The 288358-nt window shown below is 38.9% G+C and overlaps 11 protein-coding genes and 1 long non-coding RNA gene across 43 annotated transcripts; 7 read left to right on the forward strand and 5 right to left on the reverse strand.

Annotated features, from left to right (window-relative positions):
* Nucleotides 1-1388: 1388 nt before the first annotated feature.
* On the reverse strand, nt 1389-14601 carry cwc22 (CWC22 spliceosome associated protein homolog). Its single transcript, XM_067515652.1, has 20 exons — nt 14450-14601; nt 12880-12936; nt 12581-12792; nt 11494-11909; nt 10711-10965; nt 10199-10327; nt 9831-9999; nt 9589-9642; nt 9211-9346; nt 8516-8722; nt 8338-8400; nt 8157-8252; nt 7957-8038; nt 7412-7472; nt 6823-6900; nt 5443-5595; nt 5202-5329; nt 4575-4676; nt 3995-4185; nt 1389-2075 (listed from the first exon to the last, which is right to left on the reverse strand). Exons 2-20 carry the CDS (start codon nt 12932-12934, stop codon nt 1591-1593), a joined length of 3072 nt encoding a protein of 1023 aa, XP_067371753.1. The 5' UTR covers nt 12935-12936; nt 14450-14601; the 3' UTR covers nt 1389-1590.
* A 1747-nt stretch (nt 14602-16348) lies between these two features.
* itprid2 (ITPR interacting domain containing 2) lies at nt 16349-57777 on the reverse strand. Of its 8 annotated transcripts, none has more exons than XM_067515428.1 (24): nt 57673-57777; nt 52131-52261; nt 50553-50714; nt 49391-49433; nt 47381-47430; nt 47051-47104; nt 42685-42724; nt 41705-41800; nt 38842-38901; nt 38597-38744; nt 37795-37855; nt 29986-30093; nt 29211-29577; nt 28360-28582; nt 27538-27589; nt 27304-27336; nt 25359-25441; nt 22795-24642; nt 22561-22620; nt 22036-22160; nt 21806-21920; nt 21191-21256; nt 20781-21107; nt 16349-19314 (listed from the first exon to the last, which is right to left on the reverse strand). In XM_067515428.1, exons 2-24 carry the CDS (start codon nt 52171-52173, stop codon nt 19207-19209), a joined length of 4272 nt encoding a protein of 1423 aa, XP_067371529.1. In that variant the 5' UTR covers nt 52174-52261; nt 57673-57777; the 3' UTR covers nt 16349-19206. The 8 variants fall into 8 exon arrangements, with proteins under 8 accessions (XP_067371529.1, XP_067371524.1, XP_067371526.1 ...); XM_067515423.1 differs by having other exon boundaries at nt 50553-50807; XM_067515425.1 differs by lacking the exon at nt 57673-57777 and adding an exon at nt 57512-57634 and having other exon boundaries at nt 50553-50807.
* A 5318-nt stretch (nt 57778-63095) lies between these two features.
* neurod1 (neuronal differentiation 1) lies at nt 63096-68532 on the forward strand. Of its 2 annotated transcripts, none has more exons than XM_067517103.1 (4): nt 63096-63234; nt 64771-65054; nt 66932-67161; nt 67414-68532. In XM_067517103.1, the coding sequence occupies exons 2-4, from the start codon at nt 64783-64785 to the stop codon at nt 67974-67976; spliced, it is 1065 nt and encodes a 354-aa protein (XP_067373204.1). In that variant the 5' UTR covers nt 63096-63234; nt 64771-64782; the 3' UTR covers nt 67977-68532. The 2 variants fall into 2 exon arrangements, with proteins under 2 accessions (XP_067373204.1, XP_067373205.1); XM_067517104.1 differs by having other exon boundaries at nt 63113-63234; nt 64753-65054.
* A 4219-nt stretch (nt 68533-72751) lies between these two features.
* cerkl (ceramide kinase-like) lies at nt 72752-105494 on the forward strand. Of its 4 annotated transcripts, none has more exons than XR_010915194.1 (16): nt 72760-73130; nt 74629-74738; nt 80628-80858; nt 88236-88367; nt 89532-89595; nt 91682-91812; nt 91913-91987; nt 95028-95205; nt 95935-96000; nt 97760-97791; nt 97880-97988; nt 98072-98168; nt 99341-99540; nt 100986-101165; nt 103493-103600; nt 105355-105494. XR_010915194.1 is itself a non-coding variant. In XM_067516118.1 (14 exons), the coding sequence occupies exons 1-14, from the start codon at nt 72856-72858 to the stop codon at nt 101062-101064; spliced, it is 1779 nt and encodes a 592-aa protein (XP_067372219.1). In that variant the 5' UTR covers nt 72760-72855; the 3' UTR covers nt 101065-101978. The 4 variants fall into 4 exon arrangements, 2 of the variants coding, with proteins under 2 accessions (XP_067372220.1, XP_067372219.1); XR_010915195.1 differs by having other exon boundaries at nt 103493-103575; nt 105355-105493; XM_067516118.1 differs by lacking the exons at nt 103493-103600; nt 105355-105494 and having other exon boundaries at nt 100986-101978.
* On the reverse strand, nt 101481-126259 carry itga4 (integrin alpha 4). The gene is made up of 29 exons (XM_067516117.1): nt 125827-126259; nt 123881-124075; nt 122952-123070; nt 122105-122205; nt 121361-121493; nt 120317-120384; nt 119800-119932; nt 117688-117773; nt 117472-117534; nt 117241-117381; nt 115307-115415; nt 114497-114591; nt 114140-114230; nt 113980-114025; nt 112893-113047; nt 112130-112284; nt 111854-112006; nt 110596-110672; nt 110030-110171; nt 109657-109758; nt 108861-108937; nt 108542-108631; nt 108306-108393; nt 107704-107811; nt 107244-107369; nt 106590-106715; nt 105372-105470; nt 104055-104174; nt 101481-103568 (listed from the first exon to the last, which is right to left on the reverse strand). Exons 2-29 carry the CDS (start codon nt 124060-124062, stop codon nt 103461-103463), a joined length of 3093 nt encoding a protein of 1030 aa, XP_067372218.1. The 5' UTR covers nt 124063-124075; nt 125827-126259; the 3' UTR covers nt 101481-103460.
* A 12619-nt stretch (nt 126260-138878) lies between these two features.
* LOC137133024 (uncharacterized) lies at nt 138879-152488 on the forward strand. Of its 2 annotated transcripts, XR_010915197.1 has the most exons (5): nt 138879-139059; nt 143619-143667; nt 143889-144129; nt 147726-147854; nt 149530-152488. It is a non-coding gene; the product is annotated as an uncharacterized lncRNA (long non-coding RNA). The 2 variants fall into 2 exon arrangements; XR_010915196.1 differs by having other exon boundaries at nt 138881-139059; nt 147726-152488.
* Nucleotides 152489-156486: 3998 nt separating this feature from the next.
* Nucleotides 156487-160501, forward strand: rpl8 (ribosomal protein L8). Its single transcript, XM_067516132.1, has 6 exons — nt 156487-156639; nt 157797-157940; nt 158041-158182; nt 159107-159325; nt 159503-159618; nt 160305-160501. The coding sequence occupies exons 2-6, from the start codon at nt 157803-157805 to the stop codon at nt 160461-160463; spliced, it is 774 nt and encodes a 257-aa protein (XP_067372233.1). The 5' UTR covers nt 156487-156639; nt 157797-157802; the 3' UTR covers nt 160464-160501.
* A 1255-nt stretch (nt 160502-161756) lies between these two features.
* On the reverse strand, nt 161757-196122 carry usp9 (ubiquitin specific peptidase 9). Of its 10 annotated transcripts, none has more exons than XM_067516123.1 (48): nt 195702-196122; nt 191409-191671; nt 189715-189860; nt 189235-189314; nt 188582-188694; nt 187084-187302; nt 186088-186203; nt 185749-186000; nt 185510-185645; nt 185265-185417; nt 184382-184486; nt 184012-184218; nt 183774-183910; nt 182439-182477; nt 180757-180890; nt 180522-180612; nt 179168-179281; nt 178855-179083; nt 178236-178331; nt 177927-178138; nt 177360-177600; nt 177060-177209; nt 176570-176690; nt 176332-176462; nt 175001-175279; nt 174739-174864; nt 174384-174509; nt 173938-174104; nt 173718-173826; nt 173486-173632; nt 173142-173288; nt 172835-173042; nt 172532-172752; nt 172060-172247; nt 171787-171960; nt 171539-171680; nt 170642-171398; nt 169650-169788; nt 169340-169565; nt 169089-169218; nt 168783-168968; nt 168288-168508; nt 168093-168181; nt 167845-168001; nt 167196-167408; nt 166041-166070; nt 164699-164797; nt 161757-163848 (listed from the first exon to the last, which is right to left on the reverse strand). In XM_067516123.1, exons 2-48 carry the CDS (start codon nt 191502-191504, stop codon nt 163618-163620), a joined length of 7830 nt encoding a protein of 2609 aa, XP_067372224.1. In that variant the 5' UTR covers nt 191505-191671; nt 195702-196122; the 3' UTR covers nt 161757-163617. The 10 variants fall into 10 exon arrangements, with proteins under 10 accessions (XP_067372224.1, XP_067372222.1, XP_067372225.1 ...); XM_067516121.1 differs by having other exon boundaries at nt 174384-174521; XM_067516124.1 differs by having other exon boundaries at nt 169650-169773; nt 174384-174521; nt 195702-196121.
* A 6555-nt stretch (nt 196123-202677) lies between these two features.
* On the forward strand, nt 202678-217134 carry med14 (mediator complex subunit 14). Of its 2 annotated transcripts, XM_067516147.1 has the most exons (29): nt 202678-203126; nt 203637-203663; nt 203772-203877; nt 205145-205318; nt 205465-205594; nt 205706-205834; nt 205988-206095; nt 206989-207121; nt 207286-207436; nt 207528-207639; nt 208081-208206; nt 208428-208506; nt 208971-209130; nt 209266-209460; nt 211086-211220; nt 211310-211386; nt 211533-211693; nt 212091-212237; nt 212516-212760; nt 212882-213151; nt 213372-213621; nt 214105-214227; nt 214447-214623; nt 214759-214997; nt 215111-215290; nt 215427-215534; nt 215856-215981; nt 216078-216267; nt 216405-217134. In XM_067516147.1, exons 1-29 carry the CDS (start codon nt 202951-202953, stop codon nt 216476-216478), a joined length of 4308 nt encoding a protein of 1435 aa, XP_067372248.1. In that variant the 5' UTR covers nt 202678-202950; the 3' UTR covers nt 216479-217134. The 2 variants fall into 2 exon arrangements, with proteins under 2 accessions (XP_067372248.1, XP_067372249.1); XM_067516148.1 differs by lacking the exon at nt 214105-214227.
* Nucleotides 217135-218065: 931 nt separating this feature from the next.
* si:ch211-218d20.15 (uncharacterized) lies at nt 218066-221995 on the forward strand. Of its 3 annotated transcripts, XM_067516149.1 has the most exons (8): nt 218078-218556; nt 218800-218918; nt 219654-219714; nt 219798-219865; nt 220734-220836; nt 221152-221270; nt 221366-221511; nt 221599-221995. In XM_067516149.1, the coding sequence occupies exons 1-8, from the start codon at nt 218496-218498 to the stop codon at nt 221705-221707; spliced, it is 786 nt and encodes a 261-aa protein (XP_067372250.1). In that variant the 5' UTR covers nt 218078-218495; the 3' UTR covers nt 221708-221995. The 3 variants fall into 3 exon arrangements, 2 of the variants coding, with proteins under 2 accessions (XP_067372251.1, XP_067372250.1); XR_010915199.1 differs by lacking the exon at nt 221152-221270 and having other exon boundaries at nt 218066-218556; XM_067516150.1 differs by having other exon boundaries at nt 218074-218918; nt 219640-219714.
* A 2152-nt stretch (nt 221996-224147) lies between these two features.
* Nucleotides 224148-239232, forward strand: si:ch211-269e2.1 (cohesin subunit SA-2). 2 transcript variants are annotated; one of them, XM_067515512.1, is made up of 32 exons: nt 224148-224299; nt 225281-225370; nt 225475-225562; nt 226207-226365; nt 226748-226844; nt 226944-227020; nt 227100-227171; nt 227383-227587; nt 227683-227834; nt 227942-228015; nt 228113-228236; nt 228351-228449; nt 228874-228953; nt 229047-229154; nt 229236-229356; nt 229448-229553; nt 230083-230186; nt 230316-230408; nt 230547-230633; nt 231413-231613; nt 231905-231981; nt 232065-232152; nt 232246-232326; nt 233303-233395; nt 233479-233653; nt 235822-235958; nt 236735-236836; nt 236923-237074; nt 237165-237293; nt 237382-237572; nt 237662-237737; nt 237824-239232. In XM_067515512.1, the coding sequence occupies exons 2-32, from the start codon at nt 225327-225329 to the stop codon at nt 237954-237956; spliced, it is 3525 nt and encodes a 1174-aa protein (XP_067371613.1). In that variant the 5' UTR covers nt 224148-224299; nt 225281-225326; the 3' UTR covers nt 237957-239232. The 2 variants fall into 2 exon arrangements, with proteins under 2 accessions (XP_067371613.1, XP_067371614.1); XM_067515513.1 differs by having other exon boundaries at nt 224156-224299; nt 225252-225370.
* A 144-nt stretch (nt 239233-239376) lies between these two features.
* On the reverse strand, nt 239377-259073 carry ppp2r3b (protein phosphatase 2, regulatory subunit B'', beta). 7 transcript variants are annotated; one of them, XM_067515518.1, is made up of 15 exons: nt 258883-259073; nt 258033-258417; nt 249115-249300; nt 248603-248706; nt 247857-247959; nt 246908-246982; nt 246695-246781; nt 245933-246089; nt 245057-245105; nt 244833-244922; nt 244248-244423; nt 243164-243282; nt 242953-243059; nt 241983-242024; nt 240593-240732 (listed from the first exon to the last, which is right to left on the reverse strand). In XM_067515518.1, exons 2-14 carry the CDS (start codon nt 258375-258377, stop codon nt 242006-242008), a joined length of 1617 nt encoding a protein of 538 aa, XP_067371619.1. In that variant the 5' UTR covers nt 258378-258417; nt 258883-259073; the 3' UTR covers nt 240593-240732; nt 241983-242005. The 7 variants fall into 7 exon arrangements, 6 of the variants coding, with proteins under 6 accessions (XP_067371615.1, XP_067371620.1, XP_067371621.1 ...); XR_010915173.1 differs by lacking the exon at nt 241983-242024 and adding an exon at nt 241260-241380 and having other exon boundaries at nt 240594-240732; XM_067515514.1 differs by lacking the exon at nt 241983-242024 and having other exon boundaries at nt 239377-240732.
* Between the last annotated feature and the right edge of the window lie 29285 nt (nt 259074-288358).

The raw sequence follows: 288358 nt of genomic DNA on the forward strand, positions 1-288358 counted from the left end.
GCAGTGATACTGTTACAGATAAAAGTCCTGCACTTAAATACAAAGGTTTTAGCAAAAAAAAAAAAATAAGAAAACAAACCCCATAAAAGTGAAAGAGCCCATTTTTACAATAATAGTAATTATAATAGTTAATGCATTTGTCTTAATCATACTCAAAATCAATCAATGGGCTTCTTCAGTTTGTACGACAGCAAATTGTCTCGCTTTCCATTTCTCTTTATACTGTAATCACTTATTTTCTATATACTGAACTTAAACTGATTGTTCCTAGAGCCAGAAACGATCAGTTGTTCCTGGTTGTTCAGTAAATGTGATCCACAGCCATCGTTTGTGGTTAAATGTATTTAAAGGTGGATCTAACCTGAGGGCTCAGCAGTCTGTGAAATTAAGTGGATATCTCCCTACGTGCCTTTTACTGTTGAGTTGCAGTGGAGCGATCGCAACAAAAAAGATTTTGTACTAAAAGGGCAGCATCTCGTGAGGATATCAACTTGATATAAGGTGGAGCTGGTAGGTTGAAAGCTTAGAATAGTTTTAAGATAAACATAACATTTTTATCATTGTTGCCACCAAGGGATCTGTACAAGCTGGAGGAATAATTACAGGGATAAGAGGTGCTTGTGAGGGAATCTTGTTTGACTAGAAAATTTGTAAATCTATCCTTTTATAACATGTGCTGCCAGCAGAGAGGTACCTTTGATGGGGCAGACAGCAGAGTAATATTAAAAAAATGGCACGGGGTTACTTATGCTGCTAAGTATTAAGAAATGTAATGTTTTTACCTTCTTTAATGAATAATGTATAGCTTTTGTCTTGGCAGGGTGTGTAGAGTCCACAAATTCATGTGCTTTTATCAGAAAACAAAAATTGTGTTTTGTTGTTGTTTTTTTATAGCTAATTTAAAGTGGCTGAAGAACAGCTGGAAATTAGTTGTTTGACTAACACTTGCAAAGTGGGGTCGATTAATATTAACTGTTTCTGAAAAAATAAAGTGACAAATAATCCCTTATGACACCACAAATTTACAGTTTTACACATGACAGATTCAACTTTTTTTAACCTTTTTACCGGTCCAAAGGTAATATTTTGTTACCTTTGGACAGAGAAGTTAAATGTTATAACCTGCTTCCAGTCTTTAAGCTAAGATAAGCTATTCTTCATGCTCCAGTTTTGTTCTGAGCAAACTGACAATACCAATCTTCATCTAACTCTGAGCAAGAAAACAAGCATCTGTAAAGTAAACAACAGATGCTGTTATTTTTCTGGGGACAGCAGCTTCTTATGTCAGCAATATCATTTTTTTTTTCAGATTATTATTTTTCACCAAGATTATTCAAATACTGTGCTAACGCTCAGATCTGGAAACAGTTGAAATAGAGCAGATTAAAAAACATCTAAAGCAACTTTAATTGTTTTTCTCATTTCATCAACAAAACAACAATAGAAAATACAGAGAAAAAGGTTCTGAATCCAAAACAGCACAGTGGAAGAATGAGGTAAAGAAGAGAGGGATGACAGAAGGAAAAGATTCACTTGTCTGACAGTTATTAGTCCAGCGCTTCTGCTCCAGGACGGAGGGATTAGGGGTTTTTATCTCCTCCTTCTCTCTTCTCGCTCTCTGTTCCTGTCTCTGTTCTCCTTATTCCTCTCTCTATCCCTCTGCTTATCTCGCTCATTTTCCCTCTCTCTCTTTTCCTCAGTGTCTCTCTCCCTCACTCGCTCCCAGTGTCTTTCCCTCCCTCTGTCGCCCTCTCTCCCTCTTTCTCTAACTTGAGCGTCCATTTTTTGTCTCCTCTCCCTCTCTTGCTCTTCCTCTTCTTCTTCCGCTCTTTCATCTCGTCTGCTCCGGCGGGTGCCCTCACGCTCACGATCCTCTGTCTCACGTGCACGGTCTTTCCCGTTCTTCCTCGCCTGCTTCTCATCGTCACTGTCATCTTCGTCGCCGTCATTCTTTTGTCCAGATCGCTTCTTGGCAGAGGGTTTATTCTTCCTCTTCTTGTCCTTCTCTTTCTTCTTCTTCTTCTCCTCAGGTTGTTCTTTCCTCTTCTTTCTCTTCCTGTGTTTGGTGTCTGAGTCTGGAAAACAAGGAGAGGGGGAAAAAAAAAGAAATGCGGTAATCTATCACAAACTCATTAGACTGTTTCTACACTGAGGGCAGCTGAATTCAGGTCAAAGAAACTGCTCCCTGAATCCCTGGACATCTTAAAAGTCTAACTGAAATCAAATTTAATCACCCCTTTATAGCCACCATTTTTTATGTTTTTCTATAACAAAAAGAACCAAAACACTTTTCTGAAATGCTTTGCTTTTAGTATGTCACTTCTTTACTACTGTAGTTTTCCTCATGTAGATCACCCCAAATAACCTGCAGCCTTTTGAACATGCAGCAGTGATACTCTTTCCCAAGAAAAGCCATAGTTCATTGGAAGTAAAACAATGAATATGTTTAAAGTGTAAACTGTCTACTTTAATTTAATCTATGAGAAAAAAAAACAAAACAAAAAAAAAAACAGTACAAACCATGAATAAAATTTTAATAGAAAGAACTGGTCGGGGTGTGTCGAATGTCCAACTGTCTCTGGGCAAGACACTTAACCCCAAAAAGCCTACCCCCATCACCAACTGTGCAGTGCCGGTCCCAAGCCCAGTAGAAAATGGGGAGGGTTGCATCAGGAAGGGCATCCGGCATAAAAACTGTGCCAAATCAACATGCAATGCACTGCTCTGTCCCATATTGACAGGAGGATTTAAAGCGAGCGAACTGGCATATTGATGACCTTTCTATTACTTGATTGCCGTTATAGTTGAGTAATAGAACATTTTTTGTAAACAAAACACTGTATGGGATACAGTTTTCTATCTTGACTGAAAACGAGGGTGGAGTTTCATACGCGAGGACGCTTCTCATGCAGACATTCTCATATGTAACACATGCGTTAAATACAACACCAGAGTTTATATGAGAATTTTGGGCTAGCAATTAACAGTAGACAGTGATTTGGTACCTTGGTCAATTTTGGGAAAACAAAGAAATTACCTCACAGTGTGCGGATTTATTTGTTAAAAGTTAACTAGAACATGACATAAATATTTGTGTTCTGAAATCACCAAATATGATTTTTTTATTAAGACACCCCTGCGATTAGTGAATAAGGAAATAAACTTGTGGAGCAGCTTCTTCTCTCTTAGTCTGAGCAAGGGTGGAGCTCAGCCAGGTGTGCCTGTCTGCAGCAGAGAGGGAGCAGACAGCTCAGGTAAAGTCAAAGTTGCATCCTAACTCAGCTGGACAAAACCAGTGATTGTTTAAATCGTTTAACAAGAAAAGCTAGAACTTCAGCTGTGCCTGCAGTTCCCCATTCAACGTCATGTGTTCACCACAATGAATGTGTTGGTTAATCGCTAACTGCTACGAACACGTTAGCTTACATCCACCTAAAGCTGGAAGTCATTAAAAGCTGTATGTACTGCACGTAATGTTCTAACTTTTCAACCTAATGTTTCGCAGGTTCTGGTGGACACTGAGACAGTCACACTCCAAACCAGGCAGGACCCTGTAACAGCTGCAGCTGCTAGCAGATAGACCTATCAGCAGCAGACAGCAGAGGACAGGGATTGTCTATTCTGTTACAGTAACAAAAGTTCAGTAGAGAAGAAACATAGATTCCAACACATTCCTTTAACTTAAATGGAACAGCAAAGTATGCAGAGCATATTTTGAATTATTATATTGAAATATAAATGACTGCTGAATTATTATTTTTTAGTAAATAATAGTTATATTATTAGGTTTTACTATAATATTATAGGTACTTTAAAAAGGGCTTAATGGAAAAATAAGCGAAAGAAAATCAACAAACAAAAAAGTTAGTTTTTCTACAAGCAACATGACAACACTTGTCAAATTTTCTTTAGCCTTGTGAGAGTCAAAGTCTTCAATTTAAAAGTGCAAAAAAATATCCCATGATTTTGACACAATTTCCTTTTAACAACATACCTGAGCTGCTGCTGCTGGAGGAGGAGTCCGAGTCTGAGGATTCTGAATTTGAGTCACTGGATGAGTCTGAGGAGGAGTCAGATGAGGACGAGGAGGATGAAGATGACGAGGAGGAGTCAGAGGATTCCACTTCCTGGTTCTGAGTCATGATCATCTTTGGAGCATTCTTCAAATGTTCCCTCAACTCATCCCTAGGAGAGAGACACAAGTTTCAATGTAACTCTGTTCAATAAAGGCCTGAAACATCACGACTGTTTGTGTTTTCTCAGCTTAGAAATATTGTGTTTGTTGATATTTGCGACCTTGGTGCAAACAGTGACATTTCTTTTTCTTGTGACTCTGTACATTAACAATGTCTGTGCAAGAATTCATACACATTTCACAGTTAACACTTGTCAAATATACTCTTCAACTGTAAAAACAAACTTTTATACTTATTTTGCCATATTAATCGGGGAGACCTTTTGGTCCCTATTCGGAAAGTAATAATGGAATGTTCATCATAACTGATGATATATTTTTGTATGTGTTGTGCACGTAGAGCATGTGTGTGCCTAATATGTTGGTATTTGTCTCTTACGTCAGTCCTCCCAGTCCAATTGAGGTGAAGAAGTTGATGGCGAAGCGAGTGTTTCTGGGATTATCACGAGGAAACAGACCTTCAAAAAACACTTGCAGAGTCCTGAAACACAGACAGACACACGCACGTGCTTAATATGATGATTTGGTTGGATGGTTTAACCCATTGCTTTGTTATCAGCAGACAAACTGTGGTTTGTTCATAATTTGGCTCCTAAAATCATATGAACTGTCAAAATGTTTCAAAAGGGAGTAGAAATTACTTTAAACCACTAACAACTGACCTTTGCCACATCTCATCAGGAGCTTCTGTACTATTACCTTTAAAATGTTCTCAGAGTTCTGTTAATCTGCTGAAAAACTAAGTTGTCTAACCTTTGGATGTTATAGCCTCACAGGAGCTTTAGCTTTTGAAAGTTAACAGAATATTTGTCAGAACTTTGTTAAGGGTTTGACTGGACTGTCCATTACAGCATCAAAGTCACTTATCTTCACTAACATGTATCAGCTTTTAGAAAGACTGATCAAAAGAAACCATTTGAGCAAAAAGAATAAAGCAGACAATAGTTTGAATAGTCTGTGTGATCAATCTATCACTGTCGTCTTTTTGTGTGTGTTTTGTCCGTACGGGTCTTTGAGCCTCTGGTTGAGTTTGGGGAGGCCCATGTAGGCACAGAGCTCCTGAAAAAGGATTTTCACAAAGATCCTGCTCGATGATGTTGTGGTCTCCTCACTCATCCTGATGCACTCCAACACCTGTATGAGAGACATGCACAAGATACAGCACATAGATTGATGTATGTTTAATGTGAGAGTGGTCAGACTGGAATTAATTTATGTGATGTGTTAGTGCACGTGTGTGTGCTTACACTCCAGGGAACAGAGTCTGTGTAGAGCAGGTGAGCAAACAGTCGGGCCACATTTCTCAGTTTGTTAGTCTCCAGTCGGTGAATCGTTTCGTACTGCTCTGAAAAAATACCCTCAAAACTTTCCATGTACTCCTTCTTCAGCAAACAGAACCTCTACACAAACACAATCAAACAAACACACAGTTAACAAGGGCTTTCTTGGTCTGAACAGTAAATCAATCTAGACCATGTGTAACTTACATAAGAATATATTTTTGCTTCTGGTGTGATTGAACATAAAAGAGTGTGACTGAATGTGCCCACACACACACACACCCTTTAGTACACATTCTAGAGTACACAGTTAATACTACATTAGACAGTGGCTGAGCCATCTGCGTGTACGCAATTACTCTGCCTTATAATGTATGATTTTGATATCATTTTCTCACACTTCCAAACCCTTAAAATGATGTGGTGTTTGAATTACATAAATGGCGACTATTCAGCTATTTGATGAGTGGATCTAAGGACCCTGGTTCGAAGTCAAATTATCACAAAATGTAGTTATGAGGTCTCAGTCCATTACACCTATGAGGATTTGATTCTGATTTTACATAGAATTACTTGGTTTCTCCAAATAAATCATGATATTGGCTATTTTGGTATAATAACCTATTAATTAAACAATTTATAGATATTTTAAAATAACTGCTGTTTAATCTTTCTCTAGGTTGTGCCATATGACGCATCTTTCTTCTCTCTGTCTTATGTCCAAGCAGAGTTAGTTCTGCTCATGCAGCTCTCTTTCCTTCCAGTAATTTCTATACTGCAACGTAAGCTTATTTACACACTTGTATGGATGAAAATATTGTGACTACAGTTTACAGCACACGTTTCTCTATATCATTTGATTCATGTAAAATTGGAAAAACTGATTTGTTTTCTTAGGGAAGTTAAAATCTAAGGAGAAATGACATATATTCAATAGGTTTAACATGATCAACTATAAGCTTTTTGATGTTTGGACTTGAGGAGACAAGTTTTAGTTTCAACCAGCAGTGCTGTGATCTCGCGATTTCCCCTGAAGAAAACAGGATTCAGGAAGATAAACAGTTACTGAAGATACTAACCTAAAGTCAACGCAGAAATAGTCTGTCAAAATAGTGATTTACGTGTAACTTATGTGTCAATGTGTGAATTATCGTGATTTGTATTCCAAATGAGAATATTGATCAGATTTAACTATGTAACTTCAGGTTGTTCTTTGAATGTGTGGTTTTCATAGCTTTACAAATCTTTTATCTATCTTTTATCTTAGAGTGTGTGTGTGTGTGTGTGTGTGTGTGTGTGTGTGTGTGTGTGTGTGTGTGTGTGTGTGTGTGTGTGTGTCTCTCTCACCCCGGCCAGGAGGCCGAAGAACTTCTCATAGGTTCTCTGTTGAGCGCAGCAGTCCAGGATCATGTTGCACAACTCTTTCTGTTCGTGCATAAACATAAAATTATATTATTAACAACTTATTACTACAGACAATAACATTTATAATAAAACAAACTTGAATTGTGCCCTGCAGTGCACACTTTGTCATATTTGTTTGTTTAAAGAGAAGATTGAATAAAATATCAATTAAAAAATAAAACCCTTTTTAAAACAACATTTCAAACCTAAAGCTGGCTCCTTAATCTTCCTGAATAGTTGATGCTTTTGTCAACCCCACTGAATCTCAACTTCACATTTAGGGTTCCATTTCAAAGTCAATGTGGTGCTGTACATTGTTCCAATATTTATGAACGGTAGTTTCTTTTGTGCTACCACACTTTAGATTTTAGACACAACCAAACACTTTTAGAGTTATTCTATGAGAAGAAACCCATTTCTCTAAGGCTTAACACAGAAAAGTTTCCACATTTATCCTTATTACTGTGTGTGTGTTTGCATTACTGAACCTTCTACATTAGCCAAGTGTGTGAGTGTGTGTGTGTGTACTCACTGTCTGACTTTCAGGAAAGTCCATCTTGATCAGTTTGTGAGCACACTCCTCAAAGTCCAAACTACAAGAAACAAACAGTCAGTCGATGTACAGGTGGGAGCTTGTGTAAAAACTGGGTGTGCACATTAGTGCATGTGTGTAATTTTTTGGGTATTTTCTTCATCTGTTTCAGTATTTCATCCAGTTCTCCAAACCTGTGAACTCTTCTTCAATGAAACCATGGTAACTGGGCCACACACACTTTAAATACTGTCCAAGTCTATCAAATATAGCAGAAGCTGTAAATAACTGAACACCCTGAGAGACAACTGAGTCACTCTGTGTGTGTGTGTGTGTGTGTACACACACACACACCTTTCTATGACTGTATGGACAAAATTTAGTTTACAATATTTTGGCCAATCTTCATAACTTTAAAAGGCTTGATTTTTGGGATTGATGAGGTTAGACATTAAATGTGGTAGTTCGGGTTAGGGTAATGGGCTGGAGAATGCAGTATGCTAATCAGCATCTTCCCATTGATGTAAAGTAGTGTGTGTTATTACCTGGACTGTATAGCGAGGTAGATGGTTCTTCTGAAAGCAACAAGATTGACTTCTGTCTTATCAAAGATGGTGACCTTCTCGTCTGAGAGATGAGGAAAAAAGTGACACTTTTTTCAGCTATTTTCAAGGTATTATAAGTAAAAATCAAAGCATTATCAATTTAATTTAAGAACATATGAATGGTCAGTATGCCGTCTCACCTTCTGCGCCCTCCTCATTCTCCTCTTCCTCATCTTCTTCTTCATCGCTGCCATCTCCATCCTCACCTGAATCGCTGCTGCCCTCATCCAAGATTTCTGACAGGAACAGGCAATAGCTAATTGGTCAAATTGGCAGGAAGTTAACAGCTGATTTGAGAATGAAGTTTGTACGTAATCTCACCTCTTTTAAGAGTTTTGTATTTCTCCTCGTTCTCGAGGAAGTCTGGGTCCATCTTAAACACATCTGAATGAACAGACAGACACAGATTAGGACGACGTACACACACTGTATTTATTTCTGAAGAGAAATGTAAAACCAGGGAGACCACCCGCCGCCAACTCCCACTGTTATATCTTACTGAGGACATCTTCAAGGTTGTACTCATCATCCAGTGGCAGCATGTGGGTGAACTGGTCTTCCTCGTTTACCAGGTCCAGGCCCTCTGGGATCACTGGATGATCTTTAAAACCGTCCTTCCTGATGGCAAACATCACCTCAATCATGTACTGCACCCTCTTGTCAATGGCTGACTCATGAAGGACGTTCCTGAGACGCTCAAATATGGCTGAAAAAAACAAACAAACAAACAAACAGGTAGAATATCTAATTAGCTGTATATATAGGACCTATCTTTTGTACTTATGTGGTGGAATATTTCATGTCTATTTAACCTTTTATGATAACAAGTGTGCTATGTTCCACTTGAACGTCTGGGAGTGATTATGTCTCACTGTTTAACTGTAATTTTTTGAAATTTAAGAGCTGAACCTGTAAACTAATACAGCATTAAATATTAAAATATTAAATTTGAAATAAAGAATCAAATGTTCACTTGCTAAATTGTGGTATTTTGGATTATTTCTTTGAACAAGTTAATAAAACAGTAGAAACGAAGAAAAACGAGCTTGTAACCTTAACTGCTTTTTCACGGGAGACATGAAGGGCTGGGCAGAGAGTTTTTTTCATTTGTAACTGAGATGATCAGCTATTATCCTCATCTCTAACTATGACGTCAACAAAGATAAACAGCCAACAGTTGCAGCTGCTGTGTACCGTTGATTCCTCGGGGGGAGACTTCAGTCAGTTTGAGTCCACACTCCTTCAGGAAGGAGATGGCGACTTCCACACTGTCATCAGTTGGTCGCTCCAGCAGAAGAGTGAGCATCTCAAGACACAAAACCTCATGGGCCTAGGGTGAGAGATATATGAGAGACAGAGAGAGAGAGAGACAGAGACACAGAGAGAGACAGAGAGAGAGACAGAGAGAGAGACAGAGATAGAGAGACAGAGAGAGAGAGAGAGAGGCAGAGAGAGAGAGACAGAGAGTGAGACAGAGAGAGAGAGGCAGAGAGAGAAGTAAAAACCCCTTGTTAGAGGTAAACGCCATCACTTAAACTCTCTTTTAATGTTAGATCAGAGAAGGAGACCTACCACGTTCTGGTTAATGAGGTGAGCCACAAATTTTGAGGCTGTCAGGCACTGTTGCTGTTAAACAAAAGACAGACACATCTTAATACATCACTAATACTGCTAATAGTAATATGGTTATATTGATCAATCTTTTATATTTGGGATTGATGCAGAATCACAGATGACAAGAACTGTGTTTCTTTTGTGAAGTTATTTTTAACCCAACAGTTGTTGTTAATTCACAGATACAGTCAGACTAGTACCTTGAGGTTGCGGCGGTAGCTCCTCCTGAAGGCTAATATGAGGCGTTTGAGGATCAGTTCTCCAATCTGAGGGAACTTGGAGTTGATGATAGCCACAACAGCGGCATAGACATGAGTGAAGATCGGAGATGCAGCCTGTGCCTGCAGCACTGAACGAGCCAGCAGACCTCTAACAGACACAGTTATGGCGTTTCAATCAGACAGGACATAACTCAAGACCCTTGAACAAGCTCAGTTTTACATCAAGCTCTAATATTAACATGGAACTGTATTTTTAATAACTAATTTAAGTATTCAAGAAAGGTTTTAGATGTTCTGATAATTTGAATATCAAGTGTTACTGTTAATTAATGGTGTGTGTTCTTCACCTGCCCCTGACAATGTTCTCCTGCAGCAGTTCCTGGATGATGTTTACAATGTTTGACACGTTGACTTTGTTAATCAAACCATTGATAGACTTTTTCAGAGCCTCCCAGCTCATCCTCTGATAGGCCAGACTGCAATCGGGTAAAAACACACATTATACAGAGCTGTTTAAATAAACAGCTAAACAAGATTTTCAGAACACAATCACCTTTGTTTGGTTAGTCAATGTTAAATCATAACTCATCAAAGCCTATGGTCAAATCTTTATAAATCCAGTTGCACAGTACTCAATGTCTCGGTGAGGAGTGCTCAGTGTCTTTTAAGATGGCTGAACCAGATCATGTGTACTGCCACTGAGTGTGCTATGGGTACATCTCAAGTCTTTCCACACTCCTTGCTCACTCCAGAAGCCTTTCAAAGAGTGTTGTCTGAGGAGCAATAACCAAGGATATACAAGACGCTTTTTACAGGATTGACTTGTGTCTTTAAATGAACTAAGAAAGCACCCTCTTACCTGCTCTTGTCAGTGATTTGCTGCTGCATCATGCGCAGCTTGGCAGGGGGGATGTACGCTCCACCGGTCCTCGTCAGGATTGGATCAAGCTCCTCCTTCTTCTTCTTGACTGGAGGCTCATCAGCTGCCACGGGTTCCCTGTCAGGTTGAGAGGAAGCAGAGCGGCCCCGCCTCCTGCGATCTGCCTCTGCATCCCAATTGGTCCGGCGGTCAAAACGCCCATCCCTGTTGTCACGGCGATCATCATAACGATCTCTGGGGAAAGCAGAGGGATGAAAAAAAAGAGGATGAGGCAAATTCTTAAAGTTCAATTCAGCTACTTGTGTTACTACTTTAAAAACGACTAAAATCTTAAAAACAATCACTATGCCTTTGGCGTACTCACATTTTTTTTGGGTAAGAAATTCTCTCGTTCTTAAACAAGGCTAGATTAAACTACAATTTGCTCTAAATGTGTTTTTTCTTGAGCCCCATTCAGATGGTTATGCTAAAGTGGCAGAAGTACACAAACTTAAAACTGTAAAGTGAAAATAATGTCAAGTTTTTATACTCCAGAAACAAACCAATACCAGGGCTGCTTGAAAGAAAGAAAATATAGAAAAACAAACACCAGAGCATGTGCATGAAACATGGCTACATCCCAAGTGTTTTAAACTGAAAAGTGGTTAATAATTTTAATAAAACATCAACATTTATCCTGTTTGTATAAGAACCTTCATCTGCAAAAAGTAACTGTAGTAGAGTAAAAGTAACATGTGCACAAGCTATGTGCATCTCAGTTACCTTGCATAGCGTCCTCGGTCATAGCGTTCCCTGTCACGGTCTCTGTCTCTGGATCTGTCTCGTCCCCTAGACCTGGATCGGTCTCGTCCTCTAGACCTTGACCTGACTCTCTCTCTGGATCCATCTCGTCCCCTAGACCTAGATCTGTTTTGTCCTCTAGATCTGTCTCTTGCTCTAGATGTCGATCTGTCCCTCTCTCTTGATTTGTCTCGTCCCCTAGACCTGGATCTGTCTTGTCCTCTCGAGCTGACTATCTCTCTGGATCTGTCTCTTCCACTGGATCTGGATCTGTCTCTTCCCGTGGATCCATCTCTTTCTCTCGATTTGGACCGGGAACTGTCGTGTCCTCTGGATCTAGATCTGTCTCTCTCTCTGGACCTGGATTTGTCTTGCTCTTTGGAATTGGACCTGGATTTCTGGAACAAACAGACAGTGTCAGAGGAATTTCCTCTGGTCTCAACAGGTTAAAATGATATGCGTCGACATCTGACTGCAGAATGGACATGAACTCCTTAGAGAAAACTGGTCCACTATGCTGCCATTTTTAAAAACCCAAATTTAGCTGAATAAGAGACAATGCAGAAGCTGCAGTTTTGCTCAGGATTCAGCCTGGGTAAGGGTCACATTAAGTAATAGCCTGCAGGTACCGAGGGAGTTCGTGCCAAGATGACAGGAATGGACACAAAGCTCTCTTCCATTTATGAGACTGTCAGTCATCAAGCTGCATCTTTATTCTATAGAGTATTCAGTATTTTCTTCACTGCTCTTTCTCATAAAGCAGGCCAGCTAATATTAAACCTGACCATTCCAGAAGAGCCATGAAAACTGACCAATCAAGAATCAGAAAATCAAGGTACATTATATATAGGTAACAAAACTTAATTTATATTGCTACTTTTTTTACTTGCACATGTGAAACGACTGTCATAAGAAACTGCATGTATAATAACTTGAAGACTTCTTCGCTCTACCAATACAAAAAAAAAAGAGACCACACTTAAAAAGATATCCAGTAAAAGGATAATAATAATTATCATTAAATTATCTTGGTGAAATGCCAGTGATGTGCACATCACTTCTTCCTTACTTTAATCTGAGCCACACTGCTTCTAATCTTCCTCAGCACCCCATTATGTTCGTCCTCATCATCGCTGCTGCTGCTGCTGTCAGAGCCGCTGGATGCAGGGCTGCGGCCCACAGGACTGGTCTGAGGGGATGTCTTCTCTTTGGGGCTTCTCTTACCAGAGCCAGCCTGGTGGGGCCTTTCAGCTACTGGACTGGATTCATCTTCTGAAGGGCCTGAAAATAGAGATAGTGATGAATATTAAAACTATGGCTAGTACTACTAATTAAAGATAAAGTATTGTTAAAGTTGGTTTTCGTCACCGCTGTGTTTTCTCTGTGCAGGACTGGGACTTCGACTTCTGCCCGGAGAGTCCATACCTGAATAACACAGACATGGTATCACTATGACAAATAGGTATGATAACAGGCATCCAAGATTACAGGTAACAATTGTATTATCAATTTCAGTGTATTCAATGTTCAATGTATTATCAATGTCAAAGCGGTCATTTTAAACATCTAGTTAAAGGACCACCAACAGTTCAAAAATACATAAAAATAATTGAGTATAGAATCATAAGAGAAAAATCTTGGAGATCGGAGACTGTGCTGAAGAAGACACTGAACAGAATTCAGAATTTTCCCCACAATCAAACAACAAGTATTTATCTGGTTGTCAGTAAATTATAATAAAAGACCAAATCAAAGACTGTCTTTGAATGTCTCTAAATAAGTTTATAATACATAATAATTACATGGTAATATTTTCCCCACTGTGCACATGGTAGGGACATAAACATACACATTCAAAAAAACAAAAACATTTCATTATTAAAACAGTAATTACCTGTCCACAACAGTTTTAAGCAAACTTAATTCAAACAGTAGAAAAGTAACCATTTCTGGACTACATTCAGCACAATATTCTTTACTCTAGAGACGAAAGCAGTTGATCTACTACAGCTTTACTATTATCAACAAGTCCCATATTAGGACTGAAAATCAATTAATTCCATCTAATTACTGAAATGAGTCTGTAACTGTCTAGAAACATCTATTAACGCAGGCATAGACAAATACGCTGGTCTTATCTGTTAAGTGGACATCTTCAAAAGTCACATCCCTTCATTACAACATGCCCTGTTTTGTATTTTAGCCTACACCAGGTCATGTCAAGGTTCTTAACCAATACACATTTTAAACGTCAGTACGAACAAGGAGAATGATTCCAGCAAGACAAAACTGTTTCATTGTTCATTTAGACACGTTGCTGTTATTATGTAAACAAACAACCTGTGCATTTCTTTTGGGCTAATTATTTAGTCAAATGATTTAACCAGTATTTGCAACACAGTGTGGTTCCAACTTCCAAATGTTCGTTTGGGGCCTCGTGTAAATCTCACGTTAAGTCACACTTCCCGAAAACAGCAGATAAAAAATTATTCTGGATGCTACCGTTTTGGTTATTTGGGTGAACTGGGTATTTAGAAACAAAGTAGTGTGTCCGGGGAGATTCGGGCACAACAGTCACTTTAAAAGGAGTTTCCCGCAACAGTTTAGCGGCTAACGTTAACGCTATTATTGTTAAGCGAACGGATATAGTCATACATGTAAGTTTGAATATCAAAATTAATAGTTTATAGATTAACTTAGCAAAATTGTTCTAGCAACAATATAATTAGTATTTATGAAACTATTTTCTCACGAACGAATGAGTTTTATCGCCATGTGTGCTGGGAAGTAGAGTTAGCTAAGCTGATAATGCTCTGCTGGCCTAGCTAAACTGCTTTTTCTTATCAAGCAGTGGGGAAAACCAAGTGAGTTCCTCTTCTCCGATATTGATGACAAATTCTTTCTATTGTCTCCTTTTTACGTTTAGATGTTAACTTACCGTTTTGTTTTCTGAATGTTCTTCACTCTGTTAAATCAGTGTCGTTCTTTTTTGTGGCGGAAAACTTCCTTACAGTGACCGTCAAACACTTCCAGGTCAGGCACAGTTTCCGGGTGTCAAAATAAAAGTCCTTATGTTTAAAACAGCGCCAGTGGTCGACGTTATAGTGGTAAACGTTAAACTCAGTTTCGCTTCCTGGCTTGGACACCTGGCGGAGCGGGCTTCCCCTCTGTCAGCATTGCAACATTGGCACTTCCTCAATCTGTAAATTACCGTAGATCAAAAGTAGACAACGGTGTATTTCCTAAAATGAGGAAATATGCCCACCTAGGTGGTAACTCCATCTGCAACCACCTTTGTGTTTCATGTGCCCCAACTTCCACTGTATTTAAAGTGTTGTGTTCTGAACAAAATAAGGTTTTGATGGATTTAATTTTTCCTTGTTGCCTCTTAAGGTTTTTAGATGGGACTACATTGGCAAAGTCAAACACAGAAGGATGCCTAACTAAAACAATTAGAAGTGTCATGTGAAGAGTGTAGCATTTATTTAGAACAAAATATGGAATACCTATTATTTATTAATATGTGAGAAAAATCCCATCTGGCTTAAGATGCCCCCTGGGGAGAACCATCCAGGTTATCGTGTTCTCGTTTTATCCAAGTACACACGTGGTTATCAGTGTGTTCTTGGCAAAACAAACACACCCGCGACGGAAAATTCATGCACTCGAGGGCGCAATGTGCACGTCCTTTACCTGTAGAGTACTAATAAAAGATGTATATTTCTCACACACTTAATTCTGAGGATTGGGTAGGATTGACAGAGAAAGAGAGGGGGGGTCTTTCAGGAGGACTCTAACCCCCCTTACAAATCTTAAATTAACTTATTAACAATCTGTTTGGTATGACCATCCTTTGCCTCAGTGCCGTCACCCTTTCTCCTTTCTCAAACCAATCTATAATCTTTCACGTGTCATTCTGATTGTCTGTAATGGGAATTTATTTTGTTGCCCTGTTCATTTTTTAAAATATCTAATGCACGTCTGTCTGTCCTGGAAGAGGGATCCCTCCACTGTTGCCCCTCTTATGTTTTTTCAAAGTACTTTGAAAAAAGCAGTTTGATTGTTCCACACATCTTGGAGAACTTACAATTAAAAAATTTAAAAAATAAATCAAAAAATCTTTATTCTCCTTTTGTAATCCCAGAATGTTTTTCTTGTGGCTCCAGAAAGGAATCTGGCAGTTTGTTTGGGCTCATCACACATCAGATTGAATATGGAACAAATTTGATGCCTCCCTGATGATAATCCATGATGACTTTGAATCCTAAGCCATCTGATATAATAGTGGCAGTCAAGCTACAAATGCTGATAGAAGCTGAAGTAGCGATTTAACACTAAAGATTTAGACTCAGTGTGACTCAATTCTCCAAGTGCTGAAAGAAGTTGAAAGGTCAGGAAATGTGTAACAATACCTCATATCTCATACACATATATTTGGCTTTTATTGTAAAGGAAAAGCAATTTATTTTTTTTGAATCATGGTGTGTTACTGCATTTTTCACTCTTATTTGCATTCTTTTTGTGCTGTTTAATGTCTTGTTTGTAGGCCTACTCCTTTCTAAACAGGTTGTATGAGAAACTAAATGAATAAGAAATGCAAATCTGTGTGGAGTAAAATGTAGCATGAAAAACAAATTACTATTAATACCTCAATTGTACTTCAGCCAATACAGGACATGGGTGTTGCAGCTCAGGAAAAGGTGTGAGCTCCAAGTACTTTCTCCATCTTTGTATACTTATTTAATACCAGAAACTGCTTATGCAACTGGGGAGCGTACTCTCACACACACTCTCACACACTCTTTCACACACAGTGTCAGAAGACATCACTCACCTGTACTGAAAATAAATACATCTTTATTATTCTCATCTCTACAGAGTGATCCCTCCCCTGCATCCCCTTGACAAGACATCAGTATAAAATACAAATCATCATTAATAGACATTAACAAAACATATTGAACACCAACAATTAGACATTAAAGTGTAATTAGAAGCATGTAAAGTATCCTTGATCAGTAAAAAAAATAATCCAATAAAAAAAAACACATACAAGAGCCTCAGCGCTCACAGTATGTGTTCCAGCAGAGCAGAGTTTGTGATCAGTGAAACTTGACAAAAGTTTTCCAACAAACACAATAAACAGTGATGATAATTTACAGTTTAAGGTCAAGTAGATAATAATTAGGAGCATGACTAAAAGACAAAAAGACAGCTCAGTTTGCTTATCAAATGTGTGTGAACGCTCCAAATCATTAGTAAGTGAACCTTTGAGATTAGATTTTCTATTGCTCCCCAAGTTCAAGAATGAACATACACAGTGTTCACCAGATAATTTAAAATTTCTAATGTGAGCCTGGATGGACATTTTTAGAATTATTGTTCCATTAAGAAGATTTAAAAAAAGAGGTATTTAGGGGCATGTTTGCCAGTTTGTTACTGAGTCCTTGTTTCACCAAGCTACGAAGATGTCTTTTGTCCTTAGTATGTGACATTATATACAAAAACCTATGAGTGATGACAAAGATACAACACAGGCTTTAATGCAGAGAATAAAATAATATAGTGAATAATTCCACGATCAGTTAGGTAATTAATTGATTCATTTTTGTTAGACATGCAGGTACACAGTTTGTTTCTGTGTTTTAAAATCTGAAATGTTAGCAGTGATTTAGTGGTAGTGATAATTTATTTAAAAAACAAATCTCAATAATTAATAAATACATTTATATTATTGCACACAGATTTGCTATAGGACAGTGTTAAGCTAACATGCCAATGCAGCTAAGGTTTAGGACACACTGCATGCTTGTTACGCCCCTCCATCTGACCTGTCATTAAATCATCATCATCATCGTCACCATGACAACTTACTGAAACCTGCTACTGCTGCTGATCTAGGCCTAAATGTTGATCTCTAGACACACGATGTGAATCACTAACGCCATCATGTAACCATCAAATATAAAAGGAACAGTCCAACATCTGTAAAAATCTTTGTGTTTACAACATGTTTAGCCTAGATTAGGTGCACAAACACCCAACGTGAGTGGAAACTGCTCGCCTACACAATCATTAATGATCACAGTCTAACTTCTAACACATTCAGAACTGTTGCACTTACATGTTGGGAAGTTAGCAGGACTAAGAAGACTATGGATTCTTAACAATCAGAGACGAGTAATCACCTGTTCCTACAAGCACCGCATGAAACCCACAGAGAAACAGAGAGGACAAATGCAATGTCACCCAAACTCAGTGATCAAGGCTGGATTTAAAGCCTGAAGGTACTGAACAAGTGCTATAATCTTTTCTCGCACACAAACACAATCCAGACTGTAATACCAACCTGTACAGAGCACAGTGTACCATACATTGAAAAACACAGAGAAAAGGAATTATAATAAAAAAGTGAAGTTATTGTGATTTCAATAACTTTCAATCAGTAGAGGAATGAAAAATAACATTAAGTAATGACAACAGTGATGATGATGATGATAATAATAATAATAATAATAATAATGAAAAAGGAAAGATGACCTCATGATCCTTTGAAGGTAAAACTTAGCCTCTTCTTTAAAGTGTTTATATCAACCTGAAATGTGGATGGATGAGTGGCCTTAACATTCAAAGAGATTTTGACAATCAGCAGACTCTTAATACAAAGGAATAAAGGGATAAAGAATGTGGATGTATGAAAAGACAATTTAAGCATCTGTGGTATTGTTACAAGGAAGTTGGTTACCTGTATGGTCTCCCCCCTCTCTCTCTTCATGCAGAAGACAGTCTTGTCTTAAACTGTTCAGTTACTCCTCTGATCTTTAGACTAACAGAGACATGTTTTCCTGTTTTAAATCTTTAACATGTCATATTTTCTTGTTATGAGCATCAAATCACTGTTAAATTCACATATATTATATTGGAGCGAAAGCAGAGTTCTCAGGCACCAATTTTGAAACTCTGAACTAAAGAGCAGCACGATGAGAACAAAGGTTGTTTCCAACTTTGAGTGTACCCACAACAACTACTGACTACATTTCACCCTGATCAGTTTGTGAATAATCCATAGTTTGAGTAAGCTAAAATGTTTTAGGTTACCATTATATTATTGTGGACTTTCAATGTATTTCTATTACCTGGGCAATGAGGAACATTGGAACAAGATGTCTGATAGATGTCAAGATGTCCTGATCTAATCTCAGACTGTGATCACATAAAAAGCTGGGATTAGTAGTGGTAAAACAGTATAGCAGTATAGCACTGTTAGTGGTGGTAGTTGTAGTTTAAGGCCAGACTTTCATTTAAAACAGTTCAGAAAAAGAAAAGAGGTTGGGATAGCACATTTCTGATTCCTCACTGGGAAGTGGATGCTGGACCTCATGTGGGCAGACTGGTTCAGACTGGTTTCCAGCACACAAGAACCCTGCAGACAGTGGAAATAGGCTCTTCGTGTTCGTTTGAAGCTGCACCCTCGCTCTGCTGCTAATGATCATGCTCATTAACATGTAGGGCCACAGGTGGGGTCGACGTGGTTTATCACATGTAGTTGTTCATTTCATCATCAGTGTTACAGACATACAGTGTTACAGACACATAGTGTTCCACACAGACAGTGTTGCTCAGCTATACAGTGTTACAGATAAACAGGTATGTGAAGGGTGAAGGAGAAAGGGTGGTGCTCTGCTGGTGATATTACTACAGGGGCTGTTGTCTGGTGGGCAGGGGTGACCTCCGTGGTGACACAGCAGCCAGCAGCTCACTGTAGATCTCCTGTCGGACCTCCTGTGCCACGCTCTCCCGAATCTGCAAAGTGGAGACAGAAGTAATGAAACAGATTGGGATTAACATTTATCTGCATTAGTAGGCTATTTAAAAGTAGCTATAACTGATAGGCAGACAGATTTTTCTATAGTAGGGGCTGGTAGTTTTCAGGTCTTTACGCCAAACATAAGTAATCATACATTTCTCCAGCTTCATATTTGCCATATAAACCACCATGGCCAACCAGTCCAGCATGAACAGCCAAAACAACAAAAACACACTATGACACAATATACAACTTAATAGTTTTCGCAGGTCTTTGCCCACCTCATTTTACATGATCTCATTACTCAATGGGACAGTCTTTTGTTTCCCACAGTCCTTTTCCACCTTACCACAGTAATGCAGTTTTGTGCAGAGGGCCTTAAGATGATTGAACATAAAAAGCATTTATGTGACTAAATGACTGAATGTCAAAAATAATTCTACGCACTGACCAAAAAAGGGAAAACAAGCAACATGCAGAAACAACAAATGGATAATTAGCTGAGGTTTTGTGATTGTCGTGTGACAGATACTAACTGAATTCCCACAGTTTAAACAATTTCTTCAAACAGAATTATGCAACTTTTCTAGTTATTTGACTTTAAAATGATTACACATCTTCGGAAACTGAATGGAGACACTTTTGCCTTGTGTGTGTCCGAAATTTCTCTGAAACTCAATAAAAAATAACCTATTTCACCATAAGCTATCGTATCGTCAGGCATGAAACACTATAGTCAGATTATGTGAAGGTAAAACAGTGGTGACCTTCTAAAGAAGCCTGTAGGGTTGCATTGCCAGGACAGTCTTGCAACATTTACCAGTATGAAACAAAGTCTGATCTAGTAATTAATACACTGAAATTTAAACCATTCTTGCATTTAAAAAATGTTGGTAAAAGAGCTATTGTTGTCAGAGAAAACTACCCAGTAGGTTTGAAAGCGTTGATTTTTTACATGGGTCACTTAGATTTTGTTTAGTCAGTTTGTTCATCACTCTTAATTTGAAAAACAAACAAACCAAAAAAAAACAAAACAAAACTCTGCATTAAATGCAGTTGTTAAAAATAGCAGTAAATTCAGTGGAACGTAAGCAGCCTGTCTGGCCTCCATATAAGGCAGTTACAAAAAAGCTCAGTTTTCCTGTCAGACGGCTCCCATCCCCTGCATTCACAGCTCCACGTCTTGTCTTCTCGCTCCCTTTTCTGACAGCCACAACTGACACACATAAAAAAATCATTTTTATCCTGCTATTAGTCTGAGAAATTTAGAGAGGAACACTCACACATACTCCAAATACTATTTTTACTCTGCATTAGATCCTTTTTACATACATGTATCCTTCTTTAGGAATTCTATGTCTAATGTTTTGTCCATGTTTTTGGTTTTTCTCTATGCTGTACAAATAACTGCTATTTGTTGCAGTGATTATTAATTGCAAAAAGTAAAGCTGCTGACTGTTACCTCTCTAAGGAGATGCTGCAGGTTCCCCACTCTGAGTCCTCCTCCTGCTGCTCCTGTCTCCTCTGATACTTCTGTATCAACTCTACCTCCTTCTCCATCCCGCTCTGCCTCCTCTTCCTTTCCCTCCTCAGTTTGTGTGTTGGGTCGTCGAGGGAGGGTGGGGGTTATGTTGATTGATGCTCGGTACGTGCCTTGTCTCTGCTCACTGTCTCCTCTTTCTCCTCTCCCCGGACTGGAGGACCGGGAGGAGAGGTTGGTGGAGGGAGTGTTACCATCATAGCTGAGCTCTGATTGGAGGAAGAGTTGTTCTCTGAGGAGATCTGACACCTGTACAGATAAAAAAGGTCATACATCAAGACTTTAAACTTTAACATTATTAGCTTTAAATGTGCATGTGTTTGTGTGCTGACCGGCTCCATGGCTCTCAGTGCTGAGGCAGTAGACAGACTGTCAAGACTGCTGTCTCTATGGAGACTCTGAGGACGACAACAAGATTGACAGCATCACTACATGCATCAGGTTTGTCTGTATAAACATCAATCACTAAGTATTAAGGACTTAAGTATTGTACCTAAGTACAGTTTTAAAGTACTTTTACTCACACACTCTGAAGAACTCTAACAATACAACCAATAATAGCAGATTTGGATTCTAATAGTAATGAATGAACAGATAAATGCTGATGCGTGATGGGTTTACTCTTTTTTAAATTAATTAGTGTTGCCTTAGTACTTTTACTATTGTACTTTTACTAAAATTAATCCCAGCACCTAGAATTTGTAGTTGAGAACATTCTTTTATGTAGTACTTCTACCTGTTGAGTATTTGTTCAGGCAAATATTTTTACATAAGTATTGAGTTTTTGTACTTTTGGCATCTGTGCTAAAAACCTAAACATCTGTATTTGTCTAAGTTAAGTGTATTTATACAGTATATACGCACAGTATATATGCACTGTGCTGTATACAAACATTACATTTTGTGTATTGTATTTGTGTGCCCTAAAGTATGTGTTGTGTACATACCCTGTGTTGTGTGTGATGTGTCAGCTCCAACAGTCTGTCTTCCAGCTGTTGTTCCAGCTCCTGCAGTTCCTCCCTGACCGCTGACCTCAGAGACTGAAGCTGCTCCATCTCCAGCCTACACACACACACACAGACACACACACACAATTATCTTTGTATCACACTGTATGATGTGAACATTCCAGATTAATGTATAGTGAAACATGTATCTGTTTGCTGTTATGACTCACCTGTCACCAGGACTCAAGTGTTTGTAGACCATAGCCTGCTGTCGGATAATTGACATCTCCAAGTCCATCATCTGACTGCGAAATACGTTCAGACTACGCCTCTTCTGCTGAAACTCTGCCAAAGACTGAACACAGGAGGGGGAGAGAAAAAGAAATACACTTTAAATACACAACAATCACACCTAAATGGAAACAGTCTCAATACTTCACAGTATAAATATGTACATTTTGAGTTATACAATGCTGAGATAATTTATTATAGTTGTGAATACAGATTGGTGGAAAAGATCTAAGTAAGGAATCAATTAGAGAATTTGTTCTACCTTTCAAGAGAACTTGTATGTTTGTGTTTACGTCAGGGAGGACCAGTAAAAGCTACTGCATAGTAAGTAAAATATAAATAGTCTTTCCCTGCAGGAACTATTGCAGCTACATGTTGGAACCACATATTTACCTGTTGCACTAAAACAAATGCAGGAAAAAGCAACAGAGGTAAATTATGGAGGTGTTGAGGGATGATTTTACCTGGTGGCTGGGAAAAGTTGCTCTATGCTCACTCAATGTATCTGGAGTGTCGGATCGGTTCTAGACAAAGAGGACAGTGCTTTCAGGACAGTAGGTTGAACAAAACTTAGTATTAGCCTCAAAATATAGAATTACTGTTAACTATTACAAGGGTGCAAAGGGTGTTAGAAAGGCATTTTAACGAGTTTTAACAAGACCAAAGCTAAAGAAACAGCAAAAGTTAAAAAGACTAACCTGGTTCAGACTCTGAACTGTTCCTCTGATATCATGCAGAACTCTCCGCAGCTGCATCTCAGTGCTGGATGGACCCTGGTTGGATATTGGAACTGGAGCAGCAGGGGGAGTTAGCCCTGGGTGGAGGTTGTGACCCGGCCCAAAGGCTGTGCCCATGCCTGGGAAGAATCCTGGAGCTGGTGGAGTAAGTCCTTGGACAAGACTGTGTTCTGGAGCCAACGGTGGACATTGACTGATGGGATGAGGAAATGCTGGGTGTGGGCTCATGGTGTAGCCATGGTAACCCAAGTATGGTGAGGCAAATGGTGAGACGTGAGGAGCAGCATAGTAAGGTGAGTGATGACTTTGTGGATAGCTGTAGCCATGGTAGTGCATCATTGGGGATCCAGGATGTGGATTTCCAACACCAACATGGTGAGGAGTTGTGGAAGTTGAGGGCTGAAGCAAGTTAGTGAGGCTGCCATGCTGTGAGATTGTGGGAGTTGCAGGGTGGTGGAGACTGGTCAGACTGGAATGATGACTAGGGCTGTAGTGGTCATGAAGGTTAGGAAGACTAGCATATGGCTGGAGAGGGGAGGGGTACTGTGGTGGAGTATTCACAGTGTAGGTGTACGGGTTGGGATTAAGGCTAGGACTAGCACTGGGACTGAGGTTAACATACTGAGCTGCAGGATTAGGACTGGGATAAGGGAATATCACCTGTCCTGGATTCCAACTTTGCTGGTTTTGTTTGCCCCTCATGTTTTGCTCCAAGTGTCCAGGCAGCTGCCGATTGTAGGTGAGATCAGGGACACTCTGGGTGCTCCAGCTGTGAGAACGGCCTCCTATTGACCAATCAGGAGGGGGACTGGAGCTCTCCAGGGAACAGGTTGACTGCATCAGGTGTCGTGGGATTGGCTTCGGTGGGATTGGAGGTTGTGTGGAAAGCCTTGCTGGTTTGCTGTTAGAGCCAGATGAGGAGGCAGGATTAATAATGACAGTCGATAGACAGCTAGTTTGTGTTTCCTCCTGCTGCTCCTGACCATCCACCTCCTCCTCCCCGTCTTCCTCCCCCTTCTCCTCATTGTCCACTCCAGATTCCGGAGTATATTTAAATGAGTACCTAGGCTGGGTGCAGGATGCCTGGCCTCGCCCAAACTGGATCCTAACTGAGGACACGACCCTGGACGGTGAGAGAAGTGAAGTAGGTAGGGAAGAAGACCTCTGCATGGGGATGCCTCGTCTTCCTCTACCTCTTCCGAGGGTTTTGGACACCTCCCCAAGCTGTTGGTCACGTCCCTGTCCTGTCCAACTCATCTGGACCTGTTTAGCTCTTTGCAGAGCACTGAGGACTGGAGAGGATGGAGCAGGAGGACAGACCAAACCAGAATCTTTCAGGACTGCTTGACCTTCTTGAGCCTTGTCCATAACACCCACTCTTTCAGTGGGCGGTTCTGTCGATGGAGCGATTTCAGTCTGAATCTGAGTGTGTTGTGCTTCTTGGTTTTTTGCAGACATAGAGGGAGTACTGCTTTCCATTTCGGATTCAAGTTCAGAATTAGTCCTGTCCTCACTTTCAACTCGTTTCTTGGCTGCGGTGTCCTGCTGCTGCGGTCCCACAGGGCTGTTCCTGGGAAGCTGATGGGACGTGTACTGTGGAACTTGTTCTAAATTTCCATCATGCTCATTTTCTACCCTGGAACTATTCTTCCATTCAGCCTCAGCAGCACCTCCATGGCTCACCTCCACCTCTCGGCAGTCTGGCAATTCAAACACCAATTGGTCCGTTGCAACGGGTGTGGCTAAATCCTGCGACGGGTGTGATGTCACAGTGGTCTCACTGTCACAGCTGTCACTACTCTCCTGCACCTAAATACAATTCATTTACAATTATTTATCAGTAATAAAAGAAACAATTAGACATAAAAAAAAGAAGAAAAAAATCTTAGCTAAAAATGTATTGTACTACCCCGGGTAGACAGATTATAATATCAACCAGATTGTTATTATTGATGATGTAAAATTCCTATAATGCTTTTTATGTAAATATAATAAAAAGAAAAGTCCTAGTGTGATAGTGTTAAGTATTTGTATCTGTCATATAGTAGAGTGGAGTAAACACTGCAAATCATGTAGACGTGGGTCAAAATTTAAAATTTGTACTTTCCAAGCACAACATGTACTGGGCTGTGTTTGCCTATCTACTACATTAAAATACTTTAAAACAGAGTTGTTAGCAATAACAATTTATCTGCTGTTTTACTTCAGGACACCTTATTGTGTAGTGGGTGTGGTTGATTCCCCATTAAATAATATTGTTGTGTTGCTTTTATTTAAGGACTTTATTAGTTGAACCCTCCTTTCTGCCCACATGTGAGAATCTGCAGTAGCAAGTTTACTTAAGGCTGCCATATACTGTTTCATTACACATTAAAAAATAATTTCCTCGCAGCTCAAATTTTATGACTAGTGAGAAGGGTTGTAACTTTTTTCTTTGTAATAAGGCTCTGACTGGAATTATGAGTAATTTAAAATGGCAAAAAGCCCAAAGATGGTGACTTAAAAAAAAAACCACACTAACTGACCTTCAGAGAGCTGTTGGCGTCAGCAGAGGGCTCCTCAGCAAAACCACTGCTGTCTGACTGCTGACTGACTGTCCTCGACAGGTCTGAGAGAGACAATATAAATCATTGTAATCATTCCTGCAGAGCTTTTTCTGTCCATCAGATGGCAGATGAAAATTATTCATACAGAACAGTCTGTATGAATAATTTTCCTCTGGACAGTCTGTCCTCACTGAGATCAGAGTATGTTAAGACACAGGAAACATGTTTATGGCCTACAAAAACATGCATATCTGCTTCTACAGATAAGACAAGCTAAATATATAATCGAAAATTGTTTATTTGTCATTTCACCAAAGTCTATAATGCCAAGCATTTTGATCTTTGCCAAACTTAAAACATTTCAACATTGAACAATGCTTAAATACTGATAAATGCCTTTTTACACATTGCTGGGGTTATTGCTACCCTGTTTTTACTGAGCTATACTGATATTACAGTGAATTATTCAGTGAAGTATTTACACTTTGTTCAGAGAGCTGATATATATATATATATATATATATATATATATATATATATATATATATATATATATATATATATATATATATATATATATATATATATATATATATATATATATATATATATATATATATATATATATATATTTGCAGAGGATATATATATATAGATGGATAGACAGATTGATAGTTATTGCACACACACACACACACACACACACACACACACACACACACATATATGTACATGAATAATTAGGTTCCTATGTTTAGCTGTGCTTGTGCTTATGTTTCATTATGTGTTAGTGTTTATTCTAGACTTCTATCTGCATTTTCATTGCTGCTATCAAAGACTTTGCCTATGAAATGCATTGTATTGAAGGCAAAGACAATAACTTATATACTAATGTATATGTGGCTAAATTTTAAATTATTCTTTTAGTTATTAATGTATTAATTGTTACATTTTTTTAAGTTTGACTTTAATTAAATGTCAAAGTATTTTTTTCCTTCTCACTGCAAGATAATCACTAATATTACTAATTACGGCAATTGAACACTCTTGCATTTTGGATAAGCTGTTGCTAACAGAGCTGTGTTTCTCTAAATCTGATGTAAGTGCAAACCTCAGTTAATAAAATTATATAACACTGGTATTTCAGTGATTTATGCTCATAGCTTAGCTGTAGTTTTGGGGAAAATATCATATTTCAGTCTGCTTTGTGGAACTGTGATTCCAAAAAAATGTACTTCATTTACAGGCTCAAGCCAGATTTATACATACATATCCTGCACCAAACCTTAATGAGATAAAAACGACTGCTTAATTGGTCCAAATAAAAATGTGCAGCACGCAAGTGATAAATAAAAAAATAAAAAATACCAACATAGACAGGTCTCAAATTCCTAAATTTGATTGATTTGATGAAATTGGGGGCGACTGTGGCGCAGGAAGGTAGAGCGGTTGTCCACCAATCTCGCAGTTGTTGGTTCAATCGCCGGCTCCTCTGGTCACATGTCAACACAACACACTGAACCCCAACTTAGTTGCTCCCTGTAAGCGTTGGCCAGCTGCATCGGTGTGTGAGTGTGTGTGATTGTGAGTGCGAATGGGTGAATGAGAAGCAGTGTAAAGCGCTTTGAGTGCCAATAGGTAGAAAAGCGCTATATAAGTGTAGTGCAGACCATTTACCATTTAAATGTGAATATTTTTCAGTCAGTATTTTGCTATGATTGGTGTTTCACTGTACAGTTTTCACATGATGGTTTGTTATAGAATATAAAATAAACGCAATTTGATAAACTCTACAAAAACAAGCTAAATATAAACTAAAACAATTATGTTTTGTAAGCATCCCTTTTCCAAACCAGAACCAATATATGAATAAATGAGGTCCTATTTGTGGTGGATAGTGTTAATTAGAATTTGTAACACTAACTGATATGAACTAAACCTGGGGCACTGGGGGCCTCTATGGGAATTGGGCAATGAAATGTGGCAATTCAGCAACAAAGGCAAAAGAGAAGAAGACACAGATTTGAATACAGTAAATAATAAAACATGTAAAAACCATGGTGCTTATTTCGGTGGTTAATACTGAACGTGAACAGAAGTTTGCTGGGATACGCCGCATGAACATTTAAGTTAAAATCAGAGATTAAGGTGACCTCACCATTAGCTCTAGAAGATCTGACCGGTAGCATCTCATCTTCATTACTCTGAATCTGACAAATAAGCAACAAAGAGACAAACAGCTGCTGAGTCAGTAACTTCACTTGAAAAAAGTGAGACATTTCACTAACAGGCAAGTGTATAAACAGCAGCAGACTTTCATCAGACATCTTAGCGGTACATTCAAATGAGACAAGAGCATTTAAATCTTGCTTTATTTCCATGAATTTGTCGTCTAAAGTATTCTAGTAGACAATGTTGACAGACATACCTTTACTACGAAGAGTCCTCATGCGCACATTATCTAACAAGAGATGGACCCTTTGTTTTGGTAACTGATGAGTCAACAGTCAGGGAAAACATTTACAGTAAGTATAGATAACGACATTATAAAAAGGACTGGTTCCAGTTTGGTTAAGACCAATAGTTGGTAGCTATATAAATAATTTATCTGTTCCTTCTTTGCAGTTTTTTAACACAGGAACTGTCTTATAGGTTTTACACCAGTGCCTGGTGTATTTATATCAACAAATGGTCGAACGAGTTTTAACCATGGTTCTCGGTTAAACCTTGTTGATAGTTATATAAGGAATTTAAATTATTTTACTGACGCCATCTGAATTCACCTATAGAAAAACAATCCCACAAGAGTGTAAAGATCTTTACACTCTGGAAGGTGATTTATACTGTAAGATAACGAAGACCCACCATCGTCACTGACAGCATTATATCCCCGGAGAACAATCCTTGTGCGTGTGTGAGGACATTGGAAACCTGAAAATGATCAAATACAAGTAGAAAGAACCCAGGAGAACACCTGTACCTCTTCCATGTCAAAGGAGCCCGTGTTTTCAATGAGAAGCTGGGCCAGCTGTGGTGGGGCCAGGCTGCAAGGAGGTTTCTCTGGGTTTGAGGGTAGGTTCTTCTCCTCTTCCTCTTTCACCACCTGGGTTCTCTCCACTGTTCCTTCATTGGTTAATTGAAGGTCAGCAGATATCGTTTGTTGCTCTCTTTTGGCTGCTGGTCCTGTGCTGCTCTTTTCAGGGCTGATGGGAAATCAAATTTTAGGCAACAGTCACTTCATATTGGCCATTATAACCAGGATGGGAAAGTAAGTAATGTGGGTAGGGTTGTAAACATAAGCTCCTCCTATGACTTTCAGGCTAACAAACATTTAATCTTTTGTCACGGTCCTCACATCCTAAATACCCAAACAGCATCTCCCTTCTCTGCTAGTTTATTATTTCATTATTTAAGTTTCAAAATAAAAAGGCTAGTTCCACTTCCTCTTTCAAACTACGTGGACAATTGAGAACCTCTTGATTTCCTTAATTAAGTTAAATCTAAACTATGGAATCAAGAAAGAACGTCAATTCAGAACCAGAAACAAATGTGTCTTGTTACCAAACCATGTATTTTTATTCAGTTGTGAACAACTCACACTGGCAGTGATAAAAAAATAAGCACATTAACACAAGTCTGTAATTAATTTATTTGTAGTTTTGACTATTTCCACTTTATGCCAATTAATATTTTTAATATACTACATTAACGTAAATGTTGTACTTTTTTGGATATTTCCACTACTCCTTATTTTAAATGATGCGTCTGAATATTTCTTCTATATAATAGTTGTCTAACATTAGCTATTGTTATCGGCCTGTCCAGATGTACCTTTCATTTGTAAGCCGATCTGTCTCTCCATCCCCATTGGTTTCCTCGGTAACTGTTGCCAAGGGACAGTTGTCCTTCTTGCGGCTGTGTTTCGGGCTGACTATGTCTCCCTGGTGGTCAGGGTCGCTACTGCAGCTGTTCTGTTCAGGACCAGTATTTCCGTTGCCATGTGTGTGATCAAGTGGGCTGTGTCCGTTGAGTTGTGTGTGCTGGTTAGGTGTGTGTGTGTCAGGCGACTCGGAGGAGGCTGCAAGCAGGTTGTGTTTGGTAAGGGTTTTCTTGAGGAGTTTGGCGACGTTACGAGCAGAGCTGGTCCTCTTTAGAGGGGGAGGTGACGAGTCAGCTCCTTCTTCTCCTTCCTCTCCTCCTGTCAGAAACAACACAAGAAAAGGTGTGTTTGTGTCTTTCTATATCTACATCTATCTATCTATATATCTATCTATCTATCTATCTATCTGTATATCTATCTACCTATGACTATATATGTATACACTCACTCCCTCACACAGTTCTATTTATTTTATATTTATTTATATTTATTTATAACTTAATGGAATGACTACAGCCCACACTGCTCTTTTGACATTAAATCTTCATAAGAGTGATACATTTGTGAAAATAATTTTCAGAAAGTGGGATTAAACAGCTGGAATCACAGCTGCTCTCAATATTTCTAATTAACAAATTGCATGTAATACACCACAACTGGACACAACTTTTATCCTCCAGTTTGTTCTGGTGCAATTTGAGTGTCACAGGGTTTTGACATGATTACCTTGCTCCCTGGTGCTGATGCGCTGAACAGGTTGACCAGATACCTGACTGTAGAGCTGGAAGAACTCATTAGCTACTGTAGTCAAGACCTCTATCTGACGGAAACGACCTGAAAGAGACAGACAGACACAAATTAAATATTACAAACAACTTCAATCCACCACAGAAAAATCTCGATTTGTTTAAACAAGTTTATAAGTAAATTTGAAGGAAATTAACAGATGCTCATGAGAGATTTGCAAGATTTTGTATAATATTTTGTTCTTAAGTACAGAAATCACACTTCAGAAGACAGGAAACGCAAGCAGCACATTTTGGAAGGAGGTGTTTTGTTTCACATCTGATGAAGCCTGGCCAGTCAAAAAAAAAATAAAGAATTAATACAAGAAAAACCTTTTTTTTTTTAAAATGTTGCATCTATGTTTCAGAATTTGGCCAATTGTGTTTCAGACTGTATATGGCTTTCAGTTACTGTCACAAAATACATTTATAGAAAGCAATGCCAAAGGAAAACTAGGAGAGACCTTAACATCCACAGCTGTAATGGCTAGTACAAACCAATAAGTGATGGACACAAAAGCCTTTTATGTCTGTGCCAACTCTAGATTTAAACTGACAAAAATTTCCCAAAGTGTTACCACATCCACATGTATGATAGGGTAAACCTAATGTAAATGTCAATGTCTACCCAAGGACTTTATGCATACATTAGCACGCTTCCAAAACATTAAAGTTTGAATTGTCTGCATCACAAGGTTCCAAAAGTTAGCTACGTGGGCTGGCAGCTTCCGAAAAATGGAAGGTTATAAACTTTGCAACAAGGTCTGGTTTCTTAAGCACACAAACTGTTTATTTTCTTTTCACTTTTTCATGGTGCTCAGCCAGATACAACAAGCAAAGAAGTTCTTTTTCTTCTTGGGGCTTATTCTGCTTTTTGTGGCAGAGGTTGCTATTGTGTGTTATATAAGGCTACATGTGTGGAAAGTGTCTGCATAGCTTTAGTGTGCCCAGCTCCAGTGTGAATAGAAGCATGTCTACATCTGTAGCGCATGCTTGAGTTTCTCCAAGGGCAGGGAAAAACCAAGAACTGGCCTTTAGTACACTAAATGGCAGACAGTAGATCAAGAAGCAGATTATTTAAAGTCAAACATAGTTAAATGTTTGACCACATCAACATCCAGCAGTGTGGCAGCTTTCTTCCTCCTCTAAGCTATTTTAAAATATCTCTCCTGGTTAGATATTTCCTGTTGTCACTCAGGTTGTTTTTAAAAGGCATCTTGTAACATCATACAGTCTCACCTCCAGATGTATAATTGAATTTTTTTGAAAATAAAAATCCATCAATGATGATACAGTCCAGTGTTTCAAATGTTCTAATTGCTCAACAAATATTGTCTTAATCTTTAAATGAGATAGAAGTCATGTCTCCACCCATATGCAGTGCGAATTCACAAATTCTTTAGAAAACTGGGAAAAGCAAATGTGAATCAATGTACATTTCTTCTCACTATTATTTGAATTTTAGGAGATGCATTTTAATAAACTGCTGGTGGCATTTCAAATAGCCCTAAAATATTGCAAAATGGGAAGAACGCAAAAAGAAGATGGAAAAAGGAAAATAGTCAAACCTCAAACAATGAAAAAACTCATTTGGGTAGTTTTATGTATTACTTTGCAATGTTTTTCCCATTTGTAATTGCACAAATTGGAAATAAACAGCTGGATGGAAAATCACTAAGCTGACCCTGAAATAACGTCTTATTTACTACACTGTACACAGTCTATAATGTCTGCTACCAATCGCACAATGCATAACATCACATTTCATAGATGCATAAATTAATTGTACACCAGTTAGTGATCATATAAAACTGCTCTTTGTCCAAAATCTTAATTAACTGCTCACCTCAGTCTAAACTTCATGATGTTTATTAAATAAGGAGAACTCAGCGATGGAATGACTTCAGATACAGGCAAGATAAGGTGGATTACTGCTCCAGGATGAAAAAAAGACATGCTAACTAAAAAAAAAAGAAAGAAAAGGCTTATAGGAAAATAGAAAATATGAATACCTATAACTTCACTGCCTGATTAACATTTGCTTTGCAAAAGAATTTCAGATTCTGCAGTAAAAGATAGAAAAAACTAAAAGTGAATACATCAGAGCCAGTCTTCACTACGTTCTTTCTCATCTATGGTCATGGACAGTCAAGCTGTCAGTCTAGTCTCTAACAGGATGATGACTTGCATACTTTCCTTCCTTCCTCCCCTCCATCGCTCACTATCTAAATATTCGGTGTCTGTTATGAAACAAAGAATTCTGCCTTATGTCTGTCGCTCTGTAAATGGCTCATAACTTCTGAAATACAGCACAAGTCTAACTCTCTTACCTTTGACCTCACCCTGCTGTCTTACAACTAAAATAGATTTATTGGCTGGGTTTTAGTTAAATCACTGTTATATACTGAAAGAACTAAAACACCTAGCCTGAATGAAGGAACTTTGACACTGATAGATGACATCATGAAAGACAAGTGCTATAAAAATAAACATTTGTGTATTTTTAAAGGTTATTTCTGCATATTTTGTACAAACAGATGGAAAATGGCCAGGGACACAAATGACCCTTCCCTGAGATGAGAATTTGAAGATACCTCACGCGTGTTAACTATGGGGTGAGGGGTGGCATCTTATGCGGTATTCACTCATCCTGCTACAGCAGCAACCTGCATATCTATGCATATAAGCCCTTCAAATTTAATAGAGCTATAGCAAAGGTAAGGCAGTACTAGTCTACTGGCTGTGGTTTAGACGGTGTATAAAATCGAATGTGTGAATTTGAAAGTATGTGCACAGCTGTGTCTTGGTCAGTGCATCTGACTTTATTGCCTGTCAGTAATGACAGAAACATTACTTCTATTCAAGGCATGTACAGGTTATTTTAAATTTTTTGTATAGGTTATATATTATTTATAACACCAACTAGTTGCTAGAAACAGGCCTAAACATCTTTTGCCTTTTTCTTTTTCCTTTTATTATCAGTTAGTGATTCAGTTTGGTGTAAAAGTTTTCATCTCCTTATTTTTTTTCATCAGCATACTATTTACTTATAACACCTTCAGCTTGTATGATTGGTCTTTTGTTAGAAATTAATTAAAGTTCATTTTAATTAGTGTATCAAGAAACTTTTGCACCAATGTTATTATTTTACTATAACTTTTTTTATACATTCCTTGACAATTTTTCTTACTTCTGATGATAAACAAAAAATTTGTACTAGCTAAATGTCCATTGTTATTATTTTAGGTTTAAGGTTAGGTTTGCATCCCCTTACACTGTGACTGTAAAGGGATGCAATCTAACCTTATATTGGTGCAAAATTTGCATTCCCCAATGATAAATTTAACCATTGCCTTTAATTAATTTCTGATTAAGGCAAATTTGTACTAGTTAAATGTGCATTAAATATAATGATGGAAAAAAATGTTTTACAAAATAAACTGATGCAAATTTTTGTATCCAACTGTAGGTTACAGTAGTTAAGCCTCTCCTTCCTAGATTTGGCTTTTCTAACATTTACAGTATGGTTCCACCTCAGCATTCTTAGTAACCCTGTTTCCAGCACTAGCAGATGGCAAAAGCTAACTTCTGCAAAAATGAAAGTGAATGTCTGACTTCTATTCATCATGTGGACACAAATGTGATAAACTGCAAACTGTTTGCTTAGATGTTAGCCATTACAACTTGGTAAGATAAACATCAGCTTAATCTGATGCTACCAAAAGGTCAATAAAACATATTGTTGTACCTTTTAAACAGGCTGAAATGTTTTAAAAAGGTGCTATGAAAATCCAACATTTGAAAACAAATTAAGAAAAACAAAAATTAAAAACAAATTAAGCTAACAGGAAACTAGAGCAGTACATGTTACAATGTATTTGTACATGTTATTTCAGTCACATGACTAAAAAACCTGATTCCTGCATCACATTCCTGCACATGCCTGCTGATTACATCAGCAGGCATGTGTGATGATAGTAATTCTGTGAGTGTGTTTCCTGCAGACTGCTGACTTTGCATTAATGTGCATTCTGAGGATCTTAAAACAGGAAGCGAAGAATAGGAGAAAACGACACGTACTCCCCTGTTTTTTCTCTCGCTTCATCCCTAGAGATTCTTTCTGATGGTGAGAACAGAGCTTACATAACAAACAACAACACACACGTGTCTGGGAACCGATGGGACAGTATGAGAATGCTCTGGAAAGAAGAAAGCTTCCAGGAACCACACACAGACCACAGGCTGTAAAGGGAGGAATTCACTTAGAAAAAACAGATCCAGTTCTGCTGTTTCCCATAAAGTTAGCCAGCAGCACCAGGTTGTCTTGCTCAAGTGTGAATTCAGTATATTTCTCTATAAGTGCCAGCAAGTTTGAAATAAAAAGCTGGATGAATTGCCAAACAGCATCTCAAAGCTCTTTCCCTGACGGCTTGTCAGTGTTGAAAATAAAGCTAAAATAGCTTGGGTGGACATCTGGCAGGCAGAACCCCAGCCTGTGTATGACGCTTTGGCAAGCCCAGCAAACCTCCGTGTCTGGGGCTAGAGTGTCTATCATCCACTCTGTTTGCTGTGGAGCACATCCTTACCAGCAATCAGACAATCAGCCCAATTTGTTGGAACAAACTCCAGTCATTCTTATCTCAGCAATTGAGGATAAAAATATGAACATTTAAAGATATGTTCATATTTTTATCCATCATGGATTAATATCAGGAAGGCATCTGATCGGTCCCATATCAGTTCTCCTGCGTTACAAAATCTGCCACAGAACTTCACACCAAATTCACTTTGTCTCAAGTGATCAATAAACACACATGTAGAAGTAGTGCACGATTGCCCAACACTGATCAAGACAGTAAATCTATCACACCTCATGGTTCTACCATACCGAAACACAATAAAATTCAGACATCCAAACAAACCATTACTACAAGCCATGCAAGAACATTCTTGTCCCCTCAGTGGTTAAAGGAATAACAGCACAACTGGCATTTCCTAATAACTATGCAAATTATCTAGGCAATAAAACCCCAAAAAAGAAAAACCACGCCAGCTAAATGCCAAATGCACTTTGAGAAAATGTCTTGAAAGACTGTACAACCTTCTTTCGCACTATGCAAAGAACACAGGCTGCCAAATAATCTTCTAGTTCAAAACTGCTGATTTGGGCTAGATCGAGGTTGGATCATATTTCCACCACAAACAAACCACTTGAGATTTTGTTTGGAACTGGACTGAGACCACATCCAGCAAAGAGTCCCGGTGCAGTTGTTTTGGTCAGTTGTTGCATTCAGACCTGTCCAAACAAATGCCTTTACAAAGACACTGCCAGAAGCAGGTATAATAATAAGCTTTGGGTAGCTTCAGCCTACTGCTTCTCAGTCTGAGAGGATGTTTAACATCATATTAGTGCTTAGGTTGTCCAAAAATCCAACTGATATGTATAACGCATAATCATTCGTGATTGAATTTGTCAAAATAAAAATGCAAAGATTGAAACAATCTAGAGGTGCTAAAGTGTGTTTATATGACATGGATGTAGGAGTTAGTCATGTGAGTCAGTGATTCAGTGAGGGGCATTTTGTCAGTGTACAAGCTCCTCATTTGTGCTTTCCTCTGTGCAGGCTTTAATAATTGCTCATCTAGTAATATACTCCCAACCTTAGGGCCTTTATCAAAATTCAAAGAAATTTATTTTGTTTTATTTGACTGCAACTTGAGTTTTGAGCATCACATCACTAAACTTTATCAGTCATGCTTTTATCATCTTAGGAACATTGCATAACTCTGACCTATGTTAAATTTTAATGATGCTGAGACTATTATTCATGCTTTTATCTCCTCTTGTCTAGATTATTCCAATAGCCTATTTTTCTCACTTCACCAAAAAGACTAGAAACGGCTAAAAATTATTCAGAACTTAGTAGCGAGGATCCTGACTAGAACTGGGAAGTTTAGCTACATTACTCTTTGTCTTGCATCTCTACATTGGCTCCCTGTTGATCTTAGGACAAATTTTAAGATTTTACTGATTACTTATAAAGCACTGCATGGTTTAGCGCCATCCTATATTTCTGATCTTTGAATTCCATATGTGTAATTACGAAACTTAAGATCATCAGACAGCGGATTGTTGTCTGTTCCAACTTCCCGGTTAAAAACCACTGGGGATAGAGCATTTTCCATCATGGCTCCAAAACTGTGGAAGGACCTTCCTGAGGAAATCAGGCCCTCTGACTCAGTGTCATCTTTTAAGTCTTGTCTGAAAACAATTTTTTATGATTTATTGACTGATTTTATTTATTTAACTTTATTTTCCTTTTTAATGTACAGCACTTTGTACTTTGTTTGATAAGTGCTTTATAAATAAAGCTATTATTATTATTATTATTATTATTATTATTATTATTATTATCCTTTTTGGGGGGGTCAGTTTGAGTTTTTGGCCCTTTTCTCTTGTCATGACTCAGTTCATTGAGCTTCAGTGTGCGTGCCACCAAACAGTTCATCACTCATTCAGTTGTTATCTGTAAATAATCACACAATTAGGTCAAGATCCTGAGATAAGCAGTCCAAAACTATATCCATATATATGTAGCCACTCCCACACTCAGTGTTCATAATGCACTCCATCATGTTGTTTGTATAAGGGATCTAACAGTCAGGTTATTACCTCTGGTGAACTTTGAGCAACAGACTGCAGCAAAGTTTGAATTAGAGATCAGTGACCGATCCGAATGTGTTTGTATTAATAATAACATAGTATCAAAACAGTTGTCTGTGATTATGTATGTCATTCAAAATATGTGTTAATACAATATTTAAGAGTCGCAGTGGCGAATTCTGTGGTTAGTTACACCATTACACCAGTTTACAATGACATGATACTTTAATTGCACATATAATTCATTAAATAGTTGGGTGGAAAACTGTGTTTTAATTTGTGGTTAGAGTTCAGATTAAACAAGTAAACATCGTCTGGTCTGTGAACAATGCAAATAATGGAAAGTACTTAATAACTTGCACTGTCACACTGATAAGTGAAGCATCAAAGCTTGTTAAATGTTTCAACATAAGCACTGAGCTGCAACAGAAACTAAGTCAGCTGAGCTAGATGTTAATGCCAAACAATTACAATAAGTCATATATCACATGCTTTTATCCAAAATGACTTACATGTAAGTAGCACAGGCTAAGTGCTACCTTGGGTTCAATATCTTGCCACTTTGGCTTGTAGCAAGCAGGAAACACGAGTCAAACCACTGACCTGGTGCTTCATAGAGGACTGCTCTGATAACTGAGCTACAGCCCCTTGAATGTAACTTTGCGCCAAAGTTACAATCTAGACACACAACTATTGAGGTGCAAAATCAAAAAATGGCTGCGTGTGCGTGTTCGGTTAGCGAGCCAGTACTGTCATGCAAACACAAGTTCGAAAACAAAAAGAAGCCAGGATGTTAGCAGAGCAGGTCTGTGTGTATTTGTTTGTGTGTATCAGGGACAAACAGATCTTTGTCCTTGCTGGCTGTGTTGTCCAGGCAATTGGCAGAGCAGCAAAAAAAGCTGTAGGACCCCACAAAACACCACAATAATACTGAGAACAGGGCACACACACGCACACACACACACAAGTTACACTTCCTCTGTCTTAAGTTTCAGGACGTGAACCTCTGAACTTTACCAACATGGTCAGACCCCCACCGGCAGTAGAAGAACACACAGTCAAGGACACAGACAGTGCAGTACATACTAGTCAGAGCGTAGTTGGGGTTCTCCAGTTCCATGCGCTGCATCTGAGCTGCCAGGTATACCTGAAGGTGAACCAGAAGCAATGTTATAATAAAACTAGTCATTAATGTTTCTGATTAAACACTTAGCGGGTAAAAAAAAAAAGTGCATCTTCTCACCAGGTAAAACTATACATTGACAAAGACTGAAAATGAAGACTTTCCTCATAGTAAGATTGGCGGCTGTTTTTGGGCCATACTAGGAGCAGTCACTTGACTCATGATCCCTAGAGGATTCTAATACTTTTACCACAACTGGATATATGTTTCAGGCTGAAAACCCTTCCCTGACTTACAAAGTTTTCATGAATCCATTCAAATATCACAATATCAACTACATAATTTGCCCAAAATTTTGAGTTTTTTGTGAAATATCCATGTCCATTCGCCATGTTCAATTCCCCCAGAGAATTAGGTACTAGGGGGCTCAAAGGAAAAAGTCCAGATAATGTCGGGAGCATCTCTCTCAGACATTTGTGTTCTTACATACACCCCCTCTGGACAAAGTCAGGACAATGTCAGGATTCCACTGTGTGAAAGGGGGTTAAGACTACAGTGTGAACCTGAACCCCTTAAAAACATGCACTCGAATTCTGAAATACAACTCCAGACAATGTCCAGAGCTGATTTCTGACATTGCCTGGAGTTCATACGTGAAACAGGCTCCGGAGTGACAGGGAGTATACTGATAATTTTGACTTTTTAAGGGTATTAAAGCGTTTTACAATTGTGTTTGTTCTGTTATCATACGATTTTTATCATTACCTTGATGTCAATGCCTCGTGCTGAGGAGGAGCTGTTAAAGAACCTGTTGGGAACCTTTGAAGCCAAGTCAGGCTCTTCTTGACCAAAACCGAGATTCAGGAGAATTTCCTCAGGGTCCTCCTCGTACAGGTCCAGTAGCTCTGACACACTGCAGACACATACACAAACAGTCAGTCAACAAGTCAGTTATATGATCACTGAGGTAGCTGGTTACTTAGTCTGCTGGTTAGTTTATTTAGTCTAACCGCAGTGTCAGGAGGATCTCCTCTGGGTGCTCCTTTGACTGCTCCAACACCTCTGAAACACTACGAAAACACAGACAGCCAGTTAGTATTTCTCACACACGGCTAGGTGCTAGTGGGTTATTCTGTTAGTCAGGTAATAAGTTCATTATTTCGTTAGTATGTGTGATGGCTCAGCCTCACTGGAGATTGCAACATTGCTGTTGCCCCTACCCCAGTCCCTCAACATGCCCACACAGGGAGGTAGCTGGCAGAATAGAATCAGACCTTCCAGAAACTGTAATTACTGTACTGTGGATCAAAATGAACCTAGTGAAGCACGTAAAATCCTTCATCGGTGTGGTTTTGATGATGGTAAATAGTTTCTAGTCGTTGGCAGAAAAGTAACTGCAATAGGTTTTTTATATGTTAGGCAACATTGCATGGCAACATTAGTTTTTATCTATCATGGCATGCAATGTTGCAAGTGTGTTCCACAAAACACATTTTGAAGTTTCGTGACACAGAGTGTGGGGGTAAAGCAGCACCTGAGAAAATACAGTCCTCCTCATACCAATAAATGTGGAGGCTTGATTTGCATGAAATAATTTCTACCTTTCTATGAAGGTTTAATTATGTGTTTGAAAGACAGGTTCACATTTCTTCTGTTTCATAACAGCAGTCAGTTGTCCATATTAACAACAAAATGTAGCTAGTAGCAATTTTTTCACTTGTTCAGACTGGTCGTTAATAGATAACCTTCTAATTTCAGAATGACAGGGTTTAAATGGCTAACACGTTGGTTTTGTGACTGTGAGCAGGACTTGAGAGTGTCTGGTAAAAATTTTTCATTTATTTAACCATTTTAGATATTTTCTGATGCTGCTAACTAAATAAAAGGTAATTTTTCTGAACTGAGGGTCCTTACGTGCCTGAACGTCTTTCTACTTTCTGAAGCCACCTTATCTTCCCAAGTAAAAGCTGCTTTGACATGAACCTGCTCCTTAGTTTCACTTGTGTCCATCTCCAGTAGGGTTCAAATTAGCTTCATATTACCTTTGTACTATATTTTAGACAGAAAAGATTACTATGGATTTCATACCCCATCTCTGAAAGCACATCTGGAACCTGACTGTTGCTTTGAGAACAGATTAGAAAAGCTGTGAACTTATCCTTTACTGGAGCAAAAGTAGCCTACTGAAGGTCTGATGTCTATCTGCATCTCTGCGATGTTTCTTTTCTCGCTGCTGTTGGTTTTTACGTTGAACCGATTGGTTTTAACTCTGACACAACAGAAACATCAAAAATCCTTCAATCAGCTGTAAAGCCTTATCACACTGATCACAGCCCAGAAGTCTCTCAAACCTTGCATCCAGAACTTTCTACACAGGATGGATTATCCATGATCCACCACCCATAGCCCATTATGAACCTTTACACAAAGTAAACCATTCACCTCCATTTGGTGGAGCACTGTCCAAACCCTGGCATCACAGTGCCCCACCTACCCACCACCACCTAAACCAACCTCCCAAAACACTAACATCCACCACAGACAATCCAATAGTATATTAATCACACATTTCTACTCTTAGTTTATTTGCCACACCTGCAATGATGCCCAACTGAAAAAGCTATAACTGGGATAGAGCAGTGGCACTGTTAGCTGTTATTATTTAATAAACCAGGCAATGGTTACTGAGATGAGCCCTAAGAAAATAAAAGAAAGTTGGTTCAGTTAGTTACAGAGAGAAAACCTAAGCACAGAGGCTCAAATCAAATGTGCTAATGTCTTTATAATGTACACTTACGTACAGTAAATTATATTATATTAGTGGTTTGCCTTGTTTTTTTGTTTGTGAAGGTCAACAGTAAGTCAATTAAAGGCCTTGGGACACCAGTTTTGGTCAGCTGTTAGACAATGTCAATCAAATGGAGTGCGGCTATCACCCTAATTATGTGGTGGCAGTAGTTAGACCCCTGTTGACAATTTTTCAGTTTATTTAGTGTTGAATCAGGATTGGACACTGTAGATGAGAGAGACCAATCTTATTGATTGCTCAGCTTATCAAATCATTGAAATGGGGAAATGGAAGTGACAAAAGCAAACAAATGAAAAAAATTTACTTGCTTTTATTATCAGAGAAAGTTATCTTGCTGAGGACTTTAATGGTGTCGGGTTGCTTGTTCCTCTATTTCATCACATAATACAAAGTATAGCATTAAGAATTAAGAGTGAAACTAATATCAGTGAGAAAGAATTACATCACTAATGCTGGATTATATCCAGCATCATTGCCTGTGAATCCATCGTGTGAAACAAAGGCAAATGAAATTGAACACGGTAATAATTGATACTGCATATTGTATTTGTAAATGGACACAGTAAATGAACACATATGGACTAAAACACTTTCTTTTTCATGACTTTTTTTCATCTTGCTACTGCTAATTTACTATTAATGGAAAAGGTTGAAAAAGTAATTGTCTTGCCTGATGTTGATAATCAGCCAAGAAACAGTCTTTGTGAAAGAAATCAGGGTCCATAGAAGAATTGTTTTAAAAATAAAGTTGTGCTATATTGAAGTGCATTACAGGGATGTTGAGGTTTACATACAGAGGCAGTAAAAGAACATAACAGAATGGCTGCACCTGAAAGCAGATTAAAACTGGGGGTGATTTTATGAAATTCATAGAAATTATAACGTTAAGGAAAATGAGAAAAAAATTACTTGGCTTTACATATCTTTTTCTCTTTTTTTTAATAGGTTGGTTTGAACTCAAATAACAGCTCTCCATGTTGGCACTCCTCTCTACCTGAGATAAATGTGCTATTTCCTGCAGAAACCTCTATGAGTCTGATTGAAGACCAACAAGGTCTACTGACCTGGACACAGTGCTGCTCTTCCCAGATCCTGTAGAGTTCATGCTTCTTCCTCTCTCCTTAAACTGACTTCTCTTCTCTTCTGCCACAAGACTGAAACTACACACACAACACATTAACAAAAAGACAGAAATATTGATACACATACTGGATACAGTATAGAAAGATAACTTAGATATGGACCAGGTGGAACTTTATTTATCGAACGCAAGGGTGAATAACCAATGCTTACACTCATCTATATAATCTGATTAGTAGCACTTTTGTCAGAACTTTTAAACTACAACAGAACTTCCATTAAGATGAGTCCACATTCGTATGCATGCCTTTTTTTAAAAGCCAAGTAATAACCGCACAGAAAATCTCTGGGGAGCTGAACTCTTTCCATCATAAGAGAACAGGTAGGCTGCAATCAATAAACAATCTCTAGCAACTAACTGTTCAGTGTATAAATGTCCCAATACAGTGAAAAGGGCTCATTAATATTCCCTGATAACAAGTTTAACATATTGAGATTGTTTAGTTTCTGAGCACCAGTCCAAAATCCCAAAGAGTAAACTCACGATCCCTAAGAGAACAAGGAAAACTAAGAAGCGGGTACGAGAAATCTTTGCTTAAGATTGTTTTCAAACAATTACTCAGCTATTCAATTTGATTTATTCAGTGCCAATTTACAACAAACATAACCTAAAGTTACTTCACATAGTGAGGTCAAGACCTTACAGGATTTTAGAAATAACCCAACAAGTCCTTCTTGAGCAAGCACTAGGCTACAGCAGAAAGAAAAACTCCCTTTAATGGAAGGGAAATATCTCTGACTATAAGAATTGTTCCTGAATAATTTTCTGTCAATCAGTTATTTGATGGAATCAACATATACACTGGTCAGTTTCTGGATGTCTAACAACAAATTCTGTCCCTGGGTCCACACAGAAAGTCAATCATACAATGACATATAGAGGATAAAATAAAAATCGACTCACCAGGATTCAGTTTTACTGCTAGTTGACTGAAGATAGTTGGCTGCAGAGAAAAAAAAAAAAAAAAAAACGTATTAAAAAACATACTCATATATCACGACGGACAACATGCTGCTGGACAAGCTCATTAAATTAGATTGCGCCTAATATTTTTTTTATTAATCATTTATCTGTCTCAAACATTTCTGGATGATTGTTGAATCATTTAGTCCATAAATGTCAAAAATAGTAAGAAAATATTCCCTCAAGAGCTCAAGGTGAGTTCTTCAAATCGGCTTCTTTTGTCAGACTGATAATCACACTGAACCCACAGTTCACTTAACCCTTCCCCTGAACAGTCATTGTCTAGTGATAGCTAAGCAACCATAAGCAGACACATTAGGTCTGTCAAGGCTTGGATTCCCCATGTTGAAAAGGCTGATTTAGAAAATAAAGCACTTGCAACCCTGCATTATTTTAACCATTTTACTTTGTACTTAGCACTTTAGATTGTAAGGTTAGAGATGATGTCAAAAAAGGCTGTTCACAAGCAGCACAACCACGGAGGCCAGTTCTGGATACTATTAGAGCTTACTTTAGTTAACTTGAGCAGTTCTGTCCTGCTGTTTACTGGATTTTAGGGAGTTTACATTCTTGCAACCCCAGCTAAAAAAATAATACCAGAGATAGCATTACATTTGCCAAATACATCAGTTAGTCATCATCATCAAGGCCTTTTTTTGTAACACTTTAAGTGATAACATACTTTTTGAAAATAGAAACAAGTATGTAAACAGGTTATTAAATAACTAATAATAACAATCTGACATTTTTCCTCATTATACTCGCAATACAATGAACATCTGAAATCTACATTTATGCGGAAACACAAAAACAACATCATTTATTGTGTTTACCTAATCGTCAACTGGCAAAAATAGTGACTCTTGCAGCACTGTAAAAAATGCTTTAGGCATTTTAAATCTTAGATCAACCACAAAAAAAAAAGATCAAAACCACTCTCTTGTCTGTCCACGCAATATGAAGCTATTCAGTTTTCTTAGTGATTGAAAATCAATACTGTTCACTGCACTTTGCATATAGACCAGTTTACAAGATTTTCACCTTAAAACAAGGCAACTGCAACTATCAAGTTAAGTCATCAACAGCTTTTTCAACTCATCAAGATAGTGTTACCTTCATTAGCTATCTAACTATACTCGATCTACACATAAATGTGCCACACTGAGTATAATTGACCATCGCCTGCCAAAACTGAGCAGTTGCTTTTGTCAACTGTCTTTTGTAGACAGTTGACAAAAGCAACTACTCAGTTGGAACCTGAGACCCTCAAGGACCCCCAATAAATAAGTTTTTTAAGCTGATTGTGCTGCTATTCTGACTTTAGAAATGTAGCTGAAACAGGGATGACTTTCACCAAGTCAGAAGAGTGAAAGTCGTCACCACCTGGAGGTGTGACAGCTACTTTCAGTAAAAGAGAACCTGTTGAGACCTGTCATCCTGCCCCAGTGTAGCTGAGTGTGTCTCTCTTTTCCAGTTTGTTTTAGATCAACCTACAGTGTTATTTTCTCTGAAAAACAGCTGGATTAGAGGTGTCAAACATGACAATGACACGTCTTGATACACTAAATTCACCTATTCACTTCCATCCTATTCTCCCTGGACTCTTTAATTTACTGATTCTCTTCCACCTTATTCAGATATTAACACTTAAATCCCCTCCCATCCTGTCCTGTTCAAATTTTACATCATTACAGCCAATAGGATATGTTCATACAGGACAACTCCAAAGCCTTCTGTTACTGCAAGACTTTAATACCCCTCTCAGTATAATTAGGGTAATTACTGTCAGGACACAACAACCTGAAGTTAGATTTAGGCTGATACAGGAAGTAGACAGAACTACTCAACTAAAGCGGCTGATTGGGTTTTTCATAAATACTTCATTAAACCCAAAGCTGTTGTCCACATTAACACACAGGGATTTTTAAATTGTAATGGAGAAAAGGCTGTGAGCTCTGAAATGTTGAGGTGTAATGTAATAAAAAGGTATTTGAGACTTCTTTTACTGTGTCCAAAAGAAAAAACAAACAAAAAAAAAAACATGCTATTCCAGTTTTGTATGTATGTATTTTTTTAACATTTACATTTTTACATTGTTTACAGTTTTGTTGCAAAATTTCCTTTTATCTATTATATAGATTATGTATTTTAAGCATCTAGAATAATTGGATTTTCAATTGTTTTGTGACTGGACACAGCTGCATTTTTTAATTTAATTCATCCTTCTATCTATATCTGATTATCCAAGCTAATCTCAGCTGTCAATGGGCAAGAGTCAACATACATCCTTGTCAGGTCACCATTCTATCTATAAGATTTGATCTAATTCAAAGTTGACATAACACTCTGATTCTTTAAGATGAAAAGCTAACAAATTAGCATAAAGCAGTTAACATATAGAGAAAGAGTATAAAGACAGACCACTCTGTAAGACCAAGGACCAAGAGGCTCATTAACACTGTAGTGTTTCTGCCATCTTAGCCAACAAAAGAAGGTTAGACATCATTTACTGCAAATTTTTTTATCCATTAGCTAATGAGAAATTAGCACCTAATATTTGGTAAATTGTTGCCTTCAGTTTTTAATAAGATTTTTTTTCTTAAGCAAGAAAGACAAAAAAAATTATTTATTCTTTTTTTTTTTACCTAATAATTTAGGTTTTTGTAGTATATTTGACCGAAAGCAGTGAAGGAGCTGCTGTCTTTAATTAATGTTGAAACTCAAATGTAGGAAATGCTGTTCCTGAACAAGATGGTTTTCATCAAATCTACACAAGCTGTGACCTCACAATATTAACTCATTAGCATTTATTCAGTCCCAGATTCCACCAGCTGACCCCACGACCACACACATGCACAGAGCTGTCCAACATGTCAGTGTTCGGTGCCTCAACAGAAAGTAATTACAGCCTATTGTTCACGCAACAACAAGCACACCCACGCTCTATCAGGACCATTACTGACGTATTTACAGCCTATCAGAGGTATGATGAAACAAAAACACACTCAGATGACTGCCAATCATGCATGCTTTGTGTTTCCACACCTCTGTGAGTGACTGTTTACTTTTCCTTCATGAAGAAACAGAACTGAGGAATGAAACGACATTTTGTTGATCATGCTGACACTGCTGTTTCTCAGACATCAGGAGTTGGGCTCAAAGTCAGACTAAAGAAATTTCATGGCCATTACAGATGTTCATTTGTTATCTGTCTGGAATTATGAGTAAATCTATATTACTCTCAGTCTTACTCCAGTTATACTGCAGTCTAATGTACATATAAAGCAGCTGCCTTAGACAAACTCCTACTAGAGTCAACATGTCAAGACTCAGGTTTCCATGCAGAACTCAACGTCTTTAACATCATCCCTATGAAAAGTGAATAATCTGGTCTTGATCATAATTCAGTAATAAAATCATCAAGGCAGAGGTCATAAGGAGGTCATAACAATGATCATCATGTTATACAACTGTGAAAAGCATAAGCGTAGAGATCTACTGAGACAAAAAACATCTTGAAAAAAAGAGTTCAACGTGTCCCTGGTTTCTTATATGAAGACACCAATACCCCGGGCTGGTTTGAAAAATATATCTTAGACTATAATCTAGAATGCTAAACTGGTCTTGATTTCACTCTTATTCTATTTCCAGCAATATAGTTTTCTAAAAATAAATACTAGCATATTTCTAGCTCAACACATTAGCCACCCCTGCAATGACATCATCAAACCTTTTGTTTTGCCCAAACAAGTCATCCTGAGCTAGACAAACAAGTTAGCAGAAGTATGGAGCAATGCCAAATTAAGAACTGATATTTCATGCTACTCTTGAGTTTTTGTTAAGCTTTTTTGAATAAGTATAATATTCCCTGCAATGCACTGGTAAAGTTTTGACAGATTTATTTTTAATCGAGATTTGTATCTGAAGCATTAATGTCATCTAAGCCATAAGTCATAGTCTTTCTTGGTAAGCTAGCCCCTGTTCCTGAAAACACAGAGCCTATTTTTTGCATTAACAGCAGACGGTGTCTATAATCGTGTACTCCATGAAATCAATATCTGATAAACCACACTGTCACACTTCTCTCTTTCCATTACAGGTAAATTTGCATTTAATGAATCACCTGACAGCATGAGGTCTACAGCAGTACCAGTATCAACAAAAGAGTTTACCAAAATGTCAGAGCACTCCTTTCATTAGCAATGTAAGTTAAAAATAAAAAATTGTGGAACATGTAAGGAAACTGTTAACAATAAAAATGAAATCTTTAATCTTGTTTGTATAGTGAGCTTTTCTCTATACTGACCTTCAGCTCCCAGTGAAAGGTCATCTTCAAAGCTGCAGCCGTTCTTCAGCACTCCTGTTCTCACACACACACACACACACACACACACACACACACACACGTTGTGAAATCCTTTCAGAAACATTTCTAAAATGGTAAAGTGTAGCAGAAATTTCTCTCCCTATTTTGACACATACTGTGGTTAACCAAGTCAAAAACAAGCTATTATGACAGGTTGCAAGTATTTAGTCATTAACCGAAGTCCCCAGGGGGAAGGTGGTGTAAGTGTCATAACAGGTTGGAGTCTTTGCAATGTAATATAGAAAAACATACACAGAAAAGGTGGATTACCTCTGCTGGGAGAAGCACTTTGATCATCTAGAGAGGCTCCAAGAGGAGTCCTAGACACAAGGCCACAAAGAGAGAGGGTTATCACTCAAGTCAAATCATAAACTGACAACTAAAACTATAAAAATCCAGGGAGCAATTTTAACCCAGGAAGCACTGCAAAACACACTAACTACATCCCATGGCATATCATGTAACAACTGTCGCACACAACAGACACACCACACACAAGTAGACATACAACAGCCGGAACACGTGAACCCACAGTGACCTGCATCTTCCTAGTTTTAGGGACTTACATAGAATGTCTACCACGTTGCTGAGTTTTGCCCCCTAATCCAACGTTTGCCTCACTGACTCATCAGGATAGCTTAACAACTTTGCCTAGTAAAAGGTAACTTTCAAAACTTTAAATGTCTGTCAGATACTAGGTAACTGCATGCCAGTCAATGGCTAAGTTAGCCACATCAACCACCGCAGGCTAACTACCTAATATCAACTGTCCAATAAAGGCTAACTAGGTGGACCTCTCAGGTGGACAATCAAATCCAGCTGACTGTCTGGCTATTGCGAAGTAACTCAGTGATAACTGCCTCCCAAGCTAGGTCTAAGCAGTCCAGCTCTTATTGGCTGTACGACTAAGGCAAAGTAACCCGGTGCTGACTACCCAGTGATAACTGTCAAACTTAGGCTAGTTAACCTACCAGTAACTGTCTGTCAGGCTAAGACTTAGTAATGCATTGCTAACTACCTGTCAGGCTAAAGACACATACTATAAACCAATGTTAATTGCCTGTTAGGCTAAGGCTACATAAACCAATACTGCCTTTAGGGCTAAGGATTAAATGTCCAATGCTGTCAGAAGAAGAGTAGATAATCAAGTGCTAACTGCCCATTAGCTGCAGGCTTACTATTCCACTTCTGATATAAACTCCCAGCAAAACAAAGGTTAAGTATCCCAGCTATGTCCAGGTAAGGCCGGATTAAAGCTAATCTACGCACAATCCCGGTTTTGCTACCTATCCCAGGTGTTCTACTGACCACCCTAGCTGTCCCAACACTTCTAGCTGACAGATCAGGCTAGTTGACAGTAAACTAGTGGGCCTGAGCTGCTGTCTGTAGCCTGACACTGGAAACACTGAGCTGTTACACAACCGTTAGCGCTTATCAATGGGACAAACTTCATGCCACTATTCCACTGACCAACACACACACACAAACACACAGAGTTGTATAACAGTACACGGCCGCAGTGTCCCCTAACCCTCCCACTTTCCCCTGGCAGCCATGTTGGCCCCGGACCACTGCCCTGTGATGTTGCTATGGTAACTCGTGATTCTGGCTCCGCTGATCACGTTACCATGGTAATGTTACAGAGGACACGTCGGAGCAATGAAAGAGCTGGCGAATTGTGAGTGACAGCACCTGATACCGTGCGTGTGTGGTGTAATAGTGTTGACTCAGTAGTAGGAACCCCTCCTCTGTTTACTCTCCTTTATTTTTTCTGCTGTTCTTTCCGTCTTCTATCAGCTTCTTCCTGAGTCTTTCTTTCCTTCTTTCCTTCTCTGTTCTCCCCTAACAGCTCTATGTGCCCTATCTCCAGGCGTTGGTCAGCTCTCTTTGTGTGTGTTCTGTGTGTTGTATGCCTAGGCGTTGGCTGTGTCCGTCCTACGTAAGCAGCTGATAACAAAACTCCTAAAGATACATACACGCATACCTTCAGACACCAGGAAAACATACCATTTAATCAGAAATCACCTGTATTTAGATTTAAATACAACTTCTCTTCACATTTCTGCTGATCATTAAAAACAACTTGAAGAAACTTGGTGTGGAGAAATAATCCACAAATGTCAACATTTGGCCAGTTTTATTTTAGTAAATCAGATAATTAAAGACTGAAAAACCTGGCCCACTTTAACAGACAGAGCATGTGAATAGTGAATACGCTAAAGCAGGACATTAAGTAATCGTGGTATGGTCCTTAAATTAAGTGGAAAATTGATACTGTACCTGCATTCAATAAGCCAGCTGGTGATCTTGTTAGGAACTTGCCCTGACAGAAAGACAGATGAGCATGTTAAAGCAATAAGCTAGCAGATGTTGTGTGCAACAGTGATTACAACATGCTATAAAAGCATTACTGTGGTGCTAGACTTCAGGACAGAACTCAACATTTTAGCTGATAATAATTACAGTGCAAGCAGGCTGCAATTCCAGTAATTTATCCAGTCCCCATTCACGTTTTGTAGCTGCAGCTAATGATTAATTGAATTGTAATGTAATGCGTGAACTTTTTCTTCCAATTAGTGAAAAATGCGTATCATATTTTGAACATATTGACATCAAAAGTCTTCTTTTGTCTGACCAACAGTTCAAAAATAAATATAACGATAATATAAACCACTACAACACCAACCGCTATATTGGCAACTTGAAAGCTCAACTTCAACTTGAGAAAGCACATGCTTATGGATAAAACACAAATTAAAACATCTTAACCAAACTGACAGTCTCAGGTTTTAGAAAAGGAGTATAAACCAAGCTTGCATAAGAGCTGGGCTTGCTCTGAGATGGGTTAAATGCAGGGACTGAATTTCATTGTAACATGTATGTGAAATTGTTTATGTGGTATGTTGTCAAATGTGTAATGTGAATGTAATGCAACTTAAATTAGAAATGTAGTGGAGTAAAAACTTTTAGATTTAGAGAAGTAAACGTCAAAATAGCTGTATTTAAGTAAAGTACAGACGCATGAAAAATGTACTTTCTGTAAGTAGAGTTAGAAAGAAATTGTTCTTTGTTACTTTTCACCTCTGGAGTCCTTTAAATACAGGCTAGGCAAAGTGGGGGACTGTTCAGTTGCCGGCATTTTTAGGTTCTCCACTTTCTGTTTTTTAAATCGCCTTAAATAAACTATACAGTTGGCCTTTCTGTTTCACCATACTTGTAGGCCAACATCAGCTCCACAGCAGATGACTTTTGTGATAACACACTGTATTAAGCACTGACTTTGGCTTTCTTTGGCTTAAGTGTCTGCTGGTACGAAGGGAAGTGAACATTGGACATACGAGAAACACAAGGTTAACGTGTAATAATTAACTTTTCAAAACATAGTCAACATTTAAAATAATACCCCAGGTAGAACATTGTTTTGGTGACAGCTCCTTCTAACCTGGTTCTGAAGGTTTCTGAGCATCCTCATTTCCCTGGCTCTGTTGGCCTCTCTGAGGTGCACTGTGCTCCTGTCCTGATTCCTGCCACAGAGAGTCTCTGCTCTTTGCCCAGGCCAGACGCTTCATACAGGCTATGTTGCATTCTGCCGGCCCTCTGGGACCTGAGGATCGATTATGCAAATCTGTCAGAAGGACTGCTATGAAGTCATCGATCTGGTTTGGCAGGTATTCAACTTGACAAACAGATGCTTCACCTGATTCAATAAGAAAAAACCCAGAGCAGGTGAGTGGAGCACAATGATATCACACATCAGTTCTCACCCCGAGTATCTAGGTCATCGAACTGTGTTTGTCGTTTAGACAATAGGCGCATGATAATAATCTCCTGTAACTCTGTATTTCCAGATGTGTCAGTGTACAATGCAAATTTAAAACCATGTGGACCAGTCAACTGAGACACACAAATGTGCACCATCAAGCTTTTTGTGTCTGATGTAACGCCACACGTCAATCAGATGAGCTCATGAGGAACCCCTTTATCGTCAGCATGCATATTCCCATTGTGTTTATTTTAACTGATTTTAACATGCATGGTTAGTGCAACATTATTGTTTTCAGCTGAATTTTCATTGTTTTATTCTGTTGGGTCTGTCTTTCTACTATTACCCCTTAATGGGGCAAAAGCTGGGTCTTTAAGCCATCTTTTCTGTTAGTGATTGCTATTCCTTTTTGCTGTCCTAATAGTTTGCAGTTAATTTTAGCGTATAACCTATATGCATTTCATTTAGCTAAAAATTACATTAACTTTCATTTTAACTGTGTAACTAAAACATTTCAGCTGCTTAACCATTACCTTTAGATAACAATTTTTTATGTTAATACATTACTCTTAGAAAAAGGGTTTGAATGGTCTCCAAAAATAACTATTAGGCTATTCAAAAAGATTTACCAAGTTAATACATTACCTATTTCATTATTTCAATTCTTTATCCATTAAGACTTAAACTGTCGATATCTATTGTCGATGCTAAAGCTACTGTTCAAACTACCCACTTTAAGTATTAATATTTCAATTCAATACCTAGCTAATGAAATTGTTTATTCAGTGCATTTAGCTATTTCAATTGGTCATCACTACTTCCTGTTAACTATTTCAATACTTTGTTACCTTTAGCAAACCATTTTAGCTATGTACAATTATCTTTTTTAGTTTCTGTTTAAATTTATATTCCACCAGGTTACACATGTCTATTACCTTTAGGAACTGTTTAGCCACTGTAATGATTCTTCCATATCTTTTTTCTGAAATTGATGGGTAGACAGTTTCTAAATCTCTCACTTCAACATTAATATAAATATAAATTTTTTGTGACATGTATCCAATGATATAAATGCTATGTCCCTTTTAGCTAATGATGTGAACTTTTAACCATTATGTTGATGAAGGTTTCAGAACTAATTGGACGATTATTGAAATGTTTCCATCGAAGAAGAAAGAAGTCCAGTTAAGTCAGCTTCCAGATATTTATTCCTTACTTTTAGCTAGTTATTTGAACAGTGTAAGGAAGACATCACACCTGGAGCCGCAGTGTTGTCCGCTTCCAGAGCTCCACTTTCCATATTGACCCGTCTGTGTGTTTGGTGGGGGTCAGTCAGTCCAAGACGACTGACGACACAACTACACCAACATCTGCATCCGGTAATGCACCTGGAGACAGGAAGGAAAATTTGATTTATTTACTTTGTTTATTAAGCAGGGACACATAATAACAAACATGTAGGCTAAACGTGTCCTCTGTAGTCCCTGGACAAATGTTTAAAAAAAGACAGGCATAAGCAGGATACACTGGCAATGGAAAGACAAGAAATGATGACAATGACCAAATGGCAAAGGCAGACAAGTACTGTAAGGGCACAATAATCTTTAATGCTGATTAAGCTGTCTGCTAGTTTTCTATGAGCTCTAAATAAACCATAAGTGCTTTGTCCTTAGGAAATAAAACAAAATATTTCTGGTGAGATGAGAATCTGAGAAGTGGCCTTTATGATTGGTGACCAAGGAAGCCCCACTAAGACTACAGTAGGCTAAGATTTCATGCATGCTCAAACACAGCAACTCCCAAACACTGCTGTCATTTCAATGAACCAGAGGGGTGAAACATTTAAAACGTTGGAAAAGTAAATATCCTAGCGTTCAGTTATAATCAACATGTCACGACAATGTCAAATCTCAAAATGAAATTAATGTGACAATGTTGACAAACATCTCTGGCAGCAGGTCATTAATTGAAGGAGTAACTTGAAGTCAGGCAAAGGTAAACTTGTCCATTGTCTAGTTTGTGTGTCTAAACTCAGCCGAAGGCGATTTGTGAAGGGAACAACTCCACCCTGAAACATCACTGTTCACCCACAAGCCAAATGTTTTTGTTGTTCAACAATTTAAACGGTGTTGGCGACGACGGTGTGAATATTGTGATCTATTGCATTGAAAGGTTTTCTGCCTGTCAAACATGAGATGGTCAAGCACATTTTAACACGCCAAGCTTTTCTCAAATGTGTTACCACGGACTGATAACACAACAAATTTTTTAAATAAAATAAAATAAATAAATAAAAAGGCGCCTTGGCTTTGATGGATCATTTCTCTGAAACAAGTCTCTGCTGGTTGATTTTTGATAGAACTGAAACTAATGACTGCCTGGAAATAAGAATGTCGAGCTAAAAACTGAAGGATCAGTAATGTGAGGTAAAAAAAAACATGTTTATTTAATGTTGTCAAAAGCATAAGTCCTCACACTTGAGAAACTAAAATTAGGGGCCCCAGCATCTCAAATTAACTCAGTGCTTTTACTCTCAGCAAGACGCAGGAATACACAGAGGAATGTCTTTGATTTCACAGTTTTACTAAAGTCCCAAAGTTCAAGTTACATGTTGTAGTTTTTCCAACAGCTGAGGCTTGTAATTTTAGACAGAGGAAACTGAAATACCAAAATCAGTGCCATATATCTGCTTTATTATGAAATTAATATTACAAGTTTTAATGATATGCTCTGGGTTTATAAGAGACCACTGCCTGTAATCATCGTCATCCGCAACAAGATGCAAAATAGTATATACATTTTCTCTAAATCACTCATACCGTAGTTACAAAGCTGTGGAGCCAGGGGATTACTTTCAATTAAAAGTCTCATTTAGGATATTTGAGTTACGGTATGTGTGGATCTGGGACATTTAGCTGGAATACTAAATCAAGGGTCATGTAGTTTGCATCCATAGCCAGCGGAAATTTAATGCTGTGTTAATGTTTTTGATTCACCCCATTGGTGCTCAGGCCAATTATTTTACTGTGTGCATCAAAAACTACACATAAACTATTGATCTATATAGACAGGCTTTGTCAATGTAAGGATTTGCCAGTTGTATCTCTGTTACATCCTTGGAAAATCTTCAGTTTTTGGACTGGTAAACAGTATCTTGGGATTTCTTTCAATTTCCTGACGTTTTGTAGGTCCAATGATAAATGGGTTTATTGTAAACAATATTTAGCAGATTTAACAAGAAACTAAATGTAGCAGCTGTTCAGTTTGTTTTATCACTTACACACTCGGCCCAGTCTCATAGGCAAAAGTCTAAGCCCTGCAGCCAGGCAGGGAAGTCGCAAGGAATTTTACTGGCATAAAATTACACATAAATATTAACAGTAAAAAATGAGATCAACAAATCAATAGACTAAAGCATTAGGATAAATATAGAAAAATACACATAGAGCCATTGAAGGATAGAGGAGGAGGAGGGAGAAAAAGGAAGAAGAGGAGCATGCAGCCAAATTTAAATGAGAATGTGTGAAACAGGAAACGAGTGTTTAGAATGAAGAACAGAACAACTTCCTGTCCTAGAGAGTGGGGGGGTGAGCCAGGGATAGGATTATTTTTAGATTTCTCTTGTAAATGCAAAACAAACTGGAATGTCAGAAATTAACAACACACACACACAGTCAGACAGTGTGCAGGAGTAATACTAGTGTTGCTTTTTCATAGCGAATAGCAGCTGTGTGCAGGTGGATTCACAAACTTGAAAAAACATCTCATAAAATGCTACATTTTGAACCTCGATGGACATAAATGTGTCTATTCCCCCAAATCCCAACCTCTCAAGTACAGCAAACGCTGTTTCATCAGGTCCTTAGCTTTATTTACTGTTTCTTGTACTGAATTTTTCATATTTTAAATAATAATTTAGCAAATTTTGAGCTAATTCATGTTTTGTTTTTTGTTTTTTCAAGTCAACATCCATGCATAGAAAGGAATAAAGTTTTCACACCCAAATCCACAATAATTTGCTTTTTGATCCGCACCTTGCAAGGTAGCTGTGCAAGCTGTGTGTTTGCATGCATTTGAGAGAGAGACAACAAGAGGCAAAGCCGAAGATCACTTTGTCTATTAAGGTCACAAAAGAGCATTGCAAACGCAGCCCATTTAGCAAAACAAGTTTTTAAGTGTAATGAACATTTCAGATGCACTTTTTCCTGCGCTATATTTATTCAAAGCTCTAACATTGACCTTTAGATTAAGACTATTAATACAACATTGAATCATTGCCTTTACAAAATAAATTAAATCTAAAATATTCTTGAGTGGTTAAGGAGCAGACCATGTAATTGCATCATCCATGCTTAGTATCCTGACCGGTGAACCTTTGTTGCATGTCACACTGTACCCTTCTCTCTCTACCCCTGGTTTCCTGTTTCTCTGTCCTGTCAAATCAAGGCATAAAATGTCGAAATCTAACTTTGAAAAAGATGCATCCTGTTTATGATCATGTATGACACAGACAAAAGTCTTTTTTTTGGCAAAATGAGTAAAACCATTTTACTAAGCCATATAGCACGTACGTATGTGTGAACCTTTTCATTCATGTAATAAAGTATAAAATAATGTGAGGCTGCTTCCCTCTCAGTTATATCATTGTAAACTGAACGTCTCTTTGAGAAATGACCCACTGACTGTATGAGTATCTCGTGTGCCTGTAACTATAACCTGTCAACAGTGACAGAAACCAGAGGTGGAGGTCACAACGGTCTGAATGAAGTCACACTGTTACAGCCTGTTTCCTGCAGACTGAACACAGCAAACACAGCAGCTGCTCAGACACTTGAACCTTCATCTCACTGACTAAGATCCATGTAAACCAAGTTAAACAACAGTGTGGGAAATAGAGCCTGTTTACATTTCTGTTACAGTAAAGTGTACTGAACAGAATTATTATTTTGATTCTCTCTAAATTCATGAGCAGCCATCATCTCTAGACAAATAATCTAATGAAACTGTCAAATTCACTTGAGTATTTCTATTTCCTAACAGTTCTAAATAAACACATTTCAGAAAAAATAATAAAAGAACTTGATCTGTTTTAAAACATTTAACAACTGCATAGTCATTTTTGATTAACTGACTGAACAACAGCAACATAAAGAATGACAGAAAGTAACCAGCAGATTACATTTTAGAGAAAATACTAATTACTAGCTTAAAATAAATTGATTACAAACTCTCTGTATTTTCCTCTATTTAAGAGTAAAATGCTGCTTAAACATGAGTAGTAATATAAAACAAGAAGAAGAAGATAAAATATCAAATTATACTGTTAAACATCATTTGCCCTATACACTTTACATTTCTTTGAATTGACAAATTGAAAGGCACATGGATTACAATAACACTACAAGACAAACTAAACATCATGTCTTTTTTTTTCAGACTTTGGACAGATTTCCCAATTATAGTAATCATCAAATCTATCATTGCACCAAAATATTCTTGAATTTTAATTTTGATGAATTTTATTTCGAACTGCTGTACTTAAAGCTACAATATGCAGCTTTTTAGAATCAATCACCCTACGGTATCAAATACTGGGCTGTATCAAAGGCTGGGAAGTCTTATAGACATGCGTGGGACACACAAGGTTACATACTGTAGCTTTACATACATCATAACATAAAAAGATGTTTAGCTTCTTGATAGCTGTGATTCAACATGAATTAACAATTAGTGTGAGTGCTTCAATAACTTCAACTGCACACTATTCTTTTTCTTCTAATTCGACGAGTACTTGCACTTTTGATTATTCCAACAGATATAGTACGTATTGTGGTCCAGCTTGTGCCGTAAACGAGCTGATCTCTGTTTTCCAAAAAGAAAAGGCCTTATTACTAATTGCATCTTCAGCCATAACAAACCATTAAAACCGCAGGATCTGTCTTCCCATTTCATGCTACTTTACACCAAACCACAACACTTCTGAAAGAAACTTCACAAAAACTTTTTCATATTATTCTCCCTAAATCCAACATGTCTTTTCTGAAGAAATTCCATGTTTACTAGTTTGCAGCGCTAAAATTCCTGCAGCATAAACACACACGGACACACACACACACACAAAGAGTGGGAAGTAAACTACAGCGCTTCTGTAGAATATTGTACTTGTAAGTACTTTGGTGTTGTGTCAGCAAACTCTAATGCCTTATTTTACTCCACTAAAATTTGTTTTGAGCATTCTGCTCATTAACACCAAATATGATCATAATAACAAATGCAGTAATTTATGTGGTTAGAGCAGACAAAAATTCACAGAATCAGTCTGTATGCAGACGTTAGAATGATCCCCTCCTTCCAACAGCAACGCTATAACACAACTGCCCTGAAATACCGTTCTACATGAGAACTTCGACTTTTGTAACTTTAAGCATATTGCGATGTTGTTGATTATTTCTACACTTTTACTGAAGCAACACATATAAATAGTTCTTCTACCACTGCCCCACACACTCACCGTAAAGTAACTGTAGATGCTGATCTGAGCCTGTCGCTTCAAACATCAGCTGTTCGAAAACGGATTTGGTGATTTTTAAAACTTTAAATTCACCCTGTGACATAAAACCTCTTTCTTTTTGACTTACTAGTTCGTCCTGTTCACTTGTTCCTGCTCTGTTTGACACGCAGGAGAAAGTTGAAGAGTCGCCGTAAAACTTTACAACTCTCACCACTAGCAGTACTGCCACCAAACAAGCAGTATAATGTTCAGTATTATCGTGATAAAAACCGCCATCTGGTTACTCACCGACATGTTTGTCCGCACTTTGGCTCTGGGCTCCCTGTCTGTCAAACCTGCCTGAACTTCTCTAAAAACACTCCAACATTCCTGCTTCCGCTTCCTGAAAGCAGCAGCAGCGGCGGCGGCGGCGGCGGCGGCCGCGTGGAGACGGAGGCGTTACCGCAGCGCGCGGAGCGGACGAACAGCGACACCTGCCGGATTCCGCCCTGCATCACAAATGTCGGGCCAGAGGCGGCTGCGGTGACAAAGGCCACCTTTGTACTTTCTTTGTTGTCTCTGTTCTCCATCCTGACACCTGCTAATTGGTGGAAACAGGAAAGGATTATGGGAACAGTGTGTCACGCGGGGGAAAGGCCCCGTGGGGGAAGGTTCGCTTGTGATAATTGAGAATTTGTTTTTGAAAGAAGTTTTCTGTCTATTTTTTTGCAGATTAGTAAGTCACTTAGAGTGCTATTTTTATTTTACAGTTTTCCGGTACTTGGTTTATTTCCGTTTTAGTGTGCTTTTACTTCACTACAATTCAGAGGAAATGAATGTACTTTTACTACACCACAGTTATTTAAACCTTTAGTTGTTACTTGCAGATAAAGAATCTTAATACAAACTTCTACAAAACTTCTAAAAATTCTACTTTTCATTTTGTCAAAGAAAACTGGAAGGGACATTTATATTGTGAACAGCATGACAGAATCTGTTAGTGGAGTACCTGCACTTAGGTACTTTATAGACCATTATAGAGAATTTTAAGGTCATGAAAGGTTTGGTGCTCTGATTGTATAAGCACTTATCGACTTTGACGTGGCAGACTGATTAAAAGTTGCATTTGACCATAATGCCAGTTGGCTATATAAAACAGAAATCATTAATCTGGGGTTATCTTGCTCTGGCTGTGGATAGTCCCGAGCAAAGAATGCAGATTTTGGCAGGGAGGTGAAACTGAATATCACAAGCCTGTAAAAAGTGTTGTTATGCCAAAAAGTAAAATGTAGAGGTTCCAGTACTTGTGCATGTTGGACAAAACAATGGTTTTTAGTGATCTGATTCCTGTTTTCAGCCATTTTAAGTATATTTTAGAACATTTTAGTTATTTTACGTGTATAGGGTTAGTTTGTGTCATTTATTTTTGGTTTAGCGTCTTGTTGATGTTTTCAATCATCTAGCGTCTAATTTTAGATTTTTCTGTCTGTTTTTGGTCATCATCTTGAGTCTGTTGTTTTCTTTTTGTGTCCTTTTTCATATTCCGTTTCTACTTTGGAATTTTGTGCCTGTTTTGTGTCTTTAATTTTGTGACTTTTTAAAAAGAAAAATGAGATTATTGTTTGTAACCCTTTTTGAGTCATTTTGTATCCTTTTGTGGCTATTGTCCATCTGTTTGTGGCCATTTTTTTGTCTGAGCTCTTTCAAACAGGATTATGAACAGCAATTTAAGATGCTCTGGGTCTATTCCATAATCTATTCAGGGGTGAAAAGTAGATAAATAGGTTACACAATTTTGACATAGGTTTTCTATTATGTGCTAGTTTTGGTCCAACAAGCATTTGTTTGACACACATTTATTCTTGTGCTGTTAATATTTTGTGAACACGACTTTGAAACTTTTAATTAACTACAGTGTAGAAAAACTTCATAGAAATCTTTCAAGTCCTGCCCAAAATGTATTTTTTATTTATTTTTTGTTCTTTCAGCTTATCCCGTGAGTTCATGGTCGCCACAGCAGATTATTGTCCACATGTTGATTCTACTTGGTTTGGACCGGCACTGCACAGCTGGGGATCAGCTGTTCAGTGTCTTGCACAGAGACACTTTGACATATAGCCAGGACCAGGGATCGAACCACTGCCCCTGTGGTCTGTGGATGACTGCCTTACCACCCGAGCTACAGTCGCCCCCTCATGCCCCAAATGTATAAACATGCAAATAAACAATTCTCATTTCTGGAAACCAAAAATATGTGAAACAAACATTGTTGATAGGATAAATATGTTCATTGTTCATTGTTCAAATATGTTCACGTTTTGTAGGCAATGACTAATTTGAACAATTTTAACATGGTAATGTCAGAAAGAAAGAAGAAAAAAGAAAGAAGAGTGAACAGTAAAGAGAAAGAGTAAACCTACATTTAACCACCAGATGGAAACCAAACACCAATGAACACACATCATTTTTACTGAGACACTGCTGCTGTTAGATCTGTTCTGAGTTTAGTTGTGAATTGTACAACAAAGACCAAAATAAAAAAAGATGTCAGTTCTTTAAATACATAGGCATCTAAGAGATATTATGCACAGAAGTTGACTAACTCAGAGCTTTACCACCAACAACACCAACATAGGGGTATTATGTGTTTCCTAAAATTATTCTTCACTTCCTCACCTTACATATAAGCAACTGCGCCACTGTGAAAATACTGTTAAATATAAATGGCTTAAATTTAATAGTAGAGTGAATTTGAACTATTTCAAATAGTGTGGGGTGTATGTTCATCATGTAATAATCAAGGCAATAAGTAGTTTTAATGTTTAGATAAATATGTTGGACCATACATGTGGTTAAAAGAGTATATAACACACTATTATGTTATTGTAATGTGGTCTATGCTGAAAAGTGAACAGCAATATATTCTAAAACATTTATTTAGAAGAGAAGTTGTTCACCATAAACATATCTTGGTAACAGTGTGTCACAAGTATAAGGAAGTTGTAGAGCAGTGTTACTAAAAATGTGACTGATTTATTTACTATTTACTAAAATGGGAGTGTGTGTGTGTGTTTTGAGTTTTCACTGCTTCTTTGTATGAATAAGATAATCTGACCTTCACACACAGAGGCTGCAGTATAGAATTATAATTCTTATTCAACAGCGAGTTACTGTTTATTCACTTTGCTTTTAATCACAAATGACTGTGAATTTTTGTCCCTTTGCTGCAGTGTATTCCTCATTGTTTCTGTCTCCTCTTAAATACTATCACACAATTCTTTGTGATTTATATATTTTAATTTTAATTTGGTTGCTGCTTCATTAAAAATAAGTTCTCAAAGTAGGGAGAAAATAGGGAAACACTTTTTTGTATTTGTCAAAAGTTTTTGTTTTAAAAAATATTTTTACTAATAAAGTGCATATCCTGTCTGTCTTAATCCCATGTTTTACTATCAAACAGGTAAAGAGCCTCTGTCTTTTTAAAATTTTGTTTAATTAAAAAAACACCAAATGACCACAAAGAGCTGAAAAATGCATAAATAAAGACACATTGTGAACATAACACACACACAAAATGACCATAACCAACAATTTTTTAAATTGTTGGTTGTGGACAAATGACTGCGTAAAAGTTTCCTTGCAGTTTGAGGATTGAAATAAACAGGTACAGAAGAGGGCATGTTTTTTTCAAAGTCCATCCGCGGGCTAGTCTCTCATGGAGCTGTTTAAGGGAATAAATTGGTTATAAAAATCAATTTTAAACTGCATGCTTAGCGCTACAGAGGAGTCAGACATGTCAGACTTTGAGCTATGTGAGTATCCCAAACTGAGCAGACTGGGAGACGACTGTGTGTTATCCATTACCTGCCAGAGGTGGTCAGACAAACAGGTCCTCTGATGTTGTCTGGTAACCTCTTAGCAATGGGGTTTATCATTACTATGGCAACCGCCTCACTGGAAAACAGCCTGGTCTAAAGTCCAAATTTTTTTACCTGTCGGTCAGAGCTGAGGCACCCAGTACACATGCAGTATTACATGAGATATTATGATGTTGATGATGCTGGAATCACAACAGAAAAAACAAACAAACAGTAATTCAACACTGCTGTGACCTTAAAGCCACAGACTGTAACATTCATTCAGGATAAATACCTCCTGTGAAGTCAAACACACTGAGCAGCACTGGCAGCAAAGATTGATTTCTGAAAGTTTGCTTGCATTGTTGCAGTACTGTGTGTTGCCACTGGGAAAAATGCCTGACTGGCAGAGTGGTGGTGTCATAACTGATAGGGAATGTCTTTCTACAGTACTTTTGTACTTAGGCGCCTAAGTACTTAGGGTCATCTATTTCAGTAAAACACTTACAAATTATAGACCATGATAAAATCAGCAGAATGCACAGTTTTCACTACGGAGCTGGAACAACAACAGTGATGTGAATAATAAACAGCTTTGGTTGGTTTGCTGTTGATTATTTAAACATAACTTTTGTTTCTTTGCAGGGCACTTATGACAAACCCTCTGTGTCTGGGTCAGGAAAACTCATATAAATGGAAACCTAAATGCACTCTGAATGCAGCCTGGTTGGTAAATATTTCTTATCATTAACAAATCTCATGAAACTAAAACAGCAAACGAACTGGTTCTACTGCAGGGAGACAGAAGAGTGTAAATACAAACGGTAGTCTGTGACTCCGTGTTCCTCTCCTGCCTGACTCATTAAGAGGCTCACCCATTTTCAGGTCTCTTCACTGGATTACAGTGACTTCGAGGATTTGTGGGTTTTTACACTTTCTGTTTATTTGAAAAGAAACATAATTTTTAGTTCTATATTTGTTTCTTTTTGTTTTTTTCACTTTTTCTGTTTTTTTTTTTTTTTGTTTGTTCATTTTTTTTTTTTTGCTGTTATTACTTTTAGGATCCATACCTATCGTTAGAAGGATGCTGAGGTTGGAGTTGCCAGGCAGGAGGTCTAGAGGAAGACCAAAGAGGAGATTTATGGTTGTAGTTAGTTGGTGTGAGAGAAGAGGATGCAGAGGACAGGGTTAGTTGGAGGCACATGATTCGCTGTGGCGACTCCTGAAAGGAAAAGAAGAAGACCCCTGTGCTATATAAAGAGATACAATAAGTCTTGCCTCCACAAGACTGGGGACCCTGTGAGTTTGGCCCTGAAGTACACATCATCTTCAATAATAAATATAAATACACACACACACACACAACATTTTGAAGGCAGCAGCACACAAACTCAATACTCAAGTAAAGGTGAAAGTACTTATGAAGGTACTCCACTACAAAAAGTAAGGCAGTAATTGAAATGCTCTACTGAAGTTCAAGTTATAAGCGCAAAGGAACTTATTTCTCTGAGCATCATTACAACTAATGATGGGGAGTTCTGCTCTGAATTATAGTGGAGTAGACAACAATGTACTTAGTACATGATGTACTTATACTACATGAGTAAATGTACTTAGTTACCCTGCACCTCTTCTCCAAGCAACACACACCTCCCATGATGAATATGACATTTGTGTGGGCGCATGCGCGCGTGGATGTGGCGACAGATGGTCAACTTTGCTCAGAGAGGGAGACAAACGGAAGATTTGTCACGTGATCCCCGGGGCCGGTTTAATGACGTCAGCACCATATGGCGCGTGCCGTGAAGGCGGAGACTGTATATGCTAATTACCGTCCCACCCATCTCCCAGCATCTCGCGGGTGTGTGTGTGTTTGTGTGTATGCCGGGTATAAAAGCAGCATCTTCCCACACACACACCTCAGAAAGCTCATTGCAGGTCACGCACAGTCACGCACGCACACGCACATATAGAGCGCGCGGGATGTGTGGGATCTGACGCACAGCAACAACAGGTACGTTTTTAACAGATTAATAAGTAATATCTGATCGATAGGGACTAAATGATACATTTTAGTAATTATGCAAATGTGACAGAGTGATTCAGTTATAATTAGCTTTTGAAATGAACTAGTGCGTCAAAAACAAACCCAGTGCTTTTAGTTTTGATTTATTTTAATTAGATATTCAAATTCTTTTTTATTTTCCAATTGTTTGTTAATAGTTTAGTTAATTTTCAATCCGTTTTACTAAATTGAGCTATATATATCAATTTTTTTTCTAAAAACGGCGCCTTTTTTTTCATTTGAATTTCATTTTTTAAAATGAGCTTTATTTGTTTATTTCTGCTGTTGTTATTGTGGTTTATTGTATTTTGCTTATTTGTGTTTATTCCCTAATGTACCTCGGCTCTCCTTCACCTGTCGTACCTCCACCTGTCTGTCTGTAAATTAACGGAACCAGACAGCCGCAAACTGGAAGGAAAAAAATAACGTGATTCACTATTATCTAAATGTACTGGGCAAAAAAAGGCTTATTTAATTTTTTGTCTTTAATTTTTTTTCTCCCGAGAAAACATTCCAAGAAACAATGTATTTTTAGTTTTTTGACTATATTTAAATGTGAAACTATTTCCTGTAACAGAGTTCAATCTCGGAAATTTGACGTATTTTACTTTGATTGGATTAAAACGTTTTATTTAATTGAGCAGTTTCTAACAATTTATCAACAATGAGCTGATTTCCTTTGCTGAAACAGCTAAAGCTGTTAATGGGTCTAAAAGTTTCCATCGGTTCTCATTGTAACATTGTAATTGGCTTCAGATTGTAAATGTTTGATTTGACCTATGTAAAATTGAATTAATTGTGAGTGTGAGATTTTATTTATTTATTTTTTGCAGCTTACATTTTTTCTCTGTCTCTGATCTCTGTTTCCAACAAAGTGATATACGGCTGATTTTGTACTCTGAGAACCAGATACTAGAGCCACATAGGAATAATTTTTAAACATTGCAATAGTGATATAAATGAAAATAATTATAATGTCCTTATGCCTATAAATTAACTACAGAATTGTGCAGAAGTGCAAAGACAGTTCTAAGTATAAAGTGGAGGACAAAGTGGTGCCATGAATCTTTCTGTATTTAGAGCATATTTCTATAATTTACAATGCAAGTTATGCATTTCCATAATTATAAATGGATACATTTTTTAAAGCACATTTGTCACATTTTGCTTCCAGTCTTTTTATTTAATTCCTTTCATTCTTTTGAAAACTAAAGAATCACAGCAGCTCTGTCCGATGTATTTTCAGTTTATAAAATGTTTTAATTAAGTTCATAACCTGATCATCTACTGAATAAAAATGAATCAAAAAGTCTGCCTCCTCTGTTGAAAGAACACACAATCGCATGAAAAACCAAAAAGGCTGTTTAAAATGTAATAAAACATATTTTTTACAGTTGAATGAATATATAATAACGTAATCCTTTGCTGAGGCATCTCTTGATTTTTTATTGCTTTTTGTTTAAACAGATTTCTCCTCTTTTCCAGAGAATCAGCATCATGACCAGGTCTGTGCGGGAGGATCAGGTGTCAGTGGACTCTGAGGAGCTTCAGGAGCTTCATAGTCCAGCGGGAGGAGAACCAGAGAGGGGGACAGGAGGAGGAGGAGCAGGAGGAGGAGAGGAGGAAGAGGATTGCCTACACCGTCTGGAAGAAGAAGAGGACGAGGACGAGGACGATGAAGAGGAGGAGGAGGAAGAGGAAGACGGCGAGAACAAGCCGAAGAGGCGAGGGCCAAAGAAGAAGAAAATGACAAAGGCTCGAATGCAGAGGTGAAGGAGATAATTTTGGGTTTCTTATGTGTTTAAAAAAAAACTTAAATGAGTTTAGATAGTTTAGTGAGTTCAGATTAAATGCAGAGCAGGTGTTAAGGTTGTTTTGTTGTGGACAAACAAAAAGAAAGGATGAAATGATGAGTGTAAAGTTGGAAATAACAAGCATTTTTGTTAAACATTTGCTAACATAATCACAAACTGCAGCAGTTTGTGTCCAATCAGAAAAAGACAGAAGCATAGTCTAAATTTAAAAATTCCCTTTCTAAACCTGAGAACAGTTTCTAAAAATCATTTTAAAGCGAAAATATGTCAATATTTTAAAAACAAGTTTTTTTTTCTGAACGAGGTTCAGAGAATTTCAATTATTTCTGCTTGTTTATGACTTCTATATAACAACCCAGCAGAGCAGGACAGGGAGGACAGGGAAGGCCGGGTGGAGCAGAGTGGATTGATCTTGAGTCGCGTGGTAAAGCTAAAGCTAAGCTGAGTTGCGTGTTGTCCTGTAGATGATTGGAGAAATCCATCTTGTGAACCTCATCAAATGACCAGTGTTGGGCAAGTCACTCAGGCAGCGTAATATCCACTCATCACTTATTACTCCTAAAAAAAGTAAAAGTATTTAATTACTTATTACTCTCTGTCAAAAGTAATATATTCCTTTACACATTAGTATTATATTACTGCCTCAGATGAAACTATGGGCAACAGCCCAGTTGGGCAGTCGTTCATGAAGCCCAACGTTAGAGGTGAAGTTCTTGGTTCCACCTGGCTACAAGTCAAAGTGTTGAAGAAGACACTGTAACCCTGTGGTGCTCCATGATCATTATCACTTAGACACTATAATTAGCGCTAAACACTAATTAAACACTTTAAAAAATGTATTCACTTTAACAGAACAATAATTAGCCCAACAGAAATTAAAAAACTGTTTCTTTCAAAATAGGTGTCACTGATTTAGAGTCAGTGCTGGCTACCAGTGATAAGAACATCTCTTTGTGATATGTCCAGTGTTTCTGTAATGCTGCTGTAATATGGAATACTTCAGCAGGATTTAGTGAGTTTGAAGCAGTATCAGTAGCTATGACCTTGCCAAGCAGTTCATAAAATTAATTTATCTGTTCTGTCTCCCGCAGTATTACCATGTGTTACCCAGATGCATTTTGGCAAATTAATGTTTTTTCAGTTAATACGTTTATTTGAAGACTGATTTAGTTTAGATATATTTGATGTTAAATTATTTTCTCTAGTCATTGTCTTCAGATGAAATGCCCCTTTAATGATCAAACATTTCAGGCTCTGTATTTTCTCTTTTCTTTTTGTTAATAGTTGGAAGGTCGTTTGCCTCAATTTATAAGAAGTAGGTTTGGTGCAGACATTTGCAACAGTATTACATCTACCACAGATGATTCGAATTCTCATTAGCATCTGTAACTGAAGAACACTTTTAAGGTCTACATCTGATGCTATCTGCCAGATTACAGTCCACATAAAGTCAGAGTACCAAATCACATTACTGTAGGAATCAAGGGGGAGATTTCCACTGGGAACAAACACATTTACAATTTAATTAACTCTTAATCCAGATGGGAGGAGATAATTTGATAAAAATGGAGATATGCTACTCTTTGTCAACTTCCACTGTTTTAATGGATTCAGAGCAATAAGCCTTATCACCGGCAGTGACTATATCAAAGATCAACCTGCCCTGGATTATGTCTCCCAGGCTCCAAACAGACTGCCCTACCCTCAGAATGGTGGTAGCTTCATGCATACTGATTCACAAGTGAAGATCTCGAATCTTGATTTCACAATGAGAATTTTACACATACGACAACTGATAACACTAACAATTGATTTACTGGGTGTTTCTGCAGGTTTAAGATCCGTCGGATGAAAGCTAACGCTCGTGAGAGGAACCGCATGCATGGGCTGAACGATGCTCTGGAGAGTCTGCGGAAAGTCGTCCCCTGTTATTCCAAAACCCAGAAACTGTCCAAAATCGAGACACTCCGTCTCGCCAAGAACTACATCTGGGCGCTGAGTGAGATCCTGCGCTCTGGCAAGGCGCCCGACCTCATGAGCTTTGTTCAGGCGCTGTGCAAAGGTCAGCAGTAAAATAAGCGCAACAGGCATTGATAGTATAGTTATTATCGGATAACAATTTAAGCAACCATAGCATTTAGTGATAGATTTAACATAGTGATGCTTCATTTAATTACAAACAAAAAGTGGATAAAAAGAGATAACACTTCTTAACATTTTTTAGTTTTACGAAATACAAATATTTAGTAGCAGCTACTGACAGTTATCAAATGATCTAAGCACTATTAACTGTTTATTCTGTCTTTGTTCTCAGGTTTGTCTCAGCCGACCACTAACCTGGTGGCAGGCTGCCTGCAGCTGAACCCAAGGACTTTCCTGCCAGAGCAGACACCTGACCTTCCGGCTCATCTCCCCCCTGTTGGTGCTGCAGCCTATCCGGGACACTTCTCCTATCAGAGCCCTGGGCTGACGGCTGGCCTGCCCAGCCCACCTTATGGCACCATGGAGCCCTCCCACATCTTCCACCAGGTCAAAGGTCAGCCCTATGGTCCCCTAGAGCCCTTCTTTGATGGTGTCCTGGTGTCGGACGGTCCAGCATTCGACCCACCGCTCAGCCCGCCGCTCAGCATCAATGGGAACTTCACCTCATCCTTCAAGCACGAAGCTGTCACAGCCGCTGAATACGACAAGAGTTTCTCATTCAGCGTGCACTATGGGGGAGGAGGAGCTGGAGGACATGCTGCCATCTACGGTGGAGGGGGGTCCAACCCACGGTGCAGTGAGCTGCAGGTGGACGGGCTGATGGGCTTTGATGGACACTCACACCACGAGAGGCTGATGAATGCCCAGCTGAACGCCATTTTCCATGACTCCTGAGGAAGAGGAAGGCGAAGGACTGAGAGACTGGCAGAGACAGAGAGACAAACAGACTGACCATTAATATCTTTCATTCTGTCCTCTCTTCTTCTTTCTGTCTATGTCGGGCTCTACCACTCTTCCTCAGTTCGCACCCGACGATGGTGATGTTGACGATGATGTAATCTTTGTAGCACTTCATCCTGCAGAGACACCCTCTGAATGTCTCATTATTATCCATATTATCACTTAAAAATAATCAATAATCAATAAGCAATAATCTTGAGGAAACTATGCAATTTTGTTAAAATCTGAGCGATGCTCAGCTAACGATTCCAAACGTTAAAAGAATAAAGATTTCTCTATTTTTTGGTCAGAGTGTGAGGAGGTGATGGGCCGGTGTTGGGCCAGTGTTAAACCGGCAGTGCGTTGAAGTGTTCATGTTGTGTATGTGGTTTTTACTTTTTGCTTTTTATAATGTTCCTATAGCATTCTGTGAACATTTCATGTGACTCTTGTTCATATTTTATAAGATAGATGTTTATAAAGGCCTTTTATTAAAAGGAATTCCATGTGATTTGTCTGAGTCTGTTCTTCAACAACCGCCTGGTTCCTGTTCAGTGAACATGGATTAACATGGAAGTTGGATAAAATAAAAGCAATATATTCATAACCTCAAAACTATGCAGAAACTACACAGAAAGGTAATTCATGGTAAATAAGAAAAGATTCTCAGATTTAAAAAATGTGTACTGCTAACAAAATTACAAAATAATTTCAGATGATTAAATCCAGCTTTTATAGTATATCTTTTTCACTTGGGATCAAGAACCCGATATGACTAGAAACCTTAAGCTGGATTGAAACATCCAGCATTATTATATATCATGAAATATAATTGCATCATAAAGTCTAAGGTGGACTAAATAGGTCTTACCTAGAGGATTAGGAGAATATGAGGGTTCTGAAAATGTCGGTTTTCAAACAGTGTATAGTGAGAAAGCAGAAAGAGCGATTGCATCCAGGCAGCCTGAGCTACAGTACGCACATAACTTAAGCAATGTCTTGCTAGAGAAGTTCAATTTAGTTAAATTTACTGTATGGATAAACTCCTCATATCATAAAACTGTAGAATTTCACCTAATATTCACAGTATGTAATTAGTTTCATATAAAGACAGATAGACAGATAAGTCCTGTAAGTCCAGTTTTGGCCATATCATTCTGCAGATGCTTGGATTTATCCAAAAGTATAAAAGTTGAAGATTAAAACATGCGGCATGGCACAACACAAAATACAATATTGATAGAAACATGGAAAACCTGCAGATGTCCCTAAAATCACATTTAAAATCTTCCTCAAAGGGTTAAAATCGTTGAGATAATACAAGATTCTCATACAATGACCACATTGTTTAAAATGGATTTTAGGTCAAAGATACGGAGAAATCTCATATCTCCATAAAGAAAAACCCTAATGACATTATCACAGTAGTGTGTGTAGGTGTGTGTGTGTGTGTGTGTGTGTGTGTGTGTGTGTGTGTGAAGGGCACAGATGTTCGTTCTGCAGGCAAGATTTTAATTTATGAAAATGATCTTGTTTATGCATGAGAACCCCCCTCCATACATACTACATACTGCTGTCCTGCTGTGTGTGTGTTTGTGTGTGTGTGTGTGTGTGTGTGTGTGTGTGTCAATGGGGACAATATGGTGGCCATATCCCACCATTTAGCCCCCTTGTTAAAGTGGAATATTAATGAGAGAAAGTCATACTGTAACATAAAGATTCATTCTGTTGAAATAAAACAGAAACTTCCAGAATGTACTGTAAATATTTACTGTATATATTTTGTAATTTAGTCCAAGAATACAATGGAATACAAGTGAAAAATGTTAACACAAGATAGATACATAGAGGTGTGAACAAAAATCCAAATGACAATTGATTGAGGAAAGTGAGCAGATCCAACTAAAGCTTTTATACTTTATTGGACATTTTTAAGTAATAAAAATGTACAATTAATAGAGCTATGTTTAATGCAGCAGTAGCAGTATTAATAGATAGTAGCAGTCTTGGTGATACAGGTTGTGTATATCACTGTGTTGGCTGATCATAACACTGATTAATGCAGCTTAAAGTCAGCCATCTGTCATCAACACACATGCTGTGTGCATTTGAGTTGCAGCTCATGATAGTGTCTTTGCAGCACAACCAGATCCTGCAATCTGATTGGATGGTGGGTGTAACACCTATAACAGTTAGTACTAAATGTGTATGAAACAGCCGGTAACTGTGAATTGTTTTTATCTGTAGGATGAAATTAAAACAGTCAAATAAATAATTAAAGTCATCAAAAAGACAAAGCCAAACTATTAGGAGCGAAGAAGTCTCCAGAGTAAGTAAAAGAGGGAATCCTACAACGATATAACCATTCTCATGAGGCCATTTGTGTCTTTTTGTACATGTCTTTGTCTCTTTGTGGTGCTTATTTTTTATTTTGTGTTTGCTTATTTTGCATATTACGGTTTTTTAGCATCTGTTCCCAGATGTTTTGTGTCTGTTTGTGGTTCTCTGTGTTTTTTAGAAAGTTTTGGGTCTCTGTTTTGTAGGTCTCTGTAAAGCTTTGAGTCTCTTTACAGTTATTACATTTATAGTCATTTTGCACTTGAATCTGTTGCATGTTGTTTTGCTTGTCTTACGCCTTTTTGTTTGTTTGTAACACTTTGCGTGGCTTTTCCGTCTTATTCTATAGTCTTTCATCTTTTTGTGTTACTGTAGCTTTGCAACATTTGCAAATTTTGTGGGGTCATTGTAGACTTAGACCTGACTTTTAAAAACATATTTAAAAAGCTAGTCTAAACACCCAATTTTTTAAATTTGTAAGGACTCAACTATCTACACATGCTGAGATTAGTCTTGAACTTGATTTGTTTTTCTTACTGTGTTGCATTACGGTCACAGGCAGGAAACACAACACTTAGGCTCTTGCATAGTTTGTTTAAAGGTGCTTTGAAAATATTTAATAAAAAACAATCAGACCTCACCACTGCAATTAAAACCTTAATAACCTTTAAAACCTTTTTTTCCATACATATTGTCTGATATATAAAGTTATTCACGATTTAGCACTACCTAATCTGAAAGCTTTTAAATTATATTGTCTTTAGAGAGTTTAGGTCAAACAAGATCTTTATGATGTAGATGTTTGATACAACATCCTTAAACAGAATTTGGTCATTTAGCTTCCTCTGTAGAGCTACAAAAAACAGGACCTTTATCAAACATACTCCTACCTAGCTGTGACTAAAAAAAGGCTAAATACCAATTAAAGTGTGAACAGTTCATTTGGATAACTTTGGATACGTAGCACATAGCACTGCCAAATCCTATATGGTTTGTTTGACACTTCAGATGTACAGTATTGTTTTAAATTGTAATTACAATTCTAATGTCTGTAATGACATTTTAATATCAGGTATCTCGTTTCTTTTATTATCACTCAAAATAATGGAATAATCATGATGCTTATAATTTTGTTTGACATGCGACTTTTTAATTTTTTATCATGTTTAGTTTTCTTATGGTCCCGCCCAGTAACTGCAGATGAAATTAAGTTTTGGAGCTAATTCTGTGGTAGGGACGTCCATTGTGCCTGTCAAATAAACTAATACAATAAAACAATTGTGCCTTTGTTATTTTGTGTCTTGTTTTGCTTGCTTTGTGTTGTTTTCTTTCTTTTTAGGTCAGTCCTCTTGTAATGTGTCCACTTTTACAGTGTGGTATTAGTGTTTAGTTGAGTATCCTAATACATATTAATATTAAACGTATTAACCCTCCTGTTATGTTCGTATCTGAGGAACAGCACACTTAATTATACAAAAGTGTCAGAAACCAAAAAGTCCCAAAAAACATTGTTTATATCTCATCATTAACTCCATTACTAACCATTTCAATCAATATTTAGTTCAATGATGCTCTTTACTGTTCACAGATCATGGTTAAATGGGGTTAATTCACTCGATTATTACAAAAAAATCATGTTAAAACTTTTTTTAATGTACACTGAAAAGACCTACATATAAATTACAATAGTTTTATATGCAATAGATTTTTTCAAATTTTATTTTAAATTTAGAATTGTTTTTTGTTTATGGAGTGATAAATTAAAATGAGACACCTCTTCTCCTCAGGGTCAAATTGACCAGTTTTAAAGTAAAAAAATCTAAAAAAAATACTTTTCACTTTGAAACGTCTCCTGCTTGGCTTATTTAGTGTAATCAACATATAAAATTAAAATGGTTCAGTTCACATTTTTGAAACCCCCCCTACATGTTTATATTACAAAGCTACTGTTCGGGTCAATTTGACCCGGCAGACAAAATAGAAGCTAAAAAGAGTCAGAAAGATCAAATACTATTTGTTTCTTTGCAACTATGAGATATAATACACCCCTGTCTCACACACACACACTCATACTCACACACACACACACATACTCATACTCACACACACACGCATTCTCTTGACCTCGTCTTTGAAGACATTCACATCAAAAAGTGGTGAAATTCAGTGGTCTTCGTCCCCAAATACACCTTTGAGTGGCCACTCAATGTGGGTGGAGTTTGTCCACGGGAACTGAGAAAGTTCCTGTCAAAAGTCAACACCTGCATTCTCACACTTTTTTCACACTTCTGCACACTTTAAAGACGAGGTCAAGAGAATGCGTGTGTGTATGAACATAACAGGAGGGTTAAAAGTGGCAGCTATAACCTGCTAGGTTCACTCACGGTGTGCGCATTCTATGTTCATATGTTTAGACTTACGCGAGAACGCGCACACCCGTTGAACAAACGCCGGTGGACTTGCTGTGCACTCGAGCTGAGTCCACGCGGTAAAGCTAATGTCCGTCTCCATAGCGACAAGACCCCGGAAACACACAGGTGGTGATCAGCTTACTGCACGTTTATCTGCCCGTTTGTTTATCAGAGAGGAACAGCGTTTGTTTGTTTTGTTTGTGTGTGTCGTGAACATGTCAGAGGCAGAGGAGCAGCCGCGGGGAGACAGCAAACAGAAGAAGAAGAAGGAGAAACGGAGCGAAAAGAAGAAGAAGAAGGAGGAGGAGGGGAAAGGTGATCAAGTTGAACAGCAGCAGGTGGGGGAGGAAGAGCAACACAGGTGAGTGGTTCCCCTCAAGTTCCTTCAATTACAGGTTCTCCAAAGAACTACAGAGATTTCTGAATGGACCACAAGACAGAAAGCAGTGAAGTTTACACCGCGAGCGCCTGCTCTTCCCAGTAAAAGTATAAAATCTTACAAGACTGTTACAAAAGCTCTGCGTTCACAACTTAACAAGGTCATTGCAGATGAGGGACGTGCTGAGAGTTTCTCAATAGGCGCCAAACAATATAGAAGAATTTAAATGAATGTTTAAACAACATTTTTATATTCTATCACAATTTAAACAGTTCCCATACAGAGCCTATAAGGCCAACAATGGATTGCCTCTACTCGCAGCTGATGTCTGTCTCCAACCTGAATTAGCTCATTCATCTGTTAAAGACCTCTATTGTTCTCCAAAAACTCTTTAAAACTCACAAAAATCACTGCTCGACTGCATGACAGGTTTCTTCATTACGTGAAGATGTGGTGCCAATAATATTTTAAATGTTGGCTGCTTGAATGGCCATAACTTTTTACAGCGTCTGAAGTAGGCAAGAGTCAACAGACCGTGCTTTAGATCTACACTTCGTTTAAGCAGTCTCACATGCAAAATACAACATTTTTCGAGGTAATTAAAGTATGAAGGAAATATTTGAAAGCATGTTATAGGGTGGAGTTGTAGGTTACCATTTGCCCAAATCCTTGTCAACAGTTTGGATCAGAATCATATCGGTGGTTACTGTAAGTAATAATTATGTAAATGCAACAACCTTCAGCAGCTTGTTCCAGTGTTTAGTTTTTCAATTAGGGAAAACCACTGGCTACCGTTCAAATTGCAGATGTTTGATTCACATCTGATTTGTTTATGAATCATTTGCTAAGGAAGCTCCTTAAGGAAGCTCCTCAGAATGAACACTCTTCTTCCACGTGAGCTCATACTTCCACCATTCTTTTTCTGTTAGTAGGCTCATTTGAGATGCACATATTAGGCCTCATGTTGAGAAATTGGCATTATGTACACAACCCTAGCAACCGCTGTGTGCTCACACTATGCCCATGGTTCTCAATCCTGTCCGTCAAGAAGGTTGCTTGTTTTTCAACCTTCCTGCCCTAACTGGTGAATTTAGTCAATCAGGAGTTAGAAGATACAATTCACTTCTTCCCCTACTCTCCCTTTGTCTAAATGGTATCTTTCAGCTTCTGATTAGCTGGATCAGGTATGTTCAGCTAATTAGTACCTGGATTATGTTTTTATAATCAGTTTATTGTTTTATTCCGATGAAGTGAGATGCTGTCATGTGACCCAGGCTCACTGAACAATATTGGAAGCAGTTCAAAGATATTTGCTTCTAAATGTTCTTGAGTGAAAGTTTGTCCTCTGAGCAGAAACATCTTCAAAGATCATAAGTGTAAAAATGTGTAACTAAATATTATTATATTTTAGTTTCTTCATTGGTACATATATTTACTGGATCTCTGATTTGTTGAAATAAATTGTGTTTGTGTATTTCAGTGAGCATGTTGTGTTGCGTGGGATCTTCAAGCTGGGGAAAAAGAGTCATGACGTCCTGCTCACTCGGACCAGACTAACCTGGACTCCCATCCTCCCAGAGACCCCCACAGGTCAGTTACCATGGCTGTCTTGGTGATCAGTGGTCTTGCTGTAAACAGACAGAGCATATTTCGAGACAGCTGGTACTGAAATGGAGAAGTCGAGACCACCTGAAAACATGACATCTGGTCCCACGTCGACTGCATGAGCATGAGCTTGTGAACATTGCTTCTTTGTTAAGCCGAAAATGATGCTAAATGCTCTTAAAGTAACAGTCTTTAAACTGTGCTAGGAATTGAAAATACATTTAGTACAAAGAATACCACATGGACACAGATACATAGTACTGTAGCTGGGAGTATCTGGCCTCTCATGAATCTGTAGTTCTGGGGATACGAAGTCTGTGAACATGATTTACATCCTCTGCTCCAAACAAGCACTTGTTTTCTAGATAACTGCCAATGTTGTTTTTATTTTTATTTTTTCGTACTACGCTAAAAACCATAGAGCAGCAAGGGGGTTTTTTTCTGGGAAACTAAAGCCCTTTTAAGACATTGTTAGATTGTCATTCAGCTACTGGTGACTTTTATGTTAATGCTTCTAATGACTTCGACGCACCTGTGATACCTGCCATATATGCAAGATTATTTAAGTTCCTGTGTTAGTTTTAATAATTTAGTTAATAAAAGTTAACAAAGGACAAATGTGTAAAAATGTATCTGATAAAAAGAGTCAATATTCTAACACTAAATTTCATTAACATGACTCAGTTCATTTCAGGCTGACAAAGCCTATTGTGACACAGACTGTCTAAGGCAACGCCGTGTTTAAACCATATCCCTTAGGAAACTTTATTCATCAACAATATAGATAGACACTCTATGGATTAGACCTAATTTTAGTTAGGAATTGGGAGTTTGTATGATGGATGGAGGTTTGGAATCAAAGTGTTACTGATCCTCTACGGGTTAACACTGGTTTAGTCATGTTGTGATAATAATATGGTAATATTATGATATCATAGTGGTAAATTTGGTATTATTATGGTAACAACCTGTAATGTGTGTTAGCCTTTGGTTGAAATCCATTCAGACAGAACTGGTTAGTGGAGCACGATTGTGTGTGTACGTGTGTGTGCTGTTGAAGCCTGTTCTGCTTTGCAATCTGTTTTGCTGTATTTCATCCAAGATAATGTCATTAAGCCAGCACTGTGTGTATGTGTGCATGCTCCTTTATTTGTTACCCAGTTAGGCCAAAAATGTGTTTTGTGCCTGTGCTAATAAGTTTGAAGGCCTGTTTGAGGATTAAGACTTGGTTTCATGGTTAAAATTAGAATCTGATTTAGGTAAGGGTTAGGGTACGGTATTTAGCTGTGATGATGGTTAGGATTAGGGTAAGGGGCAAGGGAATGCATTATGTCAATGAAAGTCCTAACAAGAGTAGAAATCCAAACCTGTGTGTGTGTGTGTTTGTGTGTTGGCAGTAGTAGAGAGCAGTTGGTTTGGCCTGTGGGGGGTTATTATAGTCTTTCAGCATGAGGAGATTAACACACACACAGTCAGCCTGTCAGCATGTTGTGTTTGTGTGTGTGTTTGTTAGTGTGTGTGTGTGTTGATAGATATTTCTAAATGGATCAGCTGTAGTTATTTTCTACATATAACATTCATCTTGTCTCACCCAGCAGCCTGTCTGCCTGAATCTTTCCGGGATGTGATACCTGAGCTGTTAGACAGACTATGCTATATCTTCTGTACCCTTCAGGAATTATTCAGACACTTACACTTTTTACACAATCTACTATGTTATAAATTAATTTTAATGTAAAAATGTGCATTTTCCTATCAATCTACACACAATAACCCCCAAATGACAAAACGTTTTTAAAAATAATGGAATAATATTTTTTTCAGTGGGATGCTACTAGGGATGCTAAAGACAGGTTCTTTTTTAACGTATCTCCTAAAATATAATTGTTAGAGGAATTAATGTTGGTAAACCCCCAACCCCATGATAATCTGCCACACAATCCTCCACTAAAATATGATAGGCCCATGCTACTATATGACTACTTTATGAAGCCACAAGCCCTAAAAACGAGGGTTATGATTAGCCAACCCCCTTGGAATAGACAAGCTAGGGTCATGGTTAGCAAACCGTAAGAGGCACCTAGGACATTGTCAACACAGATATTCCCCTTGGTTATGTGACAAAAATACTGCATTTCTTCCTGCTGGGGTCGTTTGAAGACATTTTCTTTTAGGTTAATAACTTATGAATCATGAAGAACTGCTGAATTACTGTAGTTTAGGCAAATACGGGTTCCCACTGATATTGAGCTTAACGTTAGTAAAACATAGTGGAGACTGCTTTTACATTAAAGTTTACATTTACATTTACATTTAGCAGACGCTTTTCTCCAAAGCGACTTACATGTGAGGTACAAGGCAGCAAAAATCTAAGTCAAGGAGAAAACATCAAAGTTTCTGGGTTTGTAGCTGTGAGCTTTTTTAGCTTTCTAGCACAAACTGCAATACTGTGACGAGCTTTTAGAACTTCTTAAAGTGCAGTGGAAGAAGCTGCCACCAGCAATAGCATCTCACTATATTATTTTAATTTGCAAGGTTTATTCCTGATCGGAGAATTTCTGTTCTAAGGTGCCCACAACTGGTTTTAAGCACATTAGAGATTATTTTCTTTGCTTTCTGGTTCAATTTAGGTATATTTGTGTATTGTATATAAAATTGTCCTGTCTGATACTAAAATGCTGCATTAAACAATTTTGGGTATTTATTTCTTATGCAGCACCTGGTTGATTGGTAAATTCCATGTAAGGATCAACTAAAACAAAGTGAATGTTTATAAAATGTATTTATTGCATGCAAAACATTTCTCCTGTATGTATAAGAGCCTAAGATAATGTTCTCTACGATGTTCCTCTTCTAACAGGGATATACAGTTATGAATGACAAAGTTTAACCATGCTATTTTTATAAATGTTGCTTTAAAAAAAAAATAATTCTAATAAAAATAAGTTTAACACTTTTCTATTTCAAACTTTGTTTAAATTTATGAGGCCAACAAACTGGAACTTACTATGGGTAGTCTGATATACCAGATTGATATATCAGATATATCAGACATTTAACAATGTTGAATGTATCATTCAACAGTCTGACTCCTTATAACGGCTGGTTCTTATTTTTAAAGTAAAAATGGAGTGGACTGGATGTAGGACAGGCATTGAACGGCTCTGTGATCCCTTTCTGCCTGGGCGAGAATGTCAAAAGTAATGTATTGGTCATAAACGTAACATCAATAGAAAATAATTTTTTTCTTGTCGTATAGGCATGGAGGGGGTTCCTGTTCGCATGGCAGACCACCATGCTTGTACCCACGTAGGGAAAAAGCTGAACTTGACTTATGCTAAATAACATTTAAAGACAATGGACAGTTTTAGTATGGAACTGTGATGTTTTGCCCTGTTTCTAGGTCGAGTGCTGAAAATTCCTGCAGATATGTTCTCTGGAAGTTGTAGGATTGTAAGTGTGAGGAAATGATGACTGATCAATTTACAATCAGCTGATAACATCAGAGCAGTTTGCATGATCAATGTAATAAGAGACAACGTGCGAGTGATGCAGCCTCAGAGTGTGTGTTTATGATACACAATCCCCCACAGACAGCCACATGGCCTGGTCACCATGAGACTGGACTGCCACTGTGTGTGTGTTTGTTTGTGTTTGTTGTTGTCTCTACAAAATTTATTTTTGTTGGTGTTAAATCAAGAATTCGAGGAAGGAAAAGCTTCTATAGACTCAGTGGTTGTCAGTATAAGGTCAGTACAAGGCATTACATGCAATATGGTTTTTTTATGCACGCGTGTGTGTTTGTGTGTGTCTGTTGGCACAGTAGGACGGTGAGGGCATGTTGGGAAGCTCATCTCCATCTGGAAGCTACCAACAGGCTACCTGTGACGGGCAATAGTGTGTGTGTGTGTGCGCGTGTGTGTGTGCCCACATTTTGTCAACCATGATCAGAGTCATCTTTATTGGGGTGGATAGAAAATCTGTCTCGCATCCTTCAGTTTATTTTATTTCTATAAGATGTGACTTGTGATGAACATTTGTGTTGCTAATGCATTTATAGAAAGAGAAAACAACTTACAAAAAAAGACTAGTAATTTGTTGTTGTGGCTCACTGATTTTAAATATTTCAGACAACAATGGAAGAACAAGCTAAATCAGGTGCTTAACTCTGTACCCATTACAGTGAGTACTGGAGTCATAATTTATTGTTTTGTTTTTTTGTTTGGGATTTGGGACAATAACGCAGAGTAAATCACCTCTTTTCTCATATTAGGGACATAAACTATTTATTTCATTACGATTTATTGGTCCAATTTCAGAAAACAGCAAAATTTTGTTGTTCATTCTTGTGTTCCATGAATGCATGGAGGGTTTTTCATACCTTTTATCAGATTTTTGTCATTGAACAACAAAATAGTGCCAGATTTCATATTATTTCACATTTCATATTTATTTAAACATATTTAAATGTTCTCCTTTTAAATAATCTTTTAATATTGTTTAAAGAATTCAGAAGTAAGAAAACTTCATTTGTACATTTACAGCCCTGAAACAGAAAAATTTCCTTAAAATTATGTCATTGTGTTTTATTCAATAATGTGTTTTAGCAAAATTTCCAATAAACCCCGATCACAGCAGAGATGTCATGGCTCAACAGAAAAAGTGGGTCTAAAAGCACAGAGGGACCTGCCTGCAGGCAAAAATCTGGGTCTTTTGACCCTAACAATGGCCCTTCCAATGCCAGCCACACCCTTACTGTTGCCTAACCCTTACTATACTTGTCAAAAAATTCTCTATCTTCTGCAAAGATTAACAACTTCAATTCACACCACTTCTGCTAAGGTCAGCTGTCTGTAAACTGTTGCAACCATATCATCTGGCATGCATGAGTGGAGGAGTTGTGGTGGAAAAAGAATCAGTAGTGAGATGTTTAATTTAAAGGGGCACTAGTTTTGTGCCTAGACCGTTCTTACTAAAGCATTTAAAAATGTGATGCAGGTGAAAGACACATCAACAAGACAGAAAAATATAAGGGAATGGAAGAAAGCTGTTGTTCATAACTTAACAAGGTTATCTAGAGAATTTAGTCACTAATGGCTATTTCTAAATGTGCTATTAGCTTTCCTAACAGTTGTTATGTACTTCACCCCATACATTAATAGTATGTAAAAACAGATTTATGTTAATAAGCTGGTAAATTTGACCAGAAAAAGTAGTTTTTTACTCACAATGTGAATTTTGTTGAAACAGTTGCCTGTATGAATATCATATACAAACAAATCTCAACAATGTTTTACTGTTATCAGTAAAATTTTGCATTAAGTATTTTTTTAATGAAGGCACAAAGCTATGAGCTAAAGAAATTTAAGTATTTGAATGTGCATATATATATATATATATATATATATATATATATATATATATATATATATATATGGGATATATATATATATATACGGGATATATATATATATATAATAATGGATGATATAAAGCTGACCAATCGGATTTCAGAAATCCTCTATTACAGTTATTGATAGACAGGTTGTTCTGCTGATCAGTATATTAATAATTATTACAGTTAATATTATTATGTAACATGAACACAAAGGTACTTGCGGCACTGTGTTACATTCAAACTTTATTGCCTGACAGAATCATGTGAACACCTCCTTTTTGTGTCTGCTCTGTAACAATGTTCATACCTTCACTCACACGAACTAGTTCTTTCTGACACAACACCAGTGAGCATAGATTTCTGCAGTTTCATGAATTAACAGCCATTTTAAAGTATTAGTCAGTTATTTAAAGTGTTCCGGTGATGCTAATTAATGCTCACTCTCTCTCTTTCTTTCTTGCTCTCTCTCTGTTCAGGTGAGACATGTGTGCTAAAGTCAGGTGTGTTGCTGCTGCAGGACGTGTTTGCGGTGAAGGTGAAGCGGAGGCGAGGAGCAGGACAGCAGTCAGGTGGAGCCGTGCTCGGTGTGGCTCTGTTCTGCTGCAGGAGGAGAGGGAGGAGGCTGGAGGAGGACACGCTGCACCTCCACAACGCCTCAGCCGAACACACACATACCTGGTACAACACCTTAAAGGAGCTGCTCTCAGGTAACATACACACTCAGACAGAGCTGAACCATGTGTATGTGAAGCCCTATGTTTTAAATACACAAACATACATTGCATACAAGAAAACAGAAAACTGTCCAGGCTGAAAGTAAGATTGAAAGCTTGCCTATGTTATGTAAGAGCTGAGATGACTCAGTATTTCTGTGAACGTCATACTATAAGATGATCACACACTGCTGAGCAATGCTGTTATTATTAGCACCAACTCTGTCAATGCATGTATTCACCTGTCAATCAGGTGATTTGCAAGTTGTTGGAAACCCATGGATCATGATGTGAAATACTAGTCCTGTTGAAAAACATGGCCTTCTAAGAATCTGGCATTATGGATGCCAGTGTTTGTCAATTGTTTCTCTACTTTTAAAACATTAGTATTACAAATAAATTATAAAAGGTCTGTTTGCAGCTGTTACTATATTTGATCCAATATACTGCTGTGATTAGCACCTTAGATTTGAGTCTGTAGTCACAAAGACAACTCCAACTTCTTACCCCACTCATTGTTCATTAGATTTAGGGCTATAGGAGCTGCTAAGATTTTTATTTTGTTTTCTACCAGCCTGTTCTCCACTCAGTTTAATGAGTCAGAGTTACATCAGACTGGAGAGCTAATCTGCTAATCCACCGGAACAAAGAGGCACAGATTACACACACACACGCACGCATGTATACTCAGCCGTAATCAATAAGATGCTGTCAGCAGTTGAATCATATTGTCTGTAGGAGAGATTAGCTAATATACTGCCTACATTCACACTTACAGTTTACAATGAAAACCACACCACAGCTGCTACTCTTCTACTTTCAGACTTTGAACCAAATTTAAAACTGCCTTTAAAACTGAAACTACCAGTAGCTATTTGCTCCTACTATTTTAAAAGCGTATCAGTGAAGTGCAACACTGATAATAGCTGAAAAATCACGGCTTACATTTGACATTTCAGTTCATTCAGAGGTGTTGGATGAGGACAACTTATGGTCTCAGAACAAAAGCAAATAAAATATATTCCATACATTGTCACATTATTACTTTAAAGCTCTAGTTTTAATTTTTTTATTTCAGATGGATTAAATTACTACATTTAATGAGAAAGGGATAGTGATGACCTAACACTCGACTTCCACCTCAGCTCTGGACACCTGTATAGGATCTATCAGATCATTGGTTGTTTTTTTTTGTTTGTTTGCTTTTTTTAAATTGTATTTAATATTTTTCACCATGTGGTGTTCTCTGCACATTGTGTCTGCGCAACAGCAAAAACCTTACTCTCGAGCTGGAGCAAGATATTTTGCATAGGATTCTGTGGGAACAGACCAGAGCTGGTTAGGGGTGGCTGTAGCTCACTTGTTAAACCAGTTGTCGATGCTTGGTGATTTGATTCTCGGTGCCTCCCAGCTGCATATCCAAGTGTCCTTGGACAATATGGAGAACCCCATAGCCCTGCCATCATGTTTATACAGCTGTCCAACAAAAGGTTCCCCATGAGGAAGAAAGTAGTTAAAATTATTTTGAAAAGATAAAGGGAGAGTTAAAGGAAGAATGACATGTACACAAATATATTCTGTAGATAAATCCATGCTAATGTTGCTCCTTGTCTGCTGGAATTAATACTGGGCTATATAAATAGGTACTGCATTATCATGTTCAGCGCGTTTCCTGTAAAAAAATTAATTAATGCATGAATTCACCTCCTGAAAAAACCTGTTTATAATAAAATTCTGTATGTTGCTGCAGAGTCAAGTTCCCAGACGCTGCATCTCCAGGTGCACTGTACTGGGCGGTGACTGGCTGACATTTAACACACAATAGAAATGTTGGCGTGTTCGGTGTATGGACTTAACTCAGAAGGCTTTATATTTGTGTTTGCCCAGCGATGTCCGCTCCAACAGATGTTACAGGCTATCCATAAATGAGGTTAAAAGGTCACACACCCACACTTTTGTCCTGTCACCACGATGTCTGTCTGACACATTATCACTGGACAGCTGTCTGTCTGTCCACCAAATCAGATTGTCCATGAGGCTCTGTTGCAAAGTCACAACTTCCTTAAGTGTTTGTGTTTGGCCTCACACACACATACACACACGCATCAAGGGCTCACAGGTCGTGTGTCAGCTCGGGTGGTCACACTACACATCAAACTGTGACAGCTTTTGTGACTTCTATGTGTAGTAAACACACGGTCGCGCTGCTGCTGTGTGGACATTAAGCCTATTTTCCAGCCAGAGGTCAGTGTGAAAAGCGCATTGTGTGAATCGTGGTGTTGCAGAGCAGGCAGTCCACCGCCATTTCTTAACTTCCAGATCTGAACATTCAGCTGCACAATGGCGAGCAGAGAGCCGACACTTCCCGTTTCCAGAGCGTTATTTGGGGCTGTTAGCTGTTCGAAGCAGCTGCAGAACACTGCGCGGAGAGTGAATGGCAGTCAGAGTGACAAAAGGCGAGCAGTGATGCTGTATAGAGTCTGTTTCCATACACACGGTCAGACGGCGGGATGGATTTACAGCAGTTGTTTAACAGCACAACAGACTCACAGACCAGTGGCAGTGTCGGAGCTCACGGGATGTTCAGACTGAGCTCACTCAGGCTGCCAGGTGCTGTCGCGACTCCTCCCAGATCAATTGTCTTGTCAATCCAACGTCAGTTTGCTGTTCGCTTACAGAGCTGTTAGTCTGGGTTCACAGTGACAAAGTGAAAATGGTGGGAGGCAGCAGCGGCTGGTTGGGTGGTGTCATAAGGTCAACATGACTGCATCAATACAGTGATGGTGTACAGCCATTAGGAGTATGTTTCATTGAATTCAGATCCTTTTAAAATTTTCTGTTTAATCTTATTAGACCTTACCTTTTAAGAAACTAAAGGCTGAAATAACAGCTACTCAAAGATGTCTCGCCAGTTTTTTTTAGCTAAGAAGGCAGCTGTTTTTAGTGTAACATAATGTTGAAAATGCGATAAGCAGCATAATTTTTTAAATGCTATAAATACTAAACGTACTGATATAAGTGCAGTTTATTAGTTTAAAAGATAAAATTGGTCCTCTCCTACATTAATCATGTTTTTAAAAATCCTATTAAGACAAAACCGACAATGACTTCGCTCTGCTTAAGAGGGAATATTTGTCATTCTGCAGCTGTAGATCTCTGGCGATATCCAAAAACATTTGAAAACACAGGGAAAGACACTGCTTCACTGAGTTGTCAAAGATCAATGGCTTTCGGCTTTCAACAGAACATGTTCCGAACGTTGATTTGGCATGCGTTTTTACGCCGGATGCCCTTCCTGCTGCAACCCTCCCATTTTTTGTCCGTGCTTGGGACCAAAATTGCCCTTGGTGGCTGGGTGGGTCCACACCTGGTGGGGTGGGATTCGAACCTGTTGCCTTCTGCATCCCAACCCCATGCTTTATTCGAAAAAGAGGACATCTTGTGTGGAGGTGTCATGGCATTTGCCTCTTGCTTACAGATCACTGTAAATTAAGGTGATTCTAACCATTTAGGGGAATGTTTTTTTGAATTTCTCAATCTGCATTAATCAGACAAGAGTAAACTAGAACAACTGCAGCAATAATAATCCCTACTCAGTATTTGTTTTCCTGGAGGTTTTACTGCCATGGACCAACACAACCAGGGGTATCAAACATACACTGATCCCTGGACTGTTATTATTGTTCTGTTCAAAACAAAGTGAGAAGAGAATCCTTAATAAAATACTTCCCGGCTCTGTGTGTGTGTGTGTGTGTGTGTGTGTGTGTGTGTGTGTGTGTGTGTTATTCTCTGTTACATATTAACCTGTGTTTGTGAAGTCAGTGAGTGTATCCATAGTGATGGCCTGACCTGTCTCTCTCTTTCATATTCAGGTTGAAGACTTTATTTGTTTGCCAGGAAACAAATGTTATTACCCAGAAGCACACATTTCATATCCAACCCACACCCAATCTCTGCCCACGGTAATACACAGCAGGTCAAACCCGGAATTTTGTGCAATGATTTTAAAACAACCTGGCAACTCAAATATTGCGTGTTGAGAAGATAGAAAATCTTGCTGGTGTACAGTGTCAGTCCTACCGTATATGTCAGAGGAGAGTTATTGCTTGTCACATGAGAAGTCCCTGTGTTAAAACAATGCAAAGGGCTCTGTAAGGGTGTGTTGTTTCATGTACTGTTGAAAAGAAGCAATTTGACCTGGGGCATCCAGTTAGAGAAACAGATTTGCATTTAAAGCTTACCAGATGCCAAATCAAAGAGCAGTGGTTTGTAATAATTATAATCGTGCAACTCGGAAAGTTATCACTGTTTCAAATGTTTCATCTTAGCTTTTCACAATCTTGAAGTAAACAGCAGACCAAATGTGTTTAATTATGAAGTAATCCAGCATGGATGAATGCTTACACAGTTTCTTAACACAGTGACTTGGTGAAAACCTAGTTTTAAGACCTTTATTATTTTACTTGTGGGTTAAGTAAATAACATATAGAAAACCTCAGGCAAGGCAGCATAATTGCATCGGAGGACTCCTATAAAGCCGCAAAAGGTAATTTTGTTATTTATTCCTACTTATTCACTACTCAATAAGATGCTCAGGAAATTTTTATTCACCAACATGATTCTGCAGAAGGCTGTTATAAGGATTGTTTCAGGAATATATTTGGAATATTTGGAATTTTAACTTTAAATCTAGAGAATGGAGATTAAACGGGATTTCTAAACATTTTTCTATCTCTGGACCAGGCTATAATTGGTTTTTGTCAACAACATGCAAACGCTCTGTCAGAAACTCAACACTCCTCCTTGACAACACTAGGATTGTTTACCATGGTAAGGCTTCATGAGCACCATAGCAACCAGCCCAGGCCGAGGCCAGGAGATGATCTGATGGATACTTGATCTCTCTCCATCTATGCGTGTCTGCTTTTCTTCTCAGAAAAATATCAACAAATTGAATGACATAATCTCCTATGGGACTTTATGGGCATCAATCATGCATAAAGAGAGAGATGTAGAGAGGGGCCCTGTTTTAGAGGTTCAGGACCAGGACTGGGCTTCTGTAAACACTTCTGTAAAGCATTTTTAAAACTTGTATAGCTTTTGGCAAATTGGCATTAAACATATTCCGAATTTGCTATTAGCAGTTACCCATCAATGTCAAAAGGTCACTTAAAATAAAAAAAATAAATCAAAAATTGAACTATTTTCATCGGAACTTCTGGAGGTATGATCCAGTAATTTATAAGTGGATTTGTGGACATTTATCTCTAACCAACATAGGTGGTAATGATATTCCTGCTAAGCATGGATTAAGAGAAGATGGAGCCCTGGGCCCTGGGTCAAAGTCCCCCGATGCCTGCTTGCTTTGCCCAGACTGAACAAAACACAAACAACTAGCAATGTTTGGGAGTTGGTTTTCTTGCAGATTTCTGGTTCCCTCTTTTTGGGGGGGGCATCTTGGCATCATTCAGTTTCTTTTTTGCCATGCTTTGCTCTTTGGTCATTTTCCATTTGTCTGTGTTTGTTTTGTGTGTTTTCTTTATTTTATCATTGTCTGATTCATTCACTTACAGAGGCTCTGGTTCAGGGGCCTTCTGGCCGGGCCCTGTGCATGGCCCTGAAATGCATCTTTGAGGAGTTCAGTTGTCCTACTGAAGGAATACAAAAGTGTGGGCCACAGATATGTTCTTTGTTTGTTTTATTTCATTAACTACCAGGATTATAGTTAATGCCAAGCATAAGCTGTCTTATAAGTGTGGCACACTGGCTCCTAGTGCTGCCTTGAGGACTTGGATGGGGTCTGTCTTGGCTCCCAGTACCATCCTGCATCTTTGAGCAGAGGCAATCTGCAAGTATCATTATTAAAGGTAAATAAACCAGGATGCATTTAGTTTTAGTCAGGTTTGGCATCTCAGAATAATGCAATAGTTTAAGGTCACACAGTCATCATTTTAGCTGAAGTGGGGTTTTGGGGGGTTGGAGCTTCTAGTGATGGTCGGGGGTCCAGTAGTGAGAAGAGTGGTTGGGGGTGTTTTGGTAGCTCTCCTCACAGGAACTCTGAAGAAGCTGGTCAGAGCAGTGGGGTGGAGTGATGGCAGGAGGTGCAGAGTGTGTGAATATGGGCAGGGTCATTAACAGGGTGAGACCATGGACTTCTGGGAGCAGATTATAGTGATGAGCTGGATAATGGAGCTTGTGTGTGTGTGTGTGTGTGTGTGTGTGTGTGTGTGTGTGTGTGTGTGTGTGTGTGTGTGTGTGTGCATATTGATCTGTGCTGGTCTGTGGGGATTTATAATGCGGTCTCTAAATCTGCCTAATGATGGGGTGTACAGGGGGTCAGTGTGTGTACTGTGGAGTTGATACTATGTAGACACACACACACACACACACACACACACACACACACACACACACACAGTGTCTACCAGCATTGTAAACAAAATTTAGATTATTTTTGCATAAAACAAGCTTCGTCTAGGTGTTATAACAGTATACAGATGTTCACCCACCCATTTTGAACTGTTTAGACTAATTCATTAAAAGATTAATCATAAAGATACAAACCAGACAGATTACGGCTGGATATTTTTATCATTGGTTAATCACTTAACATGTAATAAACATAGGATGCAAATAAATGAGTATTTTCCTTATTTAGGCTGTGTACAATTTAAAATGAAATATGCTTAGACTGTAGAATGGGGCGGCTGTAGATAAGCCGAAAGGACAAACAAAATGCTCAGTCTTTAATCTAAGGATTTTGTCAAAAATATTGTATGAACTGTAAGAATTACAACCATTTTATACGTGCCCCACCTCTGTTTGCTTACAGTTTCTGTTTTTTAGCTTTAGCTACAGTATGTAAAGCTGAGATGCTGAGGTTTAGAAGTTATCGTGTTTGCAACATTCCCCATCTTAGTTTAGCATGTTAGCATTTGATGCAATGTGTACTGTAGCTGTGATGGAAATGTCATTACTTCTGAAGGGGATGAATCTAAGTATTACAGTATTACAAATACGTTCCATCTGCTGGTGGTGCTGCATGAAAAGTCAGATTATGAACAGTTTCTGTTTTCCGGGAAGCTAATAGTGGCATTAGCTGAAAGTTAAGAATTTACCAAAGTCATTCAAGCTTCAGCCTCTTGAGATCACTAGTGTTTGAATATCATTTTATAACAATTCATCCAAATGTTGGGATATTTCCGACTGGACCAAAGTGGTGAACACAGACACCGGCATAACCATATGAAGAGGAAAAAACTGTACAATGTAAAAACTTAAAAACTCAAACTTTTTTTTATCAGAATCAAACGGAGCCAAATAATTTGCAACTGAAACTGCATGTAGATAACTGCGGGTGTGTGTGTGCAGGGCTCAGCGGTCGTCCCAAGTATCTAAAGGTGTTCATCAACCCCTGCAGCCACAAAAAGGAAGCTGTTCCCATCTACAGAGAACATGTGGCTCCTCTTTTCAAGATGGCTGATGTCCGCACTGACATCACAGGTCAGTACACCTAGGTATTGTCCCGTTGACCATTTTGTAATTAAGTAATTAATTGCAGGATGATGTTTGGAAAATTATTTTTTTTTAATTTTTTTAAAATTTTAGATCCTAGTCTGACATTGAACATTCCAAGTAAAATAATGTGTAGGGCCAATAGAACTGTGTCTTCTCTCATGTTAATAGAGATCAAGAACAATGTGAAATCTGTGTTTGGTTCAAAGGTTAACGTTAATGGATGTCTCTGGTCGCTAGGTAACCAGATACAGGGGCGGGGCTTAGTCCATCTGTTGTAAGGGAGACATCCTGTTCCTCTTTTTATTTCTTGTTTCCTATTCTGTTTTATTCCCTTCCTTTCCTATCCTTAATCACATATTTCTTTTTTTTCTTGTGTCCTTATAATTCTTCTTGTTTACTTTCCTTTCTTGTCCTCCATTCTGTCATCTCACCTCCCCTCTGTTTCCTGTCCTCTACAAGTTATCTCCTCTTTGTTTCCTCTTTCTCTATAATCTAGCCTCCTTTATCTCTCCTTTCTAGTGTTCCCTTTTGTCCTCTCCCATGTCCTTTCCTTTCATTTCCTTGTTTCCTATCATACTCTATTCTTGTTTTTGTCCGTAGCCTTTTCTCTTTTCCTTCTCACCCCCTCACTTTTCCAGTGCTCATTTCCTTTCCAGTCATATTCTGTTTTTTTTCTCTCATGTATTCAGTCTTACTATCACACCCTTTCCTCTCATCATTTACCAAAGTCATTCAAGCTTCAGCTTTGTTCCAGTCATATTCTGTTCTTTCCTTTTTTCTCTTGCTTCCTTTCCTTCCTATCACATCGTTTTACTCCCTTTTACTCTCCTTGTATTTCCTTTTTTTGTTTCCTATACTTTCTTGTCTTGTTTCCTCTCATTTAATTTATTTTCCCTACCTATCTGTTCTCCATGTTTCTTCTCCTCTTTTTCCCCAATTTCTCTCCCATCCTAGTTTCTCCTCCTGCTCTCAGCAGATGGTGTGATATCCGTTGTCCCACTTTTTTTGGGCAGCTATCAAACACACACTCTACATGTGACCACACACGTGCATGTGTATCTCTCCATCTTAATGTCTCTCCATCTGTTTCCCTCTCCTACCCTTTCTCCCCCATTCACTCTCTCCCCCTCTACCTGTCTCTCTCTCCAGTGACAGAAAGAAAGGGTCATGCTCTCTTGGTGATGAAGGAATGCAAGCTGGATGAATATGATGGGTCAGTTGTCTCTATTATCATTTTAAAGTGATATCAAATATCTGTATCACTCTCGTCATGGAAATAAACATGATTTCTTACCATGGATTATTGCAGACAATTTTACATGAAGTTATGTTTATCCTAGTTGTCTAATGAGACACGTGATTTGTTCATAAAAAATACATATGATCCCGATACTCCACCTGATATTTTCTCACACAACAGGATGAAATAATTTCAAGGTCTGATTTTAATTTTTGCAGTAGCATGGTGCCATTAGGAAAGGCCATGTTATTGTTTTTGCACTGTTCATTTGCAGATCATTTCAGATTTAGAAAAATAAAAATTTTAGACAACTGTTTGCTCTTACTAAATCCTTCTTATTATACAAACCTTTTAGCTGGTTGAAAAATCTGATTTATTTTTATTTTTGATGGCAGCTGTACATATCAGTACATCGCAATAAAAGGCTAAAGCTAACAGAACCGACAAAATTACTTAGAACACAGTAATAAGGAAACATTGCTCTTGTATTAGAAAGAAGAGCTAGTTGTGTATTCATCTTACATTTCAGTTCATCTTTAGATGAATCTGCGCTCTGATTTAATGCCTGATGTCCACTCACGCAAATTATATCACTATACTCAATATATTCCACTTCATATCCAAAGCAAATAAAGAAAATCAGTTCAAATAACAAATAAACAACAGACAAACAAAAAAACAATGCAATATTTAACACTTAACTTTTTATAAAATATTCAACAATTACAAGAGAAAAGATTTTTAGGCAGAGATTTACCGAATGTGTTTACTGAATGTAATACTATCTCTGACCATGGTTAAGGTTGCGTGGGTTCAATCTTTACCAACACCAAACCCGATGGAAATAAGGCAGAAGTTGTATGAAATGTGAAATTTCCTTTTATTTTACGGTAGAAAGTCTAAGAAATAAAATGATTTATATAATTAAAAGCCTAGTTTGAAGACAAAGAAGGGGGTTTTGGTAATGTGAAGGTTCCAATGCTATGGTCAAACTGGGACATTAACATGAACTGAACCAGATAATTAGCAGTTTTACTGTGAGACACTGACACTAAAACACACTGACCCAGACTGATTATAGACAGTGACACACAGACACACACATAGTGCAGGTTCCCAACATCAAATCTCAAGTGACATCTTTGGAAAAAAGTGAAAATGACTTGTTTTGGTACTGAAACAAATAATGCAACAGTGGTATTTAGTGGTACAGGTACAAAAACACTGATTAAACTCCCATTACTCTGTGTGTGTGTGTGTGTATGTGTGTGTGTGTGTGCGTGCATATGTGTGTGTGTGTGTATGTGTGTAAGAAGCTTTTGTGCTCAGCCCTCATAAAGCTTAATGTGCTTAGAGAAGATTAGCTCAGCGTTGCTAAGCTAGCTGCTGACTGTGTGTGTGTGTGTGTGTGTGTGTGTGTGTGTGTGTGTCTGTGTGTGTGTCTCCTCTGGTGAGGATTTGGTTGAAACCTACATTTGCCAATTAGACTGGCTGTCACCGGGGCGACCGGATGTTCAGGTAATCCTATACACAGGAGTAGAGGGACGGGGCAGAGATAGTTTAGCTCATATTTACAACAAACATAAAATCTGCAACTTTTTGACTTTTAAACGAGCTCCTTAAACCAGAGCAGACAATGCCCATGATGACCTCTGTCTACCGATCAGGTTGTTTTCTCTCTAGATTTAAATAATTTCAAAGTTGTCTACACAATAAGGAATATAGAATAAAAAGTAAATAGGCCAAAATGGTTTAAAAATTTTAGTAAAACTTCGATTTAAATCAGCAACCACCTGTTTAAAGATGGAGTTCACAGTAATACTATTCTATTACTACCAATATCCTGTGGAGAAGCAACAGCTCCTGCTGGATCGTTGTGTATTTAAAGATGAGGTGGAAATTAGGTGGATTTTCTGTCTGTGGTCAGAAGTTAACATTTATGAAAAGAAATGTTTTTAATTTTGCAATAGAAGTTCAGATGAGTTTTATTGTTTCTGTTTTATTTTACTTTTCAATGACACAAATCATTATCTACCTGTCTGTCCCCCCACCTGTCTAGGGTGGTGTGTGTTGGTGGAGACGGTTCGGTGGCGGAGCTTTGTCACGCTCTGGTACTCAGAGCTCAGCTTGATGCAGAGTCTCCAGAAAATCCAGTGAAACCAGTGCTGCCACTGGGGATCATCCCTGCTGGTGAGAGAGAGAGAGAGAGAGAGCCGGCTCAAATATAACTATACACTCTAGAATAGATCCACATTATAACAGTTTATTAAGACTCTGTCCATCTTTACAGGCTCGACAGATGTGGTTTCTTGTTCTGTCTATGGAGTCAGAGATCCGGTCACTGCAGCACTTCACATCATCCTGGGTAGGTTCTACTTGTTCTAGACACATTGTTTACGTCATCTGAGCATAATAGTCACAATGGCTCCAGTGGGTTCTACCTGCTCTAAATCTGTCTGTAGTTTGTACAGATGCTGGATGATCGTAGGCCAGGTCTACGTAGTTCAGATCTATAATCTGATTGTTCTGGAACAGTTTGTTCATCCTTGATGGGTTCTATTTATGCTGTTTATATTGTGTTGTCCTGTTTGTCTTAGATTAATTTGACCTGGGTTAGATCTAACTGGGGCAGGAGGGGGGGACAGATGTCTAACAGCATGATCAGTTTCACTGTAAATACCGGGTTTACTATTCTTACTGTGGCCCCACCCCCCTATCAGGTAAATCTGCTGACCAATAAAGAGACAGCAGGACGGGCTTCACTGGCAGGTTGTAGTGACATCTCACTAATTATCACTGGAAAAGTTTGTGTGTGTGTGTGTGTGTGTGTGTGTGTAAGAGACAGATGGGAGTATTCAGTTGCTTCATACTAATTCCTGAACAATACAAACAATAGAAAACAGTTAAAATTCCCAGTGAGGAAGCTGTTAGAAAAAGAACCATATAATAACAGCTATTTTATACTTAAGACTAAATAATATACTTGGAACCAAAACATTATTTTGGTTTAGAATTCTGTATTTTTCCGTTTCACCTAGTGTCCCGCTGCATAATACATTTGTTGCATTTGTAAAAACAAAACAAACAGCTGGAAAATTGGATGTAAAATGAACAAATGAAAGTAAGCCTCTCACATGTAAAGATGGGGAGAGGTTCACTAATTTATGATAAACTGTGTCTAAACATTGTGGAACAATTTCAGAAAAATGTTCCTCACGTAAAATTCTGAAGACTTTGAAGATCCCACCATCTACAGTTTATAATATCATCAAAAGATTCAGAGAATCAGGAGGAATCTCTGTGCATGAGAGATAAGGCCAAAAGTCATACATCACTGCATGGGCTCAGGAGCATTTTCAGAAATCACTGTCTGTGAACACAGTTCGCCGTGCAATCCATAAATGTTAGTTAAAGCTGTATCATGCAAAGAAGAAGCCATATGTGAACACCTTTCAAAAATTCCCCCGTGTTCTCTGGACCAAATCTCATTTAAAATGATCTGAGTCAAAATGTAAAACTGTTCTGTGGTCAGCTGAATCAAAATCTGAAATTCTTTTTGGAAACCACATATGCGGCTTTGGTCTAAAGAGGAGAGGGATCATCCAGCTTGTTATCAGCGGACAGTTCAAAAAGCTGCATCTCTAATTGTATGAGGGTGCATTAGTGCCTATGGCGTGGGCAGCTTCCACATCTGGAAAGACACCATCAATGCTGAAAAGTACACATAGAGGTTTTAGGGCAACATATGCTCCCATCCAGACAATGTCTCTTTCAGGGAAGGTGTTGCATATTTCAGTAAGAACCACATATTCCATCAATCACAACAGCATGGCTTCACAGGAGAAGAGTCTAGGTGCTGAACTGCCCTGGCTGCAGTCCAGACTTTTCACCAATAGAAAACATTTAGCGCATCCTAAAATGAAAAATCTGGCAAAAAAGGCCCAGGACTGTTGAGCAGCTAGAATCCTGCGTCAGACAAGAATGAGACAACATTCCTCTGCTAAAACTCCACCAACTGGTCTCCTCACTTCCCAGATGTTTATAGATAGTTGTTAAAAGAAGAGGGGATGCTACACAATGGTCAACATCACCCTGTTCCAACTTATGGAGATGTTTGAGATGAGATATTTTCCATAATATGTAAAAATATCTTAGTTTCAACATCTGATATGTTGTTTATGTTCTATTGTGAATAAAATATGGGTTGATGAGATTTGCAAATCATTGCATTCAGTTTTTATTTACGTTTTAAACATCGTCCCAATTTTTTTTGAATTGTGGTTGTAAAATAATAGTACGGTTTCTAAAGAAAGCAGCAAATGAGTTACTAGTTAACAAGCTGCATTTTGTTTTACATTTCTAAAGAAACCACACAGGTATGGTACAGCATCTACTTTTTATACAATGCGAATAAATATTGATTGCACTTTCTAAGAAGCACTCCAGGTTTTATCACTGACCGTTTCAGCTTTAATCCTGTGCAACATACACACTCAAACATAAACACACATGCACAGACAACAAGCCATATGGTGAGGAAATCAGATTCTCTCCAGAGAGATAGACAGGCCCTCAGTCAGACAGACAGGTGGGGAGACAACAGTTCAGTAGGTTACAGCAGGTATGTGGCCAGATGGCACTTTCTGTGTGTGTGTGGTGTGTGTGTGTTCACCTAAAAGCTAACAGGGTGTTCATCTTGTTCAGTGGTTTTTGTGGTAAAATCATTTAGATCTGATTCGTTTTTATTTATGCGTTTTGTGTTTTTACTAAAAAGTCGGGTTCAGCTTTTACTCTGACTGCAGTGGAATGGTAAATATCACATATTTACCAGTTGTAGTTGGGCCAACTTAAAGATCTGACTGTCACTGAGACATTTAAATTATTATTTAAATCGTGCTTTTTAAATTAAACTAAACGCATTTGCGGTGAATTCATTCAGGTAATTCTTCATGAACTCTCATTACTATGCAAGAGTTAACAGTATCTCACGCATGCCTTAATGTACAAATAATAAAATATTAATGTTGCAACTGAGGTATTTTAATCACCATGACTTATGAGTTATTAATGATGATTGTGCCTTCTAAATAATTAAACCTGCATTTAAAGGAAAAATAACCACACACTGGTCAAACTGGACTAAAGCAGTCCAACCACACACTGGTGGAGATGGACTGACACTGGTCAGTCTTCTGCAGTGATTGCACTCCTTTAAGTTACATCCACGCACACACTCCTGACCTCTTTTGGTTGCCCATACTTGGAGAACTGCACCTCATCCATATTAATAAGCCTGTCTCCCTATGACTACTTGGCCTTCTTACGGGCTGCATGTGTGGAGGGTCCTAATTTTTCTAACAAGTATTTATCATTAACACAATCCTTGTCTCCCTCTGTCTCTGCAGGTCACCTGCAGGATGTGGACATGTGCAGCTTTTGGTCTCATGGTCAGTTGGTGCGTTTTGGCTTCTCTGCTATGTTTGGATTTGGTGGGCAGAGTCTAGCCCGGGCTGAGAAGAAAAGGTGGATGCCATCGTCACAGCGACGAGAGTACGCTCTTATGAAGACACTGGCCAGACTGAGGTAAAATTTAGTTTTTAGAATGTTTCATCATGAATCATGGAAAGATTATATGATCAGACTGAGATAAATTTGTGGTTATTAGTAGGACAGTGAGTACATTACTATAGAGGGCTAAACCGGGATACAGCCTGGACACGATACTTTGACATGTTACGGTGGAATAAAAGGCAAAAGTCCTGCAAAGCAACTATTAATTTGCATTAATTTGACTGATGATGAAGATTTGTCAGATCCTCATCAAGCTGAACATTTGAGGACGGATCTGTTGTCACTAAAGTAGTGACAGTGTGTGAGACTTTTGATTTTGAGCTTTTGATCTCTCACAAAAACTCTCAGGCGTGCAATTGTTGGAACTATTTTTGGACACAAGTCACAGTGAAAAAGGACAAATGTTAAAATACAATTAATAATTCAATTTAACTGCATTGGTTTCGTGACCGGCTACAGTTCATATTGGTTCGCTGGGGAACCAGGATCATAAATCATGTTTTCTGTACTCTTCTTGCCAAGTCAGAATCTGTGCTGTGCACCAGGCCAAGGCAGACATGCAAAGGTTTAGCAAGTATAATGTTCATCATCATCAACATTATGCCTAACTAAGACTTAGAGGGTCACCAATGTGATAATCAATGTAATATTATCAAACATTAGAAGTGCCAGCTCAATCATTACACAATCATAGTTTTATCATTTTCAAAGAAATATAAATGTTTTCTGTGTGTCCCTTAGACCAGAAGACTGTCTTCTGTCTTTTCTACCAGCAGAAAAATCAACCGGGGATCAGTCTGAACATCAGTAAGAATCACACAAACACACACACAACAGAGAGAACCTGTCAAAAACATTAGACCAGCGTTACATCATTTTTAAAAGTAACAGTGTAATTCTAATATGTACCAGCAGAACTTTGAGACAGAGGACAACCTGGTCACCAGGATAATATTCTACAACAGTACAGTCTCAGGAGCACTATTATTATAATAAACCAGTCCCTTTGTCTCTGATAAATTTTCAAACTCATGAATTTGTTTAACCACAAAAACATGTATAATTAGTTAATCTGCAGAAAGCTAATCAGCACCTGTTTTGATACATGATTAGTAATTTCAGTGACTTTATTTATGCAGCTCATTGTAACTACTCAAATGTGGGGCCTGATACAGTTTTTTCACACACCACAGTAAACTGAATATCTCTGAAAGCTAATTGGACAAAAACATTTGAAGACATCACCTAAGTTTATATTGAATTATAAGACCTTTTCACTATTTCCTGTCATTTTATAAACAAAATGATTAATTAATTGTAAAAAAAAAAAAATCACTGAACTGATTAGTTAGCCCAATCAAACTTGAACGTGTACATCGTATCTTACTTGTACATGAACTAACTTTTTTTTTTTATAGTTAGATAGACAGATAGTTAGATGGGATAATTGATTCCACTCACATGTCTGTAGGATAAATATAGAGTTAAAGTTAGTAGCTTGTTAGCTTAGCTTAGCATAAAGACTGGAAATGTACTGTAGGTAAACAGCTAGCCTGGCTCTGGTCAAATGTAAAAAACACCTTCAGCAGCTCTAATGCTCACAAATGACCGTGTAATATCTTGTCTAATCTGACTGCCATCTTACAGTTCAGTAGTGGTGTATAATACAGTTTAAAACTGGTTATTTATATTGTGCAAAATCCCAACAAAGTCATAACAAATCCTCCTTGAGCAAGCCGATAGGCAACAGTGGAGAGGAAACACACAGCTCCAAAAACACAGTCTCCCAGCAGGCTAAGCCTATAGCAGCAGGAATATAACTAACTATTAGCTTTATCAAAGAGAAAGGTTATAAGCCTAATCTTAAAAATAGAGAGGGTGGCAGCTTCCCAAATCTGAACTGGAAACTGGCTCCACAGGAAAGGAGCTTGATCGCTTAAGGCTCGGCCTCCCATTCTAGCTTTGGAAATTCTGGGAACCACAAGTAGGCCTGCATTCTGAGATCGAAGTGATCTACTGGGATGATATGGTACTAAGAGGTCTCGACCATTCAGAGCTTTACGTGTAAGAAGGAGAGTTTTAAATTCTATTCTAGATTTAATGGCAAGCCAATTGAGAGAAGTTAATGAAGGAGAAATATGATCTCTCTTGCTAATTCCAGTTGGTACTTTTGCTGCAGAATTTTGGATTAATTGCAGGCTCTTAGGGGAGTTACTGTGGCATCCTGAAAGTAGAGAATTACAGTAGTCCAACCCAGAAGTAACAAATGCATGGACCAGTTTTTCAGCATCACTTTGAGACAGGATGCTCCAAAAATATAAGTCCAAGGTTCCTTGCAATAGTACTGGAGGCCAGACTTATGCCATCTAGAGTTTTTTGTTTTCTTTAATTAACTGATTCATCTGGTTTTGTAGATAGATATAGCTGGGTATCATCAGCAAAGCAATGGCGTGTTCTCTAATAATGTTGCCTAAAGGAGACATATATAAAGTAAAAAGTATATGTATAAATGCCAGTATGAGGCTGATTTCCTTCAGAATAAACATTGTCATCTTCACTTTCTTAGCGACATGGACCAGGCCATAAATCCAGAGTCAGGTGAGACCACTGCTTGCCTGCCTCTAGTCAGACTCATTTTCATTCTGTGCTGAATTACAGTTTGTCTTTCTGTGATTGCCCCATGCAGGAGCAGAGGAATGCTGGACAACCAATCGGGACCTCTACCTGAGCATCAGCATCATGTCAATACCCTGTCTGAGTCCACATGTACCACGAGGACTGGCACCCAATACCAGGTACAGGTCCTGTTTGAAAAGTACACACCACCGCAGCTGATTTTGTCAGATTTCTGACTCCTCCTCCTATCTGTTTGTCACAGTTTGGCCAATGGCAGTGCAGCATTGATTGCGGTGATAAACGCTTCCAGGTCAGAGTTCATCAAACACCTGAAGAGATACAGCAGCTCTAGTGGACAGGTGAGAGCAGTTACTTTTTTTGTTGATGTTTATTTACCAATAGAGCTGAGAAATCAGCAATAAGGGGAAATATGTCAAAACCTTTTGGCATATGTTTTACTTCTGGCAGTTCAAGTCTAGTTGTAAGAAAACAATTAGCCGGTTTCACTTCTCCTTTTTCAAATGCAGTAGATCTTCCTCCACTTCCTTCTGCACTGCTCACTCTTGGCCTGACCTCTTGCTCTTCTTCTCACAGAGCAAATAAATAAATAAATGAGTTAGCCAGTAGATTAGCCTGGTTCGGCCTGGCCTGTGAGACCACACACTAACCCACTTACTAAATATAGTGACCGCGTGGTGCTCATGGTTCTGCAGAGTAAACAGGCTGTTTACTTGCTGACCCACATCCCGTTGACAGACATGTCAATGTCAATCACAACAAGATGAAGGTATCCTGGTGGAGATGTCCTGTAACCATGGCAACACTGGTTTAAGTCTCACTGTAAATGTTAATCCTCACCCTAAATCAGTCATGATGTACAAAGTTTTCTATTTCTGTCCTGAGCTGCAGTGGTCAGAGAGAGACACCTGATTATGGCCATGGTGGAGGATATATTCAGATCCTTAACTTATGTAACAATACTCTGTTACTCACATAGTTGGTTGGAGTTCACCTCACATGTATTGTTTTATTAAGAGTCCAAACCACAAAATTATTTGTAAGGTACAACTTAAGGCAAGAAAAAGCTGAAATTCATAGGTGATTACTACAATAACTGAAGCCCAAATCTTCATAAGTTCTGTTTACAGAATCTTAATTTTTAAAGTTACCAAATTATCATATTATTGTAGTTTGGTAGTTAGATCAACAATTACCTATATTCTTGATAAGCCTTGACAAGCCTTTAAAATGCACAGTTTAAGGTAACAAAAGAGAAAAAGAAAAAAGATGAGACTGTGATTCTGTCTGTCTGTTGGTGTTTGCTGCCCCCTGTTGAAGTGTTGTGGTGTTTCAGTGGACAGCAGAGGGCAGCAAACAGGAAGAAACCCAGTCACTGCTGCAGATTAACAAGCTGCTTAACGTGGATCTAAACAGGCTTTTCTGACCTGTTCTGCTGATCTTTCACACACACACACACACACACACACACACACACACACACACTGCTTTCTATCTGATTCTCTTTCTACAGTTCAACTTCTCCTTCGTGGAGACGCACACCGTTTCAGCTGTTAGGATACAGCCCCATTCAGTGACTGGCTGGGTGGAGGAGGAAGAGAGTGAGGAGGAGGGTAACTCCAAAACCACACCCATCATCCAGTTAGAGGAAGCCACCTTCCCCTGGAACGTGGATGGAGAGCTGGTGGAGATTGCCAATGAGGTTTTCATAAGGTGCGATGCTCAGATTGAATATTAGTGAAAACATATGGTATAAGTATCACAAAAATTAACAGTGCATAAGTAGTTGTAGACTAAAATTTGCTTATTTAAAATATTAACTAAAGTACATGTATACAGTACAGAACAGCATCTGCACAGTATAACATGAGAATGAAATTTTTTTTTTTTTTACAACCCCAATTTCAAAAAAGTTGGAATGATGTGTAAAACGTAAATACAAACAGAATACAATTCAAATCTCATGAAACCATATTTTATTTACAATAGAACAGAAACAACATATCAGATGTTGAAACAGACATTTTAGAATTTCATTGAAAATATTGTCTCATTTAGAATTTGATGGCAGCAACACATCCCAAAAAAGTTGGAATGGGGCAACAAAAGGCTGGAAAAGTAATTGCTATGAATTAAAAACTATGGAGGAGCATTTTACAACTAATTAGGTTAATTGGCAACAGGTCAGTAACATGACTGAGTATAAAAGGAGCTTTTCAGAGAGGCAGACGTGTAAAGATGGGCAGAGGTTCACCAATCTGAGACAAACTGCGTCTAAAAACAAACAAAACAATTTCAGAAAAATGTTCCTCAACGTAAAATTGCGAAGACTTTAGAGATCCCTCCTTCAGCTGTACTGTATATATCATCAAAAGAATCAGAGAATCAGGAGGAATCTCTGTACAATGGACAAGGCCGACAGGCAGCACTGCATTAAAAACAGGCACGATTCTCTACTGGGCAAAACTGCATGGGCTCCGTAACAATTCCAGAAATCACCATCTTTGAACACAGTTCATCGTGCAATCCACAAATGTTAGTTAAAGCTGCATCATGCAAAGAAGAAGACATATGTGAACACGATCCAGAAACGCTGCCGGGTTCTCTGGACCAAAGCTCATTTAAAATGATCTGAGGCTAAATGGAAAAGAGAGGATGCTACACAATGGTAAACATCACCCTGTTCCATCTTTTTTTGAGATGAGCTAACATTTTCCATGAAACAGTAAAATGTCTCAGTTTCAACATCTGATATGTTGTTTATGTTCTATTGTGAATAAAATACGGCTGGATGAGATTTGCAAATCATTGCATTGGTTTTTATTTAAGTTTAAAAATCCTCCCAACTACTTTGGAATTGGAGTTGGACTAGGAATGATACAAAAGTACCAAATAAAACTATATTCTCACTTCCATTTAGTAGCTCGTGGCCATGTAGTGAGTTGTGTCTGTATTTTCTGTCAGTGCCTGTGTTCTGCTGCATGGTCATGAAAAATACAATTATCCACCAGAGGTAAATAAATTTGTTTTTGTATTTTTAGGTGAACCTACGCTTTACCTGTTACCTTAACATTATTTAGACATTATCAGGCTGTTCACCTGTATCCAGTGTTTGTCTGGTTCCTGAACATTCATCTGATTCTTTGTGGTGCGTTCAGGGTCCACCCACGGCTCATCACTCTGTATGGGGAGGAGGTGGACGAGGCTGATTCAACTGTCTCCTGTAGCTGCATCTGAGTCCAGCAGACGGAGCTTCAATGCAACACCATGGTTACGACTGTTGTCCGCTCAACTGTTTCCACTGTGATTTGATGCATTTCATTCAAAACTGCAAAAAGGCAAATATAGAAAACAGTGCTTTGCAGCTGCCTCATACAGATTAACATGCTTTATAATCTAATTAATGTTTACAATTTATTATTACCAACTCTTGTAAAATGACTTGACTTCACCTTTAATTATATTTTTTGGGGGGGGTCTGGGGTGTACATTCATAAACACCATGTGGCTGAATGAGCCAAACACAGCTTTGAGTTTAAATATATGTCTGTTAAAAGTTAAATTTAATATAACTGATGTTTAAACTTAAAATTAAATTTTTTTCAATAAGATAATGCACATTTTTGGTATCATAGTAAGAAAACAAGTTCAAGTTGTTTTAAATAGAAAATCTGTAACTTTAATAGACAAGGGACAGTAAAAGCAGTGAGACTCTCCAGTGCAGAACTTCACATCAGCAACAACAGCACTGATGTTCAAACGCACATCAGTGTGACGGTCATTTGAACTAAACAGATAAACAGACAGGAGGCTAGCAGCTTTTTGAACTGTGCGAGCTCAAAGAATACAGCTAAAACAATGCCTTTTCCTACTTTTAATACATTTAGCGGTTTATTTTTGTAATTTTTCAAGTAGTCTTCCACTATTCAACCATGTGGCTCAGTGTGTTAGTTTTTGTGTCACCAAACACTTTGCACCTTTTACTGTGCTTTCAAGGTGTTGAACAAAAAAATAAACACCTGGGTCTATTTCAGTGGTCTAGTAATCTTAAAAAGCGCTCTATACAAATGCATTATAACAATTATTATAGACTCCCACAGGAAGAAATAAAAAAGATGTATCAGATATAAACAATAAATATCTACGCCTTACTTGATGGCACGATTTGTTCTTTGGCTGGTTGTGGAAGAGAAGCACCCATATCCGGTCACACTTTGTTCAGTTGTGTTGATGTGGCTCTGCCCGGCCGTACATTGTTCTCAGTTTTTCCTGCACATACCGAAACAGCTTCCTGGTACATTTCCCTGAACCACTTACTCACAGTAGAGAGAAACAGCTACACAGTGGACAAGCATGTGAAGGCCCAGTCAGACCAGAAAATAACAGTGACAGATTCTCTTCACACCCATGCAATATTTTGGTTGTTCTTCATTGGTAATAACCAATTAACTTGGATGTCCTAGTGTTTTTAATGGTTTTCTTTACTTGTTACATTACTCATTATTAGATGTCTATTTAGGGTGAGGAATTTATTTAGAATATTTCAAGGTATTTCTGTTTACTTACATTGTCCTTTTCTTTCAGTAAAAACATTCACTTAGACACGTTATATTTACACTTGTTGAAGCCAGGACACCACATGTGTATATGTCTTAAACTGTTAGGAGGTTTTTTTTAACATCTGACAGTCCAAGATGATTAGTGATCAATTGTAGTCTCTTCGAAATGACACTAACTTGGAAGACGACGTTGCAATACAATTCCTGGAGTAATGCTTTCCTGCTGGTAGGCACTAAGTGATGAGCCACATTACACAAACGGGAAGCAGCCAGACTACTCACAGCTAGTCGATGAGCTAACTGCCAAAGCTGGTGAGAGTGGCCATTTATAGGCTAAAGAACAAAACACAGTGATGGCTTGATGGGATGGGACCCCCATAAAACACCCATTTGCTGTTTGCTTTCTGCATAAACAGAGACCTAGTTTTCAATATTCGTAGCCACTCCAACCATTTCTTTAGCGAATTTAACACTTCAGGCCCTGTAGCAGCACTACTCAGCTGCCATCACTTAACTTCTTCTGGTGGTCCAGCAGGCATCAAATGGGGCAACACAGTCAGTGAGTTTTTGACCAGTGTATAAAAAAAAATATATATATATACACACAAAAGGGGAGAGAGATTTTACAAAGGGCTGAGAGCCAATCAAAGGCCAGGTTTCTGTCCAATGAAATCAAAAGTCTCCAGAAGTTAGTTCCTTTGGTTTGTTTCTTCTCACAAGTAAAAGTGGCGTTCAGTGTCACAATGCCAAGAAGCCCCGAGGTATTCTGACTGATCGAGACTCGTTTCCCTTTTCAATAATCCCACATTTGTCTTAAAGCTCTGGATTTGTGAAGGCACATGAGGCAAAATCATTAAATAGGTCACAAACACGTGTTCATGAAGCGTTCGCTTGAGACATGTTGATATCTGTCACATTCCGATGGGTCAGTGAAGGCACCAGCTGATTTCAAACTTGTGACACAGTCTGAAGAGATTTCATTGGCTAACAATGTTCATAATCAATCAGCACATACTGTATGTCTCATTAAAACTGTTTCACAGTCACAATGTAAACACAGTCAGAGGGTCTGAGTTAGGAAGTACTCTCTCTTTTGTCATTTTTAGGAACGTAGTCCCAGCTGTCTCTGTTGAACTCCTCCTCCTCAACCTTCTTGTGGAAGTCCCTCTTAAAGAAACCAGCCTGAGAGGTAGACAAGCAGACAGAGATGTGAAGTGGGTCTCTCTCTTTATTAGTACATTTATTCTTCATTACACTGACCATTGAGGTGGATTACACTTTATCAGTGGCATTATACTGCCATACACCGCAGTGTCTTATCAGTGCAATTACTCTTTCAAATCAATGAGGGGGCCAAAACTGGACCACCTCCAAATATAATGCACTCCAGTACCACTCTAACAACCCACTATATCCTCAATAATCAACACATAGTGAAATTATCACTATGTAATTTCTGACAGTTTCAACTTAAAAACTTGTAAATGTAGAATTCATGACAGAGCTGCTGTTTTGGATTACATTAGATTGTACACGTGTACCTAATAAAGTGGCCAGTGAGTGTTTGTTTTAATACACAGCAAATAATCAGTGCAGCACACAAGTTAGCCGATCAAAGACTTTTCTTAATGGAAAGTGTTTATGTTTAGAATTAAAATCAATAATTACCTTCCATAGACACAAGATGAAAGCGGCCAAAATCATCAGCCCAAAAACTAAACTGATGACGATGATGAAAACCTTCACTGGTGTCGAAGGCTTCTGTGTGAAAAGAGCTTCCACCACCACCTAGAAGTGTATTACATGCAAAATAATTATTGGTAACCCCAGTTACTGTAAATAGTTTGCATTCCCTCTTAAAGATCAAGTACCACAACTGCAATATGACATTGATATTGCACTTACTATATGTGAGTTATGGCTGTGGGAAAAGTATGCAATTAATAACTAGAGGTAAGAGTTAATTGCTTAGGATTAAAAGAGTATGTACTATTTCATATGTAATTCTGTAGTGTGGTGGTTCAATGTGATGGTAAATGAATTATGAAAGAAGAAAAATGCCAAATCACTATTCGGTCAACCTGCTAACAACTTGTATACATCTGCAACATAACAGGTCAGAAGCTTTGTACATCTATAACCACAACATGGAAATATTTAGTAAATTACAGCCTGTAATACAGGGTAAGTAAAGGGAACTTACTGTGTGTGTACCTGTAGGGTACCTATGGATACACATTTGTTGTTACTCGATAACAATAAGCAAACTTTAGGGAATAACAGGGTAACAAGATGATAATAAGAAAAATACCTACAGTGTAAGTATTTTCTAGTTAAAGGGTACTTGCTATTAAATTTACTGTACCTACTGGATAACAACAGGTAAAGAGTTTGTATTTATCAGTTTTTGAAAAAAATAAATTGCAATCATGCTATTATATTTATTGCCTCAAAACCAATGCAAATTAGTTATTGATAAATAATTAAAAAAATTAAAAGATCGTGATAGGTGCGATAGGCTCTCATTTGTTGTGAAACTACAACAAGTAAGGGTGGTAATTCTCATCTTTAGTTACAGCACAAGTATTTGCACCTATGTAATATTTAATAAGTATCCCTCGACTACAAAAAACCTACACTGTAGGTATTTTTCTTATTTTGCTCCTCGTTATTAAGTAACAAAAAATATGTATTCATAGGTACTGCAAAGGTACATCTTGTTACTGTGTACTTAATAGTAAGTTCACTGTATTTACCCTGTAAGTCACAGGCTGTAATTCAAATACTTCAAAATTGTACTCAGGCACAAAACTATTTGCTAGATTTTTATTGACTAATACAGAAACACAAAGAATGAAGAGCGAGATAATGGCGATGCAGTGTGAAAACACACGTGGTCCTGACTCTACAGAGTTGCTATAAGCTCTGAAACCTTTATGTTAATTAGCTGTGCTGTTGGTTGTGACAGGCTGCAGGGTGGTCTACCTGTGCAGAAGGCCATTTCTGGATGAGGACAGTGTGAGGATCTTCTTTGGGAGATGACATCATTGCCGTGCTTTCCAACATCATGATACCATGACGACCCTGCGACCGACACACGCAGAAACATTTCAGGTCTGGTTCAATAAACGTGAGGTAGCATGGTTACACTTCACTAGAAAAACCTCAGGAAAGAACTAGCACGTTTTTAAACTTAATAAAGCTGTTGCATATCCTGGATAGCCCCTATCAGACACCTCCTACTGTATGTTAACATGACGCTGCAGCCACAGTAAACGCTCCAGAATGCGGTTTTTATTGTTTGGAAAGCACATTCAGTGCATTTACATGGTCTTAACTAACCAGGCTAGCTTTCTTAGAAAAGCTGATTACTTAACTGTCATGTTATCAGGAAACTTGCCAAAATCAAGGTTATGGATTAGGGAAAGGCAGATTTCTCCCAAAGAACGCTGGCTTCTTATAGTAACTAGGTTTCTAATTAGGTTTCTACAACAGTGCATCGGCGTCATGTTCAAATTAAGCTTATGTTTTCCATGAAATTTAAAAATGGCACAGTTTCATTATTTGATATGTTGTTTATGTTCTATTGTGAATTAAATATTCATTAATTTAACTGATTTGCAAATCATTGCATTCTGTTTGTTTTTTTAAATCTTGCCGTTCTCAATGTGCCCACTAGGGGAAAAGAAAGTTTTTTTATGTTAACTGAAATCCGTCCTGCTTAAGTTTTTACAGCTGCAGAAAGTGCTAACTGACAGTCAATAGATGTTGATCAGTTAAGTTTGGTTCTAAGTGTTTGTCTTTGTGAATCGGTTTTCAATCAGTTGGTGCAGAGAAGTAGAATTAACACACAGGATGTGTTCAGGCACACTGTTGCTTTGTAGGAATTGTGGCAGCACTCAGTCTAATCATTAATCACTGGCCTTTTTTTGTATGTGAGAAAAACAACTGAATCTCGAATCTAACAACACAGTCACTTGTGGGGACAAGGCTTTCCACGTAGGGACATGCTGCGGGTTCCTATGAGGAAATCACTGAATTTCACTGGGATGACTGGGTTTAAGATTAGGGTATATTTGGGGTTAGGTTAGGATTAGGATTAGCCACATAGTGGATATGCTTAGAGTTACAGCAAGTCCCCAGAAAATGAATGTAATCCTCCCTTAAGTTACGGAAACCAGACTCTGGGTGTGTGTGTTTTACCGGAGCTTGGAGAAGCACTGAAGGGTTCAGTTTGATCTCCAGTTGGATGGTTGCATCTCTCCCCACCTCCAGATTACCTAGACTGCACACCAACCGCTCACACAGCTCATCACCACGTCCACAAAACTGGCGGCACACACAAATAATTGTTTAAGTTTCCACACTTAACATAAGTGGTGGCGTGATGTTGAATGACTCCAACTCTAGCATCTGAGGTTCTTATCCAAACATGTTTAGCCATGCTAGTGGGGGTCTTAGGCACGAGTGTTAGGCTGGTCAACACTTTGGTCTAGACACACTTTGATCAATTATGTAATAAAGGCATATGCAAAATAGGCAATATGATTTTCAGACAATGTGTAATACTGATGCATGTTATGGGCACAGTCTAACTTTTTACCTTCTACTTTTTTAAACAGTGCAACAGTATTTTTTCAGCTGTTCAGTCTTTATACCAGTTATTCATACCTTTGTATGTGCTCAGGAACCACAGAGGAAAGGTATCCTTTAGTCTAACTCTGACATATTTTCAAAGATACAAGCTCACTGGTCACTACACTACAATGCACTACACTAGATACATACAGTAGGGACATTATGGCCAGTCCTCATTGTTTCAAAGGACTGTATTCATATGTACGTGTGTTTATGTACCATTCTGCGTTTAGAGGTGGAGGCAAAGAAGAAGATGAGTTGTTTGATGAAGGAAGCTGTAGGAACATCACAGTCATCAATGACTGAAACAGTTCTGTCGCTGATTGAACACACACCATGAGATGACTGCAAAAAGAGAGAATTAATATGTTGTTATATTATACACACGTCACTATCACAGAGGTTTTAAATTCTCTATGACCAGTCTTACTACTGATATTACTGCATTTTTTGTAATTTCCCTCTAATTACCACAGCTCACTGTTAAGCCAATGCTTAACAATCCTTTTTTTTAACAAAGTCCCAAAAGCCCTAGATTTATGTGAAACCAAGGGCTGTGCCTCTAACACTTGTTGTGTTACTATGAATTTGCTCAAATTAAAGTAGATACTTCTAACAGCTGTTATACTGACTACTACTATATTGCTGCTTCTTTCTCTGCTGCCCGTACAGTACGCACCTTCCAGTCCATCACATGCAGCAGTCTGTGTTTGTAAGGTGCGAGGATCTTTGGTAAAGCAATGTCAACCACAGTGTCTACTGACCTGCTGGGACCAGAGTTTAAGACCTGCAGACAGAAACAACAATAGATAAAGTGCAGTTAAAACTGAGAAAACTCTGGCCACACAACCGTAGCAGCATACCATACTGTATATGTTTAGGAAAAGAAAACAATACATGGCGGTGTTTCCCACGCATACAAAATACCTGGGCAGGGTGCCCAAGTATATTTGTCCACTCGTTTTTTTTATTCTGCCTAAGATAACGAAAACTATGTTGTTTAGTCTATGTTGACGTACTCTAGAACCTGTTTCACATGTGAACTCCGGAAAATGTCGGGAGAATTCACTTTGTTTACAGCACTTAGGAGCCATCCATCTACGCACTAACTCATTAAAGTTCAGTCACCTTAATTATTCCTGCCTTCTGCAAAATGTGTGTATAGTGACAATTGCTCACATCTTTTCATTAGCTTTGTATGTATTTGTGCTGTGTTGCGAATTCACCTTACATTTTGTCTGAGCACACCTGAGGAAACTTCTGAAGCAGACTGGCATTTACCTTGTATGTGTAATTGAATGTTTCAGTATAGCAGTCAACTGGAGTTAATTCTTCATCTCCAAACACAAAAGATGTAGGAGTCACAAAACTGCAAACAGATAGACAAATGTGCAGTCAAACAGAAACAGGAACACCTGTCCAATATAGACTTTTATCTAAGAGCATATTTGGGTTTTATTAAAAAGTATATGTATACACATCCTTCCCTATCTATTTGGATGTAAAGAGGGACTTACCCGTGGATGTTGACATTGACTCCGTATTTGAGAGGGAGTAGGAGACTGATGGAGTTATCATGGAGATACTCCTCCCTCTCATAGTTATCACTAAAAAGAAAACATTAGCACATAAAAAACATCAAACAACTTGTTGAAACGTATTTTTGCATCTTAAATTTTCACATTGCTTTACATTTTATTAAATCTCTCCTCTAAGACGCTTCTTCTGGCTTGACTTTTAAGTTAAATTGTCAGAAAATATTCCCAACAGTGAGTTCCTTCTTTATTTATGTTGTGTTTTTCAGGACTTTTTATGTGTGGAGATGATGGACTTTACCTGCTGGTGCTGACATGGATGTTGAAGTTACCAGGGGTGCTGTTTTGGTTAACGTCCAAGAGGAAGTTTACATTCAACTACGAGAAAAAGTGTCAGTGTTTTCACATTGTTTTCAGATTTCTTACATCTCACAATGACGGAGCATAAGCTACTGTTGTGTCATCCTTCCTCTGTGCTCATCTTTATAAGGCTGAATCATTGTGAACCAAAAAACCTCCTTTTGTGCTCATCCTACTGTAAATTGCAGCAGAGAACAGAAAGCACGACTGGACATTGGATCTAACCTTTTTGAAAAAGACTAAGTTAAAGAGTGACATTAGCTAAGGGTTTTTATGCATTACATTAACACAGAAAATGCTGAAATAAACAATAGTTATTGAAGTGACTGACAAAAATTCTGATCTTCATGGCTCCTAGGTTCTCTGACCTGTACAATCCTCAGCTATACTATGTAGTGATGTTATGCTCAGAGCAGACTTTTCGACCCAGGATTGAGCTTTTGAAGCAGTAGTATTAAAGCAAGATTTTTTGATATCTCAATTCACCACATGAAAAACCACAGATGCATGCCACACACTAACCTCAGATGTCAAATAGTTAATTTGGAGATCAAGGCAGAGAAAATGGCAACAACAACAACATTATGTAGATATGTAGATGTGGGTAGACACGGACAGACTTGTAGTTTGAAGCTGCTGCCAAGATCATTTGATCCCCACTACATCCCACATATATATGCGTAGCACCTATTTCTGACAACATGCACAACCAATGCTCCAAATCTACACAGGCTTACCTGGGCATGGGCTGTGAGAATGAGGCTGGTGACTCTGCAGTCAACTTCCACCATTGTGCTATTGGCTTCTTGAGTGACGTCACAATTGACCACGTTGTCTTGCTACAAAAACAGACACATGCAGGCAGTTTGATATCTGTACTTTGTTGAGTTAATAATTTTTGTTGTATATGTATGTAAAATGTATGGGTATAAGGTTATATGTATAATACTTAAGATGAATCATGTACTAAACCCTGTTTTTGGTGAATAACAGTAAGTAGCAGTTACTGTAAATGTATGGTCAGCACATTTACAGTAACTGCTACTTACTTTTATTCAGTATTATGACATAATTCTCTAAAGCTGCAAAATTAACATGAGGGAAACTTACATTCTGCAATACTTTAATGTAGTGAATGTTGTTTGGGAAACGCAGCATCAATCTTGGCAGGAAGGCGTCGTCACCAGAGTTTAGCAAGGAGGTTTTCAACGTGATAGTCTGTCCAGAGCCCAGAGCAAAGTACTCCTGCTGACTGAGGACAGGTAACAAGAAAAACATGAAACAAAAACAAATACTAGGCAACACTTAGTGCAACTGAAACATTTCTCAGATATTAAAGAGATGCTTACTAATGAAATCATAGAATTTCTAGATTTTTGCAGGTGTATTTTTGAGCTACAAATAAACGTTTCCTCATGATTTCAATATTTACGCTAATATATGCGAACCCTGCATGACTCTAACTCCATACTGAACACAGATCCTCTCACTTTAACCAAATAAACATCAGGCCAGACAGAAAACCAAATTAAAGAAAAAAAATCACTATTATTCACTAACTGAATTAATAAAAGAAAAAATTATCTGTCTCCTGGTGTGTGTGTGTGTGTGTGTGTGTGTGTGTGTGTGTGTGTGTGTGTGTGTGTGTGTGTGTGTGTGTGTGTGTGCGCTCTTACTGTGGCAGCACTAGTTGAGCTGACACTTGCATGTTGGTTGAACAGTTCAACAAAGAACAAGACCGAGCAAATGAAGTCTGAAAGAAAGAGGAAGCTAGTTGAAGAGTCATTATCTTTCACTTCGACATCATTATAGACATCTTCTGTGAACTCTGACCCCTGAGCTCAATATTACAGACAATGAATAATGTCTCGATGAGTAACTCCAGCTGTAAATTCCTACACACTGACTCCTCTTGCTCTGTTTACATGAGTCAGTGGGGCATGGTATGGGCACAGGATAAGCTGACTGATGTTGCTTAATGAGATGCAGCTGTAAACACCAGATTAGCAGGAGGCCCTTATCTGTGCGTGTGGTAGACAAGAAATCAGATTAGCGGCTTTGCTTCCTGATAAATTTGGTGATAGACATATCTATCCCTGAAGCAGCTCCAACAGGAAATTCATTAGGTAATTGTTACAATTGTCTTAGTTTAAGTTTGTTGCTCTTTTAAGAAATGTTAAAACTGTCTCCAAATGTTGCAGAGATTGAGTTTGTTCGAGGGTCACAGTCTGTGCAACAACCTTCATAAAAAGGTTTTGAAATTTAGATGTATACTGGTGAGGTGATATCAGCTTGGATAGTCTTACTTATACATGTAAATAGTAGTATATATGTAAAATGATATTTCAATTAGCATATGGCAGTATTTGGTGTAATACTCTTTTATGAAGAATTTGTTTCAAATTTGACAATTGACCGAAGATGTACTGACCTATAATTTAAGAAGACCAAATAAATAATATATCTGAACAAATCCATACAATCATACAACCAACAAATCATTATCAGATTAAAAAGACTAAAAGCATTTGCTAGATTGAATATACCATTTTTTGTATTGTATACATTTGCCTTCAGATTCAGCTTCTAGGTTTGTTACAAAAACACAGTTCTCTAGGTCTTTGAAATAGCAATTTTGTCTAATAATCACAAAAGACAGTGATCAGTCATTAAAGTAGTAAATGGCTTAGAACTAATGCATTACTCCTTTTTCAGACTTTAATTAGTAGCTATTTTACTAACTGCTAGTTAGGCCAAGTACCATGATTAGTTATTACCAAACTTACTGACTCTTTGTTCTCTAGTTAATCTTAGCAATAATCTGTATTAGAGATCTAACCCTAAGAGAGATTGTTTCAAATGAGAAGTTATTACTCTAGCCATTTAGCTGACCTGGGAGGTAGCTAAATAGTTGGTTTTACCACTGGTCTCTACCTGGTTGGTGATGATGTTTTGGTGTCCTGCTCGCTGCTGCAGAATGGGTTTTAATGGAGGAAAGATTTTGTTAGAGGCTCTGCGTGTGTTTGTTTCTCTCAGACTGTAGGACACCTCAAACTGGACTGGAGTAAAAATGTCCCTCACATCTTTCTGTAGAAAAATACAAGTACAGGGAAAGAATAAACATTGTTAGCTTTACTCATCTAGTTCAACAAAGTCATTTCACATTCAATTTACTATGTTTTGCGTAGTGTATGTGAGTGAATGTTTTACCCTTTGGTAAACCACGTGTGATGTACAGTTGAGCTGCCCAAGTCGTGCTTTAACACGCCCTTTTGTGCTGTTGGACGACCCATTACCGTGAAAATAGAAGCGATGAAGGAAAGCTGGTTTATGGAGAACGTCAGAGGTCAAGTTGTATCGAAGATCTGAAGGAGGAGGAGAGTAATAATCCTAATCATAATGCATACTTATGTAAAGCATAAAAGAAAACTTCAAAAATGGCTTCTCAAATAATGATCAATTATTATTAATTTTACTAGCTCTGTCCTGAAATTTACTGGATTTAGTTGAGTCTACACTGCAAGTTTTTTAGCAATAAATGAAAACATATTAAAGGTAAATAAATAGTTCAGAAACACATGTGCTCACAATTACCTTAGTCATTTATAAAATTAATTTCTTATTATAAATGCTAAATAGATAATAGTCTGTCTTAACAGTGTCACCCTGAGGATGTTTTTAATTAACCATAGCTTTATTAGCTAGTTACAGCTGATTGAATCTGACAGTGGTAGTTGTAATTTCAGCCAGGATATATTCTAGATCACCAGCTGGAATGAAAGGTTGGGTTTGTTTAGTTCTGTCTAAAATTAAGAACTACTAGTTTGAATTAATACTATTAATTAATACTCTTTTTATATAAATGCTAATAAATGCTATTCTGATAAGAATACAAAGCTTAGTGGGTCTGAAATTACTTAAATTAGCAAACTGGACCGAGAGTCTTATAACTCAGTAGTTGTATTTACAGTACCAATAGTTTCTTTGAACTGCCTGGACTTGACGATGAAGCAGACAGTGACATGGAAGCAGACAGTTGTAGTCAAATGTTCTCTGCACAGTGCAGTTCGCTGGTCAATCTGCTCAGGCAGAGTCAGAGTAGCCTCCACCTGAATCACAGGACGGGCCCTGCAGCACAAAGGGCACATTCAGAAATGTTAATACAGCTTTAGGACAGGACTGAAAACCAAATACCCCAAATACAGTTTTCATAAATCTAGAAAAAACATTACCCTCAAAGCTAAGTACTTTCTAATAGCAGAAAATGTTAATATCCTAGTAAATCTAAGATTTTTTTATAATACCCACAATTCAAGTAATGTATTCTAGTAATATTGCATTATGGTGAAGATTCGGGGTGAATATGGCAAAACATATCAATTGGAAGATGGCAAATTTGGGAAAAAATATTTCAATGCATATCAAGAGCTTCAGCAAAAGGAGGCTGTGCCACAAATAAGTAAATGGAAGGAGATGGTCAACAAAATGTGTAAAATTGGTAGTAAATCCACTTAGTAAATTAATTTGTGTTAAAATAGAACAAAGCAAATAAAACAATGAATTATCTTTTACCTAAACTTTGTTCTAGGTATTACTGCTGTAAAAACTTTATTCTCCCTTAATTTCAGGGATCGCAAAGGTGTTAATTCTTTAAAAAAACGAACAAAACAAAGTAACGACCACATCAATGCATTAAGATCTAAAATGATCAGTTTCACTAATGTTAAATAAGCTAATGTGTGTGTATATAGCTCTACAGTTGTACTTTTACTTAAATACTGTTTCCAGTGTAGGGCTGTTACTACAGAGTGGCTAGTTATACACAGTAGTAATACTACAGGAAGCCATGGGATGTTTGAGTCTACGGAGTTATTTTTCTCCATTTTTGTTTCCTCTCATTTTTTAGGTCAGTAGTAGTAGTAGTCAGTCTTTTGGGGTGTATTTTTACCTCTAGTTTTCTAAACTTGATTTTATTTAATTATCAACATACCTTTACCTAATTATCAACATTCATAAATTTATAGCCCCTGTGGAAACAGAAAGCTTCATTAGGGTTTTACCTGAGAACCACAGCAGAGTCTGAGAGGAATGCACCAACTGCCACATCTACGGAGACAGAGAGAGATTGAGGAGCTTTAAAGGAGATTTAGTGAGAGCAGACATGTATCTATGGCAGATGTTGTAAGACAGGAAGTAGCTGTTGGAACGATTTCAAGTTACCTTGGTAGCCATTATCATCAATGTCAATGCCAGAGCTCAGTGAATGACCAAACATCATGAAGTTATGACCAAGGGTGGATCCAGTAATCTTCTGTAAACACACACACACACACACACACGTTGAATATCATAAAGCCAGTGAACATAATTAAATACAGTATATTTACTCATGGAAATTATAAGGTATCTGTACTTTCATTTCAACTATTTCCGTTTCATAACAATTTACAATTGACTTATTCTGCACGGCTTTAAGGAGGAAATATTGTACTTTCATTAATGTGATAACTTTTTTTTAAACAAATTTAATTTCTGCAAACAAAAGATATTTGTTTGTTTCAGCATTTGCATTAGTACCTGAGATGGAGTTGGTGAGATGCCCTCCTTTCGGCCGTTATAGATGTAGACAGCTCCTTTTAGGTCATCTTCCTGTGGAGCACCGATTGCCACATCTACAAGCACACAGATTAATAATACTGCATTTGTAAGACATCTTGCTGGCTCCATCCACCATCACATTAGCCTATCTTTCCATACCATCTGATTTACATGCTGCTGATATTTTAGGGAATGATAACTACAACATTTAAGGCACTTCTATCAGGTCTGAACCTATAGTGCAAGCTCAGTATTATTTTTTTGTCTATGGCATTATTGTGAAACTTATGAAAGTATAACCATGAGAACACAGCAGCATGGTGCTTTAATATTTAACCTGGGCCCTTTGAAGATTTGTAGGTCTAAAAGTCAAACTTTTTTTTTTTTTTTAAAGCTAGTTACTAGAATACACACACACACACACGCCTTTTATCTAGCTTTTGCAGATTAGAGAGTAGAGTCAGTTACAGAGCACCAGTGGTTTGTCATTACAGGTTTAATGAGCATAATAACACACTCCACCCCTCTCTCTCACACACACACACACAGATAGAGAGGGGTCTCTGTAAGTGTTATGGCAGTATTTTAAAAACTGAAGTGATGTTTCACAGCTACCGGGGAGTTACAGTCACCATTTATGGTGGTGGGTGGTAGTAGAAGCTAAACTCCAGCTGCTCAATCAGATTTTCTCATTTCACAAAAAGTATTACTACTACAATTATTATTACTAAGTAGCATTAATAATAGTACAAGGAGCTCTTTAGTAATATAACTAGTTGTGATTCATACCTTGATAGCCATCATCGTCCAGGTCTCCCAGGGCAGTGATTGCCTCTCCAAACCGGGCAGCATAGGCATCACTGCCACTTAGCTGAAACTCTGCCTCCAACAACTTCGCCTGAGAAAAAAATTGAATTTGTGAAGAAACAGATAACATCCACAGCACCACACCTTAAGTAATGCATCATATGTAAATGCATATATGTAAAGCATATTTCATTTGTAATGTAATTACTGAATTTAGAACTGTAATGTGCTACAATATTAAACTATAGAAAAATGTAATTTACTGTAATTGCATTTGCTTTGTAACATGTAAACATGTTGCTTCGTAACTTGTTACAAACCCACAAACACTGTTCATGAATAATAGGGGAACCTACTAGAGGTCAGATTAGTTACCACTTGTGCATTTTTTAGAGTGATAAACCAACATACTTGTGAAAGGCTTATTCCGAAATAAATATTGTTATAGCTAGTTATACGCTGATTTTTAAAATGTTCAGCCTGTAGAAAATACAACATTCAATTCAACTTTATTTATATATCGCAAATTCACAACAAAGTCATCACAAGCCACTTTACATAATAAAGTCAAGACTATACTGATATGTAAAGAAAACTCAACAAATGGAACAACAGTGGAGAGGAAAAACTCCCTTTAACGGAAGAAAGCTCCAGCAGAACCAGGCTCAGTGTGGGCAGCAATCTGCCTTGACCCCTTTGTGGTGAATGGAAAGTGCAGAGAGACAAGAAAAGAACAACAAGAAGCAACAAAAAAACACTGGGCAGGTTAGTAGGATCAGTAGCTGCACACTGGAAACACACAGCTCCAAAAACACAGTCTCCCAGCAGGCTAAGCCTATAGCAGCAGGAATATAACTACTATTAGCTTTATCAAAGAGAAAGGTTATAAGCCTAATCTTAAAAATAGAGAGGGTGGCAGCTTCCCAAATCTGAACTGGAAACTGGCTCCACAGGAAAGGAGCTTGATCGCTAAAGCCTTAGCCTCCCATTCTACCTTTGGAAATTCTGGGAACCACAAGTAGGCCTGCATTCTGAGATCGAAGTGTTCTACTGGGATGATATGGTACTAAGAGGTGTATAACAGAGCTAGACCATTCAGAGCTTTACATGTAAGAAGGAGAGTTTTAAATTCTATTCTAGATTTAATGGCAAGCCAACTGAGAGAAGTTAATGAAGGAGAAATATGATCTCTCTTGCTAATTCCAGTTAGTATTCTTGCTGCAGAATTTTAGTAGACCAATCTAGAAGTAACAAATGCATGGACCAGTTTTTCGCCATCACTTTGAGACAGGATGCTCCTAATTTTAGCAATGCTCTGGGGTAAAGGACAGTAGGCATGCTTGAAGCTTGATTAATTGATTGGTTTCATCTGGTTCAATAGATTGATATAGCTGGATCTCATTAGCATAGCAATGGAAATTTATGGAGTGTTTTCTAATGATGTTGCCTAAAGGAGGCATATATAAAGTAAAGAATTTTGGTCCTAACACAGAGCCTTGTGAAACCCCATAGCTAACGTACATTTTGTGTACATTAGATACAGAAAAAAAGAACAGAGACTAAGTAATTGTACAGCCAAATAACCCTTGAATCTTTTGTGTTGTTAAAGGTCAATGTGTTCCCATAATATACACTTATTATTCAAATGTACTTTAGATTTTAACACACTGCATATTACTGTACCATCCATTACTGAGGATGCTTTAAGATAAACAGTTTGTGGCCATGAGACTACTGAAGAAACAAAAAAAGTTGGAGGTAATTAATAAAAAAAAATATGCAATTTAGTAAAAATACAAATAGTCCAATCATTTACTCTAAGATTTCCAAAATCTTTATTGACAGTTGGCTTTGCTAAGTTGTGTTGAAATATTGTGTGCGCGTGTGTGTATGTGTGTGTGTGTGTGTGTGCTGACCTGCCCCTGGTTAATGTACACATGGACTCGTCCTTCCTCCCTGGAGATGCCTGTTGTCATGGGAGCACCAACCAGTAAGTCTGACAAGCCATCAGCATTCAAATCCACTGCACACACACTTGAACCGAAGTAAGATCCCAGCTACAGAAATTAACAAAAAGTATACAGTTGCACTTTTCAATTTGAATGACTGTGTTAAATGACAATTCTAAGGTTTTTTTGTTTTTTTACCTCTTTTCCAGATGCTTCAGAGATGACCCGCAGCAGGTTGTCTTCGATTGTGAAGATAAAGACCTGCACATCACAGACACACACACCTGAAACACTGCAACTACATTAAAGATAAACATCATCAATACTAAACATTTCTAGAACTCAAACTGGTCATAAATTCAAACTGATTTTAGATTCTTTTAGTAAAGAAACACACAGGTAAACAATTCCCACCTTGCCCTTCTGGTTGTACTGCGGAGCTCCACCCACCACCTCGTTACTAACAGGATTCAGGAAGTGACCAGCTCCAACGGAGTAACCTGAAAAGGAGCAGGACACGGTGAAACATTTTCAGACTTTTGCACTGTATTTGAATTGAAAAAGTTTAAACTAAAACCCTCAGATAAAAGACAACTAACCACAAAGGGTTGAAACATGGGACTTTGGGTTTGGTTTAGATAGCTGTGGTTATGGTTAGCTTCAAGGAACTGTATGTGAGCTTATGCAATATCTGCTAAACAAAATGAGTGTACGTGTGAATGGGTGGTTGCAATGAAACCATTGAAATGTTTTACTTCCTCTTGGTTTGCATTCTACACTCAGTCAAAACTGCCTAACACACTTCTAACTGAAGACACACTCACACTCACTTTTTTTCCTGACACGGTGATAACAGATCTTTTCTTCTACCAGCAAAGAAAACATTGAACACAAGAACATCACACATTTCTGCTCAGTTTCCTGTGTATCTAGTTCAGTGCTGAAGAGTCTATGCACTGAATAATAAATTTGGACTCTCTTAAATCAGTTTTACATGTAGGCAATGTGAAGGATTCACCCAGTTAAATATTAGATGTTTTAAAACAGTTTTAATACCACATAGAATCCATTCCAGTGCCTGGTTCAAAATAGGAAAAATAGGCCAAAGCATAAAAGTATGTTAATCCTTTGTGTGTGATCCTTTCTTTATGTTGTATTGTTATTGTCTTTGTTTTTGTTTAAAATGGAAAATCCTAACAAAAATTTGACCCTAAAAACATCTTTTAGGACAAAGAGACAGATAGGAGAAAGTGTTAAAGTACAGCAACAGTTTGGCGGGATAAATAGGAACAGCACTCCAGGTGTATCTAAATATTTTTTTAAACAGAAACTGAAACTGAGATAGGTGACATTTACACAGAAAGATACACGGTGTTCTCTCAGTTCTGTCTGCCCTCACTACACCATCATCCAACCAAAACAGCAACCAAAAAAATGTAAATGTTAAACTGCGTCATAAGCAGCTGCAACCATTCAAGTCTTTCTGGAACAGCACAAATGCACCACAGACAGTTAATCATTTTTTTACATTTTTTTCAGAAATTTGTCAGAGAGATCTAGTAGCAAGTGTCTTTTTGGACTCAGTCAGGCCATTATTTAAGGCTTCCAAAGCAAAACAATATTTTAGATCTATCAGTTCATGCAGCATGTGATCCAAAAAAAAAAAAAAAAAAAACATTCTTACTTTATTTAACTTTTTATTTCAGTGCTGCTTTCCAGCAGTAATATTGCTTCCTTTAATGCACCAGGTGCCAAATATGAATACAGTATTATAGATCTGAAAAGACCTTAAAATCCCTGAGCAGCTGTGTTGCTTTTGCAGTGGGCTGCTACAAAACAATATTGTAAATGGCAGTTGACCCTGGGCCCAAACAGCTTCTGCTACCTTACCTACTACACTAGGCCAGTGGAAAATTAGCAACGCTATTACAATTTGACAACTTCTGTGAAATATATGGTCAAATTAAGGCTATAAATCTGATCTGGTTAAATAACAAGAGTTTTATTAATCTAGGCTTGTAACTTCATGCAACTAAATTATATCCCACTCTATCTACACAGGAAAGGCAGCAGCACATCGGCAACAGCCTGAATCCTGGTTATCAGTACACAGGAAGCATTCAACAAAGGTCTGCTGTGGGCTCTGGCATTCTGACAGCGCTCAGAGCCCAATGCACCACTGCATCATTGCAGTTAATAAGAAGATTCTTCAAGTCACAGCTGTACAAAATAAAATGAAACATACAGAACAAGGATAGCTAAAAACTGCATGTCAGAATTGATCTGTGCAGCAGCTATAACGCAAAAAGGTTGCACCTTTTTATTTTTATCCAACTTCATCTAAACACCCACTCTGTCACATCCTACAATTCTATTGGAAGGAAAACTATGTAATTTAAAAGGGAAAATGTGTCCTATAGTTTAACTCTTAATTTTAATTCTCAAAATTGTGGCTGTGCTTGGTGGCTGTAGAAGTAACTATGTTGTATCAACAGCTATATTGGTAATAGCATGTCTATCATTTACCTAGGTAGCTTCCGAAGCCGACCACTCCAGAGTCATCGTCCAGATACACGGACATCCCTCTGCTGGACGTGTTGAAGACCAAAACCGAACCTGTCCAATATGATGTCCCTGGAGCTCCCATGATGATCAGATCCTGAAAATGTCAGATTTCACGGTTTCTATCATATGCAACCCACATCTTTATAATGTGATGTGAATATCTTCAAGTGTCACAAAATCCTAATTTTTAAAACATTTGTTGCTTTACAGTGGAAGCTGTGAGTTAATATTTTAGACACACAATACTAACAGGCCTTGCTCTTTTTTCCCCAATGATGAAAATGAATATATGTAGTTTAACAGCAAGAGAAGCAGCAGAAAAGGGAGCAGATGGCTTTTGTATCCTCCAGATTAAAAAACAACATCGTGTTCTTTTGTAAAGTTAGAAATAAGACAGCAGTGACATATCACACTTGGTCTGCTGGCAAAAACAGTTAAATATGATTTTATAGGAGCTTGTTGCCTTTGTGTTACTGACCTCTGTCAGGAAGTTGGAAATACCGGCCTGACATGACCCATAATCTTCACCAAACTTCCTCTGGTGGTCTGGAAGAAACAGAGAGAGGGAGAGGGGCAGCCATGTTGAGAGGTGAAGGTAAGCAAACAAGAAGATAAAACCCAAATGTTTTCCTCCAGCACCTGAAGAGCTGCCGGTTTTACTCACAAAAGTAGTACAGACTAAAAGATATCTCAAATTCAAAAATAAGATAATGTCTTCCCTTTCCAAAAATGTCTGCATTAAACTGCAGATGGGATATTATTTTCCTCACAAAGTATTCTGAAGGTGATTTTTCTTTGAAATATAAAATTTCCATCATTTATATGGATTTCTTTCTTTCACAAATGAAGATCTAAAATCCACTGGCACTACCTGGGCCAAATTATTGACAAATTTAGCAATTAGATGCTCAGGAGTTGGTAGAAACTAAAGATTGAGTGGAAACAGAGCTAATAATGGACATTCTCCACGTAGCCAGAAACAAGGAACCAAATGAATGATAATGTTGCTCCATATCTGCTGCATGTGTAAATAGGCCACTGTTTGCAAGTCACCATATAAACTAAAAGTTGATAGTGTATCACTGTTGTGCCAGCGACTTGAACGAGGATCAGCAAGTGTTTACTACAGTTGTGTGCAAAACGTTTCATCTCCTTACTTTCAAAAGGCAAAATGAGTAAAACAAAAAAATGTTCTAATAAATATAATAAATATCCAATGCACTTTCAGCAAGTACAAATGTTCCTTCAGCATCAGAAAAAACAAAATGAAAAGTAATAAAATGATATCAGTGCAAAAGTTTGCATCCCCCCTGATAAACCCTTCGGGTAATTAACTTTAATAACCTCAGTCAACAGAAGATGAGATAAGCAAATTAAATGGTAGCTTATTACATTATCTGAGGGCAGTACCTCAGGTGGACATTTCTACATATGTATTAGATATAAAACAGAGAACAAAGACAATTAAATTATCAACCCAATATCTACAGTACAGTGTGCATGTATGTGCAAGTGCAGTAACCTTTGTAACAGGGAATGATGTGCCTGGCATGTTTCAGGTCATTGCTGTAACGAAAACACACTCCATTGGGCAGCTTGTTGTTTTGACCGTCTTTCCTTGAGTAGAAGACATTCTTCCACCGGTGAGCACACGCCTGGACATAAACACATACCCAAACTATGTTACACGCAACCATGTTATATGGACTCATTACTGTGAATAAGACAATCACAAGCTTGGAGCACAGTGCTGTTATTCCCATGACCCCTGCCTCTGTCACAGAGACAGTGTATTTTGTCCTGTTTTTGTAATCATGAAGTGAAGAGACAGCTGGGGCTTTTAACCTTTTTTCTCACTAAATTTAGAGCTCATTACAGACATAGAGGTCTTTAACACTGCTGGTGTCATCTCTCTCTTGAAGTAAAGTGTTATGCAAATGTTTTATAATCTCTTTATTCATACATAACAGGACTATTATGTTTAAAGCTACAGATAGACTGTGTCGCAACTGGAGAAGATCAACACCCTGTTGAATGTTGTCCTGTTTTCTCCACATTTCTGAAAAGTTTTTGGATACATTAGTGCAAACAGCATCTAACCCTCACAACTTCAAATCAATAACAAATGTGTTTAATATGTTGTATTAACCTTGTGGTGGTGTAGCCTTTTCATTATTGTGACAGCATTCAGTTAATCCTTGAGCTGTGTTTAGAGTGTTAAGTAAATGATACTGGTCTGATTTCATAGTTCAGTGTAGTGTGTTACCAGGACATGTCCACCGCTGTCTCCCGGTTGTCTGGACAGACTGACTCCCAACCACTGGTGATCACTCTCAGCTTCACATGTCTTTCCACAGTTCTGCACGTCTGCACACACACAAACAAAATAACTGAAGTGTTTACACTTTTTCACACATACGCCCATTGGAAGTTAGTGTTTTTTTAAAAGTACAGCACCCATCCTTTTTTCTTCCACCTCTAAACTACGAGGTAAGAGTTTGAGAACTTTGACGCCAGATGTTCTCACTTTGTTTAAAGTTGGCATATAAATTATTATAAAAAAAGCAAAACAACACCCAATTGTGGTTCTTAAAGAACCTACAAGTGAGCACAGAGCCGGGAAGTCCTGTTAAGTCAGAGTTAGCCGTTTTGTAGAATACAGTGCATCCAGAAAGTGCTCGCTGTGCACCGATGCTCCCGATCCAACCTGATGGAGCTTGAGAGGTACTGCAAAGAAGAATGGGAGAAACTGCCCAAAAAAGGGTAGCCAACTTTGTAGCATGATACTCAAAATGATTTGAGGCTGTAATTGGTGCTAAAGGTGCTTCAGCAAAGTATTAAGCAAAGGTGAATACTAATGTACATGTGATTTTTTTCGTTTTTTATTTTTTATAAATTTTCTTTTAAAACAAACTTTTTTTTTATGTCGTCATTGTGGGGTATTATTTGTAGAATTTTGATAATAAATATGAATTTAATCTATTTTGAAATATGGCTCTAACATAACAAAATATAGAAAAAGTTAAGCGCTGTGAATACTTTCTAGATGCACTGGTGGTGTGAAGGATATGTTGTTTCAGAGTTTCAAATGCTGAGCAAAAGACATGACGTACCACTAGGCATGTGGTGGCAGCGGTGGAATTCGTCAGTGATGTTGCAGCTGTAGACAGCTCCTGGAGATTTAACTGACGGACTGTAGGGCAAGTTTGCTACCGGAGCTCCAACCACCAACCTGGGAGGAAGGGGAAAAGGGGGTTAGACAGGATCTGTCTTCCTGTCTGTTCAATGTCTGGCATGTGAGTCTAAAGCATCAAAGAGCTTCTGTCAATTAGGGCAATTAGCATTCACACACACACACAAACACACACACACACAGAGTCCTTGTGTTAAAATGGCAGCTGGGAAAGAATAACTATTATAAAAATACATCTTTGAATTTACTGACGTCTTCAGCTCTATAAACGCTCAGAGTCATGATTGAGGAGATTCATTATTGACTTTATCAACAGCCATGTTACTTTAAATGTGTTATTTCCTGAAATGGTGATGTGAACAGTTCTGAACACTTGTTACCACCCCCACACAAACTATTGTTAACATCACCACACCCAGACACAGATAGATAACAGATTCAATCTTATGAAGAATTGTGAAATGCATTAAGCTGTGTGACTTTCTGCCTTTTAAATAAAGCTTATTATATATTCATAATGGGGAACTATGAATAGATCTAAAAAGACTTAATAGTAAATCAAGATAGGATTAAGAAAAAAAGGACAAGGGATCAATCTAGGACCATGAGATTAACAAGGACATCATAAGCAGATCGAAATACATTTAATGGTAGATCAAAAGAGGAATAATACCAGATCAACAGAGGATAAAGAATCTGTTATGTAGGATAAATGGAGAAGGGTAAGATGTTCAGTAGATAGAGGATCAATGGTATTTAATAGGTGATCAATAACACATCAACAACAAAAAAAAAAAATCAGAGAATTAATAACAGATCAATATCAGATAAAAAAAATTATATTCAGACCAGCGGTGATCTCCGTGGCGATGCAACAGGACTGAGTACCCAAACATGGAGGAGTGGGGACCACTGAACTTAATACTGTGGTCCTGATCCAGGCTGTATCCTGCTGCAAGATGGACCACCACCAGGACCTGAACCAGGAAGAGACTGCAGCGCGCACACATGCTGACCACTGAGGGCCACATGATGGAGGATAAACTGCAAGATCCAAATCACCATAAAAGAAACCAGTGAATATTCAAAGCACATGACACAAGAGCAAACTTTAAATATGTTTCCATATCGTTCTCCAGCTTTAAAAACGTATTTGTCTGTCAAAATTTGGTTAAAGTGACATAATGTATTCAAAATTCTAAATACCAAATAGATGTCATTTTGGGAAATGTGTCTAACAAATTAAATTAAATTTTTTGTGTCTTGATTTCAGTATATCATGCAATATAGAACATTATATACGCTACAGTTGGAGCTACAATCACTAGTAGATTTTTTAATTAGTGAGTGAACACAAAATAGTCACTTTTTTTGTAATAATAAATGATTATAAAGTGAAGTCTTTGGGTTTAGGACTCTTCAGACAGAGTCATGCTGTAGTGAATTATAGCATTTACGTTTAATTAACTTAAAATGCATTACATTATACTGATAATAGTCCTTAGTTTCAACCTGGCAATAAAAAAAAGAAAACAATTGATTAATAAAACTTATAAACTTTAAACATTTTAATCTACCTCAGTATTTCCTGACATGCCTTTTCACTGCCACTACTGAAGGAGGAAAATGCTACCACTCCCATATTTATGTGTGAAGCTTCTCAGTCATAGTGTGAAGTGCGGTTATATGAAAGTTGAGAGATGGCAACTGAACACCTTTCTTGATAGTTTGAGACATTTTGCTACTCATCCAAGCAGCTTCTTCAGTCTAAAGACATGTAATGAACGCGTCTGGTTCCATACCAAAAAGAGCAATTGTTTTACACTTTAGATTTTGTAAAGATTAAACCAACAAGATACAACATGTAATTAGTAACTTTTAGAGATGAGAGGTCGGTTTTGTTGAGACACAGGCTGTTTTCAGAGTTTATGCCAATCTAAGCTAATGTTTCCTGCCCAGTTGAAAGAAATACTGCTGCAGCAGGTCATTTACTGTACTTGATCTAATGAGGCATCTGTCTTACCATGAACATCCTCCGGAAATAGACTGCAGTACATCTAGTGCAAAGTTAGTTAACCTTGCAACTGCAGACATAGTACTGCACAACCATTTATAAACGCATGCACTTTCCTGACAAGAAATTAGAAAGCTAAAAAGGAAAAGTGCACTGCTGGAGGAAGACTTTTCCCATTATTTAACAATAATGGATTAGTAAAAGAAGCCACTTGTGCTCATGCTTATAAACAATATAAATGGTGCAGTACCATAAAGTGCCTCCTCCAATTTCCATTGTAAAATGACCTAATCAAAACGCAAAGTAATCTTATTGGCTTCCAGTTGTACATTTTGTTAGGCCCTGTCACTTGAACGATATCTTTTACTGCCAAATGGTTAAATGTAAGTTAGCATAAAATATTATTAGTTGAAAAATTGGATATAGCTAGTGGGATGTTAACATTCTAGTGTTAGAAATGTAGAAAAGTATGTTATTGCTAGTTTATTTTCACCACCTAACAAGAGCCGAGGTACATCTAAAGAACTTTTTACTACTAAATTATCATTTTGATCGATTAACGTTGATTATCGCTCTGGCTCTGTCTTTAGAAACGTTACAAACTCACGCCCAGACATCCACAGGCATTCGGGATAAAACTAAAAACTATCTCATTTAAGAAGAACATGTTCATGTAACGTTTTATGACCTAAAGCTTTTTTTTAAGCTCTGTCCATTCACTAAGTTCTTAACCGACTAACAGTCTCTCTCTCTCTCTCTCTTTTTTTTAAATTCACCTTACCGTTTAGCTTATCTCCCGGGTCAGACGCAGATGTCCCGGGTCAGACAGCGGTTCCACTCGGCAGATGTTGGCTCACTAGAGGACAGAGGGAAACATAAAAGTCCCAAACTCTCCGTTAGATCCTCCTTGTTCCCGTTGGGGACCCGAGTCGTACACCTCCTGTTGCGCCCAGTCGGTTAACCGTTAACTATCCCGCGCGTGAGCCGGCTGTCCATTCCCGCACTGTAGCACACGAGACTCCGGCATTCAGAAAAGTGATGAATCTGAAATAGGAGCTTTACCAGAAAAATTGTTAAAAACGAAAAAGTTCATCTGAGTCAGATGAAGTCAGTGAAACGCGCAAAGCATGAAGATCCTCCCTCCATCTGCACGTGTGCAAGTAACGGTGTTTCCGTCCAACAACCGCAACGTCCGCGAAGTGCGCGAGGATGTGAACGCGGCTTCAAATGTGCGCGCGTGTGCGTGTGTGTGTTTGTGGTTGTTGTGGGGACCACTTTGAGTTTTATAGTGACATGTGAGGACAGTTTGGTTTTCTTACCTCGTGTTAATGGCACATTCAATGGTTTGGGGGTTCGAGACTGGATTCACGGTCATGGTTGCATTACTTTTAGGTTAGAGGGATTTTGTGGTGACAGTTAGGATAGGGTGAGGGGCTAATAATCCACAAGTAGGGAGACAAACGTGCGTGTGCGTGCGTGTTCTGGGTGTTTCCTTTTCATTTATCACCAGTGTGTGAATGTAGCCTGTGGCTATAATCTGATTTCCCTGTCTGAATGAATGGTGAAACACACAAATAATCCAGAAACACACAACTTCAGAAACAGTCAACAAACAAACAACACAAATAAAGCCATAGGACCCCCCCCAGGACCATAGGACCCCCACAGTGCCCACAAACCCTCTCCATAGGCAAATTCATTTAACTATGACTTGTCAGCAAGAAATTGTCACTAAGAATCTTGCACCATCCCTTCCTTTTGTAGCCCTTTTCATGGTTTTAGTTTATATTGAGCTTAAGTTTTTTGTAAAGTATGTTTTACTGAATAGGTAATACTTTTTTTTTAATTGTTGTTTTGTCTGTTTGACATTAAATCACAGGTAAGAGCGAGAAAGTAGGCTTATAACATATTCAACCATAAAAGAAAAACAAAAAAAAAGTGACCTATTATAAACCTGGCCTTTATTTTAATTACAAAAACATACTGATTAATTAAAAAAATCTTCTCAGTATATTGCCTGCTTTCGACTTCTCTTTGTTAAAGAAACTGCCTCTCACTTCTCTTTTCTCTGTCCCATGTGGTTGTTATTTCCTATTGGACTCATTGCTACAGTGGAAAACAAGTGAACCCTTTCAAAATGCCCATATTTATATAAGCGATTCCACAAATGAATGTATTGTTCTTATTGTCCATATTAAACACAAGATTGAAAATTTTCACACTTCAGAAAAAATGTTAATGTGGACTCCTGAATTAAAGACACCAACAAGTGTAATCAATAAAACAAGAACAAAACATATTTAAGTGAAAATACATATCCATTAAGGACAAAATGTACTAAAATAAATCACCTAGAACCTCTCCTTTTAGAGTTTAATGTCAGTATTGTTTTTATAAGTTATTTGTTAATTGTTTTAAACAACACTTCTCGGGAAAAGTAAAATTAAATTTTAAGCATCTTGAAGGTTTATTTACTGCAGCTTGTTGTCTGGTATGCAGAATGTTTAGTTTGGTATATTTGCTAACTGAGTGGATAACAAGATGGTATTTTTAGTGGCCTCCTATCGACCATAGGGTTGGAGGTTTCACGCCCCCCTCTTCCCAACCACGTGTCGAAGTGTCTCTGGCCAAGAGAGTGAATCCCCAACAGCCCCTTTCCCCATCCCCAGCCGCGCAATGCCGGTTCCAAGCCCGGTAGAACTTGGGGAGGGTTGCGTCAGAAAGGGCATCCGGCATACAAACTGTGCTAAATCAATGAATTGTTCTTTGTATGATTCAACTGGTTGTAATCTGGTGTTAGTCTAAACTCAGCAAGCAATGACTTTATAAGTAGTTAAATGGTTGAAGTGATGAGCATCTGGCCTGTTTAGTCAAAGTTCGGGGGGAAAAATATTTGTCCTGGAAAAGTCAAACCACTCTGTGATTCATTCCAGGCCTTCAACCAGCCATAATTAAAAAAAAACAAAAAAAAAAAAAAAACAGTGACAAATAAAGAGCAAGAACCTTTCTTTTAAACACTCTTAAACCAGCAATAATAAAGTAAATACGCCAAACGTTCCTTAGATCCTTCTCATTCGGCAAAGAAAGCACTATATTGTCTCTAGTTACAATTACATAATGACCACATCAGCCATCAGTCTAATTTGAACCATTCTGGTAAAAATAGTTTTAGGCCGAAAAACAGTTGTAGAGCGGACAGACTCTCACGGTAAATATGGGATAGGACCAATGCACTACATTCACACACATACACACTTACTGTGTGTGTTTGTTGGCATTTCCTGTTAATGGCCATGGAGTTATTATGTTGGAATCTGACCAGCTACTGTTCCCACCCTCCTACACACTCTGAGTGTCTTTATGTTGTAAAAGAAAAACAAACAAACAAAAATATGTGAAACGGAGTCAAGTTTCCTGCCCTGAGAGATAAGCAGAAAATATTTGGGGGGATTTAGGAAGAAACTGCAAAGGCTACTGAAGATAGTACTGCTGCAGCCTCTTTTCACGGTATATCTTGATGACATGGTTGGTCAGACCATCTGCACTATTTGGGAATCCCTTTGTATGACAGCCAACTTAGCCTTCACCTTGAGCAGGTTATACATCTTGAGCTGATCTCTGCTGCCCTGGCTTTACCTTCAGTGGTTTCTTTTACGTGAGTTGTCTACGCTTGTGTGAATGGAAGAAAAGCAGAAGCCTGACCTAGGACTGCAAACAAAGAAGAGTTAGCTTACCATTTTCACACCACGCTGGCTCACCACACATGGTTTCTAATATACTTCTAATTAAGGATGTGTCTGAAAAGAAGTCACAACAACAGTGCAAGTTGCACCGGCTTTGTTAAGCTGTCTCTTCTCAAGCACTGATTCAATAAGCTGAACAGCCAGTCAGAAGGTCCTGACACCAATTCAACACTGGGCAAAACATTCAGCGGTGCAACTAGTGGCGGCTCTCCTGATGACCGATCGCAGGCTTTGTGTGTCTCTGCCCTAAGGCTTCATGCCATCCTTTGTGCCTTATCAGTTAAAACCAAAACTTGGCTTTCTCTATTTGATAAGCAATAACGAAGCGTCTTCCCAAGGCAATGGGAGTTTGACTAGTGAGATGGTTATTGTGCATTGAATAGCAAAACCATGAGCTGACACCTCTTCTCGTTAGGGCCACATAGAGGACAGGTACGTGGCATTTGTACTTGATCTAAAAGCCCAATCTCCTTCCCCAGGAAATTGACAACCTCAGATTTTGACTTTATTGTGGTTTTGTTTTTAGCTTTGACCCTCTGGAGCTCTGTCCATATTTCAGTTTCTATAAGGAACTTGTTTTGTTTCCATCTTCATCAGCCATCTTCCAATGCTTTAGGACATTTAGTTAAAATTTGATTCAGGGTAAAATAAGAGTAGCTTTCACACTGCTTCCTCTTTACCCCAGATCTTCAGATTGTTTGGAGTTTTAAAGACTTATACCACACCACAGTTTGCCCTAATGGGGGAACCCCAGAACCGCCTCCAGGACAGCAATCCCTTGATTGCCTGGTCGCAGTGCATCCCTTGTCACTGAAATCTAGCTTGCCCACTACAGTGTTCTACTGTGTCGCATCTCCACCACAAACTCTCTTGCTTTTAATGTAGGTCTTGCTCAATTTCGTGCCGTTTTAATTTCCAGGTCTTTTAGAAACTTTATTTTAGAGCCAAGAACTGGTAGATGTAAATAGGTAGAAGTATAGCCTCTGCCCAACTACCTTTGCACTTGGACAAAATACATTACTCACTTAATTGCCTTTTACACATGCACTAGAATCTACATTTAGACCAGACAAATACTATTTAATTAGCAAAATATCTGCACTCAAACACAGCCACTAAGACAATTAAACATACTGAGTAAATGCTGAATGCAACAAATTCAAGTGTGACGCGGGCCCACCTTGACCAGGTGAGATTCTTTAAAGTCAAAGTTCCCAATAGCACTGATAACCCGGTAATGATTCTTGTGAGGTCACTCTGAATGTCCAGTTGGCTGTTAATTAGGAGGTCAGAGGTCGCAGCAGACAGTAGTTAAACACGAGGACAGGAAGTGTGAAGCAGATAAACTGCTGTAGGGAGTCAAGAAAATATTATATTGTCTGCTTATGGAAGCTGAACAAACAGTATAAGCCATCTGTTGTTTTAGTTATATAGAAAGCAACAGGTGTGTTACCCGTCATCCATTCATGATGACACTGAGTTTGTATTTGACTGAGTTTGTATTTGTTGATAGCTGACACCTCTGATACCGTTCTTTCGTTTCCTTCTTTCTCACAGTCCTAAGAGTACTTTCACACATATAAATCGAGTAAACAGTTTTAGTCAACCAATGAGAACAAACAGCTGCAAATAGCACAGATGACAATGGTAAAATTTACGAGGAGCAACTACATCCAACTTTACGTATACATCCATTCAAGGACAACAGCAAACAAGAGCTGGTTTGTTATCTCTCAAAACTATTAGAAATCAAATCCTGTATGTTTTCAGCGGTTCTGAAAAGCCATACAGTAAGGCTTTTAAGCAAGATTTAAAACATCCTGCCAAGTCACAGTAGCAAGTGCTTCCTTGTTGGTCATCGACACATTGGTCAGAGGGAAATTCAACCCTGCTGCTTTCTTCATGGCCTCCTTTCAACCACACACTCATACTAATATACCGCAAGTATTCATGTACAAAATACAAGATTAACTTAATTTAACTCAGCACATGTGCTCTACAACATTTACATACCAAAACTGTCAAGGACACTCCCCAGGACACTCACAATGTTGAGTTTGGAATCACAACACAAGCAAAGTCCAAAATGATGCGTTGCAGTTAATGAGACTTTCACGTACGTTGTTTCCCAGAGATAGAAAGAGAAGTTCTTTCTCAGCTTTGTACAGTTGGCCAATCTTGGTATGAGCTTGGTGTAATTGTCACATTGGCTATAGAAAGTTATAGAAATTATTCTTCATCTTGTAATCTAAAATAACATTCTTTCAACATTCTTAATCATTTCTTTGAGTCTTTCTTAAATAGCATTTAAATTAAGCATCTTGTTTCTTTAGCTCCCCAAGTGCTTCTGCAGCATGTTTTTATTCTCTTCCTGTTATTTTTCTTCCTCTATTCTTTAGGAGGTGAAGAGTGCTTGCCTTAATGCCCTTTACATGGTTTGCACACTAGTTCGGTCCAGCACAAGACCACGGCTGTGTCAGAAATGACCCCCTACTCACTCATTCCATGCTCCCTATATAATGAGCAACAAGTAGATACCTCAATAGTGAGCAGTTAATTGACATTCCGGACACTTATCGAGTGTTGTCATGTTGCTGTATGAGTTGTGTGACAATAATTGTCTCATCTGTGAAAATGTGGGAGCATTTGCAATGTGGGAGCATTGGTCTGATTTGGACCAAGCTGAAAGTTACAAAAGTCCAGATTAAAGAAGTCTGGTGTGAAACCACCTATAGGTACTTGCACTTAATCAACTGAACTATAGGGTACATGCATGTTGTTGTTGTTCAAGTGCAACTTTTCACGCAAGAAGTGAGGCAGCACATTTGATGTGTGAATTTGTTTGACACATCAGGGACAGTAAAGTGTTACCCATTCTTTCCACGGTGAGCCTTGTGATATACTGATAATTTTTACAGATGGTGAATGAAGCTGTGAAACAGTGATGAAGAAAACCTTGTTAGCACACCCACAAAGGTTAACAGTTGTGAATAACCAAACACACAGCATGTCCGCAACACGTGTGATGTGATACTGAAACAGAAATTAAAAGAATGACAAACAGAACACAAGTGATCCCAGAATATCTCAGAGACCATGTTTGCTTAAAATAAATGTGAGGTTTAAACAGCTGTTCTTGATCGCACTGTTAGAGACTATACAAATGACTATCCAAAATATTTTAACTGTTGGTTCCTAAGTGGCTACAGTGGAATTTAGCTTAGTTGACAAGCTTAAGTTTATTGATATATTGTAGTTACTTTAGTTTTTTGGGTTTTGTTGTTTTTAGTTGTGCCATTAAATATTTCCCAGTTTATTTAAAATATTGAGCTTATCTTTTAGAATAGAAAGTTTACAAAGTTTACATGCAGAAACATAAGAAATGTACATTAAGAAGTCCATTATTATTTTGAAAGCATAAAGTGTCACAATGACAGAATATATTCAAAAATGAATGAAAGACAAAACGCAGCTTTCTGACTTTTCATTCTTTTTCGTCTGTGTTCATCCTTGAGATGCTACTTACACTTGATTGGAGTCCACCTGTGGGAAATTCAGTTATTTGGATGCGATTTGGAAAAGCATGCACCTGTCTATATATGGTCCCACAGTGCATGTCAGAGCACAAACAAAGCCATGAAGTCCAAGGAATTGTCAGTAGACCTTTGAGAAAGCATTGTTTCGTTGCACAGATCTGGGGAAGCTGCTGACAGCCCGCCTAAAGGACTCTCAGACCATGAGAAACAAAATTCTCTGGTCTGCCATCCCTACATTAAAGCATTGTGGTAGAGATGTTTTAGTAGCGGCAGGAATTGGGAGACTACTCAGGATTGAGAAAAAGATGAATGCAGCAATGTACAGAGACATCCTTGATGAAAACCTGTTCCAGAGCACTCTGGTCCTCAGACTGGAGCGATATTTCATCTTTCAACAGGACAACGACCCTAATCACACAGCCAAGAAAACAAAGGAGTGACTATGGGACATTCTGTAAATGTCCTCAAGTGGCAAAGCCAGAGCCCAGAATTGAAACTGATGGAACATCTCTGGAGACATCTGAAAATGGCTCTACACTGACGCTCAACATCCAACCTAATGGAGCTTGAGAGGTACTGCAAAGAAGACTGGGAGAAACTGTCCAAAAATAGGTGTGCGTTGTAGCATCATACTCAAAAAGAATTGAGGCTTTAATTGGCGTTAAAGGTGCTTCAACAAAGTCTCTGTGAAGATTTCAAACAAACTTCTTTCACGTTGGCAGTATAGGGTATCATTTGTAGAACTTTGAGCTTTATGACTGTGCGTGCGTGTGTGTGGGTGTGGGTGTGTGTGTCTGTGTGTGTGGTATGCCAGTAGACAGGTGACCCCTGCTGGGTTCAGATCAGTTGATCAGATCCAGATACAGGGCTTTGATCTCAGAGTGGGGTGTGGAGGAGGAGGCTGTTTGACTTCAGAAGGAGATGGGCAGTGAAGAGGGCAGGGCTGCTGACATTACTGAAAAAGGGAAGGAAGGAAATGACTGTTTATTCCTCTGTACACACACACGCACAGTAAATGAATACTGACCACATCTGATGGGAGCATCCTCCGAATTAAAGCTTTCAACACTGTGTCACCATCAGAGACCCATGTCATAATGGCACCATGGCTGCTTTGGTCACAAACAGACAATAAGTTAATGTAGTTTAACTAATGAGTCATGTCACATAACTGTCAGCAAACCATTTCTCAAAGGTCAAATCTTTCAAGAAACTATTATTAATTTACATCACGTTTTGTGCAGATCTTATTTGTTGAAACTAATTGGCTTCAGAAATACCACTGAAAATGAATTCACATAAAAGAACCAATCCAACATTTCTAAAAAGGCGTTCTTTGCCGTCCTCCTGAGGTTTGAAGACATTATTGCCCATCTGGTCTTTAGAGCGGTATATTTTAATCTAACGAGCATGTTTCCCAAAATGTCAACATTTTTTAATCACTGGTGTTAGTGGACCAGTTAAATGAATCTAAATCAGAGAGTAGTTTGACTAAACACCATCGCTGCCTTTTCTCTGAGCCCAGGTAGCCTGTGCAGATCTCAGCTTTTAGACATCAATGAAAGTCATAATACATCGGAAATATCCTAAAAGTCCAACCTGATGAAATGCTTTATATCTAAAGACTCTTGTAAACAAGATTAAATAATTTACTCAAGTGGCCCTTTTAGAACATACTGTATGTAAAGTTATAAAATTTAGAGAACTGTGGAGATGAGCTAACAATTCACTTTTTCTTTAAACCATATGCTGAGTATCAGTTCCTATAAACATACAGTAGAATTCTCCAAATAATAAAGTTAACCAGATTCACTTACAACCACTTGACCCATCTTCTGTTCTCACCCACTTTGAGCAGCACATGTAACAGAATTTCCATTTTGCTTTACTCCTCCCCTGAGCTCCTTTAAATTCTCAAACATCTTGAAAAGAACCATCACCTACAAAACCTTTTTGATTAGCGGATAGTTGTTTGGGTGTTTCAGGGAAGTGTCATAAATAAAATAAACATACTCTCCAGCATTTGATTTGTCTGGTGACTAACTGGCTGATGGTGTAATTGTAAAGCAGTCAAAAATTTGTTTTCCATCCATCCATCAAATTGGGTTCTCTCCAACATCAGGTCTACTTTAATTTTTTTTTCAATCCTGCAACTCAGACAGTCTGAATCCACCACTGATCAGTCACGTAACATTGTCTGTGATAAAAATAATTAGGACTTCCTTAACCAGGAGTCCTGAAATAGCTCCGTCACAGCATCTTCATTGTTCTCCTTGTTATGGTTTTAAACAAACACACAAGGAGAAAATGATTCTAAACATGTGTCACCATGTGTTTCCAGCCTAATATGGACATACAGCTGAGGTCACTGACAGTTAGCCAATACATCTCACACACACACACACACAAATGAATGTAGGTCATTAATATAAACTGTAAAGCACAGAAGACTGTAAATATTTCAGCAGTGATGTATGAGCAGTGACACACACACACACTCAGAGACCCCCTAGGGGAGGAGGGGAAGGTTGGGGTTTCTGAACAGCTTGTGACGTCTCCAGGCCATGATATCGTCTACTAATTGGTTCCATCAGGCCTCAAAAAGTGTGTGAGCACACGTCTTCATTTCCTCGATGAGACAAATTTAGTTTCAATACCATTGTTTTGAGGACGTTCTGGCCAGTCCACACAACTTTAAAGACGAAAGTTCTCAAAGTTCTTCGGCTCAGTGGTCCCACAATTGATGGGACACATTACTTTACTGGGACAGCTTCACTCACAATTCAAACATTTATAGAAGATAAAACTCTTCTGCAACTTACTGTGCAAATAACCAAATAAAAACAAACATAACCCATAGTCTTTTCCTTTCTGTCCCATTGTGCTTTTCTTCTCACAGCACTGTGCTTTTATGTCTTCTTGCCTAGATAGATTATTTTTGCTGCTTTGTACCTCGCTTGCTTTGGAAAAAAAGCATCTGCCAAATTATTAAATGTACAATTACAACGTTACAAGAAAAATCACACATTCACCGTTTCACTTATGCAAAAGTACTTAAGTATTAGCATCAAATTCTTGACACTTTCCATTATTGAAGTACCAAATGTAAAACTACTCATTATGCAGATGGTCCCTTTCTACAATATTTTATATTTTTTCACTGCAATGATTGGCTCAGTGTGTTGAGATCACTTTAATATAGTAGCTGGTAAAGGTGAAGCCATTTTGAGCTACTTAGTGCAATACTGCCTAAAGGGCAATTTCACCAATTTTCAACTTGCTCCCGTGGCTTTAGTTTAGGCTGTAAATATACAGTTCTCGGACTTCCCTATATTTTAATATCTCTAATCTTCTGTCTGAAAAATACCTCCATATGACATCCCTTGGAGGAACATTCAGTTAAGGTTATGTCATCTTGTGCTTAAACTTTGGAGGTTTGGTTTTCCAAACCTACTTTTCCAGAGCTGTGGCTTAAATGTAGCTGAGTAAAAGTATATTTCTTTCTGAAATGCAGCAGAAGTATTGTGAAATTAATTTACTGAAGCACAGTACTGGAAAACTGCACTTCAGTAAACAGTTTCTTACCACTACTGTAGAATGCCTGCTGGTGCAACGCTGTCTCCCAGAAATTGCATTTGTACTGTATAAAACTAATTCACAACAACAAAAATGTTTTGTAGGAAGTGTTGCTGCAACTGGATTACATTTTCAATAAATGTGAAGAAATTTGACAAGTCATAAATATGTCAATACTGAAGCATCAAATTGTAGTACTATTTATATTTTGAGTTGTATGCAATGTGATCTGGGGCTGATACAAGAGCTACATTAATATTTAACCAGCTCTGCTCTGCTGTGCCCGTCTACTGTCTGCTACGCTCCACAGAGCTCTGCACAGCACTTCACATTCATCATCATGAAATTAAAATAATAAGCTGCAAAAATTGCTAATCAAGCCGAAATACCTCCTGACAACCTCACTGCCCCTTAATAAATGCAGTAATTCATTCTTTCATTAATAAAAAAAACTTGCACAATAGATTATCCCAACAACAGATACACTGCTACACAAATAACAGTTTACTAGTGTATAAATATAATGTATGAAATGCATATATAAATATATGTCTGGGGTTATAAATGGTTTCTCACCTAGATTTTTCTACCTAGAAATCCTAAAAAATACACACAGAAAAGACAAATATGAGCAGGATATTGAACATAATGTTGATATTGAAATGATTTCGGACAGAAAATAATTGCATATCACATACTGTACTTATGGTCTTAAGGGACTATAATCATGTCTTTAGGACATTATCGTTGTTTTTTTTCTTTAATGGGCAAATTGATATGAGCGTTAATATAGATTGTAATAACCTAACTGAAATTGGGGCTGTAATTTGTATGCCTTTGTGTTCTTGACAGCAACATAAAATAAAGTTGTTGTTCATATTTGCTTGTGTAGGCATTCCCTCTTTTTCAGTGGTGTTTGTCTTCTAATTTTATTTACAAAATTGTTGAGATTTTTCTTTAAAAAAAATACATTGTCTGCACAAAAGCCATGATAGCCAATGATGTAAATTCTGTCTTTTGCCTCTGTCCCTGGGGGGTCTAGGTTCTTGTGGCAATTCGGAGCATGCAGCTCATGTGCACACACAAAAAATGCATGACTATGCAGACTGTATGCACCAACAAAGCATGTCTGTCTAAGAAAGAGACGGGACTGGATATTACAGGAAACATGGAAAATAAAGTCCAAAAATAGACAGAATGAAAAAGTAAGGGGAAACCCTTACTTTTTCATTCAATATCTGGGAAAATGTCTCGTCTCACCAGTCAAGGAGATGTTTCATCTTCCACACCAAAAGAGCAAATCCAACTCAAAATATAACTTTAATAATTTATATTTTTCTTACATGAATGTATTGAGTCTCAACTGTTAAATTCAACATAAATAAACTCATTCCAGTGAAGTGGGTCAGAGGTCACATCATGGGTCCGTTTTTTTTTTCGATTCAACAGTAATTAATGACAAGACAGAAGAGTTGTTTATTGTATGTGTGTGTGCGTGTATCTTTTTGTAGCCATATGTTGAACCATTAATGACCTACAGGCCTGCAGCAGTTACACTCAGAGTGTGTTGTCCCACAGGCAACACAAGCTGTTACTGAAAAGATGCCTTTGGACACACAGACACGCACACACACACACAAACACACAGAGTCAGAATCCTCAGCAGTTTTTAAAATTATAATAATTTTGTCATATTGCCTCCCCCAACTATGGTGTGTTTAACTCAAAAAATGGCCTTAAACTTCTGGAAAGTGAACTGTCCATCTTGCACAAAGTGACCAAGAGACAACTTCATGTATTTGTTAAAAATTGATTAAAAGTTTTCGTTTTATTCAGACAGGACAGGTAAAAATGTGTTTCCATGATTCTGTGAGGATTGGTGACATAAGCCAAATTAAAAGAGAAAATGACAAAATGTTTGTATTTAGAATCCAAAATGACATATGATAACAATATTGTTACATTTTAGATTTGGTGAAAAAAAAAATATTTTAGGGAAAATAATGTTTTGGGTTAAAATAATCTGAAAGTTTTATGCCATGAATGATGGTGTTTAGTCTTGTCTATCTATCTGAGTTTTTTTTTTTTTTCTGTCAGAGCCTTAATTAATGACCATCGTAAATGTAAGGAATGCGCGGAACGCTTCTCAAAGTCAATTCACTGATAAACTTTATTATCAGTGGTGATAATATATTAGAAGATTGTGCTCCCTGAAGGAAAACACAATTGGGAATTTTGTTCGATTTCTGTTTGAGGACATGGTAAATGGAAAGCATTTTGAATATAAATGTTTTTTGTTAATGGATTATTCATACTTTTTACATATGATCTCACACGAATTTACAGTGTTTTACATTGCCCATTTGACCCCACTGTGACCCATTCACTACTGTAAAAACATTTTAATAAACCTTCCTCTGATCCACACAGTAAAAGCAAGCGTGTAAACAGGATATTTTTTTTGGATTACTAAAGTGATAACATGTTTCAGCTGACGCAAAGCAATGAACAAAGTGTAAATAAGGTCCTACACTTAATCGATCTCTAGCTTCAGCAGTTCCATAGACCTGAAGATGGACTGACATGTTTCATTCACATTAGCTCTTTCCGGTCCCAAATCCTTGTTGATGATGTCACATCCTGTCTAGAACAACAGCTATTGTGCTCCCTAGGAAGTAGACTTCCCGTTGCTGGCCTATTTTTCTATCCGAGGGTCAATCAGTACAGTCTGAATGACCCTTGGAGGGTGTTCTGTTCAACAGAAGGAGTCATTGTAAAGAATAGTTGAGTATATGAAGTTCAAAGAGCTTTCACTGCCAAAAGAACAGACAGAGACCAAGAACATAAGGTATGTTGAAATTAACCAGAAGGGCCAGAAAACAGAAACAATGTCTGCTCATATTCAGCCGTGTGCTTAACAATGACACGGAAACATACTGTGAAAACAAGCCAAGACTTTTGTTAGAAAAAGAAGTGGAATATTTTGCAATGGCCAAGTCAATCACTTGACCTAAATCCAACTGAGTAACATTTCACTTGCTAAAGGCAAAACTTCCCCAAAAACAAGCAGGAACTCCACACAGCTGCAGTAAGAGATCAGGCAGGGCATTACCAGGAAGGAACCCAGCATCTGGCAGTGTCTGTGACTTCAGGCAGTTGGTGAGTGGGAGTCATAAAATGGACGTTGCATTTATGATTACATTTGTGCCAATACTTTTGAACCCTAACATTTTTGACTTAAATAAATTAAAGCTGACAGTCCACACACTTTTTAGTAATTCCACGATTGAAAGGCCAGTTTTGTTATAAATATAATTATTACATAAACAGTCATCATGTTACCATTTGCTGTTTCGTTCAACACAAATTACAAGTGATGTTTCAGTTGTAGGTTTTGGGTCATTTCTGGTAACTTGGGAAGCAGTAAATCTAGCTCATGCATTTTTTCCCCCTTTATTGTCATTTCTGTGGTTATCACCTTGTGTGCAGCATTAGCAAATTGAAAACATGAATCATTTTTTACGTTAGGCAACAGTAACGGATAGACGTGCGTTTTCACAGGGACAGAAGCCAGCCTCTGTCTCATTGTTGTTTCCACTGGAGACAAAGGAAGGAGCAGCAACTGCCACTTACAAAACATTACCCTGACTATTCTTAGGCTAAGGTCAGATTAGTTCAATGAAACTGTCTACAGCTTGAACAGAAACCTCACTTTATAAGTGGCATGTTGTCAGGTTTTGTTGCCTTGTTGTTTAATTGTTTTGTCTGTCAAATAATTAACTTCAGTTTAAATGAGCTGATCTGCTGTGCCGAGTCTTAAATGAACACCGAGGACTCTTTTCTATCTGTTAACCTGCTGCTTCATTAAGCTAATGAGCATCAATTAATTATGTTAATGAGCTGCAGTTACAATTTCTCCTGGAGGGAAACTGATAATGAGGCAGAGACTGAGGGGTGATGTGATTGGCTAAAACAGTGTACACACACACACACACACAGTTTACAGTAGCTTAATGCCATCGTTGTGAGAACATTGTTGTCAGGTTTCATAACTTGGTCAGGGGGTTAAAGATTATCGGGTAAAGGTTAAGGTTAGGTATTTCGTTGTAGTTACGTTTGTTGGTGTGCGGCCAGGAAGAGCAAAATGTCAGTGAGTGTCTGCATCTACAGAAAGACAAGCATGTGTGGGTGTGAATGTAGTTATGGGGCTTCAACCTGAATCTTATCTTCCTGTGGCCCTGACCTCCTTATCTCTGGCAACTACACACACTCGGGCTCAAACGACTGTACAAGACCTTGTTCTACTCTGGTCTCCTGCCAGACAGGAAAACGTGTGTGTGTGTGTGTGTGTTGGATCCAGCTGTTGGCTTCATATCTGTAACCTCCTGTGGTGGGTGTGTTTTGAGGGGGGAAGGAAACCGCGATAACGTATTCACACTAATATCATCCCTAATGAAGCTCCTGGGTGTGTGTGAGCATGTCAGCATGGATTCAGACAGATGGAGGCCATTTTCAAGTTAGGTGGAAGAAATGTTGTGCTGATTTGTTTTATCAAATGCACAACTCAAACCATTAAAGACAGGGACATAAACATTAAGATTACATTACGTAATGGGCTGATAAATAGCAGGCAGTGACTGAGAATGAGTGCATTGATTCTGAAGTCAGACCCTTCAGACATTTACCTTCTGAACTTTCCTTAACACATGATCCAAAAGCTTTTTAGTAAAATTAATATATTCTCAATACCTCTTTGTAATCCCAAGCATTTTGATTGGAAATGACACTGTAGCTGATTAGAATTATTTTGGAAAGTACATAGAACGAGATACTCTCCAACACAGTTTATAGCCAACTAGCCAAGAATCCTTCTACTCTTGATTTAGGACTTGCACCCTCTTTCTTGCATGTCACTTTAAGTTCTTAGGCATTTCGAGCATGTTTAAACGACATCTACTCCACCTACAGACTTTCAACAATGCTCAGGTCAGGGGACTGGACTATTAGTGCCATTGAAAAACTAAAATAGACAAAATAATATGTTTTCTTTGCCACGTTCTTAAAATATGACATCTTGTTCAGTGTATTAATACAGAAAAGTACAGAGTTTTACCGTACTGACAAAATAGTGCACTATTAGCATCATTACACAGTGAATGCGAGTTTCGTGATGGAAAATAATGATGTCAGCATTAAGACAGAGACTGCAGTGTGACAGCCTATTGAGGCTTTAACTGCAAACCACACACGCTCACATTTAACAGCTGTGTCATCTCCCACAGTGCGGTCTCTGGTTTCCAAACGTTGATTACCAGGCTCAGCAGGGGTTGAGAGTCTTTCCCCTGATTTCATGCTTTCTGTTACAGTTCTGCTCTGTCCATCCTCTCAGCCCGTGTGTCCCCTGAACTATCACCTGGAGTTTATATAAATGGTGGCACACATTGCTACTTTCCAGGTCAGGTTTCGGGTACATAGCGTCACCTTGAACTGGCCAGTATAGTCTGAGATGATGCCACAGTGAGCTGGACAAAATCACCACAATGTCTGTTTTCATACGCTACAATGAAAACTATACAAAAACTGTCGGTTTTGAAATATTTTTTGCAAATTGGAATAAAATAATATGCACAAAGAAAGAATAAAATATAATGAACATGATATTGGATTCTTTTAAAAAAATAATGTGACGGTTATGTCTAGATATTGTTCCATTAAATGAGGTAGCCCACAACTTTCAGATAATGATATAGTGCACTAGTACACATTCTCAAGCTAAGATCAGGGAGACAATCTGAACCCCCCCCCATAAGGGACTATTTCCAATTTAACTGAATTCAAACAGGTAAGAAATCCAGCTCTTTCAAAAGTGCCACTGACGACGAGGGGCTCCCGGATTTCATGTAATTCAAACATGGCTGAAAAGCAAGTACTGAGAATAAAGATGTTAAAAAATAATATCTAACTCATTAATCTAGACAAGAATGGTTCCAGACATTCAGCTTGTTTTGATCATTTTGACTTGTCAATGCAGTCTGTCCAAGTGCTTGTGTATGGAGTTTTTGTGTATGCGTCCTACCAGCACATGACTTTCATACCTTCAGGACTTCAAACCCATGACTGAAGACGAACTGGGCGTGTGGAGGCAGTTCAACAGGGAATTGACCTCTTTCTGCAGTTTGTCTTTGAGAAATGCCATAATCACATAGTGACTGAATGCAACACGACAGTCACAGGACACACACACACACACACAAATAGCCTCAGGACGGTAATGTCAATTCATTAAAACAGTTTAAAACCATAAAACCCAATTCAGATACTCATGGATGAAACATGATAACTTCCTGCAAAGCTGACATTAACTTTTATTTCATGCTGCTCCTGACGAGCTGTATCACAATGACAAAGGAAGCAGCATTTTAACTTCTCCATCAAGCTCTTTGTTTCTCACACATTTTCTCAAGTGAACAACCAATCTGCAATCACACACATTTTGTAAAAATGATTACATCTTTCCACTTTTCTGTGAGATTCTGGATTTCACTTCCTCGTCCAGTGGGGCTCTTGGTGTTTGCCTTCCAACACACCCTAACAACAAGCAATACAAACACATCACAAACCCTTTCACTGGTCCTTTTGGCTGCAATCAAATTTGATGCCAGTGTTCTTTTGACTTCTTTTACCCACTCAGTTTTCTGCTTAGCTGTTCATTTGCCTGTGTGATTAAAATTAGGCTTTGGCCCCGCTTTGCCCCGCTGGCAAAGCATTCGCCAAAAAAGTGCAGAAAAATAGCTTCTTAATGTCATTTTCTAAATACCCCATAAAGACCTTATTCATGTGTATTTTCAGTCAGTCTGCAGCCTGGATTAGTTTATTCATCTGTGCTGTCGACCCCTGGTGTTGTCCAAAAACAATTACCAACATTGCCACTATCCATAAATGCACTATATATACACACCATTTATCCTGTAGAACCCAAGAGGGTGGCTGGGATTACTCTCGACAGTCAAGGCCACACACAGGCAGAACCATTCACACTCACACCTACGGGTAAATTAGAGTCACCACTTAACCCAACATGCACATGTCTTTGGATTGTGGGAGGAAACCCACACAGCGACGGCAAAGACAAAATAACTGCGGCTGTAGTTAAGTGTTGCACAAAGTGCCTTAAAAATTCTATGTAACTAAAATGAAAGTAAATAAGAAGCTCTTAGTGACTGTAGCTGCTGGAGGTTGAGCTGCTTTTAACTATTTTCAGCAGAGGTTCTCAATGTGGGAATCTCCCATGGGTAACAAGACAAATCTGAGGGGTCTTGAGATTATTCGTGGGAGAAGGAGGAAAAAAAAACAAAAAGTTCTGATCATACTGACTCACTGTTTTAACCTTTAACCATGTGAAGTAGTTTTTTTCACCTTTTATAGTTATGTTTAAAACCAGACAGCAATGCAATGTGTGAGTGTTAAGTAATATTTGATGCTAGATTTGTGTGTTTTTTTTAGTTTTTTTAAGAAATATTTAGGAAATGGGTCTGTGGCTTGAATAAAAAAACTGACAGATGTAGTCAAAGAGGTCAAAAGTCACCACGCAGCTTCCTCTCAGCTGGTTTTGCTTGTGAAAACCGTAGTTACCATGACAACTTCACTCGACTTCCTCTTGACCTTTTTGGCTCCCTGATGTCACATGTTAGCTCATCTTCTGTTTCTGCCTTTTGCAGCTTCTATCATCACAGGAAGTTCGCTTGTCCAGTATCGTCCTTGAATTGTGTAAGTGAGAAATAACATCCTCCTTCACTCCTATAGCTCTTTTCCTGTTTCACTCCACAAACACCAACTGTTTCTCTGCCTTCCTTCTTTAAAACATAGATGTGAAAAACCCCACCCTTATCCCTCCTGATTGGATCAGCATATTAGAACAAATAGAAATCTTGACATTTTTAATTAATTGTTTTAACTAGTCGTTTTGTTTGTATCTTATTCGTCCACAGGACCCACACTGGCAGGACGTGGGGTGAGAGGCAATGTACACCCTGGACAGGTTGCCAGTCCATCACAGAGCCAACACAGAATCACACTCACATCACACCAACAGGCAATTTAGAGTTACCAACCTCACACCACATCTGTGCACTGCGGAAGGAAAACCAGAGTAACTGTAGGAAACCTACACAGGTTGGAGAAAAGGGCACAGCCAGCAGGTGGATTTGAACTGAAGACCATCGAAAATGAGTAGGATTTTAGTGTGTGTTTGCTAAAGAATTTATGTTTACTCATTTTGACTTAAGTGTGCACCACAATTTCCTAAAGAGCTAAATGATTACTTTAGGTTAACAGTAGCTCACAGATCTGAGGGTTCATCTGGAACATTAAATGTGATGTTTGTTAAGTGTTTTCCTAGCATCTCCACTGTTCATTCATTCCTGCCACAAACAACAAGGATGTCTTGTCAACCAGCTGACAGCTGCACTCAGTGTATATGTCTGTCTGTGGTTGAAAACCACCTTTATGAGGGGATTTCAGAGAGTCCTCCCTGACTCACACAGCTTCTAAGGGCTGATCAGGGGTTGGAACGTAGTTACAGGATTAAGTTTAATGTTAGAATTAGGTTTAAGTTAAGGTAAGGTTTGGGGTTTAGGAATTTGTTGTAACTTTAAACGTTAGAGTGTGTGTGTGTGTGTGTGTGTGTGTGTGTGTGTGTGTGTGTGTGTGTGTGTGTGTGTGTGTGTGTGTGTGTGTGTGTGTGTGTGTGTGTGTGTGTCCATGGTAACCCCCTTCCAGACTTCCCATCTGGCTGTTTATTATTTTCCTGACTAAAATAAACAAACAGGAATTGAGACAGAATGGCAGGAATGGGATGTCCTGTAAAGAGAATGCAGCATTGACTTCCAATCAGAGACAAGCGCTGCAATGAGGACACTTCCTGTCAGCTCAGTGCCAAACTACAGCTGCACAGAGCTGCACACTGAAGCAAGAAGATGTTTTCACCTGTTTTACTCAGAAGAAACAATTAGAAATAAAGCTACATGATATTTTGCAATGTAATGCATGTTTAATTTTCGCAGACATTCGTTAAAATATCAGTTTGAACAACCTCATCTTTCTTTATCCAGTACTCAAGGTAATGTTTCCTTTAGGCAGTGAGGAGCTGTTCTGTAGAATTTAAATATACATGTACTCATCATTCACTGCCTTCAAGACATTCACTTCGGGAGCTGATGGTTCTGCTGCATATGCCGCCTTCACATTAGTAGCCCCAATACTCAAACCCCATTTTTAAAAAGTTTTTAAGTCAGCAGTTCACGTTCATGTATGATAGTGTATCCAGCTCCAGAATGAGGGCTATTGAGGTCCAAAACTTACAAGCATGCACATTTACTAAAATACAAGCCACATGCTAATAAAATTCCTTCCAGTTTGCCTAGAACTGAAGCTTTACCAACGAACATCCAAAAAAAAATCAGAAATGTTCTCATGTCTCCATTCTCCTCTTTTTAGCAGACTGTGAGATAAAGACAATATTGTGTGCATGGGTGCACGATGTCAGGTATTTGATGTTTAAGCCAGTCAGTGTAAGTACAGTGGATATAAAACAAAAACATTTCAGAAAACACAAAGACAATTGAGATTACAGAGCACTGCTTTGACCTGAAACCAGAACCAATTAGGAGCCTCAGGCATCGCTACCTATTCACTGTGATGGGTTTTGGACCTTTGGAACATTGTAGCAAAATTCTTAACAAAGCATCATAGTTTATGAACTCATCATGTACCTCAAACCTGTCAAATAGTTTAGAGTAGTGGACACCTCTAAAGTGCAGTGGATTAAAAGTGCAATGGAAAGTCAGCACTCAAGCCTCTTTAAGCTGAACTTACTTTAGCACATGTACCTGCTTTTCCCCACTGAGGATCATACAAACGAGTTGTGCATTTATGCTAATGATGGTTTCAGTTCTTACCATGGAGATTATGTTGATGAAAACATTTTCATCGTGGTTGCCAGTGGTGATGTTGGACAGCTGGCGTAACTGGAGGCATCGCCACGGCAACACAGACCCACAATGCCTTTGGAGGAAAACAGCTGTTCTGTCCAGGGGCGAAAGAACTACATGGAAAAACAGAAAAATGAGAGCGTGAGGGAGACAGAGACAGTCTTGTAGTAAACATGACAGATGAAATTGAGGCAAAATTAGCTGCTATGCTTCTCCAAGTTCCGATTACCTAGAGATTAGACACTCACTCTCACACGCACACCGGTAAACAACAGATTCCTATTTTCTTTCATTATCTGCACAGAAACACAGAAACGGAGCAGTTTTGTGATGAATTACCAACTTGGCGAAGCAGCAAACTGGCTCCAAAAGCTGCAGGTTTACTCCATCTTATCCTACATTTGCACTACTATGCTATGACAGCTTGTCCATGTTTTACCAAACAGCCTGGTCTGTGTTACAATTAAGATCCTCATTACCTTAACATTGTCATGTTTGATTATAAAGTTGCGTTTAATCAAACTGATTTTCTTTGTTCGGCTTTAAGCAGCAGCTGTTTTTGTTCCACACCAAGGTTGCTTTTTAAAACAATACCTTAAAATTGTCTGTAATACTTTTCACCATTGGATGTTTGCAGTTCACAGTACAAATGTAAAACGAGCTAAAAAAAATTTTTTTGTTACTTTTGTTAGTTTCACTAAACTTTATTTATAAGGCACATGTAGCAACAAATCTGGAATTGACTTTTACACATATCATTAAAAGTAAGTTTACTTGTACTTTTGTACTTAAAGTAATTTGTGTGGACCTATTCCTTCAACTTAAGTAAAGATTTTCAAGTTTATCTTGTGATTCATTTTTTTTTTTTAGGAAAGTGTTTGAGACAAAGTAGGGACAGACACTGAACAGATGAACTGATAGGGATAATTTTGGCTGCAGAAAACACTGAACATTATAACTTTTATGAAAGTGGGACTTATTGCAGGACCTTTAAATCAGACTGCATTTCTTTTAGCTTTGTGTAACTTAAACTCTCTGCCCTCTGAATATAATAATGTTCACCACTGTAGGCAGCTATTTTGTTTTGGTGTTAAACTGTGGTTTAAGAAAACTTACATGACATCCAGAGGAGGAGATGTGGCAACAAAAACCATTAGAAAACAGATGCAATGCAAACACATCAGAAGCTTCGACCTGTTCTTATTTGTTGTGGTGGCCTCTAATCGGTCCACTGCTTCTCAAATGAGCCAATCAGGTGTTACCAGGTGCTTGGAATAAACTGACTGCACCTAGAGGAGAATAATAAAGATGACATGACTTTCTCTTAGAGACAATCAAATATTTAATCAAATAATGTTACCTTAATCTATGATGTTTTAGGTACACATATTACAAAGCCTCCTACAGAAATCAAAACACTGATTGAACATACTGTATATTGTAGTTGAATATGTAACTGGTTCCCACTAATTCATGACAGTTGAACAAAGGAAGCAAACAGAATCATTGTGAAATACAATACCACAGCAAATTAAAGTTTACATTTGTGCTTCCTGCCTAAAGTAGAACATGAGGGGATTTTTGTTGAGCAACACTAACACCAACACATACACAACACATTCACATGTAGGACTCTCAAATACTGTGTATTTGAGAATACCGTGTACTGTCAAATACTGTGTATTTGAGAATCAGCATTAAAACTTTTAATAGCACAATACATATGATTCATTTGCCTTGTCCTGTTTACACTGAACACCTTCTCTCCTAAAAGTACAGTGCAGATATTCTGCAACTGAAATATCTACTTTATAATTCTTTATCATATCTCTTCAGATGCAACCCTCTTCAATTTCTACTGGGCTTGGGACCGGCGTTGCACGGCTGTTGGGGGTTCAGTGTCTTGCCCAAAAGACACTTCAGCATATGGTTGAGAAGAGCAGGAAGTGAACCTCCAACCCTTTGGTCAGTAAGCAGCCACTCTACCATCTGAGCCACTGCTGCCCCATTTACTTACTATATTTCTAATATTTGTTTTTCCTGCCTGGTAACAGTGCAGTCTTATTCAATGTTCCTCAACAAAATAAAGCAAAAACATACTTTGAAATGTACAGTTTCATTTTACAGTAAAGGTATTGGCAGCTACCATATTTACACAACTCATAAATAAAGACAGTTGCTACCTATCAGACCATAATCCATCCATTCAGCTGCAAATAAAATTGTTGTTGTTATTATGATTTTATTGATTTTATTTTTGTGGACAATGGAAGACCTTTACTTTACTTTACTGCCTACAACTCTTCACTTCACTTCACTTCACAGTAGTTGTCTGGATGCAGTTTTCACTAGTTTCATCTTTGTTTGTAGCATATGAATTTGTCAAATTAGACAATAACTTTTGCTAAAATTCATGTTTTCTCACTACTTTGCCCAACAATAATGTCCCATAACAGCAGCAGCAGGACAGGAGAGGACATGAAATAGTTAAATATACAGAACAGAATGTGTGTGTGTTGTTAGTGTTTCACCTCTATTGTTCTGTATTGTCCCAGATCTGACAACATTAACTGTACTAATGATGAAGAGGCTAACACACACTCACTGTGCTGCGTTTAGGTGTTGGACAGCAGAATGGAGCTCTGTTGTCACATCTGCAGCTCTGCATTTTCCTTCTTACACAGGTCAAAGGTTATTGCACCGCTGGGAGGTCAGAGGACAAAGGGCACCTCCTCCTGGTCCCACAGCCGCTCCTACCTCTCTGAAGTTTGAAAACGTAAACTTGAGTCTCAGTGTGACTGTAGTTTGTGTTCCTCTTTGCGAGGAAACATTTTTTCATCAATTCGGTGAAGAGCAAACTGCGTAGGAAACACTGTAGTACAGTTTATACAGTTAATTATTTTTGTTTAAGCAAAGCGTAATGTTTGCTGATGTTTGCTGACAATTATGAACTGAGATCATGTGAGAGATCACATGTTAAATATACACCAGACTTTGAACAATAATTCTTTGTGTTAATGAACGATTCTTCTTTACAAGCGGTTGTCTCATGGTATGTGTGTGATGTGAGCCCCCCTCACTTTGGTCATGTTTGATTTTTGTGTTCTCCTCACTGATGCTCACTATATATACAGCAACAGTTTATCTTCGTTTATTATTGAAAGGACCACTTCACCAGTTTTCAAGTTGCTTTATATGGCTTTGGTTTTGAGCGTGTAAATTATTGCTTTTAAACGTTCCTCTGACTTCCCTATGTTTAAATATTTCTCTGCTTCTAGCTGAAAAACTCCTCCAGATGACATCACCTGGAGAAGTTTTTCACTATTAGGAGTTCAGATGGTGTCATCCTGAGGAGCTCTGGAAAAGCAGGTTGATCATGATTAACAGCCTCCATAGTGTGAGCAACAAGATGACATAATCTGAACTGAAGGTTCCTTTCAAGCTCTTTTCACTTAAAAGTAGAGATATTTTTAGATGGTGAGGTCAGTGGGAAGTTTTATGGCATTTGTTTACACATACTACCCAAACTAGAACCAAATATTTTCTCCACAGTGACGACCATAATTGAACATACAGATTAGGATTACCAGACCTCTTAGACATTTTCCTAAATCCAAACACCATGTGTCTTCCCTTGCAGATGGAAGTGAGTCAACTGAAATGGTCACTAATGAGAAGCTGAGGAGGGTAAACCTTCACAAAATAGTTACGATTCAACTTTTTGTCAATTATCTGGCTGTGCCGTGTTTGTTTGGAGAAACTAAAAATGGTTATTTTGGGTAGAGAGAGCGAGAGAGAACAAAGGATCAGTGGTTCAAGTCCTGGTTCCTCCAAGATACAGGAGGAAGTGCCCAACTCAGGCAAGCACCTTGCATGGTAGACATCATTATCAGTGTGTGAGTGTGTGTGTGAATGTGACACACTGTAAAACACTTTGAGCACTATGTAAGCAGACTTCCTAAACAATGCACAGTAATGATAAAATGGTGCTTAATGTGTAAATAAAGTTTTCTTTTCCTTTTGGCTGTTATCTTTCAGAGGTCGCCGCAGTGAATCGTCTGCCTCCTGTCCTCTGCATCCTCTTCTCTCGCACCAACTAACTTCATGTCCTCTCTCACTACATCCATAAATCTCCTCTTTGGTCTTCCTCTAGACCTCCTGCCTGGCAGCTCCGACCTCAGCATCCTTCTACCAATATATTCACAGTCTCTCCTTTGAACATGTCCAACCCACCTCTAACTGTCCTCTCTGACTTTATCTCCAAAACATCTTACATGAGCTGTCCCTCTGATGTCCTCATTCCTGATCCTGTCCTTCCTTGTCACTCCCAAAGAGAACCTCAGCCTCATGTTTAACTTGGCATGTGTTTTTTGTCGGATGCCCTTCCTGACACAACCCTCTGCGTTTATCCCGATTTGGGCCAGACACAAGAAGACACTGGCTTGTGCCCCCTTGTGGTTGCATTTCCTGTTTAAATAACTTATTTTAATTAAAACATTCCCTAACCAATACATGTTTAAATCTCTGTTAAATCAGCAGCCTCATCTCTGAGATGTGCCACTGCAGAGAAGCAAAGCATAAATATTGCTTCGATTAGATCAGGTTCAAATGACATTGGTATAAGACTCTTTCTTGGAACTTTTATCAAAAATATAAGACGCAGTACTCAAGTAAATGTCCCAGTAAATGTAATTGCCCAATAAAGGTACTTCACGACAAGCTTTTTTCTTTTACTCAAGTTGTGGTACTAAGATTATCTAAAAGTTCTAAAAGAACCGAGTTAAATAAAAATCTGCTAATTTAACTTTTTGTTGAATTTGTGCTTCATAAATAATGTTTCTGCAGAAATTAAAATGTTCATTTCATGGAGAGAACGACTTCGAAAAATGTAACTCTGAGAATTTAATTTGAAAGAGAATCCATCATTATCAGTAACTGCTTATCGTGGGGTGGGGTACGCCTTGTACAGGTCCCCAGTCTATCTCAGGGTCAGATAGAGAGACATACACAGACAGACAACCATTCATGCTCGCTTTCACACCCACGGGCAATTTAGAGTCACCAATTAATGAAACATGCATTTCTTTGAACTGTAGGAGAAAACCCATGCAATCATGCAACATGAAGGAACATGCAAACTCTAAAGAAAGCCACCATCCAGGGATTTAAACCGGGGACCATCTATTTGTACAATAATTCTAATTCTTTTATTTCTTCCCATGAAAACTTGACTCTTTGGTTAGTAGCAATTAAAAAGAAGCAAAGAAAGAATAAGGTAAAAAGAATTAGAAACAGGACAAAACCTGTGTGTGTGTGTATGTGTGTGTGTAATATTTATGCATGCTATACCAGTGGGAATGTATAAAACAATGTCGCATCATAATAACTGAACCACATATTTATCACCTGCAGTGTCAGCCCTGTGTCCATGCGTGTGTGTGTGTGGGTGTGTGCGCACGCGCTCTCATTAATCACTGCAGTGTTCTTCCTCCAGCGGGACGCTCTGATCTTAGGAGGGGAACCATCTGTTGCTCCACACCTTTTCTTTTTCTCTGGTGTAACACACAGGACTCTGAGCCGAACCTATTAAACATCAGAGACGATAAAACAGTTTAACCATCATCACCAAATCTGATGAAAACCTATGATCTGTTTATATTTTTTGGAAGGAATATGGAAATTCCAGCCTTATCTCTTAATTACATCTCGTAATTATATGTAAAAAAAATTCAAACTAAGCCTGTAAAAAAACACAATGAAAATCACATCAAAAGACTACACCAAATGCGTTGTATTTATCTTTCATAAAAAGTAAAACTGTAGTAATTTGTGTACTTAAAATGTTCTGGCATGTCTCTCTTTTGAAAAATACATCACATTTCCAAGGAAATAAAGGAAAATACAGAAGCTGCTGAGACATTTTACTCAACCTCATGTTGGCGCTGAGGTCTGGGATTCCCCAGAGTCCCCAGAATAAATCAAGCTTGAGTGCGTATCTGTTTAAACAGTTATGACAATCCATCCAACAGGTCTTTAACAGTAATGAAGCACCAGACAGAGAGACCGACCAAGAACTAAGACAACAGAAGGAGCTTCCTAAATCAGGACAGTGCGGCTGCAATTCAAAAAATGAATAATGAAATCTTTCAAACTTTTAAAAATACATTAAAAATAGATTCAAATATGAGGAACGACAACAAGAATAGGAAACACGCACAGGCAGGCACGCACAGAGAGGAAGCAATGGTAGAAGAAGACAAGAAAGAAGACTGGTGGGGCTCAGAAGGGGGATCAGGTCGCCCAGTAACTGCTGAGTTAGAGTTGCTACTCCCTCTGCATGTTCTTCATATTTCCATTTGGATAAAAGCCTCTGCGATTTAATGTGAATGTGGTAGAAGAGCTCCCAGTGCAGCGTACATCAAATTACCTCCTGTCAAGTAGCCACTGCTTTTTGTGGCTTGTTTTACATCTCACTATGACAAATGTAGTTTATTTTATCTTAGATATTTTATTGCCAACACACAATACAAGCATGTTTTTGTATGTTCTGTATAATCTCTGTTATGTCCTGTGTTGTAAAAACCTTCTATGCACATGTAAATCTGGATCTGTGCAACTGGAAAATAAAGAATTTGACATAACTTTAGTGTGGTACCGATCAGCAAGTCAGGAAAAGCTGAAGCTGCTCATTGAAATAAGTTACTTTGCAAACATCCATTTAAAACAAACCAAAACTGATTATGTGCACAGATAAAAATGATTGTTCCACCCGTAGGAGATGGGGCATAAATAACATCACTGAAATTGCTCTGGACAGAGGAAACACATATTGCTGGTGTAATCCATCTACACATATGAAGCTATGTGAAGACTTCAGCTGGCAGACACCACCGTGTTTCAAACAATGCTAATCAAAACTGCTCTGTCCTGCACCACAAACAGCTAACACATATAATGAGTGTTGTTCAGCTTCACTGTTTGACTCCGCAGAGTTTTGACGTTGCTCTCTGTCTTCTTCTTTGATGCCTGGTGTTACACTGCTGCCATCTCATGGAGTCAATTCACTCCTACAGAGTGTGGTACGTCACTTTTCCACCAGTCATCTCTCTTTAAAAAAACTAACCCTGTCCGTTTCCACCTTAGTCTAGTTAGTCCTGAATCAGAATCCTTATTCATTCTTAATGAATCAGCTCCAACTTTACCAGCTACAACCCTGAAGTGATGTATTCGAGGTATATTAACCTAATGTCATACATCAATCACTAGGTTGTTGAGCACAAGGACTACCTTTACTTTTAGTACTTATATACTAACACAATTACAAGTATATTTTAATAGGTAATACCGTTGTATTTTAACGGAGTGATAGAAGAACATAATTTACTTCAATTAAAATATCAATAATGCAGTGAACAGTGTAGAAATATTGAGTAACAAGTTAAAAACCTGTATAAAAAAACTAAATGAATATTCAATTACTTGAAGCACTAAAATTAAAAGTGGTCCTTATGTGGGGTTATACACATTCATTTATTGGATTAAAATTACTTGTAACTGGTGAAGTTTCCACTGGAAATCAATAAATTAGACCTATAGTGTAGAATTTTGTGTCGTTTCAAAGTAACTAGTTATAACTTACGTTTTTTGAATTTAGTAAAGCAAAATTATAATAGTTGCCTCTGCAGTGTAGTAAAGTCAAAGTGTACAGTTGCAGTACTTTCCCAAGTGTATTTCTGCACTTTGAAATTACTATTACACAATGCGGGATAAGGTACTCAAAAACAAAAATTAAAAGTACAAATATACAAAGAAAAATGTACTCTAGTAAAAGTGTAAGTGCCCACTGACATTTCTACCTTGTAATGTACACTATTTATATTTTACTTAAAGTATTACAAATAAAAGTACTTGACTATGTTTTTCTCCCTGTCCTTTTTTGGATTAGTGCTGTTTAGTCCTGTCTCTCTAAGGATTTGTTTTCATAGAAATATGAAAAAAGTGGGTATTATGAAATGCGTAATGTATTTTGATTGTACCCTGTAAAGCAACTTTGATTATAAATGTATTGGAGTAAAAGTTTCATCATCACATCATCTGTATTCTTATAAAACTATGGAGGATTAGTCTTTCTTCTAAATCGGCCCCAAAAATCATATTTAACCACAGACAAGAAAGACAAAGGAAGGTGTACTATCAAACTATTGCCTCTAATATTTTCAAAGGATTGTTGTACAATAAGGAATAATCAGAACAAAGACAAAAATATCTTTATCCTTAAATTAACAGATTTGTGTACTTGTTCCAAAAACACGAAGAACAAATGATCTAAGTGATCATTTGATGAACATTTACTGGGACTATTTACAGCTTTTATTTGGTGATGTATTGAATACTTGAGTGTGGGACTGTTTGTGTTTTTCAGGGCTTATTAAGGCTCATTGATCATCTGGACCTATCATTAAATATCTCACACTCCAGCCAATTTCATGCTTTAAACTGGATTAAATTTACCACTATACCCTTCTGTTGCTATGGTACCAGTAATATGAAAGGTTCTGTTCCATGTCATTACTGATCCTCGTCAAATAGTTAGCAACACACACATTACAGACAGACGTCGACTGAACTTCACTTTCTCAAGTCGTGGATGAAAAACAACCTGCAGCCATGTTATGGACAAATGTTTGTCTGTGAATGTCACACAGTTTCTGATTTTTTAGCACTGTTTATTAGACTCTCTGATCAGAAATATTGACATTTTTCTAACTTGCCTCAATTTATAATTCACCTAGTCTCTAAAATCAGTGTGTTTTTTTGGTCACGAAGGTTTGTTATTTTGCAGACATTTCACATTTGGAATTTGTTTAATTCTATTTTTTCTCCACCAGAAAACTAAAACCACAATCGTAAAGGTTATGAAAAAAGATAGGAGGCCAGACAGAGGAAAAGAAAGTTTTCTCATGTTGGTAAACTGAAAAAAAAAAACGGACACACTTGTGCAATATGATGCACTTTGTATTCTGTTATAGTAGAATATACAGATTTTCAGTTGTTTTGTTCAAACAAAAATCTTAGAAACACCTTACGATGTGACATAAGTCAGTACAGCAATGTTGTTAACTGCAGAGTAACCAGTTGTGTTTTTGTCTGTCAGTAGACTCGGCCCCTCAGAAGCTCCAGCTGCTACAACAACAGCAGCAGCTGAACATTCAAAAGCTAAGAAGAGTTCCTGGAAATGCAAACTGTTTGACCTCTGCAGAGTAAGTTTCACTGCTGCAAGTTACCTCATTTGATTATTATTAATCTTGACATGTAAATTATTAAATGTGTGTAACTGTATCAATAAAAAGTTTCTGTTTCCTCCAACAGAGAAAAAATAAAATTGCTCCATCCCAAAAGGACAAAAGAGACAAGAGGACACAACTGATCACTCAAAAGAGGTGACAAAAGACTTATTTCAAATCAGTGAGGACGACGTCACCTTTAAATGACATTGGTACAAGTGTATTCAGAATCAGTTTTGTTTTTTAAAGAACAGGATCTATCAAAAACAAGTAAGAGAACAATGCAGTTAAACTGACTGGTGTTTTATATTTTATTTTACTTGTTTCACTCAGTCCACAGACATTTTTTCTGTACAGAAGAAATAATGATGTGCTGTTTTGTGTCAGGTGTAGAACATTCTAAAGAAGCGGGACTTTGAGCTTCAGGCTTAATGATGTCGTCCAGTGCTGTCAGATAATGTTCCACAGGACCCTCACATTGCAGGAGGGGTGTAAGAGGTTTCTCTGGAACAGTAGTGGATGAAGTACTAAAAAACTGTACATAAGTAAAAGTGAAATATCCAAACAAAAATGTACTCTAGTAAAAGTATAAGAACCCATTGATATTTCTAGCTATAAGTAAAAGTCATCACGTGATTAATATTTAATTTAAAGTATTAAAAGTAAAAGTGCTTGACTATTTTTTTTCTCCCTGTCTCTTTCTACGGGCCAGTGCTGGTTTATGTTTGGGGAAGATTAACAAATCACTGATAATAGACATAAATGATGGGTTGAAGTTGTTTTAGCTTTATGATCTGATGTTGGTTTTAGTTTTATTTCTACACAACCCATGTGTTACCACCACAGTGAGTATCACAGTGAGAGTAACAAACAAACCATCAGCTCTGTAATTTAAAGAATGAAACTACTGATACGGCCACAGATAAAATGTTACTAAGGTTCAGGACGCACAGAGTTAAAGAGCCAGAGAAATCCCTTAACAAAAAAGAAAATATGAAAAAATGGGTGAAACAACGAGGCTGGTAGTTACATGGTTTGATCCACTTTGCCTTTGCAGAGTGAATTTGAACCTGCTTGTATTATGTTAAATACGCTTTTTAAATAAGAAGATGGAAGGAAGAACTGACACTAACCCTGTGCCTGGTTTAGTAAAGAAATTCATGTGTCGCTAGTGAATCGTTTTCAGAAAAATATGGGAAAAGATGTTTATTGTGAAATACTCAAGCAAACTATAGATACGTGAAAAATGTACTTGGTTACAGTAACGAAATACTTGTAGTTCGTTTTATTTCGCAACGGAAATTGTGTTTCGTCACATTCCACGACTGTATTTATACTTTGGTAAACGCCTTAATCCGATACTGCGTCTTATCTGACTCAATTTCCCATCAGGCCGTTCGAAGATTACACCGGAAGAAAACCTCCGCTTTTCCTTTGCTCTTCCTCTTTCCGTCAGCGGAGTTTAGGTAGGACTTCAACTGTGTTGTTCTCGTCCATACAATCTGCTTTAAATCATAGATTTTTCACATCATCCATTTTAATCCATCTCTCATAAACGTGCTGAAAGTGTGTAGTGTCAACACCAATAGGTTATTTTTGGTGGTTGTGTATTTTGTCGCACTTTTGGTGCTTTTGTAGGTAGAGGTGATACGGCGCAGTAGCAGCGGTGTGTAGCCGCTAACAGTACGGAAACGTGTTTGCTTCGAGCCGCTAGAGAAGTGATAGGTCATTGAATTTATGTACAAATGTGTAAATTATAATTTCTGAGGCTGTGTGTCTCTCTTTTATCCCAAACGCTTGTGTATTTTAGTCTTATCCATGAAAAGTACGGCGGATAAAGCTAGCTATGCTAACTACACCGGCTAGTTGAGATTAATAACATGGGTCGATTTAGTGTTCGCTATTTAATGTGTTTAGCTCATCATTAACAGGACTGTTTAAGTTTTACCAATTATACAAATTTATAAGTAGCACTAGTAGTAGATCTTTAGCATTCACGTGTGTAAATGCAGACTTGTTTCTGAGCGTCCACAGAAGGAGGGTTTATGTGAAATCTGTTTCCAAATAATAATGTTGCCTGCGTTAAGCAGAATGTTACACTGATATACCTTGTGTGTCAGGGTGAGGACTGGTAAAATGCAGCCAGGTCTCCCTGAAATCAAGTGTCGTATGGAACAGCAAAGGGTTGTGGAAATGTACCATTATAATGAACTGATTTGTGTCTGTAGCGAGTTTCAAGTGTTGCTTCAAATAAAAAGTTGTGATTTGGCTCATGTTTAAGCTTCCGGCTAAATTGATCAGACTGAATCAAACAAGGATCTGTCATAATTCCCTAAAAAGTGCCCATGTTTACCGAAAAAAGGTCTGCAACTGGGCAGGTGATCTATGCAATCGCATAAGAGAATGTGAATAAAATCCAGCTAGCTTTTAATTTCCATCACAATCTCCTAACTAATATTAAAACGCTGTGTTTAGGACGTTATTGTTATTTGGGGTTTTAAAAAAACATTGTGCCGTGAAATATTATGCAGTAAATTCAGGCTATATACTTTGATTAATAAACATACATTTTTTTAAATTTCCACTGAAGGCTGAAATAACACCTATCTGTTACTTTTTTCAGTACACGATGGGACGTGTGATCAGGGGACAGAGAAAAGGTGCGGGCTCTGTGTTCAAAGCCCACGTCAAACACAGGAAAGGTGCTGCTAAACTCCGTCACATTGACTTTGCTGAACGCCATGGTTACATCAAGGGGATCGTGAAGGTAAATGAAGACTCTATAAGCACTGGGTTAGTGGGAAGGTCAGTGCTGTACTGGGTGTTTGTGATATCAAACATCTGACTTTTTTCTCTGGTGGTCTCAGGACATTATCCATGACCCTGGCCGTGGCGCTCCCCTGGCCAAAGTGGCTTTCCGTGATCCATACCGCTTCAAGAAAAGGACAGAGCTCTTTATCGCTGCTGAGGGCATCCACACCGGACAGTTCATCTACTGCGGCAAGAAGGGTAAGAGAATAAAAGCAGACTTTTAGTGCTCTTTAAGTATGAACAAGGTCCACTAACTGCCTGACCATAGTCTGGTTTTGAAAAAGTAATGTTCTCAACTTTAAATCTGATGTTAATATTCATGAAGATGTAAAATGTCAAGCTACATTCTGAAATTTCCAATAAAACCTAGAGTCAATGTTAGTTAACATGGTAATGTTAGGCTTAACTTAAGAAATGCTAGGAAAAACACTAGCTGTAAAGACATCACAAATCTGACATGTCAAGTTTCATTTTACTTCAGCTTTGCTCTCAAGTTACTCACAGATTTAATGTTTTTTAGGTGACAGCACAACCGTGTCAGTCGGCCTGTTTTGCTAAGCAAACATTTTTAGTTAAATAATGCAACTGCTCTCTGGTTCCAGCTTTTCAAATGAGACTTGGTGATTTTTGGGGGGTTTGATGTTCATTTGCTGGTGCAGCCAAATCTCATTTAAACAGTTTTCATTCTTCTACTGTAGAGTCTGAAGGAACAACAATAAAGGAAAGATTTGGTTGTTGTGTTACCTGATGATCCAATTAATAATCTCTGATTGGCCTTATGTGAAACCTTTTTTAAGCATAAAATCTGTTAACATTTCTAAACTATATTTGGCTTCAAAAGTTGTTACATTTTAATTAGGTTTTTTTTTGTTTTTGTTTTCTGATATATTATAAATTTTTTATTGCAGAAAACGAATCCAGCAGATCAATTGATAATAAAAGCATTAGCTGCAGATCTACATTACATTTGGCCCAATTCACCGTCCAAAGTAGTTGCATCCAATGTATTAAAATCGGTTTGCCAGAATGTAAAGACAGTGCTTCTAACTGAACTGTGTTCACGTTGTTGGATTTAAGTGGGTTTTAGAGAGAAGCCCATGCCTTACCATCTTTATCCCACAGCTCAGCTGAACATTGGCAATGTCCTGCCCGTTGGTGTGATGCCTGAGGGAACCATCATCTGCTGCCTGGAGGAGAAACCTGGCGACAGAGGCAAACTGGCCCGCGCCTCAGGAAACTACGCCACAGTCATCTCTCACAACCCTGAGACTAAGAAGTCCAGAGTCAAGCTGCCCTCAGGCTCCAAGAAGGTTATCGCTTCAGCCAACAGAGCAGTTGTCGGTAAGAAGTCTTAACTCAGTGTTTCCTCACTGTTGCTGTAACAAACTTCAGAGGTTAACGCCATCTGCAGTGCATAGGGCCATCTACTCCCTGTTAGCTATGGCATCTCTAAAATGGGATAAGGTGACTGTACCAGTGCACCATTTCACCTGCTCTGCCCTGTTTTGTTTTTTAAAGGTGTAGTTGCTGGAGGTGGTCGTATTGACAAGCCCATCCTGAAGGCCGGACGCGCCTACCACAAGTACAAGGCCAAGAGGAACTGCTGGCCACGTGTCCGTGGTGTTGCTATGAATGTAAGTGAACATGAAGACAGTGAAGCTGTTTTATATATTGATGCCAAAAATGCAATTATTTTTATGGGCTCACAGGGTTTAAAAGGTCGACACATTTTAAATAGATGTTGTTAGACCTTTTGTGGAGTTGGTCTTATCAAATGTCCTTGGATGTTGTTTTCAGAATGGGGAGAAGCAATTAATAAAAGACTTTGATAGATGCTTTTTATAAAGGATAAAGAGAATATCTTAATTTCTCAGTGCTGTGAAACTGGAGGAGAAAGAGAAATCAGTTTTCTGCTATGCAAGGAGTTGGTGATTGAGCTTGAACAAGCTGTTGTAATATCTGCCCGAATTTCCAAAAACTCATTAAATATTTACCTATGCACATTAACACATTTGATAAGGCGCTGCAACAATTAGTTTGCTCTCCATAAAAGTAATTGGCCAATATTTTGCCAAATGGGCTTTTTTCAGACCAAATGGATCAGTGATAGGAACATTAGTTTGGTTAAAATCCTTTTCCAATGACCTGTCACTGACCTGAGGAAACATTTTCCTAATTGGACGATGTTTGTTTTCTCTTCTGTGCCTTATAGTTAATCAAAAAAAAAGGTTGTTTCTGCTGAATTCATGCAGGCAAAACAAGATCAGTTTCTCAGTGGTGTCTTTTTTTTTTTTTTCATTTAACCCCTCTCTCCCTGCAGCCCGTCGAGCATCCCTTCGGTGGTGGTAACCATCAGCACATTGGCAAACCCTCAACAATCAGGAGGGATGCACCTGCTGGTCGTAAGGTCGGTCTTATTGCTGCCCGACGTACAGGCAGACTGCGTGGAACAAAGACTGTCCAGGAGAAGGAGAACTAAGTCTGACTGTCTTGATAATAAAACATGTTTCAAAATAATCTGTGCGTTTCTATTATTGTTTCTATTAAAACACGCAGTTTTGCCACCAACCCAAAGAGGCAAAAGGTGAAAGTTTAACTCTACTTAGCTCTAAGGCAAGAAAACAACAATCATTTCACACATTTGACCTTTAATAGGTGAAAATAAAAACTGAAGCTAGTAAATTAGCTTCACCCAGTTAAAGCCTGTGTGTGAACAGAAATGATCAACTTGTTATGTAACAGAATTAATTACAGGGGAAAAAAGAAATTTAAAAATCCATCCACTATACAACAGACCACATTTTTGGATTTGAATTTTAACTTAATATATTTTTCATTGGTTGCCTGCTAATCTGCACAAGCAAAAGTGTTTAACAAAAGAAACTGCTTTCAGCTCCGCTTTCCCCACGTTGATTTGACATGACTTTTTACGCTGGGTGGTCTTCCTCCCCCAACCCTCCCATTTCAGGCTAAGGGACGGGGGGGGGGTGGGATTCAAACCCAGTGCTTTACCACAGATCCATGGCATTGGCAAATTTACTTTACAATTGAAAAAGAAAAATAATTACACTCTGACACTAAAATCAGTACTCTGTCGAAACAAATTTGGCAGTCACTCTGCAAATCTTCTTGGGGAAGTCTGACTTCATCAGTTTACCCCAATCTTCCTGATCCTCTTAAACTCCTTCAGATTGGATGGTTAGTGTCTGAGCTGCTATCTTTAAGTTGTTCTACCTGTGGAGAGGGGTGGGTAAGAGAACTTGGCTGTTTGCTTCAATTATGAGCTGATAGGTGTACCATCAGCCCAGTCTTGGGTCTCATGCGCTCTGGAGAAGGCTTCTTAAAGAACCTGCATTTTGCCACTTATCTTTAATTCTGACTAGTCTCTCTGTCCCTGCTTCTCAGAAACACCCCCAGCCCCATACCCTGGGGCTGCCACCACATTTCACCACAAGGTTGGCATTAACCTGATGACTGTTGGGTTCCTGCTCACCTGCCTGACCAGTGATGTTCTTGTCTTTACATCCTTTGCCTAACAAAATGTTATTGTGGAGGTCTACAGAGCCTAGACTTCATGGCTTGTTATTATTTATCAATCTTTGACCTTTCTAAACTGTAATCATTTTTGCTACAGGTAGACTCCAGTCAAGCCTTGGTCTCAACCCCAAAAAAATTAACACCACAAATAAGATCCACTCGACTGCTTACATAAGCCTTCTCTATTGTACAACAGAAAAAGTCCTAATGTCCACAAGCAAAAATGAGACACAGGCAAGATTCCATGTTCTTTATTTGCTAAGGGCGCAATGCTTTTTTTGTTATATTTCTGTGCACAAAAAACCTCACAAAGTGAAAGTCCACATCGCGACTGTAGCTCCAGAATTCAACGTCACACCATGGCCAAAACAAAAGTCGGCAAAAAACAGGGCGCAGAACTCTGTACAGTCAATATCTTCTTTAAAAATAACACAAGGACAAAAATGTTCCTCTTAAATCAAATTCTATTTTTAGTGAAATACAACAAAATAAATTCTATAAAATAAGAGCAAAATATTTAAATATAATATGGTGGGCAGAATATTTTCATTTGCAGGAGTATTTGGTATGTTTTAGACAAAAAAAAAAAAGAAAGAAAAAAAAGAAGAAAAAAATCCAAAAATACACGCATTCAAGTTACCAATTAAATACAGTATTTACTGATGTTTACCTTTTACTCCTACAGAATTACAAGTTAGCTCAAGTTGCAACATGACTAACCAGCCACTATTCTTACGGTACAACCCTGCTGTGGAACCTGATCTTCATGGAGTGAGAGGGCCAGGGCCTCGCTGCAGTTCAGGATCTGTCACTTCATCCCAAATCACAGCCAGACACCCCACCTGACTAGCTCCATGGCAGAAAGGAAGCCAATGGGCAACGAGTCTGTCTACAACTAGGCTCTACTGAAGAGACAGAAGCAAACCACACAGTCTATTATACACCAGATAACCCAGTGCAGCAATTCTGTTGCATATGTGTTTCGTTTTTCAAAAAATCCTATAGATGAATGCTAAGCTGTCTATCCCACCACGACTGACTGCCAAATATGAAGTTGGAGGATTATAATGTGCAATTGAAAAGCCACTTTTTCATACACTGGTTCAAAAGATCGCCCTCATTGTAGATAGGGTAAATGAGTAGAAAAAGAAAGAAAAACTGAAAAACCTAACACCCCTCTGGAGATGTGGATTAAGAACAGCTTCAGGTTGTTATGATCACAAGTCTTCCCTTGGGCTACACTATTCTGGTGAGAAGCCATGCTAAATGTTACAGCATATTAACTAGAGCTTCAAAAAGGATTGAATTAATTACCAGAACACAAAAAAAAAAAAAAAAAAAGAAAAAAAAAAAGGCAATGAGTTTCAGAACAATGTTGCATCACTGCTTTTTCACATCAACCAAACACCGTAAAAGTCCACCCAACCATTTCAAATCTCACACTAAAACCAACCACATTGTGAGTTGATTTGGCATGGGTCATAAGGTTGCCAAGGAGCTTAAGAATAATAATATTAATTATAACAATGCGTCCTTCTACAGTTGAATGACCAGTAACCGTCCGATGGTAGAACAAACTTTACTGCTGAGTATGGGTGATAAAACAAAGGAGTTGTCTTCTTACAGTTGTTTTGGGCATTTTTCTTATTTATAATATCCATTTTTCTTTTTCATTATATCTGCAACTTCTCCCAACAGCAAACCATAGAGTTATGCTACTGGGGGATCTGAACAGTCAGAAACATTAACATACTATGTACACCTTTTCGTCATGTAGACAAGCGCATCAGCATCGTCAGCTCTGGGTAAGTTTGTTTTTTAGTAGAACTCTTATCCATTTCCTCGCCTCTGCAGCCACCATCAGGCCCCTGTCACACGGTCAGGCAGCCCCAGGCCAGGGAAGAGCACCTCCCACAGGCTGACGGAAGGGAGCAGTGGCCTGGTGAGGGGATAGGGGCCTGGCTCTCCCCTGCCCTGGGGCCAGAGAGAGTGGGAAAGAGAAAGAGAGGCCCGACGAGGAGCTCTGTTGACCGAAGGATGAGAGGAAGGAGAGCAGGACGATGGAGGCTCGAGGCACAGCAAAGGGGGAGGGGATGTTACTCCTTAGGGGGGGCAGGTGCTGGGGTAGAGGTGGGAACTGGGGCGACCTCCTCGGTGCTCTCCCAGTTCTCTTGTGCTCGCGGGCCTGGACCAGGAGTGGGGCCAGGACCTGTGGTGGGGGTCTGTGTAGGGCCTGGAGTTGGGGCAGAGGCGGGACCGGGACGCTGGGGGTTGTTCATGTGCTGAGCAGCGGGCCCAGTGTACGGCTGCCCATGGGGGTGGTTGTTCTGTTAAGGAGTAAGAGTAGAGAAAGATCAGGGCTGCAACTAACACATCATTTACTTTAAGTGATACTTTGTCTGAGCATCCAACAGCCAAGTGCTTTGGACATGTTGGGGCCAAATAACATTCTGTGCTTGAACTTCAACAATTAACTCTATTAACAAGAAAGGTCAGTGTATCACAACTTGCTGTAGCTCAGAGTTTTTAATAAAAATCAAAGATTTATTAGAAACAAAACATGTCAAATATTCACACTGGGTGGCATGTTGCTTCCTAACTACGAACATGGGCACCTCACTGCATATTGTGTTTGAGGAGCGTGTCATTAACAGCTCTTTAGGAAAACAATTTATCCCACGTTAGTGAGCAGCTTTTCCTTTTTTCTATAGTAGAGTGTGTATATTTACACACTATACTATAAATCAATAGCATCATTTACAATGTTCTTTAAAGATTCTTGGTGGAATAAATTTACAATTGTACTTGCTTGTACTTACTACTTTAACTTGAACAAAATATTTTGATGTGGCACATTATCTTTCATGGAATATTATAAGTACTTAAACCTTCACTTGAGTCTCTAGTCCACTAATGCCATGTCTGCTTAAAATTAACTTTATTTGGTTTATTTGTTCACAAAGCAAATACAGACTTCAGTTTGTTTCAGCACACAGGCATAAAAAAATAAATAAAACTAGGATGCTGACTTGAAAAATCCTTTGTTGCCACAGTTACCGGATTTATTAACAGCTAACGTGAGACTGGCTACAGGAATGAACGATTCTATGATCCTTCACAGAGTAACAAGACACAAACTAAACACAACCACCTAAACCCAGTGCTCTAAGAGTGTACCTGCTGGAACTGGGTTGTTCCAGGAGAATGTGGGTACAGAGAAGTGTCCTCAGGTGGGGAAGAGTCTTGATCATCGGGTGCTTCCTGTTCATCTGGCTCCTAGCAGATGTGAAATAAGTCATCAAATTAATTTCCACATCCACTGAAAATTAAGAATATTTTAAAAACACATGTATAAAGTTTGTATTTGAAAACAGTAAACATCAAGCTAACAGAAGGTGAACCTCTACTGTGGAGGTTTACTCAGTGTCATTTTCAAAGGATAAATCTGTTGATAATGTATTTTACTAGTTGAAAGTAAAAATTAGATTGAGGCACCAGCCTTGGTGTTGAAAAGTAAAAGAACTATGAAAAAACAAAACATTTATGTTTAATGTGTGCAGAATTACATGTTACAAGGTGTCAAGTCAAATTGTTAAGCAACAGAATCTGTCGAGTCTAGTAACACTAGGTTTAGATGAAATGGAACTTACATCAACATAAAATACCTTCCTCTTAATTTTATAATTTAGACAATTCATATTTTGCTACAGATGGAGAATCAAAACTCTGGACTTTTGCTACCTACAAGAGTTTATACTACATCTGACCTGATGTAAACAAATGACGGACAAGCTTCAGAGGAGGAATAACTGCCAGATCACTAAATTCTTTTTTAGCAAAGAATACGGTATTTATCTTACATGCAAAACACTGCAAATAGTACTAGATATTGTAATATAATTAAGGTTTTTCACTCAGGAGCAATTGCCTGGTGCCACTACAATTATATTTAGGCAGGAAGAAAAAGCCCTAGACTGAGCTGACTAAGTCAGTTTGCTATGGTGAGTCAATGAACTGGGCAACAGGACAGCAACAGTTCAAGCATCTGTTCAATGCGCACAGCTGTATAAATTCCTTCTATCCTAGTTACACTGTATAGCATCTCATATCTAACCAGTGGCCAGTCAACATATCATTTTGTAATAATATTGGCCAACGTAATATTATCTGGTAGGATGCCAAACATACTAAATATACGAACTATATGAATAATAATGATGTTATATTGGGAATAAAGCTTCTGGCAATTCAATTAATTGGCACTAATTGCCACTTTATCTTCTACAACTCTTTATACTGATTTATGTACACTTAGGTTTACTGTAACTTCCTGCACTTCTATACATCTGTATCTAAAGTTTATAGAAAGGGACAATGACTCAAAATGACACAATGCAAGCTACAGGAAATTCAAAATGTTGTATTGAAGGCCTAAACAATAGTGTATTGCTTCTCTTCTAAAATTTTAATTATTTTGTTTAATTTCCTTTCCTTATGTTGTGGTGCCTGGAATACTGACCTTCCCTGGGCTTCCCTGAGTACACTTGAGCTGTGTATGGAATATTACAGGAGAAGTGTGTCATTTGACTGGATTTGTCAACATAAAAATACAAGTAACTTATTTTAAGTGAAAAATAAAATAAAAATATATATTTGTATGCATTGTGAATGGCAGCCATGAAACAATGACAGCCATGAAACAACAACAATACACAGATTCAGCATAGTAAACATGTCATAAATGAATGGGGCAGTTAACCGACCATTTCTGTATTCTGTCTATTAAAAATAGTTGTCATATATTGTTGACTATATAGTATTTTATTCAGATCAGATTTTAGACAGCGGGAAAAAACAAAAACAAAACAAAAAGTACATTCCATGTCTAACAAAGAAAACATTAGGTCACTCATTAAAAAGTGTCTCCTTGTGCTGAATTTAGACCTTTCATCTCTTTTATTTGACCTTTGGGTGAAATTTCATAAAGTACCCAACTATGACCTTTACAGGTGAACTTAACTTGACCTTCTTTTTTGAATGTCCAACTGTTCAATGTTTCTCTAACAAGGTGATTAACCGTAAAAATCACAACATTGTTCATGGATCATGTTTATTCTATGAATCGATTCAATTTCAATTTTTATTTAAACATTATTATACATCCTCATCATGCTGTTAACATTTTGACATCATGAGACATTGACATTTTTTGTTGTTGTATTGCCACCAATGTTGTTAGCTTTCGTTTCAATCAATTGTTTGAGATGAAGAAATTACTGTTGTATGCTCCTACTTCAAAGCCCTGCTTTCATGATATAATAATCGCTGTGACATGAACTTTTTATATTTTCTATAAATTTCACCCAAAAGTCGAATATCCCTAACTTGTGGTGGTACACCACACGTTTAAGTTGCTAGACATTGTAACATGTTCCCATAGCAACCGAGGCCATGTAGATGTGTTTACTGTGGCCTTTGATAAAACAGATCACTAAGACAGATAATAATAATAATAATAATAATAATAATAATAATAATAATAATAATAATAATAATAATAATAATAATAATAATAATAATAATAATAATAATAATAATAACAACAACAACAACAACAATAATAATGTGAAATTCTAATACATGTATGTCAAGGGTACAATGTTAGTGCCATTACCTCCTCGGGACACAGTTCACAGGCCTTGGCTAGTGTCATACGTGCACTGTGTGAACGCTCCAGGAAATATCCATTGGAGGTCTCATTACTCTGAACCGGAGGGGACCAGTTATTGTATGTGTACTGAGGATTTCCTGTGTATGGCCTCCTCTCCAGCTCGTCTCCTAACCACTCGACTGCCCAGGTCCACTTTCGCTTCAGGTCACCATTACTCTGCGTGCACATGGAGAACATGGTGATTAACAAATATGGCTGTTTGTCTGAAAGCAGTAGATGCATTCTTTACACTTATTGTGACTGTTTCAGTGCCGTTCTTTAACAGGCGAGAAACCAAAGAAAAACTGGTTCTTCATTAATCAGGAAGCTTTGAACATGTTAAACAAGTGTCTAGTTCAGTCTCTATGCCAGATGCAGAAAAAGGTTTGATTTAAGAGCTGTGATAATGGAAAATGCAAATAAAGTAAACTTTATAAGATGAGGTCTTCACCAAGGCAAATAAAAACTGCATCACTTTTTGTCTTATAGCAATGTTGCTGCTCATCTGGATTTTTAAATCATGAATTGATTTCATGCATTTCATATGTGCAACATGATGTAAAGGATAAGACAACAGGAGAGACCGGGAAATTGTGCCACTTGATGATTTTACCTGTAGGATCTGGTAAGCTACAGAGCAGTTGCTGAACAGGGCCACCATGCATTTGATGCATTGGTAGGCCCGTTTCTGGTAGTGGTTCTTGGAGCGTTGGATGGTGTCAAAAAGCCCATCTCTGTCATCGGGTATGCCCTTCAGTACATTGTGGATCCTATACAACCAATTAAGGAAAAGGAAATTTCAAACTATGAGTACACTAAAAAAACAAATTCATAATTTATTGACCAACGCATGAATCTGACCTGTGTGTCTGCCAGGAATCCTCAATGAGAAGAATTTGTAGCAGCAAGTCCAGATAAGGCCTCAGCTCATAAGTGTAGGAGTATGCAACCTGCAGTCACACAACGCATGTGGTACTGAACATAAGTAAGTTAAAACACTTAAAAGTAAGTGAATTAGAGATGTCCTGTTGGTCTATAGACACATTAAACATTTACCTGCCAGAGCAGCTCACTGAGCACAGTGGATGAGAACTGGGGGTTTTCCCAGCAACTGAAGCGAAGCAGCTTTACCGTCTCCTCAGAGTTGCTGCAGTCTTCAATGATCTTCTTCACATAGCTGGTCCTCACAAACAGGATTTCTGCCACAAGTTGCTGCACAGGCATTACTGGTGCTGTCAGGTTGGTGTCACCATACGGGTTAGGTAAAGGGGGGTTACCTGGGGAACACAAATTAGATTTAATGTAACAGCTCCAAGACATGCAAGAGGCGATGTTGTCATCAGACAGTGCCTTTAGTTCCTCATCTCTTACAACCCTCAACTCCAGGTTCTGCATACTCATCAGATCCTGAACAAGGATGAAAAAAAATCCTTTTATGGGCTCCAACTCCCACCACCACAACCATTGAAGGCGGTTTCAAAAGTTATTACGTAGTCACAATAACTCATAGTTCATGTAACATTTTGTTTCTGAAGACTTAAATACACCTACCATTGATAGAGGACTGCATGCGTGAGGAGACATCGCAGCAGCGGACAAGCTGGGAGACCACAGTGTATAGCTTGCCCAGCTCGGCGTACTGGTACTTAATGGGAGGGCCTGGACCCTCATCCAGAGCAACCAACATGAACGTGGCAGGGACATTCAGTTTGAGAAGCTGGGTCTTTTCTGCCAGGCCTGTGTAGTGCCAAAGAAAACACTATTTAAGTCCCAAACCATTATGTGCATTATTCATATTTCACAGATGCCGTGTACATTTGAGGTACAGATGTACACGGGAGGTTGTTTGCTCCTTACCTAGATTGGCATACATGACAAAAAGGTTAAAGTACTGCTGCAAGTGACGGCCATGTTCAGAAACTTCTCTTCTGAGCAGGTTGAGTACAGCCCTTAACAAGTGGTCACTTAGACTGAGGTTATCACAGCCCTGATACGCAAACATAAAAAATAACATTTAAAAGGGGATTACAAAGTCAAAAGTACACGTTCAGAACTTCTCAGTAATAATGTGATACTGATTCACATTTTAGTTAATGTCTGGCACCAACCTGAGCAGAGGGTCCAGGCGAGGCAGTGGGGGAAGGGCAGGGACCATCTTGCAGAGAGAAGTGAGCGATGAAGACAATAAGCTTAGCAAATGCACCACGAACCTCAGCGCTCGGGCACTCAAGTAGGTACTCCGAGAACCGGTTGGGGTAAGAAAACAGAACGTTGTGTGCAAACCAGCATCGTACATTCTTACTGTGTCTCAGCAGGATGCAGAGGGCATCATACCTAGAGGTAAGGACAAGGTGGATATTTATAAAGAAGGACAAATCAGAGAGATAAGCCAAAAACGTGCAGTCTGACAGAGCTTACCAGTCACTGGCAGGACCCCGTACTACTTTCTTGGTGTGAAAACCTGTGCTGAAAAGGAACCTAGCAGCCAGCTGAGCACTTATCATAGCAATCTCCTCTGCCTCTGGCAGAAGATGGTCTTGTCCTGATAAAGACAGCACTAATTAACAAAACAGAGGAAAAATATTCTGGGTAATTTGCACAAATTCTTTGGAAAAAATGACATAAGCAGGCAACAGTTTGTGAAGCTACAGTCAAGGCCAATAACAGAAACATCAATTGTTTTTTTCTGCTATATAGCTCTAGTATTTACCACAGCATAAATAAATACACTTCAGTAGTATAAGGTGACAGTGACATATTTTCCTCCTCTATAGCTCTGTAAACTGAGTGTCCTTGTATAAACAAGTATTGCTCTCTGAGAAATTAGTGGGAACAGCCTCAATTCATAACATGCTGGTAGATAAAATGATCCCACTTTAAATGGCTACTGACAACCAATTCCTTCAACAGGGATGCTGCATGTTAGCATTACTTTAAAATAAAATTCTTTAGACATGATTAGTGATACTCTAGTTATAGCTGCTTTATCCTTAAGACAGGAGCTTTAGAGTCCATGGTTGTCATATATTAACAAATTAATAAATGTTCAGAAGATAAAAGCAACCCTCTAGAGGTTATTGATATGAAGAGTCAGATGGAGGAACACAATGGCACTGCACACTTGTACCAGATCAAACTCCACACTGTAACGTTCATGCACACAGTTGAACTATAATGGTATGTATCAGGTAGGTTTTGTTTTATCTCTTGCTTGTTTTGTCTCTCCAAAGAGACTGATTAAGCAAAAATCGCTTAATTCTTTCAGCATTATTGTCTTTACAGTAAAACGTGTCCTGCAGCAGCTGGCAGTGTTTGATGTTTGAGGTGAGGTTCATCGGCTAATCTACTTAGACTTATGTACCGTTCATTAAAAAAACTCAGTTAGCAGTACACACAAAAATGTTGCATACCTGGAGGAGGGTTTAAATAGACACTGTTACAGGTCAGAAGTTTCTTAATGAATTGGAAATATTCCAGGCTGTATTGCATTCGGTTGTGCATGAACTGGACGTTCTGTTTGCGGACGCTGCACTCGATGGCACTAGGCATCTTGACCTGATTGGGCTTTGTGGAGGAGATGCTCAGCTCTGAGATGTATTTGACAAGCTCGCTGTCCTTGTCCAGTGAGTCCATGCGCTCATAAAATAAGATGTAGGCATTCCACCAGCGCTTCTGCCTCCGGTATGACATTCTTTTCATCATATGATCAAACACCTCACCCATGTATTCTCCTCCAAAGCACTGGTTTTTCATCTCCTCCTCATCGTCCATTTTGCACTCAGTCACATCACCATCATCAAACTTATACCAGCGGTTCTTCTCGCCATCACCCCCATTCCTCTGGATAATGTAGGAGTAGTAGTGGCCGCCACTGGCCTGGCCAGAGTGGACGAGCACTCCCACCAGACGATACTTAGAGCTTCCTGGTGGTGTGGGTTCAGAGGGCTCATTCTGTTGGATCACCTGGTTCTCTGGGTTGACATCATCGCCCTCCAACTTAGCCACACCAGCTACTGTGTATGGCTCCATGTCCAGTTCTCGGGGAAACTCAAAGTAGTCATTGAACTTGATGGCACACTCCCTCTCCCAGTCGTAGTCGAACCGTTTCAACTGGATGGCTAAGACGGGTGGCAGCTTCTTAATTAGCAGACGCTTTACCGTGTCCACCTGACAAGGAGTGCAAACAATACAGGTCAGTCCACCTCTCCGTACCTTTAATAAAACCTTCAAGAAGTTATTAGGAAAAACTGTCAATATTTCTCCCCCGCTAATATTGGCAGGTGATCAGATGGGTGCTCATTTCTCACCTTCTTATTACACTTCTCACAGTGGTAGGCATTGGCTCCCTCTAACAAATCTCCTTTCACATACTGTTCCATGGAGTCCAACAGGTTTTGATGGTTTCTGATGTCTACATTGAGCGTTGTGAATGACTCTTCACACTCATACCTGACAACACAAACATTTGTTTGGTAGGAAGAACCCATGGCAGTCTAAAGTCTTCATCAATGAAACTTCTTCCAGTAACCAAGCACAGGAAAAGGAGTGCACTCACCTATGGGGGCATCCCTGACAGATTTTCTGGTCAGCAAAAGACCCTCCTAGTACTTTGCTGAGCATGGCAGGGTGGCCCAGGGCTTTTAGAGCTTCATCCAAGCTGTCCACCAAAGAGTTGAAAAACTCTAGTGCATCATGCTGTTCCCTCAAGTTAACTGGCTCACCCCATAACCTAAGAATGGTAGTACAGATGGTAAGCAAAAAGAGGACAATTGGACATTTTTGCCAAAAAAGAAAAAGCACCAATCCAAACGAAAAGTCTTTGAAATACCTGAACTGTTTCCAGAATCCCCTTGGGACATAGTACTGCAGTCTGGATGCAGCCAGATGACCAAAAATAACCTGTAAGTGTCGCAGTACTCCAATATTGTACTCTTTTCTGTCCTCTGACTTACTGGAGGGCTTATCATCAAACTGGTGGTGATAGCTGAACACTTCATCGCGAGGATCCACATTACTCTGAAGAAAAAACACACAAATTAAGTATAACTAATGACATCTCTCTGTATGCACAACATTGTGTTTTGCTACAGTATGTAATTAATAAAATAAAACTAAAATGTAACACCCAAATAGTAATCACACAGTTTGTATAAATGTGTCTCTGAAGACATTTACTACTAATTAATACTAATTTGGGCCTACTAGCCTGGAGATGGCCATTTTGTCAGTCACGGGATACTAAGAAAAGATGAACATGTTCATTTGGGCAAAATTTACTGCAACACAAACTAGCACAGTACCTCGTTCTCCTGCTTCTCATCCCCTGACATGTCATCATCCACATCAGTGCCTGTGCCCTCGATGGCTAGGATGCCATTGCGGATAGGAGGGATCATGTACAGCTGCTGAATGACGGAGTTCATATAACAGGTGGCTCCAGCATTCTTCAGACCAACAAAGCCTTTGTTGGGTCGTGGTCCCACTGGAGGCAAGTACTCCCACTCTGTCAATGTTTCACAACCTGGAGAGATGACAGTCAGACTGTAATTTAGAAACTGCCGGTGGAATTAATCTTTAAAACTGCTACATTGATGTCTCCGTACCTAGGTAGTACATGTCAGTCAGAGTGTCCACTATTTGTTTGAGGTTGCGAACACAGCCAACAGCCAGAGCCACCAGGAGCTCAAAGCCAGCATTGATGGAAGCAGGCGTGCTACACACTGGGATGGCCTGCTCTGTGGGAAACTCCCCGCTCTTCATGTATTGTAGGTAAACATTTGATGCTGGGAAGATGAAGTCATCTATCAGCTCCTAATAAAGAAAAGCAGAAATGGCAACTTCTCCTGTTAAACATGGGTAAGAGACATTTTTCACTTAGTTACACATTTCCATTACAGTAATGTTTTCTACCTTAATAAGATTTGCTCCTCCCTTCTCACAACCGATGTAATACTTCTTCTCTGGGGTCTGGAAGGCTAAAAGCTCTTTGGTCACCCCAAGGTGGCCCTCCAGAATGGTCTCCTCCACACCCGTCTCCCCTGTCCTTTTAACTTCATCCTACAAATTTCAGTACAAAAACAGTGTATACTATCAATCTGCCTCTGACACACACCTGTGAGGTTGGAATAGTACAGAATGCCTTTTAATGGGGGGGGATGATGAACAATTTTTATTGAATTTATTTATTTTTTACACAAAATAGTTATGGAACATCATGAACACATTATGTCAATATCCTTAACAGGCTGCTTTACCCTTATCCTTTTGAGCCAGTCTATCTCGTTGTTGAGCAGCACCTCAGCATTTGGCAGGTTAATATTGCTGTTATAGGCGTAGTTCAGCAGATGTCTCAACAAAGTGAAGTAGTCCCCAGCCTGTTTGGCTCGCTCCTTGGCTGTACTCTGAATGGAGCAAGAATTAAATATTAACACACATAATTACTGATGGTAGAGAGTCTTTGGAGAGACAAGGCATATAGCAACTCACCCCTAGCACAGTGAAGAGGAGGGTGATAAAGAAGAGAAGCGGTCGATGACCCATACAGCACCTAGTTGCCATCAGGAAAAACTGCTCCTGGGCCATCTGACGGACAGATCTTATAAAGACACGTTACAACATCAGCATTATGATATTTAGTTTAAACAATGAAAGGCTTTAACGAGTGCAATTTTGATTCAACAGTTGGAAATCATACTACTTCACTTACTTGCTATGGCAGTGTAGCAACAAATCTATAATGAAGGTCTGCCAAGCCTTCTCCTTACTCAGTGTGTCCAGTGCCGTGGGCATGAGGGCAAAACATAGAGTCATCACTTCCAAAGCTTCGCAGCACACCTGCTCATCTTCTCCATCTGGCTCCTTAGCTGCATTTGTCTATCAAGAAAATAAAATCCTTTATGTAACAATACATACAGCACAGCAATAAAAAAAATGCAAATACCTTGAACATTCACCAAGCCCATCAAGTGCCCATGCATTGTTTTGACTGTGCCTTAGGCCCATGCTTTTACATTCCCACACGTTAGGTACTAAACCAGTCTGCAAATCTATTATGTAGTTAAGTTAAGTGTGACTATAATGTGCTCCCTTTATTTATTATTGTGATTTTTCTCAAATTTAAAGTACATTTAAAAGCATTTATTGAGCATTTACCTTTTCATATATCTTGCTGATTTCTTCATTGGAACTGAAGACGAGCTGCACTGTACCACAGCCTGATGCCCATACAATTTTCTGTACCGCTCGGATCACACATATATCTGGGATGTACTTTGATGCCTGGAAGAAATTCTTTTTAAAAATAGAACCGTAAAATTATTACAGACACTATCATTTAAACCATAGATTGAGTCATCAAGTGGAAAATGTTATATTTTTAGAGTGGCATATACAATTAGTCATTAGACACATACAACCTGGTATATGATGCCTATAAAAACTACTTCCAATACAAGTTGAGAGTATTCAAATCTTAACATTTATCAGAAAACCTGTAGCCTTCTATTACCTCATCTGAAATCTGCTGGGCCAGGCGGATGGCTACATTTCGGAGCATGCATTCTGAGGCAGGGTTAGGTATGTTTTGCAGTGCACTCTGAAGGACCAGGGCCTGGTCATGTGTGGCCTGATTAATCTGTAGACAGGACAGATCAGGGACATTTGGAGAAAAGACATAGACAGAGACACATGAATAAAAATACAGAAGATCCACTAATGAGGAGCTAGTTATAATGGTATGCAACTGTTTAGAGTTATGTATGTTGCCTAACCGGAGAGACAGGAATATTTCCCTCAGCATTGGGCTGGCAGGCTTCAGCCACTGCCTTCACATGTCCAAATCCTACAGCAGTCAGCAGGAGCTTGGCAATTTTTAGTGCATTGAGGTACGCCCCACGCCGTGTCTCCATGTCTGCTGATGGAAGGAAGTTGTTACGGGTGAGCATGCTCAACACCAGGGGTAGCCCACCGCTCTTCAAGAAGTTGTACTGGAAGTCACTAGCATCCTCACCCAGAGTGGCACTTGCTGGCATTAGCAAGGCATACACAACCTGAAACATGTGCAAGAATAGTGTGAACCCTCGTACAGATCAACACATGTGGGACAGACAAAGTGAGCCTTGTCTTACACAGCAGGACAACTCGGGCATTTAGGTATTCTGTGCAATGGCAGAAAATGTGGGACATGGAATCAATGTTTTTTCCCCACTGTAGTTTTCTAGCTTAGTTATTTACTTACAAATACATACTGCATACAGTATTACACTCCCCTCCAGAAGTATTGGAGCAGTGAGGCCAATTCCTTTATTTTTGCTGAAGACTGAAAACATTTGGGTTTGACATCAAATGATTAGATCAGCATTTCAGCTTTTAACATCTGGATCTGATACACAACTTAGAAGATAGCACCTTGTGTTTGAACCCGCTCATTTTACATGTGAGGAAAAGTATTGGTACAGGTAGACTTAGAATAGATTAAAATGAATAAGACTTCACATTTAATTGAAAATTCTTTGCTTGCAATAACTGCATCTAGCCTGTGACCCATTAACATCACCAAACTTTTGAATTCTTCTTTTGTGATGCTTTTCCCAGCTATTAGAGCAGCCTCGTTCAGATGTCCTTTGTTTTGGGGGGTTACTCCCTTCAGTCTCCTCTTTAGCAGGTAAAGTGCATGCTCTATAGGGTTTAAGTCTGGAGATTGACTTGGCCAGTGAAAAACCTTGCACTTCTAGCCCCTTATGAACTCATTTGTTGTTTTGGCTGTGGGTTTTGCGTCATTATCTTGCTGCATAATGAAGGATCTCCCACTCAGTTTGGTTGCATCTTTCTTTAAATTGGCAGACAAATCGTTTCTGTAGACTTGATTCCGTGGCTGCCATCATCTGGTACATCACAGAAAATTAATGAGCCTGGCCCATAAGAAGCCATGCAAGCCCAGGCCATTACCTTCTTTTTCTACAGCAAAATAATTGGACTCACTGTTCCAATACCTTTGGAGGGAAGTGTGTATCTTAGTCATGCCAAGAATGAAATATAAAATTGTAGTTATCAGAGCAGAAAAATATCACAACTTGTGATGTAAAGCCCCGCCAAGACTTACCTCAATGAGGTAGAGCACCTGAGAGGGTGAGGGGCCAAAGAAACGAGAGTCCAGTGAAGGACTGAGGCTGTTCTCACCAAGCTTGGCATGGTCCAGACACACAGCTCTCAGATTCTCCACTGTAGTGTTATCTGAAGGTACAAAAAAGCATTCACATTAAGCCAGCACTGCTTGTGTGGGCATTGTGTGGGACCTTTTGATCAAATGATATATATTGCAAGCACTGCTGCATGCATACCTGGGGGCATGAGCTTCATGAGAACTCGAGCTCCATCTCTAAGCTGAGGCATGTTGAGGTTGCAGCCCAGGTCTGCAACCTGCCACAGGAAGGAGATGTAGCGGAGATGCATTGACATAATCTGAATAATGGGGAAGATGGTGTTTCGATTAGTTCTGTTCACACAGACACACACAGACACCACTGTGCCATACATTCAGGGGATGGACACAATTTATCTAATTGGATTAAGTTTTTACTTCACAAAATATATTCACAATAAGAAAAATGTTTAACATTTTAAATCTTAATTCATAACATTTACAAGCCTAATTCCTAATTCAGAATCTTGGCCAATTGGCCTTGGTCAATTCAATTCTTAATCCATCTTGATTACAACTAAGGGATTGCTCTGGATTCCTGGCTTGCAGTTTTATTTAAACTAAAACATCACTTATCACAACATAAGAGTGGATGTACTATGTCAACTGGCCCTGCGTTGCAAACTCACCACACCAGGAAGACAGCTCTCCACTTCAGGGTTAGGTCCATCGCTGTAGTGGTTTCCATGGTTACCAGGAGAGCCAGTTGATGAGTCAGATGAGCTGTCTGGGCTTGAGGGCATATTGGCACTCACCTGGGTCAACTTTGCTGTAATCAGCTATACAAAAACAGATTGTAGTGAGTACATGCTGATCTAATGGGTGGAAACTATTGTACACACATGCACACGCTAAAGCTCAGCATTTCTGTTTGTAAAAACACAGCATCTCACCAAATATTTTTGTGCTAGAAAAGATCACATTCTCACCGTTTTGTCCTTCAAATTGAGCTGTCCAATCAGCTTCCTGTCATCAGCTGGATCAACAACCTCTCCACCAATAAACAGCTCTATCTTGGTATGCGCAGCATTGGCTTTGATTCTGTTTAGAATGCCACGGCGAACCGAGCCAATTGTGTCATTAGTGTGTGACCATATATCCAGGTCATCTACTTGACGCCCCTGGTTGGGAAAACGGACGATCAATGTGATATGTTTTCCACGAAAAGCTCTGCAAGAGAAATGGAAAAAAGGTGTTCAAGGTGAAACATGGTTTACCTCACATGGTGGTTTAAATAAAAGTGAATAAAATAGACTTGTACTGTATTGTCCTGTAGCCCTGTCCTCATTTATGTTTGCTAACATTTGAGAACCATTCTGCAAACTTTAATATACTATTATAATGAGTAATAATTTTGTTTGCATCATATTATGCTACAAAATTATGGCCTTGCAAGGTGACTTGGAGAGAATTTAAATTTTGAAGCCTCAATCATTGAAAGGGACAAGATCATTTCTATTCAGGTTAAATGTAACACTGTCTCATAGTGATTGTACCTGGACATAGGCAGTATAGTCCTTTCCTCGTGGTAATCACTGTCACACTCATTGATGTACTCTTTGAGCACAGTGAGAACTCGCACCATACGAATGGCCTCCTGACGGGCACAGTTGATGCTATCTTTGTCTCCATCCAGCACACACAGGGTGTCATAGGATGCCTTCAGACGGTCAAAACATGACTGAATGAAATCCTCATGAATTTCAACCTAAAGGGACAAGAAACACATAAAAGTGACGACGAGTAACTTGTCATGTCACCAAGAGAGAAATCAATGTTCCCGTTAAACAGAACAGGTCTCATACCTGGTTGACTTGTAGTTTCGGTCCAAGGTTGGTGTAAATCTCTTTCAACAGGTCTATGGCTCTGCTGGCAATATCATCACTTCCTTGAATTACCACCTGGGAAGAGGTAGAAAGTTAAATTTCCAAGTAGCACTCGCAACAATCTGAGAGTCCAACTTTCATGCACAGATGTCTGTGGACAACAGAAGCACTCAAACATGAACCTTGTTACTGAATACTTAGAACACAAGAGGAGAAAGTTGTCACTGCACAGAAGAGATTGATATTTCATTTGATTAGTATGGTTTTATTTCACCTTGTCCTATTGGTGAGACTGCCTTGTTGGGATTTTTGTTTGTTATTCCATTTACATGTGCAACACAGAAAGGCAATAATGCTGCAACCATTCTGACCAATTACCCAAAAGGGGTAAGTGGAACACAGTGCAAACTGTCATGCAATTATCCTACACATATCAACAGTTTAGCCATTTATCTAAATGACACAGACAAAAATATTTAAATCATAGACTGGGCATGAAAAGGAAGGAAGTAAAATAGCTTAAACGCTGTCTGAGATTTGCCTTCCAGCCAAGTAAATAACAACATAGTTTGTATGTGCCTTTTGCAACAAATCTCACCCTCCAAAGGTAGTCCAAGCCTATTAGTTCCAAGTCATCCATCATGTAGGCCCTGCGCTTTGCCACCAGCTTGCCCTCCCTGCAGTTGACAGCCTTGAAGAACCTCTCAAAGCACTTCATGCCATTCTCTGTCAACAGAGATGGGTCCAACTGCAGAACGTTGTTCTCAAAAAAGTCCTTATTGATATCTGGGTCCAGGTCAGGCTCATCACCCATCAACTTGGAGTACCTATGGGGTGGCAGGATGGTGACATATCATTCAAAAGATAAGAAGGGGCATGCATTCAAGCTAAGTGATCCAACAGAACAGTACCATTTGAAGCAGGCTTCTCGGTCACAGAGAAATACTGCATTCTCAGCTAGGCACTTCCAGATTTGCTTGGCCTGGGGTGCACACAGCCACAACTGACCATCCTTTAGCAGAAACCTGGCAATATAAGAGACAGAAAATCAATTCTGGAGCCTTAACGTTAGAGACAAGGTCACAGAGTCAATCCCAGACTTGTATCATAACTGCTGGTGGTGGTGTCGCTGGGTGTTTCAAGTGTGGTTGTCCTTGAAGGTTTTTTAGTGGAGCAGCTTAGAGGCAACCAGACAAAACTGGGAATGTACTGTGCAGCCTCCATATACTTGGGGTGACTGAGTGTACTAGGGCTTTAATATAGTAATTACTCTGTACTGTATTTTTTTACTATGTTAGCATGCATAAATATAATTTAAAACGTAAAAACAAAAATCTAAACTACACAGTAGGTTTTTAAGAATAAAGATTACACTTATCCTTGTGCTATCGCCGTCTTCTGCCATTGACCAAATTTGTTTTGGAATGGGTAGCAATAGTAACTAGGTTGATTTTTGCATTGGCAATTGATTGCAGTTAATGTAAGCCAACACATAAAAACATAAACTGACAAGTATTTAAGTAATTTCAAAGAGCTAACATTATGGCCAACATATCTATGATATTTTAGTCAAGCAAAGTTGTTTAGACTTCTCTAAATCTATCTTTACAAAACAACCCAGACTCCCTTTTCTTAGAATCAGGCTAATTAGCATATTTGCATTTTTCAAGAGCCTTTACTCTGATTGGCTGGAGGTATGGCCTAAACAATTAACCCCAGCCAATGGGAATACAACCTAATTAATTATGCATGTTCAGTTAGGCTATGGTTGCAGTTACCTCTTGATCGCCATTAATGCATAAATGGAGTTACACAGTTGAAGTGATCTGTAAACTGCATTTTTTTCCTGAATATGAAGGGAAAGAGGTTGCTGTACAATCAAGAATTCAACAAGATTTTTTAGAATGGTAAAATTATTTCTAACTTTCCTAACTAAAAATCATAACTTTTTACAGCTACAGCAAAATATATTACTGTGCTTGCTGTGTGTTGCAGGGTGCGTAAAGGCAAGTGTGTTTCCACTAATTATTGAGTGTTAACTTAATTTTAAAAAGCACCTGTTATTGTCACTTGCTGTGCTACAGCTTATAGTTAGCATTGGCTCCCAAGACTCTGGAGTAGATTTTTCCCTTCACCATTCTCAGAATTAACTTAAAAATAACGAGCTACCTTTAACAACTACCTGGAATCTCATGTTTACTGTAACATTTGCCTAATACCCTGCTCACTCACCTGACTGACTGTCAGTTATCTCATAAGTATTACCTGAGGAAGTTCAGTCGTTCTTGTACTTCCTGGACATGGCTGTAGCGGCTTCCTGGCCTGACTGTCTGGGGATCAAACTCAGCCTGTTCTTCTGTAAAATTATACATGTGACCATGAGACTGCAGACAGTGCACATTCCTGATTCCGATGATATATATATATATATATATATATATATATATATATATATATAAAAGTTAGATCCACTTTTGAACCTGGTAAATGGGTAGAGTACCTTTGGAGAGCTGCCTCATGGTCTCCATGTAAGCTGAGAGGTTCTCAGCCACTAGGGTGACTAGAGCATGGTTATGCTGCAGCTGGTTGATCAGGTCATGGCGGTAAAACACATGAGGACTTCTCTGGGTTTGACTGGAGAGAGAATAGCAGGGGGAGTGGTGATGTAAGGGGGACAAAAACAGTAAAAATGAAGCTGACATTATATACTTTTAGCAACATAATTTCAGATAAAGGAAATAGAGCATGACTGATTTCTCATCTGTTTTTATCTGGGTCATACAGAAAGCAGCTTTTGGCATATTTGTGTTTGTGTGTATGTATGTCAGAGTAACCAGCAGAGGCAGTCATATCAATAAGGGGACATTTCCTGCCTTGTTTCCACAGAACATTATTTATTAACTTAAACTTCAGTTCATCTTTCAATTTTGATTGCCACCATACAACACAAGGGCCACAAGGGAATCTGGTATAGTTTCAAAATGGCAATGTCAATTTTTAAAATAGTTGGCTGACATTTATCAAAAACCTGCAGTTAAACTTTGGTTCCAGCTTAATAATTAAGAATGGTTACAGTGTGCTGTGCAGTAAAACTGCTATTTAAAACAGATTCTAATGGTGCTAACTTTTCCAAAATCAAAAATCTAAATAAACATTTAAAGTAAGAAAACAATTAACTGATGCAATTGACAGTGATAATAAAAAATAAATCTGAGAAGTGGGTCCAAGGCATGAAATACCCCTGATATTTTTGCATTAAGTGACTTGAGCTGAAAGGAGCTGGGATCAGGAAGAATGGGGCTCCATCTCAAAGGACCTTTTATTTTCTTAAGAAGCTTTAATGCTGACTAAATTGAAGCAATATTCTGCACATTCACTATAGCTTGTGTTATATAAAATGAGAAATTAGTAAAGAAACCTTAATCTAGAAATTACAAAATAAGGAGTTTAGCCCAAGAAATCCTTCTACAATGTCTAGGAACGGAGTTCAGTGGCCACACCTAGATTTAATCCAACTTAAAACTGAATTTGATATTAACAACTACTTAAACCTTTAGGCATTTTTATTAAAATCTCAAATAAATTAAAAACATAAGCTTGTCTAAGAATCAAGGATAATCATTGATGATGTTAATATAAATGGTAGTCTCATATATATATGTGTGTGTGTGTGTGTGTGTGTGTGTGTGTGTATATATATATATATATATATATATATATATATATATATATATATATATATATATATATATATATATATATATATATATATATATATATATATATATATATATATATATATATATATATAAAATAAAAATGTATGTTAAATAATCATTTTATATGTAATTAAGCCTATATTTGTTACAACATTAATTGCTAAAAAGAAATTAATGGATAAAGACTTCCTTGCACTACCCCAAAATTTAGAGCTGCATGGTTAGCTAGCTAGCAGTGTGTCTCAATATCTTGCTTGACTGAACTACACAGGTGCTGGACCTTTAACAGGAGCTTGAATGAGGAATCAGTCATTTGAGATGAAACCCAAGAAGAACTGCTTAAGCAGATTCATGACAGAGATTTACATTTTATATAGTATATATTATAAACATGTCAAAGAGAAAGTCAGACTTGACATAACACAGAAATAGGCAGAACCCTGAAATTGGCAATAAAACTTACCCCACTAAGTTCGTTTGTATGTTAATTGGCATTTTCTTTCTGAAAAACAACAGGCATGCTATATATTTGCTACAGTGACTATTAAAAAACACTGTGTCAAATCAAAACAATTTATAATTAGAGTTGGACATTATATTCATATCAATTTTACAGTATTATTTTTTACAGTAATTATTTCTTTTGTTTGGTGCTACAGAACTTTAGAACCATATTTATTAATAGAATTGAATATATGATCAATTAATAGAATATGAATTATGCCAAACCTATTGTTCTTATCAGCATGTATAAGAAATAACTGAAGACACTGTGACGTGTCACAATAAAAAGTAAAGATGTACATAAAATAAATTAGATTTGCTTTTAATCAATGTGCTTCAGTTTCAGGGTCCTGGTGTTGTGGTTGCCTGTCATAGCTTTTGGACACTTGAAAAGAACAGTTATTACTGTGAGACTAAATTTACCCCTAACATAAGACATGTGTTTTCTGTGTAAAACAAAAAACCTTACTAAAAATACAAATATAAAATCAAAATAAAATAAACAAACAATCATAGTTTTAATAAATAATATTTGAGTTAATATTAATTAAGACATTTCGACCTGAACAGACTCAGATGAAGACAGAAATAGCCATTTCAACTGGTAGAATGCCAATAGTTGGATGTGTTTAGGCAAATACTTGGAGTGGTTAGGACTGCAACTAAAACCATCAAGGACCAAGCACCAGCTTTAACTACAGTTACTGTTAACATTGATACTGCAAAATGTTTCAGCTTTCAAGATAAAAATGAGCTTCGCTTGTCCTACACTGTTCCCTAGAAATACCAAGTACCTAGTGTAATACTTACACTAGTTTAAGGGGATGTTTCACATCACACATGGGAATGTTCAGCAGCAGTGTGGTAGGTGATTGCATAATTTGATTTAATAAGTAAAGATAAATCCTTTTAGTAATTGCAGTAAATGTGTGTATTGACCAGCTTTGTTGGGTAGTTAACATGTTCACTGGAATAAGTTGCCGAGAAATATTCTGATTTTATGTTGTAATGCTATGTACTGCTAGGCCTTGTTTTGTGCTAACAACACTTAAGAATTGTCATTCATCACCTGTTATGCAGATGTGATTAAAATGTCAGTAAGGTCAAGTTGTAAAAGAACATTCTGGTTGATGTTTATACAAGTATTTTTGCATTGTGTGCACAATTAATATTCATAATTTGGAATAACAAAACAAAAAATTAGAACCAAATGAACTGTGCACGTTTTTGCCAACTTTAGAATCATGCTGTATCTAATCATGCAAGATGAGAGAGATTTTAACCATGACCCTACCTAAGGTTTTGAGGGGCTTCTCCAAACAGGCTACAGATTTCTCTGATTTGCTTCAGAGCAGGGATCACCCACTTGTCATTGGTTCGCAACTCCTCTATGAAGCGGTCTATCCATTGGATTTTCTGTGTGTCTCTGTCCTGTGTGTAAAAATGTAATCATCATCAGTATCTGGAGTTCAATAACTCTTTCATCTGTTATTCTGCAAACTATTCAACATTAACAGTAAGCCGTTGTGTACCTGTGAGCAACTGTAATCCAATATTTTGATGTGAGCACTAAGAGCCTGGTCCATGATGTCCACAGGCACATCATCGCTGTGTGCCAGGTTCCACAGCAGGTTAAGGACCTTGTGGGCCATCACACCATCCTTATCATCCTCAGCCAAGCGCCGGATAAGTTCCAGAAGTTTTTCACGCTGCTTCTTACTGGCATTGGTCCAGCTAGCCTGCACAAGAGGAACAAGGTAAGATATTAAAGTAGCAGGTACAACAGTATGTTGTTTTGATGTTACACCTTAACTCCAGTGTAATTCAATCCCAACAATATGTATAGGTAGTGTGTAGCCTTTATTAACTGTGACTTATTAAATGAATACAACTCTTCCTCACCTTGAAACAATCAAAAAGGTGATCAAGCTGCTCAGGTGAGAAGTCCCAAGCCAGCTTGGCCAGGAGGTCATGGACATTCTTCACAATGGCCTCATGCTTACCAGCCTGAAGATGTACAAAGACAAAAACATTGCTTGGTTAAAAAAAAAACACAACAATACAGTCACCTCAACACTCAGAAGGACATATTGCACTGAGGACAATTCACAGCAGTTTAGCTTAAGAATTGAAATAAAGTGTAATATTGCTGTATTCTACATGTGAAGCAGTAAAAGCTAAAGCAAGTAACACAATATAAACTGCAATTTTACTGAGACCAATGCTCTTGATATTTATTAAGGTTATCTGACCCTTAAAATAACATACTGGATGGAAAACACTGGTCTCATAATCATCTTGCCTGTTATGCAGATTATTTTCCTTTTCCATGCACTGTTCATGGAAACAGGGTGGATAGGTGGACGCTAGGGATGCCTTAATGCCGATACCAGTATCTGGCATGGAGCTCAATTCTGCATTTATGTTCTTTAAACCGTAAAACTGAACCCGATACCACGTTAGCCTCTGCAGGTAGGCAAAAGTGGAAAAATTGTCTGTGGTTTTGAGCCATTTACTTTGAGATCAACAACAACAGTTATATATAGTATAGTATAGTTCCCTTTGTTCCTCCAAGTTATTTAAACTTCACATTTTTGGGTAAGCGCTATAGTCCATGTTGTTCACACTTTTCCATTCAGGATCTTAGCCTAAATCTGTGTTTGGTTCTTTTTCATTTTCTTTTAGTTCTTTTCAGCAGAAGTTGCTGTATTTGTTTAACACTGCTCATGGCCATGTTTGTTTTGGCAAAAGAACTCACAAGAAAACAGTGTCAGTTTTACTGTACCTGTGCAGCCCAGATGTTGTCCAGATCCTGCATTGTAAGAGCTTTCTCTTTGATAACAAAGCGAAGGATCTTCTCCAGTTTCTCAACATACTGCGGCTGGTGCAAACTGTCTCTTAGCACAATAGAGAGGATGTGGTTCTGCTGAATCCACTCCTGAGGTAGGGAAAGGAGAGACAGAAAAGAGAAGTAGACATTAGAGACGGAACTATTTTATGTAAAATACAAAAGTTATAACTCGAACTTACCGCCATGCGCTCTGCAGTTAACCACTCCTCCTCTTCAGGGTTATGCCGATGAGTGTAGTATGATACACTGGAGATAACCTTGTTAACTTCATTTAGTGCATTCATTTTGCCATTAAAAGAAGAAATTTGCAATAACCTGTAAAATAAAGTTGAGTGCATTACATTTTTATCGTGACACTATTTCCCAGAAATCTTGTTTTATGAAAAAGAATTCCAATAAGAGACATAATTTTACTCACCTAAGAATCATTTTTAACCTAAAAATCTCTAAATTTTTCACCGTCTCCTCCTGCCCTGGTACACGAGAAGCCAGATTCTTCAAAGACTTTATTATCATGGACAGTGCGTCGTTTTTGGCTTCATTCTTGGCCTCTTTTTTAAGCTCCTCATCAGTGAGATTCTCTAGAAACTGGGGAACCATCTCGATGACCGGAAGAAAGTACTTCTTTACTGTGTGCAATGTGAGGAACTCGTAACACTGGCCAAAAGGCCTGTAACACAAAATCAGCAAATAAAATTGATAACATGATCACTGACACAACCTATCCACAATGACTTTTCATCAAAAACAGTCTCACTTAATAAGTGCAGCGATGATCTGGACGTTCAGTGCTTGGCCACTCATGAAGCGATCGTGCAACATTTGAAACCCGTTTAACGTGCCAAATTTGTTTATTAAGTCCACCAACCAGCCCTGTTAAAAAAAAAAAAAAAACATAACATATTTTTAGTTTTAGTTACAAGTCAAAACATTTTTTCTCCAAACTAAGTTCCTAGTTACAAGCATACAATATATTTCCGTGGTGCTCTTCCTGTAATTTATCTGAAGACAGGATCAAAGGTACTGTGGAAGAGACTGTGTTTAGCGGGGGCAGGTAAATCAAAGTTCGCCTAACGTAAATGCTCTTTTTAAATAACTAATAAAAAAAATTGCACTGTAGTTACAATTTTAGTAAGGTCTGAATATCAACTTAAAAAAAAAAAAAAAAAAAAGACAGTAGCAAAATCTGACTTAATAGTTGCACTGTGGGACCCTAAGAAGTCCTGGGCACCCTGCCAGTAGAGGCAGACAACCAAGTAATGCGGCAGTACTGTTCATGCTGACCCTGGGCCCACGCTGTATTCATCACTCTTTCATTGTAAAATTCCTATTCTCTGGAGTATGCATATTTTCTTTTAACCCAATGCTTTCTGACATAAACACTTAGTATCTTGATGGACATGGGTTTCCTATTTTTTGATATCAGGCTACTCCAGAGAGGGACTGTCTTAGTTTCACAAAGGGCCCTTAGATTAAGAATTAAATTCCACTCTTTTTTCTCAGTGACTGTTCAAAACAACATTTTCTACATAGCTAAAAATATATGATATAACAAATATATTTAGTAGATGGGCACTATCTTGAGTGTATACTGTGTTTAAGGTATTTCTCAGATTGCAGAATGAGGAGAATGAGAAAGTCAGTTTTAAGAAAGAGTTAAAGGATGAGAAAGAAAGATTCATGTTACCTTATAAAAACTTCATTATTTTGAAAGAAAATTTTCAGTGTTTAGTCAAATGTTGTGGTCTTTCACCTTAGGAGATCGTGGGTCTGGTGGTCTGGCAAAGAGCTCATCGTCAGCCAGCTGTGCTCCAGCAGGGACGGTCTCAGAAGGCCGAGTGCCATTGTAAATGTGGAACTTGCAGTGAGGGTTTGTGGCCATGGCCAGCAGCTCCAGTAGAGGGAACCAGTCCTGAGAGAGCTTGGCCACACACAGCTCCACCAGACGATGTGTGTTGTTGATGATACATCTCTGTCAAGCAAGGTTTTCAGGCAGAAGAGCATTAGAATGATTGAAAATGAGACTAGAAGAATGACAAAGGCCTGCTGGGATATGTCTTTCATCAGAAAAACTGATCAATCCCTAGATTAGTAAAAGAAAAAGAATGTTCTCCTTTACCTAAGCATTGATTATCTATATCTACAACTCACAAATTTAGTTCATAGAGCAGTGACTGCTTTTTGAAAAAATAACATAATTAAACACCTTAAAACTTTTGCACACTGGGCTCTACCCAAATAACTTAGGATATCATTTCAATGGTTTGGGTCAATTATTTAAATATTGTATACCACTGGTTCTTGTTTTGTTCTCAAAAACTGAGTGTTATAACTGATAGTGTTTCATTAGTACAAAGTACCTGGAAATATGAGAAATACTATATTATTCATGGCTTCTGCCCAGTTACCCTGCAGTCAAGCAACCCCTGATGAAGCAGCTGCCACATACTAAAATCCTAAAACAAACCACCTGTCAAGTCTCACATTTTTCTCAATAGACTTAATTGCTTAGTGTCTTTACTTCCATCTCAAACCAGAGAAACAAATAAAAACCTGCCTTTTCACATCAATAACATGAAAATCTCCTGTTGCGTGAGTGATCTAAAGTATCCCAGAGAAGATTTTAGGGTCTTCAGTTATAGAGTTTATAAGAATTCTCCTTTAAGTCCTTGTGTGTCTCATCGGTTTATTGCGAAAAGGTTCCACAGATCAACCTACCTATTACAACACAACAACCAGCCTCAGCTACCTTTAACAAAAAGATAATTGATCACTGCTGGTGTTGACTCTTTCCCTCTGCTATACAAAAAACTAAAAAAAAACTAAATTTACAGTAGAGATCACTGTCTGAGTACAGGTTGTAGTCTGACAGTCAGCTATGGCAAAGATGTCAAAGAATAAGTGAAGATAAGATGCAAATGCTGACTAGTGCCGCCTGATAATGATACCTTTTTTTTTTTTTCCCCCAACCTTTCATAACACTTTTAACCCTGTCCATTTGAAATAGTACGGAGTAGCTGTTGTGCTCTGTGGAAACTGAAAGAAGATGCAAATTCTAAACATGATTATCAATTATCAGGGAAGATTTTACCTGTAAATTTGAGCTTGTGTAGAGCCATTGTTCAACTCATAAACTCTAAGGTTTTAAGTTGTTGATCATTTTATCTGAACTTCTTGAAAGCCTAGGAGCATTAATTTAAAGAAGCTAAGAGTTTGATTAACCAAAATACTAAGCAAAAATGAAAACTCACATGTATTTCAAACTTCCAGCCACTGACTGCCTCGTCGGTCAGGATCTTTGTGAAGGAAATGGTCAGACCATCTCGGAAAAACCTCTGACATGCTTCACACTTCACATCCAGTCCTGCAAGGAAAGGCATTTTTCAAAATACCACTCAAATAAATTTTTTTTACAATGGCAAATGAATTAGATTTATTTGTAAATACACAGCTTTAAGAGCATGAATGGCATAACAAGCCAGACAAAGGTTGTCTGCAAATTCTAGAGAGGTATATTCAGTGATCTTTAATACCCCTACATTAAATTTTTTAAGATTACATTCAAAGCCAATATAGACAAGATATTAGACTATTTAATTTTAAGTGTTGCAGTTGGCAAATGGCCGATGCATGAGCTGTTCTGTTGTCATTTGACTCCTATTCAGTCAAAAAAGATCAATATCTGAAATTTGACTTCAGTCACACTATGACATTTCACATTTACTGGATGGGAGGGTTTTCTATGTTTACTTAAGTGCATGTAAACATAGCCATTAACAAAAAAGGCAATGCAAAAATGTATTAACAATCCAATAGCAATGTTATTCCTGACAGAATTATGAAAAGCTATAGACTTTCAAATTAATCAGTGAAAATAATTTGAAAGATTAAAGATTATTCTTACCTTTTTTACTCAGGTCTATAGCAGCTTCCAAGAGCACTTCTAACTCTCCTTTTGGCAAAACTGGTACAACCCAACGAGGCCTGGGAAAAAAAAATTGAACATAAATATTCAGAAAAGACAGATCTACACATGTAAAAGCATGAATATTTCATGGACAATATATGCCTGCAACCGATAGAGCTTAGTTTATTTTGCTGTTAAGCATATTTTCTTTGTGATCTGTTCACACTGAATGTGAAGCAACTTTTAAAACGGGGCAAACAAAATCAGTAGAGAGTAGTTAAGAGACGATGCATCAGCTACTTTTAATAATGTTTTTAATAGTAAAACTTTTCCACTTATTGAAAATTTTGTAAACAGAAGGGAAAACCGGAGTGTGTGGAATTAAGTACTAAAAAAAACAACAACACTGTTGTTTTTTTTTTGTTGCAAGTCATAGTGCTGAAAAAGGGCTGAACTACTATGCAGCCTGTTGAATACCTGTTGATCATGTCATCCAGCTTGGCTAGGTCAGTGTGAGGGAAAGCAGGCTCCTCTTCTTCCAGCTGAGGGGGGCCATCCCCCTGGCCCTGCTCATCTGGTGGGCTCACTGGAGAGTTCTCATTAGATGAGTTAGGGGATGATGTCTAAAAAAAAAAAAAAAAAAAAGACACAAGACACACACAAAAAGAGAAACCCAATCAACATCTGACAAGCCTTAATAATATCTGTGGATGTATTAAACCAAAATGTGAAAGAAGAGGTACGTCAGGCAAAGTATCAAAAACAAAAGTGCCCCAAAAAAACAACTGTCAGTCATTACGTTAACAAAAGTCACTCCTTCAGTTATCTAACCCAGGTTAAAAATATTAATATTATTTATAAATATTTGTTCAATGTAAAATTATAGAAATGGAATAGGAATTATGTTTTATGGGAATAGATATAGATCTGTTATTTTGTGGCTGATACTAGTCGATACAAAAAAACAAAACACGTCCTTGAATGGCCCACAGTGAAACAGACTGCCTCACTGCTTCCCCAACAGCATTAGTGTACATTTTATAAGTGGGTGTGTTTTCCTGTATAGATTAAACCATAATCTATGCCAAAACAGAAGCAAACATAAAATGCATTTTTAAGTGCAAATGTTATTTTGGTAGAATTTTTTGATCCAATCAGAACTGACTTACTGACCCTCAAAGCAAGCCTTGAAGTTTTAGAGCCGTTATGAACACTTGTTTCTATAGTGACATATGCCAGTGAAAAGCTAAGCCTGCTTCTTGTATGCGGGTTGGGTTTCAATTGTTTTGGACACGCACAGCAGGTATAAAGAGACAGGTGTCTCTCCTAAAAGGCCTAAAAACAAAGCCATTCAAATCCTCATTCTGATAGTATTTGTCATACAAACAATGCTCTTTCATCCAATCTACCCAAAGGAACTAAGAACTGAGGGCTGGCATGATGGTTTTAGACGTAATAATGTGGTAGTATGTGGGCATATCTCTGTTACAGTTCTGTCAAATGGAAAACGTGGAATGGTGTTAGAGTAACAAAAGCAACCATGTGCATCTATGAATATGGTTGTGATCACCAATGTGACCATTCCTTTCTTCATCTCATCTAGTGTGTATGAACATCAGTGGTGGTGTAAGCAGCTGTGTATAGGAGATTAAAAGGACACACATAGAGATGCATAACAAAAATATGAAATGTGGGGGTGTGTGGTGAAGGCTCCTTCTGCTTGGCTGACCTACATAGGCAGCTTGCCTCTCACGTCTCATCTCTAACCAACACAGGCCTGCACACACACATGCACAGAAACACACATATCCTTTATCCATCACTCAAGAGGCTCTGTTCATTGATGCCTCGCCTTGACTCTCTTTCTCCCTCTTTTCCGCTCCCTCCTCCCCCCTCTTTTCACCCCTTTGGGCATCTGCTTGCAGTTAGGTACAGGCAATATCTGTTAAAATAAAAATCTGTGCTGCAATGTCTGCACTAACAAAAACAACATTAGAAAACACAACAGGTTATTTTAATAATGTGCAAAGAGAATAGAAGTGCAAATCACACTGATTTAAGACAAAATCAAAAGAATAATTGGGATGAAAATTCTGGCAAAATACAGACAAGCTAAAATTATTAATAACTGTGGGTGCATGCTGAGTATTAGCTGGAAAGAGAATGCTGACCTGGTTCTGTGGCAGTGGGGGTTGGCTCTGAGCATCAGGTGCTTGGCCCTGGCTGTCATTGCCTCCCACCGGAGAGCCACGCGTGGTGGCCGTCATGCTCGCCACAGGGCAGATCTTGGCAATCTTGGCCTCTTAGGGAGCACAGGCCAGGAGGGAACTCACAGCCACCTCAGCTGTGGAGCAGCGGGAAGAGAACCCGAACACACAAGAGAGGGACACAAGCACCTGGAGATCTGGATGTGCCGCTGAGACCATTGCATAACCTGAAGCAGGGAAGAAGGATAAAGGTCAGAATTATCAACTAGGTGGTTATGTTACTTGCAATACACAAGCAAAATGGGTTAACAAATGGTTATAATCTGTTCCTTAAGAAATTTCCATCTAAATCAAACCGTGCTGAACATGCCTGTGCTAGCTAACAATTAAGCCAATCCAGGCCTTCAAAGCTGGATTATTAATAAGGATGCTCCAGCAATGCTGTGAAAGTCTGATATAAGCCACTAATTTAAATATCATTAGAATACCTGGTAGCAATCAAACTATTCCTGACTCATTAATTTTATTACAGTAACAAAGTTACCCGCTGCATTTTTTTTCATATTTACAATTCTTCTTCCCCACATGCATGAAACAACATAATTATGTCAAATAATATAACTGTCACATTTTCACATAGCTTTCAATAACCAAACGTACTAAATCTGTCTTAAACTCAAATCTTGTCTCATGTCCCACTATTACTATTTTTACTTACAAGTACTAAACTGGATGAGAGGTATAGTTGAATATCACATTTAGGTAATCTTCCAAAAGCTAGCTTTAATCTGAACTTTTAAATTCTGTTGTAGCTTGCTAATATAAAACCTCCAAATGGTCACTTTGGGAAAACAATCACAGGACACTGGCTACCTTAATTCATCAAGTCCCAGCCATGAGTATCACCTCAAATTTGTGAGAGGCTAGACATACTGCCTCGGGAGTGAAATGGTGATATACATGTCATGAGGGGTAGTGAATTAAATACGCTGGTATTTTTATTTTCCTATTATCTCTTTAGTAATGATAATCATTATGCCTGCCACCTGATTAATAGATGCATTACTTGTTCTAAATTAGGAGCTAATTTAAATGTGGCAATTGCCACCACTTCAACAACAAACCCTAAATAGTCTGAATCATACTCTCTTATTAACAATTTTTTTTATTATTGCAATAATATTGTGGTCACTAATGTCACTGGGCACATTGTGACATTGCTATATCCTACAGCTAAATGTAACACAAGAATAAGAGGTCAGATGATCAGACACTTAAAGACAAACAAGCAGTGTGACCAGATTATCTAAACTACATTATCTGGTATTTCAATAACAGATAAAGTAGCAATATCCCCTTAACTGCAGAGGAAAACTGTTTAAGCATATGAGATTGTGGTAGGCAGGGCAAAGTTAATGAAGGAAGTTTGTAAACTGCAGTGTGTTTGCCATAGAAGATTTGGGGAATACAATGTGCATTTCAACTTTTATTGCAAATGCAACCTGCAGCTCATGGTTAAGGGGCTTAACATAACTGCAACTGCCCCTGTTTGACTCAAGTCATGTTTGTTGCAAATCAAACTCCTGGACATTATTTACAGTCTCACTCTACCAAAACTGACAAAGTTTAACATGAAAAACTATTTAAAACAAAGACAAAAGCCTGGAGGCTTGTCTGACTGCATGTGTTCTTTCTTTACCCTGTTGCCTATGTGTCAATGCCTAGCCATTCTCAATTCTCAACAAACAACTTGGTCAGTGCAAGGTCTTCATAACTATCAGAAATAGTGGATAAAATAAAGAAAATAAGTCCATGGAATTCCCCTTTGAATAGGTAAAACATGATATACTTCATTGATTAAGCACGTGATCCTTCTTTTAGGGCAGCAGCAAAACTCAAGTCAAATACTATTCTAAAATAAGCTGAGAGGTTATTTGTTATTTCCTGCCTCCTACAAGCTTACCACTGGACGACGACAAAACCACAAGTAAAAACCCACGTAAATACTGGAAGATATAGAAAGGGCAAATTTCGTGTGATGATTTCATTACTGCACTTATGTCAACGCAATCAACGCCACACCTTTCCGCATCCAATTAATCAAACTAAGACCTAAAATATAGAATAATTTTTTTTTTTTTTAAATTAAGTTTGCAATCCAAGGTGAAAAAGACTTGCGTTACTGTTACAGTAGCAGTAATTTGCTTTTATAACAATCGCTGCGATAGAAGGTGTAAGGTGCAGTGAATCATTACGGGTAGAAGACGTGACTTGGTTGCTTTTAGACTTATGTAGAGAAACATCAATAATTCACCAGATCCGGTTTGGTGCACATTATGCAAAAAAAAAAAAAAAAAAAACTGCAAACAAATAAGGTAACCCAAAACATGAGAATATAACAATACTAATAACTGCTAATATTTCCTCTTTTCTAGGACATGACTGTTTGCCAAAAGCGTGTCTTGCACGAATGTGCTTCACAACAATTTAGGATGAGTGTACTAAACTGATCAATTTCTATTAAAATTCTAAATGGGCAAAACAAAAACTTGTCAGTGTATTATTAGTTTGAGGGTAGTGAAACTGTATTATTTCCTATTTTACAGGTGGCCTGTGACATTTGCTTCAACATCTGAGGTTAATGTTGCAGCTGTCACTACAGATAGTTCACTATATTACAGGCATCATTCGATGTTAAATATGATGAGTGCCTAACTTACTGAGAAAGAAATGGCACATCATGTAACGTTATATAAAAGCTTCTGTCATTGAAACCACTCAGTAACTATTTACTAATGGGGAATGGGGTGGGTTAATTTCATGACGCACAGAAAACATCATGTTATGTCTTATCAGTATGGATAAGAGTGACATACAGGTTAACATTAAGTTAGGTACAACTGCGGACTTTGCAGACTCAACCGGCTTTGAAACATTAACGTTGGTGTTATTTAAAAACATCTCATGGGTGAAGACATCGGTCACGTAACATTATCTTTGTTGTCTTCCAAATCTTTAAAATACGACCGTCCAGGTGCAGATACAGCAAAGAGGGATATGAACGTGACATAACTATCACTAGAAACCAGCGCCTTAACTACCGTGAACAGCTGGTGGGTTAGTTAGTTAACGCCTGCAGCCTGTTAGCTGCGGCACTAACATTAGGTTAGCTTACAAGGCGATCCGCCCAGAAGCAGAGGAGTGAAGGCCTTGTCGCCCAAAACCCCTTGCGCCGAGACACGCAGGCCTCATTTTTCGGTTGGGCCTGACGTTGTGGTAGCCGAATAAACCTTCGCTATATAACTGAACAGCTCAAGAGCACACCGAGGGTTTGGTTAATAACAAAAATAACCGTCGATCTCACATCACTTCCCCTGTGTTAGCGTTGACAAGCAACGTTCCTGTTGTGCCTTTTGAAATTAACCCTCGCACCGTTCGTGCCAAAGCCGAGTAATCTAGATAAACAGTTGATGTTAGCTAGCGTTAGCCGTTAGCTTACGTCCGAATAAATACCCGGAGCTGCATTCAGCTAGCTTACATTTCTATTTTGACAACCCGCTTGCTGATATGACTCGACAACTTCGTTTTATAATTATACAACGAACGTTCTGCAAATAAGCCTTTAGCTTTGCAAATATTTCAACGCACACTATAAATTAAACCAACTAAGTATCGCAACTAGACAATGTTAAACATGTTAGGAATAAAGGAGTCGTCTATTTCCTGAAATGCAGTTCACTTAATGTTCTGACCTGTATCGTCCAACGCTAACTTACAAACTAAACAAACTGAAAATAAGACCTTGAATCCCCAAGTTATAGAAAAATACTATGGGCAATGTGATTTTTATATAATTGATGCTTGTGAAATATAAACAATGCATTTAGTGGATATAATTGAATCCCAGTAACTTGTAAACATAAGGCGTTAAAAGGAAATATTCCATTTCAGTCTGTAGACAGTGCCGGGGACCACAAGCGGGTAGCTAGCGCTAGCTTGGATTCAGTGATTCCAGCGGGGTAAGCTAATCATACTACAGGTACTATCCAGATCGTGAATTGCAGTTTAATGGCGTTGACATTCCCAAATAACAAATAAGCACTAAATATCAAATAACAACCACCCATCCCTTGAATAACACAATCAACCCAAAGGCGGCAATGTTACCTTGGATCCACCACCAGCTGACGCTACTACTAGCTGTAGCCAGCTAACAACCACCAGTCAACGTATCGAGCTAGTTAGCTACCAACTCACCAGGAATTTGATGACTTCCCCCTCTATTCACGGACTATGTCCAGCCTTGAACGATGGTGTCGTAGTATCTGGCATAAACGCGGCCTATATCTGTGACAGTTTCGCAGGACACAAACCTGTTACTAGAAAGATCTAATTCCTACGTTTTTTCCTTTGCTTCTGGGTGTTTTTCCTGCGTCACCGGCGCGGTAACAGCCCCCTAACTCTATCTAGTCCGATTTCTGAGGCTTGTCACTTCGGTCCCAGCAATCACTCACAACTTGAATCAGTTCAACATGGCGGAAGCGCAGTCGGGCACAGATGATGCTCAGCAAAACATGCCAGACCACGGTGAGAACAACAGCTAGCGTTGACGATGAGCTAGTTCACAGCGCAACCGAGTGCAGCTCAGCAAACACAACACCCGCTGAATGGAAAAGGCATAAAATCCTTCTCAATTCCGATAAGTGACTCCAGTTCCAGCACGGATCCCCAATCCGTAGTTTGCTGAAAACCAAGCGATAAAAGGCAAAACTGCCTGACACACTTGATCATATCGCCTCCTATCGCACGGTGGTCACAAATGAACAGTCTATGCATAAAACACACAGACACAGACACACACACATATACACACACACACAAAACAGCAAGCAAATGCACACAAAGTGACGTTTCAGCATCGTTCAAATAAAGTATGATTGAAACGAAACCCAGACAAAAGACAGAACTGACAGGATCACATGTCCAGCCAGACTAAATTATAGTTATAAACAACTATTATACTGTTCTATCTCTTCTATTTTGCACTTGCTTTTGATGAATCTCATACATAGCACTTTGTTTTAATGTTTTCTCCCTCAAGTCACTTTGGATAAAAGTGTCTCTTAAACCACCAAAATTGACATGCTCAGAGTTAACAAGATGGTTACAATTAATATCTTTGCAGTGTTACCCGCAATATACCCCAAAACACTAAGACGGAATTTTACTGTAAAAAGACATTCAAGTGGGAATATACTATCTAAGACAAAAACGTGAAGTCAACTATGAAGTTCGACTATACTTTTTTTGAATAATTTTGCACCAAATGGTTACGCACAGTAAAAGCTTTTAAAAACCAAATTTGTTCTGTGCTCATATGAGCATGTGACTATTTTGGTAGAAGAGACTTGAAAAACATAGGGAAGGGTGCCTGGTGGCTCAGTGGTAGAGCATTGGGTTGGGATGCAGACGACCACGCGTCCTACATCAACAGGTGTGGCCTCGACCACCAAGGGCAATCCTGGCCCCAGTCCCGAGCCCGGATAAAAAAAAATGAGAGGGTTGTGGCAGGAAGCGCATCTGGTGTAAAAACTCATTCCAAATCAACATGCAGAACACGTTCCACTGTGGCGACCCCTGAAGGTACAAGTCAAAAGCCATTGATTTTGAGCATGATCATATCAACAGGAGCCATACACTTTATTTTTTTGGTGGTGGTGTTTTTAGGCTAAAGGATAGGATTTCAGGTCTGATCAAAGGCTTTCGGCATCTCCCTTCAGGGACCGGCTGGGGTGGGTTTCGAGCACACAGCCTTCTACATCCCAACCCAATGCTCTACAACTGAACCACTACGCCCCCTATTGTTGATACGATGACGCTGGCGTGATTAAATCACATGACTGGGTCAATGGTAAACATCTTTTAATGTGGTACATTAATCCAAAATTCAAAAGTTTTCAAAAACAACTGCAGACTCTTAAGGGTTAACTACATGTTTCTACCAATCTTTGTGCACTGTGTACATTACTCCTGGAATACATTATAACCCCCAAATTTGCTAGTAATACAAATTATTTATCATCCACCAAGACTGGAAAAATGGAAAGACCTGTATAGGGCCCTGTGATCTAATACAAAAGCCCTGTAATAAATAGGTCTGTAGGCAGCCAACTAATGACCAAAGAGAATTAGTTTTCTACCACTTTCAAAGCACCCATGAGTAGTGGCTGCCTACAGTCCAAACTAAGTCTGTAAAAGACAATAAATACTTATTCAATGTATGTGTTTATACTAGTGTGTATCTTTTAAAATATAATTTATATTTCTATAGCCAATGTGTTCTCTACAGTTTTTTAAAATGGAGAGTCTTCAGTTCAAGAGGAATAAAATAGAAGTAATAGAAAGACACCAGGTCTGTTTCGACAAACTCAAATGGCAAACGCAAGGCCCATTGAAAATACAACACAATCCTGTGAACATGTCACTCTGCCCACTTACCATCCTGTACTATGTTCTTTCCGTCCTCACTGTGGGTTGTCTTGGTCTAAAGGGGACTTACCTACACTTAGAGATGTACATAATTTGAATAACCGCAGGTTTATTAATAGAAGCTGTCTGTATGCGAGGGATGTAATGAGTAGAGAAACTGCCAAAAGAAATTAAAATTATAATATATTCATACCTCCTATCCCCTTTGAAATTACGTCCCTCAGAAATTAAACAGTGGATGTTGTGTTTTATGAAATGTGAAGAACTTTTGTAATCTTACATTACAGCTAACTGAATAATGTTGTGGTTTGACAACCATTCAAAACATTTAATAGTGGCATTACTAGTCACAAAAAATAACAAATAACAATAAATAAATACTATAATAATTGTATTACTCCATGCTGAAAAAGATTTTTAGTTGCAGTTAATAAACTAACTTAACTAAATATAGACAAGTGCAGTCAAAACCTTCGGTGACCGATCAATGATTCAATGATTACTTCGTGATTAGTAAGTTTTGCGTCCATCTAACTATGCATTTGCATCTTGGTGATCTTGTGAACCATGTGTTTGAAGTGTTGGATGGGCACAGGTTCAGAAATTAGTGCTTTATGTATGCAAAATGCAATTCAACATATAACTGGCTGAGGCAGTACCTTTTAATCTCAGCAGCACCTTTGAGTACGGTAGCAAAGTAAAAGGAACCACTTTGAGCTACCTTTGAATCATGGGTTTATGAAGACAACTGGAGAAAGTGCCACCTCTCAGCCCTTTAGCCAGTTTTGCCTAGCGGCCACTTACAATTCTGCAAAGAAAGATTCCACTGCAACTCAAAACCCATTTTCATAATTAACTAAAAATATGAAAGATAGATTTTAAAAAATGAGAACAATGTCAGCCTTTGCTCCTACAAAAGGTACATAGAGGCCTTGTAATTGTAAAATTTTGTTTAGCCAAGTCTCTTTATGTAGACCACAGCCAGACACAACCTGTAACGTGGAATCAGGGAGGCAAAAAAAAATACAGCAACAAAATATCCAGACACTTCCGAAACACAAGAGATGGACAGTATCTCTGGTGGGCCATCCAAACCTTCACGGACTATAAACCAACCACACAGACCTGTGAGAGTGACATCACATTGCTGAGCAGCCTCAATGACTTCTTCTGCCAATTCGATATACAAAACAACACACTGGTACAGAAGTCTACTCCTCTTCCGGATGAACAGGCCATGTGGCTCCATCCAGCATGAAGAGGATCCTCTCCAGGATCAACCCAAGCAAGGCAGGTGGACCGGACAAAATACTTTGTCGTGTTTTAAAGGACTGTGCTGAGGAGCTCAAAGATGTCCTGACTGACATCTTTAACATCTCCCTATACCAAACGTTTGTCCCCAAGTCTCTCAAAGCCCCTACAAGCACATTCCAAAGAAGTCCCGGCCATCATACTACAATGTTTATCAGCCTGTAGCACTGGCTACATCATCATGAAGTGCTTCGAGTGGCTGGTCATGAATAATAAGCACATACTTCCTTCCACTTCCTTTCAGTTTGCTTACAGTTCAAAAAGGTCCATAGAGGATGCCATTATCGCATCTCTCCATCCAGCCCTTACCCACATGGACTCTATCAACTCATATGTGTGAATGCTTTTCTTTGATATTAGTTTAGCATTTAATACAATCATTAACCAGCAGCAATCACTTAGGACTCAAAACCTCTTCTTGTAACTGGGTGCTGGACTTTCTAACAGAGAGGCCACAAAAGGTTCGGGTCGGTGGCAATACCTCCAGAACTATCACACTGAACACAGGGGCCATACAAGGGTGCATGCTTAGTCCGATGGTCTTCACCCTGCTTACTCATGACTGTGTGCAAACCTACAGCACCAACCACATCATCAGGTTTGCAGATGATACAACTGTGGTGGGTCGCTTCACTAATAACAATGAAGACAACTACAGGAATGAAGTAAACCAACTGGTCCAGTTGTGTAAGGACAACAATTTCTTCCTCAATGTAGGGAAGACCAAATAGAGTGTTGTCACAGCATCTTCCACTGACCATCAACAGTGGAGAGGTTGAGCAGAGCCAAATTCCAAGGCATCCACATCTCAGAGGACCATCCCCTGGACCTATAACAGCACATCGGTGGCCAAGAAGGCTCAAACACGCCAGTACATCATCCGGAAACTAAGGAAAGCACGAGTCCCAAAACCCATAAGGTGCTCAGTCAAAAGTAACGTTCTTGTTCATTATGTCATCCCGATGTTAACTCTAAAGAGTGAGTGGAAATGTGCAGACGGAGTAGGTGCCGAAATACTCATGGACTCGTACAGTGAGTCACATAATCAGGAAAAAAACAAGCCACAAAATGTTTTCGGCTCATGCAGGTCTTCAGTCTGATAGCCAGCTCATATAAAACATGCATGCTTTCAATCACCACACTTTTGAGAATCACCATAATAGCGATTTTGTTGTTGACTTTTTCTCCACTTTCTATTTCCATATTTTCTGCTAATGCTGTGCAAAAGCAGTTCACGAGGAAGAGATTAAATTTTTGGTCAGTGGTGTCGCTATATGTTTAGAGTGTTGGTGGACTCCCGCAAGTGCAATTAGCTCCCCTCCTCTTTTTCTCTATACATTTATTTGTCCCCACTGTTGCTTTTTGTTGCTCTTTTCTTTTCTCCCTTCACTTTCCACTCACCCCAACCGGTCAAGGCAGATGGCTGCCCACCCCGAGCCTGGTTCTGCTGGAGGTTGCTTCCCTTAAGGGAGTTTTTCCTCTCCACTGTTACCTATTGCTTGCTCAAGGGGGATTTGTTGGGTTTCCTCTACATACTTGTGTAGTCTGGACTTTATTATGTAAAGTGCTTTGAGATGACTTTGTTGTAAATTGGCGCTATATAAATAAAGTTGAATTGAATTGGTGATTACGGCCTATGCCACCTAGTGGATAACAGAGTAACTCCTCCAAACATACAGAACCTTTTGGTTTATCCCGTGGGTTGCCACAGTGGATCATCTGTCCACATGTCAATGCCCTTCCTGACACAACCCTCCCCAATTTCTACCAGGCTTGGACTGGCACTGCACAGCCAGGGAGGGAAATAGGCTTTTGGGGGTTCAGTGTCTTGCCCAGAGACACTTTAGCATATAGCTGGGACCAGGGGTTTAACCACTGACCCTGTGGTCTGTGGTTAAACCCTTACCCTTACCAACTGAGTTACAATCTCATAGTCACCCCCACAATATAAGTATCAATGTAAGTCAATAATCAGTCTGTTTACATGGACTTAGGTAGCTAGGTTACAGTTGGCTTTCTCAGGAAGCTGATTTCTTAACTGTTCAGTAAACAAAAAAGGTGGTTTCCAAAATTGGGTTACAGGAATTGGGAAAACCTGGTTTCCCAGTTTTTTTGCAGTGATAGCTGATTTCTTTGCTCAACCTGGTTTCTAACTGACTTTGCCCAACTGCACGTGTGTAATAAAAGGCTGCAGAAAGGAAAAAGTAGCTGAGTGAAAGTCTGAATGAATAGAAATCCCATTAATGGTGCAATGTCGTCTTGTATTTAAAACAAAGTCCACCTAAGTCAAACAGAAAATGAAAACTAACACAAAGTCTTGGGGAAGTAAAAAAGTTACCTTCCCCCACAGATTTTTTTAAATTCAGACAGTTCAATTCAATTCAATGAAACTTTATTTATATTGCACCAATTCCTAACAAAGTCATCTCAAGGTACTTTACAGATTAAAGTCAAGTCTAAAAAGATGCATAACATGTATATGACATGTATAACAAAACCCAACAAATCCCCCTTGAGCAAGGCCCAGGGAACAATGGAGAGGAACCTCCAGCAGACGACTCAGGGTGGGCAGCCATCTGCCTTGACTGGTTGGGGTGAGCAACAAAAAGCAACAACAAATCATTAGGCAAGTCGGTAGCACCAGTAGCTGTGCACTGGAAAACACACAGCTCCAAAGTCGGGGACACCTCCAGAAAAGAGACAGAGAGAAGAAGACAGAAGGAGAAGGACAACTAAGGGGGAAAGAACACACAAAGTTAATGTCATATAGTGGGGACAAATACATTTGTCAATGGAGAAGCTCCTGTTGTTGATCAGCTGTGTGTGTCTCTCCTTTTATTTCCCTACTTTCCCCCAGTCAGTCTGCTGCAACACGCACACACACAGACAAACGCACACACAATGGCAGCATTTAGTGTCATTATACTGTTAGAATCTGTGTGTCAAGTTTCCAAAATAAGTCATAAGTAGAGGAGCGTGTAAATATGAATTTCCAGTACCCTGGTTACCTTAATGTATGTAAATGCAGTCAGTGACAATAATGATGCAGTCAACGAAGTTGCAGTCTACCAGTAGGCTATCTGTTGTGAAAAGCTACCACTTTGTAGAATGAACCCTAGAAGGTGTCAACTGAACTGACAAATACCTCCAGATGACGTCACATGGAGGATATTTTCATTTGAGATGTTTTAGTAAAGGGAATGCAGGAGAAAGCTACTCCCTAAACTAGAATGCTATAAATCAAATTGAAAGTCTGTGTGAATATGTTATAAAATCACAGAATGATACCTATTCTTAAAATAAACGTTAACCAAGCAAAAATTACTGTCAAGCCTTGCATTAAATAAACTTGCGCTATTTGGTCCGCGGTTAACCCAGTATGGGCACCAAGTCCACTCCATCGGGCTCCTGTTTGGGTTTTCTTTCCTACCGGCTTTATGGTAATCATTCCCGACAGCAAAGATGGCGGCCGAGCGGCGTTGAGTCCTCTCTGTGCACCTACACAATTTGATATTTATGTGGAGTTTTCCTGTATAACAAGTAAATCAAGTCCATATTGTTAGAGTTGCCTCGAAAAAAGACATGTTGTGATATGATACTGCGAAGAAAGTCTTTTCGCAGGGAGTTAGCCACTAAAACTCAATAGTTTTCCGTTGTAGCGCTGGGTGTGCCTCGGTGAAGCTAACTCACCTACTGTCATTGTAAAATGGCTCCGGTGCAGCTTGGTTCAGATGGGCAGCTCGTCTCACTCGGAGGTCCGGTGCTCTCAGGTCCACAGCCACCACCAACGGGGGCTCCAGCCACCCAGGGGGTCCGACTGAGCCTCCTCATTGAGTTTCTTCTCCAGAGGACCTACCATGAAATCACACTGTTGGCGGAACTGTAAGTAACGTTTTAGCTTAGCCTTGTAGGCCTCAAAGCTAACTAAGCTAACTGGCGGGCCAATCAGCTAACAGTATCCTCAAGGGATGCTAAAATAATCCCTAAAGGCCTAATAAAAAGCTACATTTGGCACCAATCTACAAGTTCCGAGACTCATTTGTATTTGGAATTATTAAACGTAGATTCTATATGCAAAAATGTCTTGATACGAGGGAGCATATAAGTAAACAACATAACATCTGCGGAGTTATCCTTGTGTGTCAAGATATCGAGGTTATAGCTTGTTATGGCCAGTTATTCAGTAGAACTTTTATGGTGGAGGGGAAGCAAAGTATTTGGTACACAAAAACGGATCACCTATGTGTCACCTAAAGTACCTTCAATTGATTATCTTGCTTCTTGTGCACCTATAACAAAGCAGATGAACAGCTTAGTTTGTTGTAATAAAAGCTGACTGATGTGTCAGGAATGCACATTTCGATCAGCTAATATGTTTTTGTTTATTTCCAGGCTTCCTAGAAAAGCAGACATGGAAAGGTATGTCTCTGAATTTAATTCAAAATCGTTTGTTTTAAGTCAGTCATTTTTAAAAGTTTATATTTTTATATGTTAACTTTGAGCTTTGATCTCGGGATTCATTTTTAGGAAAATTGAGATTGTCCAGTTTGCCAGTCGTACCAGGCAGCTGTTTGTGCGTCTGCTAGCCTTAGTGAAGTGGGCAAGCAATGCAGGGAAAGTTGAAAAGTGTGCGGTATGTTGATTTGTTTTTTATCTGTGACTTAAATTGCTTTTCTTTTCTTTTTTTTGCTTGCTTTGTGTATGACTTAGAGGTTGCTTAGGCTGAAAGAGTTAGAAAAACTGTTAAATGTAAATGTTTATTTTCAAAATCAGGAATTTTCTTATGCCAGAGGGGCCTGGCCAAAATGTCAACACAAGAGAAGGGTAACCGTTACATTGGCATGTGTTTTTAATCAAGTATAATAACATAGAACACAACAGAGCAAGACCTGAGAGATAACACATGACTATTTAAAATAAGTATAATTATCATGAAATATTTGCTTAATGACAAAATGTTTCTCTGGTTTGAAAGCATAATTTTTAGTTTCAAGTTTCCCTTTTTTGTTGTTATTTTGTTTTTGCTTGCTAGCAGCACACTGGTGGCCAGTGGTTATCGTGGATGGTGCATTACTGCAGCATCCCAGGTTTGAGTCTGCTAAGGAACCATTGCTGCATAATGTACACCCTCTCCAATGTTTTGTGTCTGTTCTTCACTTGCCCCCAATATATATATATATATATATATATATATATATATATATTTTGGAGTTTTATCTTTTATGTATTTCCAATCCCAAAGTAGAAAATAAAAAGTCAGTGCTGACATTTACAGAGAAATTAAGTGTGCTCTATTGTAAAGACACTTTAGGTGAAATCTGGTCACCGCCATTGTCATTTTCAATAACATTTTTTCAAAAAGGTTTAAACTTTATCACTGGTATTGGTGAGTGATGACGTTGCAACCAAGCCCTACAGCAACAGCACTTTGTTTTAAAAAGTAATTTTACCTCTGTATTATGTTCGCATTTGCACACAGGATCTTACTGCCTTTTTGTCTATTACTCTTTTACGTATTATTTTTAAGTTAAAAAGCTATACATCCCAGATGCCGCCATATTTGTTTTGGCATCAGATCCCCACAATTTTCGTTCTCGCACGATTTGTGGCTTTGTCTGTCTTCAGAATTTCCTTTTGTTTTAGACCATTTATTAAGTGTGTTGCCCACGGGTTACTCAGTCATCAGGTATGTTTTCTTACCAAACTGTCAAAGACTAGAAATCACTGATAGTTGTTGGAAACAGTCTTTGTGTCAACCATGCAGACTTTGAGATTCTTGGCTAGTCTTCTGGTGTTTCCCCAGTTTAGCGTGATGTCTGTATAGATGAATAACATCTGTATAAATGGGTTTCGAAAACGGAATAAAAAAACATCTTGATTTTGCCTCTCTATGGTAACAGATGATTTCCAGCTTCCTGGACCAGCAGACCATCCTGTTTGTGGACACAGCTGACAGACTTGCATCGCTGGCCAGAGATGCCCTGGTCCATGCCCGGTTGCCCAGCTTTGCCATCCCTTTCGCCATTGATGTTCTCACCACAGGTTCATTTCCACGTTTGCCCACATGTATACGAGTAAGTGTTTTTCTCTTCCTTAACATGTTAAGACTAGAACATTCTATAAAAAGATGTTGAGAGATCAAAATCTTAGCTTCAGAGAACTTTGACTATATATATCACTACAATTTTTTCTTTAAGTGTTTGTGTCCATTTTTTGGTAGGATAAAATCATTCCTCCAGACCCTATTACAAAGGCTGAGAAGCAGACCACCCTGAGCCAGCTTAATCAGATTCTGCGACATCGCCTTGTTACCACAGACTTACCACCCCAGCTAGCAAACCTTACAGTTGGTAAATAGCTTATATGAAACCTCTTTAATCACTTTAAATTACTAGATCTTCAAATAACTTAATTAACAGTTTGTTTTTAGCTATGTTGGTCATGTATGTATGTTTGTTTAGCTAACGGGCGCGTAAAGTTTCGTGTGGAAGGAGAGTTTGAGGCCACTTTGACTGTAATGGGAGATGACCCAGATATTCCATGGAGGCTGCTGAAGTTAGAGATCCTTGTGGAAGACAAAGAAACTGGAGGTAAGGCACGCATTCATTTTAACAATGCTGCACACCACAGTGAGTACTATTGACACTATACTTAGTTGCTAAGTTTTTCTCTTTCACTCAACTTGTTTGTCTGTCACCTCGTTCCCATGCTCAATTTGTACCCCCTCCGCCCCACATTGACAGATGGCCGAGCCTTGGTCCACAGTTTGCAGGTGAACTTTATCCATGAGTTGGTCCAGGCACGTCTGTGTGCAGATGAAAAACCACTACAGGACATGTACAACTGCCTGCGTATCCTTTCTTCGTATTTGTTTGTCTGTCCCCACTCCATAACCATTTTTCTGAAAGTGTAGCTGTACTGCTGCTTTCCACTTGGCTTTCATCCAAGGATGGTGTGAATTACTGCAGTAGGGCGGGAGTGGGGGTGGGGGTGGGGGGTGTTTGTAGAGCATATAGAGTATTGACGGGTCAAGCACATGAGTGCCGCATTTCAATGAGAAACACAGCTGCAGAGCCGAATCCTTCTATAGCCCATTTTTCAAAATTAATTATCAAACGACTACCACCCTTTGAAAAGGGCAGCACTGTTCTAAATCATACCACTCAGCCAGGGCACATTAGGTGTAATTAATTCCTTGTGGAGATGTTTGTTTATTACTTGTGTGGATACTGGAAGTAAACAGTTCACTCTTCTCTGTCCATGCTGATATCAAAACAATCTAAACATATCTATTATCAAGTAATGATAATTAGGCCATTTGTGATGTTGTAATCCATACATATGAGAATGATGAAGAGGAGGTTCTCAAGAGACAATCAGAAGTCTTAACACTCATCTGTCTGTGGAAAAATGTAGTGAGAAACAACCATTTGTTAGCATTAAACTAACATCAAAGACTAATCAAGCATGTGAACTGAGCACAATCGTGCTAATCACAATGCTAATCAGTACATCTTTGCACTGCCTTTCCCGAGCCACTGCTAGCAGTGCAGCTTATTGCGTGAAAGAGCAGTCTGTGTTGAGCACAAATACCCCTTTTACCAACAAAGTGTATGTGTCCTGAGGATATGTGTGTACGTGTGACTTGAATGTTAATGAAAAGATGTTTTCTAAGAATTTATTTCTTTTCACCTGGACTTGGTATTTTTCAACAGATTGATTTCTTTAACTGAGCTGTTTCTAGACTCCTTCTGTCTGTCACTGCAGCTAGAGGTGCTCCACTCTCAGACTTTGATGCTTATCAGAGAGCGATGGGGAGACCTTGTGCAGGAGGAGAGATATGTTCCTGCAAAATACCTCACACTCAGTGTCTGGAAGTAAGATTATAGTTTGCAATTACATGAATGGGCATGTACACATGTGTTCACACATAATTGTTAATTTACAATAAGGAGACCTGTAATTTATGCAAAAATGCATTCATACAACTACTAACCCTTACTGACCCATTCTCTATTTTTCTTTCATTTTGTTTTCTCAGCCAACAGGTTTTGGGTAGGAAAACGGGTACAGCACCAGTACATAAGGTCACTATCAAGATTGATGAGTCAGATGGATCCAAGCCATTGCAAATATCTCATGAACCCCCTCTGCCTGCCTGCGACTCTAAATTAATTGAGAGAGCTATGAAGGTAAAGTAGACAGTGCTCCAGTTTAATACAAATTAAAGGCCAGTGTGACCTATTATTTTGCTATGTAAAACATGCTTCTGTCATTTTCTAGATTGACCATTTGTCAGTGGAGAAACTTTTGATCGACAGTGTGCATGCACGGTCCCATCAAAAGCTACAAGAACTGAAGGCCATTCTAAAGGCCAGCAATCCCAGTGACAACTGTATGTATTTGGTTTGTCATTATTAACACCATTTAATGCATTCTTGCAGAAGGCCTCATTTTACACACCTTGAAAAGTAAAATGGCAGGAGTTTTATGGTCTGAAAAGATTTTAAATTATGTTTACATAAGTCATTTAATTCCGAATTACTTAGTGATGTTGAAGAGGCACAGAAAGGAAGCAATGTCTGGAAAAACAGATTTTGTTTTTAATAAAAAAACTTTATTAAGCTTTATTACCTTTTTTAAGATACTTCATTGTATTTACTAAAGCTATGTTTACATGGACATGAGAGAATAAATACTGTTCACATATTCAAAATACCACTTCAGAGAAGTGCTCTTCATGCTTGCCTCACTTTTTTGTACTATTCAATGTACTCTATTAATTGACCTTCTCTTATCTATATTAAAATTGATCTTTTGGTATTGTTTATTTCAGCATTCATCGAAACTGCTTTACCTACACTAGTTATTCCAATACTTGAGCCCTGTGGTCGTTCAGAATGCTTACACATTTTTGTAGACCTGCACTCTGGCATGTTCCAGCCCATGTTGTATGGCTTAGGTAAGTAGGAGCAAACATTACCTCAAAACTCTTTATATATGTCTTTGCTTTGTCCAGTGTGTTGGTTTTAGTACGTTTTTTCATTTGGTTGTGTTTATATAGAACCACCTGGTTTTGTATAACAATGATGGAATTACCAACTTTGTTTCTTGTGGTTCTGCTTTTACTGGTTTGTATATTCAGCTGTGCAAAATTTACACCTGGGGTATTTTTTCCTCTAGATCAGTCCATGCTTGATGACATTGAAAAAACCATTAACAACGATATAAAACGCATTATATCTTGGCTTCAGCAACTTAAGTAAGTGCACCTCTAACTTAAATACATAAGAGCATACAATGTATATTGACATGTAGCAATACAAAGTAAGTTATGATACAAGGGACAGTAGTAGCACTTTGTTTAAAAACAATGATACAGAGTCTAAAGCCTGCTTCTAGCTTGTCAAAAGTGACAAATTTGTGTTTGTAGCTGTCAGTAGCAACACTTTCGTCAGCTGTGTTTCAATTTCCGCTACAATCTAGATGATTGTAATTGCCTCTCAAGTTTCTGTTGAGCTGAGTGGGAGACAAGTCTGCAAAGCTATGTCACAAGGACAATGGAAAGTAGTCAGAGCTGGCCCAGCTGTTTGAATCTGTGTCAGTGGACCATTAGAATCTTGGCATGTAGATGATAGTGTGACTGCTTAGAGCAAGAATGTGAGCTATAATTACTGAGCTTTTTGCAATTTAACTTAAATTGCGAGGCTCTTTCTTTCTGGCCAGGTTCTGGTTGGGGGAGCAGCGTTGTCGGCAGTCTGTGAAGCACCTTCCCACTGTGTGTACTGATGTCCTACACCTCTCTAATTCAGCCTCTCACCCAGTTGGAAACTTGTCTAAACACAAACTCTTCATCAAGCTCACACGCCTTCCGCAGAATTACATTGTAAGTTTTTCACCAACAGAAAGGGCTAAACTAAAATAAAATCCCTTAAGCATAAATTTATTTTTATTAGTATGTGCCTGTGGTACACTCATTTTTATAACTCTTCTCTTTACTACTCCCCATCTCTCTTTGCAGGTGGCAGAAATGCTTGAAGTGCCTCACTGTTCGACTGCATTGCAGTACAAGTACTCTTTCCTGTCTGTGTCTCAGTTGGAAGGAGAAGATGGACCCATGTGTGCACAGCTTCTACAACATTTCAAACCCAACCTAGAACATCTTGTTCAGGACACTACAACAGGGAAAGGCGCCCGACCTGGGAGTAAGAGAAAGGTACCCAATGCTAGAGTACTTATACAAATTTGTATGTTCTTTTCCTTTCGTCTGTTCCCTTTCAGGGGTCGCCACAGGGAATCATGTGCCTCCATCTAACCCTGTCCTCTCCATCCTCTTCTCTCACACCATCATGTCCTCTCTCAATCCATCCATCAATCTCCTCTTTGGTCTTCCTCTAGACTTCCTGCCTGGCAGCTCCAAACTCAGCATCCTCCTACTGATATCTTCACCATCTTTCCTCTGAACATGTCCAAACTGCCTCAATCTGTCCATTCTGACTTTGTCTCCAAAAAATCCAACATGAGCTGTCCCTCTGATGGACTCATTCCTGATCCTGTCCATCCTCGTCACTCCCAAAGAGAACCTCAGCATCTTAAGCTTTGCTACCTGCAGCTCTGCCTCCTGTCTTTTCTTCAGTGCCACTGTCTCTAAGCCGAACAACATTGCTGGTCTCACCACCGTCTTGAACACCTTCCTCATACAATACCGCAGCTCCTCTCTTGGCACCCTATCATAAACTTTTTCTAAATCTATGAAGACACAATGCACTTTTAATGACCTTCTCTGCACTTCTCCATCAGCATCCTCTAAGCAAATACTGCATCTGTTGTACTCTTTCTAGGCATAAAACCATAAAACCAGCCGCTTACCTCTGCCCTTAGCCTAGCTTCCTCTACTCTTTCCCTTGTTCTTAAAAATTGACACCAGTACACTTCTCCATTCCTCGGACGTCCTCACACTCTCCAACATCTTGTTAAACAAACTAGTCAGAAACTCTAGTGCCACCTCTCCTAGACACTTCCATACCTCCACAGGTATGTCATTAGGACCAACTGCCTTTCTACTCTTCATCCTCTTCAACGTCCTCCTCACTTCACTCTTACTAATCTTTGCTACTTCCTGCTCCACACCAGTCACCACTTCTACTCTTTGTTCCCTTTCATTTTCCTCATTCATCAACTCTTCAAAGTTCTCCTTCCATCTTCCTATCACACTCCTGACACCTGTCAATACATTTCCTTCTTTATCTTTAATCACTCTAACCTGCTGCACATCCTTCCCATCTCTATCTCTTTCTCTCGCCAACCTGTACATATCCACCTCTTCCTCTTTAGTGTCCAACCTAGCAAACAAGTCCTCATATATCCAGCATTTTTCCACTCTATCTGATAGTCTCCTCCAGAATATTCCTTACAAACTCCTCTTTCGGGATAATTCCTATATCATATCATGCACAAATTATGTGTTTTGAGGTTTTAATGAATGTTGTGCTGGTTAAGAGGATTGAATTCAGAGAATTTTGATCAAGTCAGAAAAATCTGGGGTAATAAAAAGGAAATACTAAATGCTCTGCCCACCCTCAACAGCTAACAATAACATGTTATACATGATAATGATCCATACTTATTTCTGCCCAACATTATTATACAGTGTAGCTCTGGTGTGGCTCTGACAGCTTTGTTTCTACACTGTATTGCTACAACATAACCATCTACTGAACAACTATAAATAACTTAACAATGTGGCATTGAACATCTTACCCATGTGGAATGGCATTGCTAAAAACAAATCAGGCCTAGAGAATACCTTTTTTTTGTGTGTGTGTGCTTGTTGCTCTGTAGATATGTGGAGACCAGACAGACCCAGAGCCAAAGAAACCAAAGAGGTCTGGGGAAATGTGTGCCTTTAACAAAGAGCTTGCTCACCTGGTGGCAATTTGTGACACCAACATGCCATTTATTGGACTCAGAACAGAGGTAAGTCACTTTACTGCTCTACTTAAAAACATTAGTTATCACAGTCCCGGTCTAATGAAACACATCTATTTCTGCTTGTTTTTGATTAGCTGTCAAACATGGAGATTCCAAACCAGGGTGTCCAAGTGGAGGGAGATGGCAGTAGTCATGCAATACGTCTACTGAAGTAATAGACACAGTCACATGGCCACATGCATGCATTTATGCACACATAACAGCCAAATTTGACTTTTGTGTAAACATGATAAACCAACTAATAACTCAATGTGACTCTATGCTTTTCCCTTTTTTTTTTTTTTTTTTTAAATGCAGGATTCCCTCCTGTAAAGGTGTTGGAGAAGAGACCAGGAAAGCTTTAGGGTCATCTCTTTTGGATTGCACTTTCCGGCTTCAGGGTAGAAACAACCGAACCTGGGTGGCTGAACTTGTGCTGGCCAACTGCCCTCTCAACAGCACACACAGCAAAGAGCAAGGTACACACCATTACAAAGCACATCCATCCATCCATCCGTTATCTGTAACCAGCTGTCATCGGCCGAGAGGCAGGGTCATGGGGGCTGGAGCCCTATGCCAGCTTTCTTACAAAGCATACAACTTGCAAAAAGACTGACAAAAGATATTGTCCAAGTTATGATTGTAAAACGGTCAGTAGCATAAATGCCATTACAATGGATATATGAAAGAATAGGCACTCATTCTTGATGCAGTTGCTGATGCAGCTTTTGTCAACATAGGAACCATGTACTGTAGCAATTGTGCGTTGTTTTTCATAGAGGACCCATTTATCCGAAATGGTTTGTTGCTCTGCTAAACTTGTGGTCTTTTCAGAGAAATATTCATTGAAATCCACACATCTGTTCCCTCTGTTAGCCTCCACGCGGCACGTGTATCTGACGTATGAAAACCCTCTGTCCGAGCCGGTGGGTGGACGAAAGGTGGTAGAATTATTCCTTAATGACTGGAATGCGATTAGTCAGCTCTACCAGTGTGTTCTCAACTTTTCTCGTGCACTGCCAGGTATGCACATCTATAAAGCACTAAAGTTACAGATTATTTTTTCTTTATTTATATAAACCAAATTATTTAAACTGTAATATAAAGGTAAATACAGTCTTCATTTTCTATAGAAGGGTAATCCTTAGAATGGAAGTATAAATCTAAATTTGCATTAACATGAACCATTAGTGTTTGAGTATTACCAAGGTCTGCATTTTTGTATCTCATTGTTGAACTGATGCCTGGCAACAGAAACGGATCAATCTAATATAGCTGCACATTGTGACTGTTTCCCACAGAGATGCCATCTTACTTGAGCCTGTTTGCAGAGGTGCGGCTCTACAACTATCGTAAGTTGGTGCTGTGCTATGGCAGCACCAAGGGCAGCTCTGTCACCATCCAGTGGAACTCCAGCAACCAGCGTTTTCACCTTTCCCTGGGCACAGTGGGGCCAAACTCTGGCTGCTCCAACTGCCACAATATTATACTTCACCAGTTACAGGAGATGTTTAACAAATACCCGAATGTGATGCAGTTGCTGCAGGTACCATGTTAGCACAGTCATGAAAATATACCCACATGTACTTAAAGCTTGACATAAAGCATTGTCTTCTATTCCAACTCAATTGTTTTTTAAGCATTGTTCTAATTATCACTTTCCTTAGGTGCTTTATGACACACAGGCCCCTCTGAATTCAATCTACAAGCTACCAACAGTGCCCATGCTGGGGTTGACCCAGCGCACCAACACTGCCTACCAGTGCTTCTCCATCCTACCCCAGTCACCCACACACATCCGGCTGGCATTTCGCAACATGTACTGCATTGACATCTACTGCCGCAGCCGTGGTGTGGTAGCCATCAGAGATGGAGCCTACAGTTTATTTGACAACACAAAGATTGTAGAAGGCTTCTACCCTGCTCCAGGACTTAAGGTACTCCAGCTTTAGAGGCATAGTTGTGGTCATGAGTAGGAGACTTAATATTTTTAGTGTCTGTATAAACTGCATGACAATCTACAGGTAGGTATGGTTTAACCAACTGAAGTGTTAAAGTATACCTATCTTTCTGTCCAGCCCATAGACTTGGGGCAATGACACACCAAGCTGAAGAATTTTACACATAATTCTGCCTTTTCCTCTTTTCCCTTTTTAGACATTTCTGAATATGTTTGTAGACAGCAATCAGGATGCTCGCAGACGCTCCGTCAACGAAGATGATAACCCACCTTCACCTGTGGGAGTAGACATGATGGACAGTCTTATGAATCAGCTGCAAGCTCAGCAGCAGCCCCAAACACTAAGGGGGGGTGCAGGAGGTGTATACCCACCTCTAACTTCACCACCACCAAATTACCATGCAAATGTCACTCCCTCTCCATCCATGATGCCTACCCAGTCACCAGGTAGTGGGAAATGTGCTACTTTATGTTTGTTCAAATATGTGTGAATGGGTGATATTCTTTGTTTTAGTTTGTCAAGCTGCCATAGAGCATTATGACCAACGGAGCTTTGTTGGTTTATGTTAATGCTAATGTGTCACATTACTGTCATCAATTTTTTTGCTGCATTATGCATTTTTGTTGCAAGCGCAAAATGTGTGTATGTTGGAGAATTAGGAAGATTCTCCAACATTTTAATTGTGTGAAACCATGAAATCAGTATTGTTTATCATGCAATTTTCACGTGCTGCACCACAGAGAGGGAACAAAGTACGTATATAGTTCTGCTCCTTCCATTCCTCCATCTCAGCCCGCCAGCCAGCAACTACAGCCCTTTCGCCCAGCTTTAGCATGTGTGTGCTCAAGTGAGTGTGTGTGAGTCCTCAAGGAGAACTTGTCAACCTTTGAGTCTGACGAGCCCTTTGGTGTGTATGTGTGTGTGCACAGGGAACATCCATACCTCTGGCTCCCCTAGTGGAGCTCTGAGGGCACCCTCTCCTTTCGGTCCCACCCCGTCTCCATCTTCTCTGGGCATAGCCATGGGCCAGACCAGCTTTGCCAGTCCCCACGGTAAGCAGGGGGGTGAACGCTGGCCTTGTGGTAATTCTGGTCTGCTGGGCAAGGGCTGGAATGGGCTGAATATGACATATTGACTAGACACTTGCGCCTGAGTGCAGACACAAGCAAGCATATATATGGAATAGACGTGGCAAACGGTGAATTTCTATGAATCTGTTTATTATGCTAATTGTTCATATGTGGGTTGTGGCTGTCTGCCCCTTACCTCAGGTGCTTTGGATCCCAGCTCTCCATATGCTATGGTGTCTCCAAGCCATAGGGGCCAGTGGCCAGGCTCACCCCAGGTCTCAGGGCCTTCTCCTGGGGCAAGGATCCATGGCATGTCTCCTGGTAACCCATCGCTGCACTCACCAATCCCTGACCCTCATTCTCCACGTGCGGGGTCCAGTAAGTTCTGCTCTCTGCATTGCCTCGCAAAAAGCATATTTTTTTCCTGTTTTGTAATTTTGTAACCTGTTTATTTATCAAGCAAATTGTCATTTATTGTTTTTACAAATTATGTGAATGTCTTCTTTGTTTTAGGTTCACAAGTAATGCCTACCAGTATGCCTCCACCCCGCTTGCTACCTCAGCGCCCCTGGGCTGCCTCCATTCCTACAATCCTCACCCACACTGCCTTGAATGTGCTTTTGCTACCCTCACCAACGCCTTCACTGGTCCCCGGCCTGGCAGGAAGCTACCTATGCTCACCACTGGAACGCTTTCTGGGTTCAGTTATCATGAGAAGACACCTGCAGAGAATCATCCAGCAGGAAGCCAATGTGAGTGTTGAGTTATCCTGATTTTAACAAGGATGATTTTCTTTCCCCCTCTCTTAAGTAGAATTATTTTTTGCATTCGCCTCACTTCACCTCCTCTGTCAACTCTACTCTAGTTGTCCATTGTAAACTCTAACGAGCCGGGGGTGATCATGTTCAAGACTGATGTGCTCAAGTGCCGTGTGGCTCTCAACCCAAAGAACTACCAGACACTGCAGCTCAAAGTCACTCCAGAAAATACAGGTCCCTGGTCTCAGGAGGAGCTTCAGGTGCTGGAGAAGTTCTTTGAGACACGGGTATGTAGACTGTCCAGTTCATAAAATTGTTCAAAACAGACTTAGGACTTTTTTTGTTTGTTTGTTTAATGTGTGTTTAGCTCCTTCACATATAATTACACACTAATCTTTCATTCACCCTCTGTTGTCATTCTAGGTTGCTGGTCCTCCCTTCAAATACAACACTCTAAATGCTTTTACAAAACTATTGGGGGCCCCGACTAACATCCTTAGGGATTGTGTGCGCATCATGAAGCTTGAACTGGTGAGTAGCTGTCGTTACACTAAATGTGATTTTGAATTAGTCATTTTTATTTTTGTAAAAAAAAAAAAATTTATGTCATATAGAAAACATCAGAAAATGTCCACACCATCACAGAAATTGCACAAATAATAAAATATGCAAACTGAACATCCAAGAGCCTCCACACCTCTTCTCCTTCTGTTATGCAAGCTGTGAGATAATAGTGACAGGGACAAATACAACAAATACACTGTAGGCTTTGATAAACCTGACTCTTGTGAGCCTCTGTCTGCATGTATAATAATGTAGCCATACTCGTTCTTCTCATTTCCTTCCCTGCAGTTCCCCGACCAGGCTGCACAGCTGAAGTGGAACGTCCAGTTCTGTCTCACCATCCCTCCAAGTGCTCCCCCCATCGCCCCTCCCGGGACCATCGCTGTGGTGCTTAAGTCCAAAATGCTGTTCTTTGTACGTCTCCAAAATCAGGACATGAGTAAAAAAGGATAATTTCAAACACATCAAAACAACCTTAACTTTGTGCATCTCGTCTGGTTTGTCTCACAGTTGCAGCTGACCCAGCGTATTCCAGTGCCCCAGGAGCCAGTGAGCATTATAGTACCCATTGTGTATGACATGGCCACAGGCCTCACTCAGCAGGCAGACATCCCCAGACAACACAGTTCCTCTGGGGCTGCAGCACTCATGGTCTCTAATCTCCTTAAGAGGTTCAGTGAGCTGCACCCGGCAAGACAGGGTGAGTAGCTGCCCTCCCCAATAAAACATACTAAATAATTTACTGCCCTATAAATGTGATATTAAAAACAATTCTGTTTTTTTTTTTAGGTGTGTTACACAATGTCACTGCTAACACTGAATATTCTTTCTTTGTAGGTGAGTGTACGATATTTGCTTCTGTTCATGATCTGATGGTCAACCTCAATCTTCCCCCTGGCACTCGTCAGTAGAAACGAGGAACTCAGAGCCATTACTGGAACTGGAGCCCTTTTGATACAGAAGATGTGTCCATCCCCAAGTGATGAATAAATAGAGTAACCTGTGGTCTCAACATGTCGAAATCCAGCCACGTGTCCACACTTTCAGCTTCTGGACATTTGAGCTAATGGATAATTGTTAACGGAGTAAAATATGTGCAGTCATGGACCGCAGTCTTTATTCTTGATAGACATTTAAAGGCTTGATTTCCTGCCAAGGTACATCTCGCATGAAGGGGGTAATTTGATGATAAAAACATATGTTTTCATCCAGGCACACTTGTAAACAAGAATATCTATTGAAAATATGGTTGTTTACTAAAAAATGTACATTATTGTATATTTGAGCAGCGAAAATAATCTTTTTGCAAGAGCATTTCCATTTTTTTATGCCACGCTGATATTATTGTAGATGTATTCCTTAGCACACTATTTAAATGTTTTCTTGCCTTTACTTTAAGACCTCTGAAATTGTATTTTTTTTTTTCAAACTCTCACTTTGGATACTGTAAAATTGTGACAAACTTTAAAGGCCAGTTGTATTTTATTAAGACCCATTTTGAGTCATGATTGAAGGATTTTGAGACAGCCTGTCTATCTTTACTATTTAATAAACCAAGTCCACAGTTGGTTTGTGCTTTTAGGATCCTATACTGGAAGTGCTACAGTGGTAAGGAAATTTACTTTGGTAAAAATAGTAATACCACTCTAAGAAAACAATTAAACAAAAGCTTAAGAGTAAATCTTAAAAGTTGGCAACAAAATGCACAAAGCCTAAAAGGTAAGTTGTTACACAGAATCAGTATTAAAGTACAACTGACAGTGCAGCTGCTTTTATGTCTTCAGCAGATACTCAGCCTTCCTCACTAAATGAATTAATTTTAAATTCAACATTTTTCTGTGAAAAAAATGCTGTGTTAGCTCTAGTATTTCAGACTTTGTGAAGTGCAAATATTAGTAGCAAGCACATTTAAATCATTTTGTTTTTTTTAGTTATGTTTTTAAATATAATCATGTTATAACACGTTATACTGAATTTATACAGCTTTATTGGAATTCTGAGTAATCTGTAACAGTGTAAATTAACTTTAAATGGGTCCTAATCTAAGAAATGATTAACCGTACATGTGACATAGAACAGCAAGAATTAGGGTACAAGTTGGCAACTACTGCCACATAAGCAAATAGTGACAAAAAGATTTCCAAGGTGCTATTAACTGAGCAGAAATTATAAAATCTCTCTGGGTGTGGGATCGCTCAGACAAAATCAAAATAAATACATGAGATAATTTTGTCTTCATAAGGACAAAAACTGGAATTAAAAAAAAATCCCTAAAAATGTGAAAGGTACAGATTCTTTATAAAATGAAAATCCCTTAGTAAACTACTTCAAAATGTACCAAATTACAACATTTCTTAAACTTCTTTGTTAGTAGATTTTTTTCTACATATTTCTATGTAGAAAATACCTCTGCTGTAAATGCTGAATCCCACCCAAGTGATCCTGTGCTCTTCATCCCTAAAACATTACATCATAGTGAAAGGCTGGTCCTCAGTCAGTGTGTGGGGGGCTGAGTGGCGTTCGCTACTGCAAATCAGACTGTGTGCACGACTGTTGTTGCAAAGGGCGTGGGCTATTCTATATTTATATATTTCATGTGTCTTCAGCACCTACATGGATTCTCCTGCGGTGATGGATGTAGTCATCGCCCTGCGGTTGCGTGTGAGCATCGTCACCTGCAAGAAAGCGACGAATTACGGATGAAGAACTATTGTGTCGGCGTAGATCTATCCTGCACAAACGTTTGCTACTCGAACGCCCCCTTTGCGATAGATAGTTTCGACCAAACAACACTGAATTAGAACCTTGTCTGTTTTGTCTGGTCTCAACTGGACTATAACGTGCGTTTTAATGACTTCCATGTAGGTTTTCCAAGCGGAACAAATTTAGGTGATTAGGTGTGATAATCACAGCCAGCTGAAGTCAGAAATGGCAGTAAGCGCATCAGAGCCGCTCTGTCAGCCCTGCGGTTACCATCAAGCTTTCAAAGGTAAGTCCCGGCATCACTCACTCGTCTGTCTTTCATGTTGTGGAAGCTGTGTTTGAATTACTTTGCCTCCTGCACTAGTGCATCTGTCTCCTCTCTGCACACTGACCACTCCCCTTCAGCTCTCACCAGCCATACTTCCTTCCCTGGACCTGTAGGGTGACACATATGCACCATTGTTTCAGAGTTTCACAAAATAAGGGGCATGTCATACAGGCCTGCTGATCTGACTGCTTGTCTTGTCAGTGGAACTACAGATGAAGAGACCTCTGATGCCTGTCCAGCTGAGTCCAGAGCAGGTGGGTCTAGAGATGCTGTGTCTCTGTGGGCAACTGGACCTCCTCATCAGAGCACAGATGCAGCAGGTAAGGTAACCTGAGCACTCCCACGGTCGTTGGCAAAGCTCACAATCCTCCCGTCCACGTTCTCTTTGGGTTTCACCGGTTTTCATGTGACTGTAAAGTAAAATTTCACATGAAAGCCACATGTTCCATGGTAAACAAATGCATATAACACACATGTAAGAAATGAGAGTCAGCAGAGAGTCAGTTTCAATCCATATATCCAACTATGGATTCTCCTCATTGGCTTTACTTACTAATTGTCTGGATTTACATGTTACATCCCTGATGGTCATCTTGTAAAAAGAAAAAAAAGCTGATATAATTAGGCAGGAGGAGTAGTGCTGCAAAGTACACCAAACACTCAGCAGGGCTATCTACCCACACAGAAGGAATGTATCATTTACTGTATGTGCTGAAGTGTACGAACAGTAAATAAACCATGCGTGCAAAGGCGATAACATCATTTTTAGCATGTTTTCTGAGTTGCTCAAATTATTTCACTGTACTTCACATCAAACTGCTTGGATGAAAATACTGCGATTGAAAAAAATATTTTTGCCTGGTTCCACTGACATTCTGACCCAATGTCTTTGTGTTTTACTAAAAAAAGCAGCTTTAGACTTGAGGACATCAGGTTAAACATGTAATGTCTCAACATCAGGTTTAGTGTGGAGCATGTTTCTAAGTATTTCCCATCGTTCTGTGTAGATGTTCCTTCTTTAGCCTGTCACATTGTTCACAGTTTCTGTGCTGCAGTTCCAGGAGCAGTTAGGACAAGGCTGCAGCCCCGAGGAGTCAGACACTTTCCAGGCTCAAGGTATCTGTGGCAAAAAATGAGAAGTTTCATTTTGACTTGAATAGCTCTTGCATGTTTGACATGTTTGTTCCATATTCTTAAAGGATCAGAGATTCTCGACCAGATGCTGCAGTGCCTTGAACATCTACCAAAGCCTATGCCACAGCTGGAGGTATCACATCTGAAATATCTTCTAAATTCTATCACACATATATTAGTATCACTGACATCACAGCTCTCTTTAGAGGTGCTTCAAATAGAAAGAGGTAAAGCTTTATTATTGATGTTATAAACACTTCTTCAGATTATATATTTACCATTGTGTCTGTTCTTGTTGCAATTATATTATTTCTATGAATTTCTTGAGCATATGCAAGAAATTCATAGAAATAATCTATTTGCACAGGGGCAGATTTAGAATGTTTTTTATTGGGGGGGTCATGCTCAAAATAGGGTGTCACGATTGGAAAAATAATTTAAAAGGATTTTAAACTCAAATTGAAAAACATTTTTCAAAAAAATTATAAACTGTATATTAATAGTTTAAAAGTATATTGATTAAGTGTTTGTCAAATGGGTAACTCATCTGTCATAAACTAATTTACATTTTATTAACATTTGAGGAGAGGTAAAAATTCATCCATTGCAAGGAAAATCTATCTGACTGCAACTACTAGAAAAATTTAAATTTAAAAAATATATGATACTGGTTTAAATGTACATAATAAAATGTAATCTATAATAATACAGATTCAGATTTGATCAGTTCTCTATGTGCTGAAAGTTCTACAGCGGGTACGTACCACCTTGTCACTCTGGCAGGGGTTGGCCAGTGCCACCCCGGACCCTGCCTCTTGTTCTGCCCTTGATTAGAAGTACATCTTTATAAAACTTACCAAATTACACCGGCTATTTCTTTCCAAGTAACATATAAAATTATCACCAAATGATAGGCAGGTAAAATAGAGCATTACACACGAAGACTGTGATTTCAGATGACCACTGTACTGAAAATCAGCTGGTCTGTGTTTTTTCCCCAGGACTACCTGGACATGGTGGGTCTGTCTGTCATGTTTCCTCGTGTAGAGGTTTTTCTCATTCAAGGCAGCCCCGTGGACATGCTGGAGAGACCACCAATGGATGGTGAGAGAGAAGTACCAGGAGAAAGGAGAAATACTTTCTGTCCCTGATAGTTGTTTAATTATAGGCCTTAGAAAGCATTAAAAACTGCAACAAGTCCAGTTCAAGACCATTTAAAAAGCCAAGCACAAAAACTGTCAAAAGATTTTTCTATCTGAAATACATGACGTATAGTAATTTAAACATGCACAAGCAGCACAGGCTCTTAAAATAGCATAGTAATGATAATTACTATGTTTCAGTCCACTGCCTACATGGAGTATAGTCATGTGATCAAAGCATGTTCCCAAAGATGAACTATCTTTGGTGCTGTTGCAGAATACTTCTTCCACATTGCCAAACTGAACCAGCTCCTAGTCCTGAGTCAACAGCTGGAAGAAGATATCAGGCATCTTGGAAGTCATAAATACATCGCCCACCAGCTCTCCGTTATATATGTGAGAACAATTCCCACCTTTCAGCCAGTCAATGCTGTGCTGTTTATTTTCACTCCACTTAAACGTTATCGGTTTTTAATGTTTCCTCATTGCAGCAAGTCCTCAGTTCTTTCAGGGGAATTCAGGTCTTCTCTGAAATCAAGAAAGATATTGAAGCCAACTTCAAACAGATCAAACAGTCTCTTGTGACAGAGGAAAGCTCCAGACATGAGCCACAGCTGGCTGCTCACTACATTACTTGGTAAGCTAAAATGCAAACGCTCAGCTGGCAGAGATGACAATTAATGCAGCAGCAACTATCTGATGACAAACACCTTTCTCTGTGCAGGATATTAGAAATAACTCAAAGCTTAACGTCAACGGTGTTGTCGTTACCGGAGGGGCTGACAGACGAACTTCACCAGGCCGTGTCCTTCGTGGCACAGTTTCTGTCCTGACTCGCTCAGACAGACGCCGTCGATGAACCCTGATGTTGCGATGTGCCAGGTCCTTCCAGGAGTTTCCTGCATCTCAATGAACTGATGTTGTTAGGACTGTGAAAAGGTGCTACACAATTTGATTCACCCTCCTGTGGGATCAGACTTCATTTACAAATCATGTATGTTTTTATATTGTCATGAAAGTGACCCGTTTTAATCTTTGTGATGAGTCAGCTGCATTCCCTGTTGCACTACTGTTCTAATTTTTTTAACCTAAAATGGTAAAATAAAATTAAATGCAATAGAGAGATGTTTTTCCTTTCTCCCTGTTGTGAGACTCACTTCATACATGTTTAGTTCATCAGGCAGATTTAGATCATAACAGGTGAGAGGGAAATAGGTGAGAGACTTCCATCGGATAATTACAGTGACTAAAATGTCTCAGCTGGCAAAAAGTTATTCAACCCTACATGATGAAATGAGTAGCTGACTACCTGAATGTACTGAATGACCAGGTTTTTCCATCAACATATTTCAAGATGATGTCAGAATTCATCAGGATCAAATTGCGAAAGACAGAAAAAACTGCAAATGCAAACACTTAAGTAAAGAAGAAATACCTCAAAATTGTACACCAGTACTTTATTTGTGATTATACGCCGTTGCCCATAAAGTTAGAATAAAATATCTTTTACCACTTCTTATGAAATTAAACTGACAATGTGAATAATTCTTGATAACATTTATATCTTCTCTAAGCTTAAAAAAAAGAAAAAAAAAGAGGAATGTGCGTTAAAACGAAATGATTCCAATTGTATGGGCAACAGTGTACAATGACATTGCATCAGATGATAAGATGGAAGGTTAAACCTGAGCCGCTGCGACTGTGGTCCAACCTGAGCAGGTCATCATGCAGACGCCACACAGATCTGGTCCGGGGATCAAACCCTGAACCTACTTGCTATGAGGCAGGAGTACTAGCCACTCTTCCACTGCGCTGCCCATCACAAACACATCATTTAAGTAAATGTACCTTTCCACCACTAGCAAAAGCTGTTGATTCTGTCTCATTATACTATAAAATTGCATTAAGGAGGGAGACTTTAATGGCTAGGAGACAGAGGTGATACATAACTAAGTACATTTTCTCAAGAACTGTACACGAGTATAATTTTGAGGTATTTATACTTAACTGGAACATGTCTTAGCATTACTTGCATTACATTACTTTCTTCACTACAATTCACAGGGGAAATGTCGTACATTTATCTGACAGCTTTAGTTACTTAGATTTTGCACATTTAGATTCTTAAAAAATATATCATTGACCACAAAAAGGTTTACATCACAAAAAATACAGCACAAATAATAATTATAATGTTTTATTATGAATTATCGTTATTACATGTACCTATCAGTACACAGTGTGGTTAGAGTGAGCTTCACCCTGACTTGAGCTGCTCTTAATGATCCACACCAAGTCTCTATAGTACCACAAATATTTGTCCTTCATTTTTGTTAATTATTCGCTGTTTTCTTGGCCACAACTTTCACTGCACGTTTATGTTATCAACAGCATCAAATCCTGTTTACTGGTTAAAGTACAATTTCCCTTGATGCAGTACTTGTACTTTTGTTCTCTTTAAAAGCATGTACTTCAACTTGAGCAAAATTTGAAATGGTACTGAAAGTTGAATAATTTTTTTAGTCAAGTACATGTACTTCTACCACCTTTGCCAAGAGCAATGATTACAACAAGCAAACAGTATTTATCGAATGCAACCCCATAAAAATGGGCGGGTTGTGGCAGGAAGAGCATCCGGTGTAAAAAAAACAACAAAACAAAACAAAACAAAATCGTGCGGAACACGTTCCGCTGTGGTGATGCTTCATCCTTCATCCACTAATTTGTGCACCAATTATGAATAAACAGCTCCTCCTGCTGTTCAAAAGGTAAACCAGGAAATACCAGGACAGCTCCCTTCTGAGTTAACAGATAGTGCGCTGCTTAATTGAAAAGATCAGAGGCACAAACGGGCTGGGTTAAGGTCACAGCTGACAGAATTACACTTGCTTAATACTCACGTAAAAGTAGTTGTAAGTATTTATAACATGTGACCCACTAGTCCATAAACTTTACTCAAGCTGCAGCACTAAGTACATGCTGTAACATTTACTTTAAGCACCAAAGTAATCAGCTAAGATATTTCTGAGTAATTAGTTAAAAAACAGTGTCAAAACCACGCACTTTAAACATTATACTTAAAATGTAAAGCTAAGTAACGCTGGATCTGCTAAAGGTCTCCTGGGCTGCAGATGTTCACCTGCGGCGGTGCAGCAGAATAACCAAACCGGACGGTGTCTGTCTGTCACAGTCCCCCCGGGGGAGGGACTCAACGTGAGTGACGTTTACGGAACCCAGTCAAGTGGGGGCTTTTCTTCCCAGCCAATCGGCGTGAGTTAGGCTGTCCGGGTCCTTGACTGTGAGAGCTGGGACAGAGAACAAGCATATTCGTGGAGGTATTTAAATAATTTCAGTCTGACACCTTTTGTTTTAATGAAATCCATCCATCAGCGATCTTCAGGGAAGAATGAAGACACGTAAAGAGGGTACGTTACAAAACTTTAGCAGTCTGAATACCTGTCGGTCAGCTTTAATGTTTCTTAACGTTGTACACACAAATTCGGGAAATTATTACTGATATTTCCGCTTTTCTGCGGATATATTGTGGCTAATTGAGTGGTCGGACAGCAGAGTGCTGTCTCTGTTGTCTTTCTGCCGTCCAGCAGTCAAAGGGCCAGTAGTCATTGTGCCGAAGTGTCCTTGAGCAACTCTTTAATTTAGTACCAGCAGCTGCCAGGGGAGGGGGCATTTAAAGCACCACCTGCATGTAAACATTGAGCCAGCCTCCAACCATAACACAAAGTCAAGGTTTGTAAGTAATACGTGGACCAGAATCAAAGCATCAATGCTGTTTAGTGTTAAAAGTGAAGGTTGAGCTCCAACTTTTAGTTCATTCATCTGTAATAGATTCATCTGCAACTTATTTGATGATAAAATCATTTCTTTAGTCATTTTTAAAATACTTGTCACATATCTACTATTTCAACGTTCTCAGCCGTGGACATTTGATGCTTTTCTATGTCGCATAATGTGAAACTTGCATCTTGGGACACAGTTTTCCAATATATGTCTACTTGTCAGATTTCATAGTGTAGTATATATTTAGGGCCTTTATTGTGTTAATTTATAAATCCCCAAGCTAATGGCAGAATCCCAAATAATCGCAAAGTAACTCTCACAGTGATGCAAATATTGCATCACTAATGTTTCCAGAATGTGTTTTTTTTATGTGATAAAACATTTTTTTTATTTGCTATCAGTCTATGTGACAGTAATTTTAATCCTCAAAACAAGACTTCAATACAATTCATTTCAATACTACACCCCCTACTGGAGAGTCATTGTTGGCAAGATACTCTTCTCTGGAATACAGAGTTAAAATTGTCCCAAGTATTCAAAATGTTACCTAAATGCTGCCTTTTATACATTAATTCTCAGACCAAACATAGATCATTCTGTATTGTCAGATGCAGAGACTATGTCCTGAGCCTCTTGTAAACGTCTGAGCAGGAAATGATATCAGAGCCGCCAGGTACATCCAGGTCTTCACAGCAAGAGTAAGCACCTACTATCAAAATATGGATTCATTTATTTTCTAAGAGTGTCCTTAATTGTAATCTATTTATTCATGGGATCTAATTTAATGCTGTTTACCTCCCAGTAAGACCTCTCAAGATGAGGCAAACTCCTCCAGGGCTGTTAATCACTCAGAGGACGAGTCGGGGAATGAGAATAGAAAAAAGAGTGTGGTAGGTGTTTTTTTATTTATGGTTTAATGAAGGAGACTCTTCTGCTCAAGCATGCTTGATAACAGTCACAAGATATATATGTAGTATAACGAAGTATGATAGAAAAAACCTACATTGCATTCATAAGCAAGGTGCGAGTGTTTGGTTATTTTAGAGCAGAAAGAAATAGTCAATTAATCTGTTACTTTATTGCCAGAAAACTAACCTGCAACTATTCTAATAATTTAGCAAAAATCAAATATATGAATAAATTCACATTTCAATGGTGAGGATCTGCTGCTTTCTTGTCAAACCATAAACTGAAGATCTTGCCATTTGGATGGACAAAGAGGAACTTGGAGACTTTATCTTGGGCTCTGAGAAATTACAATTTGTATTTTCCCGACATTTTAAAGAGACAGTTAAGATATTTATCAAAAAAAAAACATCACATGCAATTATATATATTTTTATGTCCTCATTATTATTGTATTTGACAGTGGTTAGAGCTAAGATTTTAGATTAATGATCAACATCAAATGACAAAAAAGCAATGTATTTCAGGGGTTAATGCAGAGGAGTTTATTCTGCTGGTGGAAACTCCTTCATATGTGAACATTAATCTTTCATAATTTCTTTCTTTTTTTATATAATACACCCCACAGAGAAGAAGGAAAAGGCCACACAATGGCTCAGAAAATGTCAAATGTGCCAAAGCCAGTTGCAGCAGGGTCAACAAAGCAGGAGGCAGCCACAGTAAAAAGAGGCATGTGGAGGCTGTCACCCTGTTTGAGGTGGTCACTATGGGCAAGGCTGCTATGCAGGTGGGACAGCCTGACTCCCTAATCATCGACTGTGTGAATGAAATGTCTAAAAATTGAATGATTCTTTTAGATGTTCTTCTTTTTTTTCCCCCTCTGATTTGCTCACAAGCAATCCTCCAATGTCTGCCAAGCCCCCGCTGTCATGTTTGACAAATTAGAACTTTTGTCCTTTTTAGAAGTGGAATGAGAGACAGAAAACATTGCTTCACCTTTGATATAATAAAAAATTAGAGCTTGATTGTTCTGTTGTTGGAATTTATGCATATTAACATTGCATTCTGGTCTCAGCATATTCAGATTTTCTGATAACGATTAGCCTTCATAAAATTACCTGGTATATTATTAGTACAAACTCACTCAGTCTTGTGTGATGTTTGAGCAGGCAGTGATCGATGACTGGATTGAAGCTTACATGAAGAACCGAGACTCCTCCCTCCTCGATCTTATCAGCTTCTTCATCCAGTGCTCTGGATGCAAAGGCAAAGTTGACACTACCTACACACTGACACACACACACACACACAAATAGACGCAGACTAGATAATTACTTGTCTATGTTTGCATTTTATCTTTGGCAGGTGTGGTCACGGCCGAGATGTGTCAGAGCAAAGAAGAAAGTGATGTGATGAATAAGATGGTTGAGGAGCTAGATGAGGTGAGAGGTCTTGACCTTTGTTCTGTGCTTTGTCTCTCAGTTTTAACACTTTGAACTGAAACCAGATGTTTTGTTTTAGGTTGCTGGTCTGCAGTACAAGAGGTTTCTGGCTTTTCCATGGATTCTCACAGTCACATGGCCAATGGACGCGGTCAGTTTCTTGTGCTTTTTTTTCTTCAAATATTCACATAATCCTAATTTGTTCTCAAATAATCAAACATACAGTGTTGTCACAAACATACTAAATAATTTCATTTATTCCCTGTAAGTACATATTCTAGGTAGTAAAACTCATTAGGGCAGTTTGTACTGAGGACAAGTTTCTCTCTGTCTCTATGCTACTCTCCCCGTTTCTTCTGTAGGACAGCGTTGAATATCCTCTTATACAGTCTGCACCATATGGCCGCTGGTTTCATTCTGAGTTCTCCGACTTTGTATCGGTGCTGGTGGCTCAGTGTCAGCACAACATCATCTTTGACAGTTACCTGATGAACACCCTCATCTCACTTCTCACCGAGCTGTCAAACTCTTATATACGGGCTTTCAGACACACCTGCACCCTAGCAGGTAAGTGACAGAAAACATGCAAAAAACGTACACACAGTAAATATTTCAGTGAAGTAATCTGTACTCTGTGTTGTCATTTGAACTTCACTGATTAGCGGTAAAGCTGCTGAGCGCTTTTTTGAATGTGGCTCTGAGCCTTACCGTTGGGATTGAAAACAGTCAGAAGCTGTCCAAGGTGCAGAAGGCAAAAAACGTGAGGCAGAAAAGCACACCACAACTGGACAAAATACAGAAGAAGCTCAAGGAGGTAAGACATTCATAACTTTGTACAATGAATTTGTGTTTGCTCTTTGTGAAAATATCACATCTTATTCACTGTGTGACTTCTGTGCATTTCTCCATCTGCTCCTGAAGCTGCAGGAGAAGAGGGCAGAGATAGAAAGCATGATGGACATCATATTTAAAGGAGTTTTTCTGAAAAGATACTGGTAAATTGACCAGATTTACACACAAAACAATCTGTACTGTGCACTGGACTGTTTTTTATTTCAGCATGGAACTTATTATATTTGTGTGTCTTTGCAGTGACGTGCTTCCAGAAATTCGCTCCATCTGTATGGAGGAGTTGGGTTTGTGGATGAAGCTCTACAGTTCTGTATTCCTCAATGATAGCTACCTCAAATACATGGGCTGGATGTTGTATGACAAGGTAAACAACCGCAAACGCATAACGTGATATATATACGTCATAATAATTTTCTTATAGTCTTTTTAATTGTGTTTGATTGAACAACCTCAAACATCTCTGCATGTTGTCTTTTAGATACCAGACGTCCGTCTCAAGTGTGTGTTGAGTCTGCAGGGTTTGTATGGAGATCCGCTGCTCCTGCCTAAACTAGACCTGTTCACCAGCCGCTTCAAGGTACAGCGCGCATCTCTCTAGCTTCAGTAGGTTTGTGGTCGTCACAAAATAAAAATACAGTCAGGTTCAAAAATATATTTTATTCAATCAACATACTTTTGTATGTAATGTACTTTCAGCTAGTACTTTAGTTATTTCTCCAGAAATGGTTTAAAGTACATTTTTAATTTACCAAAAGGGATACAACATTTTGCACTGAAATATATTTTATTACTCCATCTTTGTTACTTCTGATGATGGAAAGAACATTAGTACTAGCATAATGTGCATTATTGTGGTGTTAGGTTCAAGGTAAGGTTTGCATCCCCTTACACTAAACTGGCATGTAAGAGGAGGAAGTGTCTATAAAAAGGTTTTAAAATGCAGGGTTAAACAGGATTCTGCTTCTGTATGAACAAGTGTAAAACTACTGTATGTGTTTCAGGAGCGAATGATCTCCATGACCCTCGATAAGGATAATGAAGTGGCAGTGCAGACCATGAAACTACTTGTTCTCATTTCCAAGTGAGTCACCAGCCTGTTTGTTGGCTTTATCTGTTCCCACTCATCTCATACTGTTCACCAAATGTTCTGTGTAATGTGCTTCTGACTCCTCAGAACATCGGACGATGTACTCAGTCCAGAGGACTACAAGCAGCTCCTCCAGTTTGTTTACTCTGCACAGCGCCCTCTGGCAGCCACAGCAGGGGAGCTCCTCTTCTCAAGGTACACTCACCTCAGTCTCAAATCCCAAACAAAAATACAGTCAATTAGTGTTTACATGGATGTTGTTGGTTTTTATCTCAGGCATCTCAACACTGTAGCTGATGCATCTGATACTCAGGATGGCAACAATGAAGAAGAGACACATAGACAACAAACATTTGCCAGACTGAAAGCTCTGCTGCATTTCTACCAGGAGTCAGAGGTAAACACATTGGACTAACTTGTGTATGTCTAGGCAATGTTCCTGTATGCGCTTACTGCATTAACATGTCCATGTCTCTGTGTCCCTGCAGTTGCATAATCATGTGGTTTACTTAGTGGACAGTCTGTGGGACAGTGGTGGAGCTCTGCTAAAGGACTGGTCCACACTCACGTCTATACTACTGCAGGACAGCCCAGGTTAGAAAGACTGTGCATTTGGAAAGATCTTGGCCATCAGTTTAAATGGTTTCACTAGCCACCGTCCACAGTGCACACATTTTAGTAGACGTCTCTACAAAGAAGTGCAGCCATGCAGAAGTGTGACTAAAAGGTTTATTGCCTAAACGCCTTAGTTGGGTCTAATGGACAAACAACATACTTCAGCTTGGGTTTCAGTGAATACATTGTGCAGTGTTTTCTTTTTTCTTTGGAGCCCAAATGTATTTTTATTTAATGTTAATGTTTTAAAATTGTTGTTGGATTTGTGTTGTCCTAATTTATCAAAAAAGGCGTGTTGTGTATTTTAAGTTAATTGTCTCCTCTAATTGAATCCCAGTTTGTCAAAGGGTCTAACAGTCTCATGTGGTTGGTTTCAAGTAAAGTACATTTCCAACATAAAACTGCTTCATTAGTATCCTAGTACCTTGTCACATGTTGTGTGAAGTAAATGTCACGCTTGTCTCTAGGGAATATGTTTTGCATGCATTTCAATTCGACATGTTTGTAGGTCTTACTCAGGCCGAGCAAACTGTGCTTGTTGAGATCATGGTGGCGTCGGTGCGTCAGGCCTCAGAGGGACCTGTTCTGGCTGGGAGGAGCGGAGCCAAGAAGGTCTGTGGCAGAAAGATTCTCATGAAACAAACACTTTACATTATATTTATTGCACTTGAACTATTGGACTGTGTGAGCATGAAAAAAATATGAAACCACATAATTCAATGTGTGTCCTTAATGTTGCAGGTAATGAATGCCAGAGAAAAGAAAATTCAGATTGAAGACTGTAATAAACTTACTGAACATTTCCTTGTGATGCTTCCAAAGTTACTGACCAAGGTATTTATTAATTTCACGTTTCACGTTTTCACATTTTATATTTCCATTTTATTTTGTAATAAAACAAATCAGATCTCTGTGCTGCTCATATAGAATCTGGGCGTTTTGATGCTTTTTTTATTGATGTTCTTTATGTAGTTTTCAGGTAGCTGGGACGTTGTTGCCTCCCTGATGAAGATTCCTCAGTACTTTCTCTCTGAGAGTCTTGCAGCTGAAAAAACACAGGTCTGCATGCTACAGTTTCAACTTACCTAAATACATCACAGGAAATGAAATGAAACATGAAGGGGTCCTTTTTATTCATTTGATCGTTTTATTTCATTTTGTGAGCAGGCGAAAGACAGAACTCTAATTACTGATTAGAACACTAAAAAGCAACTTAAACAAAGTATTTATATGATGTCTTCTGCACACTTCAGCCAACCAACATAAAAATTTCACAGTTACTGGGGTTAAAGCAGAACCTTGGTACAGCAGTTTGTAGAGTTAAATTAATTTTAAGTTAATCTGAAACTCTCTGTTTCTGCTTTTTACCGTATGAACTCTTTCTCCTTCTGTTGATTAAATCTTAAGGCAGCGGTGCACTAACTGGTTACAGAGTTATCTGCTAACCATTGTACGTCGCGTCAGTTTGAAAATGTCAGAAAGCTACTGCAGTATAAACACCAAATGTCAAGTCCTGAAGTCAAGTCCTGTCATTTTGTTGAATTTTAAAAACAAACAAAACTGAAACTGATGGAAGCAGGACAAACATAACATCTGTGTGGCTGTAGCAAACACATTTTGTATTTTAGGGGAGGTTGAGGGGACTAATCAGTGATCAGAAATTACATTTTATGTTGATTAACTTTATCAAACCATCTCCTTTTTTTTAACTGCTTACTTTTCCTGAGAGAGTATAAATGGATATTTAGCCCAACGGCTGTTAGCTGTCACTGCCACAGAATTGTCACAGCTGACAGATTTTAACATGAGCTGGTTTTGCTCCTGTTCCTCTGCTGCAGGGTCTTTCCGTACTGTTGGCAGAGATGGAAGCTGTGTTGGACCTCCACTCGGGCACTGCTGTTCTGGAGGCCGCGGCCCGCACATACCTCAGTCTGTGTGGGGAGGAGATGGCCTGGTGCTCCTTGACCCGAGCTGCCAGAGACTCTCTGGTCCAGCGCTGGGTGGACCATCTCACTGCACTGTTGGAGGACCCTGCAAAGGTAATGTGCATGCACGGACAGATTATGAGAAAATCATCCCCCACCCTTTCTTTTTATTTATTTTTTGATTCCCTTTATGATCATTTCATGTCGGTTTATTTTTTGCGTTGTGTATTTTAGTCATTTCAGGATTATAATTAGTGTTGTATTGGTCATTTTATGCCTGCTTTTGGTCCTTTAGCACCTCTTTCAGATATTTTAATGTTGTTAATGCTGCTGTGTCCTCTCCTGTCAGTGCGTCTGTCACCACATTTCTAATAACTACTGAACGTTTCCTATTCTTTGTTGTAGGGTGACAGTTTCTCTGCTGATGACGAGAAAACTGGAGAAATTTTAACCACACTGAAGAAACTCACAGCTTTTCACAAGTATAATTTCATACTTGTTCACAATGAAGTGTGAGCTAACAATGTTCTGCCAGGGCTGTAAATATCTGTTCTTTTTGTTGCAGCTGTCATGATCTCTCTCAGTGGAATCTGTTCAAGCTGCTGTCTCCTCTCCTGTCGGTGGAGAGCAGCCAGGGTGAAGCACCACCTCAGGTACCCTGATTTAACTTATTTATCCACTTTCTTTCTATTACATTGTCGATGCCCTCAGTCTCCTTCTCTGTTCTCTTCCCTTTTTGTGTGAAGGTGCTGCAGGAATTACTGCAGTGTTTGTGCTTCTCCATGCTCTGGTCTCTCAACACAAGCAGCGAAACTCTAAACTCCAGAGTGAGTCACATCTGCTTATAATATGCTGGTATAAGATTTAAAACACTTTTTTATATTGATGAAGACATTATATTCATTCCCTTTTTTTTCTTTTATGTACCATAGTTTTAATTAGAAAACCTCAACAAGATTAAGATCTATATGGCAAGATTGCAGCAGAGAGAATTAAAAAAACTGGCTCCATAAAATAAAGAAACAATGCATACAACAAAAGCAAACAGAAGAACAGATGTTTTTTGTTTTGCATATGAATCTGTTTGCACAAGTCGTGGGGCTCACGGCTTTTATCACAGCAAAGTGTCACACGAAATCCAAACAAATCTTGTATAAGTCTTGTGTAAGTTGAAATCTACCTCCAGGTAAAATTGTGTTGTTAAGGAGAAAAGAGAGAATTTTTGTAAGAGAACTTTAATGCACCTCTCTTAAAGGAATCACTGTGTTTGGACATGTAACTATGAATATCTGGAGGTGGTGCAGAGCCTAGCTGAGGATGAAAGAATATGGCAGAGCAGAGTGCAATGATCTCAATGATCTTAAAGCTCTAGCTTTAAATTTTAAGCCAATGATAAAATTATCAACAACAAAATATGCAGACTGTTTAAAAAATGAATAGTGTTAATAATGCCCCCTCTCAGTGCTTCATATCAGTGTTTTAATATGTTTGTTTTTTTATGTTGAAATTGGTTGAGGTGAAGTTACTTTTTACTATATCGCTTCATATTAAAGCAAACTTTATAAATGTATACGTTTTGCACCTTACAACCTAAACACTGACTTGTAGTGGTGACTTTAGCTGTTACAAAAATGTAGTGATGTAGTAAACGTCAAGTGCATGTGATGGAAATAATCGAGTAAAGTAGCTCAAAATGCTGCAGTAGGTCATTTGATTTAAAGAAGAACTGCAGCAATTTCATCAATTTCTCTTTTACCTGTTCTCCTTAACCTAAACGTGTGTGTGTGTGTGTGTGTGTTTTAGGATAAGGCTTTGGCCCAGAGGCTTCAGCTGCGTCTGTTCTGTGAGAGGAGTCACGTCTGTCTCTCCCACTCGGACCTCAGTTTGCGACGACAGGTTCGCCAGGAAACGCACAATAATGGTTTAAACTACAGTGGCACCGTTTACGTTTTTCTAACAATTTCTTTTTTCCATTTGAGGCTTTTCTGGGAGTTTGTGATGTGCTCACTGCTCACTCTTACCAACTACACGTGTGGGATCCCACGTCGTTTGGTCCACTGCTCTACACACCGAGCCCTAAACTGCAGAGGGCGCTGTTGACCTTTGTATGCGCACATGTGTTTGTCGGTCGGGACTGTGACGGCCAAAGCAGAGGTGAGAGCTCAGCCTGTTTACATGAAGTCCTCTCAACACAAAATAAGTTTTGCTTATTTTTACTCTTCTTGAAAGTTTGAGCTTCAGTGAGCAGAATGTGTAGACTTTGTCAGTAGAAATCTTTTTTTGCTGTCTTCAACAATCCGCTATTGTGTTGTGTGTTGAAGACATTGACGTACAAACAGAATGTCAAACAATTACAGTCCAAACGTCTGTTTCACACTAAGAAAGTCATTTGGCTATGGAAGATTTCTGTAAACTTCTTAAACGAAAACTATGGTCATAATTATACATTGTGTATTTTTCAGTGAGGGAGTAGAAGTAAATGTGGTAAATGTGCTGAATTTTACTGGTTCTGGATTCTCCATTAAAAAGATCCGCTGGATTTCACTGTTACATTACTGGGATATTTCCAAAAAAGGCCGGAGCCATTTGTTACAAGCTTGAAGGGAACTTTTTTTATACAATGTAGTTATTAGGTTTGTTATATTATATTCACGTTTTAGGGATAAAAACATAGAAAATGATGTGGTGTATGAAAAATATACCAGCGTGTCCATCAGAGTTTTCTAGACGGACTAAATATTAATGTCTCTGAACTGCCAAAGTCAGTTCATGTTCACTCAATTCCTTCAGTACGAGAGTGTGTGTGTGTGTGTGTGTGTGTGTGTGTGTGTGTGTGTGTGTGTGTGTGTGAAACTGATATATTTATCAATAAATCAAACATCACATAGTCCAAAATGTCCCACACACTGCAGTAACACATTTTTTTCTACCTAATTTCCAGAAACCCGCAAAAACAAACAAAGTTCAGCGTCTAATCATCCGTTAAAAATTGAACGGTGGTTCATTATCCAAAATTAAAAAGTTTACTACATAAAAAACTTCCAATTTTTGGAGAAGCTAAATGGCGAAATGTCTCTTTAATGGACTAAGAAGTTAGTAACATGAGAAGGGTGCTTTTTTTTTTAGAAGGTCACTAAAGGCCAAACAGTTTGAGAACAGTATTTTTTTCACATTTTTCATTTTGTGTTTTTCATTGAAAATCTTACCATAAAACCATTAAATGAAGCTGTTGCCTAGGCTACCAGGACAGCCCCAGTTGAGGATGCATTTGTAATTTGTTTTTCATTGCTTGGGCAGCATGTGGGATTCCAAGGAGAAAAACTCCTCGCAGCACAGCACAGTAGATGGCACTCTGACTCAGCCAGAGCAGCATCGTGTTTCTTGCAGCTCGCCGCCTTTAAAGCATGCAAATATTAAATGCACGGCCACACATTTGGCTTAATAAGTCGTTGCCGAGCTGCCTTCTGACTGTAAATGGGGTCTGATTCTCAATCTGACCTGACAATTGACCCTCGATTACAAAGGAACCCTTGTTAATATCCTCAGACTTAAACAGGTTGACTAATTTGTATGAAAGGATGTTAGACTTTGTTATGCAAAGTGATGCAGCTTGTAAATTGATGACGACAGTATGCTGCTGTCTGTTCCGAAATGAGAAAAACAAGATTGATGTGTCGGGGGTGTTCTCTTTGCAAAAGTCCTGCAGGTGAACTTATGAATTCATTCATAGCTGACTATAACTAAACATTTTATTATCTTTAAAATAGCTTCAACTTTCGGAGACATATTGCATCCAAATATGGGAGAGTCCAGAGAAGTCAATAACTGTCCTGGTGGGAAAGTCTTAAATACAATATGGGATTATTGGTTTTTGAACATGTAATAAAACCCTATTGTTTTATTGGATTTGCCTGGTAAAGGTTTTATCATACACACACAGTGTTTTCTATTAGCTGCTGGATCAGAGATCAGTCAGAGGGCAAGGGCACTGAGTTAAATCATAAAATCAGGGCAATCTCTTTCCGTGAGAAAATTCCATTAACTCTGGCTCACCTCCGAGCCTATTTTATTAGCCTTGTGAAAGATTGAAGCCACATGGTGTCACAACCATAACTCTTGTCTTATGTTATCTTTGATTTCCACCTGCTAAAGCCATTGTCCTGAAACTCACTAAAACACTCTCTGTGCCTCTGCTTTGTTCTTTTCTTTCTGTTATACGATTTGTTACGATTAATCGCTCTCGTTACTTCACCCCATTCTCCCTTCTCTCGGACCACTTCGCGTTCAACCCGTGTGCTTCAACTCCCATCTGGCTCCCTCAGTCAGTGAAACCTTGGAAGTAGAGAGGCTCGAGGATCTCCACGCACGAAGAAATCTGCTCGCAGCCTTCTGCAAACTGATAGTTCACGGAGTGCTGGAGATGAGCATGGCAGCTGAGGTCTTCATGTATTACATGAAGGTAAAGTCCTTAAAGGAGGAGTTCAGCGTTTTTGGGCAGTGCATGTGTGCTTTCCCACCAAGTTAAAAAAAAAAAAAAAAGATACACAAACTAACTAAGTTCTGGGTATTAATTAACTTATACAAAACGTATAAAGGACAGGTTGGGTTTTCAGAAGAAGTAATGTTTTGTCATATTTCACTGAGTCCCTGAATCTGACCAATAAAAAGTCCAGCACAGGAGACCCCGCGTGTTTTGACAGAACATAGTTAGTTAGGTGTGTCCTCATTTTCAGACTTTACAATCAGCTATTGTGTTGTGTGTTTAAGACATTGACGTACAAACAGAATGTTTGAACGATTACAGTCTGTTTCACACCAAGAAAGTCATGTGGGTATGAAAGATTTCTGTAAACTTCTTAAATGGAAAATATGGTCATAATTATACATTGTGTATTTTTCAATGGGGGAGTAGAAGTAAATGTGGTAAAGTAAGTACATGTTTTCCCATCACATTTGAGCACAAAGAAGCTGATCCACCTGGCAGCTTGTGTGCGCCATTCTGAAGATATTTCCAAAACCCTCAAGAATTTTCTACTTTTCCATTAAGAGACTTTTTTTTTGATACTTCTTTGCCAGTGAGAACAGTAGTGAGAACCATTGTGTTTCCAGGTTGTCCCATTCATGTCAAGATAGTCAAATATTTAACAACATTATTAATCAGACGGCTGTTTATGTTGGACAGCATTAATATTATATTGTGTATATCCTGGATATTTTCTCCGTTTTCGTCCGCAGTATTATAATGACTTTGGAGACATCATCAAGGAGACGATGTATAGGACCAGACAGATGGATAAGATAGAAAGTGCCCAAACTCTGGTGCTTTGTTTGCAGCAGGTACAGTAGCTCTCTACACACTCCACAGTATAAACTATGTGGGTTCCCAGACAAAAGATGCTGATGATTTTCTCTGTATTCTCCAGCTTTTTGTGCGTCTCAAAAAGGAGCAGGAAAGTGGGGGTAGGGTTCACCCAGGAGTCCAGACCTTCACCAGCATCAAGGAGTTGGCCAGGCGCTTCGCTCTTACCTTCGGGGACCTCGTCAAGTTTCGAGAATGCATCGTCTTGATCCACAGGTCAGCAGGAGCTCGTTTTGTTTGTTTTGTTTTGCAGGTTTTTATGATGTTTTACATTGTTAGTCTGTGTTTTCTCCTTAATATTTGCAGGAACAGTGTAGACTTTGTGTTTCACGAGTTTCGCCAGAGCCCAGGAACACCTACACCACCATACCTCTCCTACCTGACCATCCTCAGTGAGTTCTCCAGCAAACTGCTTAAACCAGACAAGAAAGCAGTGTAAGTACTTCATGTAACATACAGGACTGGGTTTTTTCTGAAAGCTAAACCTGGTGAAATTTCTGAAAGTCTTCTTGTGTCTGTTCAGGTTTTCCTACCTTCGGAAACACACTGCAGAGCATGTTATTGACCTCAGGGAGGAGTGCTGGCAGCCTCTCATCTACTATCGTGCTTCTCTACTGGCTGCGGCTGAAGGGGAGGACGCTGTGTCCTACGTCGGCTCCGACAGGAAGGGCCTCCCACCCAATCGCTCTCCCTTTTCCAAACAAAAACTAGAAGGTACCACGCTACACACCAGTCAGACAGATTTTTATTTCCTTGTTGTCATCATGCACAAGCTGGATCACGTTTGTCTTTATATTATTTAGGGAGCAAGTCCCCCTGTCCGTTCAGTCCCCTTGACTCTCAAGCGAGTAAAGTTCACAGACCCAGCTCCAGTACAAGGTGAGGCTCATCAATGCTTTCTTAAATTAACATTCTTAGCCATAAAGCAGATCCTCATCTTATCTTAATCTCATCTAACTCCTTAGCCATCAGAAGACGACTGACCTGGGTCCATTTTCTGTCCCTCTGGAACCTCCTGCAAGAAGACTCAACGCTGAAGGATCTGTCCTCGGCAGCAGCAGTGACATGGACGATGATGCTGTGGAGGTTGAACTGTAAGTAAGAGGAGGTTCTATGCAGGACAAGCGATAAGAAGCGGAGAGGGTTCCTTTTCTTTTTGTGCACCTTGTACAGTGACTAGTGTCTTCTGTGTGATTCTGGAACCAGGATGGATTATTCTGTATTTTTTAATATTAAACAAATCCCATGAAAACGCCAGAACCAAAAATGAATTGATCTTATTAACAAGTATTGTCTGTGCAGCCAAAGCACGATATCACATGTTCCTCTTTGCCTTGAGCTTTGACAGGACATGGGCATGTAGTTTGTTGTGAGTCCATGCTACATTTAGCAACCTGCGGCTATAAATACTACAGCACCCACTGTGAAAACAGTCCCCAACAAATGTTTACTCATGTTTACAAAACCTTTGCTAATGTCCACAGAGAATGTAACAGTTTTGCAAGATTGAACCTTTGTGTAGATGTGAAACTAGAACTGTGTGTACACACAAAGACTGGAATATGCACATGCAGATTTATAGACTCACACATCATTTCGCAGTGAATTGAAACGCCCTTAAACATGAGTTTGCATATTGTGCCCACTAACACCACTGGAAGGGAAGATTACTAAGAAAGAGGGTTTACTGTGTCAGTGAGCTTTTACCACACGACTGTTACACACAGCTGTGGCCATTGGTAGCATTAGCAGCACTGATTTATCACATGCAACTGTAGACTGTCACAACTTCTATATCTCAGTTTTCTCCATAAAATGTCCAAAAGATAATTATTGAGTTAACAGTTTACAAAATAGAAAGTTCAGTTTAGGATAAAATGCAAAATAACCCCCAGTCAGCTACAACTTAAACACCACCTGGTGGCTTTTGTATATAAAACTGTGTTGTTTAATATTATGAACTAATAAATGCTTATGTATCATTATGAATTAACTTTTTATTAATGAGATTACTACATGTTTTGCCATAATTAACATTAACAGTGTTGTTTGAAATACACTGATTTCTTAATGGAGTAGTTTTACTTTTGTGCTTTGGGTAAAATGTATTAGACGTTCTGCTCACATTTCATCTCCTTTAGAGATTTAAATCCTCACTAAGGCATTTCATGGAATTAGTTTAAAGTTACAGAATAACAGCAGTCTTACTCTTTAAATCATGTCAGTTTCTTATTAACTAAGGTTCATTTTATTTTACGGCTCTTTTTCACTTGAGGACCATGTGTATAATGTTTTTTTAACCAACCTAAAGCATCACTGTTGACTGTACTTGAATGTTACAAGTGACACAAAATCTATTAAACTATTATTTTTCCCTTTCAAATCTTAATTGGGTCCAAGACTAGTAAATTATGCTTTAATTGTTGGCTTAAAGTGAACCAAAAATGACTGTTTTACTAGTTTACTGTTAATTAGTTTATATTAAAATAATAATTCATACAAGTACATTTCTCCAAACCGAAATTAACAAGTTCATTTTTATAGTGTAAATTTTTCAAACCTTCTTCCACATAATAAATGAAGACAACCTTTATAACATTGGTCATTTGTGTACAGCAGCAGCACTTACTTAACGTTGACAGAAGCATTAACCACAACCAAAGTGCTTTTTACATTCTGGAAATGTTTCCAGTGCTATTCCTCTGACAGGCACATGTGGCCTGCACAATCCACAAGTGAACATATCACAAGCAGTTTTTACTATGGCCCCGTTCAATTTATTTACTTTTCCATTAACCAAAAGCTTTATTGTTCATGTAGAGAAAAACAAAACATTTTAAAATTGGTTCCTTTTGTTCTGTCAAAGTACATTGAAATGAAGTACTTATAACATAGAAAATTTTTGTCTAAAACTCTTGGCAAAATAATTTACAACACAGCAAGCACCACATAATTATTTACAATTATTTATAAATGTAGCTAATAATTTATAACCTTATCTCACACACACAGAGTCCGTGACATAATGAATGTACAACACACGTTGTGTGGTTATCTAAACTGTGTTCTTGTGTGTGCAAATGAGGCTAAACTGAGGCTTGCTTGGCATTTACAGTAACATCTCATCGCAGCAAACAATGAATTTAGTGCCTTATAGGAAACCTTCAGAGTGATCACTGGAATGTAACATTAGCCAATGACTTTAAATGAAAATTAGCTAAGGAAACATGAATCAAATTAACATGGTTTCTATCCAGCTATTCAGGGAGCTAAAGTGTGTGAAGATGTGTCTTAGCGCCTGTGAATACAATAACACAATACTGACGTTGATGAGATGTACAACACCCAAGCATTACATGCAGAACCTTTCCTGTGTTAACATGTGAGGAGGGAGCAAAGGTCTAAAACATGCTGGCTGTGACACGGGAGTCACAACCAGCACATTTTGTCAGATGTGAAAATTGCATTTTCTGCAACAGTGTCGAACTACCTTCTGCTCAGACTACTTCATATTGCTTGTTAGACAAATGTGTGATAATGTGTCCATTTCTCAGCACATCGGACCCCACCAGTGCTTTGAATGTGTCTTCTGGATTTGCGCACACTCTGGTTAGGCAGGTGAGGAAATCAGGCTTAAACCTGCAAATCTCAGTCACCAACACTGCAGTTTCAGCTTCACCCCTGAGAACGTGCAGTGCTCAGCAGGTTTGTGAGAAAACACCACAGGATCAAGGGTCATTCAAAGTCATCTTCATACTCATATTCATCCAGGTCCAAGTTGCAGTGCGGACTGGGGATTTCAAAGAAGTGTCTCTTTGTGAGTCCCAGCTCACTGGTGATGTGCTGTCCCAAAGGGCTTAAAGGATTATCATACCTAAACAGAAACGCAGAGAAATAAAATATATGTAACACACAACTCAAAAAGAGAAGTTCTTTTTTCTAAAGCAAAGTGGGTGATTAGAACATTACACAGTCAAGAAAAAAATATGACAGTCATACATAGTGGTGAACATGTAAAAGGATAAATGTCTTAAAGGAACAGTCTGACATTTGTGAAATATATGCTCATTTGCTTTTTTTCTTGGCTTAGCTTAGCAACAAAGAAAATGGGGAAACAGCTGGCCTATGTCTGTCTGGATATAAAACATCATTAGCTGGTAGCTGGCAAACACAACATTTAAATGTTTATAAAATAACTTTAAATATCAAGAGAATGTAAAAGAGTAAAAACCAAAAGCATGTAGGAGGGAAAAGGACATTTTAGAAGATGATAAAGACAGAAACAGGTGAATAGTAAGCTGGGCAGAAAATAAAAAAAGAACCTGGGCTCTAGTTGAATTTGTCTGTCCAAGGTTTAACAATTAGTGAGCTTTACAGGTGCCTGTAAATGTGGTGGATTACCTTGCTACAAGTGGCAGGTTCAAATTTATTGTAAAGACATTTCCAAGAAAGCAAACCAGTATATTTCCTGAAATGTCAATATTCCTCAGAGTTCACAGGTACAGGAGCACAATTTGAAGGCCTGAAGAGGAGATATTACAGGAGCAAAGGTTTTTGTTTTATAAAAGAGGCAGGATAAAAACATAAGAACTCCTAGCTCATACACATCATATTGTGCTTAGTGACAAAAAAAACTACGGTGTCAAAAATATAATGAATCCCTTTAGAACTGGAACATTTATGTATAGATTTATTGTTTTAACAAAAAATTACGATACTCATAATACTGAAAAACACAATGAATGCTCAGCGAGGGAAAGAAATTAAAAATAAAACCAAACACCCAGCCCCAGATGTAGACTTAATAATTAACCAACTAACTGGAGAACATTTCACTGTTAACCAAGTGAGCAAGCAGCACTACAATAGGAGCTAAAACAAAACGGCTGCTTCTAGAACTTGACAACTTCTCATTCTTTAAAATTAAATGAAATCCAAAGTTTTTAAACTAGTTAATTTAAATTGGTCAACTATATTTTCTTGGATGATCTGTCTGCTATCAACAGTACACTGAGACTGGTAGGGTATGGGTAGAAGCTAGGAGTGGGATTAGGGCCAGATTTGCCCAGAAAAAGTAGAGGAAGAGAAAACACTTAGTTCCTGCTGGTAACCTGTTTGTCTTACCTGCCGTGGTTAGCAGTCGGTCGTTAGCAGTCGGTGGTGCTCCTAAAACCGCCACACAACAGACCTGTCAACAGCCTCATCTATCACTGACTAACTCTAACAGGAGCTCTGCAGCTGGACAGAATCCTCAGTTTTACCAATGAGACACCGAGCTGTCTCATGTAGACACAAGGCAGTCAACTTGTCCTTAGCTGATCTCACAACCCTGTCCAACACTTTCTGACAACCCCTTACTTAAACAAAAATTATTTAAACCTTAGCTTTTTCTTGCCATCTGCTGCCAATGTGGTTTATAATTTTCCTCAATTGATAATCACAGAATTTGGGTGCTGCAGCACTGACAATCATGATAAATTGTACTCTAATTAGTGAACATTATTATGGAGGATCAATATTTCTTAAACCATTAAAACCTGCACTTAAGAATGTGCAGAAGTGCAAATGTTACACTTTAAAAAAGTTAATTCCATTTGCATAAAATTGTTTTTAATCTTCCATTGTAATTCATTTATTGATTTGTAAAATTAACAATATAAATACACTACATTACAAAACAAAGAGCAGGAAATGGATTCTGATACTGGTAGTGACACAAATTAAAAGAATTTTTGTCAAATGCGTGAAAATTAACTGCAAACAAAATTGATCCAGCTTTATTGCTGTTGTTTGAACCCCTGATTTTAGGACTAGCTAAAGCTGAAGCTACTTTCACTAACAAATTATACTGTTAGAATCCCTCCAAAACATGTCTCAGAAGTGTTGTGCACACAGTCATCAGGCTTTATTTAAGACTATTTTTATATAGTAAGGAAATTAATAAAGAAATTTTCTTATGAGTGGGAGAGATCAAGTTTTACTTTTATTTTTCACTTAAATCCAAAACGTGTCATTTAGAAATAATTATCACATTTTTGTCCCCAGTTGCAGCTGTAGCCATATCTGACAGACTGTGGAGTGAAGTCACACTTACACTTCATTGCACTGATCATTTGCAGCCTCCTCTGCCACTAGGATGTCGTACTCCTCTGCGGCATATTTCTCCCAATCTGAAATCTCTTGGCCATATGTCTCCATCTCCTTAAAAACATGACAAATTAAACGATCCAGTTGAGCTTTGACAGGAAAAGAAGCCACGATACTAATCTCACATCCTGTGACACTGTATCTGGGTTTAAACTTACCCTCATGAGAGCGAAAGGGTCCTTTTGCTCATGGTCCAGGTACTTCTCAATGTTGAAGAAGGTGTCAAAAAAGACGTGGCACAACTTGCATTTCTTGAGATCCCGCAGTGTGATCTTACCTGGGCAAGGACAAATATTCACTTTTGACAGCTTTACTCAAATGTGATGATTCATGTAAATGGGTGTTCTTAAATTATTACAGAGATTTTCTAATTTGTCCACAAATCTGAACAAACTAATCTGACACATCATTGTGATGATGACATTGTGCCAAGCTAACCTTTCATGCAACTGACACTCAGGAACAATGACAGTCATCTTTAGGTTTAAGCTTAAAAAAAATGTACTTTCCTCCCTGATCATGTCCTTCATATGTTTATAACTCATCTTGATTGTACTAAATTGCTATTCATTGGTATCTACTGCATATCTGTTCATCTTGGAAGAGGGTCCCTCTACAGTTGTCTTACTTAAGTTTCTTCCATCTTTTTTCCTGTTAAATAATTTATTGTGTGTGTGTGTGTGTGTGTGTGTGTGTGTGTGTGTGTGTGTATATATATATATATATATATATATATATATATATATATATATATATATATATATATATATATATATATATATATATATATATATATATATATATATATATATAAAAATAAAATTTTAGGCTTTATAAATAAAAGTACTGATTATGATGATGATCTTACATGACCTGAACAGATATGGGCTCTGCAACACCTCAAATGGTTTCATGCGATTGTTGTTTCTCAGAATCAGGCACACATTTAAGTTTTTTTGTTGCTACATAGAGAAGCAGATGATAATTTCAATAAAAGCAATCTGCATTCCTGGTGTTTTGGACATTCACTGAGTTATGTGACAACTCAATTAGACTGATTTTATGTGCATATTATGTCATCCTCCTGATCGTTAAATACAATATCTTTATATTATTATGCCTTTGCCATAGAGCCTAAATCCCATGAAAAATGTCAAAATACATGTGAAACTTCAACACGCTTTAAATCCGTGGATCTGATGTGGGAACCTCTAAGTGTATAAAAGGTAAAAAGGGTCTTACCTTCAACCTCAGGCTTAACAAGGTCAAGCATCTGGCAGAGGCAGTCCTCAAAGGAAAGGGGCTCAATAGCCATGGCTTCAAGCTTCTGACATTGCTCCTCATAGAAGTACTCCAGCTCATACATGCTGAGCACCCCGTCCCCATCCACGTCCATACAGCGGAACCAGTACTCTATACTGGACACAGATAAAAACCATGGAGTGGGCATGGTTGCATTTTAGCAAAAAATGGTGACGGTGTGACTATGTCCAAAGATCACGCCCTCATTCATCCATGTAGAAAAGTTCTTTTTCAATTATCAACTACATAAGCGCTCTTCTATGCAGATGGAATTCAAGCTAATTAGCATGAATAGTAATAGGACTTTTAAACTCACTCATATTAATGTCTGCTGTAAAAAAGATCAATATTTTATTTTGCTGTGAGAAATAAATTAAGATTTTGGATCATTCTGGATCATCCTTATTTTATGTCAACACTGAAAGGTGTAGCGTTTTCCCGACTATAAATTTCATATCTTCAACAAATGCATATTGGGGAATGGTAGGCAGAAAGTAGTGTAGACATGTTTGCGTGTTTGGATACCTGGTGTCAGTCTTCTTGTCCTCCTCAGAGATGAGGAACCAGACAAAATCGGCATAACTTAGCCGCCCCTCCTTATAAACTCGTCTGTCCCTGAAGAATAAAAGACGAAAACCAGTAGTAACCAGCAGCGGCGGACCAACAATGTAAAATGGACATGAGTCTGTTTTATTTATTTATTTATGGCTCCTTTATGCATAATTTAAAGTCAGACCTTTCTGACTTACCTTGTTACGGTCCCTGAGAATATCCTCTCAATCATCCTATGTGAGATGGCTGGAAAATATGTGTCAAAAGATTACTTATAATCCAGACTTTGGGAAAAATACTTTCTCTCAGACAACAGCTCTCAGTTAAAGTAGTATGTTTCCAACAACACGTGTAATCCATTCTCACAGACTGTAAATTCAGACTGCCTCATGTAGCTTTTTTTTAATCTTGACAATACTATAAATCCTCTGGTCATCATTTTGAGTGTATAGTAGTAGAAATTGTTCCAGACATCGCGTCATTGCAGCAGAGTATATATGCTGCTCCCTTATTGATCTTGTGTCTCATTTCCCCTGCCTCACTCAGAGACCGTCAACTAAGAACATGTGGTGTGGAGTGTGTGTGTGTGGAGTGTGTGTGCCAGTATATATGTTTATAATATATGTTTTTACTTGAGCAGTAGACAGGACCTGGACCAAATAACATTTACAAATACATTTTATTGACACATGTAGTTTCAGTCTGACTGTACTAACAGGTAATATAAAAGTAAATTTATGTGCTTCGCTTCTGACAAAGTCTCAGCTATGATCTTTTCTCATTTCAATTTAATTTTCCATTCCACACTGATATAACTCAATCACACAATATGTGTGTCTGACTTTAAGACATGGCGTAGTCCCATCTTTTTGCAATATATGGCTATATATATATATATATATATATATATATATATATATATATATATATATATATATATATATATATATATATATATATATATATATATATATATATATATATATATATATATATATAAAAAAAAACACTTTACATTAATTTATTTTAAGGCCAGTAGTGTGTGTGTATATGAGGGAGGTTTGCATATCCACCTTGGTCATTGTGCCGTGCCAGATCCTTCTGATCTATGTAGAGATCATGGTCTGTGTCCAGCTCCCAGAACTTGCAATAGATGACATAGAAATGTTCATAGGAGAAGAAGTCTGTCAGCTGGTTTACATCTTCCTCCTGCTCTAGTAACACCACATTCTAGTAGAGCAGGGAAAAAAGTTACGACAGAAAAAGTGTGAAATTATTGTACAATTACCTGAGAGTAAGTTATTATCCAAACTATATCTTGAAATCCATCACATTTTGAAGAGGTACATCAATCTAAAATGTCCGTACTATACCCTACTTTTGCAATAGATGTACACAAAAGACTGAGTTTTCTAACCAATCATACAAACATTATGGTGCACTAAACTTTGAATTTACAGCCAGATTAGGAAAATAACTGATCAATTCCTGCTACCACTTCGTCCTCCATGTTATCAGACAGAAATAGCAGAAAAAGTAGAAAACGAGCTGAGGTGTTTTTTTTTTGTCTTTCAATAAAATGTTATTTGGTAATAGTAATTTTGTTTAGGCCAAAAAAGCAAAATATCATTAGGGTAGAAAAATTATACACAAGTGTAGCAATGGTAAAAAAGTAATCATTAAGATATCTATTAAACTGAAAAATGGAGGACTAAGGAACTGTTTAATTTAAAGATTTCAGTGACCTTTGATTCTTGCAATCTTGATTTAAGAGGTTTGCATCTCAATGCAAATCTAAAAAGACATAGGGAATCAGTGAATACAGAATCATATACCTGAAGAAAATTACTTTTCCTGAGCTCAGAACATGTTATTTTTCCAGTCCATGACCGGTTCACATTATAAAATATCCTTTGAATCACCTGAAAAAACAGACAACACTATTATGGGGTATAATTAATTCATGAGGATTGTAGTGTCATTTAATGTTTCTAATATTTGCCATTTTGCAGTAGCAATAAGCTGTCATGTAGGTTATGTTTACATACCGTGGTGATGTATCGTGAATGAAAGTCCGGCGCCTCTTTTAAAAAGGCAAGACCTGCGTGTGAATTCACCACATCCTGAAAACAATACACAGTTAATTTTGGTTCTACTGCATGTTTATCTCACTACTATAACAACCTCAAAAAACTCCCCCTTCAAATAATTCTTTTATTCTAGCCCCTTCCCTTCTTCTTTGGAAAGGAATTGTTGACATAAATACGAAGGCGGCAATGAAATTAAAAGGCCCTATTTCAGGGCCAGCCGTCATGCCTCTTTGACTCTTACTGTGAGAAATTAAATCATAGAGAAACACATAAATCACAAGGCACAGGAAACAGGCGGGGACAGTCAAATCTACTCCACTGCAATCCGCCTTTCATTCATCAAAACAGTCAAAGGCGATTCGCTGAGCGGAACCATACAAATTAAACCGTGTGTGCCACAAGGCATCTCTGCTGGTATGCTAACGGGTGTTCAGCACAGCTGAGCAGCTCCTGCCAGAATGAAAATGAATCAGGTGTAGGGTGGGGCCAGTGAAACAAACCAACAGCGTGTCAGGTGGAAGGAGAATATAAAGAATCAGCTCAGCACGTCGACATTGTAAGACTGACCAAAGTCATCCTCGTGCCCAACATGCACATGAAACAATCTGATGACTTAGGGTCTATATTTTCTAGAATGATTCAGACGCTATTTCATGAGATTTTTATTCCTATCTACGCTTATTTATTTTCTGCTGAGCTTGAATCCTGCACCAGTGGAATGTCCCAACACTGTAATACTGGCTTATAGCAACATCCATGAATTAGTCCTCTGCCCCATGAAAAAGCGCTGCCTCAGCAGGACAGTTCAAATATTAAGTCCAGTTCACACTACCACCCAAGTCAATGCAATTTTGCTATGGAGTATTGCCAAGTCCAGCCCTCTCCCTGCAAGTGCTGCTGCCAGTACCTGCAGGAATGGAATAAAGTCGTCTTGTTCCAGGTAATTACAGCCTGGCTTGGCCAAGAGGTGCACAAATTTAGAAGCCTCATCGTGACAGGTCTGCAGAGTTCTGGAGAGGAAAAGAGAGAACAGATGGTTGAAAGGTTACTCCCGCTTTCCCTCTTATGTTCCCTATGTTTTTTTAAACCATTCATTTAGCAACACAAGGTTTAAATAGTAGCCCTAAAAATTGCAAGTGGAGGTTTAATACATTCTGAAATTAGGATTCTGAATCACTGCCTGGTCATTACAAGCATGGAGTGCTATGGTAGTTACAGGACAATAATGAAAGCATCTGTTGTGGCCTCTCATCTAAGAATGGGTTAGTCATGAGCCAAAGTCAAAAGTCAGGTCTGTCTACTTCTCTGAAGGCTTACACATTAATACAAGACCATGCTTATTGCAAACAACAGCATACAGCTAAGTCTAAAACCATGAGTACAAAAGTGCTATGGTGCTATTCCTTTCAATTTCCCACAGAAAGACACTGAATGGGTGTTTTCATTTATATACTGTATGCAGTTCATACAGCAATTAGTCTGTTGTTGGTGTTTGTGAGGTTTTTGTGACCTTTCATTTATGTCTAAGAATGTAAAGGAAAATCTCAAAATGACAAAAAGCTGCAAGCAGTTTCAGTGATTGCCATCATTGTTCAGATGAGATTTACTAGGCCATTTTCATTCTAATGAGAATAAGAGAAGCTATTGTCTTACTTTCTCCACATAGCCACAAACTTGTGAACAGATATGAAGCCCGTCCTGTCGCCTCCAGCCAAGCTGAACAATGGCACTTTCCAATAGAGAGGGCATTCACAGGCCTGAAGAGACACGGAGGAATACGAGATGTGATAGTGTGTGGTGCGGAAGAAGAGACTTAAATTAAGAAATTAAATGAACACTTAAACTTTAGATACATTTGAATATTTTAGGCAGAAAGAAAAAGCATAGTAACACCAAAAAATGATTGGATGGTTTCAGCCCTTAAAGAGTTCCCTGAGGAAATCTAGCTGTCATTTCTCTCTACACCCAAGTTCCCCTTAATCCGTTGCTCACATTTCTCAAGGAGATCATATTTTTCCGTGGGGTTTAAAAAAAAAAAAAAAAAAAAACTAAAAAAATAAAAAAAAAAATCAGCAGACATTCATTAAGTCAGAAGCTAAATAGCACTAATGAAAATAATTTGCTGGGTGGCAGCTGAATCTCGTTGCTACAAATTACACTCTCACCTTGGCAACCTGCCCCATGTCTTCAATGGTGGCCCTTTCATTTGGGAATTGGGAAAATATTTTCTCAATTTTAGAAATGAGTCCATCGATGTTGAGGTTGGCCTGGGGCCGGCCCTGTGGGAAGTAAAACTTTGGAATGCTTTCACTCAGCGCTGTGGTGATGGGTTCCTCTGTCCTCACCTGGGCCTGAGATAAACAGAAATAAACTGTTAGCCACTGATGCTAGAAAACGCTAACTCCTCAGGCATTCCACCATGTGCCAGGGCTTGCCTCAGCAAACACTTTACTGCTAGCAATCATGTACCCACAGCTCTCAGCAGCCCAAAGGCCCATCAGGGAAGAGTTGTGACTAATCACCAATAACATTCATAATCCATTTATTTTTAAGAGACATTGCCCCATAATGCATTATTAGCCTAACAGATTTCAATTAAAAAGTATGTATGTTAACTGACATAACAATAATCCATGTACAATGGTTTTATTCATTTTAGTTGCTAAAAACCACAATTAAAGCCCCATTATTTAACATTTTACAATAAAATAACTGGCATGGAACATTTTGATGGTACATGGTCTTGTAATAAGGTAGATAACATCATCTCTGTCATTGTGAAAGCAGGCAAAATCTTCTGATACTGGAGTTGAAGTTGGAGTTGGAGCATCACAGAGACCTCTATGTAACACCACTTTATAGCACCATGCAATACATCCACGGCTATTAGCATAACTAAACACATCCCAAAGGGAGCAAGAAGACATTTTATAAGCAAGGATGAGAAAAAGAGAGACTAGAAAGAGAGTAAGTATTGGAGTTGCTTTTACTTGGCACTTGTTACTTGCCAGTAGAAGGGACAAAAGACAGAAGCGGACCTGGGATTGTTGCTTTTCAACCGGTAAGTGATAACTTATAGCTAACTTGCTATATTTACGTGTTGTTGTGTTTGCTTGATGTGTGCTTGTGTTAGTCAACTTTAATTTTTGGATCATCCACACGTCAACAAAGGTTTAGAATTTAGTTAGAATGCAGCAAACTTTCTAACACACTTGGAGCCATGTTTGTAAGGATATTTTACTTATAGCCCTTTTGCTTCTGTTTATGGAAACTTTGACTGTTACACAAGAAAAAACAAACAAACCTGTCTCATGATTCAACTTTGTTGTAACACTGCTGAGTTTTGCTTGTGGTTAGCATGCACATTACATTGAACAAACTGGTATTACATCATATTGTCACCAATGCACTACTATTAGTGTTACTTATGTGGCAATCAAAAAACTTAGCAGTAATATCTGAATAAAATCCTGTATTATTACTCTGACATGTCAGTCAGCATGATTCTAACATTTTCTTTGTCGGTTCAATAACAGCTTCAGATGGTAAACAAATGTTTCCTCTCCGCCTTAGTTTAGAGCAAGAAAGCAAAAAGTCCCCAGCAGGATTGGCATGTGATGTGAATGTGTTAGGTGCATAGGTATTGTAGATGTTTTTTTGTTTTTTTTATCCTGTCGGCTTATCCCGTGAGTTCAGGGTCACCACAGCGGATCATTGTCCACATGTTGATTTGGCACAGTTTTTACACTGGACGACTTTCCTGACGCAACCCTCCCACATTTCTACTGGACCAGCGCTGCACAGCTGAGGAATGGGTGTTCAGTGTCTTGCCCAGAGGCACTTCAACATATAGCTGTAATTGGGGATTGAACCACTGACCCTGTGGTCTGTGGATGACTGCCTTACCAACTGAGCTACAGCCGCCCCCAGCCTGCAGCCACCCTTAATCTGTATGAATTACCACACCAACTGAACACAGCTGACATACTATGTTGCAATCATATTCACTGACAAAACCTAAACTGACTGTGTCTTGCTAAAAAGGACACGGACCAGAGAAGATTTTTTTCACAGTCATACAACTAATACTAAATATAGATCCAAAATTGTTACATTGCCCATATCAGCCACTTCCTAAAATCAGCTTTAAGCTTTCACTCTTCACAGACATTTCAAACTTAAGAACTAATTAAGAATAAACACACACACACACACACACACACACACACACACACACACACCCCTATGCTAAAGGATACTACTACCATCTTGTTGTTTTGGTCCTACACAACTGAATTGACAGAGCCTGTGTGTGTCATCGGGTCTGCAAAAATGAAAGTGCAAACAACAAGATCCAAAACCCTGAAAATTATAAAGATGGGACATAATGTCTATTTTTACATGTATGGCTACCAGCTTAAATTGAATGTTTGGCTGTATTCTTTTAGTGTTAATCCTCCTATTTTAGCCTGTAGAAAGATTCATGTTCCTGATCATCTGCTCTACTGTTCAGTGTGTTGGTGTCAGCCATGGCTATAAAAGGACATAAACATCTCCTGTGGCTTTGCCCTGCACCTTCCCCACTCTCTCTTGATTCATGCTAACCACCGAGGTCTTGAGCACAACTGCTATGGCACATGACATTTTACACATTCACCATGATGTGATCTAAAAGACAACAGGACATAGGCTGAGTACAACATACTATACAAACTGATATCATAACCAAGTCTTACATCTCATAACTTTTGCACAAAGTAAAGAAGACAAAGAACTGCAAAAGTAACTGCCTAACAATTTGATCTTATTTGTCCCCATTTCTCAAAGGGATTACTGGCCCTAACAATACAGATAGTTCCACTTTGTTATAAATAATTGCTGATAGGAATGATTACATATAAAGTAGTTCAGCCGTACTACAATCCAATCTGGATACCAAAACATTACGCACATAAATACCAGTCAACACTTAGAAAACTGCCACAGGCTGACAGGCCAAGGTACATTCTTTTAAACACCTGCCTGTCCTTGTTGGAAAGCTCTGAGCCTCTTCTTGAATCGAGAGGGCAGAACAAAGTCACAACCGCGTGCCAGCAGAGCCAACTCCTTCCTCAGGTCAGGGTCCTGACGCAGAGACAACTCCCTCATCCTCATCCTCACGCCAAACACGATGGGAAACACATAAACAATCACAACACTCAATCCAGTTATGATCTCTTGATTTAAAAAAAAAAAAATCACTTAGTTGTGGTCAGAATTGTAGGTAGAGGGCAATGGCAGCAGTGGAAGTCCTCTGTTTCTATAATGCTGTGATTGTCCTCTGTCAGAGTAATGCAAGGGAGCAGCTGCTACTGTGACACACTCTCATTCCAGATCTGGTCGCACGATCTCCGCACTGCCTGCTGCTCTGTCCCAGCCTCTACACAACACACAAACACACACACACACACACACACACACTGCACAGGGTCAGAGAGCCCTTGCCTCAAAGCTGCTGGGGAGATAAGGAGTAACAGGGTGTATGTGTATGGGAGTCACTTAGTGTATGTGTGGGATGGGAGGGGTGAGTGTAGAGGATCTGCCCTTTCCAGTTTTCATTCCTCAGTACTAATGGAAGGTTATGTAAAAACCTGTTGTTGCAGCTTGCAGCAGACACATAAGCAAACTGATGCACCTCAATTTCATGATGACACACTTCTACTGCTATTACTAATGGATCTTTATAAAGCTCCAACACTACCAAATACTTCAGTGAAACTTGCGAAAAATGTTAATAAAACCCCTCAAGTCATGGAATATTAGGGAATGTTTTCACGTATGTTTAGAGTAGATTAATAAAATGAACTTAATGAGGTATAGGCAAACAGAACACAACAACGTTTGACTACTTAATAATAGATAACAATGTATCGCTAGATGACAAACTACATATGAAACAGGGAATACAACTATTTTGCATTCTGTCTTATGGTGGTGTTTGATTTGCCTTCCTTGTACAAGCCTGGGATGCCAGCCATTGCACATCTTATTATAGTTGATGGGCTGTGTGTGTGTGTGTGTGTGTATGTAAGGGGGGGGGGGGGGTATACGGGGCTGGATGTCAAATTCAAAGAATGACGACTGACCCAGTCTGTGTCTATTAAAAGAACAAGCAAGCAATGTTGGGACAGTCTCGGAAACTGGATCTAGAGAAATAAGAGGGTAACTTAAGTTCCCAAACAAACATCCGCTTCCGGTTACTGTTGTCCTGGTGTGATGGCAATTACACAAATTCTTCATAAATATGCTGATCTAACAGCTCTGGGGTTGCCTTCATTACACAGACTACTCACAGGGAAAGCCTAAGGCCTACATGCCTGTTGATACAGATGTTAATTAAACATGATTAGTTTAGAGATGTCTGCAATAATACATAATATAAATAAACCTACATTTGGTCATGTTATTGTTATTGTACACAGAGGGTGCGCACACACCCACAGTATTTTTAGATGACAGGATCATGAAGTCCACAGTTTTCCACTGGTTTCCACTCAAACCAAGTTCCTGTTATCCTCCATGCAGGACACTGCACATGTTCGATAAGCTGTTCAAATGGTGTTTTTTCACAATGGCTGCCTTTTGTTTATGTTTATAAATTCAAAACAGACATGGAAAAGAAAGCAATAAGGTCAAGATAAAACTGGGTAGATCACACAAAACTGTCAACTCACAATCTGTTTTTTTTTTTTTTGACTTGGAGTAAACAAAATCTTAAATCTGTACAATAGACAGAGGTCGCAAAATGCAGGTGGCATAATGATGTGCTGGTTTACACGTGCAGAAACAGCCTGATGTGCTGCACAGGCAAATTTGGTGAGAACAGCAGCTTTTACTGTATTGAGGATATGCACAAAAACATAAAGTTTCTGATTCTAAGCTTCCTGCAGGACTTTGTGCCTTTTAAATGACCAGGATGGGCAAGCTCCAACTATTACTCCCCAAATAATCTTAGAGGCATTGCTGGCAGTCCAAACAACATCATATTCAGAGGGAGCCAGACAGCCTGCTAATGTATTATGACCACACAATAATTGGTCACTGTGACAAACAAACAAACAAACAAACACAAGAACTCCGTCTTACCACACAATATGTAGAATTTGTAAAGTGCTAAATTGGATTTTACAGAACGTTGACAAGTGTGCAGTAATGTTCACTTAATTACATAACTGATAAGCTTATGAGACAAATTGGCTGCGTCTGAAATTACCCCCTACTCACTATATAGTGTGTTTGTGATTTTGTAGTAGTGTCAGAATGTTGAGTGTGTAAATCTCTTCACTATATAATGCACTCAAAGTATCCCACAATGCAACACTAGAAGTAGTGTACTTGGCATGTACACAACATTCTGCTAACGATCCCACAATGCAATGCTCCCAGTTTTAGAGATGAGAAAATACAGTGTTGCGGCTCAAGCAGATGTTCGTGATGACGTTTAGAATGTGTCCAAAATGCTAAATGACTGCTTACTATTGAGTGAAATACTTGGTGTTTATTATATAGTAGGGAATGAGTGAGTAGGGGCTGATTTTAGACACAGCAACTGTCTAGAGTTAATAATGGTAGGTATGGATGTTTCCTGCAGCCAGATGACCATTTGATAGGGGACATTGCATTTTAGCTGAGCTTCAATCAACTGGTTGTTCAAAATTGTTTATCTAAAACTGTTATATCAAAGAGACAACAGGCAGGGCAGATTGGAAGCCACAGGGAATAGAAATACATACCTAAAGGATAAGGAAACTTGACTGAAACTCCCCTGAGGGCCTCAGCAAACTGTCAATACAAACACACATGATGTCCTGCAAACACTGGCTGGCTGTTTTTTGTATGTGAGGAACTAACGTGATTGAACTAGTGAGTTGTACCACAGTATGTTCACAAAGGGGTCACTCTAAATATTATACACACCCCCGGTTACAGCCACAATTGGTTCACAGTCTGGGTACAGAATTGATGCTGCTGTAAAATCCAGAAAGCTCCAGTTCAATCCACTACAATCAGATGTCTGAGATGGGGATTTGGGATACATGTGAGCATGGGCCAAAAATAAGCCTGACTAAGGGACAGCATAGTGGGCTTCAGGAATGTCAGCATGTAGATCATGATGTGTGAAACAATTCAAGATCAAAATCAAGTCTTAATAGCACTAGAGGTGGAGCAAAGGAGCAGCAGATATGGTGTTACAGTGCACAAGGGCTCCACACTTCAAAGATCTACGGCTTTTGGCTTGTCCCTTCAGGGGTCGCCACAGAGGAACATGTTCCACAATGTCCTTCCTGCCGCAACCCTCTCGTTTTATCTGGGCCCGGGACCAGCACCAAGGTGGCCCTTGGCGGTAACATTTAAGTTACCAGGATTTCTATACTGCAACAGCCCTAGTGTGGCTCTGTAATAAACTAGCTAGAAATTATTTATACATATCGATCACACTCCATTAGTACCTTATGCACAAATAACAGGTCAAGTCTGCATAAAAAGCATTCTAGAAGGTGCCACAGAGCTCATTCATAAGAATGCTTAGGCTGACAGACAACTGTTTCGTCTTTTAGCCATCTCACCTAGATTAAACTCTTAACAATAACAAAAGTTTTGAAAATGTCTACTTTACCCTCATAATCTATCAACATTCGGAGATAAAAGCATGTGTGGGAAACAGTTCGACAAAAGGTTCTCTCTGACGGGTCAGACAACTGATATCGTGACCCCAGACCCCTGTTTCGCTTAGCTTATATGATGCTGAGCCCAAATAAGAATGTGATAAAAAGACATCTAGTGAATGCAGACACTAAAAATGGTGTAAAGTATTTTTTACTTCTCTGTATTGTTTAAAAGCTCACAACACACAAGTTATTTTAGAGGTTAGGTTCCACAGCTGAACAGAAAGTCTAAATTAGATGAGAAGCATCTAATCGAAGCGGTTTCAGAGTAAATCACATAGAAGATGAATGTGCTGCCACACCTCAACTCACTGGCAGAGTTTTGGGTGTTTCATACCAACACAAGGGAACCAAGGCTATCTATATCGGTGTCTGATGTCAAAGTCAGACCAGCTGTTCCAGGCTGCATCAGTGTGACATAAATTGAATTTTTGAGTAATCCTTTAAAGAATGCATCAGTATGCAGGAATTCATTCTGTTGTCTTAAAATAGAAGCCTTACTTTACACAACCTCACAATCCCTGTAATATTGAGTGACAGTGTGGCCACATGCCATGACACATCACACCAGAATACACCAACTGTCCAAGCAGTCACTTTGTATTAATCTGGGGTGAGAGGGTTTCAATAGAAAACAGAGGTCATTCAAAGGAAAGACACATGAATGTGAAATCAAAACATTTAAATCCCATTGTTAGGCCTCTTACTATTCCATCATATATCACATACAAAGACTCTGTAAAATAGATTAAGTTTACTTATCAATCTTGTAAGAAACACTGAACATAAAAGCCAGAGAAGAGTAAAAACAGATATCACAGCAGTGATCACTTGAAAGACTCTTCTTGCCTGTATAATGTATGTCATCAACATGTAAAAGGTCTCAAGAGCACGTGTCCACAGCTGTCTGGCGGTTTCACTGTCATCAACCTCACTAATGTCTACAGTCTATAAATATTACAGGCTGTTGTGGTGTGCCTATTATTCTGAGAGTGAGAATCCCTGCAGAGATATACACAACATTTTGAGCATTTTAACTTTTTGTATGGCCTTTATTATAAGCAAGCTGCCCAAAGCAGCAGACCCCACTCATAGCATTTACAACTAACAGGAATATCAACAGTGCCAGTGACAGGCTGAGTTTAGACACTACCAGTTCTCATCCCATAATATGTGGGTCAAGCCTGGACATTTGTAAAGTATTTGACTACGGTCACTACATATACCTACATACATGGAGGTTACACACTGATAGTGCTGAGTGGAGAGCAACCAAATGTCTGTAATGCTGGAGGCTACTCAGCAGCCTCTTGTGGTCAGCTTGGGAAAATAAAAAGGTCCCAAATGAAACATTAGGGCCATGTCTGAGAAAGAAAAAAAAATAAAAAAAATTAAATTGTTTGAGCAGTCAGGAGGTTGTAAATAAACCAATTAAAGCCCCTATGAGTAGGATTTTTAAAAAAGTGTGTAAAAGGGTGGCAGACAGAAAGAATGCCGGTTTAAAAATATTTAAAAAAAAAAAGGTTTTATCATATCAGAATTTAAACAATAAATACCAATTTTATAACTCAATTCATGCTTAACTGGATACTTATGCTATGCGTAATGAGGTGCAAGCTTTGCTATTTTGTTAAGTAGGTGTGACATGAACAGCAGCTCTGTTCTATTCAGGTGTTACAGTAAGAGAGTATGCACAAACTATGCCAAAGCCCTGAAGCTGAGGAGACGCTGTGCACAGTGGGTTTTAATGCAGTATGACTATTTAAAAATATGAATTAAAACATGCAATAGATTTAATGTAACATAAGCTATACTGCTACTAAAAGCTGAGAAACAGAGACAAGGCCTACAGAAACTAAGATTCTGCAACACACCCTGAAGTCAAAAGGTACTTCAGGTGACTCCAGACCACACCTTGTTTTTATAGTATTCAAAGCAACATCAGATAAAAACCCTGTGGCATGCCCTTTTAAGACCTTCTAAATCTTGTCTGAACCAGTAAAATGGTTTTATAAGAGTAAGTGTTCTCAAATCAAGTGTAATAAATAATATTCAGTCAGATTCTATCCTCAGATTATAAGGACGTATTCATTTTGCTTTATAAACACGACACAGGTGTATCTACTTTTGGAGGACAAAAACATTACCACGACTACCTCTTAAACTCTTGCAACACACCCTTATGTCACGTATACCTCAGATGGCTCCACGGTTAAACAGCAAGCGGCACCTCGGCTTTAAATGTACTTTAAAGCGACCCTGGCTGAAAGCGATGGGGCCTGCAATTTTAAGACCTTCTAAACTTGAAATGTAGAACGGGTTTATTGAAGAAATGGCCAATGGCAACATTTAACTTACTGTTTCAATACACAATTTACCTTTTTTGTGCTGACAGACCTCCGTAATACTCTGCCATTGGGTCCTGTAACCCTGGAGTTACTACTACTGCCAGAGGGCAGGGTACTGGCAGATGCGGGGCTGGAGAGGGCAACGTGCTTCTTCTCGGACAGGTTCTTTTGGGATGCAACATTGTTGTTTTCATTGAAGCTCAATGACCTTTTGTCCTGGGTCTCCTTACTGCACAAATCAATGTGTTGTCCACTCTTTATTAGCTCAAGATAATCTTTCAGTAGTGACTGGGTTGCTGGATCACTCAACCAGTTAAGAAAGAGCTCATCCACCTTCATTTTAAGAACAGGTTGGAGGACTTGTGCTGACGGCATTTTGCAGAGTTTTATTCGTTGGCTCCTCTGACAAACCCACCTGTGTGGAAATAAGTGCAACGTTAATGTCACAACACACGACTCTAGTTTTGTATTTCGGGGGGGACTGAGAGCACATCACACTAACAAAAACCGGTGAGCAAACGTTAAGATGTATGTCAAATAACACTGGCAACAGTTTGTAATCAGGCATCCTTTGGTTTTTAGGACACAGCAAACACATAGTGACATATTGAATTTTAGCGCGAACAGTCAATAACTAAACCCGCAGGCAAAGGGAAACGTGAACCCATATTGACCCCGGTAACGCTAGTTATTTTATTTCGGAAATACAGTCTGATACCGTCACTTTAAGCTGTTTGAAAACCCAGAAATCGTATTCGGGATGGACAGAGTGTGTTAGCTCGGTACCAACCAAAGCTAACAGCAGGATACTACGACAGTTTACTTGCTTCGATAGCGTTAGCAAGCTAACTAAAGCTAGCCGGCTAGCTAAGATACCAACCTTGGAGCGAATGGATAGCAGTGGCAAATGCGTTCAGATGGGTCTACGTTTCTTCCTTCAGTAGCGAACGTGTGCAACGCACGAATATTTATCTGTGAATAAATGGCACGAAATCCCCGGCGCTCATTTTGCCGTATAGTGGACAAGAGCAACTTTTCAATCTCGCGTTCCCCTGGTAACCACACGGTATTAACGCGAGGTTTCCTATTTTGCGAGAGTTTGTCGCACCGCAACTGTAACCGGTTGTCCTGTCAATCAAAATGTGATTTCACTGTAGTTACACCTGTAAAGAAATCTATCGTTACTTCTACCATTTCTTATTATATACTCAAATCCACAGTGTTGGAAGACGAGGGTTTTTCTTAATTAGCATTTCTACTACATGTTTCAAGTAGTTAAAAATTATTTTTTAATGTGACGAAGTATTATTAATAATATTTTGCATGCCATGTGTTTTACTTGTTGAAACTTAATTTATTAAGCAGCGGGTGCCTTTTAAATGTCTACCTAAATCAAATTGAATTGGCTACACCCTCTACTATAAACTTTATGTAAGACACTGATATAAACAGCTGATGTAAAGTTTTACATATTGCATCAGTAAACAAGACATCTGAACACAGATGCAAAAGCCTGTTAGAAATTGAAAGTAAAATAATCTGTAGTTGCAGCCCTAATAAAATGTATAGCTTAGGTATTGATGATTTTTACCAGATGAGACACATATGTGCTTTTATTCATATGCTCCACATACACAGCCAATACATTTACATTATTTTTGCTAATTTGTTATTTGTTAATTCAGTACACCATCAAAATGTGAGCTGGTAATCACTGCAGCCTTCATTTCCAAGGAGCAGTCCTGTGTGTTCAGTTTAGCCTCTTGAACTTGGCTAAATTGAAGTCGATTCTGACTCTCTTTGCATGAATAACAATGATACATCTGTGCATGATTGCACTCTCTTTTCTCTCCTGGCACCCATACTCCTTGAAGCAGCTGGGCTGAGCACCTGGTGTGTATGGGGCCGGACATCCTTATTGATTAGTGAAGGGAGGAGTGGTCCCAGACATCGTGGCTCCTTGACTGCATCCCCGGCATAGAAAGCAAGCAACACAAGGAAAGGTCAGTTTAAATAATGGGCACCATATCTGACCCTCATAGCAAAAAAAACAAACAATTGTGGATTGTTTTTAGCAGGAACGGACTTGGCAGCTCTGTATTTCATACGTGGCTCAATCAGGCTTCAGCCATCAACATATTAATTGGATGCATATTTAAAAGATGAGGAAACACATTGTAGTCGCGCTTGAGTAGCAAACGTGCAACTTGAACATTACTGAAACCAATTTCATGATCACAAGGTCAGGTATTAATGGAACAACAGTTTCACTTGGAATTATTTTCACTTACTCAGACATTGGTACAAAAGAATAAAAAACAACTAAATCACTGTTCACTAATGTGAATATACTGTGTGTGTGGCTGGGTAATAGTCCTTATGCAAGAAACATAACTGACTGTCTAGACTAATTGGTTGCATTTAATAGTGACAAATTATAGCTCTAAACAAAGACATGTAGACATTTTTAAAAATGCATTCATATCTATATACTTGTTACTACAGCTCTTATTTTGTTTTACCTGAGATTTTTGGGGAATGTGAAATTAAGGTTGGTGCTGCTTTTGTTTTCAAGATGATGATGATGATGATGTGAAGCAAAGAATGAAAATATCATAACCAAAACACAGTTGTATTATGACTTACCTGACCCAAACAATATTGATGTTTCTGTGTATGAAGGACATTAGGGACACCTATCACTCCAAGCCTCTATCTCTTTATTAATCATACTCAAAGTGCCTGTAGCCTTGTTGTTAAAAGCAAATCGACAGTAGCTGCAAGGTGTTGAAAATTACTCACTGAATTGTCCTGATTGCTTCCCTTGGTAACACCAGTAAATTAAATCTGAAACATCCAAAGTTGACTGAGGCGCAGCACATAATGATAAACCTCTTTGGTCTGTAGAACAGTGAGCCTTACATGTGTTACATGAGCCTAATCAATATCCGAAATGAGAAGAGAAAAAGTGAAGGTCCTGAAACTTTAAACTTTGCAACTTTTCAAAGTGTAATTATAGTGTACAAATAGGATTTTACCCAAAGCAGTGTGCATGTTGTTTTTTCACGCCTTGAAGGACATTTCAAAGGTTTGGCCGAGGCTGAAACCACAGGGGGACAGCTGGTTAGCGTAGGAAAGTGTTAGTGAGGAGTTCATGTGTGCAACTCTCCCTTACTGCTGTCAGCTATGCTATATGGGCTCTCTGTGAAGTAGGCGATAAGCAATCTGCTCTAATAAGGAGAGTGGATAAAGTTGAAAGTGTTGTGTTGTAGCTATGTGTTGTAGAGAGTTATTTGGATGGTACTATAGTCTATCAACATGGTAGAATAGGCCATGAATATTTTAAGGTTTAAGTTTGATTGTCACATTTTGTCAAAACTTTGTCTTTTTTGTTTCTAATAAAATACAATATAAATGATCAAAGCTGATTCATTCTTTTATCTAATCTAACTATTTAGCTTATCTTTAATGTAAAGACAAAAGTTATTTTAATGAAAATGGGTACTTAAATTTGTACATTACCAGATACTTTCCCCAATAATCCATTTTATTTTTATTGAAATACAGTGTGTTATTTGTCTCCCAGATGTTTATCATTGTAGATGTTCTAGATACTTTGATTCCCTTCCAAGCCTTCATATCGTGAAGTGATCTTTTGCATTCTTGTGCTGCTAACCTTAAAATTACAAATGGCCAGTGTGTAATTTTGGTTTTCATATAATGGATACTTTTCTGAGTACGTCTTTGTTTTAAATTTGACATAAGGATCACACAATAATCATCACAATGTTTGAACTTGCATTGTCAGATCACACAAACCACTATAGTTTCCAACAGATGTATTCTACATCTTTTCCAGATCTTCTAAAAATAGTCTGATACTATTTGCAGGTTTACCCTTATTTTGGAAAAATTAAATATACATATAGTAAATGTTGTTGTATTATATAGCAACATTTAATTTTATTATTGGCTATTTTATGTTTTTAGTTCTTAATGTTTCTGAATTCATAAAGCATTTGACATTATAAGGTGTGAATGTGTGTTTATTTTAATGTGGATCAACAGAAACACATTTGTAATTGTATTATAAGCACTATGTGGGTTTGTGTGGAAATATAAGATTCTTTGTGTCATTAAAGCTTTCTTCCTAATAGAATCTGTCAAATACTATTAAGTCAACTGTTACACATTTTGTAAATCGGGGATCTAAAGGGGATGAGTGCTTTTTAATGTTTTACGAGGAAACACACAGAAAGAAATTACTTTATATACTTGAATGGATATTCCTTCAGCTTAATTAGTCTGTAGTCTGAATGTATGAAAAGTCATTTTGAGTAATAAATGAGCATTTAGGATTATAGGCTGCTTTCCCAGTGATCTCCTTCTCTTGTCTTTGGATTAAAAACACCGTGTAATTTTCCTACGTTTACTAAAAGAGCACCATGGTTGTAAATTCTTAGTAAAAAGCCTCATCATTTTAAACATACTGACACAGTCTATGGCACCTTCTCATAATTGTGATTAATAAAAACAATGCAGTGTGTGAGCAAAACTAACATGACATTTCATTTCTAAGGTAATACAAGTTATGACCTGTTAAACAAAGAAACTTCTTAGGAACCCACCTAAAGTATTCACGTACTGACTTTCTATTTGAAGATGGGGTTAGCTACAAATCATTTTAAACAAATGATTAAAAAGCAAATATGTTGGGCACTCACATATATATACAAAACTTCAAACTATTTTATAATCTTTCAAGTGGTTAAAGGATTATTCCTAAGGGTGTCTCAGCTTTGTTTCACAAATAAGGGTGATAAACAACATACTACTGGAAAAGAAATATAATCAAATGCTATTGTAAGCTAACAACTATCAGATTCAGTACACCTGTGCCACTGCCGCGATCCGGAAATGTCGCTTTTGCCTTTATCAGTCGGTGGACACCGCCACGCCAAACCTAACAGACAGAACAGATTTGTAGATATTGTTCTTTTATGTCTTATTTCCAATAATAGCTAGACAGTTTTGAAATAACTGTTAGCATAAAACCAGCAATTTTACAAGAATGTTGCCGGCCTAGTGGTATTTTTGACCACGCATAGCTTTGATCTTGGTCTTAAACATTCTCTGTTTGATATGGCTTTCAAATGAACTGTGGTATGAACCTCACTTTCCGCCTCCCAAAATGGCATCGGGTAGTGATGAGCCTTCTCGTAGCTCTTTCATGGCTACAGTGTAAACACGCCACACAGTTTTTATTCCTTAAGAAAATCACAGACAGTGAATCAAACTGTCTTCAGTCAACATTTAGATTTCTAATACGCTGTGCGAAATGGAGCCGCAGAGGAGGAGACTTCTTTCATTAGACACTTCACTAAGGCTCTGAAGTTAGCTCCTTCCATCTGAGATGACTTTAAAAGAGAAACAATGCCTCTGCCTATTGGGGTCTTTGGAGATTTTCTCGCTCATCACATATTAATGAAAGAGGTGGCATGTATGGAGTTGGAGTGCTTAGCAGGAAAACCTGGTTGTGAGGGTGCCAAAGAAAGCTATCTTTATGTTTTCCGTCAAATGTTGTGCATAACTGACGTTAAGTATGATGTTTCTCAAGGAATCTTAACTTTTACCTTGATATTATTTAAAAAGTCTGCACAGATTCCTCACAATGGGAAATACAAACACATTCAGTTGATACACAAGAATGCAGAATGTGTAAGAGCTGCCTGTAGAGGGCATGCTTCACCTTGGATGCTTCAGGGCTACACCTTTGCCACTCTCTCTCCTTGTAGACACAGACAGATGTGGACATTCATAAACAAACATACTCAAATCATCTTACATCAGAACCTCAGACTGCATAAAATAAAGGAGAGTTCACGCCAGATTCACGCCAGCTATTCAGATGAACGTACTGTACATCACTTTCCTACTTTGGCCTCCATTTCTCTTTTAATGAGACAAGCTCGTCAAGATGGAGCAGGAGCTTTTTGATATCCTCAGAGGGGCACGGAGCGCAGAAACTGTAATGCTCATAATTCACAGCAAATCAAGAAAGATTTTGTTGGAACACAGGATCACACCAATTACAAGTTGTTTATTGTTTGCTATTGTTGTCTTTACTGCAGTCTAATCATATTTGGAGGTCAGCCACAGCACTACATCAGCTCCAAGTGGAAAAGCTCTTTTGAAGCCTTTCATTTCAATGTGCCATATTAGCTGCAGTGAGCAGCCCTAGACAACATGCTGCCTTTGCTTTTAAGATTAAAAGGAACAAGCATTACATCACTTTCTAAATAACTTTGTGAATAAAGGAAATTGCATGTAAATTGGTCACCTGAAAGAAAAGAAAAACGTGTTTCATCTATTAATTTGCCCCAAGATAAAAACTGTTTACATAATATCTTGAACATGGGAACCTGATTTTGTGTTCGATTCTGGCAAATGTTGGCTGCCAGTGTTTCGCCAGACAAAGCTCTCTGTTTTCCTTCTGTGGAACTGCAAATTTGTGTGGAAATCATGGAAATCAGCAAGGCCTTCATTAAACCAAGGTCATTACAGCTGACTTTTACCCTCCTCTGTACTTATTGGAGGTAAGGGAATCCTATTCTCCATCACCCAAGGCCTCACCTTTGAACACACACACACACACACACACACACAAGATTGCACCAGGACCAACAGTGCTCATACATACATACAGACACACACGCACACACAAACACACATCAGTTTCTCTTTCATTTGGCTTCCTTGAATTTCATCATTCATTTTTACATCACATTAGTGTGGCGTGTTAGTGGTCGGCGTGAGATATCGGCTGTTACTTCAGGAAAAGACTGAATAATGCACGGCAAAAAGCAGGGAATAGCTCAAAGGGAGTCGACAACAGCACATATGATTGCCTTCTTATACCCCAAATATGAAACACAGTGTACATAAAGTGAGATAAATAGATCATAGAGCTCCTTGGATTTTGCGTCATTAGTCTGCAATGTAAACTGGAGTGTAGGTGATACGTTTTGGCTCATGCATTTAGATAATAGTTCTTTGATTGAGGTTTAGTTGAACAGCCACAAAAAGCTTTAATTTCTGTGGTTGTGTTCTGTTTCTTGATGTCCACAAGAAAACAATTTGTGGATCAAGAAGATAATAAAAAGAAAATGTAAGCTAAGGGACGGAAATAGTTGTTACTTGTGGAACAATGGAGAGTATTAACAGCAGATTGTTTTTAACCCATGCACTGTGATTGGAAACAAAACATTCAAGGTTGCCATTTCAGATCTTTCCAGAGATTGGTAAGTATGATAATACTTCAAGTTTGTGTAATTAGGCTTTTGCTTTCAAAGTAACCCAACCCCACGATGTGGAGCAAAACAATCTCTCCATGTTTAAAGTTAATATTTTAATGAGTATCACAAGAAAGTTGAGTCTCACTCAGTGACTCCATCAAAAAAGAAATAACTGTGTTCTTGAGGGGCAGGAAAGTGTTTTCTTAATGTGCACCAAAGATGGTCTCCTCTATATGTCTCAGCGGCTGGGTCTGATTTAAAACTCTCCATTGATCTGATACCACCAAGAACTCGCCTGCATATTAAACAATGCTGTGATACAGCTCCTCGGAGACAGATGAATTGTGTGTGTGTATCAATGTGCAGGCTCATGGCTATAGTCCAGTTTCAGGGTATTACAAAAGAAAGTATTCAGAGTTTGTGCTGTCCACTGATAGTCATACAAACTGTATTTGCTCTCAGAAGCCCAGCTCAGCGCCTGCCAATACGCATTGGGCTTCACTTCTGATGCTGACATCATTTAATGTTTAGAAGGAGCTTAGGAGGATGAGCGTGTCCCAAATCCTTGATCTGGTTTACCTTACAGGGTGAGCCTCACTGTCTGTTCGCCAATATAAACAGACCCATTATTATTCTCCTTCTTGTCCAAGGCACAAACTCTATTCATGTCTTAAAGGTAATGAAGCTTCACAGTGTTGAAGCCTGTCCACAATGTATAAACCATGCAGTACATAAAGCTCTGATATGAACACAAATGTCCACATCTGGTCTGCATGGGAACTGAGAAAAGTCCAGGATATATCCGGTTTCATGCAAGTGCAGCAAATGTTCCTTCATATGGGTTTTCAATTGAACCTTTTAACACAGTTTGAAAACAATCCTCTGCTGTCTCTCTTTTTCTGTGTCTGGGTGTTTTATGAGCTGTGAAAAACGAAGCCCCCTTCTTAGATTGGGGCTGGCAGAAGTGCTCAGTATACAGCATCAGAAAAGGATGAAGATTAGGCACCTGATTGGACAGGATCAATGAAAAGCAATTAGATAATAAGTCTGTGGGGGCAGGACCTTGTGTGCACAACTGGAGGGATTTGAAACCTTTGCAACAGCAAGGAGAATGGGGGGATAAGCTGTAAACATTTGTCTGGTGTTTTTAAAGATCTTAAAAAGGACAGAATTAGATCTTCACACATTAGGTGAATGAGTCTGTGATGATATGCATGGTGTACAGTATTTATGTGTTTGTGCTTCTGTCTCCTTGTGTGATTTGTGCGTGGCTTATGTGTTTTGCCTAACATCTATTGTCATAATGATGTGTGATTATTAAGGGAGCAAGGTTTTCACAGCAGGGAAAAAGGGGCTGAGCCGACAACAGGTTGGGCCTCCCTTTGTGTCTTTGTTTGAACACTCAGCAAATACATATTCATGCTCTCAATATGCACACAATAGCATTCATTTGTTTATAATGCTTCTTTATTTGGGTTGCATACAATAATGAAAAAGCATTTTTTTTTGTTGCATTTGTGATGTAAAAAGGGTAACAATGTAATTGCAAAGAAAGGTTTCATGTAAAAGAGGTGGACACAGTCTCCAGGAGCAGATGCCTTGTTATTTCAGTAGTATCACTGGGAGAGGTTAAGCTCTCCCAGCAGGCTAGCTATTAGGGTAAACCAGGGTGCGTTGTGTTCTGTGTGGGCTGAAAGGACAAATTCTGACCATTAGTGAACCTCCTGTGCCTGGGTCCAGAGTACAAAAGCGTGTGAGAGTTTTTCTTCCAATTTGTGGGTATAATGATGACACACAACAGATAACTTGGTGCTTAATGCAGGCTTTGTTAGTTCGTTTTCTGTTTATTTGCTCCAACAAAAATAGCCCTCATTTGTGGTCCTTAAAACCGAGTGAAGATATAAACACGTCATACAGGCTGCAATGAAGTGCTTTTCCTCTTTTTGGATTTATGCATCTGCTCATTTCCAACACTAGATGGCTGTCTGTGCTGTGTATGCCTTGTATCAGCACCAGTGCAGCCTCTTCGTGCTGCTTTTATTGGCCCTGAAAATGCAAGGCTTAGCAAAAGATTTTTGGTAATAATGCTTTGAGACACTTGGGTTATGAAAACACACAGCTACACAGACATAGCACCCAACTTAATGTTTTGATGTTTGAATTTGCCAACCCTTCATTTTTTATGAAGTCACGAACAATGGATTAAATGTACTGTCATCAGAAAAGTCAGATACAGATGCACACGCACCGAGGTGAAAGTGCATTTGAGTAGATTTAAAAATAAACTCCATGCAATGTCAATTTTAATATATGGTCCACTAATCTAGATTTTTTTGTGGATCAGGAAAGACTTCAATTGAACTGACAGATTTCAAAACAAGTCAAGGGTGCTATTAGTGTCAAAAGAAGCCACTGAACACATAATTTATCATTTTAGTTATCATATAATTATTCTGACTACATCACCACTTCCAGGCCTTTACTTTACACACTGTATCCACTGTGTGTATTTTGTGCAAGAGGCTATTTGTAGTTTTATTAAGTGCAATAAATTTGACCACATAGAGCACTTGGTTGCAGTATTGACTTTGAAGATTGTCTTTCTTCTTCTTTTTCTTCAGAGGCTGTCCGTCTCTTTAGCCTGGAGCTTCCAAACCGCACAGCCGGCCAGTTCGTGCTGGCCTTTTATTATGATGTCAGCACTTCACTTAAAAAGCATTCAATATCTCCAGGACGGCCGTTGGTGGAGCATCAATAGAATAATACAGACACACAGTGGATGGCTATTCCTCATAGTCGGCCAGTTCATTTGCTCATTGATTTATAAGTAGCTGACAATGTAATGGAATTAAGTAGCAGTGATTATCACAAACAAACAGGTTGTTGGTTTTTCCTGCATGTGTTCGCTGCGCGTTTCAACACTGCCCACCTACAGCCGGACAAACACAGCAGCAATTTGCAAGTTTTATTGAATTGTTTGAAGAAGATGAGAATGATCCTTAAAAGCAGCCTGTATTTTCTAATTTCCCACTTGACCCTCCACTGAAGACATGAGGTCCTGCGGCTAATGACAAGGTACAAAGGAAGGAGAAAAGAAGGAGCAGATAAACAAAGAAGAAAAACTGTGGACTATAGTAGAAGGCTATTAGTCCCGTCTTGATTTGCCGACCTATAAAGAGACAGTTGTACTTAAATCACCCATATAAATCAGGGTGTGATTACTACAGGAGCTGGAGTTATTGGGTGCTAACATTGCTGTGCACACACTGTAATGTTATTAGCACTCTTAACAGTGAGTGACTGCTTGTAACACTCCCAGCAGCTGGGAAAGCAGCAGGCCTGTTTAATCACGGTATTGTCACAATGATGCTGAACTCAAACCTGTCCAAGATTTAAAGAAGTTTGATAATTCAGTGCCGAATGCTTTGTCTGGTATGTTTGTGGAGATGTGTGCATTCACATCTCTCCATCTACTACAGCATCTCTGGCTCTATAATTCATGCAAACTGAAATGAAAAAACCTTCTTAGCAATATGCAGATTTCTTTATGCAAAGCAGCATTACCTATGGTGCGTGGACGGCAGCTAATGCCTTTGATCAGCCTCTCTGACATTCTCTAACTACTGAGAAGAAAAGAACTTAAAAATTGTAAAGGCTCTTAATTGAAGTGAACATAAAAGAAGATACATGGTGTTAATTGGTATACGCTAAGAATAATCTAGACCTTGGAGACCACTGTCCCTTACCGGCCCCCCTGCCAAAGTGTCAGGATTTACATCTTTAATTCAAGATTTCCCCACATTAATTACCTCGCAGGCAGTGAAATGTGGATCACATCATTTTAAAGTATAATAAACACCCCCCCCGACTCTTTCGGTTTTTGTTGGTGTGCAAATGCCTAGCTCTCCTGTTCCTTAAGGAGGTTCTAAAGTGGTAGGTTGTGAATGTGGTGTAGAAAAAAGTTTCTAGTTCTTGAGATGTGGTGAGAGCAAAATGGAACAATATAGCAATAATTTAGGTTTAATCATAAGCGTTTAGAAAAACATGGAGAATTAACGATAAGGGATATACTCAAGGTTCATGAAAAAGTTTGTGTGGGCTAATTTTTGCGCAGGTGTTACAGCACATTATTACAGGAATGCTGTTTAAAGACAAAATAGAACAACTACTTCCAAACGGCATATTTGGTGGTATAATTTCGGCCGACCAACTAATTTGTCTATATGTGCTTGTGTGTGTAAGTGCCTGTTTTCCAATGAAGCAAAGCAATTTGAACACCGAGCCCCAGTCTGACCTTTGATTATGAGAGGAATACAACGGTGCTCAAATTCCAGGCCTCTGTGATCCCTCTCAACATGATGAATGGGACACCCCAAGCTGCAGGACAAAACAAGCATTTGATCCAGGGGGGCAATGCACACACACACACACACACACACACACACACACACACACACACACACACACACACACACACACACACACACACACACACACACAGAGACACATGTACACATATAGAAATGCTAACAGACAAATGACACAACGTGAAGCACTTTCAAGTCCCTAAATGCGACCGGCAGCAGCAGTACCACACAAAGTCTATGATATTACTCATCTCCTTCTGTTTAAAGTACATTTGACACTTTACTGACCATGAAATTAAGTTAAATTATCAGCTAAGTTCAGGCTTTTATCTTGAGCAGGTTCATGCTGTGGTTTTATTAAAAGAAAATAGAAACATCTATTGGGCCTTATTGAAGCACTTTCAAGGACGCCAAAGAGTGGTTAATATGCAGTTTAATAAGCAACAATAAGCAGTTTATGTAAACACAGGTCAAGCGAACGCTGCTCCTGTTCACCTTAAAATTCCCCCTTTTTTAAAGTGGTTTTATTTTGGGGTTTCATCCTAATTTATTGGCTCAAAGTGCATGATGCACTGTTAAAACTGATTTGATAAGGAAACCTGCAGGGACATATTAATTAAAATAGCAATCTAATTAGCATTCCACTGTGACCTAAAAGTTGAATATTATTAGAGCTGCAACCATCGGCTGTGATGAAAAGAGCTTACATGACAGTGAAATTGAAATTCAAAGCGCTGGAAATAATGTACACACAGATCAAAAGAACAAATGGTGGGGAGAAAAATAACACACCAAGAAGTTTTCCATTTCCTCACAGTGGGGAAGACCAACACTCCTCCACACACACGTACATTTGAGAACTTACACTCAGTATTAGGTAGTTTTGTGTAATCAGGTCCAAAATCTGTCACATACAAATATCACTGCCATGACAATAAGTTGACACCCGAAACGTAATTGAGAGTAAACCCATTGCTTTTAGAGATTTACTTTAGTAAACTAAATAGATATTTAAAAACATGCTTAAACTACTACAATGCAGAGTGGCCAGGATTTATAGTACTTTGTGTTTAATACTGTGGGAATCTAATTACTAATACACTTTTGTATAAGCAGCATTTATTAGGTGAGACTAGGCCAGACTTTCACAAATGTAAACATCATTATTATTAGTTATTTTATTATATGACAATACATCATATTTTAAATGACAATCATATAGTTTAAAAATAGGAAACGTTTCATTCTGTCCAGTAACAAGAAAACTCTTAGCTTACCCAGCGATCAGGCTAACTGCCGGATCTGTTAAACACCGTAATCAAATGAAAAATATATTTACAATTATTGGCACTTTTGTTCATATTTCCATATTATCTATTCCACAAAAAAATGCTGTGCTGTTTTCTGATCATTGTAGACTGAAGCTCTTATTTGCAATGTAAGAATCACCCCTTCATAGACATATTACAAGTATGACTTTTACACAGTGCAGCTAAAGGAAGCAGAGGACAGGTTTACATTGCTCCCATCATTGACACCACACTTGTGCTGACATGTTTCATCACACCACCAAATAAGCTCCTGCTTAAGGTCTCAGCGTCTGGTCAAACTATATCAACTGCCACAACATGTCCCGATATACATTAAGCCTTATACAGGCTAGGACAAAGCAAACACTCACTGGGCTCAGCACACTCCAGTCTGCTCACTATTACTTTTGTTTAACCTTGAGGGCATCTAGGCTTCCTCTGCATCCCTTTAGGGAGACTTGCATATTTTACTGCATAGCCTTGTGCACGGACGGGATTGCCCGTTTTCTGGCAAGGGCCTCCACGCTCCTCCTACAGCTCTACAAGCGGGCGTGTTAACATGTGTCCCTGCAGTGGGCCGGCGTGCCAGCCAGCCAGTGATAATTATTCATTAGTATTCATTAGTGTGAGGTGCTGGCCGGTGCGGGGCTCATGTTGAATCAGTGTTCTGACGAGGCCTCGGCCCGGCACAGGTCAGCGAAGAGCCAGTAATTAGGCCCACCAGTCAGGAGGCATTTTTCTAAGCACCACACGTGAGGTTGTGAGAGAGGAAAGATGCAACCACCAGGAGAGAGGCTGCAGAGGGGGAGAGAGGCAGATGAGCGAGGTTGAGAAAGGGTGTGTGTGTTTGTGTGTGTGTGTTTAATAAAAGAAACCTTGGTCTGGTTGTTTCTCTGTCTGGCTGCCTTGAGTACCTTAACCTCTCTCTATCACTCACTTCATCCATTGGAAAAAATGCATGATAACCTTGGGTGTCTGCTGCCTTTTTCTTATTTTGCTTCTCATCTTTGAAGCTTTTTTTGTTTAAATTCTCTTCTTTCCACCTTTGTCTGTTTCCTTTCCCTCTCCTCCTCCTTTCCTCTGTTTGTGTCCTTGTTGTGTATATTTATTTATGGGTCTTTGCATGGTTGCATGGTTGATAATAACAGCAGTTATTATCATTTACAGGCGTAATTGAATAACGGTTAACATGACAGAGTAGTCGCCTCCAAGGAATGCTGTTAGTATTGTAAATGTGACTGTGGCCTAACTGAATTAATCTAATCGGAAGATAATTACACTGGCTGGAACAAAGCTGGCCCAGATTCATCAAACTGTTTCCTGCCCCCGTGAGCCATTAAAGGAAGAGATCTATGAGCTCGGTAAGGTTAAAGGCATCCAGCGCACCTCAAAGGTGGCTGTGGTACAGCTGTCAGTACGTATCTGAGACAGAATGGCATTCTGACAATGACTGACAGCAATTGAGAAAACAAGGGGTCAAGTGTTGAGCTGTTGTGAGACACGAGTGGAAGGCACTAACACCACAGATCCAAATCCCTGTGGAGGATAGCAGAATCCAAGGAGATGATAGCTTGTCCTTTCATCACATAACAGCAGTTTACCTTAAATTAAAACAGAACAGAGATAAGATCTCCCTCTGCTTCTCTCTTCATTCTGTCCTCTTGTTTGTCTTCCTCTTATTCATTCATGTAAAGTGTGGAAACAGATAGGAGGGGGAGAGGGAGTGCCTAGTATAGCCTCACTGTATCCTGACATGATTCCAGATTAGACAAATTCCCTAAACTATAAGCGGATAGCATGACACCCTCTGCTTTCCCAACATCCCCCTTTTCTCACTGCTCCCCTCCCTTACCTCCTCTTTCCCCTTAGTCTCTGGCGTGCGCATTTTTGTCCTTCAGATTTATGACATCGGCATATAGGTGCACTTGACAGCTCTCAGATTGGCGCTGTAGAAGAAGGAGATCCCAAGTGAGTTGGGTTAGCCGGGCAAATCTATCAGGGGTCCGTCCTGGAGGAGGGAGAGGAAGACGAGGAGGATGATGAGGGTGTGTGTGTGGAGGGGGAAGCCAAGGGAGAGGTGGAGTAAGCGAGAGGAGAGTGAGGGAGGGAGGCTTGGTGGGGCCCTGCTGAGCATATAAGCTTCCATGCTGAGCACAACCGTGGCTGGCTGACAGTTGTGCTCAGCCTTCACTGTAATAATGAATAAAAGGAAACTCCCTGCAGATTACACATCTTCCGTGTTTTGACATTGACCTTAATACATAATTTAACCACAAAGCCTGAAGAGTGTGTAATGAGATAAGAGAGGACCAGAGGATAGAAAAAAGATGCCCAGGCTAAAACATACAGGCCAAAAAAGCCTCAGCTGTAATGGATCTAATATGATCAAGCCTGGGAGGACTCTCGCCACCACTAAGTGTATTTTTAACAGAATGGGGAGATTTTAAAGAGAGGAATGGAAAAGGGGAAGGTATAGCAGAAGAGAAACATTGTGTACTTGTGTGTGTGTGTGTGTGTGTGTGTGTGGTTTGTGGAAAATGCAGTGATTTTCCTGCTTATCGAATTCCCAGTGGGTGGAGAAGGTAGTGCTGCGAAACCTCAATAGAATAGTAATGTGCCAGACCCGGCTGTTGTGTGTGCATATCTGTGTGTGTGTGTGTGTGCCAGTTTTCCCTGTGCACTTCCTCCTCCTGGTGTGTGTGTGTGTGTGTGTGTGTGTGTGTGTGTGTGTGTGTGTGTGTGCGCACAAGTGTAGACTAGTGTGAAATCTGAGGTATTTGTCACTGTCAGTGACACTTCTTGGTGTGTGTTGCGGTGAGTGTTTTCCTCTGGGTCTGTGAATGTTGTGATGTTTTGAGTGACTGTTTTTAGTGTTTGCTGAGCCAGCACTCTTCTCCACAGGTTATGTCACTCCATCTGAGGTCACCATGTCAGAAAATGCTTTATTTAGCCATGGGCTTTATTTAACCCCTGGCATGTCCACCGTAACCATAAATAACACCAAAAGTTAGTATTTAACACCAGAATGCGGTGGTCTTGTTTGCACATTTGGTGCATTGACTTCTCCATTTTTCCATCGGGAAATGTTGCTGCACATGATTCATGCATTAACAATAATTCCTTCCCAATTAAAGAGGTGATTATGTCACTGGTGGCCTGCTAGGTGCTGTGAAGCCCAGATGCAAATATTAAAAATGAATTACAAAGGCCATATCTGCCCCCTCCTCCCTTCCTTCTCTCATTCTCTTAACTCATCTCGAACCCTTTTGTCTTTGGGATCTACAAAGACAAAATGACTGTTCTATGATTGAAGCAGCACTGACAAAGCCGTCTTCCTGTCGACATGTAACCCTCTGATTTACACTCTGCTCATCAGTGTTGTAATCACCACTGGTTAAGTGAGCCCCTCAGCGAGTGCTATGTTGAGAGTGTTGGGCGCATGGCACTCACAGTTTGGGGTTAAGGGTGACCTCCAAGCCAGCAGGGGGCGTTGCAGATGCATGCATTTATAGGATGCATGCTGCTTTGCATGGTAACACGCTGTTGTGAATGGAAATCTGATTGCTTGATAAATGCTGGATGGAACTGAGGAGCTCGGCTGCCATTTCTCACATTTTCTGTTTCTTGTAACAGCCATCGATTTATGCGTGCCCCTAATTTTCTTCATTTTGTGTCTCCACTAAGATTCACACACCTGCCACTCTGTCCCCAGGCCTTATGCCTCCGCCTATGTCTCTGGGTTCTTGGAGCTCTTCAGGGGATTTACTTGGCATGGACAAACCGGCCCTGAACAGCCTCCAAACTGGTCCAGCTGGGTTGTACTTTTGTGTGCTTGAGTGTGTATGTGTGTGTGAGAGAGAGTGTGTGTGGATGTGTGCCATCATGGCTCAGTTACCACACAGAGCTATGACTGTGGTGGCAGTGGTACTTTGGTGCTATGCCATCAGGCTTCCCTCCAAGGCCCATGTCAAGACAGAGAGAGTCTTGGTCCGGTTGTGCATGTACTGTATGTGTGGGCGTGTGTGTGTGTGTCTGTGTGTGTGTTGGATGATGCAGGGCGGTGCTCTACTTCTACAGCAGTAATCTAATGAGCCTGTAAACACACTCATTTGACATCATTAATTGGACGGAGATCAGAGATCCGAGAGGGGTGTGTGAACAGGGTGTGTGTGGTGACGGTTGGAGGGTTCTCCCATCAGACAGGGTTCTCCCAGATCAAAGATTTAGAGTGTGAAATCCTTGATTATGCGACAGAGAGACACATTAGAAGCAGTTCTCTGCCAAGCTGAGAGAGCAGCAGCGTGTTTGGTCAGTGCCAACAGCAGGCCTTGATTTCACCACTGAAAAGCCCTAAAACAACACACACAAAGCCACCTTCTGGTTTGCCAATTTTAACGATGAGTGGACAAATCAAAGTTGGAAAACAGGGAGTTTGTCTGGTCCCAGCTGATTGGTTTTCAAGTACTGTAGCAGTTTTAAGCACACGAGGCTCTGTTTTGGACGCATAGTGACAGAGCGTCTGCTGGTGCTTTTGAGAAAAGTTTGGGTACTTTTTGTAACTGTCACAGAGTGTGACCCATTAGCTGTAATTGTGCAGCCATACTGGTTCAGTCACATTTGTCAGCCTGATCTAAGCTGGGGGGGAAACAGAGGTGCAGTGCTGGAGTCTCTAGCTTGTAGTCCTCGGCTCTGACTGTAACCTAGTCCAGTCCTTAATGATCTATCTGTCTACCACCCGCACAATGGCCCACACCGCTGTTCGCTTTCATTTACAGAGTGCCAGTCTCTGAACTCCCCTCATCAACCCCTTGTTCCTGGCTGTTTCATGTTTTTTGGGGGGAGTTGAATGGCATAGCTGTGTATGGGATACTTTTGAGCGAGTGGTTGAGAGAGACAGCAAGAGCAGGAATTTTCCAGTGCAATACATTATGAAGATTTCACTTTCTGCCTTTGATTCTGCACTGACAGTTATCCTTCAGCCCTCCTTTAAAGTCCCACTTTCAATCCCTAATGGCTGTCATGTCGCTGCGCTCTCTGGACTCTTACTCAAAGTGTCATTGGCATAATGGTCGGCAGCCGTTGGCCTCTTTTGATCATCCATGCTGTGTGCATGAGCAGCTGGAGCTGAAACAGTGAGGTGTATGAGGTGTGTGTGTGTGTGTGTGTGTGTGTGTGCACTGCTTGCACCTCTGCTCAGCTGCCATTCCTAGGCAAAGCTCCACAACCGGAAATCTAAAATTCACTTTCAAATAGTTTTTCTCCTGTTCTTGGTGCCTAATAGCTAAGCAGAGGAATGTGTGTGTGCATATGTGTGTGTGTACTCATTAAAGGGATAGCGCAGATTTCTACTGTATCAGCATCTCAAGCTCAGCCCAGTTTGGCACTCCCTCAATGGTTATGCATACTCTGACAAGGATGAAGGGACGTGGGGGAGTGAGAGAGACCAGGAGCGATGTCTGGTGTGTGTGTGTGTGTGTGTGTGAGAGAGAGAGACACGAGTCGAGGCCTTGGACAGAGCCAAACGGCACTAAAGTTCAAACACCCCAGCCTACGTTCAAATGTATCAAGCTGGTCCAAGATAAATTCACACTCACCAGGCCAGAAAGAACACATCTAAACAGGATGATGAGGGCCAGAAAACATCCGGAAGAGGCCTGATAGATTCCAGCAGAGACATCCGTGCCTGTGTGCATGAATGTCATTATGTTCAAACATCCTGGGATGAAAACTAGTGTGTGCATCCAAGTAGTGTCACTTCCAGGAGCAGCTTCCTCTCATTTCCTGCCTGTTTCACCTGCCTGCCCCACAGCAGCTCAGGACCCAGTCCAGGTGTTTGCCAGCCTGCGTCCAGAGCCCAGGGCGCTAAGTTATCAATGCCCAGAAAAGTAAGGACAAAGAGGGGCCTCAGCGCTGTTGCACATCAGAGTGTGTGATCAAAACAGTGTTTCCTCTCATATTCAGTATACAGAACACTCTAAAGATATTGTTTGATGGTATTATTATTAACTCTTGCTGCCCCTTATTTATTTTTGTCCTATTTTGACCCTCCTCTTCAATCCATCATCCCCTTTAGTTTGTTGATGTTTAATTTTTCCCGCAGTCTCAGCTCACACGCTTTGTTTCTTTCACTAAACCTCGTAAAAGTATGGGATGACAACAAATTATGAACTACAGAAAACTCACTGCATACTACAGTCTGAACTTTGTACGTACTATAATTAATACACACAGTAGCACTAAACAAACTACACTATATTTAATGTAGTATCTCTATTGTTGTATCTCCAAGTTTGTCTTTTTACTTGTCTATTCTCCCATAGTAAACTTGTATTCTTCAGTGGTAATCGATTTGTCTTTGGACTTATTTATTTATACACTCACTCACACACATACATGTGCAGCCCTGCCCTCCCCTTTATCCACAGAGGGATCCAGATCAGAGCGCTCGGCCAAGATCGTGTGTGATGTAAAGTTCTGGAGAATAAAAGATGTCTCTTCCAATAACATATTTCCTGCATGTATCGAAAGACATGTCAATTTCAGTTACACCTGGCGAGGCAGTTGGAAGACAGAGAATTCTTCGCTTCTAAAAGACAATGCCATACCAGTCACTCCCCACCTGAATGACTGATACATTAAACATGCAGAAAGCAGCGGGAGGACACTAGGGAAGGATTGTTCAAAGACAAAAACAATGCATCCAAAAACAAAACAAAAAAAGAGAAAAGAAAAGAAAAGAGAAGAAAAAAATGTTACTCACTACTGTACAATACAACACAGCTGTCTGGTGCTGCAAGCTTGCACCTAAATTGAAGCTCAGTCTTTCCAGGAACACAAACCGTATTTTACTAGAGAGACTGTCATGAAAAACTGAGCCAATATAAGTGCATATAGACTAATTTACATGTCCACTTAACTGGTCTGTGTAGTCACAGATATCCTCAGTTGTTTTCCAGCTGGCACATGAATCTATTTCTGTATTTCTCTAATATCTCTGCAGCGCTTGACATTGCACAAGTGAAGACTTCCTAGCTTTTCTATACGAAAGTTATTCCAGAGAGGCAGCAGATCACACGGGCTTTTGTAAGAGGGGCAGAGGAGCATCTCTGCCTTCTAGTTCCTTGACAGGACTGTCAGAGTACATGCAGGTCTATAGACCAGACATGCTAAAATCTGCAGTCTTAGCCTTGTGCATGAAATGCTGACACAGCTGCCCTAGGCCTGGCCTGTTGTAGAAAATGAATTCAGGCAAGTCAGAGGGCACCTCAGTCAGTGAGGTAGACAGGCAGAAAGGGTCCTGCAAGGTAGACAGAGTGAAGAGGAGTAGATTTTCTGGGCTTTGTTCGCTGCTGGACATGTTAAGGCTCCATTAAAGAAGCCTGACACACAAGGCGACGGCTGTCTCTGTTCTGACTGAGCAAGCAACTTATTAAAAGACTGCGACTAGTGCTCATTTCCTCTTGAACTGTTTCTCTCACTCACACGAAGAAACCCAGACATATTTCAAGTCAAACTGGAATTAAAATTTTACCAGGGAACCAGGAAACCAGAGCAGAGTACTCTCTGCCAAAAGACAAAATGTAAATATATATTCTTGGTGTTTGTTTTGACTTTTGGTAAAAACGTTACTTTTTTGAAAATGAAAACGTTAAGGCTTATTCATTTTTTCTGCAGTTACAGTTCACCTCCAACTGTGTTCTCAATGTGTGCAGTATTAGGGTACACAGACTCTAAAAATAATGGCAGTATGTGACCTTGTATATCAGTATTTTTTTTGTCATAATTTGATTCACAGAATAATTGTTTGGCACAAAGACCAATTACTATGGGTTATGACAGGAGAGTCACCTTGTCTACCCCCACCAACCCCGAATGACACAGCTGACACTAGTCTGATTTCATCCTTTATACAATCTGCAATGACTGTGCAGTTGAGTCGCCCATGTTGAGTGAAAATTTGTGCTAACACTAACAAGCTACATTAGAACTCTAAGAGCTTGTAAGTGTAGCTTAGCTTCCCTTTTCTAAGGTAAAGTTTTAAACTTGAAAATATTGTAAAAAGGACAAAGAAAGCATCAACATTCATAGATAATACAGGCTAAAGTGTATTATTTAGTAAAAGTGTTATCTTCTTTTGAATGAATTAAAAAATATACACAATTACCGTGTTTTTCAAAAATTTAAACCCACCCTTGGCTGTGGCTTTTCTGTTTGTTTGCACATTTGCACCCTGTGCCTGAACAGGTTTCATCCTTGTCTCTAGTTTTCTCCAGTCCAAAGACATGCAGTTAGATTCTTTTGGTGACTCTAAAGTACCCATAGGTATAAATGCTGATTAAATTGTAATGTGTGTGTCAGTGACGGCTGGGATCAGCTCCAGGTCACTTTTAACCCTTAACAGGATAAACTGTAAAGGGAATTGATGGATTTTTGCCAAATAGTGAGAAGTATTAAAATTTCAGTTAAAATTATAGACATCCACAATAAGAGGAGGTGTGTTTTTTTGGCTTTGATAGAATGGATAGCCAAGAGTTGCTTGTCAATTATTCACATGATTAAAAAAAGACTTTTGATCAATATTGATAATTGAGTCTTTTATCTGAAAATAGGGATGTGTTTTTTTTTTAAATCAGCTAGAGGCTTCTGTTGCTAGAAGTACATTGAGATTTGGGACTTAACCTTAAGTCTTTAGTTGGGCCTTGGGGAATCCTTGCTAATAGATCCTCTTGTTAAGGGCCTCTGGCTTAATCCTTGCCATTTACCACTTCCTTTGCTAGTTTCCTAAATACTATCAATTAAGTGGCTGGCGGGGTATTTTGTACAGCTCTGTGTTCTGACCACTCCTTTTTTTCTGTTAATTTCTTGAAAAAGGGGGGGCATGACCCTGGCGTTTCAAGAAATAGCCACGATGAAGCTTCATCTTCAACATCTCAGAGGATACACTGCTCACTTTATAGTGAAATGATAATTAACTTCCAGCACCAATTAGCATTCAGCATGTAAGAGAGTAATGAGGAGCCAATTACAAAAATATATACATAATCAATTATTTATTTACCCCTAATTACAGTGAGTTTTACCCTGTTAGAACTGCAGCAGTTCAATTAATGACCTTCAGCCATCTTCATTTGAAATTGCCGTGGAGCGGAGGAATTTACACAAAACTCCACAGCGAAACAAAGCAGCAGAAATGCACACACACACACACACACACACACACACACACACACACACACACACACACACACTCGTACAAACTCAGAAAAAGAAACTGAACAAGGGAAAGTGAGAGAGAGAAGAGGAAAAGCAAGAAAGAGATGTAGTGAGAAAGGGAGAGAGCAGAGGAGGGAAGGGACTGATAGTGTCTGTCAGTCAGATGCCCAGAGCTGCGCTGTACATGGTGTCACCCACACGACCGAGCCGTCTGTCGAGGCCACCTGCCTCATTATGGGAAATGTATGCATCTGGGGCAGGCTCTGGCTCATCCTCAGCATGGGCAGGGGAAATGGCACACTGGCAACTATTACTGCATTATGTTAGCAAGCTGTACACACTGCATGCATACATACTGCACCGAGATAGAGGAAACTAGCGATCCAATAGTCTTACTCAATGGTTTGGAAAATCTTGGAAGTGACTTGGTGTCTTAGTTGAGACTGGGAGCCCTTCTTGGTCAAGTACTTTATTTCATTTGACAGCATGGTACTTAAAATAGAATAGGGGTAGAATTCAGAATGATTATATGATTATTCCTAACATTTATATTTCTAAACTTTAGAAAAGGTTTATAATGCTGCAGTAAATTTAAAAGATAATAAATATGGGAATTTGTGTGTTTGTAGTGAGGTCGATCGATGTAAGTGGACAACTGAATGTAGCGGCTGCCTGGACCCTGTGTAAATGTCCTCCCTCGTGACCACAGGGTCCCACAGAAACCTACACGCACAAATAGAACAAACTGATCACAACAGAAAACTTTCTCCTTGTCCATCCGCGATTCCCCCTCTGCTCTCGCCTTCCGCCCTTACCTGGCCTGAATACTATTAGACCTAATGGAGCGCGGTGTGAGGGACAGCCAATCATGATGGCGTCCCGTCAGTGACACCGACATGTATCTTGGTGCTCATTATCATCCTTGAACAGCGCCAATTTACATCTGATGCTCTGACTAATTCTGCTCCAGTGTTGTCAAGAGGCATAGGAAGTGGCCTGGCCGTGATGACAGCGCGGCTGTCAGGAGCCTGTGGATGGAGGATTCCTCGGGGCATGATTTAATGCCCATGTCAAGCCCCGCTGTCAGCCTCTCTCTCTCTCCCCGCTCCCCGTGCTCCTTCTATCCATCCAGCCATTAGGATTCAGCCAGCGGAGAGATGGAGCGATAGAGCTGGCGATTGGCCTGCTTAGGATTCACAATCTGGGCAAGAAAATAACACGCCCTGTTTCACAAGTGATTACCCTTTCCCTGTAAACTGCAATTAAGGCTAAAAAAGAAAAGCAGCAAGGAGGTGATGGAGAAACAAAATGTGCATGACCACCAAGTGAAGAGGAAAACCTTGAGCATTTTTCCCTCGCTGGTTTGTGGCTGCTTGTTTAATTTTCACAGACAACTTTTCCGTGGTGTTTTGCTGAGTTGTTTTGGTTTCTGTTTGGCTGCATAACACCCACAGATTTCGTGGCCCATCGCCCTCTCTGTTATAGAGTGGTTAACATATTGCATGATGTCTCTGGATAGTTCCCTTTTCTCGATGCAATTCTTTCTTACACTCTATAAATTAATTTCGATCAGGATGGAACAGATTTTTTGTGAATTGCAGACCAACCATCCCGTAAAAGTTTATATAATGCGAACTGCCAGAATTCTAGACATGGTGTGGAGTTGAGGATAAGGCTGTGCATATTTTTGCATTTGCATAGGATTTTGAGAACGAGACAGCCGCTGTCTGCTTATCTGAAACAATAGCTAAACCTGAGATGCATGACCTGTGTTGACCTCTGCTAAAGGTCAGAGGTGAGAGGGGCCACAGATGGCTTGAGACAGCTAACCAGGACAGAGAGGACAGAGGGTCAGGGTGCAGACATTTCACCATCTCACAATAGGAGAGACTGGATGCTGTCAGTCTGAAATATAGATCTGCAAAAATATACATTTGACCTGCCTTCTCTGTGTGATGGTATTCCTACAATATGTTGCTGCAATATGCCCACTCCCCGGCTGCTCTCCTGTCTAACAAGGCAGTGATGGATCACCAGAGGTTTTGCTGCCTAATGTGCACAGTGTTAGGACATATGGCTCAGTCTGGTCCGTCCTTGTGAGCTCTTTTCAAACATGAGCGCCATGCACAGAAGGGCAAGCCTCAAAATAGAGTCCAGCGTGGTTTTACTACGTGAGTCACCAGGCTTAAAGACCACAGTAGCAGAAATTAACCTGTCCGATTCACCCGCTTTAACTTCGAATGGACATTAATTAGATTCGGTTTGCCCTGTGCATGTTTTGGCTCAGCTTCATATCCTCTTTGGCCACATTAGGCTGTGCTTGCAGCTGCTGATTGCAGCACTCACAACGCTTCAGCTGTATGTGAAAAAAACACTTTCAGTCCACAGCATTAGCACTGGAAACCAGTCAAAAAACAGGGAATGTTTGTGTGCGATTTAGGTGATAGATGACAGGCGTTTTCATGAAGTGTTTCTTTGAAATCAGTATTAGCTCCGGCTCAGCAGTTGGCAAACTGAAGGGGGGGAACTGGGAAAGTAGTCTGGACTGATTTGGGCCCTGGGCCTGTTAGTATAGTAAGTGCCTCATAACTGCCTGCCTTTTCTCAGGTGTTTACAAAACAGGAAGAAACTCATGCAGATGGTTTTAAAATAATAATGAAATGTTATCTAGAGGTAGAAAGATAACCCTTAATTGTGACTGCAGCTCTGAAAGGGGGACCACAACACCGATCGCATTTTGTTATCCTCTGTATCCAGTAGCAACCTCAACTTGCTGGGACCATATTTTCATTGAAGCAAACTAACCTATGCATATCAGAAAAGTCCTCCAGTTACAGGAACATGCAGCACAGTACCTTTAACGCCGTAGTCATCTGCCTATTCTTGTTAGTTTGTCAAGTCCAATCTCTCATCTAATTTACAGTGATTTGTAATTTTTAAACTAATGTCCCGGAGAACAGCACATGCCTTTTAACAGGATGACCAAGTCCTCTGCATTTCCAGATAATTAATTTAAGGCTTCTTCTTGTCTGTAACTGCCAAGATATTTTAAGCTTTTCTTCGACCCATGTGTAAACATTTAACTCCACACTCAGTCCCAACACACAAAGGAACTCCTTCACAATTTAAACAGCTCATGGATCATAATTTGAATCTATTTAGTTTGCTTGCTAAATGAAAAAAAAAAAAAAAATCCTGATGCAACCAGAAACATAAACAAAAGAAAGTAGGTATCCACAGTTTGTGGAGTTTTTGATTACCAGTGTTTCCATGAGTGTGTCTCTGTTTTGTTTGTTCTCATGCTTGGTCTCTCTAAAGACTTCTTCTTCCCAGTTGTTTCACACCGTTCCATTGATTTACATGTGGTAGTAATGCACCAAGAAATGTGCTAATGCGTCAGCAAATGCAGGGAAGAAAAACACTAGCAAGTAAACATGAATGGGAACAATGCAGGTGTTGTGCCAAAACACTATTGTGTGCCAAAAACTGTTTCCTATGCTAACCTCACCCTGTTCCCTAACCCTAACCACCTTCCGCAGACAGATGGAAGTTTCTGATATAAAATCAGTTTTTGGCAGACAGTCACTTTTTGGCATAACACAGATTTCAAACTTCAAGAATACATTGGTTTAACCTTTAGGAATTTTTGAAAATGTTGTCGTGGGATTTGATTACGCAGGTGGGATCAAAGGTTTAAAAATGTTTTATGAAGTAAATGCAAATATGTTTATAGGAAAACCCCACAGGTCACCTTTAAAATAGGGGGAGAAAATGTCACAATGGAGTTGTTGTGTAGTATATTAAAGTGTCCAAATGCAACATCTCAGTTCTTGGGGGTGAATGGTATTGGATTTGTGGTGCTTTTTGGAAACGTTGCAGAATCTACTCATTATTCTCCCTGTTTCATAACTACAAAGCACTAACATTTCGGGGACACACATGCTTTTTTGTAATTTGTTGTGTGTAGTGTGCACAAAGGATTGTTGAGTGTATACAGTGGAAGAAAAAGGTCTTTGGCATAGATATAATGTGTTTAGCATCGTTGTCAAGAATTCTTGTGGCAACAAGGCGCCAACTAACTCACACAGTTATTATTTCTAGGTTGTGGCTAACTTCCTGTCTGAGGGTGGAGATTGATGGATACCCAGAGTGCTCCTGTGTGTCTTGAAGGGAGCTATTGATCGCCGTTGCTGTTGGTTTCGGCCTCCATTTGTTGATCTGCCCTTGAAAGCCCAACTGCATGGATCATAGGAATGACCCCGGCTCTTTTTAATGATGTTTGAGCGTCAGAAAAAAGGAATAAAAAAACCTCCTGCACTCACTAATAGTCGGACCAACCACACTACATATTCTCTCTTTGTTTGTTTTGGTGGATAGTGATGCTAAGAAACTGGAAAATACTTACACATTCAGAGACATACAGTATGAGTGCAGAACAACTGTACCATTTTTGATAATGACGCGCTCTGAATTATGACACTTCGGGTCGTCGTTCATTTGCTAAATTGTATTTAGTGTCGTTTTTATTGCAATTTTCATCAGTGCTTTTTTCTCTGCTTTAAGAAGAGAAGGGATCATTAGCCCAGGACTGTTCAACCATGCACAGAGGAAAAATGCCATCAAAGTTGTCACAGAAAATGTCCTTGTTCTCTAATTTATAAACAAAAAAAACACAGATTTTCCCTTTCATGTGGCTTCTTGGAGATAATTATGACAAGATGAAAGCAGTTAAATTCCTCCCTCTGTTCTCTGCTCTTCAGATGGTTCCCCCATTGTCAAAAATGGAGATGAGATTTCATGTGGCTGTCATTGCCTGTGTCCCCTTCTCTCTCTGTCTTCCTATCTCACTCTAGTGTCTCTTTTCCTACCTCCTTCCTGTCTCTCTCTCCCTCCCTGTCGGTCTCGTTGTTTCACTCTTCTTTGTCAGTTTTTATGAACTCTGATATCCGAATCTGTAATGTTTTTCAGAACTGTCAATCAATCCTTCAGTATCTGTCTTAGAGGTTGCTGTCCCCTAATGGAAGAGAATGATTAGCTTTTATCAGCTCACTGATTTATATGGTTTAAAGCTCTTGTGCACAATCAAAGGGACGAATAAGTCTTCATGCACACATATGTTTCCGTGCACGCTCTCTCTCTCTCTTTCACACACACACACACACACACACACACACACACACACACACACACACACACACACACACACACACACACACCTTGTTGATGGTTGATGGGATGTCTACAGACACCTCCCTCCTCCTTATCTTTCCCTCAGACGCTGTGAGGCAAGGGGCTGGTGCACTGTTAGTGTGTTGTGCTACGCTGTGGTGTCTGCGTTTCTGTGTGTGTGAGTGTGTATGCATGTGTATGTGTGCCCTCCTGGGAGGTAATTACCAGAATAAATACAGTAGAGGCCACGGCAGCTAATTTATGCCTGATTGTTGACAGTCAGAGTATTGTTTAACATGCACAGAGAGGGCCCTTGGTGTTGTTTCATGATCCTCCTTGTTTGTGTGTGTGCTACTCTGTGTGTGGGTATGTGTGTGTGTGTGTGTGTGTGTGTAAGAGTGTGAGATTTGTGAGACACATTTGTGCAGTGCATTCTTGTTTTCTGTGATTATCCACTTACTCCTCTCTGTGTCTACGAAAATTCTGGTTAAGTAACTATGCATACAGTCACGCTGATTTTGTCTGACGCTGGCTTTTCTTGTTGATAGCCTACGGACAAACGCAAACTCATTGTTTGTGAACACTTTAAACTTGTGCTCAACATCTTGTTGCGTTTGCTTACTGCACTTGTTGGAGGACACTCTTTTTGAAAGAGCTACTTGAGAATTAAGATGTAGTTTTAGGGTTAAGGTTAAAAATTAGCTTTAGCTTCACAAGATACAGTAGGGGAAGGTTTAGGCATGTAACTGTAATGGTTCCACAGTCGTTTCTGTAATAACACTGTGGGGGCGCCAGCTCAGCTGCAGCAGAGACAATGTGCCAAAAATGCATCAGTGCCTGAAAACAACGTCACGTGTTGGACTTTTGCTGCAATACAGTGTCGTGCGGCATAAGACACAACGATGCAACACTGAACAATCTTTGACCTTGTTAATAAAATACCATTGTGTTAACTCTCCAGCATTGTAAAATCCTGTCTCATCATATTATAAACCCTCTGTCTGAAAGGCATTTATGATCATCAGTCTAATAATCACAGCCGTCTTTCTGGATTATACTTCATGATCTCACTGGTACCCGAAGCATGGAGCTGACTGGCTGCTTTTGGTTTTACGTTTCTAAAGAACAGGCTAGAATTATTATTTTTGTTTTATTCTCATGGTCAACAAACCTTAGAGTAGTTGTTAACAAATGTTACTCAAACAAGAGTATATTGTACATCTGATGGGGGCTACTCTCAGCGAAATTTAGTTTATATAGTCGTGTCAACAGGACAGTTCATGTTGGATTATCTTAAAATAAACTACAACGGCTGTGGCAAATGTGTGGCTCATGGGATTCACAATAGGAGAAATATCTTCAACATGATTTCATTGATTACTGTTTACGTTATTAAAAGCATCCAAAAAATCAGTGAGTATTTTTCAGCTTTCTGGCTTGGTTTCCACTGCTGGCTTGTTTAGGTCTTAAGCGACTGTGGTTACACAGAAATCCTCGCTCTATTTCACCCAGCATTTTCGCGAATCGCTCACAACCAATTGTATTGACTTTTCTTCTGTTACTGAACCGCACATTTGTTATCAGATAGGTCAGCTGTGGCGGTGTGGTTCAGGGGCTTTAAACGGCTGATAGACACCTCATGAGCTTTGTGAGTGTGAGAGGATAAACAGTTCACGGTGCTGCAGCTGAGAGAGCTGCTAAGACCCTGTGGGGCCTAAATTATCTGAAAAAATCAGTGGAGTGGAAGTTCAGACACTGGCGCCCAAATGAGATTGGTATGAAGTTATCTCTCGATTCAGAAGTTTTAACGATAGCCTAGGTCTATCAAAGATATTGGATATTAATTCATTAATAATAAATACTAATGAGCTTTGAACTGGGTGTACCGCTGAACTTTATTAGCCCTTAGTGAGTAATGAAGCTTGTGGAAACACCTTTGAGGTGATGGGTGCCGTCGGGCCTGGCTGGAGGAAACACCACAAGTCTTTGTATTAGAGCTGATTGAGCTGGTCTGTAACCCAGCTTCGTTACAGCCGACCACTCACACAAGCAGAATTCTACAGAGGAAGCCGCTGATGAATTTGTTTAATTGAATGTAAATAATGAATTCCCAAGGAAGAGATTTGGCCCAGTTGTAATTGCCGGAGATCAGAGGGCACAATACCGAACTTCAAAACGCTCGAGCTGGGCAATTGTAAGAGCCATAACGATCACTTCGAAGAAAAAAGAAAGGAGTGATATAGCAAGCGGGGGACAACAGAGGAGGAGTAACAGAGATGGAGACGATGAACTAATGAGGAACAAAGACCTAACGAGTTTCGCGAGGAAAATGAAGTGTTTCCAAAGTCGTCTTTAAACTTGGCGAGATGAAACGCGAGAGCGCCAGTTGTTTTTGACAGCTCGGGACGAGATGGGCCACAGCTCAGAGAGAGAGGGGTAATTCCCTATTCCTTTATATTACCCACTCTCTCTCTTTCCCTCTCTCTGCTGGGAGCCCCCTCATTCCTCTCTCCGCTTCTCTACATTGATTCTTGAATTAGACTGTTTTATTGAATAATTAATAGACCTTTTCCCATGATTGATGATTTGCATGGCTTGAATATTAGCTTTTCAATCAAACGCAGCTTGTTCTAATGTAACCGTATTGAAAACATGTCAGACACTGTTTACCCACTTTGTGCGCAATGTTGTCTTAAGTTCCAGCTGCTGGGGCCTCACAATGTTCAGCAATGGGGAATGGACTCACTCAGTGCTTATTACAAGGCCCTTGAGTTCTGACATTCATATTCAACACATTCGTAGACTCACTGTCAGGCATACCAGCATCCACATGCACGCAGAGAGAAACACTGGAATGTAGGCATGTATAGATATGCGCACACAGGTACACATGTACAAAAACACAAAAGACCCCTGATAGTTTTTTTTTTTTACTGAAAATCTATCAGTTCCCCAAAAGAGCCTGTGTAATAGCTACAGTAGTGCTCTGCTTAGTTTGAGTG

Source organism: Channa argus, chromosome 9, assembly GCF_033026475.1.
Source record: "Channa argus isolate prfri chromosome 9, Channa argus male v1.0, whole genome shotgun sequence".
NCBI lineage: Eukaryota > Metazoa > Chordata > Actinopteri > Anabantiformes > Channidae > Channa > Channa argus.

Coding starts and splice junctions, on each gene's coding strand:
- cwc22 (XM_067515652.1), bottom strand. CDS start 12,934: ATGGACTCTCCGGGCAGAAGTCGAAGTCCCAGTCCTGCACAGAGAAAA. Junction 8,401..8,515: donor CAACCTTGAAGATGTCCTCA/GTAAGATATAAC, acceptor CTGTTCATTCAG/ATGTGTTTAAGATGGACCCA. Junction 5,596..6,822: donor TCTTCGGCCTCCTGGCCGGG/GTGAGAGAGACA, acceptor GTGTTTGTGTAG/AGGTTCTGTTTGCTGAAGAA.
- itprid2 (XM_067515423.1), bottom strand. CDS start 52,173: ATGGAAAGTGGAGCTCTGGAAGCGGACAACACTGCGGCTCCAG. Junction 25,442..27,303: donor CCCAGGTTTAGTTCATATCA/GTTAGTGTTACA, acceptor TGTCTCTCTCAG/ACCTGTCGAGGACAGTCAGT. Junction 21,257..21,805: donor CACATCACACACAACACAGG/GTATGTACACAA, acceptor TGTCGTCCTCAG/AGTCTCCATAGAGACAGCAG.
- neurod1 (XM_067517103.1), top strand. CDS start 64,783: ATGACCAGGTCTGTGCGGGAGGATCAGGTGTCAGTGGACTCTGAGGAG. Junction 65,055..66,931: donor ACAAAGGCTCGAATGCAGAG/GTGAAGGAGATA, acceptor GTGTTTCTGCAG/GTTTAAGATCCGTCGGATGA. Junction 67,162..67,413: donor TGTTCAGGCGCTGTGCAAAG/GTCAGCAGTAAA, acceptor CTTTGTTCTCAG/GTTTGTCTCAGCCGACCACT.
- cerkl (XM_067516118.1), top strand. CDS start 72,856: ATGTCCGTCTCCATAGCGACAAGACCCCGGAAACACACAGGTGGTGAT. Junction 73,131..74,628: donor GGGGAGGAAGAGCAACACAG/GTGAGTGGTTCC, acceptor TGTGTATTTCAG/TGAGCATGTTGTGTTGCGTG. Junction 89,596..91,681: donor AAGCTGGATGAATATGATGG/GTCAGTTGTCTC, acceptor CCACCTGTCTAG/GGTGGTGTGTGTTGGTGGAG.
- itga4 (XM_067516117.1), bottom strand. CDS start 124,062: ATGTGGCCCTCAGTGGTCAGCATGTGTGCGCGCTGCAGTCTCTTCCTG. Junction 122,206..122,951: donor CTGCCACCACATGCCTAGTG/GTACGTCATGTC, acceptor GTGTGTGTGCAG/ACGTGCAGAACTGTGGAAAG. Junction 114,231..114,496: donor TCTCACCAACTCCATCTCAG/GTACTAATGCAA, acceptor GTGTGTTTACAG/AAGATTACTGGATCCACCCT.
- rpl8 (XM_067516132.1), top strand. CDS start 157,803: ATGGGACGTGTGATCAGGGGACAGAGAAAAGGTGCGGGCTCTGTGTTC. Junction 158,183..159,106: donor CATCTACTGCGGCAAGAAGG/GTAAGAGAATAA, acceptor TTTATCCCACAG/CTCAGCTGAACATTGGCAAT. Junction 159,326..159,502: donor AGCCAACAGAGCAGTTGTCG/GTAAGAAGTCTT, acceptor TGTTTTTTAAAG/GTGTAGTTGCTGGAGGTGGT.
- usp9 (XM_067516121.1), bottom strand. CDS start 191,504: ATGACGGCCACCACGCGTGGCTCTCCGGTGGGAGGCAATGACAGCCAG. Junction 188,695..189,234: donor TATAGACCTGAGTAAAAAAG/GTAAGAATAATC, acceptor CTTTCCTTGCAG/GACTGGATGTGAAGTGTGAA. Junction 171,399..171,538: donor GTGAGAAGTGTAATAAGAAG/GTGAGAAATGAG, acceptor ACTCCTTGTCAG/GTGGACACGGTAAAGCGTCT.
- med14 (XM_067516147.1), top strand. CDS start 202,951: ATGGCTCCGGTGCAGCTTGGTTCAGATGGGCAGCTCGTCTCACTCGGA. Junction 213,622..214,104: donor GATGCCTACCCAGTCACCAG/GTAGTGGGAAAT, acceptor GTGTGTGCACAG/GGAACATCCATACCTCTGGC. Junction 215,982..216,077: donor AGTCCAAAATGCTGTTCTTT/GTACGTCTCCAA, acceptor TTTGTCTCACAG/TTGCAGCTGACCCAGCGTAT.
- si:ch211-218d20.15 (XM_067516149.1), top strand. CDS start 218,496: ATGGCAGTAAGCGCATCAGAGCCGCTCTGTCAGCCCTGCGGTTACCAT. Junction 219,715..219,797: donor AGACACTTTCCAGGCTCAAG/GTATCTGTGGCA, acceptor ATATTCTTAAAG/GATCAGAGATTCTCGACCAG. Junction 220,837..221,151: donor GGAGAGACCACCAATGGATG/GTGAGAGAGAAG, acceptor GTGCTGTTGCAG/AATACTTCTTCCACATTGCC.
- si:ch211-269e2.1 (XM_067515512.1), top strand. CDS start 225,327: ATGATATCAGAGCCGCCAGGTACATCCAGGTCTTCACAGCAAGA. Junction 229,357..229,447: donor ATTTCTACCAGGAGTCAGAG/GTAAACACATTG, acceptor GTGTCCCTGCAG/TTGCATAATCATGTGGTTTA. Junction 232,153..232,245: donor AGGGTGAAGCACCACCTCAG/GTACCCTGATTT, acceptor TTTTGTGTGAAG/GTGCTGCAGGAATTACTGCA.
- ppp2r3b (XM_067515514.1), bottom strand. CDS start 258,377: ATGCCGTCAGCACAAGTCCTCCAACCTGTTCTTAAAATGAAGGTGGAT. Junction 246,090..246,694: donor GGAAAAGTAATTTTCTTCAG/GTATATGATTCT, acceptor CTGCTCTACTAG/AATGTGGTGTTACTAGAGCA. Junction 243,060..243,163: donor ACCCTTTCGCTCTCATGAGG/GTAAGTTTAAAC, acceptor CATGTTTTTAAG/GAGATGGAGACATATGGCCA.